The sequence below is a fragment of the Macaca nemestrina genome, chromosome 15 (genome assembly GCF_043159975.1).
Source record: "Macaca nemestrina isolate mMacNem1 chromosome 15, mMacNem.hap1, whole genome shotgun sequence".
Classification (NCBI taxonomy): Eukaryota; Metazoa; Chordata; class Mammalia; order Primates; family Cercopithecidae; genus Macaca; species Macaca nemestrina.
The window spans coordinates 90697029-90977169 of record NC_092139.1 but is presented as its reverse complement, the minus strand read 5'-3'; the positions used below and the strand labels follow the sequence as shown (position 1 = coordinate 90977169).

The 280141-nt window shown below is 51.1% G+C and overlaps 7 protein-coding genes, 2 long non-coding RNA genes and 2 pseudogenes across 33 annotated transcripts in view; 7 read left to right on the top strand and 4 right to left on the bottom strand.

Annotated features, from left to right (window-relative positions):
- LOC105497400 (uncharacterized) overlaps nt 1–557 on the top strand; it is a 17439-nt gene extending 16882 nt beyond the window's left edge. For all 6 annotated transcript variants that reach the window (XR_011613948.1, XR_011613947.1, XR_011613946.1 and 3 more), the window contains one exon: nt 1–557. This exon is cut by the window's left edge and continues 1006 nt beyond it. This is a non-coding gene — a long non-coding RNA (uncharacterized lncRNA).
- A 20618-nt stretch (nt 558–21175) lies between these two features.
- On the bottom strand, nt 21176–22914 carry LOC105497401 (eukaryotic translation initiation factor 4E-binding protein 1 pseudogene; annotated as a pseudogene).
- On the top strand, nt 22630–28320 carry LOC105497402 (glutathione S-transferase theta-4). Its single transcript, XM_011768457.3, has 5 exons — nt 22630–22836; nt 23120–23207; nt 25331–25481; nt 26424–26600; nt 27990–28320. The coding sequence occupies exons 1-5, from the start codon at nt 22713–22715 to the stop codon at nt 28185–28187; spliced, it is 738 nt and encodes a 245-aa protein (XP_011766759.2). The 5' UTR covers nt 22630–22712; the 3' UTR covers nt 28188–28320.
- Nucleotides 28321–33785: 5465 nt separating this feature from the next.
- On the top strand, nt 33786–38384 carry LOC139358943 (glutathione S-transferase theta-3-like; annotated as a pseudogene).
- Nucleotides 38385–45335: 6951 nt separating this feature from the next.
- LOC105497403 (D-dopachrome tautomerase) lies at nt 45336–48422 on the bottom strand. Of its 2 annotated transcripts, none has more exons than XM_071080161.1 (3): nt 48237–48422; nt 47721–47896; nt 45336–45587 (listed from the first exon to the last, which is right to left on the bottom strand). In XM_071080161.1, the coding sequence occupies exons 1-3, from the start codon at nt 48348–48350 to the stop codon at nt 45515–45517; spliced, it is 363 nt and encodes a 120-aa protein (XP_070936262.1). In that variant the 5' UTR covers nt 48351–48422; the 3' UTR covers nt 45336–45514. The 2 variants fall into 2 exon arrangements, with proteins under 2 accessions (XP_070936262.1, XP_011766760.2); XM_011768458.2 differs by having other exon boundaries at nt 48243–48416.
- A 6196-nt stretch (nt 48423–54618) lies between these two features.
- On the top strand, nt 54619–57705 carry LOC105497404 (glutathione S-transferase theta-2B). The gene is made up of 5 exons (XM_011768459.2): nt 54619–54750; nt 55382–55469; nt 56419–56569; nt 56662–56835; nt 57185–57705. Exons 1-5 carry the CDS (start codon nt 54639–54641, stop codon nt 57392–57394), a joined length of 735 nt encoding a protein of 244 aa, XP_011766761.2. The 5' UTR covers nt 54619–54638; the 3' UTR covers nt 57395–57705.
- Nucleotides 57706–64301: 6596 nt separating this feature from the next.
- Nucleotides 64302–73392, bottom strand: LOC105497405 (glutathione S-transferase theta-1). 5 transcript variants are annotated; one of them, XM_011768463.2, is made up of 5 exons: nt 73137–73392; nt 71298–71406; nt 70027–70114; nt 64985–65161; nt 64302–64780 (listed from the first exon to the last, which is right to left on the bottom strand). In XM_011768463.2, the coding sequence occupies exons 1-5, from the start codon at nt 73246–73248 to the stop codon at nt 64586–64588; spliced, it is 681 nt and encodes a 226-aa protein (XP_011766765.2). In that variant the 5' UTR covers nt 73249–73392; the 3' UTR covers nt 64302–64585. The 5 variants fall into 5 exon arrangements, with proteins under 5 accessions (XP_011766765.2, XP_011766762.2, XP_070936250.1 ...); XM_011768460.2 differs by lacking the exon at nt 71298–71406 and adding an exon at nt 67676–67826 and having other exon boundaries at nt 73137–73339; XM_071080149.1 differs by lacking the exon at nt 73137–73392 and adding an exon at nt 67676–67826 and having other exon boundaries at nt 71298–71434.
- A 580-nt stretch (nt 73393–73972) lies between these two features.
- On the bottom strand, nt 73973–90963 carry LOC105497406 (glutathione S-transferase theta-4-like). Its single transcript, XM_071080148.1, has 6 exons — nt 90778–90963; nt 88632–88719; nt 86343–86493; nt 84911–85087; nt 83352–83523; nt 73973–75367 (listed from the first exon to the last, which is right to left on the bottom strand). The coding sequence occupies exons 1-6, from the start codon at nt 90899–90901 to the stop codon at nt 75327–75329; spliced, it is 753 nt and encodes a 250-aa protein (XP_070936249.1). The 5' UTR covers nt 90902–90963; the 3' UTR covers nt 73973–75326.
- A 5782-nt stretch (nt 90964–96745) lies between these two features.
- LOC105497407 (calcineurin binding protein 1) lies at nt 96746–262593 on the top strand. 14 transcript variants are annotated; one of them, XM_011768470.1, is made up of 38 exons: nt 96757–96809; nt 97309–97413; nt 115170–115247; nt 115799–115891; nt 118044–118157; nt 121183–121317; nt 122958–123138; nt 129432–129561; nt 131168–131317; nt 135234–135520; nt 136553–136721; nt 139300–139436; nt 139997–140214; nt 142232–142310; nt 143228–143415; nt 144304–144456; nt 145699–145893; nt 150117–150359; nt 151664–151820; nt 155620–155735; nt 163815–163976; nt 165167–165373; nt 165594–165739; nt 168333–168594; nt 172470–172730; nt 176415–176566; nt 178458–178636; nt 194575–194757; nt 200345–200676; nt 215386–215499; nt 245949–246112; nt 247090–247186; nt 248200–248868; nt 250002–250076; nt 253685–253967; nt 260074–260238; nt 261458–261771; nt 262007–262593. In XM_011768470.1, the coding sequence occupies exons 3-38, from the start codon at nt 115245–115247 to the stop codon at nt 262148–262150; spliced, it is 6657 nt and encodes a 2218-aa protein (XP_011766772.1). In that variant the 5' UTR covers nt 96757–96809; nt 97309–97413; nt 115170–115244; the 3' UTR covers nt 262151–262593. The 14 variants fall into 14 exon arrangements, with proteins under 14 accessions (XP_011766776.1, XP_011766772.1, XP_011766775.1 ...); XM_011768473.3 differs by having other exon boundaries at nt 96795–96809; nt 97309–97351; XM_011768472.3 differs by lacking the exon at nt 96757–96809 and adding an exon at nt 96885–97166 and having other exon boundaries at nt 97309–97351.
- On the top strand, nt 151828–155500 carry LOC139358688 (uncharacterized). Its single transcript, XR_011613943.1, has 2 exons — nt 151828–152907; nt 154891–155500. It is a non-coding gene; the product is annotated as an uncharacterized lncRNA (long non-coding RNA).
- A 3452-nt stretch (nt 262594–266045) lies between the features above and the next one.
- LOC105497408 (sushi domain containing 2) lies at nt 266046–273604 on the top strand. 2 transcript variants are annotated; one of them, XM_011768478.3, is made up of 15 exons: nt 266046–266163; nt 267608–267818; nt 268046–268197; nt 268694–268861; nt 269327–269501; nt 269655–269856; nt 270047–270132; nt 270222–270490; nt 270576–270719; nt 270817–270975; nt 271764–272012; nt 272133–272405; nt 272522–272698; nt 272787–272889; nt 272974–273113. In XM_011768478.3, the coding sequence occupies exons 1-15, from the start codon at nt 266088–266090 to the stop codon at nt 272996–272998; spliced, it is 2469 nt and encodes an 822-aa protein (XP_011766780.2). In that variant the 5' UTR covers nt 266046–266087; the 3' UTR covers nt 272999–273113. The 2 variants fall into 2 exon arrangements, with proteins under 2 accessions (XP_011766780.2, XP_070936245.1); XM_071080144.1 differs by lacking the exon at nt 272787–272889 and having other exon boundaries at nt 266047–266163; nt 272974–273604.
- The last annotated feature ends 6537 nt before the right edge of the window (nt 273605–280141 follow it).

Genomic DNA, 280141 nt, shown 5'->3' with positions numbered 1-280141 from the left:
ATACAAACTTGATAAGATCTTTGAAGCCGATTTAAATATTCATTCCATCTAGACTCACCAAAAACTATACGTCAAGAAGTTGAAACATGATGTTTCACATTAAATTTAAGATGTGCAGCCAGGCGTAGTGACTCACACCTGTAATCCCAGCACTTTGAGAGGCCGAGGTGGGTGGATCATGATGAGGTCAGGAGTTGGAGACCAGCCTGGCCAACGTGGTGAAACCCTGTCTCTACTAAAAATACAAAAATTTGCCGGGCATGGTGGCGCACACCTGTAATCCTAGCTATTCAGGAGGCTGAGGCGGGAGAATTGCTTGAACCCGGGAGGCGGAGGTTGCCGTGAGCTGAGATCGTGCCACTGCACTCCAGCCTGAGTGACAGAGCGAGACTCCGTCTCAGGAAAAAATAAAAATAAAAAATAAATAAATTTAAGATATGCAAATGTATGTAGAGAAAATAAATGTTATATACCCTATAATGTTATTTCACCTAATTAGTACTTAACTATATGGATTTCTTTTATATTATAAAAGATGTTTAGATTTTGTCTTTTGATATTGACAAAATTGTTTGGATATTCTTATGTTCTCAAGTCAGCATCTGCCTCCCCTGCCTTATTTCTTTTGTTTTGCCACAGTTAACCCATTGTGCTTCTTTGCAATCAAACAGTTTGGGGAGGGGGGAGAAGGGGCTTTGGGGAGGGGGAGAAGGGGCTTACTGAATGTCTATAAGTTTAAAGTGTTTGTTACCCAAAGTTTGGTACATTTGTAAACTCTAATTACATATGTGAATGTTAATACTCTCAGTGAATTGTTAGTTTGCAAAAATGCACTGGGCAGTAACATTTTGTGATAAATCCTACACTATAAGATATAAGTAAAAGAAAATACTTATCACTGTGTTACTCTGTGTACGGTATTCAGTACACTAACACGCTGTATGGGTTTGTAGCCGGGGAGCAGGTGGACCACACAATATAGCCTAGGTGTGTAGTAGGCTATATCATCTAGGTCTGTGTAAGTACATTCTGTGATGTCTACACGACAAAAATACCTAATGATGCATTTCTCAGAATGCATCCCTGTCATGAAGCAATGCCTGGCTATACTGCTAACCACCTACACTGCCATCAAGTTAGGGAAAAGTCCTCCTGGATTCCTGTGAATCACACCAAGCTAGACCCAGATCAGCACTCTGAGGACAACTGGAAGACAGACCCTCCCTACAGGTGACCTTGAAGTAACCATTTCCCAGACTGGTTCCCAGGCCTCAGAAGCAGATGACATTTTAAAGTAGATAGCTTTTCTCAAGATCATGGATCAAGAAACTTCACTTCTACCTATTTTCTCACATTGGGACTCCTTGTCCAAAAAACAAAAGCCAAAAGAACCTCTTCCTTTTAATGAAGCCTCTTTTTTCTCTGGCCATTTTTTTTTTTTTTTTTTTTTTTTTTTTTTTGAGACGGAGTCTCGCTCTGTCGCCCAGGCTGGAGTGCAGTGGCGCGATCTCGGCTCACTGCAAGCTCCGCCTCCTGGGTTTACGCCATTCTCCTGCCTCAGCCTCCTGAGTAGCTGAGACTACAGGCGCCCGCCACCGCGCCTGGCTAATTTTTTGTATTTTTAGTAGAGACGGGGTTTCACTGTGGTCTCGATCTCCTGACCTTGTGATCCGCCCGCCTCGGCCTCCCAAAGTGCTGGGATTACAGGCGTGAGTCACCGCGCCCGGCCTCTCTGGCCATTTATTAAAAAGCTGACTGGAAATTGCTTATGTCAATCCTGTCCTCTGATTCTCCCTCTGATCCTCCACTCTGGGTTCTCTTTCAGATTGTGTCTTATTCTTAGGAACCCTTACTGTTTTCTCAACAGGTCAAAAACAGAACTGACACCCCTTTACACCAACTCTCCAAATCCTGTCCACTTTAATTAATCTGATTGCTGGTTATGTCAACATCTAGATCATGCAGAAGAACTTGAACCAATTTTCATTCCTGCCAACGCCAGGACTCAGTGGGCCAACTATGAAAACTGGGTATGTGACAAGGTGTGGCATCCACAACTGAGAATACAACATCGCTTTACTTCTTTTGATGGATTAATTGGACATGGACAAACCTCTATGGAAGCTCAAGGTCTGTCCTGTGCTCAGGTAGTCATTAGAAGGAAATTTGCCAGGTACGGTGGCTCAAGCCTGTAATCTCAGCACTGTGGCAGGCGGAGGTGGGCGGATCGCTTAAGCTCAGGAGTTTGAGACCAGCCTGGGCAACATGGTGAAAACCTGTCTCTACACAAAATACACAAGAAATTAGTAGGGTGTGGTGGTGGGTGACTGTGGTCCCAGCTACTCAAGAGGCTGAGGTGGAAGAATCGCTTCAGCCTGGGAGGTGAAGAACGCAGTGGGCTGTCATCACACCACTGCACTTCAGCCTGGGCAACAGAGCAAGACCCTGTCTGAAAAAAAACAACAACAAAAAAAAAACCACACACACACACACACACAGAAAAGGACATGTTCCTTTTGTTTTAAAAACAGGTATGGGCCGGGCGCGGTGGCTCAAGCCTGTAATCCCAGCACTTTGGGAGGCCGAGACGGGCGGATCACGAGGTCAGGAGGTCGAGACCATCCTGGCTAACACAATGAAACCCCGTCTCCACTAAAAATACAAAAAAATTAGCCGGGCGTGGTGGCGGCGCCTGTAGTCCCAGCTACTCGGGAGGCTGAGGCAGGAGAATGGCGGGAACCCGGGAGGCGGAGCTTGCAGTGAGCCGAGATCGCGCCACTGCACTCCAGCCTGGGCGACAGAGCGAGACTCCGCCTCAAAAAAAAAAACAAAAAACAAAAAACAAAAAAAACAGGTATGGTGCTGAATGATTTATAGGTGACATAGCAAGATGATATTACAGTTGAATCCTGTGATTTGGTTCCACAGTATCCTCAAGCCTCCCATGAAGGTTATAGAAGGTTCTGGCACTGACTCTTATGGTACAAATACTTGTCGTATCACCAGATGTTACAGTAAGCTCACAATCCTCCTGTGTGTAACATGGCGTAGCTCATCTGCTCTCTTCGTTAGACTGCCAAACACCAGACATTAAATATGGGTAGACTCAAAATCTGGATGAACTTGATCACATGACAAAACCAAGCCACATACATGCAAAGGCCAAACTGCAGGCCTCCTATATCAGATATTTTACATCCCATTCTTCTCCTACAGACTGACAAAGACACATGGAAGATGGACGTGTGCAGATGCCTACATGATAGGTGACAAGACACCAGCCCCCAACCTGGTGGGTCATGAGTTCCGCTCTGACCTTATCTGTCAACAACACTGATCAAAAATTTTTATCTTATGTGGCAACAGATTATATAAAGGTTCTCACCTAAATGGTCAGGTCAATGTAGACTTGGATACCCAACACCTTCTGTCACCAGGTATCACCTTAAATGCCAGCCAAATCACACACTTGGGCTCGTTTATACACAAAGTAATACTACATAAACATACTAGATATGACATCATGGAAAACCCACTTGTGCATTACAATTCTAAGTTATTTTCAGTATTGAGATCCTTTTTTCCAGGTGTTGGAAATTATGTGATGGAAAGGGCAGTTCTAAATCTTTCCATAGTAATAGAATAAGAATTCAGTATTACTCTGCAAAAATTGAAAGCACTCCAATTAGAAGTTAATAGTTTAGGAATTTGTGGCCCAGGGAGGGGCAGTCTCTCTCAGATCAGCAAGGCCTCAGGATGTCAAAGCAGTCCGGGCGCGGTGACCCACACCTGTAATCCCAGCACCTTGGGAGGCTGAGGCAGGAGACCCACTTGAGGCCAGCACTGGGCAACATGGCAAGACACCAGTACTACAACAACAACAACAAAAATTAAAAATTAGCTGAGTGTGGTGGTGCATGCCTGTAGTCCCAGCTACTCAGGAGGCTGAGGCAGGAGGATCACTCGAGCCCACAAGGTCAAGGCTGCAGTGAGCTATAACTGCACCACTGCACTCCAGCCTTGGTAACAGAGTGAGATCCTGTCTCAAAAAACAAAACAAAACGTATGAATGAACCTAGAAAATCAATCAAAACCATAATACAAATTTTAATTAAAAGTAATGGCATGCCAGGCACGGTGGCTCACGCCTGTAATCTCAGCACTTTGGGAGGCCAAGGCAGGTAGATCACTTGAGGCCAGGAGTTTGAGACCAGCCTGACCAACATGGTAAAACCCCATCTTTATTAAAAATACAAAAATTAACTGGGCATGGTGGCACGCACCTATACTCCCAGCTACTTGGGAGGCTGAGTCAGGAGAATCACTTGAACCCAGGAGGTGGAGGTTGCAGTGAGGTGAGACTATGCCACTGCACTCCAGCCTGGGCAACAGAGTAAGACCCTGTCTCAGATAAACAAATACAATAAAAATAATGGCAAAAACCACGATTACTTTTGGATCAACCTAATATAATTGCACCACTGCACTCCAGCCTGGCAGAGTGAGACCCTGTCTCTACACAAACGTAAAATAAACATTAAAAAATGTTGGCCGGGCTCGGTGGCTCAAGCCTGTAATCCCAGCACTTTGGGAGGCCGAGACGGGTGGATCACGAGGTCAGGAAATCGAGACCATCCTGGCTAACACGGTGAAACCCCGACTATACTAAAAAATACAAAAAACTAGCCGGGCGAGGTGGTGGGCGCCTGTAGTCCCAGCTACTCGGGAGGCTGAGGCAGGAGAATTGCGTGAACCCGGGAGGCAGAACTTGCAGTGAGTGGAGATCCGGCCATTGCACTCCAGCCTGGGTGACAGAGCGAGACTCTGTCTCAAAAAAAAAAAAAAAGAAAAAAATGTCAAAGCATGATAAAGTACAGGCGATAAAGACCATGATTAATCTAAGACCCATCACTCCAATCTTTGCCTCTGTTCTGGCGTTCCCCTATGTGTCTTCCCATCACCCTCCTTCTGGGTGACTCCTTTGTGGCGTGTTTTGTTTGTTTGTTTTGAGATAGATTCTTGCTCTGTTGCCCAGGCTGGAGTGTAGTAGTGTGATCTTGACTCACTGCAACCTCTGCCTCCCAGGTTCAAGCGATTCTCGTGCCTCAGCCTCCCGAGTAGTTGGGATTACAGGCATGCGCCACCATGCCCTGCTAATTTTTGTATTTTTAGTAGAGATGGGGTTTTGCCATGTTGGCCGGGCTGGTCTCAGACTCCTGGCTCAAGTGATCTGCGCACTTCAGCTTCCTAAAGTGTTGGGACTACAGGTGTGAGCCACCGTGCCCGGCTACCCCACTCATTTTGAATGTAAGTAGATTACCAGTTCTGAAATGGGTTTTGAGCAGTAGCAACATTGACACAAATTTATAATATTTTCAATAAGATACTTCCTTCAATATGTAAAATACAACAGATATCATTTGCAATCATACATATATACATACACACATATATATGCGTGCGTGTGTGTGTGTGTGTGTGTATATATATATATATATATATCACCATGGAATAAGTTTGAGCTGAAATATGCATTACTTAAAAAAGAAAAAGCTTATAGACAGGATCTTGCTCTGTCATCCAGGCTGAAATACAGTGGCATGATTGTGGCTCACTGCAGCCTCGACCTCCTGGGCTCAAGTGATCCTCCCACCTCAGGCTTCCAAGTAGGTGGGACTACAGGCATGAGCTACCTCGCCTGGCCTGCATGACCTTTACGAATAATGTCATAGAAAGTTTTTTGAAAGCCATTAAAGTTGACCTAAACAAGTGGGGATCTGTGCTGTATGCCATGCTATTATTGGGGAGGAAAAAATTCTCCTCTACATTCTTAGGGTCTCTGGAGATCTGGGCCTAAGAATTAAACTGAAATAAGATAGATTAACAGAAGAAAATCATTCAAGTTTTATTAAATTTTCAGTGTACATGGGTACTTTCACAAGAGAATGAAGGCCTAAAGAAGTGACTAAAGTAGAAAAATTTTCCATCCTTTAGATAGAAAAACAATGGTTCTTTCTTTCTCTTTCTTTTCTTTTCTTTCTTTTTTTTTTCTTTTTTTTTGACAAGGCCGGGTGCGGTGGCTCATGCCTGTAATGCCAGCACTTTAGGAGGCCGAGGCAGGCAGATCACAAGGTCAGGAGATTGAGACCATCCTGGCTAACACAGTGAAATCCCGTCTCTACTAAAAATAAAAAAAAAAAAATTAGCTGGGCGTGGTGGTGGGCGCCTGTAGTCCCAGCTACTCGCGAGGCTGAGGCAGAAGAATGGCGTGAACCCGGGAGGCAGAGCTTGCAGTGAGCTGAGATTGCGCCACTGCCTTCCAGCCTGGGCAACAGAGCGAGACTCTGTCTCAAAAAAAAAGACAAGACAAAGGGGTTTGGATTATAGGCAGTAAATTGTGGAGAAGGGACTAGGACATATATGGGGGCAAAATTAAAAGATAAGGATTATTTTGGTTGTGTGTTTATACAGATCCATTGGAACCTTGATTCACAGTCACTTGTGATGACAATGTTCTTCTCTTCCTAGTAAAGGGAGGGTGCCTTTCTTGTGGGCAATTGTGCGGCCTATTCTTAGGTAGAAAATGGCAGCCCAGAGAGGCTTTCCTGCATGTGCTATTTCTCAAGTGCCTTCAACTCAAAATAACTGATACTCCAAAGCAGCATATTTGGGGTGACATGCTCTGAATTCCTTCATTTCCCCTGCTGCAGACTTTCCTAGAAGTTTCACATATTAAAAGCTGAGTTGGTGGCCATGGAGATAAGAGCCAGATTAATAACCAGGGATCTCCAAAGGGGGAGAAGAGCATAGATTAGAATAGGAATGAATAAGCTGAAAGGAACAGATCTAAGCACATTTCCCCATAACCTGTTAAACCAGTATCCCATTGCTGGGACTAGGTCAGTGAAACAGAATTAATGCACCTCTTTTATTTGATGGAGAGTGTTTAGCTTGTTCTTTAATAGGTGCAGCTTAGGCGCTATTTGTCCCAATGGATTTACAAAGAATAGCCGTATCCACCAATGATCATGCAAACTCCTCCTTTTGAGGCTGTTAGTGTGTCGAGGGTGCAACAATTTTGGAATACATCAGAAGCTAAGCTATTAACTTCTTTTGTTGTTGTTGCTGTTGCTGTTGTTTTGAGACAGAATTTCGCTTTGTTGAGTGCAGGCTGGAGTGCAGTAGTGAGATCATGGCTCACTGCATCCCCGGCCTCCTGGGCTCAAGTGATCCTCCCATCTCAGCCCCCAGAGTAGCTGGAACTACTACTACGCCCTGCTAATTTTAACATTTTTTGTAGAGACAGTCTCACTATGTTGCCCAAGCTGGCCTCAAACTTCTGGGCTCAAATGATCCTCCCTTCTCAGCCTTCCAAAGTGCTAGGATTAGAGGTCTGAGCCACCATGCCTATATTGCTTTGACATCTCGAGGCCTTACTGATCCAAGAGAGACTGCCCCTCCCTGGGTCAGCTAATTCCTACAGAGAATAAGTGATTTACTTATTATGTGCCTTTGATGTGCCAACCAACCAATTCATATCTTCAACGTAACTTTACCAGCCACCTTTCAACAGGTTCCTGCAACCTGCAACTATTTCCCTGCCCCAAATCACTCCAGGGACAGGTACCAGGTAACAAGGGACCACTCCTATAGCCCAGAGCCCATCAAAATTATTCAAACTAGCCAGTCCTAAGTCTGTTTATCCTGTCTGGCCTTCTTACAAAAAACACAGTAAAGCCTTTTGTCCACCTTTTGCCCTCACTCATTCTGCCTCCTGACTTACCCTGGTGCTTCCCCATGGCCCTGCATGGTATGGCATGTCCCCCCATCGTCTTGGGAACTGTGAATAACAAACTGTCTTTTAAATGGCTATCACCTCTGATCTGTGGCCTCACCATACCTGAATAAAGCCAAAATCCCAGGTACATTTTAAAACAAGTCTACAAGTCAAGGAATGCCAAGGATTTCCAGCAACACCAGAGCTAAGAGATAGGCATGGAACAGATTCTTTTTTAGAACTTTCAGAAAGAGAATAGCCTTCTTGATACCTTAATTTTGGACTTCTGGTCTCCAGAACCATGAGAATAAATTCCTGTTGTTTAAAGTCACGCAGTTTGTGGTACTTTGTTACAGTAGCCCTAGGAACCTAATACATTGTGTTTCTTGAATTTGAAGGTTCATGTCCTTCATTAATTTTCACCATTCTCAGACTCCATATCTTCAGTATTGCCTCTCCCTGTCATTTCTCCTCTCTCCTACTGGAACTTGAGTTAGGCATATGTTAGACTTCACTCTGTGTTCCCATCTCTTCTCTTTCATACTTTTTACTTTTTCTCTCTGTGTGCTACGTTCTGGGTAACTTCTTCAGATCTTCATGAATTCTCTCTTTAGCTCTTTTTACATTTAATGATTGTTTTTGATTTCTAGAAGTCACATTTGTTCTTTTTCACATCTACCATGTCTTTTTTGATTCATTGCTCAAGTTTTAAACTGTCTTTTGTTTCTTTAAATATTTTCACTGGGTGCAGTGGCTCATGCCTGTAATCCCAGCACTTTGGGAGGCCAAGGCAGGCAGATAGCCTAAGTTTAGGAAGTTGAGACCAGCTTGGAAACATGGCAAAACCCCATCTCAGCAAAAAAATACAAACATTAGCCAGGCATGGTCCAGCTACCTGGGGGGCTGAGGCCAGATCTGGGGCTTGTCAGGGGGTGCGGTCCGAGGCTACAGTGAGCCATGCTTGTGCCACTGTACTCCAGTCTGGGTGACAAAGCAAGACACTGTCTCAAAAAATTTTTTTCAGTATACTTACTATGTATTCTACATTTTATAATTCTAATATCTGACACCTTTTGGTGTTCTATTTCTGCCTCTGGTCTTACCATTGCTCTTTACTCACACTGTTTGTTTCTTCTGTGGTTTATGACTTGGTTATGTAACCTTGAGACAGCCCAAACTGGTCCTACTTTGTTGATAACACAGTGACCTTGTAGGTATAACAGGGCCAAAAGCTGCAAGTCCTATAGTCCAAGCATGCACAATAGAAAAAGCTTTGACCGGCCGGGCGCGGTGGCTCACCCCTGTAATCCCAGCACTTTGGGAGGCCGAGACGGGCGGATCACGAGGTCAGGAGATCGAGACCATCCTGGCTAACCCCGTGAAACCCCGTCTCTACTAAAAAAATACAAAAAAACTAGCCGGGCGAGGTGGCGGGCGCCTGTAGTCCCAGCTGCTCGGGAGGCTGAGGCAGGAGAATGGCGTGAACCCGGGAGGCGGAGCTTGCAGTGAGCGAGATCTGGCCACTGCACTCCAGCCTGGGCGACAGAGCGAGATTCCGTCTCAAAAAAAAAAAAAAAAAAAAAAAGAAAAAGAAAAAGAAAAAGAAAAAGCTTTGACCTTTAACAACACCCAGAACCAGTGATCCTCCCCTCAGAACCAAGAAGACAGAATGTGACCAGAACCACCTCGAAATTTCTTTCTGTCAGTGGTCAAATTTAGAGCCCTCGAATCAAACCCTGCTTAGCCCACATTCCTAAATCCTTTCCCTGGCCCTCTGAGCCCGTAAATTTGCTGCAGACCCCAAATCGAGGAGACAGATTTGAATCCACTGTGGTCTCTTTGCTGACTAGTTTTGCAAGAAAGCCTTGCTCTTGTCAGAACCCAGTGCCACAGGTTATTGGCTTTTGTGCACCTCGGGCAGACAGCCTATTTGCTTCGTAACAGTTCTAAGGTTGTATATAAGCATTTGGAATTTACAGGTCAGAGTCCTGTGAGGCCTGGTTAAGGGGGTGGGGTGGTGCCCCTCTAAAACAGATTTATGTTGGCTTCTGAAAAGTGCCTTGAAAGTGCTACCAACCGGAGGCCACAGAAAATTAACGTGTCAGCTTGGGGTTTACGGAATCATTCAAGTAGTGTAGCACTGCACCCCAAACCCATGAGTTCAGCCTGTGGTGACAGGTTCTCAGGGGGTGATTTCGTGTTTGCTTCCACCAAGAAGCCCAGGTCAAGATGGGCTTGTCTTTGGTCTCTGCCGAGATCTGACAAGATCCTTGTCTTTGGTCTCTGCCAATGGGCATGTTCCTGAGCCCCAGGCTCTGGGTGGAGTCTCAGTTCCATATCCCCACGGGGTAGCACAGACCCTGGAATTCTAGGTCAAGAAAGACAGGTTCCCCAGGCAGTAGCAGCTTCAGTTTCTCTCCCCACCTAGATCGTACTGCTTTTCAGCCCCTTCTTAATTATCAACTCTCTAGGCTTCTCTTCTTTTTTTTTCTTTTTCTTTCTCTTTCTTTTTTTTTTTTTTTTTTTTTTTGAGACGGAGTCTCACTGTGTCACCCAGGCTGGTGCGCAATGGCGTGATCTTGGCTCACTGCAAATTCTGCCTCCCGGGTTCAACTGATCCTCCTGCCTCAGCCTCCTGAGTAGCTGGGATTTAAAGGGATGTTAGTTCAATCACATCCAGCATGTTGAGGTAATTTATAGCAGTAGGACATTTTAGGTTACCCATCCCTCTCATTACTGCTGCGTATATTTTATTTTAATTTTATTCCATTTTATTATTATTATTTTTTGAGACGGAGTCTTGCTCTGTCACCCAGGCTAGGTGGTGTGATCTCAGCTCACTGCAACTTCCACCTCCCAGGTTCAAGCAATTCTCCTGACTCAGCCTCCCGAGTAGCTGGGACTACAGGCACCCGTCACTGCACCCAGTTAATTTTTGTATTTTTAGTAGAGGTGGGGTTTCACCATGTTGGCCAGGCTGGTCTCAAACTCCTGATCTTGTGATCCGCCCACCTCAGCCTCCCAAAGTGCTGTGCTGGGATTACAGGCGTGAGCCACCACACCTGGCCACGTATATTTTATTTTTATTTTTTATTTTTTGAGACAGGTCTGTTGCCCAGGCTGGGATTGCAGTGGCACAATTAGAGCTCACTGCAACCTCCGTCTTCTGGGCTCAAGCCATCCTCCCATCTGAAACAGATGTGCCACCAGGCCCAGCTAATGTATATATATATACATATTTCTTTTTTTGGTAGCGATGAGGTTATCCCATGTTGCCCAAGTTGGTCTTGAACTCCTGGGCTCAAATGATCCACTTGCCTTGGCCTCCCAAGTGTTAGGATTACTGGCATGAGCCACCACGCCTGGTTACTGTGTATTTTTTAAAGACTGCCTTAGAGGGTCATGCTAGATTTTCTCTGATTTTCCACCACCAGCTCTAAGATTCTATGATTTGTGGTCAAAATGACTTTTCAATGCTCCCGTTCCCCAGTGCCTGTTTTCCAGTCAGCGCTCTGGACTGCTTCCGACACATCTCTTATTGGTGCAAGATGGACATACTTCCCTGGGCACAAATTAGAATTTTCAGAGAGGACCCTGGAAAGGGCAATGCATGCATTACCAATCAGGATCTGTGGGTTGCTCATTAAGCTGCCTTCTTCATTGGCACTTCCCCCAGCCCAGAGGACTGTTGGGTATCCAGGAGGTCTCAGTAAATATTTGCTGTAAAGAGTGACCCTATGGGAAATTTCAGATACCTGTAGTCAGACAAATTAAAGAGTCATATTCACCTACCCATGTACATGGCAAATGCACACATACATGTTTTTACACACACACACTCACATATATGCAGAGAGATGCTCAATATATACATACACATATACTCTTACATACACATGCACGTGTACATATGCACTCTCACAATGTACAAATACGTATGCACGGATACATGCACACACACACAAATACACATAGATCTATACTTTCACACACATGCACACACACACATACACACACAAACACACAATTGTCTTCAGACCTCAAGGCTTTATTTCTCCATGTTGTTCTTTGCAGCCAGGCATCTGCCCAGAACTGGGGGCTGGGCTCCTCTTCCTCAGAGAACAGGACACTCTCTTTAGCCTGGGTGCTGCCAGCAGTGTCCCTGCTCTATAATCCCCCAGACTTCTGTCCCCTGCCACTCCTGGGCCCTCCACCCATCCAGGTTTCTCCTGTTCCCAGGTGATGCGGGGGCCAATCTCTTTGCTCTGATCTGTCTAGACCTGTGCTCTGTTGTGTCTCAGAAGACAGGATTTCAGGGACTTCGACTTCCATTTTTTCTGCTTCTCTGTATTTCCTAATTTTGGTACGATGATAATCTATTATTATTATTATTATTATTTTTGAGACAGGGTCTGGCTCTGTCACCCAGGCTGGAGTGCAGTGGCACAATCTCGGCTCACTGCAACCTTTGCCTCCTGGGCTCCAGTGATCCTCCCACTTCAGCCTCCTGAGCAGTTGGGGCTAACAGACACGTACCAATGTCCAGCTAATTTTTTTCGAATTTTTGGAAAAGACGAGGTTTTATCATGTTGCCCAGGCTGGTCTCAGACTCCTGGGCTCAAGCAATCTGCCCGCCTTGACCTCCCAAAGTGTTGGGATCACAGGTATGAGCCACCATGCCCGGCCCAATTTTTACAGATATTTTAAAAATTATGTCTTACAGCAGACCTATAAGTGTCAGAACTCTCATTTCATTTGACAGCAAGGATACCAGGACTCAAAGTAGTTAATGGCATACTTGAGCTAATGAATGACAGAGTCATTCATTATGCCAGCCAAAGTCAGGATTTAAATTCAGGGTCTTGGCTGGGCGTGGTGGCTCATGCCTGTAATCCCAATAAGGGAGGAGACCACCCCTCATATTGTCTTATGCCCAATTTCTGCCTCCAAAGAAAGCAGTAAAAACTAAAAGGCAGAAATGAAATCCACAGGCAGACAGCCCAGCACCACACCCTGGGTCTGGTTAAAGATCGACCCCTGACCTAATCAGTTATGTTATCTATAGGCTCCAGACGTTGCATGCAAAAGCACTGTGAAAATCCCTGTCCTGTTGTGTTCTGTTCTGTTCTGATTACCGGTACACGCAGCCCCCAGTCGTGTACCCCCTGCTTGCTCAATCAATCACGACCCTCTCACACAGACCCCCTTAGAGTTGTAAGCCCTTAAAAGGGACAGGAATTGCTCACTTGGGGAGCTCAGTTGTTGGAGATGTGAGTCTTGCCGAAGCTCCCGGTCGAATAAAGCCTTTCCTTCTTTAACTTGGTGTCTGAGGGGTTTTGTCTGTGGCTTGTCCTGCTACGCCAATACTTTGGGAGGCCAAGATGGGCGGATAACTTGAGGTCAGGAGTTCGAGACGAGCCTGGCTAACATGGCAAAACGCCATCTCTACTGAAAATACAAAAATTGGAGAAGGGTTTCGGGATCATAGCAGACAGGAGGCAGAATTAGACTGCAGTTCTGGACGAAGCAGCATGCGGAGGCTTGCACTGTAAATTTTAGCTCCAGATCGACTGAAAGAACAAACCAGCAATCCTGAGAGGATCCACAGACCCTCTGAAGGAAACAGACCTGCTCCTGCGGGGCCTGGGAGACACTCCAAATGTGAGTGCCCCAACTATGGAAGTGGGAAAGGGAGACCCTCCTCTTCTGAACACACGCACCCACTGGAGAAGCTGAAGGTCTGTTCGTGGGAGAAGTTTCTGACTTTTCCTGGAGATGAGTCAAGTTAGAAAACTGAGCTGAGCAAAATACAGGGGTCAGAGGAGGCAGCAGAGAGGCCCTGGGAGCTCACTGGGTCCCCAAGCAGCCCATTCCTGCCTGGCACCACAGGGATCCATCAGGAGGGTGGCCAGAAAGCAAGGGGTAAAACTCCACAGCTCCACAGGAAGAAGGAACTGGCTAGCTGAACTTTGTAACAATTTGAATGGGGTGAGAGGCCTCCTGGCCAGAACCCAGGGGAGGACGTGAATCTGGCTTGCAGACTTCACAGGCCGGGGAAGAACTAAAGTCCTTTTCTTTCACAGCTGGGAGGTGGAAAGCCTCAGGCAAGCTTTCAAGTTCGTCTAGTCGTGCCCTCCACCTGGAAACAGTCTGGGGGCTGTTTGTGGGGCTTGGTGGGAGTGAGACCAGCCCTTCATTTTACATGGGAGCTGAAGGAGGTCTGGGACGGCTGGCTTTCCCCCACTTCCTTGACAACCTGCATGACTCAGCAGAGGCAGCTGTGATTCTCCTAGTATAGTGCTGTCAGTGGAGTATTGAAGTCCCACAAAGGACTAATATACAGAATCTCCAACAAACTCAAACAAAAATCAGTGAGAAAAAATTCCATCAAAAAGCGGGCTAGGGACATGAATAGACAATTCTCAAAAGAAGATACACAAATGGCCAACAAACATATGAAAAAAATGCTCAGCATCACTAATGATCAGGGAAATGCAAGTCAAAACCACAATGCGATACCACCTTACCACCTGCAAGAATGGCCATAATTAAAAAGTTTTTAAAAAGTAGATGTTGGCATGAATGCGGTGATCAGGCAACACTTCTACACTGCTGGTGGGAATGTAAACTAGTACAGCTGCTATGGAAAACAGTGTGGAGATTCCTTAAAGAACTAAAAGTAGAACTACCATTTGATCCAGCAATCCCACTACCAGCGGATTAGTCCTTTGTGGGACTTCAATACTCCACTGACAGCACTATACTAGGAGAATTACGGCTGCCTCTGCTGAGTCATGCAGGTTGTCATCTACCCAGAGGAAAATAAGTCATTGTTTGAAAAAAATACTTGCACACGCATGTTTATAGCAGCACAGTTCACAATTGCAAAATCGTGGAACCAACCCAAATCAATCAACAAGTGGATAAAGAAAACTGTGGTATGTATGTGTGTATATATGTGTGTGTGTGTGTGTGTGTGTGTGTGTGTGTGTGTGTAATACTACTCAGTCATGAAAAGGAATGAATTAACAGCATTTGCAGTGACCAAGATGACATTGGAGACTACTATTTTAAGTGAAGTAACTGAGGAATGGGAAACCAAACATCGTATGTTTTCACCGACATGTGGGAGCTAAGCTATGAGGACGCAAAGGCAGAAGAATGGACTTTGGGGACTTGAGGGGAAGAGTGGGAGGGGGGTGAGGGATAAAAGACTACAAATATGGTGCAGTGTATACTGCTCAGGTAACAGGTGCACCAAAATCTCACAAACTGCTACCAAAGAACTTACTCATGTAACCAAATACCACCTGTATCCCCAATAACTTATGGAACAATAAAATAAAATAATAAATAAATAAAATAAAAATACAAAAGTTAGCCGGCCATTGTGGTGCGCACCTGTATTCCCAGCTCCTCGAGAGGTTGAGCCGGGAGAATCACTTGAACCTGGGAGGCAGAGGTTGCAGTGAGCAGAGATTGCGCCACTGCACTCCAGGCTGGGTGACAGAGGGAGATTTTGTCTCAAAAATAAAGAAATAAATAATAAGACTGGGCATGGTGGCTCATGCCTGTAATCCCAGTGCTTTGGAAGGCCGAGGCTGGTGGATCACCTGATGTCAGGAGTTCGAGACCAGCCTGATCACCTGAGGTCAGGAATTGGAGGACAGCCTGACCAACATGGTGAAACCCCGTCTATACTAACTACAAAAATTAGCTGGGCACGGTGGCACACGCCCGTAGTCCCAGCTACTCAGGAGGCTGAGGCAGGAGAATCGCTTGAACCACCCCGGAGGTGGAGGTTGCAGTGAGATCGTGCCATTGCACTCCAGCCTGGGTGACAAAGCAAGACTCTGTCTAAAAAATAAACAAATAAATTCAAGATCTTTCCACTGTGCTCCCCCCACCACGCTACACACACACACACACACGCACACACACACGGAGTTCAAGCCCCTGTAAATCTGGTTGTCCATGGATAAAAGTCTTGAGTGATCCCCAGGACAGGGATAGAATTGTGTTTTCCAAACCGCGAATCTTCTAATTTTAGCATCTTTTGCAATCTGCACAGGCTGATAATTTCCCAAATCATAAAACCTTGGTTTCTTTTTGCTTAACAGCTTTTTCCTCACTTTATCACTTTCCTCTTGCTTTTTACCATAAACAGCAAGAAGAAACCAGGCTTCACCTTCAACACTTTGCTTGGAAGTCTCCTTAGCTAAATATCCAACTTCGTTGCTTCAAGTTCAGCCACCACATAACTGTCTAACACAATTCAGCTAAGCTTTCTACCTCCCTATGGGCTCCCTTTATAGGAAATGATCCTCCTTCCTCCTCTTTCCAGAAACACATTTCTCATTTCTTCAGTCCTCAGCAGCAGCATTTCCTTTTTTTTTTTTTTTTTTTGAGGCAGAGTCTCGCTTTGTCGCCCAGGTGGAGCATAGTGGCGCAATCTTGCCTCACTGCAACCTCCGTCTCCCAGGTTCTAGCAATTCTCCTGCCTCCGCCTCCTGAGTAGCTGGGATTACAGGCACCCATCACCACACCCAGCTAATTTGTGTAGTTTTGGTAGAGATGGGGTTTCGCCATGTTGGCCAGGCTGGTCTTGAACTCCTGACCTCAAGTGATCTGCCTGCCTCGGTCTCCCAAAGTGCTGGGATTACAGCACGCCTGGGTGGAGACCAGAAATTTAAAATGGATTTCTCTGGACCAAAACCCAGGTGCCAATAGGGTTGCACATCCTCCAGAGGCTCTGAGCGGGGAAATGGTTTCCTCGATTTTTCCAGCTTTTGGAGCTGCCTGTCTTGGGTCGTATAGTCCCTTCTTCCATCTTCAAAGCCCGCAGTGTAGCGTCTTCAAATCTCTCTATGCTTCCATCTTCTTCGGCCTTCTGTGTCAAATCTCCCTCTGTCTCCTCTTATACACACACTTGTGATTGCATTTAGGGCTCACTCAGATAATGCAGGACAACGCCTCCATCTCAACATTCTTCATCCATTCGGCAAAGTTCCTTTTGCCACAGAACGTAATATTCACAAGTTCCAGAGATCAGGACTTGGATATCCTTAGGGGTCATTATTCAGCCTACCATGGGAAGGAAAGAGAAGGTGTCCCTGTGCTATGGTTTGAGTGGGTCCCCCACAAAGCATATGTTGGAAATGTAATCCCCAATGCAACAGTGTTGGGAGGTGGGGCCTGATGAGAGCTGTTTATCTCATGAGGCCTCCACCCTTATGAATGGATTGATGTGGATTCCAAAAGGACTTTGAGGCTGTGAGTTCAACCTCTTGCTCTCTCTTACCCTCTCTTTTTCCTTTCACCATGGGATGATACAGCAAGAAAGCTCTGACCAGATGCTGGCCCCTCGATCTTGGACTTTCCAGCCTTCAAAACCATGAGCCAACAAATGCCCACTCCTTATAAATTATCACTGGGCGTGGTGGCTCATGCCTGTAAGTCCAGCACTTTGTGAGGCCGATGCAGGCAGATGACCTGAGGTCAGGAGTTCCAGACCAACCTGGCCAATATGGTAAAACCCCATCTCTACTAAAAACACAAAAATTGGCCCGGCACGGTGGCTCACGCCTGTAATCCCAGCACTTTGGGAGCCCTAGGCAGGCAGATCATGAGGTCAGGTGATCCAGACCATCCTGGCCAACACAGTGAAACCGTCTCTACTAAAAATACAAAAAACTAGCCGAGTGCAGTGGCGGGTGCCTGTAATCCCAGCTACTCTGGAGACTGAGGCAGGAGAATCGATTGAAACTGGGAGGGGTCCCGGTGCCAGGGACCTTACCCGTTACCCTGACCCAGAAACGACTGGGCCCCGCATTCCTGGAAAGGCCCCAGCGCACGGTCATCTTAGGTTTGAGGTTCGTTCAGAGTTTTGTTTCTCGGCACTGCAAGGCGGCGGACGGGAGGGAGTGAATGGGATCTTCTAAAAGGGATCATAGAGTTTCACCCAGTTGGATGTGACACTTGCAGGTGTCCCAGACTGGTGGGAACCTTGACTGGAAGGCTACGGTTAAGGATGAACTTTCTACCGTCCAGACTGTCCCCTGCAGAGCAGCTGCTGCCAGACAGCGGGAGCTCCCGCTTTGTGCACAGGATGGGGCAGGGAGCTTGCAGCAGCCGCAGAAGGCAGGAATGACTGGGCAGGAACCTCCTTTCTTCTCCCTGAATCCCAGCCCTGGCATCTCACCATGGGGCACAGTGATGGTCCAGGGCTGGGCCCGGGACTCTAGCAGAATCTTTCAGAGTATCCCATCCCTCTGGCCAGTGGCCCAAGTGACTGAACCAGAATGCTTCCTTCGGGGTTTTGAAATTGGAACTGGAGAGAGGAGCTCCCTATGGGGAGGTAAGTGGGAGCTGGGGCCACCTGTAGTGACATTTCCTGAGTTCATGGAGTAGGCGAGTCTCAGAGAGAAAAGCTGACTCAGAGAAAGGAAGTGATAGCCGGGAGGGGTGGCCCACACATGCAATCCCAGCTACTCAGCTCGGGAGGCTGAGACCCAATGATCACTTTAGGTCAGGAGTTTGAGATCACCGTGGACGACATAGGGAGATCCTGTTTCTCTCTCTCTCTCTTTTTTTTTTTTTTAAGACAGAGTCTGGCTCGGTTGCCTGGGCTGGAGCGCAGTGGCATTATCTTGGCTCACTGCAACCTCTGCCTCCTGGGCTCAAGTGATCCTGCCACCTCAGTCTCTTGAGTAGCTGGGAATACAGGCATGCGCCACCATGCCTGGCTAATTTTTGTGTTTTTTGTAGAGACGGGGTTTCGCCATGTTGCCCAGGCTGGTCTTGACATCCTGGGCTCATGTGATCAGCCCACCTTGGCCTCCCAAAGGGTTGGGATTGTAGGCATGAGCCGCCATGGCGGGCCCAAGGTTTTGTTTTTGTTTTTGTTTTTGTTTTATTAGTGGGGTATGGTGGTGTGCACCTGTAGTCCCAGGTACTCCAGAGGCTGTAGGGGAATGACTGCTGAAGCACAGGACTTGGAGAATGCAGTAAGCCATGATCATGCCACTGCACTCCAGGCTGGGTGACACAGCAAGATCCCAGGTCAAGAAAGAGATAGAGGCTGGGCACGGTGGCTCATGCCTGTGGTCCCAGCACTTTGGGAGGCCGAGGCGGGCAGATCACGAGGTCAGGAGATCGAGACCATCCTACGTAACACAGTGAAACCCCGTCTCTACTAAAAATACAAAAAATTGGCCGGACATGGTGGCGGGTGCCTATAGTCCCGGCCTTTGTGGCAATGGAGCAGCTCTCCCTGGAAGATTGATGCTGACGGAGGTGAAGCTCTCCTACCCACCTGCCCTCTGGGGAGACTCTGGGCATGGGGCTGAGCCCCAATCCCAGCTGTCCTGTCTTCCCTGCCCACTGCTGTTGGCTGTGACCTCTGCCAAGACTGGCCCAGGCTGGCAGTGTGGCAGACCCATGTGGAGGCCGCCCTGGGTACTGAGCTCTTCCTGGAGGCCCACGAGCTCATTCTCTAGCCTCAGAACCACAGTGAGGCTCCGCGGGACCCCCAGCTGGCCCAGAAGGAGGTGCAGTTGCTGCAGGAGTGGCTCTGCTGAGTGGGTGTAGCCCACTCCAATGCACCCTGCTGTCTGCAATAAACACACTGCATACTCTTCGCTTGTCTCCAGGCTTACTCTGTCACTGGAAGTGGGGTCAGTCCAGTTTCTGAGCCTAGACCTATTAGATCACACAGCATAGAGTGAGTGGCACTCAGTCCCCCATGTGGGGCTCTAGTTACTTTCCTGGGCCACCAGGTGCACAGTCTGGCCACTGCAGCCCCAACCCAGGCCAGAAAGTTTCCGGGCTCCTCTGCATGGCACACACTGGAGGATGAATTAGTACAGGAAGGGTATAACCACCATTTTTGGGGTATGGGCCCGATAACTTACTTAGCTGACATTACTGTGGGGTGATAGGATGTGGTGTATTAGGTAGCACGGAGAATTTTGGATTCTCACGGGTAGGTTCAATTCCTGTAACTCGAGAAATAAGAGGGTTTAAATCTCTGTAATTTATTCTATCAAAGTAACTCTTTTTTTTTTTTTTTTTTTGAGATGGAGTCTCGCTGTGTCGCCCAGGCTGGAGTGCAGTGGCGAGATCTCGGCTCACTGCAAGCTCCGCCTCCCGGGTTCATGCCATTCTCCTGCCTCAGCCTCCGAGTAGCTGGGACTACAGGTGCCCGCCACCACGCCCGGCTAGTTTTTTGTGTTTTTAGTAGAGATGGGATTTCACCATGTTAGCCAGGATGGTCTCGATCTCCTGACCTCGTGATCCACCCGCCTCAGCCTCCCAAAGTGCTGGGATTACAGGGGTGAGCCACCGCGCCCGGCCTTCAAAGTAACTCTTTTGTGGGACATATTTCTTATGTTTGGGGTGGGATGCTGGAGGTTAGGACTGGCATGGAGAAATGTCATATGAAAGTACTAGTGTGAGTGGTAGAAAATTTTTTCATAGGAGATGTATGAGCTGATCATAATGGGATCGGGAGTATGATGTTCCAATTCATTAAAAAAGGCTTGTTAAAATGAGAGTTCGAGTGACAACATTTGCGTTATAGAGTTCTGGCATATATATATTATGCAGTGCTCCTAGGAAGACAATAGTGGTTAGGGTGTTTATTATTTATTGTTTATTTATTTTTTGCCCTAGGGCGAACGTGGCTTTTATTTCCTCTCTTAGGGAAGGAGGGGAGGGGAGCTTTCCCAGGCACATCAACCTAAGGAAGGGGTGGTTGGGCCCCCAGCAGCGAGGGGCTGGAAGAGCTGATCATTTGGAAGAAAGGGTTTGTTCTTGTCCATTTCCTGGCCTTCAGCTGCAGGGTATGCTGGCAGGGGTCACTCCCCTTGGGGCAGCAGCTCCTGCATCAGCAGAGGCAAGGAGCTACCTGCTGGTGTTCACAAAGAGGAGGGGGCAGGTGCCCTGAGTGAGGGAGAGAGGGCTGGGGTGGCCAACCCCAGGCCAACGCCTGCCCAGTATGATCACTTTCATAAGGTCTGGCTGGTGGGACTCCTCCGGGAAGGGCCTGAGGGGTCCCTTGGCAGTGCTCCACACAATGGCTGGTGCTTTTTTTTTTTTTTTTTTTTGAGACGGAGTCTCGCTCTGTCGCCCAGGCTGGAGTGCAGTGGCCGGATCTCAGCTCACTGCAAACTCCGCCTCCCGGGTTCACGCCATTCTCCTGCCTCAGCCTCCCGAGTAGCTGGGACTACAGGCGCCCGCCACCTCGCCCGGCTAGTTTTTTGTATTTTTTAGTAGAGACGGGGTTTCACCGGGTTAGCCAGGATGGTCTCGATCTCCTGACCTCGTGATCCGCCCGTCTCGGCCCCCCAAAGTGCTGGGATTACGGGCTTGAGCCACCGCGCCCGGCCGGCTGGTGCTTTAAATGTCCATCTGAAACTGTGCTTCTTCACCGCCCACCCCTCTTATCTTCTGGACTACTGCGCAGGTGGCCCTGGTTGGCTTCCGTGGAGGGGGATCATCACTGGCAGAGCTGATGACCCCGGGAACGGCGGGCTGATCCCTCGGGGGTGTTTTGGTCACGGGTCAGTTTCGACACTCCATCAGGAATTTCCGGTGGTAGATGACCCTGGTACCTCCTGGAGTGGTGCTGAAGAGCATGCCGCTGGGGGCCGGTCATGCTGTATTCCCCCGGGCGGGCCGGAGCTGCATGCCTTTGCCGAGCACCACCTGGCAAGTGGCGGGGATGGCCCGGCTTGGGGTCTGGCTGCAGCTGCTTGCCGCAGACATGGTCTCCTGTGCACTGCACCCAGAAACCTCTCGCGGCCCTCGGGGCATTTATTATAATGATATTTATATACTGTGCTGTAGGCAAATGGGCCTGCAGCATATTTGACATTAAGGCTCGAGACTAATTCTGATTCCCCCTCTGTTAGGTCGAAAGAGGCTCAGTTGGTTTCTGCTAGTATGGAAATAAATCATATTACGGCCGGAGCTCATGATGGTAGGAGCAGCCAGAGAAATTCTTGTTACAATGAGTATATACAAATTAAATGAACCACTTATTAATAGGACTGCTAGGAGGATAATAGCTAGAGTGACTTCATATGAGATTGCTTGGGCCACTGTGCGTAGTGCACCTATTAATGCATATTTCCAATTAGATGCTCATCCGGATCACAGGATAGAGTAGACAGCTAGGCTTGATGTGGCTAATATAAACAGGAGACCTATGTTAACATTAACTAGAGAGTGGGGTATGGGCAGAGGGATTCATGTGAGGAGGGCAATACATAGGGCTAGAGTTGGAACAATAATGTATGGGGGTGTATTTTTATACATTATTGTACATTATACAACAATATGTTAAAAGTTTTATTGCATCTGTGACTTTTATTGCCGCGTGCCCCCTGACTTCCTGGTGGTGGTGTCCCCACTACTCCCGAAGCTCCTGGGCTCCTGTGTCTCTTTCTCCCAATTCCTTTTCAGTCTAGTTCAGGCTCCATTCACCTGTGGATACTCCCAGTCTCTACTTCTAGAATCTTCCAGGGATCATTCTCGTTGCCTCTTCCTCATTCTGGACACTGCAAAGCCCCTTTCGTCAGGTTCTGCAATGCAAGTCCAGCCATGGGAATTCCCAGACATAATCCCTTCTCAGACAGGGTGTCTGTGAGGTGGTGCCACGGGGCACAGGCACACGTGGAAGAGGGAGAGTAGGGTCACAGCTGCCACACCTTTGCCACAGGTCTCTCCCCAGTGTACTCCTGGGCCTCCTTAGAATCCTTGCTGCCGTAAGAATTGGAGGCTTCCTGGCCTTATGACAACACAAAGGGGAACAAGAAGTTTCCCTGGGAAACACAGGGTCCTGGGCCCATATTGGAGAGGGCACAGGGCCAGGGACTCTGGCCAGACATAGGCCCAGGTCTGTGGCTGGCCAGCTGCGGCTGTGGGGCCCTGCATGTGTCTCAACATGGCCCTGGAGCTCTACATGGACCTGCTGTCAGCACCCTGCCGTGCCGTCTACATCTTCTCGAAGAAGCATGATATCCGGTTCAACTTTCAGTTTGTGGATCTGCTGAAAGGTCAGTTCCCAGTGCTACCCGGCAGGCCTGGTCCTGGGGGAGGTAGGGCACACACATTGGGGCTTGTTTTTTTCTTTTTCTTTTTCTTTTTTTTTTTTTTGAGACAGAGTCTGGCTCTGTCACCCAGGCTGTAGTGCAGTGGCACGATCTCGGCTCACCGCAAGCTCCACCTCCCAGGTTCATGCCATTCTCCTGCCTCAGCAGGAGGCATTTGTGTCTCTGGGAGTCTCAGTTCTCTCTTCCCTGGAGTCCCACAGCCTCATACCTTCCCTGCCCCTCCCAGGTCACCACCACAGCAAAGAATACATTGACATCAACCCCCTCAGGAAGCTGCCCAGCCTCAAAGATGGGAAATTTATCTTAAGTGAAAGGTAAGTCTTCCCCAGGGCCCTTGCACCATGTGTCTCTGCTCCTCCTGGGACACTCAGTGCGCGCATTTGTCTATTTCACCATGGAAAACCTCACACATACACTAAAGGAGAGTGAATACTAACTAATGAGGGGCATGAGGAACCCCACAAACCCATTGCCCAGCTCCGACTGTTGCCAACTTGGGGTCCATTTTACATCATTTCTGTTCCCCTGCTTTCCAGATACCCCATCATTCCAGTCATAAATGTTTAGGGGCCAGCACACACCTGCAATCCCAGCACTTTGGGAGACTGAAGCGGGTGGATGGCCGGAGCTCAGGAGTTCAAGACCAGCCTAGCCTGGACAACATGCCGAAACCCCCATCTCTACAACAAATATAAAAATTCGCCAGCATGGTGGCCCACACCTGTAGTCCCAGCTGCTCAGGAGGCTGAGGTGAAAAGACTGCTTGAGCCCGGGAGGCAGAGGTTGCAGTGAGCCAAGATTGAGCCATTGTACTTCAGCCTGGGCAACAGGGCGAGACCCCATCTCAAAAATAAAAACAAGTAAGTAAATAAATCAATCAAATGTTTAGGAACATACCTCTCAGAGATAAGAGTTCTTTAAAAAAAAAAAAAAAAAAGCAACAGGCTGGGCAAGGTGGCTCATGTCTATAATCCCAGCACTTTGAGAGGCTGACACGGGAGGATTGCTTGAGGCCAGGAGTTCATGACTGCAGTGAACTCTGATTGCACCACTGCACTCCAGCCTGGGCTAGGATAGAGGGTAGGAACACTACATTACCATTAAGATACCTCATAAAATTAACAATAAGTCCTGGATTTTATCTAATGTCTGGTTCCTGTTCAAAGCTCCCTGATTATCTCCTAAATATTTTCTTGGCAGTTTGTTTGGATCAGGATCCAGACAAGTTCTGAATCTTGCAGCCAGTTGCTGTCTCTCCCGCCACTCTCTAATCGGTAGCTCTCTCCATGCCCTAACTTTTTTACCTTGGCAAGGTTGCTGTTGATGATAACAAAGGAGCACTTGTCCTGTGGAGGTTCCCACACCAGCCATCAATCAGCAAGGCCTAGGACACCCCTCCGAAGCATGTCTCCCCTCCGTCCCCTTCCCTCTGTCCCCATGACCTCCACCATTCCCGGACACCACAACCTTCCTGATAGTTGCTGGCCCCACTGTTGTCCATTCTGCCCCCTCGGGCTCACCCTCCATCCAGCACCAGAGAGATGGATCCTTTCATGCCCTGGCTTCTATAACACTTAATCTTATGGATTAAGTCCATAACCTCCCTGCATCTCCTGGGGCTACCCTCTGTGGCCTCCACAGTGTCTCTTGCTGCCTCGCCACTCCCCAACCACCCCCACCCTCCTTCCAGTTGCACCCACCTACTCTCCGTTCTTCAGATTCACCTTGCTGCCCTTACCCTGGTATTTCAGCATGTGTTTTTCTTTGTTGGTTTTTTGAGACGGAGTCTTGCTTTGTGGCCCAGGCTGGAGTGCAGTGGCACAATCTTGGCTCACTACAACCTCTGCCTCTCAGGTTCAAGCAACTTCTGTGCCTCAGCCTTCCAAGTAGCTGGGATTACAGGTGTGTGTCACCACACCCAGCTAATTTTTGCATTTCATTTTAGTAGAGACAGGGTTTCACCATGTTGGCCATGGTCTCCAACTCCTGGCCTCAAGGGATCTGCCCACCTTGGCCTCCCAAAGTGCCAAGATTACATGTGTGAGCCATCGTGCCCGGACTGTTTCTGTTTTTCAAAAAGGACTTGCTCCTTCACCCAAGCTGGAGTGCAGTGGTGTAATCTTGGCTCACTGCAGCCTCAGATTCTTGGACTCAAGCGATCCACCCGCCTCAGCATCCTGATTTGACATGTGTTGTTCCCCTTGCTGGCCTACTCTTTGTTATACTACCAGCCCCCAACTCCTACTCACCCTGCAGGGCTCCTTCCCTGCCCTTACTGACTGTCAGACAGACAGCCCTGGTGAAGGCCTTTCCCGGGGCCATTTGGGCTTCTCCTTGCTCTGGAAGCCCCAGCAGTTGGGCCCAGTCCACACCAGGGTAGTTGACGCAGTGCACTCAGGAAGGCAAGGGCAGTGCCCCTGACCGGCCCTTTCTGCAGTGTGGCCATCCTCTACTACCTGTGCCGCAAGTACAGCGCTCCATTACACTGGTACCCGCCAGACCTGCACACACGTGCCCGTGTGGAGGAGTTCATGGCTTGGCAACACACAGCCTTTCAGCTGCCCATGAAGAAGATAGTCTGGCTCAAGGTGAGCAGGATCACTTCCGGGGCCTGGGGACAAGGGCACAAGGGAGTCAGGGAGGCTGGTGGCCAGTTCTGGCCCTGCTGATTGCCGGTGAACTCTAGTAAGTAAGTCTCCCTCCCTCTCTGGGCCTCATTTCCTCAGCTCCTTCTCCTGCCTGCCTTACAGAGCTGTCAGGGGTGTGGACTGAAACAATGGGCATGAAAGAGTCTTATTAGGGTGAGGGGAAGGGCATACAGGAGCGGCTGATATGACTCACCCAGGACAGCATTCGAGGCATTTCATTCCGAACTAGAGAATCTCAGTGTCAAAAGGCCCACAGAAGGCCAGGCGCGGTGGCTCACAACTGTAATCCCAGTACTTTGGGAGGCTGAGGCAGGCGGATCACTGGAGGTCAGGAGTTCAAGACCTACCTGGCCAACATTGTGAAACACTGTCTCTACTAAAAATACAAAATTATTCACTGTGTGTGGTGATGGGCACCTGTAATCCCAGCTACTCAGGAGGCTGAGGCAGGAGAATAGTTTGAACCCAGGAGGTGAAGTTGGCAGTGAGCCAAGATTGTGCCATTGATTGCACTCCATCCTGGGCAACAGAGTGAGACTCCATCTCTAAAAAAAAAGAAAGAGAGAAAGAAAAAAGAGAAAAGGCCTATAGAAAATTGGAAGATGACAAATAACCAGTACATGTGTTCTTACTTCGAATTCTATGCCTGTGATAGGCATCACTAAACAATCACAGGATTTACACCTGCTGAGCTCCCCAAATCCTTGTGAACACATGGTTCCCAGCAACTTCCACCAATCAGAACTGCTACAAGAGGTGAAACTACTTTATGTCCTGGGAACTGTCCAGTATCTATCCAGCAGGCAAGAGTACAGAGACCAGGCAGGGCAGGTGGCCCTGGAGTGCAGCCTCCTCTTCCCTCCTCTTCCCAACCCTGGCCAGTTGCTGATCCCAAAGATAACAGGGGAGGAAGTTTCAGCTGAGAAGATGGAGCATGCAGTGGAAGAGGTGAAGAACAGCCTGCGGCTCTTCGAGGAGTATTTTCTGCAGGATAAGATGTTCCTCACCGGGGACCAAATCTCACTGGCTGACTTGGTGGCCGTGGTGGAGATGATGCAGGTGTGGGTTGGGGTGGAGGAGGGTTAGACCTTGGGCAGAGGTGGGACTCCTCTGTGACCAGTGGGGCCATCACTTGAGGATAGGCTGGAGAGGCGGGAAAGGCAGGTAGAGCTGCCATGGGGGCTGTGGGAGCCAGGTCTGGGGGCCTGGACTCAATCTGGGGGCAACAGGAAGCACAGAATGTTATCAATCAGGGAGGATCACAGTTCTCCACATTTGACAAAGATTCTTCGGTGTGGGAGGAGCTGGAGGGTGAGCCTGGGATAGAGAACACTGCATTTCCTGGTCAATCCACCAGCATCCCAGATACCGCCTCCTCTTGCTGGACTCTCCAGGAAATATTCATTGGTGCCGTGGGGGTCCTTCTGGCCCTGCCTCATTCCCAGAGCTCCAGACAGACAGCTATGGAGGACAGCTCTCCTGGCTGGGTCTGAGGGGCATCCACTGTGCATTTGGAGGCACACCTGAGTATGGGGCATTTATGTGGCCTCTCCATGCAGGGGAGGGTGACCAGTTCTGCCTCTCAAGACACTGGCCAGGGTCTAAACTGGCCATCCTGCACACCAGCTAGGGCACTGCACACTGACTGAAGAGACTAATTTTCATATCAGCCAGAGCTATGCCCAGGAGGAGGCACCTGGGATCCTGGTGGCTTGGCCAGAAAATGCAGTGTTCCTTTCCTCATCCCAGAGATCTCTGGCTTATATGAAAATTAGTCTCTTTGGTCTGTTTGCAGTGCAGACCAGCACCAGGAAAAATCATTCTGGCCTGTCCCGAGGGCTCAGACATATGCTTTGCCCCCACCCCTTACATGTCACCCACCACCCACCCCTTCTTGGGCTTCCCAAAGACCTTGGGTGCAAGGCCAAAGTCCAGGGTAGACTGTCTTAGTGAGCCAGCCAAACTGCAGGGTAGACTGTCTTAGTGAGCCAGCCAAACTCCGGGGTAGACTGCTTGCCAGGTCTCCCATTCTAGCCCCTAGGGCTGATCCCAGTGGGAAGTTAAACACGGGGAAAAAAACCTGAGTTCTCTCCCTCATGCACATATACACCCTTGGGATAAGGGGTTTCCTTGGAAGAAGGTAGGATTCATGCAAAGTCACCATCTGGAGAAGTGGGAGCTGCCTGGGCCAGGAGCCCTCTCAGCATGGTCCAGACGGCTTAGAGCAAGAAGATCAGTGACTAAGGACCCTGAGGGATTCTGGATCCTCCATCCCCAACTACATCTAGTACATAGTCTGTAACCCAAAGCTCAGGCCTTGGGGGTCAGCAGCCTAATTCTTTGCAGAGGCGGATGTTGCTGGGGGAGTGGGGGGCTGAGGCTGTGGGAGAGGACCGAGGTGGGGCTGGTCCCCAGGCTGACCACATCTTCCTCTTTGTCTATCCACAGCCCATGGCAGCCAACTACAATGTCTTCCTCAACAGCTCCAAGTTAGCCGAGTGGCGCATGCGGGTGGAGCTGAATATCGGCGCTGGCCTCTTTAAGGAGGCCCACGATCGACTAATGCAGTTGGCCAACTGGGATGTTTCAACATTGGATCCGATGGTCAAGGAGAATATTTCTGAGTTGCTGAATAAGAGTAAGTGACCCTAGGCCCAGCCCATCCTGCAGGGCCTGGTTGGCTTAGCAATCTGAGCCACCTTCCTCAAAGGAAATGCTAAAAAAACACAAACACAAACAAACAAACTGTTCTTTGCCTAATAAAGAACTGGAACAACCATCACAGGTGCTGAGCAACAGACAGTCGGCGCATGCATAGGGTCTGATGTGGGAGTGGTTGGTGGTTCCAGATCCTTCTAGTGTCCAAAAAGAATTTTAAAAGTAAAGGGTTAATATGGTTACATTGTCAGTAATAATAGTTGGTGACTTCAATACCTCACTTTCAGTAATAGATAGAAAAACTACAGAAGATCATCAAGGAAATAGAGGACTTGAAAAGCCCTATAAACCAATCGCACACACTAGACATGAGCAAAACGTTCTACCCGACAAGAGCAGAATAAGCATTCTTCTAAAAAGCACATGGAATATTCTCCAGTATAGAACATATATTTGGTCCTAAGTCTCAAATTTAAGAAGATTGAAATCATACAAAGTATGTTCTCTGGACACAATGGAATAAAGTTAGAAATCAAGATCAGAGGGAAAAGTGGAAAATTAACAAGCACATAGAAATTAAACAACACACTCTTAACCAATGGGTCAAAGAAGAAATCCACAAGGGAAGTTAAAAAGTATCTTGAATGAATAAAAATGAAAACACAACATGCCCAAATTTATAGGATCCAGCAGAAGCAGTGCTAAGAGGAAAATTTATAGCTGTAAACACATAAGTTAAAGAAGAACAATCTTGAATCAATAACCTAACTTTATACCTTAAGGAACTAGAAAAATAAGAGCAAACTAAACCCAACACCAGTAGAAAACAGGAAACAATAAAGATTAGAATGGAGATAAATGAAACAGAAAATAGAAAAACAATAGAGAAAATCAATAAAACCAAAAATTGGATCTTTGCAAAGATCAACAAAATTGGCAAACCTTTACTTAGAATAGCCAAGTGAAAAAAATAAGGCTCAAATTATTCACCAAGAAAGAAAGTGCAGGCTGAGTGCAATAGCTCACACCTGTAATCCCAGCACTTCAGAAAGCAGAGGCAGAAGGATCACTTGAGGCCAGGAGATTGAGACCAGCCTGGGTAACACAGTGAGACTTTTTTCTAAAAGAAAAAAAAAATTTTTTTTAATTAGCTGGGTATGGTGGTGCATGCCTGTAGTCTTAGCTAATTGGGTGGCTGAGGTGGGAGGATCACTCATCCAAGAGTTCAAGGTTACATTGAGCTATGATTGCACCACTGCACTCCAGCCTGGGCAACACAGAAAAACCTTATCTCAAAAAACAAACAAAAACAAAAACGAAAAAATGAAATGGAAACCAGAAAGAAAGAAAATGGAGACATCACATTGGTCATAGAGAAATACAAAGGTTTAGAAAGAAATACCATGAATAATTATATCTGAACAATTCAGACAACGTAGATGAAAAGGGACAATTTTAGAAACACACAATCTACCAAAACTGACTTAAGGAGAAAGATAACATTTTAATAGATGTGTAACAAATAAAGAGATTAAAATATTAATTATTTTTTTAAATTCCACAAAGAAAAGCCCAGGACCAGATGGCTTCCCTGGTGAATTCAACCAAAAGCTTGAAGAACTAACACCAAGCCTTCACAAACTCTTCCAAAAAATAGAACAGGAAGAAATATTTTTCAACTCATTCTATGAGGCTAGAATTACTCTGATACCAAAGAGAAAAAGACATTACAAGAAAATAAAGTTACAAAGCAATATCCTTATAAATATAGATGTAGAAATCCTCAGTAAAGTATTAGCAAATCAAATTAAGCAGCATATTAAAAGGATTATACACCTTGACCAGGTAGGATTTATCCCAGGAGTACAAATGCGGTTCAACATAGAAAAATCAATTGGCCGGGCGCAATGGCTCACGCCTGTAATCCCAGCACTTTGGGAGGCCGAGACGGGCAGATCACGAGGTCAGGAGATCGAGACCATCCTGGCTAACATGGTGAAACCCCATCTCTACTAAAAATACAAAAAAAAAATTAGCTGGGCGTGGTGGCTGGCGCCTGTAGTCCCAGCTACTGGGGAGGCTGAGGCAGGAGAATAGCCTGAACCCGGGAGGTGGAGCTTGCAGTGAGCTGAGATGGCGCCACTGCACTCCAGCCTGGGCGACAGAGCAAGACTCTGTCTCAAAAAAAAAAAAAAAAAAAAAGCTTTTCTTGAGGGACGTGCTAGGCTCTACAGCCACAAACATCATGGAGGAAGCTGTCTGCCCATTAGAAGCCCAGAGCCTAGAGCAAATCCTCACCCTCATTGGAGCTAGATGGGAACACAAAACTATCTGATAACTAAGATGCAATTTTACATCTCTTACCTTGTTTAATCCTCACAACCACCCTGGTGAGTAGCATTATTATCCCCATTTTGTAGATGAAGAAAAAAATTCTTCAAGGGGAAGGAATCCTCAGAGTAGCATATGAATGAGAGGCAGAACCGGAGTCAGGACCTATATCTTGTCTTTTCCTCCCTAAAACTAGAGAAGTACCCACAACCAGGCAATGTTTTTGGTGCAGAGGAAGCAGTAGTGAACAAAATAGACAAAAATCTCTACCTTTAGTGCTCACATGGTTGTGGAGAAAGACAAACAATAAGCACAGTAGAGAAGTAAAAATTAGAATGTTTTGCTACAAAGTCCATACAATTATTATTCAGCCATAGGAAGGGATGAAGTACTTTGATATGCTACAACATGGAATGAACCTTGACAACATTATGCTAAATGAAAGAAGCCAGTCATAAAAGGCCACATATTTCATTATTCCATTTGAATGAAATCTCCAGAATAGGCAGATACTTCCTGTCCACAGAGGTAGAAAGTAGATGAATGGTAACCAGGGGCTAGGGGAAGAGGGAAAATGGGGAGTCACTCTTTATTGGGTACAGAGTTTCTTTTTGGGGTGATGAAAATGATCTAGAATTAGATAACTGTGATGGTGACAAAACTTGTTAATATACTAAAAACCACTGAATTGGTTTTAAACCAATTGAATTTGAAAGTATACTTTGAAAGGGTGGATATTATGGTATAGGAATTATATATCATAATGAAAATAAGATTACATTGTTCAAAAGCATATGGAAGCAGCTACAAAAATATGAAACATAAATTGTGACTCTTTATATAAAAGTGTAGAAATTGAACATTTATCTCGAGATATAAAACAAAAACGAAGAAAGCTAAAAGCCCTTCCATTTGGCCATCTTGGAGTAAGACCTACCGCAGTCCAGCGCCTTTTACTCAGCCCCACAGCCTAGCCTATTCTTTGGATGAAACCCTGAAGCTTCCACTCCTGTTTGAGTGTTGGGTGTAAAGTTATGAGTGACCATATTGGGGGAACGGAGGAAAACTCCCCATAAAAGTATATCCTGGGAGCCTGAGGAGAGACTTTGACCCAGGTATCAGAATGTGATATGCATTCTTGTCCCTATCTCCTTGTCCACATATACGGCTTGGAAGATGGCCATGTATTGTATCATGTGATTTCCAACCAATGAGCTGATTGGTTTCTTCAACAAGAGCCCAGGTAGAGATTGGTGTCTAGAAGAGCCCATCAGATTCTAGAGAACCAGGTCTTTGGCAGTGGAAACTCCCCTAAGAAGATGTCATAGGGTCCTCAGGATCAGACACAGAGAGAAGGAGACATTGGGACAGAGAGAAGAGCCAAGAAAAAAAACGTGCCTTGCAGTCTGTGAGGAACAGGGTGGCCCCTGGTGGCCTCTAGCCCAGGTTCTGGATAAAGCTCCTCCAAGTTTAAGGCACATTTGGATCACCTGAGGATCTTATGAAAATACAGACTCTGTCTGATTCAGTAGGTCTGGGTTTAGGGGTGGGAGCCTGGTAGTATATTTCTAACAAGCTCCCAGGCAAGGCTGCTGCTGCTGCTGATCTAATGAGCACAGTTTGAGGCTGGACAGAGTGGCTCACACCCGTAATCCCAATACTTTGGGAGGACAAGGCAGGAGGGTCTCTTGAGGCTAGAACTTTGAGACCAGCCTGGGCAACATAGCAGGACCTGGTCTCTAAAAAACAAGAGAGAAGAAGAAAAAGGAAAAAGAAGACCTCAACTAGAGTAGGAAGCAGCTAGGCCACATAGCTCTTTAACGGAGAAAAGAGGTTTTTCTTGAGTAAATTTGAGTGTAACCATGTTCCTTGTCAATGACGGTAACTTTAAATGTCAAGAATGTGAGGGAGGCCAGGGGCGGTGGATCACGTCTTTGTAATCCCAGCACTTTGGGAGGCTGAGGTGGGAGGATCACTTGAGCCCAGGAATTTGAGGCCACCCTGGGAAACAAAGTGCAAACTCGTTTCTACCAAGTCAAAAAATCAGCCAAGCATGGTGACATGCTCTGGTGGTCTGAGTTACATGGGAGGCTGAGGCAGAAGGATTGTTTGAGCCCAGGTCGAGGCTGCCGTAAGCTAAGTTTGCACCACGGCACTCACTCCAGCCTGGGTAACAGCAGGACCCCTGTCTCAGGAAACAAACAAACAAATAAACAAGAATGTGAGAGACCACGGGGAAGGTGTGGCCCTGGGGTAGGGGCTGGGAGACGGGAGAACAGCTGTTAGTGGCCACATGACTGCCCAGAGCAGACAGTGCCCTGTCCACCCTCATGAGCTCTTCGGACTCCTTGGACAGGACTGGCTACACATGAAAATGTGGGGACCCTTATTTTTAAATTGTTAAGAATGTCAAGATGGCAACAGCAAAGCTTTAAACCAAGTGCATGGCCCTTCTGCGTTGTAGGCCCACGAGGCAGGCAGACTGGTATTCACATCCTTGTATAGCCCCCTCCCCTTGAGTGTGGCTGGGGTCTGTGCTCTATTGCTTGGAAGCAAGGCTTATCCTTAAGCCTCATTTTCAGGGAAGTGGGTTTGAGAGCTATTATCCCACATCCTTGCTTGGTGCCCTGTGAATAAATCTTTTCTCCTGTGCAAAACTCGTATCATGTTGATTAATTTACTATGAGATGCCAGGCATTGTTGGAAACCTCCAGGTAGGCCTCACAGGGCCTCAGCCATCTGGGGGAGGCATTAGCTGGACTGTAATAAATGCGACTGGGGAGGGACAGTTCATTCCTTCATGAGGTGTGGGGCTGGCAGCCCCGCAGGCAGCCATCTACCCTTCCTCTCTGGCCTCCATCCTGGGCACTGGGCCAGTCACTGGGCAAGGAGGCTGCTGCTCCGCCTTTCTCCTCTTCCCTTTTACTGGGAAATATACCTGCAGCCTAGATTCCCAGAAAGGGGTGGTGAGGGTGCAGACACGCCACTGATTGACCCAAAGTTCTCCGGAACCAACGGATGAGTGAAGAGGGCGTGGCCGGACTCAGGGCTCCTGGTGTGGTGCACCGCTGCAGGCTCGAGACCCAGCAGTTCCTGCCCAACCCTCACCTAGCCCCAGCCGTTGCTGCCTGCCGCCCCCCACCAGCCATTCCTGCCCACAGTTCCTGTTCCTGGGCCTGTCCCCGGGGCTTGTCCCCAGGACCCGTTCCCTAGGTTTAGGTCTGCCCTTCCATGCCCCACCCCATTGCCCCTGCCATGGGTCTGGAGCTGTACCTGGACCTGCTGTCCCAGCCCTGCCATGCAGTCTACATCTTCACCAAGAAGAACGGCATCTCCTTCAGGCTTCCCACAGTGGAGCTGACTAAAGGTGGTCTGGGCATCTGGGCCCAGGGGATATTGGCTCCGGATCCCCGCCTGTCCACACTGCTTTGCAGTCGGGCCAGGAATGCAGACTAATATGAAGACTCAGACTCTCCAATGTGGAAACTATTGCATAATTTTCTATTTTATTATTTTTACTTTTTGGAGACAGGATCTAACTCTATCACTCAGGCTGGAGTGCAGTGTCACAATCATGGCTCACTGCAGCCTCGACCTTCCAGGCTCAAGCGATCCTCCCGCCTCAGACCCTCAAGTAGCTGGGACTACAGCTGCCTACCAATATGCCTGGCCAATTTTTTATCATTATTATTATTATTATTATTGAGAGGAGGTCTTGCTGTGTTTCCCAGGCTGGCCTAGAACTCCTGGGCTCAAGCTATCCTCTTGCCTTGGCCTCCCAAAGTGTTGAGATGACAGGCATGAGATGCCGTGCCCCACTGGTTGTCTATTTTAATCGAGACTTTATCTTTGTTTTGTGAATACAAAACATTCTTCAAAATATAGGTTAAGAGAGGGCAGAGCAGGTGCAGAAGGAGGGTAGGGAAATGGAGAGGGGCCAGAATCTCTTCATTGCATGTGCTTGGAAAAAACTATGAAACTGCCTCTTTGTTTCCTAAGTAAAATAGTCCCTGTCTACCCCTGCCTGTGTCTCTTCCACTTTTTTATTATTTATTTATTTATTTATTTTATTTTTTTTTACAGTGTCTCACTCTGTAGCCCAGGCTAGAGGGCAGTGGCATGATCTCGGCTCACTGCAGCCTTGACCTCTCAGGTTCAAGCCATCCTCCCAACTTACTGCTCCCAAGTAGAGTAGTTGGGACTACAGGCACGCCACCGCGCCCAGCTACTTTTTTTTTTTTTTTTTTTGGTATGTGTAGACACGTGATTTTGCCATGTAGACCAGGCTGGTCTTGAACTCCTGAGCTCAAGTGATCTGCTTGCCTCAGCCTTCTAAGGTGTTGGGATTACAGACATGCACCACCGTGTCTGGCCCTGAGTCTCTTCCACTTTTATGCATTTCTTGGCATTCTTCTGCCTTTTCTTTTTCCTGCATCTGACTTGCTCTATCCCATTGGGGTTCTCACCCAGCTGAAGGGGCTACTCCTAGAGGCTAGAGGCGGAAGGGCCCTGTGGCAGGGCAGTGGGGGAGGCCAGCACCCTCACCCTGAGCTCCAGTGTTTGCTGGTCTGGCTGGCATAGAGAGATGCAGCTGGAGCAGAATTCAGTGGAGGAGGCAGGGATATAACTGGGCAGTAGGACAGAGAGCAGCGTCAGAGCCCCCTGGGCAGGCCAGAAGGAGGCCCCTGCTCAGCTGACTCTTCCCAACTGCTACCCTTGGTACAACCAGCGTGAGCCACCTGCTGCAGAACAGGGGCTGGACACGGAGGCAGTTTGTGGAGGGAGAATGGGCAGAGGTGTGCATGTCCATTCAGTAGAAGGGCAAAGAGGCCCACATGTAGGCCTATGATCAGACTGGAGCCTGGCTCGACTGAGGCCCTCCGATCCAAACACATTAACCAGTCACCTAATGCGGCCTCCAGCACTGGCCTGGAGTGCTAAAGTGAGTCAGACCTGGGAACCCCCAGTGGGGAGGCAGCCTTGAGAGTTTCGCATAGGAAAGGAAGAAGAGCTGAGCCACTGGAGGCTGAGTGGCTGAACGGGGCAGGGATTCCCAGCAAGAATGAGGTTGGTCTGAGGGTTGGGAACGTGTCTGGCTGGGGCTCTGGGGTATTGACAAGTCACCCAGCCTGGTCAGAAGGGCCTAAGTCACCAGCTGGGATAGGAAGCTGAATCAGAGGGGGCAAGCCTAGAGCTCAGGGAGGAGGCTGGACGGGTCTGACCTATGGATGGAACTGACTGGGGGTGGGGTGTGAATTACAGCTCCAGGGAATTGTCCTTGACCCATGTTTCAAGGAGCTGGACACAGGAAAGGCGGACCTCTGATGGGGTCAGGGTCTGTGATCCAGTGACTAGCAGACAGGCCTCCTCTTCCCTGATGCCTCCCAGACAGGGGCCTCAGAAAGCTGGTGCTGGGATTTTGGGGTGTGGGTGGGCAGGGACCTCAGAGAACTCAGGGTTCTCCCCACTCACCTCTCTGATCTCGCCTGCAGGCCAGCAGCACAGCGTTGCTTTTGCCCAGGTGAACCCTCTGAGGAAGGTGCCGGGCCTTGAAGGATGGGGACTTCACCTTGGCTGAGAGGTTACCGGTCCCTGGGCTGCTGCCAGGCCTTGTGGGGCCAGTCAGTCATCTGTCTGTTCACTGTTGATGGCTTGGATCATGGACTGTGGGCCCTGCACCAGCCCCAGGGTGAAGAATGGGCTGAGGCAGGCAGAGGTGCCCAGTGTTGAGAGGGGCTATAGAAGTCCCTTCCTGCATTGTACAAATGAGGAAACTGAGGCTGGAGGAGGGGAGGGACTTGCAGAAGGCCAAAGGGCCCAGTCTGCTCCAGGCCTCCTCACCACCAGCCCAGCCCTCTGAAGGAAGGAGAGTGCTAAGTTTCGAGGAGCGGCTCTACCAGGCATCTTAGTGCTACCATTTTGCCCACAAACCCTGTGGGGCAAGTACTGTTTCCCTGGAGAGTCGAGGGACCACTCAGCGAGCTTCAGTGGCTATTTGCTAAACACCCACCAGGGCCAGACCCCATTTCAGCCCTGGGACTTGAGCAGCGAACGTGTCTACGCCCTTCCCCTCATGGGATCACATTCCATTAATACAAGGGGGAGCTGACAGTAACCCATGTAAACATGTAACATATCAGATGTGGATGGATGCCATGGAAAAAATACACAGGGTAAGAGTGGGGGCATGTGTCGTTGAGTAGGATATTGAGGGAAGACTCCCTGGAGGAGGTGGCATCTGAGCAGAGAGCTGTAGGAAAGCACAAGGCATGAGGGGAAGGGTGTTCTGGCTGGAGGGAAGAGTGAGGGCGAAGGCTCCAGGTGGGCCAATGCGGGTGCAGTGAGCAGAAAGAGCAGGAGGTCAGGACAGAGGGTAGCATGGGATACAGGGAAGGCTTTGGCTCTTACCACAGGTGGACTGAGTCGCCAGAGGGTTTTGAGCAGGGGAGAACTGTGATCTGACTTACGTCGTAAAGGATCCCCTGGCAGGGGTGAGACAGCTACTGCAGTCATCCAGCCCGCAGCGCTGGAGCCCCAGACCAAGGTGGTGGTGGTGGTGCAGGGTTGGGGGGCGGGGTGGTGGTCGGTTCTGATTTTTCTTGAAACTCTAACTGCAGGGTTTGCTGAAGGGTCGGAGGTGGGCGGGAAAAATGAAAACCAAAAATGGCTTCCAGGTTGGTGGCTGCATGGTGGCGTCCTTTACCGAGGCCATGCAGTGCCTCCGTGGTGCAGCTGGATTCACATTCAGAGCCTGGGATCACTGGAGGGTCCGACACCCACAGAGGCACGATGAGCTCTGGGGGTCAGAATGCACAACGCTTCACCATAGGTGGACAGGGGATGGGACAGGGTGGGAAGCAATGCTGCCATGTCACCTGGAAGGCTCTCTCCTGCTGGCCTTGCTCCTGGCCCTGTCCATGCTTTGGATATGTTGGGGAGATACCCAACTTGCTCTCATTCTTCAGACTCACACTGGGTGCCCCTTCCTCCTGGAAGCCTTCCCTGATCCCCTGCTGAAGTTCACAACATTTTGTTTCTTACTTCCTGCCCTTAGTTCAGATGATAGTCTGGCCCCGTGGAGGGCTGTGTGACCCTGGGCAGTTACCTAACCTCTCTGAGCCTCACGTTTCTCCTCTGCATCATAGGGATGGTGCAAATGCCCCAGAAAATGCCTGAAGAGTGATCAGGGCATGTCTTCTGCCCCTGCCATGTCCCCTCAGTGTGGCTATCTTGCTGCATATGAGCTGCATGTACAAAGCGCCTGACCACTGGTATCCCCAGGACCTGCAGGTCCGCGCCCGCGCACATGAGTACCTGTCATGGCAGCACACGGCTCTGCAGAGTAGCTGCTGCTGGGCAATGTGGCAGAAGGCGAGCCATGGAGGGCAGGGACACCTCCCAGGATGCCCAAGGGATGGTGCTTTCACTTTACAAAATCCTGTTTAGACCTGAGACGAAATCCTGGAATGCCAGAGACTGCCTAATTCACTCAACTTGTTTCATAGAAGGGAAACCAAGGACCAGAGCCAAAGAATGATTCCCCTAAAGTGCCTTAATTCCAGAGCTATGAGCAGTTAATCCTATGCTCTTTTGCATACTCTAGGTTGCCTGGGAATCTTGCCTTAGGGGTAGAAAACAAACAAACCCTCACTTTGCTAGACACATAATTCCTAGATGGAGAAGTATTAAGTGAAAAAAGTCAAACTAGGAAGAAGTGAGGAGACATTTCAAAAAATGTTCGTCTGATATCTGGGTATGAAAGGACTTTCTAAGCCTCAGAACAGTGGGAGAGCTCAACAGAGAAAAAACCAATACACGCTAGCTGCGGTGCTCATGCCTGTAATCCCAGCACATTGGGAGGCGGGGGGGGGGGTGGATCACCTGAGGTTGGGAGTTCAAGACCAGCTGACCAACATGGAGAAACCCCATCTCTACTAAAACTACAAAATTAGTCGGGTGTGGTGGCGCCAGTATGCCTGTAATCCCAGCTACTCAGGAGGCTGAGTCAGGAGAATTGCTTAAACCCGGGAGGCGGAGATTACAGTGAGCTGAGATCACGCTATTGTACTCCAGCCTGGACAACAAGAGCAAAACTCTGTCTCAAAAACAAAACAAAACAAACAAACAAAAAAACATATACAGGGACATCTTGTGTAAGAAAAAATTGATTAAACATAAAACAAGCAAAAAACTGGGAGGGATCTTGGTAAAAGATAGGTCAGAAGGAAGTAATGTTCTTTAGGATGCTCTTAGAAACCTGTAAGACAGGCCTGGCGTGGTGGCTCACCCTTGTAATCCCAGCATTTTGGGAGGCCAAGGTGTGCAGATCACTTGAGGTCGGGAGTTTGAGACCAGTCCCGGGCAACACGGTGAAACCCCATCTATATTAAAAATACAAAAATTAGTCAGGTATGGTAGCACACTCAGGAGGCTGAGACAGGAGAATCACTTGAACCTGGAAGGTGGAGGTTGCAGTGAGCTGAGACCATACCACTGCACTCAAGCTCCAGTCAGAGCGAGACTGTCTCAGAAACAAACAAACAAACAAACAAACAAACAAAAATAAGAGAAACCCATCAGACAAAGAGACAGGGAAAAAATGAGTCATAGTTCACTGTAGCCTAGATCTCCTGGGCTCAAGCAACCCTCCTGCCTCAGCCGCACAGGTAGCTAGAACTACAAGCGCACACCACAACACCAGGATTCCTTTTTTTTTCTGTAGAAAATAAAGAAGGGAATCTTGCTATGTTGCCTAGCCTGGTCTTGTACTCCTGGACTCAAGCAATCCTCCCTTCTTGGCCTCCCAAGTGCTGAGATTACAGGTGTCAGCCACTCTGCCTGACCACAATTTCAATCATATTTAAAATGTACAATTCAAGTGATTTTGCCACACTAATCACAGACTTGTGTTTAAGCCACACCAACAGATTTCCATGTTTTAAATAACATATTTTGCCACCCCCTGGTGAACAGTGGCTCACCATCGGCACAAGAGGCTACACAGGCAGCTGTCAGTGGGGACTAGGCGGGGACAGGGAATGTTGTGAACCCAAGGGTCCCTGCCCAGCCCCACTTGCGCCCTCACATGTAACCACATCTCCTGACTGCCCCAAGAGAAGCGTAGATTTTCATACTGAACATAAAATTGCCTGACTTCGAAATGGTGGCAAATCATTCAAAAAAAATTTAAACTTCCGTTGCATTGTTTATTAGGGTCGAACTTGGGGAAGACCCCTATAGGAGTGTGTGTGCGTGTCTGTGCGTTAGGGGTGTTCAGACCTTTAACAGAGCTAGGAACCAGGCGACCACAGCGCGGAAAGCTTAAGGGAAATCCACCCGGTGCCAGGCAAGAGGGTCGGGGAAGCGACAGGGTGTAGCCACCACGCGGTTAAAGACTGGTAGTCAGTGGGGCTACACATAGGATTGGGGCGATGGGACTTTTGGAAAACAGAGCCGGCACTCGTGACTTTTGTTTGCGGAAGCGGGATGTACTCTAGGCAGCCAATCGGGAAGCGCTGAGTCTCTGTCCAGCCAATGAGAAGCCAGGTTGCTGTGGTGCCTCGCCCCTCCTCCCTGGTCCGCGAGCCTCGGGTACCCAGAGCTGTTTCTCCCCCAGAGCTGTTTTTCTTTCTCTGCCTGCTATACCCTTCCTAGAGCTGGACAGGAATTTGCCCAACAACCGAGTGCCCGCAGGGCTGGAGAAACGACTCTGCGCCGCCGCTACCTCTATCCCGGGCAAACCTGCCGACGTGAGCGTGGGCCAGGCAGCACAGGGCGAGGGGAGGTTGGTGGGCCAGGGGTCCAGCCCTGTCCCTGCTCCGCCTCCCCTACAGCGACCCCGACCCTTTTCCCCATGGACCACTCCCCCCTCCTTTCCGCACGCCAAGTTCTGACTTTCTGTGCTCCAGGATCCCGCGGCTCTCCCTCCGCAGGTCTTTCCCTTATCGCCCTCCCCAGTCATGAGCCGGACGTGACCTTCAGGGGCCTCGACCTGTACTGGGATCCCTGTCCCCACGAACACTGCGCGTTTCGGCTTTCCCGCGCTTGGGTCGGGTCCCCTAGAGGTAGCCCTGCCGGCCCCAGCTTCAGGTAAAACTTTTCATGTCCCCTTCAGCGCGTGAAGGTGACAGTGCGTACAGGCCTGGCCGTGGCGCTGAGCGGGTCCACCGAGCCCTGCGCGCAGCCGTCCGTCTCCTCCATCTGCGTAGTGCTGAGGACAACCGCAGCCACAGCGCCCACTTCTTTGAGTTTCTCACCAAGGAGCTAGCCCTGGGCCAGGACTGGTGCGTAGGGTAGTAGAGGATCCATTTGGGACTGCGGCAGACTGGAGCCAGTGATCCTGCCTCAGGGGGAAAAACCCATTTATTGCCCTGCCCAGTAAGAACACATCAGGGTCTGGGGCCCTGGGGCCCCCTGACCCCTCAGGTTCCTGATGGTAGGACTGTGCTCAGCGCCTCCTCGGCCTCGGCGCCCATTCTGGTGGCGCCTGAAGAGCCCTTCAGCCCGCCACGGCACTGTGGAAGCCCCTCTCTGGGCTAGCTGAGGCCGAAGCTGCCTCCCTCTGCTTGTGGGGAGGTGTGGAGGGAGAGGCGCGGGTGGGAATCGGGGCTGCGCTCGCTGGCCTGTGTGAATTCCGGTGGGCGCGGGATCGGCGGGCCCCGCACACCGCCGGCCCAGGGCAGTGAGGGGCTTAGCACCCGGGCCAGCAGCTGCGGAGATTGCACCGGGTCCCCCAGCAGTGCCGGCCCGCCGGCGCCGCACTCAAATTCTCGCGGGGGCCTTACCTGCTTCTGGGCAGGGCAGGGCTGGGGACCTGCAGCCCGCCATGTCTGAGCTCCCCACCTGCGGTAAGCTCCCGCGCTGCCTGAGCTTCCCGGAGGGGCGCCGTCCCCTCCTCCGTGGTGCCGGTCCCATGGCCAGCCCAAGGGCTGAGGAATGCAGGCGCCCCTCGGGACTGACTGGCGGCTCCACATGAGCCCTGGTGCAGGATCCACTGGGTGAAGCCAGCTGGGCTCCTGAACTGGATGGGGACTTGGGGAACTTTTATATCTAGCCAGAGGATTGTAAATACACCAATCAGCACTCTGTGTCTAGCTCAGGGTTTGTAAATACACCAATCAGCACTCTGTCTAGCTCAGGGTTTGTGAATACACCAATCAGCACTCTGTCTAGCTCAGGGTTTGTGAATACACCAATCAGCACTCTGTCTAACTCAGGGTTTGTAAATACACCAATCAGCACTCTGTGTCTAGCTCAGGGTTTGTGAATACACCAATTGGTACTCTGTATCTAGCTAACCTAGTGGAGACTTGGAGGACTAGCACTCTGTGACTCTCTGACTAGCTCAAGGATTGTAAACGCACCAATCAGCACTCTGTCAAAATGGACCAATCAGCTCTCTGTAAAATGGACCAATCAGCAGGATGTGGGTGGGGCCAGATAAAGGAATAAAAGCGGGCTGCCCGAGCCAGCCAGCTGCAACCTGTTTGGGTTCCCTTCTAAGCTGTGGAAGCTTTGTTTTTTGTTATAAATATTGTTGCTAATCACTTTTTGGGTCCACGCTGCCGTTATGAGCTGTAACACTCACCGCGAAGGTCTGCAGCTTCACTCCTGACGCCAGCGAGACCACAAGCCTACCGGGAAGAACCAACAACTCCAGACGCGCTGCCTTTTAGAGCTGTAACAGTCACCATGATAGGCCTACAGCTTCACTCCTGACGGGGAGACTACCAACCCACCAGAAGGAAGAAGCTCCAGACACATCTGAACGTCTGAAGGAACAAACTCTGGACATTACCATCTTTAAAAACTGAAACACTCATGACGACGGTTTGGGGCTTCATTCTTGAAGTCAGTGAGACCAAGAACCCACCCATTCCGGACACATTTTGGCGACCACAAAGGGACTATCAGCTATCGCCGAGCAGTGGGACATCAACTATCGCCAAGTGGTGAGAACCAACGGACCCCTTTTGCTTGCTATTCTGTCCTATTTTTCCTTAGAATCTGGGGGCTAAATACTGGGCACCTGTCGGCCAGTTAAAAGCAACTAGCGCAGCCACCGGACTCAAGATACGAGTGTCAGGCTTTCTGGGAAAGGGCTCTCTAACAACCCCCGAGTCTTCGGAGTTGGAAGGGTTGGTTTGCCTAGAAGCAGCTTCCGCTTTTCCTGTACTACTGGGCTGAGCCCAGGGTCGACTGAGAGGAAAGCCACGCGGCTCCGGGATCCCGACAAGTTGGTTGAGCCTGTGGCCCTGAGTGGAACTCTCAAAGGCCTGTCACCCAAGCGAGACTCGGCCATCTATTCTATCTACCCTAATCCTTGCCCCCCTGGGTCCTAATGCCTGCCAGACAAACCTCTTCTCGCCTCTCTTCTCTGAGGTTGGTCCTGCTTCTAAAAACCGCTCGCTGTGGTGCTTTTCTAGTTTCTCCTATAAGAATGACTTCTAGTGTGAACTCCAGGACTCTGTTACCTTCTTTAGGCACCTGGGCTCACCAATCAAAAAGACATAATTTTTGCCCAAATCCCTGTTTTGGGGGGACTATCTGGAATTTTAGGGTCCCTCAGAGTAACAGGCCTAACAAAAGCTATTCCTGAAGCTAGGATATGGGGAGTGTCAGCAATTGTATCCTTCCTATTCATGTAAGTGAGGACAAAAGGTGTCACTATTCCAACCCTGGAGATCCATTCCCTCCCTCAGGGTATGGCCCTCCACTTCATTTTTGGGGCTTAACATCTTTATAGAACAGGGGTAAAGTTCACTTATGGTACAGACATTAGTGGTGGTGGGGTCACCCTGTGCCCAGCCTTTGAGAAAACAGGTGGCTGAGGCACTATGCCCTTAGGGAGCCTGCAATTAGGAGGCGGCAGGTTGCCCTTCAGCCCACAAACTGATAGAGATGAGGGAGTGTACAGCGCACACACTGAGGCTACTGTGTTGTTGATGAGTGTCTGTCCTAGGTGGGTCATGCTGATGTGCAGCCACCATCTGACACCCGAGTGTCCCACTGCCCTGGTGGGAGTTGGGGGAAGATCATTACCGGGATGAGCAGCTTTGCAAAATGGGCTGAGGTGGGAGGATCACTTGAGCCTAGGAATTCAAGACCACCCTGGGAAACAAAGTGCGACCCCATCTCTACAAAGTCATAAAATTAGCCCAGCATGGTGGCATGCGCCTGTGATCCAAACTACATGGGAAGCTGAGGCAGGACTGTTTAGGCCCAGGAGGTTGAGGCTGCAGTAAGTTGAGTTTGCACCACTGCACTCTGCACTTGCTCCATGCTGGCTGCCTTTGGATTTCCTAATTGCATGGTTTTGCTTTCAGGAGACACTCCAATAAAATACATGAAATAAAGAGTAAAGTTAAACAGTCAGTCCCAGTGCTGTGTAGGCAGCAGTAAGTCCAGGAGAGCGACATCAGCTGCACTAACCATGCTGTGCATCATTGTTAAGCAGGGCCAGCAGGATCCTCAGGTCACCTGGCAGGAGGAGGGGCAGGGAAGGGTCTTGAGAAGTGACCTTGAGTTCCACTTAGTGCTCTTGGCAGAGGGAAGGGCTTGGGCTAGCGCTGGAGGCATGAAGATGGGGTGTGTTCAGGGCTCTCCAGCTGTCCAGGCATGGGAAGGGGACGCTGTTGCAAAGGTTGAGGCGACACTGGGAACTGTAGCAAGGTGAAGACTGGCTTTTGGCCATGTGACTGAATTGCCTGTGTGTGGTACGTGTGTATGTGTGAATGTCGGTGACTGAACGTGAGTGAATTGTGTGACTGTTTACGTGTGGGTGTATATGTGTGTGATGCGAGTGAACTGTGTGTACATGGGTGTATATATGTGTGAATTTTAGTGAATTGTGTGTAAATGTGAGCAGTGTGAATTTGTGGGTATGTGTGAATGAGTGAATTGTGTGATTTTGTTGAATTGTGTGCATGTGTGTGGGGGGTGTGTAAGTGAACTGTGATAACTGAATGTCAGTGAATGGTTGATTGTGTATGTGGGTGCACGTGTGTGGGGGTTTGGTCTGTGTGAATTTGAGTTGTGTGACTTTGTTGGATGTGAATTGTGTGATTGGGTGTATATGTGTGTAAATGGTATGATTGTATATGTGGGTGTATGTGTGACTGTGATGAATCGTGACTAGATGTGGGTGGATGTGTGAATGTGTGGTTGTGTGTCCAACAGTTAAGTGTGCAGGTGGCACCGTTGCGACAGGAGAGAAGACACAGGAAACCTTATAGGCCTGCCATGTGTCCCCCCAGCCATCCTCCCGGCCTGGGGGCCCCTGGGCTGGAAAGGTTGTGAAAGCTGGTGCTACTGCCAGGAAGGGGCAATGGGGCGGCTGGGAGGAGGGTTGGAGTCTTGCCAAAGGGAGGGAGACAAGGCTTGCAACCCTATGGAGGAGAAGCAGACTGGGGACTCTGCTTTTGGAAAACCAGTGACCAACCCCCAAAGGGACACAGGCAAACCCTGCCTCCACTCTACAGAGGCCGGGAGAGGGGCGTGGCAGGCTGCCCAGCCAGGTGTGGAGGGAGTAGGTTTCAGGAGTACAGAAGCCTCAGGTCAGCAGTCTGCAGGAAGGGCCCCAGCTGGACCAACTGCTCACACCTTCCCACAGGCCTGCAGATGGGTGTGGAGAGCAGAGCCTCCAGGCTGAGGCTTCCACCCCCAGATCTGAGCAGTCTTAAACATACCGAACAGTAGCCCTGAAGATGGAAATCATCCCCCTCCAGGTTCCCTATGGGCTTATCCCCCAGCCCTGCTACCCATGGTGGCCCAAGATGCCCAGGAGGGATAACAGAAGGTAAGAAGTCATGTTTGAACGAGGAAGCTCTCATTTATTTCATATGAAGATGAAGAGGATTATGTGATCACAGGAATGTTGCATGTGGCATAATCCAAAGCTGGTTATCACTAGGCCCTCACTCTGCCAGGAGATCTCTCTGGAAGAAGCAGCCAGCTCACAGATGCCCCGGATGCCTCCGTGCCAATCATAAAAATGTCACGACCGTCCCTATCTTGCCAATCTGCCAGGACTCCAGGGGGAAAAAGCGGATAAGTATCCTTCAGGAGACAGAAAAAGATATCATCAGCTCCTTGACTAACACCACATCTTGCAAGACCCCTGCCAGGTACTCCCACTGTGGGTACTCAGGACAGCCTGCCGCAGTCCACCAGGCATTTTGCAAACCTGCTCATCCCAGTAATGATCTTTCCCCAACCCCCAGCAGGGCAGTGGGACACTCAGGTGTGGGATGGTGGCTGCACATCAGCATGACCCAACTAGGACAGATACACAATAAAGTAGCTTCGGCATCTGTGCCATATACTCTATCATCTCCATCAGTTTGTGGACTGAGGGGCACCCTGCCTCCTAATTGCAGGCTCCCTAAGGGCACAGTACCTCAGCCACCTGTTTTCTCAAAGGCTGAGCACAGGGTGACCACCCCAACCCCAGCCCCGCCAACCCCCACCACTAATGTCTGTGCCATAAGTGAACATGCTCCTCTCAGAGGTAACAGCAAGTTTCCAGTGAGGAGCACCAGAGCTTGGGATAGCCTGGCTTCAGGGGCAGAAGTATGAACAGCCTCAGTCTTCTTATAAACTTGGCATACCTCATGGGGATAGCATGCCTTGTCTGAGCAAAGGGAGAGTGGACAGGGATTGTAAGGATCAAATGGGATCATGAGTGTACAGTACCTGTGGAGTACCTAGCACATGGTAAGCATTTGTATAATACTTGTTAGAATAACAGTTTTCCCTCAGTATCTATGGGAGATTTGTTCTAGGATCCCCAGAGGAAACCAAAATCTACATTTGTTCAAAATGGTGTATTTGCATATAACCTACACACACATCCTCTCACTTTAAATTTCTGGGTTACTTAATAATACCTAATATAATGTACATACTACGTAAATCGTATTTAGGGAATAATGACAAGGAAAAAAGTCTATACATACTTTCAGTATAGATGCAATTACAAATTTTTTCCTCTGATATTTCAATCCATCAAACAACAGATGATAATTCAGTGATTAGCATCTGTTGCGGAACCAACAGATGCGGAACCCAGTGATACAGGGGGCTGACTGTATGATTCCTCTGTAGCTTGAGGGAGGACCCAGCAGGATCAGCCATTCCTCATTGGCCTTCATGGACTAACAAAGGCTCCATTTCAGAAGGTCTTTTTTTCTGAGACACGGTCTCACTGCCACCCAGGCTGGGGCGCAATAGCACAATCAGCTCACTGCGGCCTCAACCACCTGGGCTGAAGCCATCCTCCCACCGTAGCTTGCCAACTGAGACTACAGGTGCACACCACCATGTCTGGTTAATTTTTAAAATTGTTTTGGGGGATGGCATCTCACTATGTTACCCAGACTGGTCTCCAACTCCTGGGTCAAGTGAACCTCCCGCCTTGGTCTCCCAAAGTGCTGGGACTACAGGCATGAGCCACCGTGCCTGGACAGTGTCCTTTCAAGCTTCTCATGCCCTTATTTCCTCATAGGCATGGATGTGGCTCAAGATCATCTTTTACCCAACAAGAAACTTTAACTCGGTCACAGAACGCCAGGTTTGGGTTGTAGAGGCTTCTTGTGGGGGAGGGAGGTCATTTCCCTTGTTTTCACAGAAGAGGAGGTTGCCAAGTGGAGATGGTTCATTTCCAAGTTTGGGGTCCCCGAGCTATGCAGGACCCAGAAAGCAGATGTCTAAACATCCAGGCCAATGCTCTTTCACTACTCTGTGAGCCTCCCCTGAACCTCACCTGGAACCTGGTTGGGACAAAGGTCCAAAAGATAGCTTCAGAACATACCCAGAATTCCTTCTGACCAGGCTGGAAAAGTTCTAGAAAATCACACTTCAGCCAAGGCGTCTGTACCCTGCCAGATGCCAAGGCAGGTACAGCACACAGACAATCCCACATGACCCTTGCACTGCCCCTGGGAGTGCTGAAAGAGAGCCTTCCCGGTTCACAGACTTACGCACTGAGGAGCAGAGCCAGAAATTCATTCAATCCTGCTCACAGTTTGAAGATGGTCCTACCAGGAACCTGAGGGGTCAGGGGGCCCCAGGGCCCCATACCCTGATGTGTCCTTACTGGGCAGGGCAAGAAATGGGTTTTTCCCCTTGAGGCAGGATCACTGGCTCCAGTCTGCCGCAGTCCCAAATGGATCCCCGAGTACCCCTACGTACCGGTCCTGGCCCAGGGCTAGCTCCTTGGTGAGAAACTCAAAGAAGTGGGCGCTGTGGCTGCGGTTGTCCTCGGCGGTGCCAACTACCCCGATGGAGGAGACGGACAGCTGCGCGCAGGGCTCGGTGGACCCGCTCAGCGCCATAGTCAGGCCTGGCCGCACCGTCACGTTCACACGCTGAGGGGGACATGAAAAGTTTTACCCGAAACTGAGGCCGGCCGGGCTACCTCTGGGGACCCGACCCGAGCGCGCGAAATTGGAAACGCGCCGGTGTTCGCGGGGACAGGAATGGACCTGAGGATCATGTCCAGGTCATGACTGGGGAGGGCAATAAGGGCAAGACGTGCGGAGGGGGAGCCGCGGGATCGTGGAGCACGGAAAGTCGGAGCTTGGTGTGGAGAAAGGAGGGAGTGGTCCCTGGGGGAAAGATTTGGGGTCACTGTCGGGGAGGCAGAGCAGGGACTGGGCCGGACCCCTGGCCCACCAACCTCCCCTCGCCCAGTGCTGCCCGGCGCACGCTCACGTCCGCAGGCTTGCCCAGGATGGAGGCAGCGGCGGCGCAGAGTCGTTTCTCCAGCCCCGCGGGCACTCGGTTGGCGGGCAAATTCGTGTCCAGCTCTACGAACGGCATGGCGGGCAGAGGAAGGAAAACTGCTCCAGGGAAAAAAAAGCGGGGGGTACCCAAGGCTCGGGGACCAGGGAGGAGGGGCGAGGCGCCACAGCAATCTGACTTCTCATTGGCTGGACAGAGACAGCGCTCCCCGATTGGCTGCGTAGGGTACATCCCGCTTCTGCAAACAGAAGTCACCTGTGCCGGCTCTGATTTCCGGAAGTCTCGTCGCCCCTGCTCTAGGTATAGCCCCACCCACTACAAGTCTTTAACGTTGTAGTGGTCCTACCCTGTCTCTCCCCCAACCCTCTTGTCTGGCGCCAGGTGGATTTCCCTCAAGTTTTCCGCGCTGTGGTCGCCTGGTTCCTAGTACTGAGGTCTCAACACTCCCAACACACACAGACACACACACTTATAGGGGTTTTCCCCAGGCTCGACCCTAATAACCAATGCAACGGGAGCTTAAAATTTTTTTGAGGCCGGGCGCGGTGGCTCACACCTGTAATCCCAGCACTTTGGGAGGTCGAGGTGGGCGGATCATGAGGTCAGGAGATGGAGACCATCTTGGCTAACACGGTGAAACCCCATCTCTACTAAAAATACAAAAAAGTAGCCGGGCGTGGTGGCGGTCGCCTGTAGTCCCAGCTACTTGGGAGGCTGAGGCAGGAGAATGGCGGTGAACCCGGGAGGCGGAGCTTGCAGTCAGTGGAGATCGCGCCACTGCACTCCAGCCTGGGCGACAGAGCGAGACTCCGCCTAAAAAAAAAAAAATTTTTTTTTTTGAATGATTTGCCACCATTTCGAAGTTAGGCAATTTCATGTTAAAGTATGAAAATCTGCGCTTGGGCAGTCAGGAGATGTGGTTACACGTGCAGGTGCGGGTAGGGCTGGCCAGGGCCCTTGGGCTCACGACATTCCCTGTCCCCACCATTCCATGTCCCCATTGACATCTGCCTGTGTAGCCTCTTGTGCCGGTGGTGAGCCACTGTCCACCAGGGGTGGCAAAATATGTTATTTAAAACATGGAAAGGCCGGGCGCGGTAGCTCACGCCTGTAATCCCAGCACTTTGCGAGGTCGAGGCGGGCAGATCACCTGAGGTCAGGAGTTCGACACCAGCCTGGCCCACATGGCGAAACCCCGTCTCTACTAAAGATACAAAAAGTAGCCAGGCATGGTGGCAGGGGCTGTAATCCCAACTACTCGGGAGGCTGAGGCAGGAGAATCGCTTGAACCGGGGAGGCAGAGGTTGCAGTGAGCCAAGATCATGCCATTGCACTCCAGCCTGGGCAACAGCAACACTCCATCTCAAAAAAACAAAAACAAAAAAACATGGAACTCTGTTGGTGTGGCTTAAACAGGAGTCTGTAGTCAGTGTGGTAAAATCACTTGGATTGTACATTTCAAATATGATTGTAGTTGTGGCCAAGCAAGGTGGCTCACACCTGTAATCTCCGCACTTTGGGAGGCTAAGAAGGGAGGATTGCCTGAGCCCAGGAGTTCAAGATCAGGCTAGGCAACATAGCAAGATTCTCTTATTTTCTACAAAAAAAAATCTGGATGCTGTGGTGTATGCCTGCAGCCCTAGCTACTTGGGTGGCTGAGTGAGCTATGACTGCCACTGCACTCCACCTTCGATGACAGAGTGAGACCCAGGCTCCCCCCCTCCCCCGCAAAAAAGAAAAAATGTGTAGGTTTATATGTACAATTTCAGCTATATGTATAAAATTATAAGTGTGCATACTCAAAGGAGCCTCCACTGAAAGGCCGACAGAGTCTCTGTCATGATCTTGTCCTATTAGCAGTTTATTAGATGACTCAGATATCAGAAGGTCTGAGACACATGACAGGTAAATATGACAGTCCTAAGGGGGAGAGGGCAGGGACAGGTGGCAAGTCTGGGACCAGGTGTGGGGCATGGACAAGCCAGTGGTCAGGGAGTGGGGTGTAGAGAAGACTGTGGTCAAGGTGATGAGGAGGCATGAGAGAGGACCAGGAAATCGCCAGGGACTTCCCTTCCTGCAAGGAGGTCCACGAACCAGCCCTGCACCCCACTTGTGGGACACATCGCCCTACAGTGAGGAGAGAGACCTAGGAGACCAAGGCTGATCCTGATTCAGACATCTTTTCACCAGGTCACCCCTCATCTATGATACATGCTCAGTCCAGGGGTATCCCCCGCAAGGAAACCCTGGGGCTGAGGTGCCCAGAGAGGTCATCTGACCTGAACTGGGGTTGGGGAGGTCAGGGAAGTCTCCTTGGAGAAGAGACGGTGCCAAATGCCAAAAGACCAGGAAGGGCACCAGGCAAAGATGAGGGAACAGCATGAGCAGAAGCCAAGGTGGGAGCCCAGAGACGGGTATAAAAATGTGCAGGCAGAAGGGGCCACCTGGAGGAGTGGGAACAAGGCCTTGAATGCAAAGTTCAATGACTTGTACTTTAGCCTCTGGGCAGTGAAGAACCATAGAAAGTTCCACACAGAAGGACAGGGTCAAATAAGTGTTGGCCAAAGCTGTTTTCAGAGGTCGCATGGAAGCTAGAAAGGAATGGGGTAGGAGACAAAAGGAATGCAGGCATGATACCTGGAGGAACTGTGGACCAGAGCCTGTGCAGGTATGTCTTCTTTACAACCAAGGAGACAGACGGCTCCATGTCTTGATTCTACTAACACAGCATCACCTCAGTGGCTCAGCAAGTCCGGGACACGCACTCACAGTAAGAAAAGCTGCATTAAGGGCTTCAGATTCTCTTTAACAGCAGGTTCTACTGGAGGCAGGTCTTTGGCCTTCAGGACAGCTGCGAGGGCCTCCTGGAAGAGGTCCTCCCCGACTGCAGTCTCCACACATTGGGCGCCATGCTGCCATTGTGGGTCTGCTTTCAAAGACTCAGCAGCCAGCGCTGATGGGCTAGGGGAAAACAGAGTCAGCGGAGAGGCTGGGCATAGCCAGGCGTAAGGCAGCATGACCTGCTTTAGGGGTTCTCTGATTGGATTTTCCCTCCTCCACCATGTGTGTGATGGACTGGGGTGTCCCCCTCCCTAGGGACACTTGGAAGCCTCTTAATATATCTGCGGCGAGGGTTTGTAAAGCCCCATTTTATAGATGAGGATACTGAGGCTCAGAAGGAAAAGTGACTCACACAGGGTCCCACATCCAGAAAAGACAACCTGAGCTGGGATGTCAGTTCCCTTCCCGGATACCCCACTGCCCAGCAGGCACCCTACCCCATGGCACTCACATGCATCAGCTCCATGATTGCCACCAAGTCAGCCACAGAGATATGGGACCCAGTAAGGAAGGCCTGGTCCCACAGGAACTTGTCCTCAAGCAGCTGCAGGCACCCGTCCAGCTCAGCCAAAGTGGCTGCCAACACCTCAGATGGCACTGACTCGCCCAGGAACACAGGGATTATTATCTGGTGGGCCAACAGGCAGACAGAGGGTTCTGGGTCTGCCCAAAGCCCATCCTGGTTCCCACCCTCATCCTATCATCACCAGTCCTTTGGATTTCTGCTCACTTCTTTCCACTAATGGCCACTAGTAGCCCTCATCTCCTACTCAAACAGGGACAGCCTCCCCTTCTCCCTGGGTCATCACACAAGGCAACTGGTGGGATCCTTCTGTAATCTCAATCTGCCCATACCCTCCCTTGCATAAAGTCTTCCATGGCTCCCCACTGCCCTCATGAAAACGGCCTCAACACAAAGTCAGCCTTCTCCAGTGCAGTAGCCATCCCCTCCCCACTTCTCACCTCCTACTACCCCCCACTTATCAAATGGGAATGTGTATATGAATCCCCCCTGGAATCTGGTTAAAGTTTATGCTCCCAATCAGTAAAGTCAGAGTGGAGCCTGAGCCTCCGTATTTCCAACAAGCTCCCTGGTGATGCTGATACTCCTGGTCCATGGACCACACTTCGGGTAGGAAAAGTCTACACTTACTCTACTCAACTTCTCTCCATTCTGTCCTCAAACACACCATGCTCCCTTCCCCACCAGCTGGAGGGGGCTCTGCTCCCAGGCCTCAACACAGACACAGTTAAGGTGTGAAAACCTCCTTATTACCCAAGGGATCCTCCAGAGAGGCAGTCCCTTACTTTCAGCAGGGCACGATTCTACCTATTTCATTCTCACACAGGGTGCCACCCCTGTGCTGGGCACTGCGAAGTGCTCTGTACATATTAATTGGGGGTACTCATTTCCAAAACATGTACACATTTGATAAAAACAGTGTGCATGTTGTGTTGATGTGTGCTTGCTTGATTATTACTGAAGTTAAACATGTTTTCATCTATGTATTGACCATTTCTCTCTGTCCTTCAATGAAACATCTGCTGATTTCCTTTGCTCATTTTTTTCCTCTCTTTGTCTGATGAGTTTCTCTTCTTTTTGTTTGTTCATTTGTTTGTTTTGAGACAGTCTCACTCAGTGGCCCGGCTGGAGTGGAGCGGTATGATCTCAGCTCACTGCAACCTATGTCTCCAAGGTTCAGGTGATTCTCCTGCCTCAGCCTCCCGAGTATGCCACCGCACCCGGCTAATTTTTGTATTTTTAGTAGAGACGGGGTTTCACCATGTTAACCAGGCTGGTCTCAAACTCCTGACCTCAAGTGATCCACCCACCTCTGCCTCCCAAAGTACAGGGATTATGGGCGTGAACCACCACACCCCGCCTGTCCGATGAATTTCTAAGAATATCTTAAAGAATATTACTTCCTTCTGACATATCTTTTACCAAGATCCTTCCCAGTTTTTTGCTTAAGTTTGATCCATTTTTTTCTTCCACAAAATCTCCATGTATATGTATTAGTTTTTTCCTTTGTTCAGTTCTTCCACTGTTCTGAGGCTTAGAAAGTCCTTTCATACTGGCCGGGCGCGGTGGCTCAAGCCTGTAATCCCAGCACTTTGGGAGGCCGAGACGGGCGGATCACAAGGTCAGGAGATCGAGACCATCCTGGCTAACACGGTGAAACCCCGTCTCTACTAAAAAATACAAAAACCTAGCCGGGCGAGGTGGCGGGCGCCTGTAGTCCCAGCTACTCAGGAGGCTGAGGCAGGAGAATGGCGTGAACCCGGGAGGCGGAGCTTGCAGTGAGCTGAGATCCGGCCACTGCACTCCAGGCTGGGTGACAAAGCAAGACTCTGTATCAACAAAAAAAAAAAAAAAAAAAAAAAAAAAAAAAGAAAGTCCTTTCATACCAAGACATCAGACAAACAGATCCCATGAGAGTAGCTGGGATTGCATGTGTGGGCCACCCCTCCCGGCTATCACTTCCTTTCTCTGAGTCAGCTTTTCTCTCTGAGACTTGCCTACTCCATGAACTCAGGAAATGTCACTACAGGTGGCCCCAGCTCCCATTTACCTCCCCATAGGGAGCTCCTCTCTCCAGCTCCAATTTCAAAACCCCCAAGGAAGCGTTCTGGTTCACTCGCTTGGGCCACTAGCCAGAGGGATGGGATACTCGGAAAGATTCAGCTAGAGTGCCGGACCCAGCCCTGGACCAGCACTGTGCCCCATGGTGAGATGCCAGGGCTGGGATTCAGGGAGAAGAAAGGAGGTTCCTGCGCAGTCATTCCTGCCTTCTGCGGCTGCGGGCTCCCAGCCCCGTCCTGTGCACGAAGCGGGAGCTTCTGCTGTCTGGCAGCAGCTGCTCTGCAGGGGATGGTAGAAAGTTCATCCTTAACCCCAGCTTTCCAGTCAAGGTTCCCACCAGTCTGGACACCTGCAAGTGTCACATGCCGCTGGGTGAAACTCTAAGATCCCTTTTAGAGGATCCCATTCGCTCCCTCCCTTCCGCTGCCTTGCAGCGCCGAGAAACAAAGCTCTGAAAGAACCATCAGATATCCGTACGCTGGGGCCTTTCCAGGATGGCGGGGCCCCGTCGTTTCTGGGTCGGGATGACGCCTGGAACCAGGCGGGGTCCCTGGCACCGGGATCCCGAAAAGCAGACTTGCTTCTTGTCCAGCTCGTTCCTCTTTCCCTTGCAGTCGGTCCCCTGCATCTGCCGTCCTCCCTCCCAGTCGAGGGCCCCCAGCTCCAACTCCACCCTCCCATCTGTGCGTTCGTAGCGACCGCCCTCCCTGTAGCACACGGACCTGGTGGTGGAGTCTTGGTCTCCAACAAGGCTGGCCAGGATTGGACAGAAACCGAAGGGGCAAGGCGGGTCCGGGGGTGCTGCGCTCCAATTGGGTGCTGTCCCAGGGAGTGGGACCTGAGCCCGTATTTCCCGCGGCCGCCCTGAGCCTGCCACAGCCGCTGCCCACACCGCCATCAGCGCCTTCACTGCCATCCCCGCTGTCCTTGCAGCCCCCGCCATGGGCCTAGAACTGTACCTGAACCTGCTGTCCCAGCCCAGCCGCGCCGTCTACATCTTCGCCAAGAAGAATGGCATCCCCTTCGAACTGCGCACTGTGGATATTATCAAAGGTGGGCCCAACCCGTTTCCTCGCGTGTCCACAAATCCAGTGCACCCCCAGGCCCCTTGCCCTGTTCCGCCCTGAGCGTCTCGCCGCCCGCACAGCCCCCTCACCTCCTCCTGCAGCGTCTGCCACCAGAGAATGCTGTCGATTGAGTGACCTTGGAGGGATCACAGCCTTCTCTGAACCTTAGCTTGCTTTCTGAAAAGGAGGATAATGTTGCCTTCTGTTCTGTAGGGGTGGAAAGAAAATACTTAATGGAGTTTTCAGAATTCTTGCGTGGAATGCACGCATTTAAATTCACAAAGCCCGGAAAACGTTGGGAAGGACGTGCTGTTGTAAGAATTAAGAGATGGGAAGAGATGAGCCACCCCAGTTTGCCTCCCTTCCCCTGGCCCACCAGAGTCCTGGCTAGAAAACTTCTCTGCATCCACCTGCTGCACCTGGCCCCACCCACCAAAGCCCCCCAGTTGCCCCAGAATGTGGCAGGGCAGGGAGGCCCACCCAGGGAATGGGGTTGATCCAGCCCTCTGGAACCAGACCTTGCTGTTTCTCAGGGGTGTGGAGCTCTGCTTGGGGAGGGAGAGGGAGGGTGGAGAGGTGCAGCTTTTTTACTCTGAAGACCTTGTCTGACTCTTCAGGGCAGCACAGAAGCAAGGAGTTCTTCCAGATCAACAGCCTGCAGAAAGTGCCTGTGCTCAAGGATGGTGATTTCATCTTGACCGAAAGGTGCCCTCCTTCCCTCTCCCCTCCCACATCCGGAGCACATGTGACCCTGGCTGTCCCCACTGTGGGCCCTCCCATACCCCATGGGGCAGCAAGAGGAAAGGAGAGGGATCTGGGGAGAAGGTACAGCTTGGGGTGTGCCTGGGTTGAGCAGGGGCTGACAGAACATGTCCCCGCACCTCTCATCTTTGGTGTCATCTGAGCCCCAGGGCCTCTCTGCTCCCAGACTGAAGGATGTTGGAAGAGAAGACAAGGGAACATTTTTCCAGTGTTGCACAGAGTGGGTTCAACAAATGCAAGCTGAAAAGAGCCTCTAGTGACTTGTGGCAGACTACCCCAATCTGCCCAGGCCAGTCCTAGAGGCCAGTGCCATGGCCTGAGGGCACAGCTCGCGGTGAGGTCCAGCCGCTGGGCAGGAAGAGGACAAGAGGTCAGGTGGCTGCAGAAGTGATGGCTGTGGGACCTGTCAGAGGAGGGCCGAACGAAGACCTGCCTCCCCTCGTGATCCCTGATCCATGCGCATGGGCACGCAAGTGACTCCACGGAGCATCCACTGTGTGCTGGCCCCATGCTGGGTTCCAGTGGTCCAGGGAGCCTTTTCTGAGCTGCACTGCCTCAGACAAGTCACTTGACCATTCTGACCTTGAGTTTTCTCTTGTGCTAAAGGGCTAACAGGAGTCTACCTCATAGGGCAGCTGCTGGGATATCACAGAGATGAGGTTCTCAAAGTGCAAAGCAGAAGGTCCAGCCAAGAGTCTGTGCCTAAGAAAACAAAGACAGGATGAGACTCGGGGGAGGAGGGGTTGGTGTTGGGGAGCTGGAGATGGAGGGTGAGGCTGGAGGGCAGTCCTTCAAATGCAGAGAAACCCCCAGGCCCCACTGGCGGATGGGAGCAGCTGGGGGTAAAGGCCTGGTGCCAGTGTCCTTACAGCCACTGCCCATTCATTCCCAGCTCAGCCATCCTGATTTACCTGAGCTGTAAGTACCAGACGGCGGACCACTGGTATCCATCTGACCTGCAGGCTCGTGCCCGTGTTCATGAGTACCTGGGTTGGCATGCTGACTGCATCCGCGGCACCTTTGGTGTACCCATGTGGGTCCAGGTGAGGAGAGCCATCTGGAGAGTGGTTGGCATTCAGAGAGTAGTTTGGAGTAGGCAGGGGCCATCCACTGACCCACTCTCTGCCCCCATCAGGTGTTGGGGCCACTCATTGGGGTCCAGGTGCCCGAAGAGAAGGTGGAACGCAACAGGACTGCCATAGACCAGGCCCTGCAATGGCTGGAGAACAAGTTCCTGGGGGACAGGCTCTTCCTTGCTGGCCAGCAGGTGACGCTGGCTGATCTCATGGCGCTGGAGGAGCTGATGCAGGTGTGAGCTCAGCCTGTGGGCAGTGTCCCTCTTCGTGCCACACCCATGAGGCAGACAGAAACACTGAGGCCTGGAGAAAGCCAGGGCTTTGCCCGGAGTCATAGAGCAAGTTTCTGGATGATCTGGGGCCAGAACCCTGAGCTTCTGCCTCCTGCCTGGGTGTGGGTCTCACCCCGGCTGCTCTTGGCCTCTAAGGCTGAACATACTGCCTGGGCCTCCATGGTCCATTCATCGGGGCTGGGGAATGGACCATGTCTCTGATACATTTGCCTATGGTTCCAGCATTCGGGTTGGCAGTGACAACTGGGAAAGTTGTATCCCCACAACCTTTTCATCCTTGTTCCTGCAGCCGGTGGCTGTCGGCTACGAACTATTCAAGGGACGGCCACGACTGGCAGCATGGCGTGAACGAGTGGAGGCTTTCCTGGGTGCTGAGCTGTGCCAGGAGACCCACAGCCTCATCTTGAGCATCCTGGAACAGGCGGCCAAGAAAACCCTCCCAACACCCCCACCAGAGGTCTATCCGACTATGCTACTTCGAATTGCCAGGATCCCCTGAAGGGTCTGGAATGCGGCCCAGGAGATTCGCCATGAGGATTCATTCTGTTACTTACTTGCCCCTGTTTATCTTTCCATCTTGCCCCAGTCCCTTGTCTCCAGCTTCATGTGAAGCTCTGCACAGGCAAGACTGTGTCCTTGGCAGTGCTGCTTCTCCTTAGGTACAGCATACATAACCAGTAAGAGACTAAATCTGCAATACATAAAAAACTCCTACAAATCAGTAACGTGAAGAACACTCAAAAATTGGTAAATGTCATCAGTGTTTTAAATATAATAAAGATTCCAAACACTTTGAATAGGGAACCAAGAGTTACTGGTTTTACTATGTTGTTGTGTTATGCATATGGAGTAAAAGTCGGTGCTAGCAACCCTCATCATGGTTAACCAAAGTAACTTCACAATAGCAAGTCAACATAATTGTATCACCAGGGCAACAAAATATTAAGTAAGTAACCAATTCGAATTGCCAACTATTAAAGGATGTAGGGGATGTTTCACAGGGCATAGCAACCGTCTTTGAAGTCTAGGAAACTTAAAAGATTTAACAAGCATTCATGTCTTCTAGGACAGTTTTATAATAACAGCAAATAGTAGGATTGTACATTGTCACACAGACTTCCATGTATATCCATGGGATGGACCTCATCACAATCATTTTAACAGAGAGGACTTAATATAAAGAATTGGTAACCAGGCATTAGAGAACTCCAAAGACAGAGAATCCAGATTAACATGGAGGTAAACACTGCAAGAAGCTGCTACCCCTAGGGCTGGGGGATCAAGGGAGGACATTGGAATTAGGAGGACCAAGATGCTAGAGGGGCCCTGAGGAATTCAACCCTCTAAGAAAGATGTTGCTCATCCCCCTAGCATCACCTTCCAAGAAGGGCAGGGTTCCCCAGTTTGCCCTGAGGTCTTCACAGGAGGCCATCTGGCTGTGGATGCAGTTCTCAAGTGTGACAGTAGATGTCACTGCTGACCAGTAAACACGCTATTCCACACACACACTGGGCTACTTGCCCACACGTCTTGTGGCCTTGATGCCCCCACTTCCCATGCCTGCCCTGTGCCCACCATGTGCCACTCCTAGCCAGAAGTATTCCAAGCAGCAACCATTGCAACTGCCCTGCCTTAAGGGTGCCTGGTGGTGGCTTCTGTCTTAGGTCCTATTCCGAATGTCTCTCGAGCAATTTCTCATACTTTGGGGGACACTCTGGCCTGCTTTCCTGGGCCTTTTCCATTACCAATCCCTCTCCCCATCAGACACTGGGGATTGCGGCCACAGCCCGTGCCTTCTTGATCCCTGCTGGCTGCCTTTGGATTGTTCCTAATTGGATGGCTTTACTTTCAACAGACACTCCAATAAAAAACACAAAATAAAGAATAAAGTCAGTCAGTCCCAGTGCTGTGTAGGTGGCAGTAAGTCTGGGAGACCGACGTCAGCTGAACTAACCATGGTGTGCTTCATTGTTAAACAGGGCCAGCAGGATCCCCAGATCACCTGGCAGGAGGAGGGGCAGGAAAGGGTCCTGAGAAGTGACCTTGAGTTCCACTTAGTGCTCTTGGCAGAGGGAAGGGCTTGGGCTAGCGCTGGAGGCATGAAGATGGGGTGTGTTCCGGGGCTCTCCAGCAGTCCAGGCGTGGGAAGGGGACGCTGAGGGCCAAAGGCTGAGGCGATGCTGGGAAGTGAACCGTAGCAAGGTGAGGACTGACTTTGAGCCATGTGACTGAATTGCCTGTGTGTGGTGCGTGTGTATGTGTGTGAATGTCAGTGACTGTGTGTGTGTGAACGTGAGTGAATTGTGTGAATTGAGTGAATTGTGTGTGTTTATGTGTGGGCGTATATGAGTGTGATGAGAGTGAACTGTGTGTATGTCGGCGTATGTGTGTGAATTTGATGTGTAAATGTGAGCAGTGTGAATTTGTGTATGTGGGTGTATGTGTGTGAATGAGTGAATTGTGTGATTTTGTTGGTGTGAATTGTGTGCCTGTGTCTGTGAGGGGGTGTACGTGTGTGTGTGTGTGAATTGTTTGGGAGGGCGTTGGTGTGTATGTGTGTTAATGTGAGTGAGTGGTGTGACTTTATCGAACGTGAGTGAATTGTGTCATTGTGTGGGTGTATATGTGTGTGTACATGAGTTAACTGTGTTACTGTGTGAATGTGTGTAAATGGTATGATTGCGTATGTGGGTGTATATGTGTGTGAATGTGATACATCGTGTGACTGTGTGTGGATGTGGGTGGATGTGTGAATATGCGTGGCTGTGTGTCGATGAGTGTGTGAGTGTAAGTGTGCAGGTGGTAGCTCAGGATTTAAGGCACTTTAGGGGAATCATTCCTTGGCTCTGGCCCTTGGTTTCCCTTCTATGAAACAAGTTGAGTGAATTAGGCAGTCTCTGGCATTCCAGGATTTCGTCTCAGGTCTAAACAGGATTTTGTAAAGTGAAAGCACCATCCCTTGGGCATCCTGGGAGGTGTCCCTGCCCTCCATGGCTCGCCTTCTGCCACATGGCCCAGCAGCAGCTACTCTGCAGAGCCGTGTGCTGCCATGACAGGTACTCATGTGCGCGGGTGCGGACCTGCAGGTCCTGGGGATACCAGTGGTCAGGCACTTTGTACATGCAGCTCATATGCAGCAAGATAGCCACACTGAGGGGACATGGCAGGGGCAGAAGACATGCCCTGATCACTCTTCAGGCATTTTCTGGGGCATTTGCACCATCCCTATGATGCAGAGGAGAAACGTGAGGCTCAGAGAGGTTAGGTAACTGCCCAGGGTCACACAGCCCTCCACGGGGCCAGACTATCATCTGAACTAAGGGCAGGAAGTAAGAAACAAAATGTTGTGAACTTCAGCAGGGGATCAGGGAAGGCTTCCAGGAGGAAGGGGCACCCAGTGTGAGTGTGAAGAATGAGAGCAAGTTGGGTATCTCCCCAACATATCCAAAGCATGGACAGGGCCAGGAGCAAGGCCAGCAGGACAGAGCCTTCCAGGTGACATGGCAGCATTGCTTCCCACCCTGTCCCATCCCCTGTCCACCTATGGTGAAGCGTTGTGCATTCTGACCCCCAGAGCTCATCGTGCCTCTGTGGGTGTCGGACCCTCCAGTGATCCCAGGCTCTGAATGTGAATCCAGCTGCACCACGGAGGCACTGCATGGCCTCGGTAAAGGACGCCACCATGCAGCCACCAACCTGGAAGCCATTTTTGGTTTTCATTTTTCCCGCCCACCTCCGACCCTTCAGCAAACCCTGCAGTTAGAGTTTCAAGAAAAATCAGAACCGACCACCACCCCGCTCCCCAACCCTGCACCACCACCACCACCTTGGTCTGGGGCTCCAGCGCTGCGGGCTGGATGACTGCAGTAGCTGTCTCACCCCTGCCAGGGGATCCTTTACGACGTAAGTCAGATCACAGTTCTCCCCTGCTCAAAACCCTCTGGCAACTCAGTCCACCTGTGGTAAGAGCCAAAGTCTTCCCCGTATCCCATGCTACCCTCTGTCCTGACCTCCTGCTCTTCCTGCTCACTGCACCCCCCCGGCCCGTTGCTCTCCAGTCTGCACCCCATGCATTGTCCCACCTGGAGCCTTCACCCTCTTCCCTCCAGCCAGAACACCCTTCCCCTCATGCCTTGCGCATTCCTACAGCTCTCTGCTCAGATGCCACCTCCTCCAGGGAGTCTTCCCTCAACATCCTACTCAACGACACATGCCCCCACTCTTACCCTGTGTATTTTTTCCATGGCATCCATCCACATCTGATATGTTACACGTTTACATGGGTTACTGTCAGCTCCCCCTTGTATTAATGGAATGTGATCCCATGAGGGGAAGGGCGTAGACACGTTCACTGCTCAAGCCCCAGGGCTGAAATGGGGTCTGGCCCTGGTGGGTGTTTAGCAAATAGCCACTGAAGCTCGCTGAGTGGTCCCTCGACTCTCCAGGTACTTGCCCCACAGGGTTTGTGGGCAAAATGGTAGCACTAAGATGCCTGGTACAGCTGCTCCTCGAAACTTAGCACTCTCGTTCCTTCAGAGGGCTGGGCTGGTGGTGAGGAGGCCTGGAGCAGACTGGGCCCTTTGGCCTTCTGCAAGTCCCTCCCCTCCTCCAGCCTCAGTTTCCTCATTTGTACAATGCAGGAAGGGACTTCTATAGCCCCTCTCAACACTGGGTACCTCTGCCTGCCTCAGCCCATTCTTCACCCTGGGGCTGGTGCAGGGCCCACAGTCCATGATCCAAGCCATCAACAGTGAACAGACAGATGACTGACTGGCCCCACAAGGCCTGGCAGCAGCCCAGGGACCGGTAACCTCTCAGCCAAGGTGAAGTCCCCATCCTTCAAGGCCCGGCACCTTCCTCAGAGGGTTCACCTGGGCAAAAGCAACGCTGTGCTGCTGGCCTGCAGGCGAGATCAGAGAGGTGAGTGGGGAGAACCCTGAGTTCTCTGAGGTCCCTGCCCACCCACACCCCAAAATCCCAGCACCAGCTTTCTGAGGCCCCTGTCTGGGAGGCATCAGGGAAGAGGAGGCCTCTCTGCTAGTCACTGGATCACAGACCCTGACCCCATCAGAGGTCCACCTTTCCTGTGTCCAGCTCCTTGAAACATGGGTCAAGGACAATTCCCTGGAGCTGTAATTCACACCCCACCCCCAGTCAGTTCCATCCATAGGTCAGACCCCTCCAGCCTCCTCCCTGAGCTCTAGGCTTGCCCCCTCTGATTCAGCTTCCTATCCCAGCTGGTGACTTAGGCCCTTCTGACCAGGCTGGGTGACTTGTCAATACCCCAGAGCCCCAGCCAGACACGTTCCCAACCCTCAGACCAACCTCATTCTTGCTGGGAATCCCTGCCCCGTTCAGCCACTCAGCCTCCAGTGGCTCAGCTCTTCTTCCTTTCCTATGCCAAACTCTCAAGGCTGCCTCCCCACTGGGGGTTCCCAGGTCTGACTCACTTTAGCACTCCAGGCCAGTGCTGGAGGCCGCATTAGGTGACTGGTTAATGTGTTTGGATCGGAGGGCCTCAGTGGAACCAGGCTCCAGTCTGATCATAGGCCTACATGTGGGCCTCTTTGCCCTTCTACTGAATGGACATGCACACCTCTGCCCATTCTCCCTCCACAAACTGCCCCCGTGTCCAGCCCCTGTTCTGCAGCAGGTGGCTCACGCTGGTTGTACCAAGGGTAGCAGTTGGGAAGAGTCAGCTGAGCAGGGGCCTCCTTCTGGCCTGCCCAGGGGGCTCTGACGCTGCTCTCTGTCCTACTGCCCAGTTATATCCCTGCCTCCTCCACTGAATTCTGCTCCAGCTGCATCTCTCTATGCCAGCCAGACCAGCAAACACTGGAGCTCAGGGCGAGGGTTCTGGCCTCCCCCACTGCCCTGCCACAGGGCCCTCCCATGAGCCACATGGCTCACGCCTATAATCCCAGCACTTTGGGAGGCCGAGGCAGGCAGATCACCTGAGGTTGGGAGTTCGAGACCAGCCTGACCAACATGGAGAAACCTTGTCTGAATTAAAAATACAAAAGTAGCTGGGCGTGGTGGTGAGTGCCTGTAATCCCAGCTACTCGGGAGGCTGAGGCAGAAGAATCGCTTTAACTCGGGAGGTGGAGGTTGTGGTGAGCTGAGATTGCACCACTGAGCTCCAGCCTGGGTAACAAGAGCAAAACTCTGTCTCAAAAAACAAAACAAAACAAAACAAACAGACAAACAAAAAAACCAGTAAGGGTCATGTTCTGGGAGGCTAACTCAGTCAACTGTTGGGTCACCATGACTATAGCCAACAAACGTGGGATGCTGCTGGGCCCTGGGCTGTCAGACAAATTACTTTTTTCCGAGAATTAGAAGGCTACAGGAAATGTATTGTTTTTTGTTTTGTTTTGTTTTGTTTTGTTTTGTTCTGGGTTTCTTTGCGTGTATTTGGAGACAGGATCTTGTTCTGTTGCCCCAGGCTGGAATGCTATGGCTCAATCAGAGCTCACTGCAGCCTCGAACTCCTGGGTTCAAGTAATCCTCCCACCTCAGCCTCCCCAGTAGTTAGAACTACAGGCATGCACCACCATGCCTGGCTAATTACAAAAAAATTTTTTTGGCTGCATGTGGTGTCTTGGCACCTGTAATCCCAGCACTTTGGGGGGTAGAGGCGGGAGCATCTCTTGAGCACAGGAGTACAGGGCTAGCCTGGGCAACATGGCAAGACCCTGTCTCTATAAAAATAAAAAAATTAGCTGGGCATGGTGGGGTGCACCTGTTGTCCCAGCTTCTTAGGAGGCTGAGGTGGGAATATCGCTTGAGCCTGGGGCCTCAAGGCTGCAGTGAGCCATGACTGTACCACTGCACTCCAGCCTGGGCAACAGAGTGAGACCCCATCTCTGAAAAAATATTTTTTTGGGGAGCCAGGCACAGTGGCTCACTCCTATAATTCCAGCACTTTCAGAGGTGGAGACGCGCAGATCAGTTGAGGTACAGAGTTTGAAACCAGCCTGGCCAGCATGGTGAAACCTCGTCTCTTCTAAAAATACAAAAATTAGCCAGGTGTGGTGGTGCATGCCTGTAATCCCAGCTGTTCAGGAGGCTGAGGCAGGAGAATCGCTTGAACCTGGGAGGCAGAGGTTGCAGTAAGCTGTGATCGTGCCACTGCCCTCCAGCCTGGGCAACAGAGCAAGACTCTGTCTCAAAAAAAAAAAATTTTGTTTTGAACTCCTGGACTCAAGCAATCCCCCAACCCGGACCTCCCAAAGTACTGGGATTATAAGCATGAGCTACCACACTCAGCCACATTTATTAATTTCACTCTTGGCAAACATCAGGGAGAAGCTGACCCAAAAGGCCTGGGAAGGGTGATTGTCTTTCGGATAGAGACCACGACTAGGGTTGGGACAGAGGAAAGTCAAATAAATCACACATTAGAGTTAGAAGCAGAGGCTTAGGCTGAGCCCAGGTTTATTATTCAAAATGAAAATGAAATGCAGTGATTAAAGGACACAGGGTCTCAGTGTGCATCATTCTCATGATGGCTTTCAGGCGGCTGTGGAAGACAGGGTAGGGATGGTGGCCTCGGGAGCTGAGGCGCTCTGGGACTTGGGCAAGTCTTAGGCAAGCCATTCCTGCTTTCTGGGCCTGGCTCCCATGGGCCATTAGAAATGAAAGTGCTTTGTGGACTGTTGAGGGCAGTGCAGGGGTAAAGCTTCCCAGCTCACCGGATCATGGCCAGCACCCAGGGCATCAGCTTCTGCTTTATGGTGGGGTCTGCAGGTGGGAAGTCCTTGGCCTTCAGAATGACCTCATGGGCATCCCGGAAGAGGTCCTCCCCCACTGCTGCCTCCACGCGCTGCCGCCATGTGGCCAGCTTGGGTCGGCTTTCGAAGACTTGGCAGCCAGCACCCACAGGCTGTGGGGAAAAGGGGACAGAATGGGGATGGATGGTTGAGAGGGCAGGGATGGGCAGCATCTGATTTGGGGACCATAGATCTTCCGGAGGGGTTTGCACACACACTTAAGCTCAGTGCTATAGCCAGGTGTGGCAGCATAAGCAGGACTTCAGCAACTAGCCAGGGCCCCCTGTCTAGCGGGCCCACCTGCCCACAGCACTCACATGCATCAGCTCCGTGATGGCTACCAGGTCAGCTAAGGAGATGTGAGACCCAGTAAGGAAGGCCTTGTTCTGGAGGAACTTGTCCTCGAGCAACTGCAGGTTCACATCCAGCTCTGCCAGGGTGGCTGCCAGTGTCTGGGGAGATACTGGCTCGCCCAGGAAAACAGGGAACATCACCTGGGGATTGGGCAGGCAAAGTCAGGAGTTAGTGGGGTAGAGAGTTAGTTTTGATTTGCATTTCCCTAATGATTAGTGATGCTGAGCATCTTTTTTTGTACTTGTTGGCCAAAATGAGAATATTCTCAACACATTGGGTTAAGTAAAATATATCAATTTCCTTTTATTCTTTCTTTCTTTCTTTCTTTCTTTCTTTCTTTCTTTCTTTCTTTCTTTCTTTCTTTTTCTTTCCTTTCTTTCTTTCTTTCCTTCTTTTTTCTTTCTTTTCTCTCTCTCTCTTTCTCTCTCTCTCTGTCTCTCTCTCTCTATGTCTATCTCTCTCTCTTTCTTTTTTTTTGAGACAGAGTCTTTCTGTGCTGCCCAGGCTGGAGGTGCAATGGCATGATCTCGGCTCACTGCAAGCTCCACCTCCCAGGTTCACGCTATTCTCCTGCCTCAGCCTCCTGAGTAGCTGGGACTACAGGCGCCCGCCACCACGCCCAGCTAATTTTTTGTATTTTTTTTTAGTAGAGACGGGTTTTCACCTTGTTAGCCAGGATGGTCTCAATCTCCCGACCTCGTGATCCCCCGCCTTGGCCTCCCAAAGTGCTGGGATTACAGGTGTGAGCCACCATACCCAGTCTTACTTTTTATTTTTTCTTTTGAGACGGTGTTTAGCTGTGTCACCCAGGTTGAAGTGAAGCGGTACCATCTCGGCGCACTGCAAACTTTGCCCGCTGGGTTCAAGTGATTCTCCTGCCTTAGCCTCCTGAGTAGCTGGAATTATAGGCGCAGGCCACCAAGACTGGCTAATTTTTGTGTTTTTAGTAGAGACAAGGTTTCCCCATGTTGACCAGGCCAGTCTCGAACTCCTGACCTCAGGTGATCCACTGCCTCGGCATGCCAAAGTGCTGGGATTACAGGCATGAGCCACTGTGCTCGGCCTCTTTTTATTTTTTAATTGTGCCTACTAGAAAGTTTAAAATTACGTATGTGGTTCACATTATACTTCTATCAGACAGCACTTGACTAAATGAACTAAATTCCAGAGAGGCATAACCCGTTCCTAGATGAGCTACTTTCATTTCAATTTCATTTTCTTGGACCCAAGCAGGCAGGGAGAAAGACTGCCACAGGCACGGGCTTTTCTGACTGAGCAGCAGTTTGGGAACTGGGGACAGGGCTGAAAAGCAGAGAGATCTTATAGGCAACATAGTAGTTGGTGATTAGATTTTTAAAGCCATGCTAGACTGAGCTAGTGACCTGATCTCACATTCAAGAAATCTGAAACCAAAGATAAACTGAAACCAATTAAACCTGCAACCTCCTGATTAGCTAGAAGAGAACAGCCTCGCATCCTGGTTACCTGACAAAGGGAAGTGCAAGCCCTTTCTTGGGGGTATTTATTATGCAATTTAATCTCTGTTCTTTTTATATCATAATGTCTGGCACACAAGAATACATCATGAGGCCAGGCATGGTGGCCCACGCCTGTAATCCCAGCACTTTGGGAGGCTGAGGTGGGAGGATCACCTGAGGTCAGGAGCTCAAGACCAGCCTGGCCAACATGGTGAAACCCTGTGTCTACAAAAATAGAAAAATTAGCCACATATGATGGCGGGTGCCTGTAATTCTAGCTCCTTGGGAGGCTGAGGTGAGAAAATTGTTTGAACCTGGGAGGCAGAGGTTGCAGTGAGTCAAGATCACGCCATTGCACTCCAGCCTGAGCAATGGAGTGAGAGTCCATCTCAAAAAAATAAAAAATAATAATAATACATCATGAGACAAGCAAAGAAGCAGGCAAATGTGACCCATAATTAAGAGGGAGAAAAAAACAATCAATAGAAATAGACCCATAGGCTGGGTGTGGTGGCTCATGCCTATAATCCCAACACTTTGGGAGGCCAAGGAGGATGAATCACTTGAGGTGAAGAGTTCAAAACCAGCCTGGCCAACATGGTGAAACCCGGTCTATACTACAAATACAAAAAATAGCCAGGTGTGCTGGTGGGTACCTGTAATCCCAGCTACTCAGGAGGCTGAGGCAGGAGAATCACTTGAACCTGGGAGGTGGAGGTTGCAGTGAGCTGAGATCTTGCCCCTGCACTCAGCCTGGGTGACAGAGTGAGACCCCCATCTCAAAAAAACAAAACAAAACAAAACAAAACAAAACAAAACAGATCCACAGAACACCTACGTGTTAAGATTAGTTGACAAAGATTTTTAGGTAACAGTGATAAATATGTTAGAGAATTTAGAAGAAAAGACAGATAAAATGGATAAACAGATGGTGAATTTCAGCGGAGAAGTGGAAATTCTAAAAACAACCAAATGGAATTTCCAGAGCTGAAAAATACATATCTCAAACAAAGAATGTATTGGATAGGCTTAATAGCAATTTGGCACAACAGAGGAAAGAATCTGTGAAGGCAAAGACAGGTCAGTAGAAATAATCCAAAACTGAAAAGAAGAAAATGGTGCCTGAGCACTTCTGGGGAATGTTCTCGCCGCTGCCCCCAACACTCCCAGCCTCACCTTATGCCACAAGGCCCGGAGGCAGCTTCTCCGCAGAGTCGTGTGCTGCCATGCCAGGTACTCATCCACACGGGCACGGGCCTGCAGGTCCTGAGGGTACCAGTAATCAGGGACCTTATATTTGCGCGTCAGGTAGAGCAGGATGGCCACACTGTGGGTGTGGGGGAGTCACGATAGGTAAGGGAAGGGCACTGTGCTGGGTATTCTATACGTAGTTTTTTTTGTTTTTTGTTTTTTTTTTTTGAGATGGAGTCTCACTCTGTCACCCAGGCTGGAGTGCAGTAGTGCGATCTTGGCTCACTGCAACCTCCACCTCAAGAGAATTCAAGAGATTCTCCTGCTTCAGTCTCCCAAGTAGCTGGAATTACAGGCGCGTGACACCACACCTGGCTAATTTTTTTGTATTTTTAGTAGAGATGGGGTTTCACCCTATTAGCCAGGATGGTCTCGACTCCTGACCTTGTGATCCACCCACCTCGGCCTCCCAAAGTGCTGTGATTACAGGTATGAGCCAACACGCCCGGCCTTTTTTTTTTTTTTTTTTTTTTTTTTTTGAGACAAGGTCTTCCTCAGTCACCCAGGCTGGAATGCAGTGTTGCAATCTCAGCTCACTGCAGCTTCAATTTCTACAATAGTGCACCACCGTGCCTGGCTTTTTTTTTTCTTTTTTGTGGAGATAGGATCTTACTGCATTGCCCAGGCTGGTCTTAAATTCCTATCCTCAAGCAATCCTCCAGCCTTGGCATCCCAAAGTGCTGGCATTACAGGCACGAACCACTGTGCCCAGCACACTTCTTTAAACTTTCTGACAATTTGCCAAAGTATTAGCCTCATTTTCCAGAGAAGAAAACCAGGCTTAGAAAGGCAGAGATTTGCCCTAGGGCACACAGCTCTTAATGGTAGAGCTGAGAATCTTTCTGAGGCTATACCCAAGCTTTTCCTACCACCAGGCAAAATCCCACAACAGAATGTCTTGCCAAATGCTTAGAGACAGTTTCTGATCAGAGAACCAGAGAGAGCTTCCAGGAGGATGGGTCATCAAAGCTGGTCTTTAAAGAAGCTCAGTTCTTTCCATTCTGCATCCACTCTCATCTGCTGGGATTCTGACCAGCCTGTGATGGCCTGATTGTTCAAAAAGGCTCCCATGTCCTTTTGTTCTTTCTATCATTCTTTCTGCCAAGAATCCGCTCCTATCTAAGCCGACTGAGGTAGTTTGGCTCCCTAAAGCACCACTCAGGAAACACTCTTGCAGCTGCAGGATCCTAGAACAACAACAGACAAGGCCCCCTGGCACTCTCTTCCTTCCCTGGGTTTTGAGGGCCGCCATGGTGATGGGATGAGCATGGACCTGGAAGGGCACCAGATGTGTCCATTTGGAGACACAGAAAAGCTTTCAGGAACTTGGGGTTTCCCAAGAGTTGGGCATGCAGGCCAAAAGGGCAGAAAACCTGTGTATCTGCCACTGGCCCATATTCTCTATTAAGCTGGGGCTACACCCATGTCCCAGCTTAATGACTCCATTGTCTGTGCAGGGTGCCCAGGAGCTCCTTTTGCTCCAAGCCAGTTGTTCAAGTCATCTCTGAGGAGGGCTGCAGGTCCCTGTGAGCCACAGACCTCCTGAAGGTGAGAGTAGTGGCAGAGAAATGCAGAGATTGCACATTGACTCTGGCTGGTACCTGGGAGGCACAATGCTGAGTAACACAAGGACTCAGGACACCTGGGGCACCAGGAAGGAAGAAGGTCCCTGGCAGAATGTCAGAGGAATTCATTGGAGGTGCATCCATCCTGAGATTTCAGAGATGAGCTCTAAAGCACAAACTCCAGGTTCTCTTTCTTATGGGAAGGGTGACTCTGGTGACAAAAGGGGCAGAACTGGGGAAAGGTTGGCCTTTCCTGAAGAGGATTCAACTTCTTGGGACCTGCTGTGATGTAAGACGTCCATATCTGGTGGCTCTCCCATGGGGGAGACCCATCTTGGGAAGCTGCAGCCCAGAGATGGAGCCACCGGGCAGCCCAGATGCCACTGAGCCATCGCCACAGAAGCTTGGCCAGAGGACTGCCCCGTGGTGGCCAAAGCTGCCTTCCTCCACTGGCTTGCCCTGCCTCAAGGATACTCTCACCAGCAACCAAAGGATTGGTGCGGAAGTAAAGTAGATGTTTGCTTTTCCAATCATCAGGGTGAACTGGAATAGCAGGAAGCCAGGGGCCCGGGGTCCAGTACTGACTCTCTGCGGGATGCGGGGCACAGAGACTCTCTGCCTCTGAAGACTTTAGTTTCCTTGTCTGTGAAATACAGGGTTAGAGCAGGATGGTTCCAGCAGGCCTGGCAGCAGCCCTAGGGTCCCACTTACCTCTCCGTCAAGGTGAAGTCCCCGTCCTTCAAGGCTGGCACCTTCTTCAGGGGGTTCACCCGGGCAAAAGCATCGCTTAAGTGCTGACCTGGGAAGAATCCAGCATGGTGAGTGGTGGGAGGAGAACGCTGAGCCCGCCATGGTCTGTGTCCCTCCCTGCAATACTCAGGTCCCAGTTTCATAGCTCTTCTTCCCACCAGTCTGCACTCCTGGTTGGCAAAGACTGGAAGGGCCCCTGCGGGAGGAGGAGGAGGCCACTCCACTGGCTGGTACAAAATAGACAACATCCCTTGCTAAGTCCTGTAGGCACAGCCTCCTTCCATAGCCTGCCCCTCTGCAACAGAGCTCACTGTGCAGGGTGTGGTTCCTGGACCTTGGCATGCACCCTACCCACCTCCTCTTTCCACTATTGCCAGCTTCATGAACTTACAATCAGAGCATCCCAAGCTGCAGGATAGGTCACCTGAGGGGACTCTGGCTTACTACCTTGTCCCTTCCACCATTAACTCTAAGGCAGGGTCATGAAACACAGAGAAGTGGCCTTTTTCTGGTATCTACCTACTTAGAAGCAACTTCTACTGGCTCTGCCATGTCCCTTTGTTCACCGTGCCCTGTGCATTGTGGAGCTGTCTGTAACATACCTGCTACCACCTTCCGTACCCTGGCCTTTTATTCTCCTTACAGATGGGGTCTCGCTATGTTGCCCAGGCTGGTCTTGAACTACTGGCCTTAAATGATCCTCCCACCTCGACCTCCCAAAGTGCTGGGATTACAGGTGTGAGCCACCATGCCCAGCCTGCTACCCTCTCTTTACCCTCCCTTCAGACTGTTCCTTCACCAGGAACACCCTCCTCTCTTTCCTAGTAAAACATGCTTCCCTCTGCACCACTATATTTGACAACCAGCTCGGACATCCTCTTGCCTCCCATTCCCTTTCCTCTGCCCCATACTCTGCAGAGGAAGTCCTTGTGCAGGACAGTGGGCAGTCTCCAGTAGAGACTAGGTGGAGAAGTTTCAGGCAGAGGGCCAGCCATGGAGTGGGAGCCCTGGGCAGAAGGCTTAGCCAAGTAGAGTCGCCTTACTTGCCCAATCAGCCATACCTGGGTTCTGCTTCCAACCCCTCCTACTACCCCACCCAGCACTGGGCCAGGGCCTGCCAGCTGAGTCCTCAAGGGCCTTGGAGGCATGCCAGAGAAACAAAACAGGGTGTAGGGCTCACCAAGCCCCAGGGTCCCCCTTCTGCTCCCAGCATACCCCCTGGGGCAACCTACCTCCCCAGCAGGAACAGGAGGCAGAGGACAAGGTTTTGGGAGGCAGAGGTTGTAGTGAGCTGTGATCCTGCCACTGCACTCCAGCCTGGGTGACAGAGCAAGACTCCGTCTCAAAAACAAACAAACAAACAAAATGCCTTGGGCCAGGCACAGCAGTTCATGCCTGTAATCCCAGCACTTTGGGAGGCTAAGCCGGTGGATCATTTGATGTCAGGAGTTGGAGAACAGCCTGACCAAAATTGTGAAATCCCATCTCCGTTAAAAATTAGCCAGACATGGTGGCACACATCCGTAATCTCAGCTACTCAGGAGACTGAGGCAGGAGAATCGCTTGAACCCGGGAGGCGGTGGTTGCAGTGATTTGAGATCCATGCCACTGCACTGTGACAGCAAGGGTAAGATTCTGTCTCAAAAAAAAAAAAGAAGTGGAAAACAAGGACAAGGTCAGAGGCAAAACAGGAGGAGCAGAGGAAGGAAGGGACAAAGAAGAACCCCAATGCAGACTGGACAAGTGCAGAGGGCAGGGACGGAAAGTCACGTCCTGAGCTGTTTGCTGTTGCAGAATCTCAGCAGCTGGGCCACAAAGAAGGGACTTGATCCCGCCCCAGTCTCTACACTTGGCACCCTTAACCTCTCTCATCCCGCCTTTCCCTAGGCCCAGGTCACACGCGTTTTCATTTTGTTTCTTATTTTCATTTTAAGATGGGGTCTTGCTAGAATGTCCTGACTGGAGTGCAGCGGCTATTCAAGGACACCATCATAGCGCCCTGCAAGGGGAGCCCTGACAGACGGCACCTGGAAAATCGGGACGCTCCCACCCTAATACTGTGCTTTTCCAACGGCCTTAGCAAACGGCACACCAAGAGATTATATCCCGCGCCTGGCTCCGAGGGTCCCACTGCCACTGAGCCTGGCTCACTGCTAGCACAGCAATCTGAGATGAACTGCAAGGCGGTAGCGAGGCTGGGGGAGGGGTGTCCCCCACTGCTGAGGCTTGAGTAGGTAAACAAAGCGGCTGGGAAGCTCGAACTGGGTGGAGCCCACCGCAGTTCAAAGAGGCCTGCCTGCCTCCGTAGACTCCACCTCTAGGGGCAGGGCATAGCTGAATAAAAGGCAGCAGAAACTTCTGCAGACTTAAACGTCTCTGTCTGACAGCTTTGAAGAGAGTAGTGGTTCTCCCAGCACGGAGTTTGAGATCTGAGAACGGACAGACTGCCTCCTCAAGTGGGTCCCTGACCCCAGAGTAGCCTAACTGGGAGCCACCTCCCAGTAGGGGGGTGACTGACATCTCATAAGGGCGGGTGCCCCTCTGAGACGAAGCTTCTAGAGAAAGGATTAGGCAGCAATATTTGCTGTTCTGCAGCCTCCACTGGTGATACCCAGGAAAACAGGGTCTGGAGTGGACCTCCAGCAAACTCCAACAGACCTGCAGCTGAGGGTCCTGACTGTTAGAAGGAAAACTAACATAGCGCCCTGCAGCCTGGAACTCCTGGGCTCAAGCGATCCTCCCACAGCAGCCTCTGGAGTAGCTGGGACTACAGGCGTGTGCCCCTGCACGCAGCTGCGCCTGTTTTTGTCCTCCGGTCTCGCTTCTCTTCATGATCCAAACCCCTTTATTCGGCCTTAGGGGAACCGCGTGGTCTATTCCGTGAGACCGAGCAGAGTTTGGGGGAGGCCCCACTCTTGGATCTCCCTGCTGGCTCTTTCTCCGTTCGGTCTCCAAACCAGACCAGCAAGGGCCCCAGGAAGAAGGTGGCGCCGGGAGAAGTTCCCTAAGCTATGTATGCCTACCTGTCCCTTCCTGACTTTTCAGTTCCCCAAACCCGAGGCCAGAGCTACCTTTAATCAGATCCACGATGCGCAGCTCGAAGGGGATGCCGTTCTTCTTGGCGAAGATGTAAACAGCGCGGCAGGGCTGGGACAGCAGGTCCAGGTACAGCTCCAGGCCCATAGCGGGGACAGACCGACCAGAGGGGAAACCAGCGGGAGAAAGCAAACTCCAGTGCCAGGACTCGGGTCTCAGACCTCAGGCCACGCCCCTGCGGCCACGCCCCCCGACCGCGGTGCCCCATTGGGCGGCTCGGGCGCCTGGGGACGCTGTTTAGTCCAGTCGCGGGCGGCGGCCGGCCTGTCAGAGGGCTGGGCCAGCCTGGCTCCTGCAGGATCAGGGCGGGTGGCCAAGAGACGGTAGTCCCTCAGGGGGACGTACAGAAAGGCCCCAGTTCCATCCCTTTCGTGCCTGGCTCTCTCATTTCACTTAGCATAATGTCTTCAAGGTGCATCTGTGTTGAAGCGTGTGTCAGAATTTCCCATCGTCCCCATTTTAGAGGAGGAGATAAACACTGAATGATTATAGACCCAGAAAGTCTGGCTCCAAAGTCCATCCTCTTGGCTCAACACTGCAGAGTCCTTGGTGCCAGCAAGTGGCAAAGCCTCAGGGCTTACGTTCAGTGTTTTGTGGCCACTTGCTTCACTCCAGTCGCACTCCCTGGAATGTGACAGCCTTGGTCTTCCTGCTCCTGCCAGCATAGTGCCATCCCTCGCATTCCCTGGGTTTATTTCTTCCCTTCTCCAGGCCTGTGTTTCTCCATCTTTAAAATGACAGGGAAGCTAGAGCCCTCCTAAGTCCTTGCAAGTGCACACCCCTAAATTCATCTGCCAAGTTGTAAGCCCAGGCCTGCCCCTTGCTGCCAGGGAGCCCCCCAAGGCCTGTCATGGAGCCTGTCAAATAGTATCAGGGTCACATATCACTTTCTAAAACAAATCCCACTGAAAGCATGTCAGCCAAAGCATAATGTTTTCTAGAGAATAAGGAACATTTCTGCAAAGAAAGTGGAAGTAATAACTATTTTATTTTATTTAGATAGAGTATCTCTCTCTTGCCCAGAGTAGAATGCAGTGGTGTAATCACAGCTTACTACAGCCTCCAACTCCTGGGCTCAAGCCATCCTCCCATCTCAGCCTCCCTGAGTAGCTGGGACTACAGGTGCGCACCAAGATGCCCAAGCTAGTTTAAAAAATTTTTTCTGTAGAGGCAGGGTCTCGTTGTGTTGCCTAGGCTGATCCTCCCACCTCTGCCTACCAAAGTGCTGGGATTAGAGATGTGAGCCATGACAGCTGGCCAGTAATAATGATTTTTTAACTGGAAAAAAAGTAAGGAAAGATGAGAAATTCAGATTTCCATGTTAAAGTTTTGAAAGGAGGTAGACACTCAGAGAAGGCAACGGCTGCCTTCCCCTCACCTCTGGATAACTTCAGTCAGAGGCCCGAGGAGGAGCTGTCAGGATTCTGGTCCAAGGCTCAGCCTGTCTTGCAAGTTCAAAACCTAATTTGGGGTGCGAGTGGTGGCTCATGCCTGTAACCCCAACACCTTGGGAGGCTGAGGCAGGCAGATCACCTGAGTTCAGGAGTTTGAGACCAGCCTGGCCAACATGGTGAAACCTTGTCTCTACTAAAAATATAAAAATTACCTGGGTGTGCTGGCATATACCTGTAATCCCAGCTACTCGGGAGGCTGAGGCAGGAGAATTGCTTGAACTCTACAGGCAGAGGTTGCAGTGTGCCGAGACTGCGCCATTGCACTCCAGGCTGGGTGACAAGAGGGTAACTCCACCTAAACAACAACAACAACAACAACAACAAAAAACAATTAATTTGGTCCATGTTTCAGGGTTCATCATTTTCTTTGGGTCTGACTCACATAAACCAACTCACAAAGGCTGTATTTATTAATTTATAGAAAACAAGATAAAAGTGAAAGTATGTGGGGTTCTTTTTTTTTTTTTTTTTTTGACTTAGCCTCTCTCTGTCACTCAGGCTGGAGTGCAGTGGTGCAATCTCTGCTTACTGCAACCTCTGCCTCACGAGTTCAAGCGATTCTCGTGCCTCAGCCACCCAGGCAGCTGGGATTTCAGGTATGTGCCACCATGCTCAGCAAATTGTTGTATTTTTAGTAGAGACAAGGTTTCACCATGTTGGCCAGGCTGGTCTTGAACTCCTGGCCTCAAGTGATCTGCCAGCGTCAGCCTCTCAAAGTGCTGGGATTACAGGCGTGAGCCACCGTGCCCGGCCTGGAAAAAAGAGAAAAGTCATTTAGACAGAATGCTCCCAAACATTGCTCAGTGCTCTCTTGGCTGTATAGTCTCCTAGAAAGCCTCGTGGGTGTTACTGGCCAGGACCAGGTCCGTTCTGCCCATGCACAGTAAATTAATCACTGTGACACTAGTTTTGCAAAAGAGAAAAGATTTATTCACAGGGCACCAAGCAAGGAGGTAGGATAATAGCTCTCAAATCCACCTCCCTGAAAATAAGGCTTAGGGATAAGCCTTGCTTCCAAGCAATAGAGCACAGACCCCAGCCACACTCAAGGGGAGGGGGCTATACAAGGATGTGAATACCAGTCTGCCTGCCTCGTGGGCCTACAACGCAGAAGGGCCATGCACTTGGTTTAAAGCTTTGCCGTTGCCATCTTGACATTCTTAACAATTTAAAAATAAGGGTCCCCACATTTTCCTGTGTAGCCAGTCCTGTCCAAGGAGTCCGAAGAGCTCATGAGGGTGGACAAGGCACTGTCTGCTCTGGGCAGGGATGTGGCCACTAACAGCTGTTCTCCCGTCTCCCAGCCCCTACCCCAGGGCCACACCTTCCCCGTGGTCTCTCACATTCTTGTTTATTTGTTTGTTTGTTTTCTGAGACAGGGTCCTGCTGTTACCCAGGCTGGAGTGAGTGCAGTGGTGCAAACTTAGCTTACGGCAGCCTCGACCTGGGCTCAAACAATCCTTCTGCCTCAGCCTCCCATGTAACTCAGACCACCAGAGCATGTCACCATGCTTGGCTGATTTTTTGACTTGGTAGAAACGAGTTTGCACTTTGTTTCCCAGGGTGGCCTCAAATTCCTGGGCTCAAGTGATCCTCCCACCTCAGCCTCCCAAAGTGCTGGGATTACAAAGACGTGATCCACCGCCCCTGGCCTCCCTCACATTCTTGACATTTAAAGTTACCGTCATTGACAAGGAACATGGTTACACTCAAATTTACTCAAGAAAAAACCTCTTTTCTCCGTTAAAGAGCTATGTGGCCTAGCTGCTTCCTACTCTAGTTGAGGTCTTCTTTTTCCTTTTTCTTCTTCTTCTCTCTTGTTTTTTAGAGACCAGGTCCTGCTATGTTGCCCAGGCTGGTCTCAAAGTTCTAGCCTCAAGAGACCCTCCTGCCTTGTCCTCCCAAAGTGTTGGGATTACGGGTGTGAGCCACTCTGTCCAGCCTCAAACTGTGCTCATTAGATCAGCAGCAGCAGCAGCCTTGCCTGGGAGCTTGTTAGAAATATACTACCAGGCTCCCACCCCTAAACCCAGACCTACTGAATCAGACAGAGTCTGTATTTTCATAAGATCCTCAGGTGATCCAAATGCGCCTCAAACTTCGAGGAGCTTTGATCCAGAACCTGCGCTGGAGGCCACCGGGGGCCACCCTGTTCTTCACAGACTGCAAGGCACGTTTTTTTTCTTGACTCTTCTCTCTGTCCCAATGTCTCCTTCTCTCTGTGTCTGACCCTGAGGACCCTATGACATCTTCTCAGGGGAGTTTCCACTGCCAAAGGCCTGATTCTCTCTCTCTTTTTTTTTTTTTTTTTTTTGAGACGGAGTTTCACTCTTCGTTGCCCAGGCTGGAGTGCAGTGGCATGATCTCTGCTCACCACAACCTCTGCCTCCCAGGTTCAAGAGATTCTCCGGCCTCAGCCTCCCGAGTAGCTGGGATTACAGGCATGCACCACCACGCCTGGCTAATTTTTTGTGTTTTTGGTAGAGACAGGGTTTCTCCATGTTGGTCAGGCTGGTCTCGAACTCCTGAACTCAGATGATCTGCCCACCTCAGCCTCCCAAAGTGCTGGATTACAGGCATGACCCACTGTGCCCAACTGCCAGAGGCCTGATTCCCTAGAATCTGATGTGCTCTTCTAGACACCAATCTCTACCTGGGCTCTTGTTGAAGAAGCCAATCAGCTTGTTGGTTGGAGCTCACGTCATATAAAACATGGCCACCTTCCAAGCCCTGTGTGTGGACAATGAGATAGGGACAAGTAGGCATATCACGTTCTGATACCTGGGCCCACGTCTGTCCTCAGGCCCCCAGGATATACTTTTATGGGGAGTTTTCCTCCCTTCCCCCAATATGGTCACTCATAACTTTACACCCAACAGTCAAACAGGAGTGGAAGCTATAGGGTTTCATGAAAGCAATAGGCTAGGCTGTGGGGCTGAGTAAAAGGCGCTGGACTGCGGTAGGTCTTACTCCAAGACGGCCAAATGGAAGGGCTTTTAGCTTTCTTTGTTTTTGTTTTATATCTTGAGATAAAATGTTCAATTTCTACACTTTAGAATAAAAAGAGCCATACTTTATGTTTCATATTTTTTGTATGCTTCCTTCCATACTCTTTTGAACAATGCAATCATATTTTCATTATAAGGTGTAATTCACATACCATAATGTCCACTTTTTCAAAGTATACTTTAAAATTCAATTGGTTTAAAGTCAATTCAGTGGTTTTTAGTATATTAACCAAGTTTTGTCACCATCACAATGATCTAATTCTAGATCATTTTCATCACCCCAAAGAGAAACTCTGTACCCATTAAACAGTCACTCCCCATTTCCCTCTTCTCCTAGCCCCTGGTAACCATTCATCTACTTTCTACCTCTGTGGACAGGAAGTATTTGCCTCTTCTGGACATTTCACTCAAATGGAATAATGAAATATGTCGCCTGTTATGACTGGCTTCTTTCATTTAGCATTATGTTGTCAAGATTCATCCATGTTGTAGCATATCACAGTACTTCATCCCTTCTTATGGCTGAATTATATTCTATTTTATGTATACACCACATTGTGTTTATCCATTCACCAGTTGATGGACTTTTGCATTGATTCTATGTTTCAGCTATTGTGAATATTGCTGTGATGAACGTTCATGTGCAAGTTTTTGTCTGGACATATGTCTTCAGTCGTCTTGGGTATATACCTAGGAATGGAGTTGCTGGATAATATAACTCTATGTTGCCCGGGCACAGTGGCGCACACTTGTAATCCTAGCACTTTGGGAGGCTGAGCTGGGTGGATCACCTGAGGTCAGGAGTTTGAGACCAGCCTGGCCAACATTGTGAAACCCCGTCTCTACTAAAAATGCAAAAGCTAGCTGGGCATGGTGGTGCCTGCCTGTAATCCCAGCTACTCAGGAGGCTGAGGCAGGAGAATTGCTTGAATCCAGGAGACGGAGGTTGCAGTGAGCCGAGATGGCACCACTGCACTTTAGCCTGGGTGACAGAGCAAGAATCTGTCTCAAAAAAAAAAAAAAAAAAAAAGAAACAAACCAAAAAACCAAACTCATATATATATAATGTAATATATACATAATATATTATATATACATTATAATATATATATTTAACTTTTGGAGGAACTGCAAGCTGTTTTCCCAAGTGGCTATACATTTTACATTCTCAGCAGCAGCACACGAGGGTTCCAATTTCTTCACACATCTTCAACAATACTTTTAATCTGTCTTTTCTATTATACCCCTCGTAGAGTGTGTGAAGTGGTATCTCATTGTAGTTTGATTGGCAATGTCTTGATTATAGTAGCTTTGAAGTAAGTTTTGAAATTGGGAAGCATGAGTCCTACAACTTTTTCTTTTTCAAAACTATTTTGGAGATTCTGAGTCACTTTAATTTCCACATGAATATTAGGGCCAATTTGTCAGTTTGTACAAACAAGCCAAATGGAATTTTAATGCAGATTGTGTTGAATTTGACATCTTAACATTACTATGCCTTCCAATCATGAACATGGGATGTCCTCCCATTTATTAAGGTCTTCTTTAAGTTTCCCCCCAACTTTTAAATTATGAAAACATTTAAAATCCAGAAAATGAAAGGACTAGTACAACAGCACTAATATATGCAACCCCAGTTTCAACTTACTGTTTTTTGAACGTAAGATACCAACATCATGACACCCCACCTAAGGACTTTTTAGCAAAACATTCTAATTTTTTACTTCTCTACTGGGATTATTGTTTGTCTTCCTCCACAATAACGTGAACACTAAAGGTAGAAATTTTTGCCTATTTTGTTCACTACTGATTCCTCTGCACCAAAAACACTGCCTGGTGGTGGGTACTTTTCTAGTTTTAGGAAGGAGAAGACAAGATACAGGTCCTGACTCTGGTTCTGCCTCTCATTCATATGCTGCTCTGAAGATCCCTTCCCCTTGAAGAACTTGTTTTCTCATCTACAAAATGGGGATAATACTAGTACTCATCAGGGTAGTTGTGAGGATTAAACAGGGTACGAGATGTAAAATTGCATGCTGTCAGATGGTTTTGTGTTCCCATCTAGCTCCATGAGGGAGAGGATTTGCTCTGGTCCAGCCCTCTGGGCTCTGGGCTTCTAATGGGCAGACAGCTTCCTCCATGAGGTTTGGAACTGCAGATCCTGGCACAGTCCCTCAAGACAAGCTTTTTGACTTGAACTGCTGATGGTCTTCCATGCACAATTCAACAGAAATCCAGCAGCATACACTTCCTTGTATGCACTTGCCCCTCTTTTTACATTTATTACACATTCATTGCTACCTAATAATCCCTTATACTTATGTTTTACTTTATCCAATCATTCAACAGTTTTCAACAGAACTACCAAGAGGAGAGATTTTTCAACTTCATTAGACCCTGATATTATATTTTTAACATTTCTTCCACGGATTGTTGAATGTTTCCAACGATTGACCTACCTTCCCTTGGCCTTATCTGCATTCCAGATTTGGTTGTATGTCCATCTCTATCTTGCCAGACTTGCCTCACAGACCCAGCTTGAACACAAGATGGGTGCTTGCTGAAGAGCAGGACTCATTCTGTTGAACCTGCGTGTTTTCTCAGGTCAGATTGCTTGGTGGTGTTCCTTTAATTTCTTTCAACAGCACATTATAGTTTGCTGTGTTTAAGTGTTGCTTTTCTTTGGTTAAACTTATTCTAAGTATTTTATTCTTTTTGATGCTATTGTAAATGGAAATGTTGTTTTAATTTTTTGATCCTTTATTGCAAATGTGTACTATGGATTTTTGTGTATTAATCTTGTATCCTGCAACCTTGCTGAACTTGCTTATTAGCTCTAATGGTTTTTAAGCGAGTTCCTATAATGTCATCTGTGACTAAAGATAGTTTTACTTCTTTCTTTCTGATCTGGATGCTTTTTCTTCCTTTTTTTTTTTTTTTTTTTTTTTTGCCTAATTGCCCTAATAAGTAGAGGTGGTGTGAATGAACATTCTTGTCCTGTTCCTGATCTTAGAGGGGAAATACTCGATCTTTCACAATGAATGAGGTATGGTGTTAGTTATAGGTTTTTCATAGATGCTCTTTATCAGGTTGAGGAAGTTCCTTTCTAGTCTTCATCTGCTGAGTAATTTTATCGTAAAAGGATGTTAGATTTTGTCAAATGCCTTCTCTGCATTAGGATGATCATGTGACTTTCTATTAGCATGGTATGCTACATTGATTGATTTTTGTATATTGAACCACATTTATACTCCTGGGATAAATCCTACCTGGTCAAGGTGTATAATCCTTTTAATATGCTGCTGAATTTGATTTGCTAATATTTTGCTGAGGATTTTTACATCTATATTTATAAGGATATTGCTTTGTAACTTTATTTTCTTATAATGTCTTTTTCTGTCTTTGGTATCAGAGTAATTCTGGCTTCATAGAACGAGTTGAAAAATATTTCTTCCTGTTCTATTTTTTGGAAGAGTTTGTGAAGGCTTTGTGTTAGTTCTTCAAGCTTTTGGTTGAATTCACCAGTGAAGCCATCTGGTCCTGGGCTTTTCTTTTTAGGAATTTTTAAAAATTAATATTTTAATCTTTTTATTTGTTACAGTTCTATTCAAATTGTATCTTTCTTCCTAAGTCAGTTTCGGTAGATTTTATGTTTCTAAAATTTTCTCATTTCATCAAGGTTATCTCATTTGTTCACATACAATTACTCATAGTATTTCTTTATAAACCTTTGTACTTCTCTAATACCAGTAGTGATGTGTCCATTTTCTTTCTGTCTGGTGTCTGTTTTTTTTTTTTTTTTCATTTTTTGAGATTAGGTTTTCCTGTGTTACCCAGGCTGGAGTACAGTGGTGCAGTCATAGCTCAATGTAACTTTGAACTCCTGGCTAAAGTGATCCTCCCACCTCAGTCACCGAATTAGCTAGGACTACAGGCATGCACCAACACACTCAGCTAATTTTTCTTTCTTTCTTATTTATTTATTTATTTTTGAGACGGAGTTTCGCTCTTGTCACCCAGGGTGGAGTGCAGTGGTGTGATCTCGGCTCACTGCAACCTCTGATTCTCAGGTTCAAGCGATTCTCCTGCCTCAGCCTCCCGAGTAGCAGGGATTACAGGTGCCCGCCACCATGCCCAGTTCATTTTTTATTTTTAGTAGAGACAGGGGTTTCACCATGTTGGCCAGGCTGGTCTCAAACTCCTGACATCAGGTGATTTGCCCGCCTCACCCTCCCAAAATGCCGGAATTACAGGCATGAACCACTGGGCCTTGCCTCCCAGCTAATTAAAAAAAATAAATCTTTTTGTAGAAACAAGTCTCACTATATTGCTCAGGCTGGTCTCAATCTCCTGGCCTCAAGTGATCCTGCTCCCAAAGTGATCAGCCTCCCAAAGTGCTGGGATTACAGGTGTGAGCCATTGTACCCATCTTCCATTTTCTTGGTGAATAATTTGAGTCTTATTTTTTCACTTGGCTGTTCTAACTAAAGGCTTGCCAATTTTTGTTGATCTTTTCAGAGATCCAATTTTTGGTTTCATTGATTTTCTCTATTGTTTTTCTATTTTCTATTTCATTTATCTCCATTCTAATCTTTATTATTTCCTGTCTTCTACTGGTGTTGGGTTTAGGTTGCTCTTATTTTTCTAGTTCCTTAAAGCATAAAGTTAGGTTATTGATTCAAGATCGTTCTTAACTCGTGTTTACAGCTATAAATTTTCCTCTTAGCACTGCTTGTGCTGCATCCTATAAATTTGGGCATGTTGTGTTTTCATTTTTATTCATTCAAGATACTTTTTAATTTCCCTTGTGATTTCATTTTTGACCCACTGATTGTTTAAGAGTGTGCTGTTTAATTTCTATGTGCTTGTGAATTTTCCAGTTTTCCTTCTGTTCTTGATTTTTAACTTTATTCCACTGTGTCCAGAGACCATACTTTGCATGATTTCAATCTTCTTAAATTTAAGACTTAGGACCAATTATATGCTCTATACTGGAGAATATTCCACGTGCTCTTCAGAAGAATGCTTATTCTGCTCCTGGCAGGTGGAATGTTCTGTTCATGTCTAGTGTGCGCAATTGGTTTATAGTGCTTTTCAAGTCCTCTATTTCCTTGATGGTCTTCTGTAGTTTTTCTATCCATTACTGAAAGTGGGGGCCAGGCACAGTGGCTCACACCCCTAATCCCAACACTTTGGGAGGCTGAGGCGGGCAATTTGCCTGAGCTCAGGAGTTTGAGAAAAATACAAAAAAAAAAATTAGTTGGGTGTGGTGGCGTGTGCCTGTAATCCCAGCTACTCGTGAGGCAGGAGGATCACTTGAATCTGGGAGGCGGAGATTGCAGTGAGCCCAGATTGTGCCACTGCACTCCAGCCTGAGTGACAGAGTGAGACTTCATCTCAAAAAAAAAAAAAAAAAAGAAAGAAAGTGGAGTATTGAAGTCACCAACTATTATTACTGACAATGTAGCCATATTTAACCCTTTACTTTTAAAATTCTTTTTGGAAACTGGAAGGATCTGTAACCACCACCCACTCCCACATCAGACCCTGTGCATACGCCAACTATCTGTTGCTCAGCAGCTGTGATGGTTGTTCCAGCTCTTTATTAGGCAAAGAAGAGGTGTCTTTTTTAGCATTTCCTTTAAGGAAGGTGGCTCAGATTGTTGAGCCAGCCAGGCCCTGCAGGATGGCTGCAATTAGGATCACAAGTACTTCTCCCGAAACTCACAGATTCTCTGCGTGACCATTGGATCCAATGTTGAAAAGTCCCAGTCGGCCAACTGCATTAGTCGATCGTGGGCCTCCTTAAAGAGGCCAGAGCCAATATTCAGCTCCACCCGCATGCGCCACTCAGCTAGCTTGGAGCTGTTGAGGAAGACATTATAGTTGGCTGCCATGGGCTGTGGATAGACAAAGAGGAAGATGTGGTCAGCCTGGGGACCAGCCCTACCTGGGTCCTCTCCCACAGCCTCAGGCCCCCGCCTCCAACATCTGCCTCTGCAAAGAAATAGGCTGCTGACCCCCAAGGCCTGAGCAAGGGGGTCCCAGACTATGTAATAGATGTACATGGGGATGGAGGATCCAGAATCCCCCAGGGTCTCTGGTCACTGATCTTCTTGCTCTAAGCCTTCTGGACCATGCTGAGAGGGCTCCCGGCCCAGGCAGCTCCCACTTCTCCAGCCTGCGACCTCACATGAATTCTGCCTTCTTCCAAGGAAACCCCTTATCCCAGGGGTGTATATGTGGATGAGGGAGAGAACTCAGGTTTTTTTCCCCATGTTTAACCTCCCACTGTGATCAGGCTCAGGGGCTAGAATGGGAGACCTGGCAAGCAGTCTACCCTGCAGTTTGGCTGGCTCACTAAGACAGTCTACCCTGCAGTTTGGCTTGTTCACTAAGACAGTCTACCCTGGACTTTGGCTTTGCACCCAAGGTCTTTGGGAAGCCCAAGAAGGGGTGGGTGGTGGGTGACATGTAAGGGGTGGGGGCGAAGCATATGTCTGAGCCCTCGGGACAGGCCAGAATGATTTTTCCTGGTGCTGGTCTGCACTGCAAACAGACCAAAGAGACTAATTTTCATATGAGCCAGAGATCTCTGGGATGAGGAAAGGAACACTGCATTTCCTGGCCAAGCCACCAGGATCCCAGGTGCCTCCTCCTGGGCATAGCTCTGGCTGATATGAAAATTAGTCTCTTCGGTCAGCGTGCAGTGCCCTAGCTGGTGTGCAGGATGGCCAGTTTAGACCCTGGCCAGTGTCTTGAGAGGCAGAACTGGTCACCCTCCCCTGCATGGAGAGGCCACATAAATGCCCCATACTCAGGTGTGCCTCCAAATGCACAGTGGATGCCCCTCAGACCCAGCCAGGAGAGCTGTCCTCCATAGCTGTCTGTCTGGAGCTCTGGGAACGAGGCAGGGCCAGAAGGAACCCCAGGGGCCAGTGAACATTTCCTGGCGAGTCCAGCAAGAGGAGGCGGTATCTGGGATGCTGGTGGACTGACCAGGAAATGCAGTGTTCTTCTCTATCCCAGGCTCACCCTCCAGCTCCTCCCACACCGAAGAATCTTTGTCAAGTGTGGAGAACTGTGATCCTCCCTGATTCACAATGTTCTGTGCTTCCTGTTGCCCCCAGACTGAGTCCAGGCCCCCAGACCTGGCTCCCACAGCCCCCATGGCAGCTCTACCTGCCTTTCCCGCCTCTCCAGCCTATCCTCAAGTGATGGCCCCACTGGTCACAGAGGAGTCCCACCTCTGCCCAAGGTCTAACCCTCCTCCACCCCAACCCACACCTGCATCATCTCCACCACGGCCACCAAGTCAGCCAGTGAGATTTGGTCCCCGGTGAGGAACATCTTATCCTGCAGAAAATACTCCTCGAAGAGCCGCAGGCTGTTCTTCACCTCTTCCACTGCATGCTCCATCTTCTCAGCTGAAACTTCCTCCCCTGTTATCTTTGGGATCAGCAACTGGCCAGGGTTGGGAAGAGGAGGGAAGAGGAGGCTGCACTCCAGGGCCACCTGCCCTGCCTGGTCTCTGTACTCTTGTCTGCTGGATAGATACTGGACAGTTCCCAGGACATAAAGTAGTTTCACCTCTTGTAGCAGTTCTGATTGGTGGAAGTTGCTGGGAACCATGTGTTCACAAGGATTTGGGGAGCTCAGCAGGTATAAGTCCTGTGACTGATTAGTGATGCCTGTGACAGGCATCGAATTTGATGTAACCAATCATGTACACATGTATTGGTTATTTGTCACCTTCAAATTTTCTATTTTCTTTTTTTTTTTGTTTTGTTTTTGAGATGGAGTCTCACTCTGTTGCCCATGCTGGAGTGCAGTGGCGGGATCTCAGCTCACCGCAACCTCTGCCTGCTGGGTACAAGAGATTCTCCTGCCTCAGCCTCTGGAGTAGCGGGGATTACAGGCACGTGCCACCATGCCTGGGTAACTTTTGTATTTTTAATAGAGATGGGGTTTCACCATGTTGGCCAGGCTGTTCTCGAAGTCCCAACCTTGTGATCTGCCTGCCTTGGCCTCCCAAAGTGTTGAGATTACAGGCATGAGCCACCGCGCCCGGCCATCTTCAAATTTTCTATGAGCTTTTTTTTTTTTTTTTTTTTTTTTGAGATGGAGTCTCACTTTGTCACCCAGGTTGGAGTGCAGCGGCATGATCTCAGCTCACTGCAACCTCCACTTGGCTGGTTTAAGCAATTCTCCTGCCTCAGCCTCCTGAGTAGCTAGGATTACAGGTGCCCACCACCACACTGGCTAATTTTTTTTGTATTTTTAGTAGAGACAGTGTTTCACAATTTTGGACAGGTAGGTCTTGAATTCCTGACCTCAAGTGATCCACCTGCCTTGGCCTCCCAAAGTATTGGGATTACAGGCTTGAGCACAACACCTGGCCTTCTGTGGGCCTTTCGACGCTGAGATTCTCTAGTTCGGAATGAAATGCCTCAAATGCTGTCCTGGGTAAGTCATATCAGCCCCTCCTGTATGCCCTTCCCCTCGCCCTAATAAGACTCTTTCATGCCCATTGTTTCAGTCCACACCCCTGACAGCTCTGTAAGGCAGGCAGGAGAAGGAGCTGAGGAAATGAGGCCCAGAGAGGGAGGGAGACTTACTTACTAGAGTTCACCGGCAATCAGCAGGGCCAGAACTGGCCACCAGCCTCCCTGACTCCCTTGTGCCCTTGTCCCCAGGCCCCAGAAGTGATCCTGCTCACCTTGAGCCAGAGTATCTTCTTCATGGGCAGCTGAAAGGCCGCGTGTTGCCAAGCCATGAACTCATCCACACTGGCACGTACATGCAGGTCTGGCGGGTACCAGTGTGATGGAGCGCTGTACTTGCGGCACAGGTAGTAGAGGATGGCCACACTGCAGAAAGGGCCGGTCAGGGGCACTGCCCTTGCCTTCCTGAGTGCCAGTACATCAACCACCCCAATATGCCCTGGGCCCAACTGCTGGGGCTTCCAGAGCAAGAAGGAGCCCAAATGGCCCCGGGAAAGGCCTTCACCAGAGCTGTCTGTCTGACAGTCAGTAAGGGCAGGGAAGGAGCCCTGCAGGGTGAGTAGGAGTTGGGGGCTGGTGGTGTAACAAAGAGTAGGCCAGCAAGGGGAACAACACGTGTCAAATCAGGATGCTGAGGCGGGTGGATCGCTTGAGTCCAAGAATCTGAGGCTGCAGTGAGCCAAGATCACGCCACTGCACTCCAACTTCGGTGAAAGAACAAGATCCTTTTTCAAAACAGAAACAGGCCAGGCACGATGGCTCACACATGTAATCCCGGCACTCTGGGAGGCCAAGGGCGGGCAGATCTCTTGAGGCCAGGAGTTGGAGACCAGCCTGGCCAACGTGGTGAAACCCTGTCTCTACTAAAATGAAAATACAAAAATTAGCTGGGTGTGGTGACACACACCTGTAATCCCACCTACTTGGGAGCCTAAGGCATGGGAGTCACTTGAACCTGGGAGGCACAGGTTGTAGTGAGCCAAGATTGTGCCACTGCACTCCAGCCTGGGCCACAAAGCAAGACTCTGTCTCAAAAAACCAACAAATAAAAACACATGCTGAAATACCAGGGTAAGGGCAGCAAGGTGAATCTGAAGAACGGAAAGTAGGTGGGTGCAACTGGAAGGAGGGTGGGGGTGGTTGGGGAGTGGTGAGGCAGCAAGAGACACTGTGGAGGCCACAGAGGGTAGCCCCAGGAGATGTAGGGAAGTTATGGACTTAATCCATAAGATTAGGTGTTATACAAGCCAGGGCATGAAAGGATCCATCTCTCTGGTGCTGGATGGAGGGTGAGCCCGAGGGAGCAGAATGGACGACAGCAGGGCCAGCAACTATCGGGAAGGTTGTAATGTCCGGGAATGGTGGAGGTCATGGGGACAGAGGGAAGGGGACGGAGGGGAGACATGCTTCGGAGGGGTATCCTAGGCCTTGCTGATTGATGGCTGGTGTGGGAACCTCCACAGGACAAGTGCTCCTTTGTTATCATCAACAGCAACCTTGCCAAGGTAAAAAAGTTAGGGCATGGAGAGAGCTACCGATTAGAGAGTGGCGGGAGAGACAGCAACTGGCTGCAAGATTCAGAACTTGTTTGGATCCTGATCCAAACAAACTGCCAAGAAAATATTTAGGAGATAATCAGAGAGTTTTGAACAGGAGCCAGACATTAGATGAAATCTAGGAATTATTGTTAATTTTGTGAGGTATCTTAATGGTAATGTAGTGATCCTACCCTCTCTCCTAGCCCAGGCTGGAGTGCAGTGGCGCAATCAGAGTTCACTGCAGTCGTGAACTCCTGGCCTCAAGCGATCCTCCCGTGTCAGCCTCTCAAAGTGCTGGGATTATAGGCATGAGCTACCATGCCCAGTCTGTTGCTTTTCTTTTCTTTCTTTCTTTTTTTTTTTTTTAAGAACTCTTATCTCTGAGAGGTATGTTCCTAAACATTTATTGATTTGTTTACTATTTATTTTTATTTTTGAGATGGGATCTTACTCTGTTGTCCAGGCTGAAGAACAATGACTCAATCTCGGCTCACTGCAACCTCTGCCTCCCGGGCTCAAGCAGTCTTTCCCCTCAGCCTCCTGAGTAGCTGGGACTACAGGTGCAGACCACCACGCTAGCTAATTTTTGTATTTTTTGTAGATATGGGGTTTTGCCATGTTGTCCAGGCTAGGCTGGTCTTGAACACATGAGCTCAGGCCATCCCCCAACTTCAGCCTCCCAAAGTGCTGGGATTACAGGTGTGAGCTGGCCCCTAAACATTTATGACTGGAATGATGGGATGTCTGGGAGGCAGGGGAATAGAAATGATGTAAAATGGACTCCAGGTTGGCAACAGTCGGAGCTGGGCAATGGGTTTGTGGGGTTCCTCATGCCCCTCATTAGTTAGTATTCACTCTCCTTTAGTGTATGTGTGAGGTTTTCCATGGTGAAATAGACAAATGCGCGCACTGTGTCTCCCAGGAGGAGCAGAGACACATGGTGCAAGGGCCCTGGGGAAGACTTACCTTTCACTTAAGATAAATTTCCCATCTTTGAGGCTGGGCAGCTTCCTGAGGGGGTTGATGTCAATGTATTCTTTGCTGTGGTGGTGACCTGGGAGGGGCAGGGAAGGTATGAGGCTGTGGGACTCCAGGGGAGAGAGAACTGAGACTCCCAGAGACACAAATACCTCCCTCTCTATTTTCTCAAGAAGAGGGAACTGAGACCCAGAGGGACATCGCGTCTCACCCCAGGTCATAGGGCAAGGCAGTTGCAGAACCGGACTGGGATCAGAACTGGTGGCTCCCAGGCTACTCCACCCTAGGTTTAGTGACTCCCGTGCCTCCTACCTGTGTCCAAGGACAAGGATGACCCTTTGGCCCAGAAGCTGGAGGCCTCCCCCTCCAGCTTCCCCCAGCTGGGGGGAGGCCTCCAGCTTTGGGCCCACCCCCAAAGCTGAATCTGAAGCCACAGCCTTTGAATCACCTGAAGCCCTGAGGGACTGAGTCCCATCCCCACTCCCATCGCCCTCACTCCTCTGTCCCCTCTTTTTTTTTTTTTTTTTTTTTTTTGAGACGGAGTCTCGCTCTGTCGCCCAGGCTGGAGTGCAGTGGCCGGGTCTCAGCTCACTGCAAGCTCCGCCTCCCGGGTTCACGCCATTCTCCTGCCTCAGCCTCCGGAGTAGCTGGGACTACAGGCGCCCGCCACCTCGCCCGGCTAAGTTTTTGTATTTTTAGTAGAGACGGGGTTTCACCATGTTAGCCAGGATGGTCTCGATCTCCTGACCTTGTGATCCGCCCGTCTCGGCCTCCCAAAGTGCTGGGATTACAGGCTTGAGCCACCACGCCCGGCCACTCTCTGTCCCCTCTTTAAGGAAGCCGGGCCCAGCACACAGCTGGACATCCAAAAGGAAGCCTCTCAGACACAATCGGGGTCATCTGTACAGGGAACCTGATGTGGGGGCAGGAATTGAAACTCTTTCTGGACCAGCTGCTTCCCGTTGGGGGCTCCACTCGCACCCCATTCATTTCCAAAGCTTCCCTGTCTCTTCCTCTGTGTTCTAGAGGCTTCTGCTTTTGCAGGTTGAGGTTTTGGAGCCCCTCTGTGCTCAGGATGGAGTTGGAGCCCACCCGTCTGACCCTCACTCGGGGTCAGTGGGAGCCCTGAGCCGTTCTGAACACTGGGGAAGACGGGTGTAGACAGACTGTGCTCTTCTGCCCCCTTTGCCAACCTGGCAGGCAGGTGCTGAGTTCACAAGGTCCTAGACTTCCACAAGGAAGCCAGGGTGCCTGGTGGGAGCTCAGGGAGTCCCAGATGCTCTTCCTTCCCCCTTCTCCTCGAAAAGCCTGTTCATCTCCGGCATGGGGACTGTCATTAGTGGGGAATGACTAAGGTAGGCTAGACAGGGATGCAGCCTACAAGCCCCCTGGCATCATTTCTTTCCTGGGGACCTCTGGGGTGACTCCCTTGTCTCTGTCTCTGCTCCTCAGAAACACCCCTATCAGGCTGGGCATGGTGGCTTATGACTGTAACCCCAGCATTTTGGAGGCTGAGGTGGGCAGATCACTTGAGGTTCAGATTTTGAGACCAGCCTGGTCCACATGGTGAAACTCCTTTTAAAAATACAAAAAATTAGGCCGGGCGCGGTGGCTCAAGCCTGTAATCCCAGCACTTTGGGAGGCCGAGACGGGCGGATCACGAGGTCAGGAGATCGAGACCATCCTGGCGAACACGGTGAAACCCCGTCTCTACTAAAAAATACAAAAAACTAGCCGGGCGCGGTGGCGGGCGCCTGTAGTCCCAACTACTCGGGAGGCTGAGGCAGGAGAATGGCGTGAACCCGGGAGGCGGAGCTTGCAGTGAGCTGAGATCCGGCCACTGCACTCCAGCCTGGGCAGCAGAGCGAGACTCCGTCTCAAAAAAAAAAAAAAAAAAAACAAAAAATTAGCTGGGTGTGGTGGCGAGCACCTCTAATCCCAACTACTTGAGAGGCTGAGGCAGGAGACGCACCTGAACCCAGTGGAGATTGCAGTGAGCAGAGATAGTGCCACTGCACTGCAGCCTGGGCAACAGAGCTAAACTCCATCAAAAAACAAGAAAAAAAGGAAAACCCCAATCTGTGTGCCCTGCATCCCCCAGGACCAGGCCTGCCCGGTAGCAGTGGGAACTGACCTTTCAGCAGATCCACAAACTGAAAGTTGAACCGGATATCATGCTTCTTTGAGAAGATGTAGACGGCACGGCAGGGTGCTGACAGCAGGTCCATGTAGAGCTCCAGGGCCATGTTGAGACACATGCCGGGCCCCACAGCTGCAACTGGCCAGCCACAGACCTGGGCCTATGTCTGGCCAGAGTCCCCTGGCCCTGTGCCCTCTCCAATCTGGACCCAGGACCCTGTGTTCCCCAGGGAAACTTCTTGTTTCCCTTTGTGTTGTCATAAGGCCAGGAAGCCTGCAATTCTTACGGCAGCAAGGATTCTAAGGAGGCCCAGGAGTAGGCTCGGGAGAGGTCTGTGGCAAAGATGTGGCAGCTGTGACCCTAGTCTCCCCCTTCAACATATGCCTATGCCCCGTGGCACCACCTCACAGACACCCTGTCTGAGAAGGGATTATGCCTGGGAATTCCCATGGCTGGACTTTCATTGCAGAACCTGACGAAAGGGGCTTTGCAGGGTCCAGAATGAGGAGGAGGCAATAAGAATTATCCCTGGAAGATTCCAGAAGTAGAGACTGGGAGTATCCATAGGTGAATGGAGCCTGAACTTTGACTGAAAAGGAATTGGGAGAAAGAGACACAGGAATCTGGGAGCTTTGGGAGCAGTGGGGACACTACCACCAGGAAGTCAGGGGACACTCAGCCAGTGTGTGCCATGCAGAGGAACCTGGAAACTTTCTGGCCTGGGTTGGGGCTGCAGTGGCCAGACTGTGCACCTGGTGGCCCAGGAAAGTAACTAGAGCCCCACATGGGGGACTGAGTGCCACTCACTCTATGCTGTGTGATCTAATATGTCTAGGCTCAGAAATGGGACTGACCCCACTTCCAGTGACAGAGTAAGCCTGGAGACAAGCGAAGAGTATGCAGTGTGTTTATTGCAGACAGCAGGGTGCAGTGGAGTGGGCTGCACCCAATCAGCGGAGCCGCTCCTGCAGCAACTGCACCTGCTTCTGGGCCAGCTGGGGGTCCCGCTGAGCCTCACTGTGGTTCTGAGGCTAGAGAATGAGCTTGTGGGCCTCCAGGAAGAGCTCAGTATCCAGGGCGGCCTCCACACAGGCCTGCCACTCTTGCAGCCGGGAGTCTTGGCAGAGGTCACAGCCAACAGCAGTGGGCAGGGAAGATAGGACAGCTGGGGTTGGGGCTCAGCCCCATGCCCAGAGTCTCCCCAGAGGGCAGGTGGGTAGGAGAGCTTCACCTCCATCACCTCTGTCAGCACCAATCTTCCAGGGAGAGCTGCTCCATTGCCACAAAGGGCCTGGCCACCAGCACCTTCCCATCCAGGTGCTGCAGGGCTGGCGGCAGCCTCCCTAACAGCCATTCCAGTTGTGCAGCATCTGCAGGCTGCCCTGAGAAGTAGGGCAGGAGAGACTGGGCTTGGAGGAGAGGAGCAACTTAACCCAGACCCTTGGAATCCTCTTGGGCCTCCTCACCATCCCTTCCCGGCTGCCATTCATTAGTGATGTCCTCTGGGGCTCTGTGTTCAGAAAGTTTCTAAGGATTCATTCCGGCTTAGGGGAAGGAGTACTGTGATAGATTAGTGATGTCTGCTCAGGGCAGTGGAAGTGAAGCTAATATGTAATATGTGCCAATTGGTACCTTCCATCTCTGGGGATCCAAACTCCTGCCCCAGCCTGCATGACAGGGCCTAGGAAGCTCACTTTGCACAGGTAGACATTGGTGGCAGGCAGCTGGATGGTGACATGCTGCCATGCCAAGTACTCACCCACGCAGGTGCGGGCCTACAGCTCAGATGGGTACCAGTGTGCCTCCATCTGGTACTTTTGACTGAGGTATAAAACGATGACCATGCTGTGGGCAGGAGATGTCAGAGATCTTTTCTCCAGCCTGTCAGGGCCAGGCGGCTTTATGGCTCATACTCATGGTGATTTGACCAGGTTTTCTTCCCACCTTCCCCTTCAGGGGAGGACCACCCTATACCACAACTCCCTCCAGGCAGTATCTCCCCACGACCAAACCACTCTGTTTCTCCATTTCCAACTCGATCCTCCCTGGGCCCATGTTTCCACTTTCCCTCCCAGTTATCGCACCATCCTGCCCTCCATGCCCAGGCCCCACTCCCTGGCATCAGGGTCCCCACTCAGAGTGAGAGAGGCAGGCCTGCCACGTGAGCCCTGCCCAAGTTCCCTTCCTAGTGCCCCAGAGCACTAGGTGCCCATTTTCCATCCTTGGGTAAGCCCTGGGAGGTGGTTACATTATTCCCCCCACCCCATTTTACAGAGGAGAAACCTGGCACACAAAGTTCTGTGATTTGCTGAAGGGCACAGAGTGAGGAATTGGGGAGCTGGGATTGAAAGTGGAGTCTCCCCTGGGCCTTCCCAGCTCCTAGGACTCTGAAAGGATGAGCTGGGGACATTTGGGGAGGAGCCAGCCTCAAGCCTGAGCCTTGCCTGCTGGCTTCAGGCTGTCCAGGCTTATCTGGGTGACCTATGCCCTTTCCCCACCTGGGCAGCTCCAGATGGCTAAGGCTCTAGCCAGGTTCCAGCCTCCAGCTTTAGCCCAAAGGTGCCCATGGGTCCAGCCTCTGCATCAGAGCTACACAAGCTGAAATGAGGAAGGGGCTGCTGTGACTTGGAAAGATGTCCATCCCAGGGAAAGATCTCCCCTCTTTTCTCTGCCTCCCCCTACAACTCTGAGTGCCTGAACCCAGGCAGATTCTGGCTGTGACCCTGGGTGGTCACCAGGTCACAATTACCTCTCTGCTAGTAGGAAGTCGCCATCTCTGAGGGCAGGCATCTTCCCCAGGGGTTCACCTTCAGGAACTCAGGCTTCAGGTGCTCCCCTGGTGGGCAGAAAGGAGAGAAGGCTCAGTGCAGGGCCTGGTCCTTGGCACCCACTCCATGGAGTCCAGCTCAGCCACTTGGCTCACCCCAAGCCAACTCCGCCGGCTGCAGCTGAAAAGGGATGCCATTCTGTCTTGCAAAAGTGGATGGTGTGTCAGGTCCAGGAAGAGCTCTAGCCCCATTGCTGCTCCTCTCACCTGCCCTCCCAGAATTCTGGACCTCCAGGAGTTGCTCAGCTCTTCTCCAACAGTTTTGAGCTGTTTCCTGTTCATAGTCTGCTGTAATGGGCCAGAGCACAGGGCAGGCTGGGCTTCAGGGACCTTCTCCGGATATTCCTGGGAAGAGAACTTCATCTTCTCTCTTAACTCTTGCTGATAATTTTCTGGAGCTAGGCACCTTGTAAAACCCATGTCCCAGAATGTCAAACCTGGAAATACAATGTTGGCGCTGAAGCTGCATTGAAACTGAATGAATGAAGCCCCCACCCTCTTATCCAAATACCCTATCAGTCTGTTGAATGTCAAAGTATGTAGGGGCGGTGTGGGGGAGCCTATAGGGAGTCTCCATTTCTGTAGCCTTCCAGATGTTCCATGCAGAGTTTTCCTCTAATGACCCTTGGACACCGTGGCGGTCACTGTTTCCCTGCATAAACCTTTGATGATCCTTACCTTTAGTGCACCAGTGAAACACCGAATTCTGATTTTCAGTGTGTGCAGTCTATATAGTTAATAAAGTCAGTTTCTAATGGAATATGCCTGTGCCTGCTGTGTTTTTACCTAACCACTGCTAAGGACTCTCATTAATAGCTAGACCTTGGAGTTCCTTCCCCTGGACGCCTGGCCCAACTATTTTGAACTCATTCATCTGCCAGTGTGTTTCATGGTGTCCTGCTTCCCCAAGCACCTCAGGGAATGTTTGAGTTGAATATGAATGAATCGTTGCAGTCACCAAGGATGGGATTCAGGCCCAGCTCTCACCAAGACCATAAGGCAACAGTCTTTGATCTAGATTCCCCATGTTAAATCTGCTATCTTCACTGTAGTGAGAGTGATACTGAGAGAGAAAAGTTAGGTAATTAGGGTGGGTTCTTAGTAAAACTCCTTTAAACAGAGGAACAACCTGAAAAATCAGGCTTCAGACACAGAGAAGGAAACTTGCACAAACCTCTGGCCCACTCAGGTAAAGGAACAAGGCCCAACATAGAAACACCTTTTACCTTTGTGCCTAAGACATGCCTACAGCTACTCGGATAAGGGAACAAGACCCAACATAGAAACACCTTTGTCCTTTGTATAACCAGTGGGCTTCTAGGAAATAGTCTCTTCTACTTTTGTGGACATGTACACGGTGGGCTACGATGGGTACCAGTGGGCACTTTCCTTTCTTGGACATGCTTTAGACTGTGAGCCGAGCCTCTGTGAATCATCACTTCAGCCCGACTGGTCCTGGGCCAGGCTATCACTTCAGCTCCTAATTGGTCCCTGGCAATGTCCAGGGGCCAAGCTGAGTAGTGTTCTCTCCAAGACCAGTCAGCACATTCCTTCCCTTCCCAGTCCATAAAAACCCCAGACCCAGCCTCATAGTGGGCAACCTGCTTGGGCCTCCCGCCAGCTGCGATGAGCTTTCTTCATTTGCTTATTAAACTTTTGCTTCAACTTCACCCTTTGTGTCCACACTCCTTAATTTTCTTGGTCGTGAGACAAAGAATTCTGGGTGATACCCCACAATGAGAGACTGGTACATTGTGGTGTATGGGCAAGACTGCAACAATGTTTTCTGCTTGCTTGTTTGGACTGGCGTCTTCCCAACTCTCCAGGGTGCTCTCTCCCCACTGTGGCCCTGAGCTTTGCCTCATTGTAACACTGTGCATCCTGACACTCCTGCATGATCTGCATGTTTCTCACCTCTGGACACTCCCCACACAGCTTTTTGCTGCTTGACCACCCTTCCCACCTACTTTCAACTGTTTCTCTCCAGCGCATCTTTCATGATAAGGCTCGAGTGGAAGCTGCATCCGAGGCAGAAAGTTATCCATGCAGCTTTGAAACTATCTGTTTATGCTTCTGTTTACCCTCCCCCAATACTGTTTACCCTAATACTCAAAGTCAAGGTTGGTGACTCAACAATTTTCAAAACTTCTAGCTTATCAGCATAGCTTTATTGTACTGAGTGTTTCACCATGCTTTTACTGTCTTTGAAGTTTAAAAACCCCCAACATTCACTCCTATTTAAATCATCCTTGCTAGACTCAAGCAGCTATGAATTCAACCACAGTGTAAAGTTCTTCCCTACAATGCTTTATTATTATTATAGCTCCCAAGAGAGTACCATCTTTCAGCCCAAGGCCTTGACAGAAGCCCTTCAATTCTGTTGCCTTTTTTCACCTCTGGAATGCTGACACCACCCATCACCCCTCTCTCCTTGTTCATTTACTAGGTTTTGTTCTTTTTTTTCCTTTTGTTTCAATATCCTATTGTATCTGTGCCTTTTGGGCTTCACATCCTTTTTGGAAAGAGAGGCACAGGTAATATAATGAATGAGGATGCTTTTCCTACCTGGTTCCCTCTAAGTCAAGTTTCTCCAACCCGCTGGTCGGCTTGGCTTTCAATGCGGCTCAACACAAATTCGTAAACTTTCTTAAAACATTTTGAGATTTTTTGGTGATTTTTATTTTTATTATTTATTTATTTATTAGCTCATCAGCTATCCTTAGTGTTAATGTATTTTATGTGTGGCCCAAAACAATTCTTCCAACGCGGCCCAGGGAAGCTAAAAGATTGGACACTTCGCTCTAAGTGTTCCCCAAGTTTCCACTGTTTTGAGAGCACATGTCCCAGGTAATCGCACACAGCCCATTATTTAGCGACTGCTCAGGGCGCAAGCTGTGGAGAAGGGAGTCCGACTACGAGCTGGTGCTCTGAGCCAAGCACTCGAGGACCGACGGCGGGGATCCAGAACCAACAAGCTCCACTCCCGCATTTCACAGACACACACACACGCGCCGCCCAAGGGTAGCAGTCTGCAGGGCCCCAGCTAACCAGCCACACGAGCGGACAAGCGGCGAGTGTGCCCCCGCTGATTGGCTGGCGCAGCCGGCACCGGAGCCAATGGGAGCAGGCCTTGTTGTCAGGCGCGCAGCCGGCATGCGCGGTGGTCGGGAAGGACTGGCCGTTGCTGTGGAGACGCCTAGTGAGTTCCTGGAAGGCTGGTTTGAAGGCGGTGGGGGTGGGGGTGAGGCTCAGCAGAGCTGGGGGTACAGGCTTGAGGGGCTGCAGGCGCGAGGCTGGGTTATGTGAGGACGCTGGGGGTTTCGCGGGCAGCTTTGGAGTCACAGTCGGGGAAACCGAGGCCGGGCTTCCTGGCTGCCCCGCGGGCCTCTTCACGGCTCTTGCCGCCGCCTTGAGGTGCCTAGGATGGGTTCCGGCCTCGGGGGTGGTTCCCAGTAACCGCAGGAGCCACCATTGATTTGGCGTCTGCTGGGTGCAAAGCCCAGCGCTAACCCTTTACTCGCGACCTTTCGCTTCACCTTCACAGCAGCCCTGCGAGGTGAGTGCTGTTATTAGTGCCATTTACAAGGGTGGAAACTGAGGCCGAGGGAAGGTGAAATGACTTGCTCCAAGTCACCCAGTGGGTGAGCGCGACTCCAGACTGAAAATTGTGACCATTCTGCTTCACTGACTCCCCGCAGGAGGCGGGCCCTGGCCAGATGGAACTCACCTGACATTCCCAAGGTGTCTGTCTGCACAAGTGGCTTTGGGAGTCACTTAACTCTTCAGGACCTGAGTTATTACAGGTTTTAAGTGTGGGATCGTCGGATTCCATGTGGCTAAGATTCCTTCTGTGTGATTATTATGGTTAGAAATAGAATATGCTTAGAACGGTCTCGTTCAGCGGTCGGCAAACTTTTGTTGTGAATATATTAATGTTTACATTGCTATATTGTAAATATGAGTATAATAGTATTGATAATAGTAGTTTAGGCTTGGGGGGGGCCATCCTGTGTCTACTCAAGTGTGGCAGTGTGGTGTGGATACAGCTGAAGACAATGCGTAAGAGAGTAGCTGTGTTGCAATAAAATTGTAATTATGGGGACCAAAATTTTAATTTTATATATTGTTTGTATCATTTTCATGTGTCATGATTTTTTTTCCAAATATTAAAAAATGTAAAAACCATTCTTTGCTCCTGGGCTGTACAAAAAGGGTGGGCTGATTAGCTTGCAGAACCCTCATCTAGTACAGCACCTCATACATGAGGGGAGACAGACCCAGAGACTGGCATCTGTGTCAAGTCAGTCACACAGCCAAGGCACTGCCACCACTGAGCTTAAGACATAGGCTTCCCACCTTCCGGGCCGGGAGACACTCCCAGTTATCACTCTGTATCAGGGTGCCGATGTCTCAAAGTGTGTTATTCTTTAGCATGTGTTCTGAGGCCATGGACACTATAAGGGGTTTGGAAACTTACTAGCTTAGACTAATAAGCCTGGTGAATGTGCTGCTATCTGAGGAAATGCAGCTGCTGGGCTGGGAGTCAGAAATCAATAGATATTTTTCTTTTTCATGATTATTCAATAGCTTTTTTTTTTTTTTTTTTTTCTGAGATAGAGTCTTGCTCTGTCGCCCAGGCTGGAGTGCAGTGGTATGATCTCGGCTCACTGCAATCTCTGCCTCCTGGGTTCAAGCAATTCTTCTGTCTCGGCCTCCCGAGTAGCTGGGACTACAGGCGCCTGCCACCACGCTTGGCTAATTTTTGTATTTTTAGTAGAGTTTCACCATATTGGTCAGGCTGCTCTCGAACTCCTGACCTCAGGTGATCCATCTTGGCCTCCAAAAGTGTTGGGATTACAGGCGTGAGCTACCATGCCCGGCCTCAATAGCTATTTTTTTTTTAAAGCTCCTTTTGGTGAGTTTCTTGGATTTATGGTGAACAATACAGTCACCATCCTCACATTGCTTACAGATGATAAATATATAATCAAAATGGTTATTTCTTTTTAAGCTTTTTAAACTAATTTTAGATTTAGAGAAAAGTTGCAACAATACAAAATGTTCTCTGTCCCTCACCCTGCTTTCCCTAATGTTAACATCTTACATAATGAACAGTTATCAAGAACAGAAAGCTAGTGTTTGTACAGTATTATTAACTACATTACAGACGTGATATGAATGTTACCATTTTTAAAATTAAGGTTGTGTTTTCATTCCAGGATCCTATCCAAGATCCCATGTTGCATTTACTTATTTCTCCTTGGTCCATAACACTTCCTTAGTCTTTTCTTGTTTTCCTTGGCTTTGATGCTTTTAAAGAGTACTGATCAGTTATTTTGTCTAATGTCTCTCAATTTAAAGGTTTGTCCAGTGTTTTCTAATGATTGGGGTAAGATTATGCATTGTTGGCCAGAATAATACAAAGATACATTATCTTTGTGTCTTTCTCAGTGCATCAGATGGAGTCCAAGATACTGGTATGTCTTGTTACTGGTAATATTTACCTTGATCTATTGGTTTACTTGGTGTCTGCCAGGTTTCTACACCATAAAGTTACTATCCATTTCTAATTAATGAGTCTCTTGAGAGAGATAGATTGAGAGGACACAAATTCTGGTTCTCCATGAATTTGTATCCACTGACTTTAGCATCCATCTGCAGATCTTTGTGTTTGCCTAAAGGTAAATTATATATCTCTTTCCCTCAGCATTTATTAAGTCAAGTTCTACTGAAAGGAGATCTACTCTCTCTCTCTTTTATTTATTTATTTGATTATTTATGTGTCAGTATAGGCCATGGATATGCATTATATTCTATGAGTTAAAATTCATTATCATCATTATTTTGTTGCTTACTGTTACAGCATTGGCTATTTAGTTAGGATCTCCTTCAGGGTAGCTTCTGTGGCCTATCAGCTGGCCCTCATTTTTTTTCTTGTTTTTTTCTCTGAGCACTTACTTACTTTATGGCACCATAAGGTGTTCCACGCTCATCTTGTGTTTTCTCTGCCCCAACTCTGGAATCACAGTTCTTTTTGTCTTTAGCCTATCCTGTCAAGATACGGTTTTCCACAGCTACTTAGGTTAGTTCTTTTCTTCCTCATGCCCTTCAGAGTGGTTATGTTAGTTGTAATAGGTTCACTGTTAGGGTTTATATTTGTTTTCGAGTTCCCCTTATGTCCTAGCTGATTTTAGTTTGTTTTTGGGGTATGAATTATGACTGATTTCTGAGAGTCAGAGCTACACACAAAGGTATACTCAGAGAAGTGTCTTTCCCTCCTCATGCCTGCCACCCTGTTCCCATTCACCCCTTCTTTTCACCCCTTTCCCACCTACCCTGTATAGCTAACTTTGGCAACTGGATTATCTTGCGTTTCTTTTGCACAAGTGAACAGATAGTTGTGTATTTTCTCATATCTCTTGTTTCTTACACAAAGGTGACACGCTATAGATAATTGTGTTTGCTTTTTTCACTTAATAGTATGTTTTAGACTGGGCATGGTGGCTCATGCCTGTAATCCCAGCACTTTATGAGACTGAGGTGGGTGGATTGCCTGAGGTCAGGATATCGAGACCAACCTGGCCAACATGGTGAAACCCCATTTCTACCGAAAATACAAAAAAATTAGCTGGGTGTGGTGGCAGGCACCTGTAATCCCAGCTACTTGGAAGGCTGAGACTGGTGAATCGCTTGAAAGTGGGAGGCAGAGGTTGCAGTGAGCCGAGACTGCATCTCTGCACTCCAGCCTGGGTGACTGACTGAGTGAGATTCCGTCTGCAAAAAAAAAAAAAAAAAAGAAATGTGTGTCTTGAAAATCACCCCATATTCATAGAGATCTTCCTCATTCATTTTTAAAAACATCTTTATTGAGGCCAGGCACGGTGGCTCACGCCTGTAATCCCAGCACTTTGGGAGGCTGAGGTGGGCAGATCATTTGAGGTCTAGAGTTTGAGGTCAGCCTGACCAACATGGTGAAACCCCGTTTCTACTAAAAATATTTAAAAAATTAGCTGGGCATGGTGGTGCATGCCTGTAGTCCCAGCTACTCGGGAAGCTGAGGCAGGAGTATCGCTTGAACCCGGGAAGTGGAGGTTGCAGTGAGCCGAGATTGCACCACTGCACTCCAGCCGGGGCGACAGAGCGAGAACTGCCCTGCAGCCTAGGTGACAGAGCGAGACTCTGTCTCAAGAAAAAACAAATAAACAAAAACATCTTTATTGAGATATAATTTACATACCTTACAATTCACCCATTTAAGTATAAAGTTTAGTGGTTTTTTAGTATATGCACAGAGTTATGCAAGCATCATCGCAGCACATTTTAGAACATTTTTATCACCCCTAAAAGAAACCCTGATCCGTTAGCAATTAGCAATTACTTCCCATCCTGTCTTCCCCCAGCTCTAGGCAACCAGGAATCCACTTTCTGACTTTATAAATTTGCCTGTTTTGGACATTGCATGTAAATGGGATCATACAGTACGTGGTATTTTGTTACTGGCTTCTTCCACTTAGTATAATGTTTTCATGGTTCATCCATGTTGTCAGTGTTTCGTTATTTTTATGGCTGAATAATATTCCATTTTATGGATATACCACCTTTTGTTTATCCTTTTATCAGTTGATGGATCTTGGGTTTCTACTTATGCATTATTTTGAATTATGTTGCTATGAACATTGCCTCATTAATTTTTACAGCTGCATATTCATTGTATTTCATACATTGTACATTCATACATTGTGTGAATGTACCATAGTATGTACCACAGAGTAGATGAATAAACTGTTACAGTTTATATTATATGAAGAAACTATTATAATAGTTTATTTTTCTACCCTCCTATCTATGGCCATTTAAGCTGCTTCCATTATCTTGCAGTTACAAACAGTGCTGTACAGTGAATAATTCTGTGCTTATGTGTTTTTGTATTGTTGGAGGTACATATTCAGGGTAGTTTCTAGAAGTGGAATTTCGGGGTTGAAAGGTAAATGCATATGTAATTTTCTCAGATATTGTCAAATTTCCCTCCTGAAGGGTTGTACCAATGTCCAGCAATGTATGAGAATAGCGCCTGTTTCTCCACAACCTCGCCAACAGTGTGTGCTGTCATGTTTTAATTTTTGCTAGTGTGATCAGTGAGAAATAGTGTGTAGTGTTGTTGTTGTTTTTTTTTTTTTTTGAGACGGAGTCTGGCTCTGTCGCCCGGGCTGGAGTGCAGTGGCCGGATCTCAGCTCACTGCAAGCTCCGCCCCCCGGGTTTACGCCATTCTCCTGCTTCAGCCTCTCGAGTAGCTGGGACTACAGGCGCCCGCCGCCTCGCCCGGCTAGTTTTTTGTATTATTTAGTAGAGACGGGGTTTCACCGTGTTCGCCAGGATGGTCTCGATCTCCTGACCTAGTGATCCGCCCGTCTCGGCCTCCCAAAGTGCTGGGATTACAGGCTTGAGCCACTGCGCCCGGCCAGTGTTGTTTTGTTTTAATATACATCTCTCTATGATTCAAACATTTTTTCATATGTTTTCGAGCTAGTTGCGTCTTCTTTTGCGATTTATCTGTTCATATTTTTCCTCCATTTGCCTACCAGGTTTTCGTTTTTCTGTTCTTTAGCTTTTTATTTTTTATTTTTTATTTTTTTGTTTGAGACGGAGTCTCGCTCTGTCGCCCAGGCTGGAGTGCAGTGGCGCGATCTCGGCTCACTGCAAGCTCCGCCTCCCGGGTTCCCGCCATTCTCCTGCCTCAGCCTCCCGAGTAGCTGGGACTACAGGCGCCCGCCACCACGCCCGGCTAATTTTTTGTATTTTTTAGTAGAGATGGGGTTTCACCGTGTTAGCCAGGATGGTCTCGATCTTCTGACCTTGTGATCCACCCGCCTCGGCCTCCCAAAGTGCTGGGATTACAGGCGTGAGCCACCGCGCCCGGCCTCTTTAGCTTTTTAAAAAAAAATTGTGATAAAATATAAGTAACATACAATTTATCTTTTTTTTTTTTTTTTTAATTTGAGATGGAGTCTCTGTTGCCAGGCTGGAGTGCAATGGTGCCATCTCAACTCACTGCAACCTCCACCTCCCTGGTTCAAGCCATTCTCCTGCCTCAGCCTCCCAAGTAGCTGGGACTACAGGCGTGTGCCACCATGCCCGGCTAATTTTTTCTATTTTTAGTAGAGACAGAGTTTCACCATGTTAGCCAGGATGGTGTCAATCTTCTGACCTCCTGATCCGCCTGCCTTGGCCTCCCAAAGTGCTGGGATTACAGGCATGAGCCACCGCGCCTGACCCAATTTATCATTTTAACCATTTTTTAAGTGTGCCATTAAATACATCCACATTGTTATGCAATCATCACCACCGTCCATCTCCGAACTTTTTTCATCTTTTCAAACTGAAACTCTGTATCCATTAAACAGGAATTCCCATTCTTCCCTCCCCCAGCCCTGTGGCCACTATTCTACTTTCTGTTTCTATGAATTTGACTACTGTGGGTACCTTATATCCATGAAATCATACAATATTTGTTTTTTTATGACTGGCTTATTCCACTTACTATAATGTCTTCAAGGTTCATCCATGTTGTAGCATATGTTGGAATTACCTTCTTTTTTGTAACGTGTCAGGATTACCTCCTTTTTAAGGCTGAATAATAAATGTTTCATTGTATGTATATACTATGTTTTGTTTAACCATTCATCTGTCGATGGGCAGTTGGGTTGCTTTCACCATTCTTTTTTTTTTTTTTTTTGAGACGGAGTCTCACTCTGTTGCCCAGGCTGGAGTGCAGTGGCGTGATCTCGGCTCACTGCAAGCTCCGCCTCCCAGTTTCATGCCATTCTCCTGTCTCAGCCTCCCGAGTAGCTGGGACTACAGGCGCCCGCCACCACGCCCAGCTAATTTTTTTGTATTTTTAGTAGAGACGGGGTTTCACCATGTTAGCCAGGATGGTCTTGATCTCCTGACCTCGTGATCCGCCTGCCTTGGCCTCCCAAAGTGCTGGGATTACAGGCTGAGCCACAGTGCCAGCCACTATTTTTTTTTTCTTTTTTCTTAGCTCCAGCTTAAAGGAGGCCACCTTTTGACTATTGTAAATAATGCTGTGTTCCTCAGTTTTAAAACATTATTTATTTATTTTAAATAGTATGGTGCTCTTGTCAGCCAGGCTGGAATGCAGTGGCACGATCACAGCTCACTGCAGCCTCAACTTTTCTCCCTCAACCCCTCTGAGTAGCTGGGACTACAGATGTGTGCCACCATGCCCTGGCTATTTTTTGTAGAGATGGAGTCTGTCTGTATTGCCCAGGCTGGTCTTGAACTCCTGGCCTCAAGCAATCCTTTCACCTCAGCTTCCCAAAGTGTTGGGACTAAAGGCGTGAGCCACCATGCCCATCCTGTGTCTCAGTTTTTAAGAGCTCTTTGTATATTAGGGATATTATCCCTCATCAGTGGTATATGTTGCAAATATTTTCTCCCAATTTGTTAGCTTTTAATTTTTTTCTGACTTTTAAAATATTTTTTTGGTCATGCAAAATTTTTTAAATTTTTATGTAGTTAAGTGTATCACTCTTTTCTCTTACTTTTTCTGAATTTTAAATCATATTTGACCTTCTCTACTACTTAATACTAAGTGTTGATACAAAGATTAAAGAGGAATTCACCAGTATCTCCTTTAGTAGTTGTATGGTTTCATTTTTTATCATTTAGATTTCTAATTCATTTGCAAGTTTATTGTGAGTTATCTATTTCCAACAGTGAATACTGTTCCAGCAGTATTTAATACAAAGTTCATCTTGACTCTAGTGATTTGAGATGCCATCTTTGCCATATTTTTTATTTCCATATGTACTTGAGTCTAATTCTGGACCTCATCTTTTTGTCTATGTATGCAGCAGTACTGCACTGATTGTATTATGAAGGCTTTGTATAGTATGTTTTAATGTCTGTTATGCCTATCCCCCCTTACAATTTTTTGTTTTGTTTTCCTAGTCTTAAATTTTTGTTTTTCCATATGAATTTTAGTATCAACTTGTCTACTATCTTGTCAGTATTTGTATTGGGATTGTACTGAATGTATAAATTAACTTGGGAAGAACTGATATCTTTATATTTTTGAATCCTGTCCAAGAACAGGGGATGTCATTTCATTTGTTCGAGTTAACTTTAGTGTCTTTTAATAGTGATTTAAACTTTTTCTTGCACAGTTTTAATTAACTTTATTCCTAAGTATTTAATGATCTTGTTGCTATTGTAAATGGGATTTTTCTCTACCATAATGTCTTCTTTTATGGTTTGTATATATGAAGGCTATTGATTTTTATGTATTAATTTTATATTGTGCAACTTCACTGAGTGTTTTTTTTTTTTTTTTTCTGAGAAGGAGTCTCACTCTGTCGCCCAGGCTGGAGTGCAGTGGCACAGTCTCGGCTCACTGCAACCTCCGCCTCCTGGGTTCAAGTGATTGTCCTGCCTCAGCCTCCTGAGTAACTGAGTAACTGGGATTGCACCGCCTGCCACCACGCCTGGCTAATTTTTGTATTTTTGGTAGAGACAGGGATTCACCATGCTGGCCAGGGTGGTCTCAAACTGCTGACCTCAAGCAATCCACCCACCTCAGCCTTGCAGAGTACTGGGATTACAGGCATGAGCCACCATGCCCAGCCCACTGAGTTATTAATGAATAAATTTTATCATCGATTTTGGGGTTTCCAGGTAGTATATCATATTATCTACAATTAGTGATAGCTTTTCTTTACCCACTTTTTTTTTTTTTTTTTTTTTGAGACGGAGTTTCGCTCTTGTTGTGCAGGCTGGAGTGCAATGGCGCGATCTCGGCTCACTGCACCCTCCGCCTCTTGGGTTCAAGCGATTCTCCTGCCTCAGCCTTCCGAGTAGCTGGGATCACAGGCATGCACCACCATGCCCGGCTAATTTTGTATTTTTAGTGGAGACGGGGTTTCTCCATGTTGTTCAGGCTGGTCTCAAACTCCCGACCTCAGGTGATCCACCTTTCTTGGCCTCCCGAAGTGTTGGGATTACAGGCGTGAGCCACTGCGCTTGGCCTTTACCCATTTTTATACCTCTAATTGATTTCTCTCTTCTAATTTCATTGGCTAATATTGCACCGGTGGATAGTAGCAGAGATAGTGGACATCTTTGCTTTGTTCTTGATATTAATGGACATGCCTCTAGTGTTTGCCCACGAAATAAGATTTTGGCTTTAGGACTAAGGTATATTTATATTATATTAAGAAAGTACCTCTAAATTTCTTTTTTTTTTTTTTTTTTTGAGACGGAGTCTCGCTCTGTCGCCCAGGCTGGAGTGCAGTGGCCGGATCTCAGCTCACTGCAAGCTCCGCCTCCCGGGTCTACGCCATTCTCCTGCCTCAGCCTCCCGAGTAGCTGGGACTACAAGCGCCCGCCACCTCACCCGGCTAGTTTTTTGTATTTTTTAGTAGAGACGGGGTTTCACCGTATTAGCCAGGCTGGTCTGGATCTCCTGACCTTGTGATCCGCCAGTCTCGGCCTCCCAAAGTGCTGGGATTACAGGCTTGAGCCACCGCGCCCGGCCAGTACCTCTAAATTTCTATATTTTTTTGAGCTTTTTTTTATTATGAATGGATATTGAATTTTGTTAGACTTTCTCTTCTATGGAGATAATCATATAATTATTTTTCCCTTAGATGATTACATTGTGTTTTCACATGTGATGTGTGTTTTTTTGTTAGTATCTATTTTTTATTTTTTTATTTTTGAAACAGGGTCTCACTTTGTCACCCAGGCCGGCGTACAGTGGTGCAGTTACTGCTCACTGCTGCCTCAACCTCTCAGGCTCAAATGATCCTCCTGCGTCAGCCTCCCAAGTAGCTGGGATTACAGGCATGTGCCACTATACCCAGCTAATTTTTAAATTTTTTTTTTTTTTTTTTTTTTTTGAGACGGAGTCTTGCTTTGTCGCCCAGGCTGGTGTGCAGTGGCCGGATCTCAGCTCACTGCAAGCTCCGCCTCCTGGGTTCACGCCATTCTTCTGCCTCAGCCTCCCGAGTAGCTGGGACTACAGGCGCCCACCACCTCGCCCGGCTAGTTTTTTGTATTTTTTAGTAGAGACGGGGTTTCACCGTGTTAGCCAGGATGGTCTCGATCTCCTGACCTCGTGATCCACCCGTCTCGGCCTCCCAAAGTGCTGGGATTACAGGCTTGAGCCACCGCGCCTGGCCTAGATTTTTTTGTAGAGATTAGATCTCCTTATGTTGCCCAGACTGGTCTCGAACACCTGGACTCAAGTGATCCTCCTGCCTCAGCCTCCCAAATTGCTGGGATCATAGGCAGATTACAGTCATGAGCCACCATGTCTGGCTGTTAGTATTTCTTTAAATTTCTCCAACATTTTCATTCATTTCCTTTTATCTGGAAGTTGTTTATCAGGAGATTCTTAAATTTTTAGATAGACACGCCTTTCTTCTTCTGTTGGTGGTGATGGTCGTGTTAGTAAATTCTAGTTTTAAGCATTATGATTGGCAAGTGTTGTTTTTAGTATTTTTTTTTTTTTTAAGACGGAGTCTCGCTCTGTTGCCCAGGTGCCCAGGCTGGAGTGCAGTGGCGGGATCTCGGCTCACTGCAAGCTCCACCTCCTGGGTTCACGCCATTCTCCTGCCTCAGCCTCCCGAGTAGCTGGGACTGCAGGCGCCCGCCACCATGCCTGGCTAATTTTTTGTATTTTTAGTAGAGACGAGGTTTCACCGTGTTAACCGAGATGGTCTCGATCTCCTGACCTCGCGATCCACCCGCCTCGGCCTCCCAAAGTGCTGGGATTACAGGTGTGAGCCACTGCGCCCTGTTTTTATTATCTTTACTTGATGGAAGGTGTTTTCTTTGTGACGTGAGCAGTTTTTTGTGTGTGTGCGTGAATGTGCTGTGAGCACTGGAGAAGAATATATCATTTCTGTTATCAAGGTGTGGAGTTTGATATACATCTATATCATCTCCTCTATTCTGTTGTTTAGATCAATCATCTGTCTCCTTATTTTTTCTCCACTTGATTTGTCTTTTAAAAAAAATTTGTTTTTTATTTTGAGACAAGGTCTCACTCTGTATCCCAGGCTGGAGTGCAGTGGTGTGATCATGGCTTACTGAACCTTAAACTCCTGGGTTCAAGTGATCTTCCCACTTCAGTCTCCTCAGTAGCTGGGACTACAGGTGCACGCCACCATGCCTGGCTAATTTTTATTTTATTTTATTTTATTTTATTTTATTTTATTTATTTTAGAGATGGGGGTCTCACTATCTTGCCCAGGGTGGTCTCAGACTCCTGGAATCAAAGGATCCTCCTACCCCAGCCTCCCAAAGTGCTGGGATTACAGGCATGAGCCACCAAGTCTGGCCATCATTTAAAAATTTTTTTGTAGAGACAGGGTCTCGCTATGTTGCCCAGGCTAGTCTCGAACTCTTGGGCTCAAGCCACCTTCCTGCCTTGGCCTGCCAAAGTGTTGGGATTACAGGCGTGAGCCACAGTGCCTGATCAATTTTTTAAAAATTTGTTTATTTGTTTATTTATTTATTTATTATTTATTTTTTGAGACGGAATCTCACTCTGTCGCCCAGGCTAGAATGTAGTGACTCGATGTCGGCTCACTGCAAGCTCTGCCTCCCGAGTTCACGCCATTCTCCTGCCTCAGCCTCCCGAGTAGCTGGAACTACAGGCACCCGCCATCACGCCTGGCTAATTTTTTGTATTTTTAGTAGAGATGGGGTTTCACCGTATTAGCCAGGATGGTCTTGATTTCCTGACCTCATGATCCACTCGCCTCAGTCTCCCAAAGTGCTGGATGGGATTACAGGGGTTCAAGACCAACCTGGACAACATAGCGAGACCCCACCTCTACGAAAAAACAGTTAAAAACTTAGCCAGGCATGATGCCATGCACTTGCAGTCCCAACTACTGAGGAAGCTGAGATGGGAAGATTGCCTGAGCCCAGGAGGTTGAGGCTGCAGTGAGCTGAGGTGAGATTGTGCTACTGCACTCCAGCCTGGGCAACAGAGTGAGACCCTGTCTCTGAAGAAAAAAAAAAAAAGATGGTTGTTACTAGTAAAGGGTATTATACAGTACATATTCAAAGCCCCTACAGTCTTCCCAGTGTGTCCATTATTCTGGCTTCTTCTTAATTTTGCTACGGGAAATTTTGAGGGAGCTGAGGAAGAGTGGTAATGATGGAGTGGAAATAGAAGGCAGTGGGCAGAAGGGGTGCTGGTCTCATGGGCTTAATGTATATGATAAGTCTATATGAGAATAATTTTTTAGGTTCTCCTTGATTAAATGTTGTGTAGACAGTAAAACTGTATACCCACGAGTATGCCTCAGTTCAGTATGTGTCTGTGCCCAGGAGACACATTGAAAAGTGGTGCCCAGCTTAAAGCTTGGGTTCTGCTGCAGACCAGCTGGGCAGCCTGAGGCAAATCACCTAATGTGGCAAGCCTGAGGTGCCTCCCTATAAAATGGGAGCTGGTCTTTGTGAGTTTTTGATTAGCATATAATACTTGGGCATTGACGAGCTTTTTGCTGGTACTTTTATTAGACAATTGGAAATTTTGTTTTCTGCTTTATAGAGTGATGTTGATGCAGCATAAGTGATAGCCCAACAGCCTGAGCAAATACAATTTTATTCTATGGCCATCAGCAAACCTGTTCAGAGCCCTTGCAGGGCATCAGTTGTGGCTCTTAGCTAAAGCATAATAGCTCACAGCTGTGTGTGTCCAGGGGCAGGCAGGAGACTCTTTGCCAAGGCACATCACTTTTTGCTGTGCTAGAAAGAGTGCTGGGCTTTGAGTCCTATTTTTGTCTCTTTCTAGCATTATGACTTTGGGCAGGTCAGCTAGTCTCCCTAAGCCTCGATTCCCTAATCTGGAAAATGGGAATGATAATGCCTATTTTGTAAGACTGCATTAAATTCAAGTGAGATAATGTGAATGTGCTTTGTAAATGTCTAGGATGGACTGGAGATTTGGAGAGGTGCCAAGTGCTGCTGTTTTTAGACTATGTAAAAGCCAGCACAGGTACCCTTTTAGTGGGGACAGTTGACTTGAGTTTTAACATAGAACAATTTTGAAAATAATTAGGAAGCCTGAAATCTCTATTTCTTCTCCTACACTGTGGACTCTTTTCAGGGTGTTTGGGCCCTGCTGATCATGGTACTCAGGGAGCTGTTGCTTCAGGGAATCCAGGTGCCTTCTTTTTTTTTTTTTTTTTTGTTTTTTTTTTTGAGACGGAGTCTCGCTCTGTGGCCCAGGCTGGAGTGCAGTGGCGCGATCTCGGCTCACTGCAAGCTCCGCCTCCTGGGTTTACGCCATTCTCCTGCCTCAGCCTCCTGAGTAGCTGGGACTACAGGCGCCCGCCACCGCGCCCGGCTAATTTTTTGTATTTTTAGTAGAGACGGGGTTTCACCGTGGTCTCGATCTCCTGACCTTGTGATCCGCCCGCCTCGGCCTCCCAAAGTGCTGGGATTACAGGCGTGAGCCACCGCGCCCGGCCCAGGTGCCTTCTTTATGGAGGAGGAGGGAGGGATTGGTCTGGGGCAGGGACTCAGACAACATATTGGGCCAGAAACCCTGCTCTGGATTTGAAGCTCACTGTTTTTTTTCTCCAGCTTGCGTAGTTATTTAGTCATTCATCTGTCCTGAGAGGCCATCTCCTGTCAGCTCTGAGATTGGACTTGTACTCACCATAGTCCTGGAGGCAAAGAAGTATATGCTCCAGGGGAAGGCACAGGCCCACCTGGCACCATCCTGGTAGTGGTTGGATGCGTTCCTTCGAGACGTTACTTAGGAAGCAGACGAGCTGCTTTCTTCCTTGTGGAATAGGTTGGCCTTGGCATGATGGCTGTATTGATGTTCTCCTACCCATGCACATGGACCCTGCCACCGCCACACAGAGACCTGATCCTTCAGCCATTCACGGGCCCCTCCCTTGTTTTTCCTAGGTGGATCCAGTTGGCATCTAGGAAGACTTGCCATGACTTGGAGCTAGCACCTGTCCTGCAGAAAGTGGGTTGAGAGCCCTGTGGTTTGGCATGAGTGGATGAGAGCCCTGTGGCTTGGCATGACTTTTCTCCTGCCTTTGTGGGGTGGCAGGGGGCAGGAGAAAAGTCAGTGTGGATGTGACATAGGGAATCCCAGCTGAGTCTGCTGGTCTCTGGTCAGAGGAGCTCCAGGCTAGTGAAGCTATTGTCGCCATTTTATACACAAGGACACCAAGGGTTGTAAGGGATCAGGGGGTCAGGTATCTGAGACACAGCTCAGTCACACTGTGAAATTTTCCTATTCTGAATACAGTGTCCTTTCCATTTTTTCTTCTTGCAACCCCAGGTCTAGGTAGGACAACTGATTTTTACAGTAAGATAGTGGTGAAAAAAAATCGACCAATGGGTAGTTATTGAGCGACTGCTCTGTAAGTGAAGGCAGCAGTTCAGATGGAGGCTATGTGATGCTCAATGGAATTAGAAGTGTTTTGGAATTCAGTGCACAGAGCCCAGTGAGTGAGCACCGGAGAGTGGCTGTCAAGTGGGGGTTTGAGAGGCTCTCCCACTTCTTCTAATCTCCAGTGGGCTCCATAGCTGGCCCTTGGGGCTATAAGTTCTGCTTACTGGGAGTCATCAGGGTGTTGCTTGAGCTGCAGGTCTGGCCATGAGCTGTTGGCCTGCCTTGAGGATGATCAGAGCCTGTCAGAGATTTTATTTGGAGTAATGTCTTTGTGTTTTGAAAACAAGTTCAACTTTGATCCTAATTGGAAACTCTTCTATTGATTGTTTTACTTCTGGATATTTAAAAAAATTATGAAATATGCAAACAAAATTTACTATTGTACCCACTTTTTAAGTGTACAGCTCAGTGGCATTATGTATATTCACATTGTTGTGTTACCATCACCACCATCCATCTCCAAAACTCTTTTCTTTTTCTTTTTTTTTTTTTTGAGACGGAGTCTGGCTCTGTCGCCCGGGCTGGAGTGCAGTGGCCGGATCTCAGCTCACTGCAAGCTCCGCCTCCCGGGTTTACGCCATTCTCCTGCCTCAGCCTCCCGAGTAGCTGGGACTACAGGCGCCCGCCGACTCGCCCGGCTAGTTTTTTGTATTTTTTAGTAGAGACGAGGTTTCACCGTGTTCGCCAGGATGGTCTCGATCTCCTGACCTAGTGATCCGCCCGTCTCGGCCTCCCAAAGTGCTGGGATTACAGGCTTGAGCCACCGCGCCCGGCCAACTCTTTTCATCTTGAAAAGTTGAAATGCTGTACCCATTAAACAGTAACTCTCCACTGCCCTCTCCCCCTCTGGCAACCACATTCTACTTTCTGTCTGTATGAATTTTCCTATTTTATTTTCCACCTGTAAGTGGAATCATATACTATTTGTTCTTTTGTATCTGGCTTATTTTACTTAGTGCAGTTTTTAAAGTTTATTTCATGTTGTAGCATGTGCTAGAGTTTCCTTCCTTGTAAAGGTGGAATAATATTCTGTTGTATGTATACACCACATGTTCATTCGTCTGTTGTTGGACACTTGGGTTGCTTCTACCTTTTGGCTGTTGTGAATAATGCTGCTATGAACATGAGTGTACAAGTGTCTGTTCAAGTCCCTGCTTTCATTTATTTTGTGTATGTAGCCAGATGTGGATTTCTGGGTCATGTAGTAATTCTGTATTGTATTTTTTGAGGAACTGCCATACCCTTTTCCATAATAGCTGTACCATTTTGCATTCTCACCAGGAATGTACAAAGACTCCAGTTTCTCCAGGTCCTCATCAATACTTGTTATTTTCTGACTTTATTTTGCTTTGATAACAGCCTAGATGGAGGGTTTTAATGCTATAGTTTCTACTTTTTTCATATTGTATAGTGGTCCCAGTGTCCATCTTGGCATAGCTTATGATAAAGCTTCAGTTTCTGGCCAGGCATGCTGGCTTACCATAATCTCGTGCCTGTAATCCCAGCACTTTTTGAGGCCGAGGTGGGTGGATCATCTGAGGTCAGGAGTTCGAGACCAGCCTGGCCAACATGGTGAAACCCCATCTCTACTAAAAATACAATAAATTAGCTGGGCGTGGTGATAGATACCTGTAGTCCCAGCTACTCAGGAGGCTGAGGCAGGAGAATTGCTTGAACCTGGGAGGTGAGCCAAGATCGCACCATTGCACTCCAGCCTGGGTGACAGAGAGAGACTCCGTCTCAAACAAACAAAAACAAACACAAAAACTGCAGTTTCCAAACTTTTGATTAGCAGTATTCTTTTTTTTCTAAATGTGGAACCCAGGAGATAAAACAGCTATCAGTCTAGGAAAAGTTTGAATCTTCTTTGTCTGTGAGAAAGTACTTCCTTCCTTTCATGAACCCTAGGAGAACTGAGAGCCTATTTGTGAAAGCCTGTGCTAGAAGTCATTGCTGTAAACACTGATGACAGTAGCAGTCATTTTAAATTTATTTTATTATTATTTTTAATAGAAACAGGGTCTCATCTTATTGCCCAGACTAGTCTCAAACTCCTAGGCTCAAGCAGTCCTTCCACCTAAGCCTCCCAAAGTGCTGGGATTACATGAGCCACTGAGTCCTGCCACTAGCAGTTATTTTAATTGATAAAAGTGGAGTATGTGTTTAGTCTGTCTGTTTAAGGCTTGTCCCACTGCCTGCTGGGCTGTCCCAGGCCCTTCTGCCAGCCTCTCAGCTAGGACTTTTAACGGCTCCTCCTCCTGCCCTCCCTGACGTATTTGGTAGTGTGCATATCCCTATCCCGGTTCCTCGGGCCAGCCCCCCAGGTGTCAGGTCCTGTCAGTCTACCTCCTAGTGGGATTCCCCTTCATCCCTACTGTCACAGGTCCATCTGGGATCCTGGCATCTTTTTAAAAATAAGAGCTTTATAATTTACACACCATGTAGTTCACCTAAAATGTATGAATTCAATGGTTTTTAGTATATTAACAGAGTTGTGTAACCACCACTGCAATCAGTTTTAGAACTTTTTTGTCATCCCAGAAAGGAACCTCTTGGTGATTGCTCCCCAGTTGTCCTTCTCCCCAAGCCCACTAAACCAGCGGTCCCCATCCGTTTGGCACCAGGGACTGGTTTCTTGAAAGACAATTTTTCCATGGACCGGAGGCAGAGGGCAGGGATAATTTCTGGATGAAACTGTTTTACTTCACATCGTCAGGCATTAGTTAGAGTCTTGTAAGGAACGCACAACTGAGATCCCTCGCATGCACAGTTCACAATAGGGTTCATGCTCTTAGGAGAATCCAATGCTGCTGTTAATCCAACAGGAGGCAGAGCTCAGGCAATAATGCTTGCTCACCTGCTGCTTATCTCCTGTTCTGTGGCCCAGTTCCTAACAGCCCATGGACCAGTACTGGTCTGTGTCCTGGGGGTTGGGGACCCCTGCACTAAACTACTTTCTATCTCTGTAGATTTGCGTATTCTGGACATTTCAGATAATTGGAGTCAGAAAATATATGCTCTTTTGTGTGTGACTTCTTGCATTTAGCGTAATGTTTTCAAGGTTCTCGCGTGTTGTAGCATGTATCAGAACTTTATTCCTTTTTATGACTGAAGAATAAATACTTTCTTGTATGGACATACTTCGTTTTATTTATGCATTCATCAGTTGATGGACATTTAGGTTGTTTCCACCTTTTAGCTTTTAGAAATAACGCCTCTGTGAACACTCATGAACAAGTTTTTGGCATGGACGTGTTTTCATTTCTGTCGGGTGGATACACATAGGAGTGGAATTCCCTGGTCATATGCTAGCTCTGTGTAACATTTTGAGGAACTAGCAGACTGTTTTCCACAAGGGCTGCACCAGTTTACATTCCCAGCAACAATGCATGAGATTCTAAATCTCCACATCTTTGCCAATCCTGTGATCTTTTGCAGCCTCCAAACTAGTCTGCCCACCTCTAATTATTTTTCTATTATCTTTCTAAAACATAGGCAAAACATTTTGTTCTCCCTAAAACATCCATTGGTTCCCTGTTGCTTACAGATAAAGTTCATGGCCTCTGTGTTGTGGCTTGGCCCTCAACTACCTTTCCATCCTCCATTCACATCCCCGCTCTAAGGCCTTGTCTTCTAATTTTCCCATCACACCTCACTCTCCCTGCCTCTTTGCTTCACTGTCTTCCACTGCAGTGTATTCTATTCTTCAAGGTTTAATGCAGTAACTTACTCCTTTGCCTTCCTTAATCCCTTTGAATGAATTGTTCTTTTCTGCCTTTAGATGTTGCCTGTGTTTCTTTTCGTATCATTTCAGCTTTTGAAAAAAATAATAGGCTTGTTACCTCTCCTAGCAGTGATCCCTGGGGGCAGGGATTGTTGTCACTCTTTTGTGTGCCTGACACCTGGTGCATTGCCAGGAAATGATGAATGCTATCGTGAGGGACCAAGGAGCTCCTTGTGTGTTAGACCACACTGCTGTCCCAAGGCAGCTCTTCATTGGCCTGTCTGCATAGAGCTCAGGACTGGTTCCTGGTGGACCTTGGCACTGTGACCTTCCTGGCTCTTCATAGGCCTTGTCTCAGTTTGTCCTATTTCCTTTCTAGGAGAGTTGTGGACTGGGGCAACCTTTTCCAGTAATGAGAAGTGATGCTGCGTGGCAGTGCTGAATCTCTCTGAATATGGTAAGGACTGATGCCTGCCTATTTTGCGGACATCAGTGTTCTTATGTTACTTTACTCCTGGGGGTGAGGAGCATTTTTGTGTTAGACTCTGAAGGCTCTTATGGAATAGCCTTCCTCCCAGGAGAGCTGTTGGCACCTTTGAGGGTATGAGATTGCTTGCCTAATGGTTGAAGCAGCTTGTAGGACTTTGTCACAGTTGCTGGAAACACATAAAGTTAACATGTTTTGTTGAAATCTGTTGTTCCATTACCTTCTGCTGTGTTGAGCTGTTGCTGGGGTGTCCCCAGTGTCTGTTGCTTTTGCGGTGGACGGTACCGAGGATATACTTTCTGCACAGATTGGCACAACCCCCCCCCCCCCACCGGCCGCCGTTATTTATTTTTTTTCTTTAGAGGGTAATTTTTGTTCATTTCCTACATCTGAGAAGGCCATAGCTTTTCAAGGTAGAATAGATCATATGCTGGAGCAGAATTGTATTCATCTGTGGGTATTTGAAGAGATGAGTGACATCTCAAAGCAACTTATCTCTTCCACCAAACCCCTGTTTCTAGATTCGAATTGCAGCCTTAAATGCCAGCTCCACCATTGAGGATGATCATGAAGGAAGCTTTAAAAGTCACAAAACCCAGACAAAGGAGGCTCAGGTATGTAATGCAAGGTCTTCTCTGTAGGTGGACCTTCTCATTTCTATAGATGCTACCTCATTTTAAATGCATTTAGACATCTCCTCAGTGGAGTTTTAGGGGGAAATACCATTTTGAAAGATGGTTAGCTCTCCATCTCCTGTTAAACCTGTTTTACTTAGGAGACAATCATACTTAGGAGAAATTATATTTATTCTGTCAGTGTATGTGAAGGCCAGTTCAGCCCCCAGGCCCACTTCCATGCACCCCATTCCTTGTGCAGCCCTCAGGAGTTGGGATACCCAGGGAATGGTAGAATATTAATGGTAGATGGTGCTTCGAGGTTCCCTAGTGTATTGCCCTCATTTTATAGTGTGACGAGAGTCTTGAGGGGAGCAACCTAGACTGGGATCACCCTCCAGGTTAGTGAGGGAGCCAGGTCCAACCTCAACTCCCTAGATTGTTGGTCACTCCTCTTTCCCATGAGGCCTGGCATCTCTTCCATGTCAGCCTTCCTTCTTTCCATCCATTCATCTCTATACCCTTGTCCTATCCTAGTGTAACAGGGATTTGCTCCTGCCTTTGTTTTCCCTGAAATAAACGTATGCCTCCTTCCTCACCCTCCTGCATTTTATGGTAGAAATCAGGACAGTTCCAGAGCTGTCTCAGAAGTCTACTAGTCACCTGTCCCTAGTCTGTAAGGCATGTCAGTGAGGTTCAACCTACCCAGTGCCCCCTCCCTCCCACAGGAGGTTGTCATCCTCCCCAGGCAATGATCAGGCTATGGCAGAATGGTGAGTAGAAAAACATGGAAACCATGCTGGGCGCGGTGGCTCATGCCTGTAATCCCAGCACTTTGGAAGGCTGAGGTGAGCGGATCACTTGAGGTCAGGAGTTCGAGACCAGCCTGGCCAACATGGTGAAACCCCGTCTCTACTCAAAGTATAAAAATTAGCTGGGCGTGGTGGTGCATGCCTATAGTCCCAGCTACTAGGGAGGCTAAGGCAGGACAGTAGCTTGAACCTCGGAGGTGGAGGTTGCAGTGAGCGGAGATCATGCCACTGCACTCCAGCCTGGGCAACAGAGCGAGACTCAGTCTCAAAAAAAAAAAAAAGGAAATCAGTTTTTGTTTATTTTAAGAGGCAGGGTCTCACTCTGTTACCCGGGCTGGAGTGTAGTGGCATGGTCACAGATGATTGTAACCTCTAACTCCTGGGCTCAAGCAGTCTTCCTGTCTCAGCCTCCTGAGTAGCTTAGGACTGCAGACACCAGGCCACCATGCTCAGCTGATTTTTAAATTTTTTGTAGAGACAGGGGTCTCTCTATGTGGCCCAGGTTGGCTGTGAACTCCTCGGTTCACACCTTGGTTTCCTAAAGTGCTGGGATTACAGATGTGAGCCGCTGTGCCTTGCCTGCAATGGAAACCATTCACACTGAACTTTTTACTCACAACCCTTCTGACATCATATGTTTGGGGTATTTTTCCCCCATACCAACCAATTCTCCAACTCTCCATACACCAACTGGGTGTCCTACAATTCAGTTATGACACTAGCTATCCAGAGTTAGTGTCAGACTCTGCAGCACTAACAGCTCATCCCACAAAACTGCCCTCACTTCAGATGCCAATTGCAAGCATTGAGTGCGAGGATACCTACACTTCTGTCCAGCTGGGCTATAAAATCAGAGATTCTTACCTCCTACCCCTTTTAGGTTTGATACTTTACTAGAACGACTCACAGGACTTAGGAAAACACTTTATCTACATTTACCAGTTTATTATGAAAGATACAACTCAGGAACAGCCAAGTGGAGGAGATGTTTATGGCAAGGTATGGGGTGGATTCAGAGAGCTTCCGTGCCCTCTCCAGGTGTGGCACCCTCCCAGCACCTTGATGTTGTTCACCAACTCAGCAGCTTTCTGAGCCCTGTCCTTTAGGGTTTTTAAATAGAGCTTCCATCACATAGGCATGATTGATTAACTCATTGGTGATCAGCTCAATCTCCAGCCTCTCTTCCCTTCCTGGAAGTTGGGAGGTGGGGGAGCTGAAAGTTCCAGCTATCTAATCACATGGTTGGTTCCTCTGACTGTAGCCCTGCCTTACACACATTTTTGGCTTAATAAAGACAGATCTTTATGCTGTATGAAAACATCTCTTGTCTTGATTTGCAGGAAGCAGAGGCTTTTGCATTGTACCACAAGGCCCTTGATCTGCAGAAACATGACCGGTTTGAGGAGTCTGCCAAAGCTTACCATGAGCTCTTGGAGGCACGCCTGCTGCGGGAGGTGAGGCACCAACAGGCCAGGCAGTGTGCCGTGGTGGTTAGTGCATGGGCTGTGGGGCTGGGTGCTCTGGGCCTTACCTCTGCTCTCCTGTTTCTTGGCTGGGGAACCTCGAAAACATTATTTCACCTCTCTGCCCGTATTTCCCCACCTCTAGGGTATCTGCCTCATTGAGTTTTTATGAGGGTTGAGTAAATCCAGTGAAGCATGTAGAATGATTCCTGGTGTAAGTGCTTGTTAAAGGCCAGCTATCGTTATTACTTAATCTTCACAGCCACTCTGCCCAGTAGCTGGGTTTTACAAATGTGGAAACTGAGGCTTAGTGAGGTCTTGATGGCTCAAAGCCATCCAAGTAAGTGAAGCATTCAAACCAGAATTGGAGTCCGTGGTTTGCCGATACCTAATGATCCTGTTGGCAGCACATTTTAGCAAATGCCGTTTGAGTGAAAGACCATGAGCTTGGCAAGTCTGTGTAGACATGCCATGGAGTTTTGAATATAATCAGAAGGATTGGGGACACTGGTTACAGCAGAGAGGGGCAGTCAGAGCAAGACCTGGTACAGCATGGGGACTATGGTAGTGGTGAGTGAGTTAATCCTTGAGTTGACTGTAGATGTTGACTGGAGGTTTGGGAATTGGTCCCAACCTGAAATTAATTTAGGAAGGTGTATATTTCATTAGGAGGAAAGACGTTTGTTTTCAAGTACTCAAACATGCAGATGATGTGCATTAAGGAAGCAGATAAGCTCCATGGGTGTTTACTGGACTGCACAGTCCTTCAGTTGAGCAGAGTCTCCTACAGTGCTAGGCATACAGACACTTGCAGACATGACTCAAGCACACAAAAAACCTTGATGGTTTTTGCTGCCGATGACATAGAATACTGAGTTCTAACTGTCAGGAGATAGCATCTATTCCTTCTCTCACTCAAGGTATTTCTTTGTATTTCTGATTATATAGCTTGTCAAGATTCTTTGGTTACTGGTTACAGTGCCTTGGAATTAGGGGTATGGAACTTGTGACCTCCTCCTCTCCTGTTAGTAGGAAGTGGGTGAGGACCCAGAGAGGGAAAATTAGTTTATTCTATATTTACTGAGCTTTGGTTATGGACCAGTTGGAGGGCATGTTGGTCTTCCCTCTCAGGCCATGGTGGAATGCCGGGTGGGCCCAGCATCCAGCAGTTGCTAGGCAGGAGCCTTTTACCTAAGGGCATGGTCATGTGTCAGCCTTTTAGTTGTAGGTGTGTGCATCTTTCTGTGCGCATTATATCACTTTCAGCCTTATATCACTTTCAGCCTCACAAGGTTGTTTTAGCACCCTCCTTGCTTATAATAGTAAAAACATGCTCATTGTAAGCAACTGAAAAATACGGAAAATATATAGAACAGTTTCTTTTTACACTCATATTGCATCGGCATACTTAATGTTAATTACATAATTACAGTTTTGCAGAAGATTGGCATAAATAGGTCCTGAACCACAGCTGACTCCTAAGAAGCATTCAGCCTGACTGGTGGGTGTCCTGGAGGGACTTGCTGGGGCAAGCCTTTCAGGGTGAATGGAGAGTGGTGTTGAATGTAGGTAGTCTGTTAGGTGGAGATTAGTTAAGAGCATCCACTGTTATGTGCATGTGCATGTGTATTGCTGACTGTTTAGTCTGAAGTAGACTCACTCAGTCTCTGTAAATTTGTTCCCACTATTGTTTGAAGAGTTCTGTACCTGGAGGGACAGAGGTACCTGGGATCCAGCCCTGGTCAGCTGGTTCTTGGAGGCCTTTTTGTATGATAAGTCAGATGATGGTAGAAGATAACTGAATGGGGCTTCATTTGAGCTTCTCAGTCTTAAAGAAGTTCCTTAAGACCTCTGAGGTAGGTAGATTCTTGGATTAGTCAAGGGATGCTTCCTGAGGGTGGCATGTCTTCGGGTCTTACCTGTTCAGAACATGAAGAGCAATGTGTGGAAGCCACCTGTCCCAGGAAAGAGCTTCTTGGTGCCCCTGAGTTTTTTCTGTTAGAAAATGTTTTAGTCTTTGTCCTGTGGTTGGAGCAATAGTTTTCTAATCAGCAGTTTCTTAGAATATAAGGTCATTAAAGCTGTAATGAAATAATTTTTCATATTAAACATATTTGCAATTCCTACAGTCTTTCAGCTCACTTTATTTATTTATTTATTTTTTTTTTGAGACGGAGTCTCGCTCTGTAGCCCAGGCTGGAGTGCAGTGGCCGGATCTCAGCTCACTGCAAGCTCCGCCTCCCGGGTTCACGCCATTCTCCAGCCTCAGCCTCCAGAGTAGCTGGGACTACAGGCGCCTGCCACCTCGCCCGGCTAGTTTTTTGTATTTCTTTAGTAGAGACGGGGTTTCACCGTGTTCGCCAGGATGGTCTCGATCTCCTGACCTCGTGATCCGCCCGTCTCGGCCTCCCAAAGTGCTGGGATTACAGGCTTGAGCCACCGCGCCCGGCCTCAGCTCACTTTAACTCTTGATATTTAGGGTAGGAATTATTTTTCTTAATTACAGAGGTTAGACACTAATGTTTTAGTTAAATTAACAATTGTCTATGCTCATGTGATGTGTTATAGGGTTAGGAGCTCAGCCTGTTGATTCCTAATCCTGGAATGCCTGGGGTGAAGCTCTAGGCCTTTGCCCCCAGAAAGCCTGCTCATACCTTGTCTTTTATCTTATACCTGGAGCTGCTGGCTGGGTCTACCTATGCTGTAAATGTTATTCTCTAGGCTTGAACCCTCAGGCATGGCAGTAGTGGTGAGGCAGCTTCTCTCTATCTCTATGGATGCCCAGACTGTCTGCAAACTATTAATACCTCAAGGTGGTCTGTTCTTCCCTGAGTGCTTGGAGTAGGAGTGGTCTTATAAGAACACATGGTGCAGTGCCTTCGTTTTCCAGCGGTGGACAACACTAGACTGGCTCAAGGGCCTGCAGCAGAGGCCAGCCTGGAAGGCAAGTATCCTGCTGGCTGCTTGCTAAGGCTACAAGGCCTAGTTATCACTTCTGTTTCTGTTTTGTTCACAGGCAGTTTCATCCGGTGATGAGAAAGAGGGGTTGAAACACCCTGGGCTGATACTGAAATATTCCACATATAAGAACTTGGCCCAGCTGGCAGCCCAGCGGGAGGATCTGGAGACAGCCATGGAGTTCTACTTAGAGGTGTGGTTTTGGCAGTGCTTAGCTCCCTTGGTGTTTTGAAAGCTCTTGGTGGAGAGGATGAGGTTGGGGTCTTGTGGGCCAAAAAGAAGAGTTTGTAGTGGTGGATCACCAAGCTATAGTACCCAAGGCTCTAGGGTAGGTCCATAGGTGATAACAATTAGTACTGACCAGGCCTGGAGAGCAGGGGCTGGGGCAGAGCACGTGCTTGGATGCAGAGGACTGCGTGTGAATTCTTCCTTTGCTGCTCAGTGCATGTGTGGCTGTGAGTGAGTGATTCAGTCTCTTGGTGTCTGTAGGTCTACACCAATATAGTGGGAATAATAAAAAAGAGCGTAGTTGTGAAAGTTAAGTGAGTTGGTATGCATAGTAGTATGAAAACCAAAGTCTGAAACTGAGCATTCAATATGTTAATACTTCCAGCTATAATAGTATTGCTGTTATTTCATGTTACTATCAGTCTGTCTGTGGGCACCTCTAAAGCACCAGACACTACACTATTTGCTTCCTATGTGTACACTAATCCTCATGCTATCTTGCAAGGAAGGAGTCTTTATCCTCACTTTAGTGATGAGGAAATGGAGGCTCAGGATCATTCTGCTAATCAGTGTTGCAGCAGGGATGTGAACCGAGGTTTGTCTTCAAAGTACATGAATTTTCTTGAATCCCATAAGACTCTCATTTTTTCAAGTTTTTTTGAAGACAGGGTCTCAGTCTGTTGTCCATGCTGGAGTGCAGTGGCACAATCAGGGCTCACTGCAGCCTCGACCTCCTAGGCTCAAGCGATCCTCCGATCTCATGCCCCCAAGTAGCTGGGACTATAGACATGCACCACCACACCCAGCTAATTTTTTGTATTTTTAATAGAAATGGAGTTTCGCCATGTTACCCAGGCTGCTCTCGAACTGTTGGACTCAAGCATTCTGCCCACCTCAGCCTCCCAAAGTGGGATTACAGGTGTGAGCCACCATGCCTGGCCCATATTTTCTTTCTTCTCCTTTTACTTCTTTTACTTATTAAATATGTAAGGAATATAGATATTCAGATTGACAAAATATATCAAGAAAATGGGGAGACTGAGGCAGGAGATCACTTGAGGCTAGGAGTTTGAGACAAGCCTGGGCAACATACTAAGGCCATGTCTGTACAAAAAAAATTGCAAATTAGCTGGGTGTGGTGATGTGCCACTGTAGCCTCAGCTACTCAGGAAGCTGAGGCGAGAGGATTGCTTGAGCCCAGAAGTTTGAGGATGCAGTGAGTTATAATCACACTACTGCACTCTTGCCTGGGAAGTAAAGTGAGACTCAGTCTCAAAAAAGAAATTTTTTTTTAAAAAGTTCTAAGTTAAATAACTTGGTCCCTGTAACTTTTTATGTGTCATTATTGCTCTAGATCTTGGAAACATGTGACTCCAGGAAAGATGAGCTGGCATTGCTTGTCAGTTATAAGATAGTCATGGCACTTTTGCCATTTCCCTGGGTAGTTCGAGTGGCTGTGCCAGTGCTGTGCTCCTCCCATCCCCGGGGTGCCTGCTCAAGGAGAGATCTGACTCTGTGTGTGTGTGTGTGTGTGTGTGTGTGTGTGTGTGTGTGTGTGTGTGTGTGTGTGTGTTTGTGTTTGCCCTCTGCTTGTGTTGCTTCCAGGCAGTGATGCTGGACTCCACAGACGTCAACCTGTGGTATAAGATTGGACATGTGGCCCTGAGGCTCATCCGGATACCCCTGGCTCGCCATGCTTTTGAGGAAGGGCTGCGGTGCAATCCTGACCACTGGCCTTGCTTGGATAACCTAATCACTGTCCTGTACACCCTCAGTGATTACACAAGTGAGTCATGCTTTAATGCTTTCTTCCATGTGCCAGTGGTTTTTGGAACAGCAGAGGAAAGGTAATTTGGATAAACTGAAAGCCAAAGTTAACACTGAAGGGCTTTGCCAGACTGTCAGGGAGAATGGAAATGTTCTTAGATTTCTGCTTTATTCTGCATCTCTTTCTTGATTTGTTAAATGCCTTGTAGTAATAAAGTAGCATGTTTTCTGAATGATTTTACTTTTGGCTGTCTAATTTTATTTTATTTTTTTTTTGCTTTGCAAGGTTTTGTTTGTTTGACAGAAGAAATGGCTATCTTATTTCCTCCCTGCACTGTCCCATTTTGTGTGTCTTAGTCTGTTTGGGCTGCCATTAAAAAAATACCATAGATTGGGTGGCTTAAAGAAATTGGCTGGGTATGTTGCCTCACGCCTGTAATCCCAGCACTTTAGGAGGCCAAGGCAGGCAGATCACTTGAGCCCAGGAGTTTGAGACCAGCCTGGGGAACATGGTGAAACCCCATCTCTTCAAAAAATACAGAAATTAACCGGGCTTGATGGTGCATGACTGTCATCCCCGCTACTCGGGAGGCTGAGGTGGGAGGATTGCTTCAGTCTGGGAGGTTGAGGCTGCAGTGAGTCGAGGTTGTGCAACCACACTCCTGTCTGGGTGACACAGTGAAACCCTGTCTCAAAAACAAAACGAAACAAAAATAAATATTATCTAAATCAAATGTGGGTAAGACTTGAGGTACAATTCATCCTGAGACAAAATTCCTCTACAGTTGTAAACTTGTGAATACAGATAAATTATGTGCTTCCAAAATACAATGGTGGAACAGATACAGGATAAACATTTCCATTCCAACAGGAAAAAATAGGGAAGCAGGAAAGGGTGATGGGTCCCAAAACTTAGCAAACTTAGCAAGGCAAATTTGAGGTCCTAAGGCTCAGGAATAATTCTCTTTGCTCCGCCCTTGATGCCCACTGAGGTGGCAACATCACCCTCATAGCACGTAGGTAGAGGGACAAGCCCCACCCTTTTGGCTTGGCAAGATGCTAGGTTGAGACCTCCTGGCCTATGCAAACTGGCGAAGTGGCCCCACCCTTTAAGGAACTAGCCCTAGCCTCTTGGTTTGTGGTGGGAGTGGCAGCTCAGATGATCTTTGAATCACCTTTGAGGTTCTTCTTCCTTTTCCTTGAAGGATAACATATATTCTTGATGTTCTTTCATTCTTTCTCATTTTTTTGTTCCCATTAGTCCCCACTAGCAGTGTTTCTGCCGGTATAATCCCACCTTTCTGGCTTCTGCTGAGGTACCTGATTAAATCTGTGGTTCATACCCCCACTGATCTTATAAGGAAATTGTTGGTCAGCCACATGCATAGTGTTCTCAGAACAAACTTTCTCAATTTTTGCAGTATGGATAGACAGAATTTTCTAAATCTTTAAGTTCTGGTTCCTTTTTGCTTAACAATGCCTTCTTATTTTCTCTATCTTAGCATTTTGGTATAAGCAGCCAGGAGGAACTGGGCTATGCCTTTAATGCTTTGCTTAGAAGTCTCAGCAAAATAGCCAAAATTTCATTGCTTACAAGTTCTACCTTCCACAAAACACTAGAACATAGACATAATTCAGCCAAGTGCTTTGCTACTTTATAACAAGGATCATCTTTTCTTCATTGTCCAATAGCATGTTCTTTATTTCCATTTGAGATCTCAGCAGAATTGCCCTTGATGTTTATATTTCTATGAACGTTCTGTACATGATTATTTATTCTCTAGGAAGATGGAAGCTGTCTCTGTACTTCTTCTCTTCTCTTCTTTCTGAGCCCTCGTCAGAATCGCCTTTTTTTTTTTTTTTTTGAGACGGAGTCTCACTTTGTCGCCCAGGCTGGAGTTCGGTGGCATGATCTCAGCTCGTTGCAAGCTCCACCTCCCAGGTTCATGCCATTCTCCCACCTCAGCCTCCGGAGTAGCTGGCACTACAGGCACCCACCGCCAAGCCTGGCTAATTTTTTGTTTTTGTATTTTTAGTAGAGATGGGGTTTCACTGTATTAGCCAGGATGTTCTCAGTCTCCTGACCTCATGATCTACCCGCCTTGGCCTCCCAAAGTGCTGGGAGGCTGTGAGCCACTGCGCCTGGCCCAGAATCACCTTTAACAATCCTTACATACCAATATTCACTTTTTCCAGTGTACTCCTCAAAACTCTTTAAGCCTATCCCCAGTTCTAAAGCTCTTTCCAACACCAGACGTGGTAGCTCATGCGTGTAGTCCCAACACTCTAGGGGGCTGAGATGGGAGGATTGCTTGAGCCTAGAAGTTTAAGAACAGCCTGGGCAAGATAGTGAAACCCCATTTAAAAATATGTTTTTTTAAATTAGCTGGGCGGGGTGGTGCACACCTGTAGTCCCAGCTACTTGGAAGGATCACCTGAACCCAGGAGTTAGAGGTTACAATGAGCCGTGATTGTGCCACTGCACTCCAGCCTGGGCTACAGAGCAAAACCCTGTCTCTAAACAAAATTTAAAAAATAATTGTTTCCACATTTTTAGATATTTGTTACGACAGCAGCCCACTTGTTGGTACCACTTTCTGTCTTAGTTCATGCTGCTATAACAAAATATGATAGATTGGGTAGCTTAAACGAGAATTTATTTCTCTCAGCTCTGGAGGCTGGAGAGTCTTTTTTTTCTCTTCCTTTTAAAAAGACAAATAGGAATAGGATAGAATGTGTTGAGATAGATGAGGCCTTGCTCAACCTTCTCACCTCCAGTTCTTGTTCTCCATAACCACTTTTTAAATCTTTTTAATTGAGGCAAAACATACATACAATAAGGTGCATAAATCTGAGACCTGTCAGTTTGTATACGTGAAAACATGTCAAGATACAGCTCATGTGCAGCGCCCCAGGAGGCAGGTTACTTTGGGTCCCTTCCACTTTTTACAACCTTCTAAGGCAACCTTGATTTCTCCTTTTTGTCACCAAAGATGAACTTTGCCTGTTGTTGAACTTTCTCTAGGTAGAGTCAGTTCCTTTTAAGGAAAATGTGTGCTTTCCTTAGCCTGGCCCCTTCTGCTTGTCATCCTGCCTGTGAGCGCACCCATGTGGGGCACAGCAGTCACTACGTTTTATTTTTGTGTAGTCTATTATGTGCGTTTGTACAATGTAGCCATTCTGTACGTGGGCATTTGGGTTATTTCCAGATTTGGGTTCTTAGTCATAACCTGCTGTGAACATTCTTGTATATGTCTTTCAGTGAACATATGCACTCATTCTGTAGGTTGCCCCTCATTTCACTCCCACCAGCAGAATATGATAGTTCTACAAGGCCGTGTTTTGACTCTAGCAGTTTCTTCTTCTGGAGGCTTTTAATCTCTTCTTGGATGCTCCTCCTACAGTTTGGGACCATCTTTGGGGTTCAGCCTTCCTTCCCTACCAACTTCTTTAGTTCTTTGTACCCCTCTCTCATTGTAGGAGAAGTTATGCTTGGTAAACTCAAGTCTTTGTGGGAAGATTTGGGTTGGAGCATTGTATTAGGGTTCTCCAGAGAAACAGAACTAGTAGGATGTATGTAAGTATATAGAAAGAAATTTATTATAAGGAATTGGCTCATGTGGTATTGGTAGCTGATAAGTTCCAAGATTTAGAGGGTGAGTCAGCAAGCTGCAGACCCAGGAGTGATGGTGTATAGTTCCAGTCCAAGTCCAAAGGCCTGAGAACCAGGAGAATTGATGGTACACTTTCAGTCTATAGGCTGGCAGGCCCAGGAAGAGCTGATGTTTTGGTTTTAGTGAGAAGGTAGGGGGAAAAAACCCAATGTCCCAGTTCAAAGGCAGTCAGGCAGAAAAATTCTCTTACTCGGGGGAAGATCAGCCTTTTTGTTCTGTTTAGGCCTTCAACTGATTGGATGAAACCCTCCCATATTAGGGAGGGCAATCTGCTTTACTCATTCTACTGATTTAAATGTTAATTTCATGCAAAGACACCCTCACAGACACACCAAAAATAATATTTGGCCAAAGTCTGGATATGCTGTAGCCCAGTCAAATAGACACATACAATTAATCATAACAGGGACTGAACTGATACATATACCTGTGAGAGCCCTGATAGATTTGACAGTCATTTAAACAAAAAAATTAAAGCAGCATGTTAAATTGACTCTCAGGGCATTTTATACATTTGATATGAGTAGGGAGGAATGCTGCTGGGTTAAGGCCTGATGATTGCCTCTTGTTCTAAGATTTCCCAGGCCTCCCCTCTGCAGGACTGTAGGGTGGCTAGTGAGTTTAACTTGCTACAGCTAATGTGCCTACTGAGAACCAGCATCATCCAAGTGCTCAGTGCCTTCTGGGTTTTCTCTCTGGAAGTCATTGATGGCCACCCTTCAAGTTTCATGTGGTCTCAGAGAAACCATGTCCCTTATTTGGCTGATGCAGGCACCTTTGGACCATCTGTTGAGCAGCTTAGACTGTGCTGGGATTGTACAGACCTCTCCTTGCTCACAGGCTGCACAGCCTTTGTGCACCTTGGGGCGTGAGGCCCTGCTGAGCATTGTGGCCAGTCTCTGCTCTCTCCTGCCAAGCACACTAGGAGCGCATCACTTCCTCCTCTCCCAAGGCTTCCATGTGCAGATTTCTACTTGTGCTCTGGTTTTCCTCCCTGTGTTGCTTCTCACTCTTAGGTGCTTCATTTTCTAGTTATTCTTGGTAGGAGTGACTTGCAGTCCACCCGCACCAAACTGAGAAGTTGGGCAGGGCATGATAGTGGTCCCAGTGTCTGGGCAGAGCTGGCACCCTGCTGCAGTATGCTGTTTCTCTGTGTGTTCACTGGTGAGACCTGGACTGTTCCCAATTACAAGTACTGAAAGCTTTCATAATTTATATCATAGTTCTGCTTTGTGAATCCATGCCATCCCATTTTTTTCTGTGTGTTTACCTGTTAGTGTCTCCATTCCTGGAGGAGCTGGAGTTGGCACAGGCTTTCCAGATTAATACCTTGAGGAGGCTCTTTATTACGTTGACATGAATGATGTACATGTCTTAAATTGCGGCCGGGCGCGGTGGCTCAAGCCTGTAATCCCAACACTTTGGGAGGCCGAGACGGGCGGATCACGAGGTCAGGAGATCGAGACCATCCTGGCTAACACGGTGAAACCTCGTCTCTACTAAAAAATACAAAAAACTAGCCGGGCGAGGTGGCGGGCGCCTGTAGTCCCAGCTACTCGGGAGGCTGAGGCAGGAGACCCGGGAGACGGAGCTTGCAGTCAGTGGAGATCGTGCCACTGCACTCCAGCCTGGGTGACAGAGCGAGACTCCGTCTCAAAAAAAAAAAAAAAAAAAAAAAATGTAGGTAGCAGCTTTAATAGTGGGTTTTTTTTTTTTTAAAAAGGAAAATTGGAAAATACAGGTAAGCAAAATTCAATCAGTTTTATGTGTATAGTGGAATCACACTATGTGACCTCTTTTGTCTCCTGCTTCTTCCCAGTACTGTATCTTGGCCTTCTTTCTGGTCAGTAAGCACACTCCTCGACCATCTCTGTAGTGGCTGCTTGGCAACCCATTGTATGAATTGGACATAATTTATTTAACCAGGTGCCATGGTGGGACAGAGTGGTTTCGAGATTTTTTTTTTTCCTTGAGACAGGGTCTTACTCTGTTGCCCAGGCTAGAGTACGATGGTACTATCACAACTCACTGTAGCTTCGACCTCCTGGGCTCCAGCGATTCTCACTGAAGTGATTCTCAAGCATCAGCCTCCTGAGTAGCTGAGACTACAGGTGTACACCAACAACCCTGACTAATTTTTGTATTTTTTGTAGAGATGGGGTTTCATCATGGTGCCCAGGCTAGTTTCCAACTCCTGGGCTCAAGCGACCTGCCCAACTCGGCCTCTAGAGTGCTGGGATTGTAGGCGTGAGCCCTGTGCCTGGCTATTTCCAGATTTTTTGAAGGCTGTTTTCCAATTAGCCAATACATAATCACTGTGAGCCCTGTTGGATTTTTGCAGTAGTTCCTAGAGGTGGGATTCCTGGGTCGAGGATCTGTGTGTAATTGCCTGTGGTCCTCCAAAAAGATCCTATGGTCTGTCCTCTGCCAGAGTCTTTGGTTCTACTCACCTTGCAGTGCCCAGTCTACTCTGGGTCTTATTACTAACCTGACTGAATTAGTTCAAGTGGTATCTCATTATTGTTTACTAGGCATTTCTTTGATTCTAGGAGTGGGAATATTTTCCTGATGTTAACTGGCAAGGCCAGAGCTTCTGAGTACAGTCCCCGAAGTCATAAACTGTTTCTTTCCCCGCCAGCATGTCTGTACTTCATCTGCAAAGCTTTGGAGAAGGATTGCCGGTACAGCAAAGGACTGGTCCTCAAGGAGAAGATTTTTGAGGAGCAGCCTTGTCTCCGGAAGGACTCTCTCAGAATGTTCCTCAAATGGTAAGTCCTTCTTCTTCCTATGCCATGTGTGCACGCTCTCCTGTGTGGCTGGTGAAGGTCAGGAGCACGTCACGTTTTCCCCTCAGGTCCATGGATGGAGCCCCTGTGCTCTGGGGCTTCATGCCCTGCTGCAGCCCCTCATCTAGTGAACTGACTTTGGGCTGCCTTGTTTATCACCCACCTGTACCTAATCTTGGCAAGGCCTCCTCAGGCTGCCTGCTGCCCACCTCTCCTGCTGCCCTGCCAGCTTTCAGTGTTCGCTAGCTCTCCTCTGGATGCTTGGGGCAGCCTGCTGCCCAGGTTGCCTCCTGCCTTTCCCCTCCCAGGATTTTATTCCTAGGGCTGCCCAAGATCAGTGTCTCAAACATGCTTCTGATCATGTACCACCCCTGCCTTGACTCTAGGACACAGCCCGTGCTCAGTTGCTTTACCAAAGAGGTTCTTTGCAGCCTGACCCCATAGTTCTCCCACCTCACCTCCTGCTTTTTCCCTCCCAGACTCCTTTTGTTAAGGCTGCGCCAACTCCCTTGCAGTTTCCAGGCGTGGTTCCATTGTGTGGCATCCTATCTTCTCACCCTGGCTTCCACTGCGCTCTAAACTGTCATGCCATCTTCCCACCTCTCCACCTGTCCTGCCATTGCCCCTCCTTTGCCAGGTGTCCTCCCTCAGGCACACTTCTGAGGTGACCCAACAATACCTGCTCCTCTTGCCCAGACTGTCCTAATGCCTGCCAGCAGGGCTACACCTCAGAGCTGCTCGCTTTTGAACTTATCTGTTTCTCAGGTCACCTCTCTGTTGCTTTCTGAGCTCTAGCTGCCCTTCCCCCGAGCCCTCCAGCCCAGCCAACTCCTCCTGCCCTCTGGTCTTCCTTGGCCCTGCAGCACACCTGTAGGGGTTGATTAGTAGTGATTTATCTTGGCGTCTATCCCCTGTGAGCCTGTCCTTCTCCTGAGGGAACTGCCTGTTGGCAGAGATAGGAACTGAGAGAACATCTGTCATGAGGGAGCTAACCTTCGTGAGGGAGACAGATGAGAAGCACATGAAACAGATAAATTCCTGAGTAGTTCTGCAATGTAACCCTGCTGGGAAGCACCAGGACAGTGGGCAGGAGGGCAGGTGATGCTGGGTTGCCTCAGAAGTGTGTCTGTGGGAGGACACCTAGGGCCTCCCAGCCCCTGCCCTTTATGTATTTTTGGGTCATGATACACTTTGGTGAGCTTCACTTGTCCGATGACTTTTTGTTGGCATGGGCAGTATAGGATAGTTAAATTCTTTAAAGATTTTCTAATAATAATTGAGAGAAAGATTTTATTTTTCTGTGGCTTTTCAGATATTATTATGATACTGATAATACATATGAAAACCCTTTCTCTGCCCAGTTTTGAATTGTCAAAGGAACAAAGAATATTAGTCATTTCTAGTGTATGTGGGTATTAAGAAGGCTATTTACTGCCCTCCCCAGGCCAGACTTAAGTGGTTATTTTATTCATAGGAAGAAACAATACACATTAAAAGGTATTAACCTAAATGCATTTTTGTGTGTAAAATTTCAGCCTCGGTTCTAGTTTGTAACATCGTAATTTCTCCCTGTCTCACATGCTTTTAGTGACATGTCGATTCATGATGTTTCGGTGAGTGCAGCTGAGACGAAGGCGATTGTAGATGAGGCCTTGGGGCTGCGAAAAAAGAGGCAAGCACTGATTGTGCGGGAGAAGGAGCCGGACCTGAAACTTGTACAACCCATTCCTTTCTTGACGTAGGTTGTCTAGCGTCTCTGGGAGTGCTGGGTCGGCCAATAGGCCCTGGTGTGGGATACTGCCCTGCACAGGAGGGAGAGACCTTGAGGCTTGATCCTGGGTTGGTGGTATGGATGGAGGCTGGGTGCATAGTGGCCAAATGGTTGGAGGTGCATGCTTGCTTCATTACTAAGAAGCAGGTCAGCTCTCTCTCAAGTACATCCAGTCTCAGTCCCTTTTTGCTGTTGCTGTTCTTGACCCCAGCCACCTGCCACATTCCTGTAAGGCCTTTCTCAGCCTGTCCCATCTAGGAGGGGAATGGAAACTAACATTTGCCAAGCACGTGCCAGGAGGGAACTGATGCTCAGAGCAGTTAAATGGGGAGCCCAGAGACAATCCCAGGTCTGGGCTTCCCTGCTCTCAAGTCCATGTTTTCCCTGTAGGGCCATGTGGGGAGCCCTGCGAGATGGGCCTCAATATAGTCCTTGCCAGCCCCATGATGTGAGAGTCTCTCTCTCTCCAGGAAGGGCAAATTGGTATTGGCAGTTCCCTGGAGTTGGGGTAGTTTAGTCCCTTAGCTAGCTCTGGAATTCAATTTCTGTATTTAAAATTCTGACATTGAATCGTTAAGTTTAGCATGACTTAGCAGTAGCATTCCATTTCTACTCCCCACCCACTACCTCCACCCCGTCTGCTTACTCTGAGGGAGCTCTGGCCTGGATCAGACTGACCTGACTTGGGTCCAATCCTGGCACTCCTAATGCTATGAATTGGATGACTCTGGGGACATTAGGAGCCACTCCCTAGCAATGGGGAGAGCAACATCTCTCTCGTAGGGTTGTCATGATAATGACATAAAATGTGTAGGGCTAGCGCAGAGGCAGCACATAGCACCCACTCAGGAAGGGCTGGCTCTGATGCGTATTATTATGACTGGCTGTGAGTTTCAGCAGGAATTTCCCAGAAATATTTCCATACACGAGCACCGAGATGGCCAGGAAGAAAGGGCTGTTCTTCAGGCTGCTCTAGGACTCCTGTCTGGTGCAATTTCTTGTATTTTGTCAGCTGGATTAGGGTCTTTCTCCCATCTGAGTGTGTGCTCCCCAACTACAGGGTTGGGGTTTTGGAAGGGCCCTAGGGTGCCTCCCTGTTACAGTGAAGGAGGAAAAGGCCTGAGAACACTACAAGGGATTGTGGCTATGTGACTGGAGAACAGAGGGCTGGGAACTGGCACTGTGGCCACCCTCCATGGTGTAGTGGGAGGGCTAAGTGGAAGCAGGAGGGAGTTACACTTAGTAGTTAAATTTGGGATTTGGTCATTAAAGGAAGAGTGTAGATTTCCTCTCTGGTAGCAGAGGACATGATGCTTTTATAGTAATCTCCATCTATTCTAGGGGTCAGCAAAACTTTTCCTTTAAAGAGCCAGATAGTAAACATACTAGCCTTTGTCAGCCATGTACAATTTATGTTGTATATTCTTTTCTTCTTTTTCTTTTCTTTTTTTTTTAAAAACAATTTTTTAAAAATGTGAAAACCAGCTGGGCATGGTGACTCATGCCTATAATCCCAGTACTTTGGGAGGCTGAGGCCGGAGGATCAAGAGTTCAAGTCCAGCCTGGGCAACATAGTATGAGTCAAGAGTTCAAGACCAGCCTGGGCAACATAGTGAGACCTCATCTCTACAAAAAATAAACAAAATTAGCCAGATATGGTGGCATATACCTGTAGTTCCAGCTACTTGGGAGACTGAAAGGGGAGGATTGCTTGAACCTGGGAAGTCAAGGCTGCAGTGAGCTGTGATGGCACCACTGCACTCCAGCCTGGGTGACAGAGCAAGACCCCCATCTCAAAAAAAAAAAAAAAAGAAAAAACAAAATGTGCTGCAGGGCACAGTTTACCACCCCTGGTTTCCTCAGTGCCTAGTAGACATGAGCAAGAGCAAGGCACGAGTAAGGGAAATGGTGTATTTAAGGCATTTGACACAACCCAGCCAGTGAGCAAATTCTTCCTGTCTAAATGTAACATTAACGGAAGGCAGGAAAAAGAAGAAATTCCTTGTAGCCCTGGGAGCCTCCATTATTTAGATTCTGGATTTTGAAGCACTGTCCTTTTTTTTCCTTTTTCTTTCTTTTTTTTTTTTGTTTTTTTTTTTTGTTTTTTTTTTGAGATGGAATCTCGCTCTGTCGCCCAGGCTGGAGTGCAGTGGCGTGATCTTGGCTCACTGCAAGGTCTGCCTCCCGGGTTCACGGCATTCTCCTGCCTCAGCCTCCCGTGTAACTGGGACTACAGGCGCCCACCACCACGCCCAGCTAATTTTTTTAATTTTTAGTAGAGACGGGGTCTCATGGTGTTAGCCAGGATGGTCTCGATCTCCTGACCTTGTGATCTGCCCACCTTGGCCTCCTAAAGTGCTGGGATTACAGGGGTGAGCCACTGTGCCCGGCGAGCACTGTCCTTTTTTTTTCTTGAGACAGGGTCTCGCTCTGTTGCCCAGGCTGGAGTGCAGTGGTGCAATCTTGGCTCACTGCAACTTCTGCCTCCCAGGTTCAAGCAATTCTCCTGCCTCAGCCTCCCAAGTAATCGGAATTACAGATATGCGCCACCATGCCTGGCTAATTTTTGGTATTTCTAGTAGAAACGGGATTTCACCATGTTGGTCAGGCTGGTCTCGAACTCTTGACCTTAGGTGATCTACCCGTCTCGGTCTCTCAAAATGTTGGGAGTACAGGCATGAACCACCGTGCCAGCCTGAAGCACTGTTCTTTTATTCCTTTCTCAACACTTCCTGGATGCTGGCTCTGTGCAGAGGACTGTGCTCTGTGCTAGGGGCGCAGTGTGGCAGGGCCTGGTCCCTTGCTACAAGTGATCCCGGGGGTTGTCAGTTACCCAGAGAAAGGAGCACATGCCTCAAGCTGATAAGGGCTGTGAGGAGAGAAGCACAGTGCTGGAGGGCCTCTGAACAAGGTTCCTGCTGCTCTAGGGGTTGGGGAAGGCTGGGTGGTGGAGCTGCGGTCTGACCGAGGTACAGGCATTGGCTAGACAGAGGGCTATGCTGTGGGAGGGTACGTTGCATCTGGGCAGAGGGAAGCCAGCCCAAAGGCCCAGTGGGATGTGAGAGTGTGATTTTGTTTAAGGAACTGAAAGAGAGCTAACGTAGCAGGAGTGCAGGAGGTGGTGTGAGACGAGGCTGTGCAGCACCATGAGGCCAGGCTGAGCAGTTGGTCTTTAGCCTGAGGCATTAGAAGCAATTAAGGGATGGATAAATGGATACATGGTAGCATACCACGCAGCATAGTAGACAACACACAACCTTGAACCCAACACAGAACACACAACACAGAATGTGAAATACAAAACACAATATAACACACCATACCATACCCCAACAAAACACACAACAGTCTCCTGTTGCCATCCAGCAGGCTCCAGCCCGTTTGGTAAATCCACTGAGATGCTGCTCCCAACGGGCCCTGCCCATGGTCCAAATTCTTATAGACCATGTCCCTGTTGGCAGTCCCCAACAGGCTGTCCGCATGAAACAGATTAGTGGCAGCAGAGAAGTTCCACAAGTGTTTTAAAGACTTGACCTTCCTGGGGAGGAGTTTTGGAAGTGAGTCAATGGATTTCATACATGCCTTGTTGAGTCTGAAAGTGCCTCAGGCCAAGATGCTTATGGGGCTTCTGCTGCAGTGAGGTGCAGGTGGATGCCAGGTCCCTGGTCCAGCTTTGGCGGCTGCACCTTCAGTTCAGCCGTGTTAGACTCAAGATTTCATCAGTTACGGCAGTGGTGAAACCTTGATCACCTCCCCCACCCCCATGGAGGTGGTAGCTCCAGGAGCAGCTCTGCTGCCTCTGTGCAGGCAGGCCATTTTTCCCTATGCTTGGAGTATTCCTCTGACAGGGTGGTGATCAGGTGTTGTGGCCCTCTCCCTGTAGCTGGAAGTGCCTCGGAGAGAGCTTGCTGGCCATGTACAATCATCTCACCACCTGCGAGCCCCCACGTCCCAGCCTTGGCAAGAGGATTGATTTGTCGGACTACCAGGACCCCAGCCAGCCTCTTGCATCCTCCGTGGTGGTAACGCCAGTTAATGTGATCCAGCCAAGCACTGTCAGCACCAGCCCAGCTGTGGCTGTCACTGAGCCTGTGGTCTCCTACACCTCCGTGGCTACAACCAGCTTCCCACTGCACAGTCCTGGTCTGTTGGAGACAGGCGCTCCTATGGGTAAGCAGGCCCCCTGAATTTGGCTTCTGGAGAGACCCTGTTTACTGAACCCAGCAGGAATGAGACTGTTGGGGAGTCCTGCCTCTTTAGAGAGAAGGGTCATGCTGACACTCATGACTCAAGTGGAAGTGGGAGCCCCCAGCCCTAGAGGAGCCTCTCAGCCTGCTCACAGTGCCACTGCCTGTCAGGGCCATTTCAGCTCTGAAGTCCCTGCAGTGAGGGGGAACGGGGGATCAGGATGCAGCTCCTGCTCCTTGATAGTTCCCCCAGGACCGTTTAGTGCCTTGGCTGCCACATTCTGGCATGAAGGTCGCTCTTACTCGTAACATGGAAGCTGGCAAAGGTCCCCTCTGCTGGTCCTGCTCTCTTGCTGACGGTGTACCTCCTGAGTTCTTTGATCTTAGAAAACAAAGTCAGCAAAGTCACCAACCACCGTATGTTTTATTGATTTTTATTATTGCTAGAGTTGTCAGAAGTTTTTGACAAAAGCTTCTGAGCCTTTTCTTGATTTCTATGTCACTGAAAAAAAGAAAATCTGGTAGATATAGAAGTTTCTGAATAAACATGCACGTGGTTGTCTCTTTTTTACTTAATCATACATGACATTCTTCCGTTGCCATATAGTTCATACTGTTTTTTTGCTCTTATCATATTGCTGAGTCCTCAGAGGGTCCTGGGTAGGGTCAGAGCCACTCACTTTCTCTGTTCTGGGTATATCAGGTGAGACCCCAAAGTTCAGCCGACCAGTGAGGGGATGGGAGGGTGAGGGTGTTGCTTGCTTTGTAACTGTGGAAAGTAATCTTGAAATCTGGCTTGTGGGTCCTGTGAAGTCAAGAAAGGTGTGAGAGTTAAGGGGTTTCAAATTAATTTTACTCGGGATTCTTTGTTGTTGAAGAAGAGATGGAACATTTTTTGAATGTCGAAGAGTTTAATGCTAGTAGATTTATAAAAGAGGGAGATTGATGTGTCTGTATGGTGCGTTTTTTTCACCCCTGCCACCGTGTAAGATTTTAATTTGCATTCTTTGTGAAGGTGATATTTCTGGGGGAGATAAGTCCAAGAAAGGGGTAAAACGGAAGAAGATTTCAGAAGAGAGTGGAGAAACAGCAAAACGGCGGTCTGCCCGTGTCCGAAACACCAAGTGCAAAAAAGAAGAGAAAGTAGACTTCCAGGAGCTTCTGATGAAGTTCTTGCCGTCCAGGTACTGTGTATTTTTTCTGATTGTCAGAAACAAACCCACAAACCTCCAGCATACACCATCAATAACATTTCTCATTCCATTGCAACCCTCTTTTCTGATCTCCTCCTTTGTGTTCCCATAACATCTGTGCAGATGTCTGAAGCACAAATCTCACTGGAGTGGGATCTTGGATTTTTCTTGCTTCTCCCCACCTCTGAAATTCCTGAAGGCAGGAGCTTTGACTTGTTCATCTTTTGAGAGCTAGAAGGAACATACTCATGTCCCTGTGTATTTACAAGACATCTAATTGTTGCTGGGAGGCAGAGGGGTGCTGTGCCCTGAAAATCCCATGCAGATGCAGATGCCCTGAAAACCCCATGGAGGGGAGCTTCCCTTCTGCTTTCAGGGAGTCCGTGTCTACTTGATTTGCTCCAGGCTCAGCAGGATTCCCTTGCATTCTGAGAAGGTAGAGGAGGAGCTTGTGAAGTATTCCTGGGTCTCACTCATTCTTAGTGCTTCTCAGGAGCGTAGGGGACAAGCAGGTACCAGGCTCCCCAGAGCTGGGAGGGACTTGGTCCCCAGTGCTTCTTACTTAGGTTTTCACCAGTCCTTCTGCTTTTTGTCCTTGCCTGCTCACCTCCTTTAGAGGCTTTAGGGTCCTCAATTTCTGAGCCTTTCTGGAGTTTATGGTACCAGTGGACTGGTTTCTGAATACTCCGCTTCCTCCTCCCTTTGCTGAGTGGAGAGGCCTCTCTCGGCAGACACCATTCTTCATTTGCACTGGACCATCTGCCTTCTAACAGTTGTCTGGTACATTTTGTCTGCTGGGCCATCCTCGCCTATCTTCTGTCTTTGTGAGTTTATACCTTTTTTATTTCTTCATTGTTACTGGAATGGAGTTTGGGAGCTAACCATGTGTGTTCTATATGCCATCTTTAAACAGGAGTTAAACTAGCAGTGGTTCTTTCCCATGACAGTTTATTTCAGTGGAACTAACATCAAAGTGGTGAAGGAGAAGCCAGAAGCTTTAGGTGGATTGTAAATTTATTTTACAGCAAGATTCCTAATTTTCTTAATTTGTTATCTTTCTGAGGTGAAGGTGAAATGCTTAGAAATAATGATTGTTCTCAGTACTTGATGCAGGACCAAAGTGGGGCTACAGTGCCTTCTGGTGAATTTTTCTTAAGGGATAATACCAGAAGAAAGTTTCCCTTTGGAAGAGCTGCAAGATTGATTGTTCTTTGGTTGATGGTGCCAAGAGATTTGAGTGACCCTATATTCCCCTTAGCCCTGCTTTTTACTCCAAGGTCTTATTCCCCTGTCCCATTTACCTGGAATGGTTTTGACTTTCTTTTTTATCTTTATTTTAGTTGTTGGTTTCCTTTGTGGTTTAGTGTCTGCTCCTTTGTTTTTTATTTTTGTTAGAGATGGGGTCTTGCCCTGTCACCTAGGCTGGAGTACAGTGGCACAATCATAGCTCATTGTGGCCTTGAACTCCTGGGCTCAAGGGATCCTCCTGAATAGCTAGGACTACAGGTGCACGCCACTATGCCCAGCTAATTTTATTTATTGTTTTTTGTAGCGATGAGGCCTTGCTGTATTGCCCAGGCTGATCTTGAACTCCTGGCCTCAAACCATCCTCCTGCCTCCACCTCCCAAAATGTTGAGATTACAGGCTTGAGCAACCACACTCAACTTAGTGTCTGCTTCTTTGAATGGTCAAGGCAAGAGCAACATGGTAGCTTGCCTGATGGAGTCGCCCTGGGAGTGTGTGCAATACGTGAATGAAGACATTCACAAGTGCCCTGAGTGTTTATGCTGCAGGGGTTCTGGGTTGAGGGAACATCACAAGGTTGGCTGAAATGGGTCCTTGGGAGGAGTGCCTGCCAGGAGAGGTGTCCCCAGTCCCAAGACTGGGCCCACCCACAGCTTTGTGAGGAGCTATGGAAGGACCAAGTTCAGATGGGCTTGATGTGTCCCCCAAACTCCCACCTATCTGTCTGCTTTCCACCTCACTTGTTGGGCTCCCATGAGGCCCTAGAACACACAGGTACTCTTCTGGCCTGTGCCTTTGTACCTGTTCTTGTCCTGCATCTTTGCATTGCCAGCCCTTCTCCTCCTCCAGTGGCAGCATGAACATCATCCCCTCTCAAAGGCTTTGTCTGACCTTGCTCTCTAAAGCAGAGCCCTTTTGACCCAGAGTCTCAAGCACTCTGTTGTGAGATGGTCCTTATTTGGGTTAGTTTTGTGTACCTGCTGATTGGCTGTGTCTCTTTAGAGGGTAAGCTTACTGCAGGCAGGATCTACCACATTTAGGGCTGCTGTATTCAGTGCCTAGCACAGTGCCTGGCACATAGCTGGTGCTCGGTAATCATCTGTTGATGAGATGAGTGAACAAGACAGGATACACACCAAATGCTAGCTCATAAAGCCCTGGAGAGAGGCAGAGCCTGCCGGAGGCCTGGGTTCTGGACCCCACCACCCACTTATTTTAGCTACCTTCTTCCTGGCTCAGATTTGGTTTCTCTAACAGGAAGAGTTCAGATGCTTGTGTCAGAACATGTGTTGTGACTTTGTGATTTTGGCATGTTACATGCAGGTTAAGAAAGCTGGACCCTGAGGAGGAAGATGATTCCTTTAATAACTATGAAGTCCAGTCAGAAGCCAAACTGGAAAGCTTCCCAAGCATTGGGCCTCATAGACTGTCATTTGACTCAGCCACGTTCATGGAATCTGGTAGGAATTGAGCAGTGTGACCATTCAATTTGGGAATTCTTCTTCCCACTATCCTATAACCTGCTTATGTTTTGTTCTGTGAGAATGGTTCTGGGGTGTTTTTTCGTGTGGCCAAGAGTCTGCCTGGATTAGTCTTGGACCTGAGCCCTGTGGTCAACTTGGAGGTCTTCTGAAATGTCTAGACTCATATTTGCTGTGCTTTCTTATGGCCAAATTCACAGGCTTCGCTTTGCAAATTGAATGTGTATAGGCACACTTGTTGAGTGTGTATCAGTATATAACTGCTGAGTGAGATTAGTGCACATGGCAGCACTTGGAGGTCTGACCTTTTGATGTCCACCTTAGATATGGAGATTCAGAGAGGCTCAATCATAGCTGCTGAGGGCTGGAGCCAGGCATTGAACCCAGTAGCCTGATCTCAGCACCACAACGTGGTATCATGTCCACCTGGATCAGATGGTAGAGGGAGGGAACAGTCTTTACTGTCCCAAAGAAAATGGGAGATCCTGGCATGGAAGGTCCTCTTTGTTCAAGTCAGGTTGTTCTTGCTCCCTGGGCAGAAAAGCAGGACGTGCATGAGTTCCTGCTGGAGAACCTAACCAACGGGGGCATCCTGGAGCTGATGATGCGCTACCTGAAAGGCATGGGCCACAAGTTCTTGCTAAGGTGGCCTCCAGGCCTGGCGGAGGTCGTGCTCAGCGTCTACCACAGCTGGAGGAGGCACAGCACCAGCCTGCCCAACCCGCTGCTGAGGGACTGCAGCAACAAGCACATCAAGGTTGGGGGGAGCCTCTCAAGGGCTGGTATTGAACTGGGACCAGGGCATGGGGACAGGGATCTTGCATGGGTGTGGGGCTGCTGTTGTGTTTGGCTGCATCTACTTGTGGGCCTGGAACCTGGGCTTTTTGTGGGTGTTGAAGCAGGAAGTCACTAAACCGGGTTTGTGCCTAGAAAGCTCCCTGATGGCTGAGTGGAGGATACACTTGCGGGTGACAGTGGGCTCAGGGGGCTGTCAGGAGGCTGCTGTCATGCCAGGTGAACAGTGGCTGAGATCCAGTGGTAATAGTGGGATGCTGGATTGTGGTTGCAGAGCTGGACATGGGATGTGTGAGGGAATGAGAGTCATGAGAAGGGCTTCTCGGGTTGTGTACTGAGTCAGAGGAAGGCTTGCCAGGAAAAGCTGGAGGAAAGGGAAACATTTGGTTTGTTTGAGGTGGCAAGGACTGTGACTGAGGCTTTTGTTGTTGTTGTTTGAGACAGGGTCTTGCTCTGTTGCCCAGGCTGGAGTGCAGTGATGCAGTCACAGCTCACTGCAGCCTCAACCTCCTGGACTCGGGTAATCCTCCCACCTCAACCTCCTGAGTAGCCGGGAGTACAGCCTTACACCACCACACCCGGTTATAGTCCCAGCTACTCGGGAGGCTGAGGCAGGAGAATGGTGTGAACCCGGGAGGCAGACCTTGCAGTGAGCCAAGATCACGCCACTGTACACCAGCCTGGGTGAGAGTGTGAGACTCCGTCTCAAAAAATATATATATTTGTTTTGTTTTTTAGAGATGGGGGTCTTACTATGTTATGATGTTATGATGTCAAGACATAACAGACCATAAATGGCCTGTGACTATTTTTAACAGATGATAAAACAGCAGAAGCTAAATAGGGTGCTTAGAGAAGTGTTGGGGGCCGCCAGCAGTAGGGGCTGAGCCTCACTGAGCCTTGTCTTCCTGCTGCATTCCACACCCCAGCCTCCTCCACTTGGTGCCTCCTAGAGCTTAAGGGAACACAAGGTGCTCTGGCCCTGTATTCCTGTTGGAGATGGGACACTGAATGCTGAAGCAGGAGCACCAGAAACATTCAGGGATGCCTGGTGGTCTTTCTGACTTGAGAGCACAGGAGGTAGAGGAGCTTGTAGGTCAGCCATCCCTTGCTGGGCATCTTCCACTGGGATACCTCAGGACTACCTCCTGGCAACTTCTTCCCACCAGGCCATGCTCCCCTGGAGCAGTTGTGAAACAGCAGGAGGAACCAGGGCTTTGATCCCCAGGCAAAGCAGGCTGATGATAACTTTCCAGCTGTGCCCACTGGGCAAGTGCCTTCTCATCGCTGAGCCTCAGCTTCCTCAAGTGCCCTGGGAATGGTATACCAGCTGCCCAGAACTTTTTTTTTGAGACTGAGTCTCGCTTGTCGCCCAGGCTGGAGTGCAGTGGCGCGATCTCGGCTCACTGCAAGCTCCACCTCCCGGGTTCACACCATTCTCCTGCCTCAGCCTCCCGAGCCGCTGGGACTACAGGCACCCGCCACCACGCCCGGCTAATTTTTTTTTTTTTTTTTGTATTTTTAGTAGAGACAGGGTTTCACCGTGTTAACCAGGATGGTCTCGATCTCCTGACCTCGTGATCCACCTACCTCGGCCTCCCAAAATACTGGGATTACAGGCGTGAGCCACCGTGCCCGGCCAGCTGCCCAAAACTTTTAAGGGTTGAATTCTGTGATTTGGATGCAGTGTCTGGCCCAGCACTTGGCAGGTGACAGGGTTGCCTCTTCAACAGGACAAGAACTCTGAAGACAGGTCTCCTGGCCCCTCCCAAGTCTTGTCCCAACATACATCCATGTGGCTCTTTTTATGTCTTGAAGAGTGGTCACTGATTATCACTTATGAAATGGCAAGTGAATAGAAAGAATTATATTTTTATCAAAAAGTAAAGTTTAGTTTTGTTTCCTTCCACTGCCCCCTACCCCCAACACTGAAGAGGCTTTGTGATACTGTTCTTGACCTTCCTATGCCTGTCCTGCAGGACATGATGCTGATGTCTCTCTCCTGCATGGAGCTTCAGCTGGACCAGTGGCTGCTGACCAAAGGCAGAAGCTCTGCAGGTAGGCGGCATTATGTGTTCTGTGGCCAGGCTAATTTCTGAACCCCCCAGCAGCTGGGAGAAAGCTGAACTGGCAAGACTGAGTTATGGTATTTAGACTTACATTTATAGTAGGCACATTTTTTGGGTTGGCTTGTCAGGGTCCCAGGGAAATCTCCTGGATACTCAAGAAGTGGTTAGCAGGAGCTAAGCCCCCAGAGGGAGCCACCAATCTGCTTTTGCTGTGAGATAGAAGGAAGTGGGATCTCAGTTTTGGTGTGACTATTCAATGCAGTGCTTTATGTAGCTTCAGTAATTTTTCTGGTGATATGGATTGTTATTGTTGTTGTTGTTGTTGTTGTTTGAGACAAGGTCTTGCTCTGTCACCCAGGGTGGAGTGCGGTGGCATGATCTCGGCTCACTGCAACCTCTGCCTCCCAGGCTCAAGCGATTCTCCCACATCAGCCTCCCGAGGAGCTGGGACTACAGGCGTGTTCCACCATGCCCAGCTAATTTTTGTATTTTTTGGCAGAGATGGGGTTTCACCATGTTGGCCAGGCTGGCCTTGAACTCCTGACCTCAAGTGATCTACCTGCCTCAGCCTCCCAAAGTGCTGGGATTACAGGCATGAGCCACTGGGCCCAGCTTCATTCTGACTTTTAAACCACCACCTGGTGGAATGTAGATATGCTCAATGCTGTCTCTAAAATTGCTTCCCCTTGCCCCTGACTCTCAGGGGGGGGTCTCTGCATATCTTTAAAGTCTTAACTGGTCCAACCTCTCTGATGCCTGCCACTCAGGGAGCTGTAGGGCTCTGAGGGGTCCAGGGTGGCCCTGGAGATAGGGTGGGTGTGGTTAGGGCCGAGGGCAACTTCTGAGAAGCAGAAGGGCATTAGGATGCTACACATGAAGTTGACTCGTTGGCCTCATGGTTTTTAGTGTCTCCTCGGAACTGCCCTGCTGGTATGGTGAATGGCAGATTTGGACCTGACTTCCCAGGAACCCACTGCCTTGGTGACCTCCTACAGCTGTCGTTTGCCTCATCCCAGCGCGACCTGTTCGAGGATGGTTGGCTGGAGTTTGTGGTCCGTGTTTACTGGCTGAAGGCTCGCTTCCTGGCGCTGCAGGTTGGTTCCATGGTCAGCTGCTTGGGGAGTATGCCCTGACACCCAGCAGGATGGGCAGAAAACTGACCATGTTGAGGGTGTGTGTCTGTGTGTGTGTGAGTGTGTGTGTGTGTGCGTGCATGTGTACATGCGTAGCACCTGCCCGGGCACTGGGCTTGGCATGAGAAACTGACACGGTGGGGAATTCTCAGCATCTCAGACTTCCAAGCTTGATACCAGTCTGTAAAGCTCTTCAGCATAACCACAGAGCTCTGGAAGGCATTTGCTCTGCCTCTGCCTCCCCCACTCAAGATTGCCTTGGCATCTTGACTGTTTGCTTATGTTTTCCTGAGAGAGCCTGAGCAAATGAATAAACAGATATGGAGCTTTCTAAAAGGGAATTATTCACCTGTTTTGTGAGAGTTCTGGGAAAGCTTCTCTTCAGAGCCTGGTCTGGAAGGCCAGGATGAATTGGCTGTTACCTAGTACCTTGCACATGGTGGTACTGGTACACTATGGTAGAATGAGTCAAGAGATTGCCAGGGCCCTGTCAGCAACCATTTAGTCTAAAGGAAGCAACACTGTTTGATGTGAAGAACACTAGTTCTGGAATTAGGACAGGCCTAGCTCCCAACTCTGGCTCTGCTCAAGTGTCCTCAGTGTTTTCATCTGCAACATGGGGTTTATGATATCTACCCTCACAGAGTTGATAGGGACTGTTCATTCAGTCAACAAGTATTTATTGAGCCTGAGCTACATGCCAGGCCCTTCTTAGGGATTACAGTAGTAATTGGTAAAAACCCCACCCTCATGGCCTCCACAGTCTAGTGAGATCAGAGGTGTAAGGCATCTGGCACATCATAGTCAATCTTATGCTTTGGTCCCCTGACCTGTTTTCCTTCTAACCAGGGAGACATGGAGCAGGCCCTGGAGAACTATGACATCTGCACAGAAATGCTCCAGAATTCCACCGCCATCCAGGTGGAGGCAGGGGCTGGGCGAAGAGACATTGTCATCCGGCTACCCAACCTCCATAATGACTCTGTGGTTTCCCTGGAGGAGGTGAGTGAGAATTTTTGTTTGTTTGTTTTTTTCCCATAGATGAAGTTTCACTCTTGTCACCTAGACTGGAACATAATGGTGCAATCTCGGCTCACTGCAACCTTTGCCTCCGGGGTTCAAGGGATTCTCCTGCCTCAGCCTCCCGAGTAGCTGGGATTACAGGTGCCTGCCACCATGCCTGGCTAATTTTTTGTATTTTTAGTAGAGACAGGGTTTCACTATGCTGGCCAGGCTGGTCTTGAATTCTGACCTCAGGTGATCCACCCACCTTGGCCTCCCGAAGTGCTAGGATTACAGGTGTGAGCCACTGTGCCCGGCTGAAAGTTTTTAAATGGTGTTTCTTAGTCAAAGATTTCTTGTGATTTGGCATAGTTAGCCCAGGGTTGACCTGTTTCTGAGGAACAAGAAAGCTTCCCACATGCTGAGCAGGGCCCCTGGTGGGAAGACAGAAGAGGCCAGGGAAAGGCTGCTCTAGTACACTGGGGCACTGCAGATCCCTGGTGGAAAGCAGGTATGGGAGTTCTCACCAGCACTATTTAGAAGCAGTCATTGGTCTGCTCTCCTGGCTATGTGTGGCAGCCATCCCAGTGGTAACTGGAAGGAAATACCAGCTGGAGGAGACCAGTATTGGGCTGGCCATGGGGTTGGGTCAGCAGTGTGTGGCCTATATGCCAGGTTCCACCCAGGTGCCACTTTATTCATTGTGCAGTTTCAGACCCTGCTGCAGTTCTGTATCTGTGAAATGTCCACACTGACTGAAAGTGGCCTTCAGACTCTCCTAGAGTTGTTTCAGGGACAAGTACAGGGCTGTCTACATGCCAGGGCTTCATCAGGTCCTGCGTGTAGCGTATGACAACCTCTGGTCCAGGCTTGCTGAGTCTCTGACAGCCTGATGTTCCGTGGTTCTGCAAGACTGGTTCACTGACCTGTGACCACAAGGCTGTCCAGCTGTCTTGGCGGATGCTTTCCTGGAACTCCTTTGCTTCTGGGTAGTTTTTGGTTTTTGATGTGCTTGTTTTTTAAAGAATTGGATGCCTTGCCATTAATAGAAATACTTTTAACACACACATTTAGTGTAAACACTAATGTATGAAGGAGGAGTCTAATTTTTGGGGGGCGGGAACATAGTCTAATTTTTATTCTCCTCATACAATTCTGATAAAAACAAACACTGGCCAGATTCGGTGGGGCAGGGGCCGAGGGGTTTACCCTCCTCATACAACATTGCCGGGCCTTTTTCAGATTGATAAGAACCTGAAGTCGCTGGAGCGGTGCCAGTCCCTGGAGGAGATTCAGCGACTGTACGAAGCTGGTGACTACAAGGCTGTTGTGCATCTGCTCCGCCCCACTTTGTGCACCAGTGGGTTTGACCGGGCCAAACACCTGGAGTTTATGACTTCCATTCCTGAGAGGCCAGCCCAGCTGCTTCTACTGCAGGTGTGTGCTGCCAGTGTCCCTCACACCCACTTGCACCTTCTCTCCTTGCTTCTCTCCTTCTCTCCTTGTTTATTCTCTGGAGGCTCTGTGGTAGGCTCACTTCCTGGCGCTGCAGGTTTACAGACATGAACCACTGGGCCCAGCTTCATTCTGACTTAAACCACCACCTGGTGGAATGTAGATATGCTCAATGCTGTCTGTAAAATTGCTTCCCTTTGCCCCTGACTCTCAGGGGGGTCTCTGCATATCTTTGTCTTAACTGGTCCAACCTCTCTGATGCCTGCCACTCAGGGAGCTGTAGGGCTCTGAGGGGCCCAGGGTGCCCCTGGAGATAGGGTGGGTGTGGTTAGGGTCAAGGGCAACTTCTGAGAAGCATAGCATATGTGTTCTTAAGAACACATAGCTAGAAGAGAGTGGATATCAACACCACTAAGCCCCCAGGAAGATGTTAGTCAGAAGATACGGTCAAGACTAGCGGAAAGTTAGAACCAAGGAGTGCAGGTTCTAGGGTTCTGCGTGGCTCAAGGTGATCCCCATACTTGACTCAGAACTTCTGCATGGCAGAGGAGGAAGGAAGAATGGTCAGGTCATCATCTGTCCATCTACTTGTTTATTCATCCATCTCATTTTGTATTGTTTTTTAAGGTAAATATAAAAGTGGCTAAAATATCTGTACAGTGTGAAGAATCCAGATAAAATAAAGACCCATGTAGCTGAAGAAAAATAACACTAGCCTTATGTTTGAAGCCTCATGTGCCCTCCTGAATCCTTCTGTGCTTCTTTTCCTCAGGAGGTAAACTTTTACCAAGAGCCTGCCAGGGAGCTGGCAGCTGCTGGGTGCTGGGCAGTTATTCAACCTCTCTGAGCTCAGTTCCTCATTTCTAGGATGGGGATGACCAGTGTCCTTAGCTCAGAGTCCTGTTGTAGGGATTACACAAGTTAATGTGTGTTGGCACCATGCCTGTCACTAGCAGGTGCTGTGGAGGTACTGCTGTCATCGTTGCCACCATCCTCAGGAGGGTTGAGTTGGCACCGAGATAAACATGGGAGATAATACTCAAAATATGCTTAGTGGCATTGAGTCCTGGTCCCTTATGCTTCATCCTACTAATCACATTGTGTTTTTTATCTTATTGGGTACTTCCCTTTCAATTTGGAAAGAGTCCAGTCTTCTCTCAGGTTTTTTGCACAGATTCCACAAAGCATTTTAATCATTAACATTCTTGAACTGGGAAATAGTTAAGAGGTGCAACTGTGGGAACAAATGGAAGCACCTCAGTCCTGGGGAAAGGGGAAGAAACAGTTGGTTTGGGGAAGCAGAAGAGAGAAGAAGGTGGAGGGAAGGAGGCTCCAGCTCCTGGCAGAGGAGGTCAGTCGGGCCCAGGCCAAGATCAGGGGATGAGATGTGTGTGACCTCAGTTACCTGGCAGGCTGCAAGATGGCCCAGCATGGCTATGTGTGGGAGGGACAGCCAGTGTACCAAGAAGGGTGCTGGGATGGAGAAAGCGGGGAGAGGCCAGTGGACTCTGCCTCCATAGGATGCCCTCAGTGCTCAGATGTGGTCTTGCTCTTACTGTCTTCTAGAACAGCTGGATGTGGCAGGATACCCCATTGATGGGGCAGGAGCTGCTGCTTGGGCAGGCACTGAACTGTGATAAGGGCTGTGCTTGAGGTCTGGGCCGAGTGCTGTGGAAACGCCTGCTTTTTGTGAATTAAGGACTCCAGATTATTGCTCAGTTTCATATTGAGAGTGTTTTCTTATTGATTCGGAGTGCTTTTTGTATATTAAAGATAGTAATCTCTTTCTCGACAGATCTTGCAAATATTTTTTTCCCAATTGTTTGCTTTTAAATTGCCGAGAAGTTTTGAATTTTTATGCTGTCAAATCTTTTGATGTTTTCATACATGTGTGATTTTGTTCATTGCTCATTGTGGTTTTTGTTCCTATGCTTAGACAGTCTTTCCAAGAGTGGAGAAATATTCATCTACTTCTTTATTTATTTTTTGAGACAGGAGTCTGGCTCTGTCGCCCAGGCTGGAGTGCAGTGGTGCGATCTCAGCTCACTGCAAGCTCCGCCTCCCGGGTTCACGCCATTCTCCTGTCTCAGCCTCCTGAGTAGTTGGGACTACAGGCGCCCACCACCAAGTCCAGCTAATTTTTTGTATTTTTAGTAGTGATGGGGTTTCATTGTGTTAGCCAGGATGGTCTGGATCTCCTGACCTCGTGATCCGCCCGCCTCGGCCTCCCAAAGTGCTGGGATTATAGGCGTGAGCCACCGTGCCTGGCCTTTATCCACTTATTCTACACACATAGCTTGAGCTTTTATGGGGTGCCTGGCACTGGGCCAAGAGGAAGGCTGCTCCATGTTCTGGAGGGGAGGCTGACAAGAGACTCATCAACAGAGAGATAAAAAGAGTATTTGCTTTTGTTTTATTCCTGCAGAGTTAATGTTTTATGTTTTGCATTTAACTTGCTTCATTTAGCTTTTTTCAAGCGGGGCAGTGAACTTGCAGTCTTCTCCCGTAGGTGTATAGTGGCGCTTTCTCCCAGTGGGCAAGCTGCCTATTATGTTCTTCAGTCTAATTAGATAGTTTGTGTCTTGTTGAGTTGACTCTTAGTCCTTAATATTTTTGGTTGCTATATTGAGCAGAATCTTCTTGTTGTTCATTATCTTTTCCATGTATTCCTACGTTGCTGGCTCATAGGAACCCTATTGATTTTTTCGTGTTTGAGTCTGGGTGCTTCACTGAGTTCCCATTATCGCTTGTTTTCTGTCTGGCTTGTTTGATTGTGTTTGGGTAGATGATTGTGTTGCCCCCAGTCGATGGTAATTTGGTCCCCTCATTCGTTGGTGTTTATTCTACTTTTTTGCTCTTTCTGGCCTTGAGCTCTGGAGATTATGTCATATTTTAGAGCACCATTAGCAGGTCCTTGTCTTGTCCCTGACTTTCACAATGACTCTGGTTGCATTTAATAGTCTTTATCATGCTGGAAAATAATCCTCTGGCTCTCACATGTTGGGTGTTTTGACCAGGAGGCATCAGCTCAGGCTTTGGACCCCCATATCAGCACCCTGTAGGCACCCTCGAACCCCAGTGGCCTCCTGGTAAAGGGTGCTGGCTTTCTCTAATGAAACACGGGCCCCATTTTCCTGGCAATTAGGATTTATAAATTGGGGGAGGTGTTGATCTGTGTTCAGATACTACACCACATTCCAAAGGCAGTTTCAGGTATTTCTGACCCCACACCTGTTGGTCTAACCTCAGAGAGTGGCAGCTGCATGTGTCAAGGTTGGGAGGAGCCACTGCCAGTCCTGGGCTGTGGTGAGGTTAGAGCCCAATGGGGCACCGGGCAACAGGTGCTTCCTGCAGGTGTAACAAGCGGCCCACCAGATCTGTGAATTCACAGACAGACTGTGTTTCCCCATGCACCAGCACAGTGATGAAAGAGAGATCCCAGGCATTTAAATAGGTTGTATTCTAGGTCAAAAAAAAAAAGGAGCTTTGCAAAAAGCAATGGCTTCCTTCCAAAGAGAAGCTTTTAAAATAGAAGTAACAGTTCAGTGTGGTGTTCTCAGAACTCTTCCATGTGCCAGGCACTGTGCTGAGTGTAATATGCACATCAGCTCATTTAAGGCCCACAGTGCCGCTGAGTGGATGATGTGGTGGCTGAGGCTCATATAGCTTACACATTGGCCCCATCAGGGCACCTGGGGAGGAGGGACCTGATAGAATGATGACTTTAGCGTTGCCTGGCTAGTTGCCTCTGTTGTGGCCTTGGCTCAGGCCCTCCTCCACTGAGATAGTCCCTCCCTGGCAGTCTGCCCCTTCCTTGCTGAACCCCCTCCAGAGCCCTGGCACTGGATGGGCACAGTGGCTCTGGGGAGAGCTGACAGGTGTTGGGGTCCCTGTCTCACCTTGGCTGGCTCTGCAGCCTCATTCCCAGCGTCCCTACTTTATAAATGGGGAAGGTGAGGTACAGAGGTGAAGCCTTTCTGAAAGCTCCGTGTGACTGGTGACATTCTCTGCTGCCATTGCCCACAGGCCATCAGACTGCCCTTCCAGGCACCTCTGGGCTGCATGGGGCCTATGCTGTGCTGGGGCTCGTACTTCCCTTTCTTTTGCCACCCCTCATCTGTTTTCCTTCAGTTGTCCCTGCTCAGGCCTTGGGCCCAGATGTGCTGAGCTCACCGTGCACTTCATCTGACTTCTTGCTGTACTAGGACTCCTTGCTCCGGCTGAAGGACTATCGGCAGTGTTTTGAGTGTTCCGATGTGGCTCTGAATGAGGCCGTCCAGCAGATGGTGAACTCAAGTGAGGCTGCAGCCAAGGACGAGTGGGTGGCCACAGTGACCCAACTGCTGATGGGTATCGAGCAGGCCCTCTCTGCCAACAGCAGTGGCAGCATCCTGAAGGAATCATCCTCCACCACTGGCCTCGTGCGGCTCACCAACAACCTCATCCAGGTAACCCCTGGCTCCTTCTCACCCTGCCCTGCCCCGGTAGGTATGTCTCTCTGACATCCCTCTTCTTCAGTAGTTAAGCTTTCATTGCTAATTAGGCACCTAAAGGGGACATGATGGCTTCTTTGGCTGGAACTTTCGGGATCTGAGGAGGGGTTTGTGTGCAGACTGCAGACCTTCCTGGGGCTGGTTGGATCTGGAGATTAGAGTCTATGTAGCACTTGGTGCCACAGGGTTCTTCCAGACCATCCACCCCAGAGGGGAAGAAATAACCTCACAGGGAGGCACTGGTCTGCCTGCAGCGAGTCAGAGGCAGAATGGGAGCCAGAGCGTAGGCCGTGATGGCTCCAGCATCCCATGCCGTCCTGGCACTTCCAGCTAAGGAGTGGTCACAGCACCCTGCATTGTCCAGGAAGGCTTTAAGGCAGAGAATCTTCCTGTGAAGCACTCTGGGCTGTCTCCTCAATTCCCGCTCAGACCTTCAGCAAGTCCTGCCAAATCTATATCCTCACCCCTCCAGCCTTTGTTTCTCCCTCTGTCTTCATATTTCTGCTGTAGTCCAAGCCACTGCTACTCTTCTTGAGCTGTGGCAGCACATTCGCCGCAGTCTCCTCTGCCCCTTCCAGCTACTGTCCAACCACAAAGGCACCTTTCCAAAACAGATGTGAATGTGCTCCCCCCTCACTTAAAACCCTTCATGTTCCCTCCATGTTGTGTGTCACCTAAGGTACACTGAGCCCCAGGCCTGTCTCTCCCCCTGGTCTTGTGCTCCCTTGGCTGCAGCCCTCCTGGGCTACCCTCTGGGGTCCCTGCCTGCATGCCTGTCCTCTGCCCCCACTCCTTGCCCTCCCTGAGTGTTGGATACACCACAGCCACACACCTGGAAACTTTTAAAAGGCTCTCCCCTGTCTGCCCCACCCCTCCTCTGTAAGCCATTGTGGCTGCATCTGTTCTCATTGCAGCAACCATATTGACGCTTTGCACTTGTATAGCTTGCCCATTGCTCTCTTCTCTCTGGGCTCTCAGCTCCCCCATGCCCTGTTCACAGGACGCAGCACATAGTAGGTACTGAGGGTATCAGTAACTGCATGTGGCATGGAGGGTGGTGTGACTCTATCTTTGGACATTATGGGCCTCTGTCCGATGACATGTTGAGGATCTGCTAGGTTACAGTGCCCACATCAGAACAGTGGGGGTGGGCAGGTAGCATGTACCAGCTCCCCAAGAGGCCTTCTGCCTCCCTTCAGTCTGCCCTGAAGGCTTACCCTGCTGTGACACGTCTGCTGTCTCCCGCCCCTCACTGTCAGGTCATTGACTGCAGCATGGCCGTGCAGGAGGAGGCTAAGGAGCCCCATGTCTCTTCAGTGCTGCCCTGGATCATTCTACACCGGATCATCTGGCAGGAGGAAGACACCTTCCACTCTCTGTGCCACCAGCAGCAGCTCCAAAACCCAGCGGAGGAAGGTGCACAGGCAGTGGGCGCAGTGGGGATGAGCTCCAATTCCCATGTCCTTGCCCCTGTCCTCTGCCCTAGGGTCCTGGACCTTATCCAGATGTTGTGAGTGGGGCTCCATCCACTCAATCCAAGCATTTTGCTTGCGCCTGGACAGAGGCAGAAGTGTTCTTGGTTCTTCCTTAAGGGAGCTTACTGTGCAGTGGGCACGGGAGTCCTGGGTGTGTGAACACTGCATGTTTGGTGCAGGTGGCAGCATGGAGGGAGTGACAAGAGGTTACTACTTATGAGGAATGCTGACACTGCTCCAGGAGGCCTTGTACCCACTAGCTCCTTTAATCCCCATGACACCCCAAGGGATGGTAAGCCGAGGGCAGCATGGAGCGAGCACAGGTTCCACATCCCAACTGTCACTTCTTAGATGTGTGACCTTGGGCAAGTCATATAACCTCAGCCTCTATTTCCACATACCCATATTGGGAATAGTAGTATCTACCTCAGAAAGTTGTTCTGAGGATGAAATGAAATAATAAAGCCATGAATCACCATGGTGAGTCAATGCCTGGCTCATGGTGGGTGCTGAGTGATGAGAATCCAGGGAGGGCCTGCCCTAGACCCTTAATGGAGATGGCCCTGGATCCATGGTCAGTGCAATGGTAGAAAATGTGCTGGATTGAAGAAACAACAGTATGACAGCTAAATGACACTTAAAGGAAAGATCACCTATAATCTTATGAGATAGATCTTTTTTTTTCTTTTTCCCCATTTTTTGTTTTCTTGCATTTGCTGTCCAGACTTGGCCTAATGCACATCTAGTTTGTGTGCAGTTATTATAATAGTATGTGTCTATTGATGCTTGTATTCAACTAGCTTAAAATTAAGTTTATTGAAGATTTTTCCTCAATAATTTGTGAAACAAGAAAAAGTGGAAAGGAAAAAGTCATCCCTATTCCAACTGCTCAGAGAAAACCAGAGTTAACATATGGTTTTTCTCCTTCCCTTCACACTCTCTCTATAATTTTATTCACTGCTCAGAAGTTCATCAGCTGCTGACGACATGTCAGGGCTCTGTGAATAGGATACCTCTGGCCTTGACAGGTTTGTGGTGGTGGGAGACAGATCAACTATCTAACAGCATCAGGCTGGTGTGGTGGACTGAGAGGAGGGCACCTGATGCTGTCCATGGGTGTGGGTGTGGGTTGAGTTGAGCCCTGATGGAAGAGCAGGGGCAGAGGAAGACACTGGGGAGGCAGAGTGGGGCCAGGGACTGAGCAAGCCTTAAATCAGACAGGAGACCTGGGGCATGGGGATTGGACAGGGGAGGAGGGGCCAGATTGCAAAAGGCTTTTATTCTCTGTTTTGTAAGGCTGTTGCTCCATTTTGCTCCATTGTTTTCATCATGCTGATGAGCGGTGCATGCTCTGTTGAACCGTCCCCGCTGCTGAACCCTTAGTTTGTCCCAGCTACTCAGGAGACTGAGGCGGGAAGATTGTTTGAGTCCAGGAATTGGAGGCTGCAGTGGGCTATAATTGTGCCAACTGTACTCCAGCCTGGGCAACAGTTAGACCCTATCTCTTAAAAAAAATTTCATTCTTACAGGTCATGCCGTGATGAACACCTCATGCATGCCTTTTTGCTTCTACCCAATTTTTTTTTAGGATAAATTTCTAGCAATGTATATCTTTAGCGCTCTTGACAGTTATTACCTCTGGTACCTTATTGTTCTCCAAAAGGATTTTAGTGGTGAAAAAAAAAATTAAAGTTTACAACTATAAATTTTGTTATTTTTCTTAGAAAAGTAACACAAAAAAGACTTCTAGATTGAAATTCTCCTTTCCCTCAAAATTAATTATGCAAAGAAAAATTAGTTTTCAGAAAAACTGCCAGCAAGTAAACACGGATAGAGGAATAGTCAAATACCTTAAACTTTGAAAAGTATATCAAAGAAAGAAAGAGAGAGAGGAAAGGAAGGAAAGGAAAGAGAAAGGAAAGAAAAAAGAAAGATTCTGGTGGAGTAGCAGTAGGTGTGACTCTGTCTCTGCATGTCCCTCAGCAGGAGAACTGAGAGAAGATAGCAAGTTGACCAAATCCTGGGAAATATTATTAATATTCTCATTTGTGGAGAGTGGCATGAGGGGAATGCTCCTCCATCCCACCCTTGGCCTTGGCAGAGGCAGAAAGAGCCACAGGATCCTGCCATCTTCCAGTGTGCAGACTTAGCTGAGGGAAGGGGCCCTGGGATAAAACACACTATGGTTGGGTGATGAGGGGCCTGGTGAGGATATTATCACCCAGGAAAAATAATAGTAGTTATCACATACTGAATTCTCTGGAAGCAGATACTAAGACAGGGTTTATTAGGAAGGCAGAGGAAGCAGGATTGGACTTTTGAGCTGACAAACAGAATGAAACAAAAAGAATTGTAGAACTGAGGAAAACACTGCAAACTAAATCTCACCATTATGAAGTCATAAATGCAAACAGCAAGGAGCAGAATGAGTACAACAAATTGAAACAGTTGGTTGCAATTAAGAGCCAAAAGCAACAGGGCATGGTGGCTCACTCCCGTGATTCCCACACTTGAGGAGGTCAAGGCAGAAGGATTACGTGGGGCCAGGAGTTTGAAGCCAACCCAGGCAACGTAATAAGACCCTGTATCCACAAAAAGTAAAATAACAAAAAAAAAAAAGCCAGGTGTGGTGGTGGCACCTATAGACCTAGCTACTTGGGAGGCTGAGAAGGAAGGTTGACTTGAGCCCAGGACTTGGAGCCCACTGAGCTATGACCGTGCCACTGTACTCCAGCCTGGGCAAAAGTGAGACCTCATTTTAAAAAAAAAGAAGAAAAAGTACAAAATAAATTTCATGAAAGAAAGTTATTACTAGTGACTTCTGACATGTTCTGTCCTGATCCACTCTAAAAATGCTAGTTATAAGTCGTTAATGGGTTATGGCCCAGAGTTTCAAAAATACTGAGGGACCTTTATAAACAAACAATACCTGTAGTGGTAAACGAATGTGTAACTGGAATTCAGTAGTTCTTTTTCCTCCTATTTTACTCTTTTTCTTCTGTATTATTCAGGTAGACCTAAATCTAAGAACTTTTAAGGCCAAGCGCCATGGCTCATGCCTGTAGTCTCAACACTTTGGGAGGCCGAGGCGGGAAGATCACGTGAGGCCAGGAGTTCGAGACCAGCCTGAGGAACATACTGAGACCCTGTCTCTACAAAAAATCAAAACATTAGCTGGGTGTGGTAGCTTGCACCTGCAATCCCAGCTACTCAGGAGACTGAGGTGGGAAGATTGTTTGAGTCCAGGAATTGGAGGCTGCAGTGAGCTATAATTGTGCCAACTGTACTCCAGCCTGGGCAACAGTTAGACCCTATCTCTTAAAAAAAAAAAATTTTTTTTTAAGTTGAGAAATGGCATGTGTAGTATGGGTTCCATTGTTATAAATTACTTTTCTCTCATTCAAAATGCATCAGATATGCACAGAAGGATGCTTCGACTGGAGGTTCACCAGATGTCAGCATTGGTTCTCTCTGGGCTAGTATTTTGATGGATAAAGTGTGCTCCTTTATATTTTCCTATATGGCTTGAATTGTGTTTTGATAAGCATGTATGGCTTTAGTAAAGCCATTCAAGTCACTACTTATTTAAAAAGGCAAAAAAAAAAAAAAGGAAAAGAAAAATCTATGGTCATGTTGATAAAGACAGCAAAGCCCGAAAAGAAGAGACTGAGCCTCGCAGCCCCTGCAGGCACGCAGGTTCCCACACTAACTCTGTGTCTGTTGGCCTGGGCTTTCCCTAGGGATGTCGGAGACGCCCATGCTCCCATCCTCTCTCATGCTGCTGAACACAGCCCACGAGTATTTGGGCAGGAGGTCCTGGTGCTGCAATTCAGATGGGGCTCTGCTGCGATTCTATGTAAGTGCTTCCCCCTGGGCTGCAGACTGCCAGTGCAGGGCAGGGCTGTGGTGGGAGGTGGAATGGGAAGGGGACAGATTCATGTTGGCACGCCGAGCTTGCTCGGCCTTCCCTCAGTGGGCCCACTGTGCATCTTTGACTTAACAGCATTACTTAGTGTAGTTACTGAAGCTTGTCAGAAAGTCTGATAAGACTTTCTTGCCAGAAAGTTCCCTTGTGCACCTGATCCTCAGGAAGCTCTGGAACTCTTGAATAGCAGGTTGATTTAGATCCAGTAGTCCTTATTGAGTTTCTTCCTAGTCAGGCACGGGGCTAGGCCTTGTAGTTGTAATTTCAGGAGTAAATAACCACATGCACCACCACTGCCTTCTATTGAGTCCTGTTTGCTAAGCATGACTCACAATGCCAAGTAGTAGTTGCTCATTCAATAGCTATTATTACATCCATTCAGTTAGTAAATGATTAGTGAGAGCACATACACTTCCTTGCACTTGTCAGTTGTGATTGACTGGAAGTAGTTCCCTGGGTTTACTAGGGATAAGCAGCATGAACCCTGTCTCCAATCTCACTGTTGAGTAGGAGGCCAAGCAGCATGCAGACCAGTTACAGAGCGCCTGGTGTTCTTCATATACCAAGACAGGGACGTCAAACCCAGCCTATAATATTTATTCATGAAGTTCTATTGGAATATAACCATGCCCATTCATTTACATATTAACTGTGGCTGCTTTTGCAGTAGAGTGGCAGAGTCCAGTAGCTGTGATGGAACTGTATGGCCAGCAAAGCCTGAAATACTTAGTGTCTGGCCCTTTAAGAAAGAGTTTGCCATCACCTGCTCTACACCTTCTCTTCAGGGAACAATACCTGCTCTTTCACAACTGCACCCTCCCTCCCAGTCCTCACCATCTTCCTGTGCTTTCCCCCCAGCACTTATCCTCCAGCATGCTGTGTGATACACTCATTGTGTGTGTTGTATGTCTCTGCTCCACTGAAATTAACTTCAGAGAGAGTAGGGGGTTTTGCTAGTTTTGTTCACTGTTGGATCCAAGTACTTAGTACAGCAACTGGCACATAGTAGGTGCTTAATAAATATGGGTTAAAGTAGAGTATGCATAGGTATAGAGCTCATGTATGTATAGAGCTTGACAGTTTGCAAAACACTTAGGCTGAGGATGTGATTCGTCCAGGAGGCCCATCTGGCCCAGGTCCCTGTTGCTGGTTAGTGTCTGAGGCAATTTCCAGCCCCAGCTCCAGATACCTGAATGTCTCCCCTACCCTGTGAGCTCTGAGGGTCTTTGAGATGCTCACCCTGGGTCAGCTCTACCCTCCAAGACTATTTTTGGAAGAGTTTTTCCAGGATGTCTGTAATGCTGCCAGGACTCAGCCACTCCCTTTTTCTGCCTTCCCTCTGCCAACCAGAGAGTGCAGGGACGGTCTCAGCTTCCATAAGGTCACCTCCACAAGACCATCCTCCTTATGCTGATTGGGAAGAATGAGTTAATACCTTAGGCTAGCTTGGGTGGGAGTGGTGCTAAGAGTGAAGGGGTGGGCTGAAGGGGCAATAAGATGGTCCTATTTCGTTTTTCTTAATCTATATCTTTTCTAGTGGAGCATGAATTCTAGCTGCTGATACCTGCTAGTGAATTTGAGGGAGTAGAAGTGAGTTGAGCACTGTTGTGTTTCATTTTATAGTTCCTGATTTTCCTGCCCAAGGCCCAGCCTTTAGATATCTCCAACCTTTGCAGCAGCTTTCCTGACCACCGTGTGCCTTCTGCCTGCCATACTCTTCCTCAGCTTCTGCATGACTGGTTTGTTGTTTCCTTCCTGCCTTTTCAAAGAGACTTTTCTCTCTTGCCACATGCTGTCATGTCTACTGCTGGGGACCCTCACCATTTGTTTCTGTCATGTGCCCCTCCCCCAGCAGATAGCATCCCTGGGACCAGGGACCTTTTCAATCTTGCTGTTTGAAGCATCCCTGGGGCCTGAACAATGCCTGACAGACTGCTGCCCAGTTGATATTTCTTGAATGAGTGAATGAACAAACATAAAGACATTCATTCATTTCTCCAGAGATGCTTGCTGAGCACTCGTGATCTGGGTGCCATGGGGGTTATGAAGGTCAAATACTTACTTCATTACTACCTCTTCTCCTTGCCCCAGGCTCATGGTCTGCAGGTAAAAGGATTGCATTGTGAGAGTGATTTGAGGCCAACATCAGGGAAACCTTTTGTGTGGATTGTTTTCTCTTCTTAGATAGAATGGATATGTTCTCCGAAAGAAATCCTCTTGGATCTCTTCTTTTCTTTTTTCATATATTCTACTTGGGTTGATGGATTCTTATCTGTTCATCTCCACACAGCTCAAATGACCCGTGTGCTATAGAGCCTTTATTAACACCTGGATATTCCCTCTTACATTGTGTGCCCACTCTCCTCCGTGTACCACACCCAGATTTTTTTTTTTTTTTTTTTTGAGACAGAGTCTCGCTCTGTCGCCCAGGCTGTAGTGCAGTGGCTGGATCTCAGCTCACCGCAAGCTCCGCCTCCCGAGTTTACGCCATTCTCTTGCCTCAGTCTCACGAGTAGCTGGGACTACAGGAGCCCGCCACCTCACCCGGCTAGTTTTTTGTATTATTATTACTATTTTTTTATTGAGACGGAGTCTCGCTCTGTTGCCCAGGCTGGAGTGCAGTGGCATGATCTCTGCTCACTGCAAGCTCTGCCTTCCGGGTTCACGCCATTCTCCTGCCTCAGCCTCCTGAGTAGCTGGGACTACAGGCGCCTGCCACCACGCCCATCTCATTTTTTGTATTTTTTAGTAGAGACGGAGTTTCATCGTGTTAGCCAGGATGGTTTCGATCTCCTGACCTCGTGATCCGCCCATCTCGGTCTCCTGAAGTGCTGGGATTACAGGCTTGAGCCACCGTGCCCAGCCACACACCCAGGTTTTATATGTGTTGACAATCTGCTATATTTGCCACAGATTTGTCTTCTGATAAAAATAAGAGTTAACAAGAAAACGTGCTCTTCATTACCCTATCTCCCTCACTCTCTTGAAGCTGGTGTGTATCTTTTTGTCCATGTTTTTTTATACCTAATTATATATCTGTATGTCAGTAAATAGTATATAGTTACATGAGTTTTAAAATTTTACATTTTAAATATCATATAGTATGTAACCTCTTGCAGCTTGCTTTTATTTATTTTAGTGTACTGAGATACAGTTACATCAATACAAGTACATCTAGTTTATTCATTTTAATTGCTTTATAGGGTTTTATGGTGTGAGTATATCATGCTTTTAAACTTTTTAGTATGGAAAATTCCCAACATTGTTAAAATAGAAAGTATAGTGCACTTGCATATACTGAGCACTGGTTAGTCATTATTATTCATAATCCACGTCCACTCCCCCACCTACCTTCCCAGTCATCCCACATTATTCTGAAGCAAATCCTAGACATTTATATCACTTCATCTGTAAGTATTTGTTATTATATTTAAAAAAAATAAACTTTCCTAATGATGGCATTAAGGTTATTTATGCATTTTGGGAGTTATAAATGATATTATGGTTAACGTCCACCAAGAGGTTGTTTTATGTATACATGTGAGAGTTTCTCTTGTGTAGATTCCTGTAAAAGGAACTACTAGATCACAGAGTATGCACATTGCTAACTTTAAAAATTTTATTTTCAGATTATTCTCCAAAATTATTGAACAGTTTTATACTTTTGATAGCAGTGTGGGAATTCCTGCACGGCTGTGTCAGCCCTAGGTACAGTAGACTTAAATGTTGATGCCCATCTGAAAGGCATGAAATGGTATTTCATTGTTCTTTAAATGTTGCTTTTAATAATTTATAATTACTAATGAGATTGAATATCTTTCTGTGCCTGTTTACCCCTTGGGTTTCCTCTTATGTAAATTGCCTGTTCACATAATTTGCCCATCTTTCTAGTGGTTTGTTTTTCTTTTTCCTGTTGATTTGCAGTTTTTTTCTTAAGGTACTCTGAATTCCAGTCTTTCGTCTGATATATAATTTTCACCAGTTTTACATGCACATATTATGTCTGTGTGCTTAGTTCTGTTTCTATTTCTGTGCACCTTTGTGTGGGGTATCTTTTAACTATGTGTATGGTATTTGTTTTACAGAATTTTAAAATTTGAATGTCAAATTTGTTAGTCTTCTCCTTTGAGGTTTGTGATTTTTTGAAGGGTGGGGGTACTTTTACTTCCCTCTCACAAAATTATATGAAGATCTCCTCTACAGTAATCTACTAGTTTGCTCTTGTTTTTCATGTGTCTGTATTCCATCTAAATTTTATTTTTGTTAAAAGATAAGGTAGGAATCCAATTTTACATTCCATACGCATGGCCAGTTGGTTTGTACCATTTTTTGAAGAGTCTGTTCTCTGTGCTGACTTGTAAGTCACCTTCTTTCATGTTGGCTCTGTTCTTTTTATTGGCATAGGAGTCTTGTCTGTTCCTGACAATACTGAATTGTCTTTGAGAGATTTTGATACCTGGTGGGGTTAACCTACTCACGTACCTCTTAGTCTCTTGACTATTCTTGGCCTTTTCCTCTTCTGTAGCATTGTAAGATCAGTCTGTAATGTTTTGTGATATCCAACCCCCTAACACAAACCCGCCATTGGAATTTTGATTGGAATGACATTGACCTCACAAATTAATTTGCAAAAGAACTGTCATTTTTGTATGGTTGAGTCTTTCCAGTCGTAAATGTGGTATATCTCTCTGTTTATTTAGGTCTTATGCTTTCATGTCCCTTAATTCAGCTTAATAATTTTCTCCATAATACTTTTTTTCTTTCACTCTCATTTTTTCAAAGTATAGCTGTAAAATTGTATATATTTTGTTAGATTATTGCTTAGGTTTCAGTTGTTTTTGTTACTGTTATAAATAGATATTTAAATGTCAGTTTTTCTCTTTGATTTTTGTGGGCATGCAGGAGCATTAGTTTTTTAATAATTTTTTCTTATGCACAGTTCCTTTGTTTATTACTTCTGTTAATTTTAGTGGGTGGTAGACTTGAATTTTCTATGTAGACAGTCATATCATCCATGAATAACTATTTTTTCCTTCCTTTTCAATCCTTATAGTTTTTTTTTCTTTTTTTCCCCCTTATACCCTTTGCCAGGGGTCACCAAAGCTTTTTCTGTAAAGGGACAAATAGTAAATCTTTGAGGTTTTGTAGGTTCTAGGGTCTCTGTTGCAACTACTCAGGGCTTCCGTTGCCTCAGAAAAGCAGTCGTAGATATTACGTAAATCAGTGGCTGCAGCTTTCTTCCAACAAAACTTGTGGATGCTAAAATTTGAATTTCATATAATCTTCATGTGTTAAGTTTTTTTCTGTTAATTTTTTTTTCAATCAGTCATTTAAAAATGCAGACATCGTTCTTAACTCCGAGGCCTACAAAACAGATAAGGGCAGGATTTGGCCCATGGGGTGGTTTGCCACCTGTGATCTAGAACTCTGTCTCTCTTTTATAAATTCTAAACTACTCTTTCTTTAGTGATTATAGGTCCATTTAGATTTTCTCTTCTCAAGTCAATTATATTGTTGTAACAGTTTCCACTTAGAGCATAAGGCTGTTCTTGGTTTTTGCTTATGCTTTAAAAAGTTCTGTTGTACCTCTAGTTAGGCCCCTTTTTCATTGCTAAAATAGTTTGTGCTTTCTCCCCCCACCTTTTAAAAACCAGTCTTTCATGAGGTTTGTATAAATTAGTCTTTTCAAATTACCAACTATTGGTTTATTGACCCATTGTTTCTTTGCTTTCTAGTTCATTACCACTTTAATATTTCTTTTTACTTTCTTTGAATTTACTCTGTATTGTTTCTAACTTACTGAATCGAATGCTTATTTTAGTATTCACTCTTGCCGGGCGCGGTGGCTCAAGCCTGTAATCCCAGCACTTTGGGAGGCCGAGACGGGCGGATCACGAGGTCAGGAGATCGAGACCATCCTGGCTAACACAATGAAACCCCGTCTCCACTAAAAATACAAAAAAATTAGCCGGGCGTGGTGGCGGCGCCTGTAGTCCCAGCTACTCGGGAGGCTGAGGCAGGAGAATGGCGGGAACCCGGGAGGCGGAGCTTGCAGTGAGCCGAGATCGCGCCACTGCACTCCAGCCTGGGCGACAGAGCGAGACTCCGCCTCAAAAAAAAAAAAAAAAAAAAAAGTATTCACTCTTTTTTATCTTTTTTCTATTATTTTTATTATTTTTAAAAATTTAGGCCGGGCGCAGTGGCTCACGCCTGTAATCCCAGCACTTTGGGAGGCCGAGGCGGGCGGATCACAAGGTCAGGAGATCGAGACCACGGTGAAACCCCGTCTCTACTAAAAATACAAAAAATTAGCCAGGCGCGGTGGCGGGCGCCTGTAGTCCCAGCTACTCAGGAGGCTGAGGCAGGAGAATGGCGTAAACCCAGGAGGCGGAGCTTGCAGTGAGCCGAGATCGCGCCACTGCACTCCAGCCTGGGCGACAGAGCGAGACTCCGTCTCAAAAAACAAAACAAAACAAAACAAAACAAAAAAAAAATTTAGGGCCAGGCGCAGTGGCTCACGCCTGTAATCCCAGCACTTTGGGAGGCTGAGGCAAGTGGGTCATCTGAGATCAGGAGTTTGAGACCAGCCTGACCAACAAGGTGAAACCCTATCTCTACTAAAAATAAAAAAATTAGCTGGGCATGGTGGCAGGCACCTGTAGTCCCAGCTACTTGGGAGGCTGAGACAGGAGAATTGCTTGAACCCGGGAGGCAGAGGTTGCAGTGAGCCGAGATCGTGCCACTGCACTCCAGGCTGGGTGACAGAGTGAGACTCCATCTCAAAAAAAAAAAAAACAAGAAAATTCGTTTTCTTCTCAGAGGTCTTCCTTGATTTTATTCTCTCTCTTTTTTTTTTTTTTTTTTTTTGAGACAGGGTCTTGCTCTGTTGCCCATGCTAAGAGTGCAGTGGTGCAATCACAGCTCACCGCAGCCTGGACCTCCTGGGCTCAAGCAGTCTTCCTGCTTTAGCCTCACACGTAGCTGGGACTACAGGTGTGCACCCCAACGCCTGGCTAATTTTTAAATTTTTTGTAGAGATAGGGTCTCACTTTGTTGCCCAGGCTGGTCTCAGTCTCCTGGGCTCAAGCAATCCTCCCACCTCAGCCTCCCAAAGTGCTGGAATTACAGGCATGAACTGCTGCACCCAGCCAGTATTCACTTTTCTAATACATGTATTGAAGACTTTAAGTTTTCCCAAACACATCTTTATCTGCCTCCCATATGTTCTGATATTTGGTGTTTGCCATTTTTATGTAATTGATTTCTAATTTTATTGGATTGTGTTCAGCTGAGGATATAGTATGTATTATATCTAGTTTTTGGTCTTTGTTTAGACTTGCTTTTCATCCAGTTTTGGCAAAAATCTCATGGATGCTTGAAAATAATGTGTATTTGCTAATAGTTGGGCATAACAATAGCTGTCAGCTCTCATATTCATAGATGTAACTTGTTTACTATGTTGTTCACATCCTCTCTGATCCTCATTTATGTTTTGTCTGAGGGAGATTCTTTTAGCCCTAGTGGGATTTATCATCTCATGTTATAATTATTTTTTATAAACATTTATCTAACTTTATTCTCTCCATTGGAATCTGAACTTCTAAAAAGCAAGGACTATGTCATACTATGTCTGTTATAAGAAAGTATTCAGTAATTATTCATTGAAGAAATGAATGACTAAATAAATGAGTGAAGTTCCCAGGAGGCAAATAATATCTTCTTCTGGTGGCTGGTAGAAACTGGCTAGGTATGCTAGGAGAAAGGCAGCTTGGTAAACCCATCAGGAGGCTCCTGCTGGGCCCAGAGGTGGGACCAGAATAGCTCCTATTAGGATAACAAGACTTTTCCGGGAAACAGGTATTTTTGGAATCAAGTCATGCAGGAGCCCAACAGACATAGCCACCTCAGGTTAAAAGAGCTGATAGAGTGGTGGTCTGTCTGGGGCCCTGCTGTAAAAGGGAGGCAGTGGCTACAGGCCCTCACCTCAGGCATCTCTTCTGCCCACCACAGGTACGAGTACTCCAGAAGGAACTGGCTGCATCCACCTCTGAAGACACGCACCCTTACAAGGAGGAGCTGGAGACAGCCTTGGAGCAGTGCTTCTACTGCCTGTACAGCTTCCCCAGCAAGAAGAGTAAGGCCAGGTACCTGGAGGAACACTCAGTCCAGCAGGTGAGGGTGCTGCAGTAGGCCCAAGGAAGAGGGAAGCAGGAGGTGTAAGCTCTCTTGAAGGATGTCATATTTGTCAACAGTCATCTTGGCAGTCCTGCTTGGAGTTGCATCAGAAGGAGGAGAGAAGACAGTCTGATGGAGTCTATCAAAGGACAAGGGTTTTTCTTGCAAAAACTTATTTTCATAAATGTTGACTAACATTCAACTAATGTTGACTAATATGTAGAGCCAGGTATGGTGGTGCATACCTTTAGTTCCAGCTGGTCTAGAGGGTGAGGGTAGGAGGATTGCTTGAGGCCAGAATTTCAAGGCTGGAGTGCACTGTGATTGCACCTGTGAATAGCCCTGGGTGGCAGAGCAAGGCCCCATCTCTAAAAACAAACAGCAAACAAAACTACCCTAAAACCAAAAAATGTAGCATGGCAATTGTCGATAGTTTATTTCCATTTTGCATATGAATAATTCCTTAGAGGTTTTCCATTTTTGTGTTGTTTTGTTTTGTAGAGTGCTATTGAGTATATTATCTAATGGCTCCTCAGTACTGTCAGTTATGTCTGATCTTAGGGATTCCGTCCACTAAAATGTAAGCTCCTTAGGACAGAGCCCCTGCTGTGGACCCCAAACCTAGGGCCACCCTCCCTGGAGTCAGCCCTCCTTCAATAATTTGTCTACCAAGTGGAAAGGGTCTGTCGCTGGCCGAAGGTCCCCCCGCATGATGGAACCCACCCTCTGGCTCAGCTACGTGGGCTTATAGAGCGCAGCTTGTAATTTCCAATGTCTGTCTTTCTGCAGACCAGCCTTATGCTTTTCAGACACTTGGATTTGGGGATTATAGTGGGCATGCGGATTTTTTTTTTTTTTTTTTGAGACGGAGTCTCACTCTGTTGCCCAGGCTGGAGTGCAGTGGCACGATCTCGGCTCACTGCAACCTCTGCTGCCCAGGTTCAACAGATTCTCCTGCCTCAACCTCCTGAGTAGCTGGGATTACAGGTGCCTGCCACCGCACCCAGCTAATTTTTGTAGTGCAGATTTTTTTTTTTTTTTAAGTATAATGGGGATTTGTTTTAGGCTCTCCAATACGCCATAACCTCATTTACATTGGACAAAATGCGTTTCTGTGGAGGAATGTGTTTTTCCCTTTTCATTTACCCTGATTGTGTTATGAATCTGCCTTCTGTCTTTTTTTCAAGGTGGATCTTATATGGGAGGATGCCCTGTTTATGTTTGAGTATTTTAAGCCCAAGACCCTTCCTGAATTTGACAGCTACAAGACCAGCACTGTGTCTGCTGACTTGGCCAACCTGCTGAAGAGAATTGCCACCATTGTGCCTCGCACGGAGAGGCCAGCACTTAGCCTGGACAAAGTCTCTGCCTACATTGAGGGAACTTCAACTGAGGTGGGCCCACAACCTTGAGGAGGTGGGGGACCGGGCTGGGTTACACTCTTCCCCTCTGCCACTGCTGTATATACTCCTTTGCTTCTTTTTCTGCTCTGTACCAGACGGAGGGGCAGGGGAAGCTGGAGGGTCTGTCCTGTGACTAAACAGTCCTGGGTTTACTGGTCACATCTGAGTCCTTGACTTCACCTCCCCTCATACTTTTCCTCTCACCTGCCAGGTACCCTGCCTCCCGGAGGGGGCTGACCCCTCCCCTCCGGTGGTGAACGAGCTTTACTACCTCCTGGCTGATTATCATTTCAAAAACAAGGAGCAGTCCAAGGCCATCAAGTTCTACATGCATGACATCTGCATCTGCCCCAATAGGTCAGTGACCAGAGTATGAGGTTAGGCTGGCTGCAGGGATGACTGGGGTGACTCCAGCTCAGCAAGCTCTTCAGTGGGCCACTTTGGGTTTCCCGGCCCATTGCAAAGAGACCAGGGAAAAAGGAATGAGAGGGTGGTTTAGCACTTTGCCGTTGTTAGGAAAGGCAGGTTTTCCATGAAAAGAAGAGCAGAGGAGAGGGCCTCTTTTCCAAAGTTCTCTGGGAGGGTTATTGGTAAAGGGTTATTAGAGAAGGTACAAGGTGTCCATCTGGACCCTGGTGTGCAGGGCAAGGAGGCGCAGCCTGGCTCCATCTTGTTGGTTTTGTGCTGCCTACTTTCACAGCCCCAGGATGTGTACTCTTGCTGCTTCCACTGCAGGCTTCTTAACTATGGTTGTCTTCTTGGGGACAAGTAATAGAAAAACTCAAGCCAGAGTTCTCTTTTTTGCTCTGATGCAGTGCACTGTTAGCTGTAGCGATTATCATGATGGTGCATGTAGGAGAGCTCATTGCACATGAAGCTCATGCTCTCTTCCTGTGGAGCCCTGTTTGGCTTTCTCTTAAAACGTAGTGATTGCGGCTGGGTGTGGTGGCTCATGCCTGTAATCCCAGCACTTTGGGAGGCCGAGGTAGGCGGATCATGAGGTCAAGAGATCGAGACCATCCTGGCCAACACGGTGAAACCCCGTCTGTACTAAAAACACAAAAATTAGCTGGGCGTGGTGGCGGGCGCCTGTAGCCCCAGCTACTTGGGAGGCTGAGGCATGAGAATTGCTTGAACCCGGGAGGCGGAGATTGCAGTGAGCCGAGATTGTGCCACTGCACTGCAGCCTGGTGACAGAGCGACACTCATTCTCAAAAAAAAAAAAAAAAATGTAGTGATTGCCTGGAGCCTCCCAAGGAGCCTTCTACATTCGTGAAGTCTGATGCACTTGATTAAGAGGGAATATTTTATCATACCTAGGAGGTAAGCCTTGGGTGAAGGTCAAAAGGAGGCTACCCACTGTAGCTGACCTGTGTCTAAAGGTACACAGTAGCATCTGTAGGCACACTTTCTGGAAGGACTCAGAGGCCAGGCTGTGATAGCTGCCCTTGAGCCATGGGTGAGCACAGAACCACCCTAACTCAGGGCAAACCAGAGAATTCCACCTTGTCAGAATCCATCTGGCCAAGGAGAGAAGGGACTGGGTGTGAGTGGAGAAGCCAGTTTGCAAGACTTGTGTAGCTTGTGTGAAAGGTTCTCACAGAACTTCTTTTGCTTAGCCTGTGGTTTCTTCCAGGCAGGGACCCATGTGGCAGAGCCCTGGCTGTCCTCTCAGGGTGACTGGGAACCAGTGAGAGAGAGCAGCCCTATCTGTGCTCAGTCTGGCTGAGTGCTCACTGCGCCACAGTAAGGGTTTCCTCCTCTGTTCCCCTACTTCCACATCTGAAAAGTGAGGGTGATAAAACCCACCTGTCTTTGCATGGCACCTCTCACCTGACAGCCCTGTATTCAACAGAATGAAGGCTCATGGCAGCTTAGCTGGGCGTCCTTCCAACCTTCATACCTCCCTGTTTAGAGGGTATCAACCCATCAGCCTGGCCCATTAGGCAACCCTGCCACAGAGGCAGGGTCTCCTGTGGGATTGGCCCCAGTGCCAGGAAAGCCCTTGATGGCTTGATCCTGGGCTCCAGGCCTTGGCCACCTTCATTCTGGCCTTAATTGGCAGGTACCAGGCGAGACTTGGTGCTTAATCTGGTCTTCTGTGCTAGCAGTGCATTAAGGACGATTGGCATGTGGGAGGGTGGCATCTGTCCATTTGATTGCTGCCATTTCTGTTCTTTGTACTAGCATTCAGCAAATCCCAGACTATCAAGTGCCCAGAGATCATCTTAGTCTTGGTGTCTCTGTGGCCATTCCTCCTCTCAGACAGGTTTCGGTGTTCTCACTATCAGTTTCTTTCAGGTAGTCTCAGAATCGTAGGATCTCAGGTGGTCCCTCACTTTTCATTTTACTGCTGAGAACTGAGCTGGAAAGGGCAGAGTCTGCTCAGGGTCGCAGAGACAGAATGGGGTAGAAGCTGGGTTGCTGGGGTCCTGAGGTCTCTGCTGCCCATGCTTCTGGTTGGCAAATGTGCTGATGGCAGGTCTGCCCGCACAGAAGTAGGTAAGGTCACACCTGGCTGAGGGTCTTCCTGGTGCTTTGGCTGGACCGCTGCTGACTTGTCTTGTAGACTACTCCTTTTTCTCTCCACCAGAGCTGTTCTGTAGGCAACCCCGCAAAGCAGGGGAACAGAGTCCAGGAGCTCATCCATTAGAGTAGCTACTGCATGCCTATGAGGTGCTGAGTGATTAAAATACATTTTGTCTCATAATGCCCACAGCTCTTGAGGTAGGTCTTCTTAGCCCTGTGTCACAGGTTAGGAATGAAGGCTCAGAGACATGGCTGGTCTAGGTCATGGTCATGGCATTAGTGAGTGTCAGAGTTGGGCTCTGAGCCCTGGTGTGGGAAGATAGTTTCCATGGTGTCCATTTGCCTGTCCACTAGCCTATCATTATCTTCCATGCTTTTCATGTAGTAGTGTTTTTAGCTGGTGCTTTTGTTACCACCACAGGTTTGATTCCTGGGCAGGCATGGCTCTGGCCCGGGCCAGCCGCATTCAGGACAAGCTGAACTCCAATGAGCTGAAGAGTGATGGGCCCATTTGGAAGCATGCTACGCCTGTCTTGAACTGCTTCCGTCGGGCCCTGGAGATTGACAGCTCCAACTTGTCCCTATGGATTGAGTATGGCACCATGTCCTATGCCTTGCACTCGTTCGCCTCACGTCAGCTGAAGCAGTGGAAAGGCGAGCTGCCCCCTGAGGTCGTGCAGCAGGTGAGGAGTGGGTGCTGCAGATGGGCCTGCCATTCTTTTGTCCAGACAGAGTGCCCTCAGGTCAACGAAGCTCTGTCTCATTCGTACTTTATTCTTGTCCACACTTCCATGCTAGGAGCTCACTGATGAATCTCCTCATGAAGCTCAAGCCATACCATGGTCAGTGACAACTTGGTCCCTGGTCTTTGGACACCCAGTCTAGTGTAGACAAATTTAGGGACAGGCTATTAGACCCAGCTGGTCAGCCATTGGTTACAGTGTAGTTGAGAGATAAAGAGGGGAGAAGTGTTGGCCACCAGAGGTAGCTATTTCTTCCCTGTTCCCTCAAAGGAGCTTGTTGGGTCCTTATAAAATTCTTGAGCTTAGGTTGGGATTTTGGAAGTCTCTCTTGGTAGGGGATTACCCTAGTGCAGGATGCCGAGTCTGGCCCTTAGGCCTCTGTTCAGTAGGGTACCCTTGGCTCCTTGAGATGGAAGTAAAGGAGCCATACTGACATGTTTAGGCTAGTGCAGCGGGAGCAGTAGTGCAGTAGCACTGCATCCTGGAAGAGGATAGGGGAAAGAAGTGTCAGCACCGCCTCCTCTTCAACGTTGCCGTCTTAAAAAAAATTACTCTTGGCCAGGTGTGGTGGCTCACGCCTGTATTCCCAGCACTTTCGGAGGCCGAGGCGGGCAGATCACAAGGTCAGGAGATAGAGACGATCCTGGCTAACATGGTGAAACCCCGTCTCTACTCGAAAAATAGAAAAAATTAGCCGGGCATGATGGCGGGCGCCTGTAGTCCCAGCTACTCGGGAGGCTGAGGCAGGAGAATGGCGTGAACCTGGGAGGCAGAGATTACAGTGAGCTGAGATCATGCCGCTGCACTCCAGCCTGGGAGACAGAGTGAAACTCTGTCTCAAAAAAAAAAAAAAAAAAAAAAAAAAATTTACTCTTAAATCTTACAAGGGACACAGGCTTCTTTAAATCAGTTACAATATTAAGGGCAAAGCTCATATCCCTCTGGCTGCCCCTACTATCTCAAAAACAGTTAGACTTGTTTCTTTCCAGACTGTAAAAAAGGTACTTCTTATACATAAATATGTATTCCTAGAAAAAAACACCAATCTAAATGCTATCACACTGTATATGGTACTCAGCTTCCTTTTTCACTCAGCACCACGCTGTTCTAGCCATGATAATTCCTGTGCATCTAGTACATTCCTTTTAAGTGCTGTAACCCTATTTTATTGTAACTGTCTTGCACAAAAGTCCCTTGTGGGATTCCGTTTGTGTTGCGGTGGCCCCAGAGTTGGGCAGGCTGGGGACTGAAGCTGCTGCCCTGGGATGCAGAGCCTGACTCCCCAAGGGGCCTTCCCTGTAACAGCAGGAGCAGCATTATCCTCTGCTGGGACTCAGTGGGCTGAGCTGATCATGGTCCTTGGATTTTCTCCTTCATCTCCCGCCAATGATGGCAAATGAGATTTGGCAGAGTGGGAGTTTTCCGGGAAATAAATAGGGTGAGAAGTCAGCGTTCCCTTTCTGCCAATGGCACTTGTTTGTGGAGCTTTGTTTGTAGTGGTCTCCCCAGGAAGGGAGCAGGGAAGTCAGGGAGTGGGTAAGGAGACTGACCTCAAGTTTCCACACACTTTTTCCCCTTGCTTTGTTCTTTCCTCTGCTTAGGCTCATAGCCTTTGGGACTGAACTCAGTGTTGATCTTATGGAAGCCATTGGCCCAGGAAGCTCAGGTCCTGAAACTGGGTTCCCAAGCCATCTTGCTGGCGTGTTAGGGTGGCAGGAGAGACATGGAAATCCACCCGCAATGCAGATGTCCCGACAGGGAGGGAGGGAAGGTAGGGGGAAGTGTTTCATAGTTGCCGAGGGTGAAAACTGCCTTGCAGAGCTATCTTGTGCCTCCTGGGTTCTTTCCACCTCTGGAGAGACAGCTTCCAACCCTGAAATGTGTCACGGGAACACAGTCCCCTGATTGCTACTTTTCCATCTGGATTTATTGTGTCTGCCGGATGGGCTGCAGGACACATGTTGGCAGCTGTTTGAGCTGCTGTGTGCTTCAGCTTTTGCTTAGAAACTCCTCAGAGTTGGTGGTATAGGAGAACAAATACTTTCCCCATGATGTCAGTTCTCAGGCAAGGGGAAAGGCTTTGGAGCCAGAGCTTTCTAGCTGTGTGACCTAGAAGCAGTAACCTGACATTCCTGTTGTGGTTCCTTCTCTAAGGCAGTATTGTGAGAGTTCATTGGGAACACCTGCCATCAGCCATTTCCTGAGCACCCCATATGCGAGGTGAGTGAGGTGCCTATTCTGCTCTGAGGATGGCAAGGTAGTGAGATGGTGTCTAGTAGAGCTTCTGAAACACAGCAGGCCCTCAGTGACTGTCCCTCCTGTTCCTGTCTGAGGCCCTCCACACCACAAGGACAGGGACATTGGCAGTGTGCCCTCTATGGGGAAGGGGTGGGGGCTTCGACTCTTCCCAAGGGTCTGCATGGTACCAGATGCCAGCCCAGATGGGGCTCTTCACAGCTACCCTTTCTTTCTTGGCAGATAGCTGTTACAGGTGCCAGTGGCAGAACAGGGTGGGCAGGGGGGCTAGTGAGTTGGTCCAGGTCACACAGCTACAAAGCAATTCAAGTAGAAGGATATCCTTTTAGCCATCGCCTTTTCCTTCAACACATTTGCCACAGAAGCCCATCTTGGAGGAACAGAAGCCCATCTTAGAGGGTGTGATGGAGTCGCTTGGTTGGTCCCGTGTCTGGCCCTGCACTGGGATCCTTTCCACTGTATTTCACCCATTGATGATCTCCCACTTTCTGTGTGGTCATTTTAATTTTTTCCCCTGAGAAGTGTGTAACAGAGCAGTGGGTAGCACATTGCTCCCTTATTTCAGTCCTGGGGCCATTGCTACAGGTTTTCACATAGACAAGCACCCACTGGACAGACATCCAAGGGCAGGCTCAACCTGGCTGGATAAGAACATGAGGCACCTCCTGCAGGCCGCAGCAGCTGCCCTTGCCAGAGACTAGTGCCTGCAGCCTCTTCCCCTCTCACTGGCCCCTGAGGTCAGGCAAGAAGAGGTTTTGGCTTCCCTGCCATTGATCCAGGACCACAGAGAGGAGGGATCAGAGACCTGGGCTGCTCAGAGCAGCTCTGTGGGCCCACACAGGCAGGCGTCTCTCTAGCTTCCGGCCCAGAGTTCTGGAATGAGGGGGCATGAGTTTGCCTGGCAGCTGACCAGGATTGGAGAGCAGTGCTCTCCAAGTTGGAACGCCGCTTAAAAGGTGATCCTCTGTGTTAGCTGTTTCCTTCCTTCAGTCTGTGAGAGCGTGGCTGGAGGTGCTTGGTGCAAATGCAGACTCCCAGTCAGTGGGTCTTAAGTAGGGCTCAGGAATTTGCCCCTCTACAAGTACTCCACATCTGTCTTAAAGAGCACAGAGAAGATGGTGGGAAGTCCTGTTGCACCCCAGGGGTATACACCCTCTCCTGTGCAGTGGAACGGGGTGCTAAATACATGCCCTCTTCAGTGCTGTAGGGCTGGGTGCTGAGTATTAGTAAATGTCCTCTCCAGTGCTGTGGAGCAGGGTGCTAGGTGAATCTGCGTTAGGTGCTACAGGGGGAAGCAGAAAAAAGTACCCTGGTTGACATGAGGTGACCTGAGTTTAAGTCCTGCTCTGTGCCTTGCTTGGTGTGTGCTTTTGAGAAACCCTTAGGCCTTTCTACACTTCAGTGCCACCAGCTGTGAAATGGTGAGGGCATTTCTGTGTCTTGGTTGTTGAGGGGAGTATAAACTTGCAAATAGGTCAGCAGAGCTTTGTACAGGAAAAAGTCTGATCCATGGGCAGGTTCAGGCATAAGGCCAGCCCAGTCTCATGATCTTCTTACAGATGGAGGGCCGACGCGACAGCATGCTAGAGACAGCCAAGCACTGTTTCACATCAGCAGCCCGCTGCGAGGGTGATGGTGACGAGGAGGAGTGGCTCATCCACTACATGCTGGGCAAGGTGGCTGAGAAGCAGCAGCAGCCACCCACCGTTTACCTGCTGCACTACAGGCAGGCTGGCCACTACCTGCACGAGGAGGCTGCCCGCTACCCCAAGAAGATCCACTACCACAACCCACCCGAGCTGGCCATGGAGGCCCTGGAGGTGACACCATGCTGGCCCAGGGTGGGGAAGCAGGGCAGGGACAGGCTGGTTTCTCTATCTCCCTGGGCATGGGGCTCAAGGTTCCAGTGACTGCCCTTCAACCTGCTGCAAACTTATCCGTGTTGAGCAGCTTCATGTGCAATTGAATTAAAACATCATTTCCTCTCTTTTCCCAAGGGGTGTTTATCATCCTTTCTGGGAGAGTGATCATTTTGTTCTTACCTCTCAGAAGAAAATTGTCTTTCCTCATTAAGAACCTGACCTTGGTGATGACAGTCAGTGCCACATAGCATCTCCCAGGCCCAGGACATTCACACCCTGTAGCCTGACAGGAGGGAGAGCAGGCGCCCTTGCCTCCGGGGTGCAAACGAGACATCCAAGGCCCCAGCCTGTGCCCAGGCTACCCAGGTTGGCAGGGGCTGAGCTAGGGTGAGCAGCCTGCTGTCTTGACTCCCAATTTGGGATCTTCTGATTGTTGTTCAAGAAAAGAGCCGTTCTTTACTGCCTGGATTTTCTCTCATGGTTTCCAGAGTGTTTCTGATGAATGCTGTCACTGTTGCTCATAGCAGTCTTGTGAGGCAGGCTGGGAAGCCATGATTGTCGATTTTGTAGGCAGGAAAACCAAGGACATGGTAGAGATCTAGATGTCCACCATCTGGTTCAGCCCAGGACTTGAAGCTTCTGAAGGCCCTGTGCATCTTGGCTTTGCCTTTTCTGAGGCTATGTGCCCGGTCTCTACCAGTCCCACATGTCCAGCAAGCCTCTTGGAGTGTGGACAGAATCTGTTGCTTGCTTTTTTCTGCCTTTATGATTTTTTTTCCTGATTATAAAATTAACATGTATTTGTGTGTGCGTGTGTGTGTGTGTGTGTGTGTTTTAAAGAGATTCAAACAACTCAAAAGTGTACAGTGTGAATGTGAAGGCCCCTAATGATTCCAGTATGCCCCTCCATAAACCCTAAGAGTTTGCTATGTCCCCATATGTCCAGATTTTTTCCTATTAACATATAAATATGTAGTAACATTTTCTTATGATTTTGCAGCTTGCCTTTTCGCTGGACAAAATGTAATGGAAGTTGTGGTGAGCTTCCCTGCCTGCCCTAGTGCCCTGTAGTTTAGCAGGGCATTTGTTCATCTGCACAGCCCCTTGATAGGTTTGGTTTCCTCTCCACTTCTTGCTATGACAAGGCACAGGTAGTGCATGTCCTTGTACTTGTAGCAGGGAGCACATCATGAGTATTTCTAAGGACTAAAGTCCAAAGGTAGAATTGCCATGTTGTTTAACATTCTGCTCATCAATGGCTACTTGCCCCAAGGTTGTACTGACCGATGAGAGTGTTTGCTTTCCCTCAGCCATATTGATGAGGTTCTCTTTTTAATATTTGCTAATTTTATGAGCAAACAAAAATGTCTCATTTTGGCCAGGTGTGGTGACTCACGCCTGTAATCCCAGCACTTTGGGAGGCTGAGGTGGGTGGATCATCTGAGGTCAGGAGTTCGAGATCAGCCTGACCAATATGGTGAAACCTGTCTCTTCTAAAAATTAGCCACGTGTGGTGGTGGAGGCCTGTAGTCCCAACTACTCAGGAGGCTGAGATGGGATGATCACTTGAGCCTGGGAGGTGGAGGGTGCAGTGAACCGAGATTGTGCCACTGTACTCCAACCTAGGTGACAGAGTGAGACCCTGTCTCAAAAAAAAAAAAAAAAAAAGTATGATTTAAAAAAAAATTTTGGGGGGCCTGGCATGGTGGCTCACGCCTATAATCCCAGCACTTTGGGAGGAGTTTGAGATATAGAGCTGGGGATCTCAGAGACTAGTGGGCAACATGACGAGACCCCCATCTCTACAAAAAATAAAAGATTAACCAGGCCTGGTGGCATGCGCCTGTAGTCCCAGAAACTTGGGAGGCCGAGGTGGGAGGCTTGCTTGAGCCCAGGAGGTTGAGGCTGTAGTGATCTGTGATCGTACCACTGCACTCATGGTCTGGGTGATGGGCCCATATTCACTGGGCTCATGGAGAAGTGTGGAAACACAGCTTCCTGTCGAACGGTATCTCAGCAGCAGCAGCCTGGCTGCTGTCATTCGCAGCCCTGGGTCACCTGTCCTTCCCTGTCATAGTGCTCATGCTGTCCACCTGAGGGCATATGCCTTGGAAGAACTCCACTTTGGGGGTGAGAAGGCTAAGGCCCAGAGGAGTGGTGTGACTTGCCTTAAGTCACCTGCAGGAACAGAGAGGCGCTGGGCCAGATGCCTACTGAGCCCAGCATTCTTACATGGCACCTCTGGGAAGCCACTGAACCTGTGTGTGGCCCTCAGGAAGATGATGTCAACTCTGTTTTTCCTCCATGTTTTTTTCTTCAGGGTTTGGCCTCTGCTCCTGCCTGATAGAGCAGATGAGCAGGCAGGATGGTAGCCCCGGGGGTCCCAGCAGCTTCCAGATGAGGAACCAAGGCCTTAGATGTGTGGCCCACCCTCCCCCAGCATATGGTGCTGACTCCAAGGAGAGCAAGCACACATAGTTAATTTGGGGGGCATCCTATTCCATGCAACAACTGTAGCTATGTAACTTTGAGTCAGCTGGTATATGTGTATATCTTGTGTTAAAAATGACATTTCTCTGAAGATTTTAACCCTCTCCTGACAAAAATTCTTTTCTGCTATTGTGCCTTCATTCAAGATACTGTACCCGCCACTTGGATGAACTTTACCAGTTGAATGCTTTGCCCTCCCCCAAGTTTGGCCACCTGATTGTGCATGGGTGCCTCGAGTGGTTTCCTACATCTAAAAATGGAGTTGCTGGGCCAATTTCTCTGGGCTCCATAGGTGGGCTAGAGGTGGAGGGGCTCTGGATGTGAGCCCCCTCTGTCTGGGATGCCCCCTCAAGAGTGCTGCCAGCAGGTGTCTCACCTGGGTGAGGGGGGCCGCTTAGCCAGGGCCTGCAGTGAGCAGTTCTCAGCCCTCATACCACCCACTGTGCCCTCCAAGTGGGAGTCTGCTTCACACCCACTCCTGCGTGAGAAGGTCAGGGCAGACCTGGGTTTAACCTGGCCCTGGGCATTCCTGGCTGTGGGGCCTTGGGCAGTTCTTCGCCCATTGTAACTTGAGGAATGTGGTAAGGACTTGAGGAAATGGAGGAAAGCACAGGGCCCAATGGATGCAATGAGCTGCCTGCCCACCCATCCCCCCCGCCACACCCATGGAGAAGATGTTTTCGAGCCCTGTAGGTGCCTGGCTCTGCCCAGGGCCTGGGCTATAAACAGAAATCCAACCTAGTCCTTGTTTCAGGGAGTCCAGAGTTCAGTGGGGAGACAGATGTAGAGACTCACTTTCTGTGGGTACCCACTGAAGGGCACAAAGAACAGCAGCACTGTGGCGGGAGGCAGTGCCCCAGTGAACGGAGCTGAAGGGTTATCATAATGAGTGGTTATTACTCTCATCTCACTACCATGTGCCTGAGTTACTGGGTGAACATTGAAGCTGGAATGCTGACAGTATACATTTTAATTTTCACAGCTTGTTTTAAATTAGTTGTAGGATGGCTGGTTTAAAAGCTAACAAAAACAGGCAGTGTGTGGCAGCCTGTTGCCCTGGTCATGGGCCCATTTCCAGGGTGGCTGACTGGCCTGTGGAACAAATCTTAGCAACTGGGAAGGCTGCTCACACCAGAGGTGTCATTCTCCTAGGTGTACTTTCGGCTCCATGCTTCCATCCTGAAGCTCCTGGGGAAGCCCGATTCTGGGGTTGGTGCAGAGGTCCTGGTCAACTTTATGAAGGAGGCTGCAGAAGGACCCTTTGCCAGGGGCGAGGAGAAGAACACACCCAAAGCTTCAGAAAAGTGAGTAGCACCCTTTAGGCAACCTCTAGCAGCTTACCCCATCTGCATCCCAGATGGCTCGTTTACTGCAATGTGTTGTTCAGAGGGTTGCTACACAGTAAACAGTAAACTAGAACTCATGGAGTCCCTAGGACCCATCTGGAAACTCCCATTTGCTGGGCCAAGGTATTTCTGTTGAATCTGAGGAGGAGAGGGTGAATGTGAGTCCCTTACCCTGTGGTCACATGTGGTGCTACTCCACCCTCAGGGGAAATCCTGGGGAGAAGCTGATGCCCTCCTGCCCTCTGAACTGGGGCACAGCTTTGTTCTGTGCAGAACACTGTAGAAAGTTAGTTTTTGCTTTGCAGACTCTTGCCCCTGGGTCCTATGCCAAGGCCTTGTCTGCTGCCCGTTCTCCTGAGAAGCAGTGAGAAGTGTGGGAAGTGTGGGCTTCTCTTGTGGTGCCAGAGAGCTCAGAGAGACTGGGGCTCAGGTGTGGTCCCCTCAGTAGGCCTGGACTGACCCCAGTCTCCCTGTGGTTGTAAGTCATCTCCACAGCCCAGACTTCTTTCACTCCAGGCCCAGGTCCCGGTGCTGCCCCATCCTCAGGGGCAGGTCCTAGGGAGAAAGATGGGTTTGGGGTGACATGGGGAATTTATAGCTGCCCATTAACTTGGTAGACTCACGCTGATTCTTGTGCTTCCGAGACATGCTTAGGGTCACCACCTGCCAGCTTGCCCACATGGGAGCCAGGGGAGGGCTCAGCTGACTCCATCTCTGAGACCACTCCCTGGCCTGGCACTGTGTGGGGTTCAGCTGAGTGCCAGAGAGGCCTGCACCCAGGCCCTGTGCTTGAGGGCTATGTGCTTCTGGCCACAGATAGCCTGTGTGATGTGCACCACAGGTGAGCCAGCTCCACAGAGAGTGTGCCCCTCAGCTTATGGGAGGTTCAGGCCCAGGCATGGCAGGCCACTCAGGTGGGCAGCTAGTGTGCTCAGAAGTTATAGATACCCATTTTTTTAGTCACAAAGGGCCCCCAGCATACAGTGATACTTTTCTTTCATTGATTATAATTCTGTTAAAATTTTTTTAATTATGCAAATAATACATGAATACATTCTAGTTATAGAACATTCAGGTAGTATATAAACATGTAGACTAAAATGTGACAGATCTCCTTCCAAGAGTTAGCCACTCTTCACAGTTTAATTTCCTAAATCATTTTCTGTACATTTATAACACTTAAATGTACACATACAATTGTAGGGTTTCTTTTATTTTATAAAAATGAACTATAGATGGTATTGTTTTAGAGTTTACTTTTTCCCCTGACAGTGGATCTGGGCACAGTCCATGGAGATAGTACCCCATTCACCTCATTCTTTCTAGTGGCTACTTACTATACCATAGTATGGATGTACTATGTTTTATGTAACCACTCCAGTGGACATTTAGAGTGTTTCTGATGTTTCTGCTCAACTTTGTTGCAGCACATATCCTTGTACATGTGTGAGCATGCAGTAAATGCAGATGTGTTTCTGTCTTCCCATTTGTCAGGGCTTAAGTTTGTCAGGCTGTCACACAGAAGGCATAGACTTGGTATGGAGAGATGCAAGGGTACTTCTGAGGAAAGACTCATTGGCTCCCCTAGAGAGCCTCCTAGGGCCTGAGATTCAGAGATGCAGGTCACGCCCTGCCAGAAACATTAGGCAGTGTCCAGTTAGGAGCCAGAGCCTGTGTGGGTGCTGTGGGGGCAACTGTGGGCTCTGTGACACCAGGCAGATGGGGTGGGGGCCACCAGAGGTGCATGGGAGCAGCAGGCCCTGGGAAGGACACTCACCCTTACCAGCACACATCTGTTTCAATGTGAGGTAGAGACTCTGACCTGTGTTCCAAACCTCTGTTCCCACAGGGAGAAGGCCTGCCTGGTGGACGAGGACTCCCACTCTTCAGCTGGGACACTGCCGGGCCCCGGAGCCTCCCTCCCCTCCTCCTCTGGCCCAGGTCTGACATCCCCACCTTACACAGCCACTCCGATTGACCACGATTACGTCAAATGTAAAAAACCCCACCAGCAGGCAACGCCGGACGGTACAGTCCCTGTTCTCCCTACTGCCAGCCCAGGGCGGCACATCAATCACGGGGAGGGTGCTCGGGCGACTCATTTTGTCGCTTTGTTTTGGTGAGGGGGGGTGCTGGGTCTGGGGTGACACGGGCAATGTTGCGGCTGCTCATTAACCTCATGGATTCACGGTGATTCTTGTGCTTCCGAGACATGCTCAGGGTCGCCACCTGCCAGCTTGCCCACCTGGGAGCCAGGGGAGGGGCAGGCCAGGCTATGGCATCCCACCTCTTTGAGCCTTCTTTTTCCTATCTGCAAAATGGGGACATGATACCTACTTTGAAAGGAAGTTAGAAGACTGTGGCCTCCTGGAGTGGCTCCTGGTGCAGTCAGCTAGCTTAGTGACACCTGCATTATTCAGCAGTACATTGTTACTGCTCTGTCCTTCTGACGGTTGAGGGAAGGCCATGACTAATTCTAAGTATGTCACCCCTGAGAATCCAAATAAGTTGTTAATGGGGTCACCTGGGACCATATGTGTGGCCATCCCATGTGGGATGGGGCAGGTGGCGACTGTTCAACCACATTCCTTACTAACATTAGGAGGCTTGCATGCTGGCCTGTAGCTCGATTGCTTCATGTTCTCTCATTTTTGTAGTGATAAGCTAGTGACAGGTACTTGCTGGGATAAGCCAAATTGGTGACTTAAGAGGACCACTGAAGTGGAGTCCTGGGAGGTAGTGACAATGCTGAAAGACACCTGGGCCCTCACTCCTATGTCACTCATCTCATTTAGGCTTGGGAAAACAGGCCTTGCCCTGTGTTCCCAAAGGCATGGGGACACTAGTAGGTGGGTAGAGTTGGTCCCAGTGCTCTGCCTCCTGCCAGGTGGTCTTTATAGAGTGGCTCCTTGGAGTAAGAATGGACACTCTAGGGCACCATGGTAGCCTTGAAGTTCAGTCCCAGTACAGGTCTGGCGGGGGCCACCACCTTTGCTCTAGCGCCCTGCTGAGGCCCCTGCCCAGTGCTCGGGTTCCTGGGTATAGCATGGGCATCTACCTCCAGCTTTCTGAACTGAGTGGGTGGGGCTTGAGAGCAGGTTTAAAGAAGTGCTGAAGAAGGATGACAAGGGGGCCAGTGCTCCCATTTCTCTGGGGGCAGGATTTGCTGTTCTCAAGAAAGGAAAGGAGACCTGCAGTGTCCCCTCCTGGATTTGGTTTGGATTTGCAGCATGCGTGTTGAGAGAGAGGCTGAGGATCTGAGTGTGTGCTGTGTCTCTTACCTCCCAGAAGGTTCATGTCATTACTCCCAGTCTCAGCATTGGCACTTCCCTGCCCACCCCAGAGTGTTAAGCAGAGGTGGGAGGAGCTGACCAACCTGCTCCTCCAATCTTCAGTTCTGCAGACTTTCACTGTTAAGATCCTCTCTCCCCTTCTTAGTTAAGTTAATCAGCATGTTCCCAACCATTTACTCTTGAGAATATTGAGAAAACATACTATCTGCAAACCCCTGCTCGGGGAATTAGTTTTTGCCAGCTGCTTCCTGGGAGGAAGCACTATGCCAAAGTTTTCAGGAGAGGAATGCCTTTCCTGGCTGTCCACATGCCATGTGGCCCTGCTCACATGCACCTGGGCTGGGGAACCCAAGCACTGTCCTCTGCAGCTCTGCATGCTCCCACTGAGTTCACACCACATGCACCACTGTGCTTGGATGTCAGCTCATTAGAGTTGAGTATGCCTCTAGAAGCAGGAAAGGAGGGAGACAGGAGTGCCTCAGAAAGGGGCCATGATGCCAGCTGTCACATGTTGGCAAAGGTGTGTGCATAAAGCTGTTGGTGAGCCATTGCAGATCACTCAGGCATGACAACTGGGCATGACAGGTCCTGGGTGCCAACATGCTAGTTTTTTGTTCTGGAAGTTTGCAGAGAGAGCCATACAAATAAGTTCAAATATGGTTTCAGTGGTTGCACAATTTTGAACAGTTGTTTAAAAAAATGTTTTCAAAGTGATTCCTGTCAATGACACAAAGCCATCAGGATCCCATGGCCCACCTTTGCCCAGTCCCAGCCCCGCACTAGCCACCTGTGTGCTCTGCCCAGGCCTGGCTGCATATGCTTTCAGAACTCAGTTGCCTCACCTCTGAGAGAAAGCAGTGTCTGCAACATGAAAATGTTTGGGGTCCTAAAATAGCTGTGATCTTAGAATGTTAAAGTGGCCCTTTCAGCAGCTATGCTAGTTCTAGGGGAAGGCTCAGGCTCCAGGGAGAAGCAGCAGATTGCTGGTGTCAGGGGATGTGCTGGTGGCCTCAAGGGGCCACACTGCCCACCTCTGTTCCTACTTCTCCTTCCTGGGAGGAGAACCTGTAGCTCCTACTTTCCACTCAGCTTCTTGGCCTGAAACCAGCCTTGGGTCTACTGTGGGAGGAGAGGGGCCACCGCTGAGCCCTCATACTACCAGGAAGGTGATGGGTGCTTCTAGCCCTGGTACAGCTGAGGAGAAGCAGTCATGGGGAGGTCTGATGAGGAGGTCAGACAGGGAGGCAAGTGCACAGCAGGCCCTGGTCAAAGGATCTGATTTCCAGTCCCAGCTCCAAAATAAATATGTGCTCTGCAACCTTGGACAAAGGACTTCACTTCTTAATTTCCTCACCTGTTGAATGGAGGTAATGTCTTCCTCATGAGTATTAAACAAAAGTGCCAACTCATGGCAGCCAGCTCCTAGATGGAGTTCTCCAAGTCATTGGTGGAGCTAGGGCAAGACCTAGGTAGCACTGCATAGAAGGAAAAGCCTGAGCACTGGGGCCAGTCCCCCTCAGTTTGCACCCCAGCTCTCTCCAGCTAGTGGCATGGCCTCACAAGAGGTGGAAGTAGTGTCCTCTGAAGCAGCAGCTCCAGAGTGGGCTTGGGCATGGGGCTTTCTGGATCCCAGTTTCCCACCCCCACAGAACAATTAACTTGCCAGCAGTGGGAGAGGGAGCCAGGCATCAGGACTTTCCTTGGGCGTGGTTAGGAGACCTTGTATTGGAGCTGCCTTCCCACATTAGTATGCCTTTGCTTCAGAACCAGAAATCAGCTAGGATCAATTCTGATTTGGTTTAAGATTTAGAAAAGATTTAGAAAAATATCTCCAGGTATATGTGGGTTGTCTGACATTTGATAATAGCTGCTTCATAGGACCCAAATTTGTTCTCTGAACCACCCTCACCTGCAACCTTGTGTCACCTGCACTAGGGTGGGGAGCATCCTGCAGCCTGTGCATAACTCTGGTGAAAAGCCTTGGGAATTGGCCCCTCAGGTCACTCTGACTACCACAGCCTGGTGTCAAAGCCAGCCCTTCACGGAACAGCCAGGAGGGCACTCACAGCTGACCTCTGGCCGAGCTGAGAAAGAGAGCAAGAAAGAGAACAACAGAGAGAAGCTTTGTTCCGGGCTGTGCTGCTGGCAGCTCTGGCTGGTTGTGCTCCCCACCTGCCTAACTTCTCCCTTCCATTCATCTCTTGGAATTTGCCCACAGGGCTGAAATCCTTAGTGTTGAAGCTTCCTGACCAGGAAAACAAGGTGATCCAAGGAGCACATTGTGACCTTCAGGGGGCTCCCAGTGATTGCCCTTTACATATGTTCAAACAACATAAGGAGATCTTTGAACAAGACCTACCCCTACCCTGTGTACAGTATGCATGTGTGTGTGTGTGTATGTGTGTGTGTGTGCCTGTGTGTAATTTTGCCCTACCACTCAATGCTATGTGCTTGCTCTGTGCTGGGCTCTGGGCAGGTGCCTGCAGGGTAGTAGCATATCTCCATCTTCATAACTGCCCTGCAGGTGTGGTCATGCCCTTGTTTCCCCAAGAGGAACCTGAGCTGAGGGCAGGTAGGCACTCATCCACAAGTGCCTGCTATAGTCAGGGTATAGCCGAGAGAGTGGGTCTGAATCTCCCTCCACCCTTAGCCAGAGGTGAGACTGACACTAGGAAGGCCCTGTGCTTGGCCAGCCTGGCAGAGACTGAATCTGTCTGTTTCCCTTGTCCTTCAGCAGAGGGCCCAGGGAGCTTGGCCACTACGGAATGGCTTGGTTCGTCACTTGGCCTGGCTCAGCCCCGCTTTGGGATATGTCAGTAGTGGCTCTCTTGGACTAAAATCCTTGCCCTCTGCCTGTCGTGCTCCATGTCACCTCAGAACACCAGAGTCAGAAAAGGCCCCAGAGGCCGTAGGCCTCGTGCTGTGGTAAGTCTGGGGCTGAGCCTCCTGTAGGGTCTTTGGCCTACCTGTGGCCATGCCCATTCAGGTAGTTCCATTGGTGCTGTGCCAGGTGCATAGAACAGCACTGGTCCCTGCTGTAGAGGAGGTTGGTGCAAATCAGTCAGTTACATAGCTGAGGGCTGGGGGTCAACTGATGCCAGCACCAGAGAGGTGGGGTTTGTTCATCCCAGAGAAATCTGGGCCTGGTGGGGTAAGAGGCCTTTCCGAGAAGGCAAAGCTTAACCAAGATCCGAGGGGTGTGTCGGTGTTTCCCTTGAGGGGTTGGGGAGGGGGAGCAGCCAGGGTCAGAAGAGTGGGAGCCTTGGAGGCTGGTATCCACCAAGGGTGGTGATGCCTACCTAGTCGCACTGACAGCATGGAGAGAGCCAGTGAGGAGCCTCAGGCTACCCTGAGCCCCAGGTTGTAGGGTGTGGGCCTTACTGGAGAGCCCAGGGTGCCCTGTGCCAAGCCCCTGTTGTGGCCATCCATCCTCAACCTCCATGCTGTCACCGTCTGTGTTGTGTGCCGTCTGTGCTCATCTTCACCTGTTCACCCCATGCTGCCTCCACCAATATTGCCCGTGCTGCCCCTAACCCTGACCACACTCTGTTCTCCAGGCTTTGTCTTTCTGCTTGCACCTGTCACGGCTCGCTTCAGGGAACAGCGCAGACCCGCATGCTCAGCTCTCAGTCCGGCTCCCTGCTACCCCTGTGACCAGGAGCACCTTCATGTCTGCTGGCCCTGTGATTTGGAGAGTGTGTTTGATGCGCTTGGCTTCTGCTGGTGGCCTATCTTCCCAGTTGTGGCCAGAGGCAGATGCAGTGGTAGCCTCTCCTCCACTGCCCGCCTGCCTACACCTCCAGCAGGTGGCCCAGTCCTATATTTCCATTGCTTTGCTCTTTCTTGCTTTAAAAAAAAAACAACAAAGGCAACAGACTCTAACATACCAAATTATCTTTACAAGGACAAATGTGTAAAAATGCAAATTGTGCACAGTAGCCTTGATACTCTGATGGAGGTGGGTTCTGTGTCTTCAGCCCACCAGGGCCAGGCTGTGTAGGGTGGGGAGCTGTGAATGGCAGTCAGTCCTAAAAGGCAGGCCCAGCCTGGCCTCTGCTCAGTGACCTCCCCTCCTAGGGCTAAGTGGAGGTCAGTTTCTGGTTGGAATGCTGCTCCTAAACAGACCTTATCAAAGTGGGAGAGACTCTAAGTGGAGCTCAGTTTGTTTTGCTTGTTCCTGACAGGGGCAGGGGACAGGGGAGACTGTCAGGGAAGAGCCAGTCACCTCCTTTGTTCTCTTCTTCATTCTTAGCTTTTTGAAAACCTCTTTAGGAGATAGCTGGTCATGGCATTTATTAAGCATCTGTTGTGTGCCAGGCATGGAAAAGGGTGCCATGGGGAAACTCAAGATGATGGTGCCTTGATTCCTCCTCCCAGGTTGGATCTGATGTCCCATGGTATTATGGGGCAGTAGTTGGTGCCAAGGAGGAATGCCGTGAGCTGGCACACGGGAGCAAGTTATGGGGTTTGGTGGGTTGGGAGAAATTCCTGGAGAAGGTGAGTCTCTAGAGAGGCCTGCGGGCCCATTTTGGGTGAAGGGCAATGGGGACAAAGACATGGAGGTTGGAGAGTCCTATAGCTTTTGGATACTGAGGTGACTGGGGTGGATGAAAAAGAGAGTTTGAGGGGAGAGAGCTTGGGAAGGCATTTGGGCTCAGAGTGTTGGGCTCTTTCCTGTGGGCAGTAGAGAGAGTGATGTGGTCACAGGATCTCTCTCTCTGGGCTCTAAGGCAGGCACATTTTCCCTCCCATCATCCTTTGAAGAGCTTTCCTGGGAGGCTCACTAGATGGCTGGGGGATGCGAGCCTCACACCTTACAGAACTGCTTTGCTGCTTCTGGCATTTGTATCAAGGCGGCTCACCTGCCTTTGGTCAGGAAAATGTTTAAAGCCTCCCAAGGCCTCCCTGGTTAGTGCCTTTCCTGGCTCAGAGGGCAGGATGAGAGATGCATGATGAGGCCTCTGAGCATCAGGCCCCCTCAGGGCAGCACCACAGTGTCTGCACATATCAGGGCTTCAAGGTGCCTGGCAGTGCTCAGTTGGCCCTCACCTGTGAGCACTGGCAAAGAATGGACAAGTGGTGCAGCCTGGCCCTCACACAATGCCCTCGTGCCCACCTGCTGCCTGCCGTCTGTCTCTCAGGGACCCCCAGGTTTCTGATATCACTTTTCTTTGGCATCCATCCAGTCTCCTCAGCCTGACAGTGGGCACCCCGATTTCCCAGGACCAGGCTTGCTTCTGGTGGACATGTTCTTTCCCTGTGGCTGGCCAGGATTGACTGAGGCAACTTTTGTCTAGTCAGAACATTTCTCAAAATATTAATTCCACCCAAGTTTACAGTTCTTAGAAACCTGTTGTTTCCTGGTCGGCAGGACATTTGTGGTCTTTTCTGGGGCACTAGTCAGAGCTGCTGCAGTAGCACAACCATACATCTTCTTCCTCAGGCTTTTAGTGCCCCAGGCTGATGGAACAAATGGCGGTGAGCTGTTTGTGGTCTTACTGCTGGAGCAAATGGAGGAAGCACACTTAAGGAGACACTGGAAACTTGCATCTTATCACTAAAGAGCTCTTTTAGGCTGGCCTGGAAATCCTGGGACTGTCCAAGGGATCTGAGCTGAGTCAGACCTGAACAAGGAGGACTCAGAACACAGAGTCTGTTCTCACACTGAGTGGGGACAGGCAGCCTTTCTGTCACTGAGCCAGGTCTCTTTTCCTCTGCTTTGCCAGCTGTCATTCCTTTACAGTTGATCCTACAAATCCCACCCTGGAAGTGGAAGGTTCTGGAGCTTAGAGGGAGGTGGTTTAATAAGCAGTTGGCTGGCAGATGCACATCCCCCTAAGGATTCAGAGGGAAGGCTGGCGTGGCCCAGATGCATAGACACGAAACATTCCAGTAATTAACAGTAACAATAAAATATTTATAATCTTGCCACAAATATTAATTAGTATGAGCAGGTTTTGTGTGGGCAGATTTTTAAAAGAACATTCTGAGAAAAAAGAGCAAGGCCAGCCTATAGCCTGCTTGCTAGTGCCATTCTTCTTTCCTGTTGGCCTCCAAGCAGCTCCCTAAAGAAATCAGCTCTCAGCTCCTGAGACTCAAGGCTAGATACCTGCACTGTGGACAGTCCCTGGAGGTTCCATCCAGGGTGCCTGTTTCCTTGGAAGGCTATCTCCACCCAGCCGCATAGGAAGTTTAGGCTAAGTCTGGCTCTCCTACATCAAAGAGGCTTTCCATCTGTCTCTTGCTCTGCCTCAGAGCCAGGAGGCCCAGAACCCCCTCCTCACCACAAAGCCCCTCCACAGAACAACAGCCTGACTCTGACTTCTCCCATCTGGCCTTGCTCTATTAGGCGAGGCAGGAGAACAGAATGCCTCTGCCACCAGGCTTGGCAGCTTTTTTCTGCAGAGCATAGGCAGACCCAGCTGGTCCTCTGAGGGCTCAGCACAGGCCATTAGCACACAAAGTTGCCTGTCAGACCATTTGAACCTAGGGCCACAGGATCCCAAAGACAACTTCATGGAGGAGGTGGGACTGGAGCCAGGCCTGTAGGCTGTTTCTGAGGCCAGAATCCCCTCTCCACACATACTCAAAGCCTTCCCAGTTCACTTGGGCAGCATGAGAGCGGTGCATGATGGTGCTAGGCTGCGTTCAGCTGTCCGGGAAGCAGGTGGAGTATGGTGGCTCAGGGAGGGTTGTTCCTTGCCCAAAGGTACATGGCTGATGGATAGGGGTCCCACCCCAGAGAAGCCTTTGACCCTCTTCTCCCAGAAGCCTTCCCTGGGTGCACTGGCCCTTCCTTGTCTGTGGGTCTGGTAACCTGAGAGATGACCTTGCAGAGGGGCCTGCTGGGAGTGGGGAGACGACAGCACTCAGTAGCATCCTTCCTTTTCCTCCTGCCCCTCTTCAGGGGCCTCCCAGAGCAGGGGCTTCCTGCTTCAGGAATTGGGGTGGCTCTGGGCTACACACCGCAGTCCAAACAACCCTCCCTGCTGCCTGCCCTGCCAGCTTATCCAACTGCAGGGGTTCTGTTCTCCAAGAGCTTCTTCCCAGCACTGTGACACATTGTCCTCCCTACCTTGACTCACTCAGCCCCTGGGCTGTCCCATCCACAGCAGCCCAGCTGGTGGCAGGGTGAGGGTCCTTTTCACATGCTCTGTGATGCTCCTGGCAAACTTATGCCACTGTTCATGTCTGTCTGTCTGTCTTTCTGTCTGTCTGTGGCCTCTCTGAGGTCTTCAGTCAGCTGTACCAGAGAAACTTTGCTTCCCCAGAAGAGGAGGAATGGGGGCTGGGGCACTGTCTGCCCAGGTAGATAGAGCCATTCTTTAAGAGCTTTTTCATTTATCCCTTTTGCCCTATTGATGTGAAAGAATTGAAACTTGGTGTTCTTTCAGTCTGACTGGCTTGAAACTTGGTATGAAACCTTGGGTTAACTTTTAGTATTTGAAATCAGGGTCATTTAAAATAGGCTGTGCCAACCCTTTCAGACACACAAGATCTGAAAGGAGCAGAAAGCGGGCGTTGGGCCTTGAGTCCCTTTTGGTGGCTCTCATTTGAAGAGATAACACATCCCTGGACTCCTTCCTGTGGTGCTGCCCCCTTGGGAGTGGGCAGGAACCTTGGCAAGCACCTCCCCCACCTGCTTGCTTCACAGGCCAGCTGGGCATCTCATCTCTGTGTACATAGTCCCTGCCTCTCCAGCTCTGCCCTAACAGCCCACCCCAGCATCATGACCTGCAGGTGGCACCCAAGACTGTGGTGAGCCCCATTAGCAGAGCCTTCCTCGGAGCCACTTAGGTACCTTGATTACCCCTTAGACAAGGGTTTGTCTAGAATCACTACAATGCCCCCCAGGGCCAGTACCAGTCTCTGCTCTCCGTTTTTTCAGATGGTTGGCAGTTCCAGATTCTCCCATCTGTGTCTGAGAGGCTCAGGGCGGGCCTGGCAAAGTACAGTCAGCAGTCCTCTGTCCCTGCCAGGTCCCTTGGCTTGTGCTTGTCCTACTCCACCGCTGTGGATGTTATTTTAAGAGGCTCAGCAGAGTCCCCACTCAATTGGTGGTTGTTCCTCAGGGGAGCAGGAGTTCTGGCCACCTTCTCTGCCTGCTGGCTGGATCCGTGGTTCTTTCACATTGCAGCAAGAGGGCGTTTGCACTTTGAGAGTAAATATCTACTTGCCTAAACCAGTCCTTAGTTTTCATAATGATCACAGCTGGGATTCCACCAAATTGGCAATTCCTTTAGGCCCAGAGCCCAAGAGCCTGCAAGCCGGTGAGCTCGTGGGGCAGCCTGCCAGTCGGTGAAATCATCCCAGCAAGGCTTGCTTCCCGGAGCTTGCCGCAGGATGTGCTGCTGAGCTGTGCAGTGACTTCAGCTAGTCTCAGGCTGGCTGAGAAGAGCCAGCCCTAGCCTGTCTTTCAGGGAGACGTCAACTGCAGGAGCATATCCTGCTGTCTTTCAGAGACTCTGAGGCCTCACGAGCATTGTCTAAGCCATGGGTGTTCTCACTGTCAGGGCCAGAGTGAATGCTGCAGGGCAGTCACTTGTGTGCTAGGCACTAGGCCACGCCTTTGTGGGATCCCATGTATGTCAGGGACAGAGGTAGGAAGACTATGGCAATCACAGTAAAAAACATGAAGTGGGGGCCTAGAGCAGCAAAATCATTTGGCCAAGATCACCCAACCCCTAAGTGGCAGATCTGGAATGGGAATGTGGGTCTGGGAGCCCAACTCTTCAGCTCCTACAATGACCCTGCGTAGCCTCTAGAGGCTCCCAGTTGCCAATCCTTCCTTTACACACAGACAGCGAATGGCCTGCCCCACCTCTTCTTTGATCCCCTCATGCTGGGGACTCAAGTTTGGGACATTTTGTGAGGGCTGCAGGCCTACTCATAACGGCCATTCTGTGCTCATGGAGCCTTGTATTCTGGCTTTGTAAGTCAGGGAAGAGCCTTTCACAAGCATGAGACAAGAGGTTCCAGTCAGGTCCGTTCTCCTCCACTCAGGGGTCTTATACACGTCCCAAGTCCTCATTTCTCATTGTTCTGTCAGCCCAGCTGATACTGATGATCCATCAGTTCCTGGGCAGTGGACATGGCGAAGGCAGCTAGGAAGGAAGGGCTATGGCAGGGATGCCTACAAGGTCACTGTCCCCAAATCCTGTTATATGATGAGACATGGGTGAAGAGGCCAGAGCAGCAGGGCACCCTTTGGAGCACGGACCTGATCCTCAGTATCCTTTGTGCAGGCCATCCCACTTTGACAGGCCTGTTGTGTCAATGTTACCCCCCCCATCTACATGGTGCTGCTTAGGTATTGGCTCCAATATGGCATCAACAAAACCCTCTGTTCATTCAGACCTAAAGCTGTAATGGCAAATTTGAGGCATAAGAGATAAAACATGCCCAGGTTCTCTGAAATAATAATATTGATAAGCTGACATTTTGTGAACCTTTACTGTTTGTTAGGCACTGATTCAAGCACTTTATATGTATTAACCTAGTTATTCCTAACAGTTCTATGAAGTGGATGCTTGTGTTATCACAGTTTTACATGCCTGGAAACTGAAGTGTAAATAATTATGGCATTTACAGAGGCTCTCAGAGATAGTAGGTGACAGAGAAGAATTTCAGTTCTATCAGCCTGGACTCTTTCAACTTTTTTGAAACAACTTTATATTTTGCTTTATTTTGCTTTTTTTTTTTTTTTTTTTTTTTTTGAGACGGAGTCTCGCTCTGTCGCCGGGGCTGGAGCGCAGTGGCCGGATCTCAGCTCACTGCAAGCTCCGCCTCCCGGGTTTACGCCATTCTCCTGCCTCAGCCTCCTGTGTAGCTGGGACTACAGGCGCCCGCCACCTCGCCCGGCTAGTTTTTTGTATTTTTTTAGTAGAGACGGGGTTTCACCGTGTTCGCCAGGATGGTCTCGATCTCCTGACCTCGTGATCCGCCCGTCTCGGCCTCCCAAAGTGCTGGGATTACAGGCTTGAGCCACCGCGCCCGGCCTGCTTTTTTTTTTTTTAAGACAGGGTCTCGCTCTGTTATCCAGGCTAGAGTGGAGTGCAGTGGTGTGATCACTGCTCAGTGCAGCCTCAACCTCCTGGGCTCAAGTGACCCTCCCACCTCAGCCTCCCAAGTAACTGCCATGCCTGCCTTTTTTTTTTTTTGTACAGACGGGCATCTCCCTATGTTGCCCAGGCTGGTCTTGAACTGCTGGGCTCAAGCAATCCTCCCTCCTTGGCCTCCCAAAGTGCTGGGACTACAGGCATGAGCCACCCAGCCAAAACAAGTTTATATGTTGTTGCAAGTTTGCTGACCAGGCAGCTCATGCCTGCCCTCCCAGTAGGACCGAGCTGATTGGCACTAAAACATGGACCAATACCAGGCTTTTAAGGTAGCTGAGTGAAGGGTTGGTGGACCCTAGGGGACCGTGTCTGCCTTTCTCCTTGTGTTCCCCAGGAGGCCAGTGTGGCATGGACCTCTGTGAGATGATATGTGGTTGCAGTTTTTAGGTGAGAAAGGGACTTAACTCACTTACGGTCTCACAGCTAGTAAGTGGCACAAGAGGAACTCGAACTTAGCTCTCTTGGTTGCTAGTTTATTGAGCTTCACCTCAAGATATATAAAGTTCAAGACAAAGTTTCATTTTTTAATAGTTCTTGGCCATGTGTGGTGGCTCACGCCTGTAATCCCAGCACTTTGAGAGGCCGAGGTAGGTGGATCACCTGAGGTCAGGAGTTTGAGACCAGCCTGTCCAACATGGTGAAACCCCATCTCTTTTTTTTTTTTTTTTTTTTGAGATGGAGTCTTGTTCTGTCGCCCAGGCTGGAGTGCAGTGGCACGATCTCGGCTCACTGCAAGCTCCGCCCCCCAGGTTCACACCATTCTCCTGCCTCAGCCTCCTGAGCAGCTGGGACTACAGGCACCCACCACCATGCCTGGCTAATTTTTTGTATTTTTTTAGTAGCGATGGGGTTTCACTGTGTTAGCCAGGATGGTATCGATCTTCTGACCTCGTGATCCACGCGCCTTGGCCTCCCAAAGTGCTGGGATTACAGGCATGAGCCACCACGCCCGGCCGCCCCATCTCTACTAAAAATACAAAAGATTAGCTGGGTGTGGTGGGGCACGCCTGTAGTCCCAGCTACTCAGGAGGCTGAGGCAGGAGGATTGCTTGAACCTGGAAGGTAGAGGTTGCAATGAGCTGAGATCGTGCGATTGCACTCCAGCCTGGGCGACGTGAGACCCTGTCTCAAAAAAAATTTTTTTTTAAAGTTCTATTTTATCTGTACTCTTGGTTTATTATAGTATCTTTTTTTTTTTTTAAATGTAGTTGTTGCCTTAGGGTTAACAAAATACACCTTTAAGTCATCGCAGTCTGCCTTCAGGTGATGCTGCACTGCTTCCTAGGCAGTGGAAGAGCTACTCATCTTTTGTGCTCATTTTCATTCATTTCCCTTTTACATATGCTCTAAGCCTACAATACATTGCTACTATTTTTGCTTTAGAAAATAAACAATAATGTTTTAGAAAAATTGAACATAAAAAGAATGTCTGTTATATTTACCATAACTTTAACCATTTCTGGGGAACTCAATTTCTTTATGTAGATCCAAGTTTTATCTGGCCTCATATTCGTTCTACCTGAAAAATTACCTTTAACATTTCTTGTAACTCAGATCTGCTGGTAATGAATCCCCTCAGTTTTTGTTTGCCTGGAAAAAACAAACAAACCAACCTTTTTTTTCCCTGAAATTTTTAGAGGTATTTTCACTGAGTATAGAATCCTGAGTTGACTATTTTATTCCTTCAGCACTTTAAAGATGTTGTCAGATATGTGTGATTTCTAATGAGAAGTCTGCTGTAATTCTTAACTTTGTCTTTCTGTATCTGATGTATCTTTCTCTGACTGCCTTCAACATTTTGTATCTTTGGGTTTCAGCAGTTTCAAAATGGCCCACCTAGGTGTGATTCTTTTTTTTTTTTTTTTTTTTGTAATGTGTGTGGGGGTGTTTTCCCTTGCTTGGTGTTTTCTGAGAATCTTGGTGATTTGATGTCTTTTATTATTTTTGGAAAATTCTTAGTTATTATGTCTTTAAATATTTCTACTGTCCTGTTTCTCTCTCATCTCTTTTTGTGACTCCAGTTAGTGTGTTGGATCATTTGGATGCTCTATTCTGATTCCTCCTGCCCACTGTTATTCTCTGGGTTTGGATTACAGATGTTCCTCAACTTACAATGGGGTTATTTCCTGATAAAACGAACATAAGTTGAAATTAAGTCAGAAATGCATTTAATATACCTGACCTACCAACATCATAGTTTAGCCCAGCCTCACCACAACATGCTCAGAACACTTGCGTTAGCCTACAGTTGGGCAAAATTATGTAACACGGAGGTCCCCAACCCCCAGGTCACAGACTGGTACCTGTCCGTGGCCGGTTAGGAACTGGGCCGCACAGCAGGAGGTGAGCAGCAGGCAGGCGAGCACTACCACCTGAACCCTGGCTCCTGTCCGATCAGTGGCAGGCGTTCCATAGATTCTCATAGGAGCATGAACCCTATTGTGAACTGCACATGTGGAGGGATCTAGGTTGTGTGCTCCTCGCAAGAATCTAATGCCAGAGAATAGTTTTATCCTGAAACTATCCCCCTCCAACCCCCGTGGTCTGTGGAAAATTGTCTTCCAAAAATTGTCTTCCTGGTGCCAAAAATGTTGGGGACTGCTGTTATAGCACAAAGCCTATTTCATGATAAAGTGTTGAATATCTCATGCAATAGTATTGTACTGCATATCACTAGCTTGGGAAAAGATCAAAATTTAAAATTTGAAGTGTAGTTTCTACTGAATGCATATCACTTTTGCACCATTGTAAAGTCAAAAAAATTTTAAGTTGAACCATTGTAAGTTGGAGATTGTCAGTATTTCTAGTGACCTGTTTTCAAGTTTTGATTTCCTTTTCCTCCTCAGCTGTGTCAGGTTGGCTGCAGTGTCTGGGAAAGGCACTCTTCATCTCTGTTACTGTATTTTTTATTTCTAGCCTTTGCATTTGACTCTTGCTTTTTTTAATCTCACTGCTGAAATTTCCTGTCTGTTCGTGCATGTTGTTCAGCTTTTCCAGTACAGCCTTTGACATACTAATCATATTTATGAATCATATTAATATTAGTTATTTTAAATTCCCTGACATGTAGTTCCAATATCTGGGTTATCTGTGAGTCTGGCTCTGCTGATTGATTTGTCTCTTGACGATTTACTTTTTTGTTTATTTCTGTATGCGTCTTGTAATTTTTACATTGAATACCAGATATCATGTATAGGACAGAAGAGACTGAAATAAGTAATATGTATGCTTGGAATAGGCTTCCATCTTTTGTTTCTAGGCTTTTAGTAAGGAAAGTTGAGTTAGGCTAGTCAGAAATTGAGCTGGCTTGGGTTTTGTTGTTACTATGGTTCTGTGCCCCAGTGGTGCAATCATAGCTCACTGCAGCCTCGACCTCCCAAGCTCAAATTCCTCTCATGTTACCTTGTGCTTAGTAGGGGAGCTTGTTTGCCACAAGGTTTTTCCCCACATTCCAGTTCCGCCTTCAGCCTTAGGCCTTTGTGTGTACATCAGGGAGGGTACTCCTCCATGCTCTTGCCTCCTCCCTGCAGTAGACTGCCTTGCTTGTTACTCAGTGCATGCCAGCCTAGGGTTGGGGACATAGGGTAGTTCTCTGTTGTCTTGGTCCCAGCCTCAGACTTAGGTGGACTCTGTGTCCCTGCATCTCAGGGGTGGTGCTTTCTCCGTGATTCTGCCCCTCCTTCAGTGGTGGGAGACCTCTAATGTTTGGACTCTAGATGATTTCCTGCCCCTCCCTTAGAATAGAAGGTTTTTCCTTTTCCCTTCCCCAGCTGCAGTGGGTCTTCACCTGTACCCTGGAGGCAACAAGGTTTCCTCCCCTGCCTCCATGCCTGAAGGCTTCGGTTCCTCCAGGCAGGCTTTGTACCTTTTCCATAGCAGCAACCACTCACTCCTCCCCTCCAGGTCTGCACTACTCCCAGGAAGGTTTCCTCAACTTCCCTCCTTGCCCCTCCCCTGTTCTTTCTCATGAGCACCCGTGAAGGTCTGAAGATAGCAGCTAGTGACTGAGTACAAACTCCTTTTACATCTGTGGCTCCCAGAGATCTAGAGTTCTTCCAGATCACACCTGGCTTTTACTAACAGGTTAAAAATGTTTCCTGAATTTTTTCCCACTTCATTTATTTCTGTTATATTTATATGGTAGAAAAACTACATAATAATGGCTACTGTGCATCTCTTCCTAACTCCACATTTGACAACAGCACGTTGGTAACTTGAAAATTGCCATGGTGGGAATATTTACACTCCAGAAATCAGTAAGTGCTATTAATCAGGGCTTTCTTTTTCCCTGAGAGCCAGTTGTTAAATATTTACCAGAATACCACTGTTTGGGGGAACACCAGGAGGGCTGACCATGGAGATTGGTGCCTTTGGTGAGTCTCTCCGTGGCCTCTGGGATGGGTTGGGCCCAGCAGTGTTGAATGGCTGTGTTCAGGCCATCTCCTGCAAGGCAGTCCGCAGGCCACTGGCAGGGAGACTCACCATAGGGAGGCCCCCTGTGTTGGAGGTGGTGTAGGTTAATGCTCTCGCCCTGTCTTCCTCCTTCTCCCCTTAGACCGAAGCCAGGACAGCACAGCTGTAGCACTCTCAGACTCCAGCTCGACGCAGGACTTCTTTAATGAGCCCACCAGCTTACTGGAGGGCTCCAGGAAAGCTTACACAGAGAAGAGGCTGCCGGTTCTCAGTTCCCAAGCAGGAGGGACGGGTAAAGACCTTCAGGGGGCCACAGAAGAAAGAGGTATGAAGCTCTAACTCGGTAAATTAGAACCACTTTGATGTCTTGTGGCAATCTGGGCAGAGCTGAAGGCTTTGTGGCCCAGGGACCTTGGCTGGGCAAGTTGCTTACTCTCTGGGCCTCCGTTTTTCTCCCTGTAGGATGGGAATGGTCGCAGTGCCCTCCCTGGGGTTGTGAGGGTTGAGGGAGGCAGCTCCTGAGGGTGCGCACAGAGCCCAGCACCACATGCGCTCAGGGATGCTTCTTCTTGTTGTTATGACCCTCACAGCCCAGCCCGGGAAAGCTATGTCTGTGACATCAGTGTGCTCTGTTTTTTTTTCTTGGTTAATGGTTATTTTAAGTCTTTGGATCCTAAATGTCACAAACGTGTTTTCTTTTTAGTCTGAATCATATGAGGTCTTCAGGAAAAATCTCCCTTTTTTGGGGGTGGGGGGCACAGGGCCCTGATTTAAGCCTGGGGGTATGCCCAGCTCTCCTGGGGGGTCTAGGCCGCATTTGTAGAAATCAGTTGGCAGAGCCCCACATCTGGGCTTACTGGGAGATCACAGGCAGGCTGGGGCTTTCCTGGCCCCACTCTGAGCTGTGGCTGGTCAGCTGTGGATTTGAGAGCTTTCCCACTCTGGCCAGGGCCAGGACTTACAGGTGTTTCTCAAACAGTAATAACAACAACCCAGCCCTGTACTCTTTTCTGTGCTGGGCACTGTGTTAATTCATTTGGTTCTCCCAAGCACCCTAGAGAAAAAGCATAATGACTATTCCCATTTTATAGCTGAAGAATCTGAGATTCAGAGAAGGTCTGGAATTTGCCCTCTCAGTCTACACCTTTAACCATTACCCCATGCTGCCTCTCCAGGTGGGATGGATGGATGGGGAAAAACATTGGTGATAAACTGCCTCCCTGAGGGACCCAGGCCTTGTCCCAGCAAGTCTCAGAGCAAGCCCTGGATGGGAGCTCACACATAGGTGTGGCAGTGGAGCCAGAGCCGTTTACACTAAGGAAGATCTCTCCCAGCTCTCTGCTCCCTGCCAGCCTCCCCTGGCTGGACTTAAAAGGGCATGAGACCACGTCCCCAGTAGGTTGGAAGTATCCACATTAGGGGACACCTGGTAGAGACACTAGATAAGAGGGCACAGAATGGAGGACTTACCATGTGGATTTACTTGTATCTGGTGCTCATAGAGAGATGAGGCCACCACCCCACTCTCTCACCAGGCAGTCACTATGCTGTCGCCAGCCAGCGTTGACATTCTGTAACTGACATAAACACACTGTAGGAAGTTTGAAATGGGAAGGAAAAAGGTAACTTACACTCTTAACACTCTAATACAGCATTTCTGGTCTTAAAAATAAGATTTTTAAACTTATTAGACAAGTAAGACCACCATGTGTGCTCTGTGGCCTGTCAAGCCGTGACTGCTGTGGATGCTATTGTGTCATCATGAACTTCTCTCCCACTTACATGAGGAAGGGGACATGGGTGTTGGGGGAACGAAGCAGAGAGTGAGTTGGCTTTGGTCTGGCACAGCCTATACAGGCCCTTCTAGACTCATGAAGAGCGTCCTGCCTCTTCCCTCCTTCCATTAGAGCCAGTGGCTTAAGCAGACAGTTTGTGGGGTTGGCCATTGGTGAAGAAGGTTAGGGTAGGACCAAAGGTCACCACAATAGCTGATAAGCATGAAATGAAACCTCTTGCTTCCATGGCCATGTTCCTCCTCTCTAAGTCCATCTTTTCTTGGTAACCATGGTGGTGAAGTTGATCAACTTCCTGCTGGGAGAGCAGGTATGGCAGGGAATGCTTCTCATGCCCACTGCCAGCACACAGTTCTGGGAGCAGAGCACTCCTCCAGGCCTGGTCTTGGTGAGTGGTGGTCTCTAACACGCACTCCCCTGGACTGCCATTGGGTAGTAGCCTGGCCATCACAGTCTGCAGTGCTTGAGCAGCCTTTGGCCTCTCTGCAGAAAGCCAGGACAGCGGTGCCTAGGCAGTGTTCGGTGCAGGCCCCAGTGTGCTCCACATCCCTTGCCTTCCCAGCACGCCCTCATGGAGAGTCCTATCACCAGCCTGCTGCTTCCTCCGTCATTAATGTTATGGGGTACAGGCCCTCGCTCATACGTTTTGTATTTGTTATCAAGCAGCGGGGCACAACAGGTCTAGATCTGTACCACGCACTGGGTACCAAGGGAAAGCAGAAACAGATCTGACAGCCACATCCTGCCTGGCACTGAGATGCGCTCCCTCCCACCATGTCTAGCAGACACAAGCTGTCACACTGCCCAAGGACCAGCCTCCTTCCTTTAATTCTCCAGAAGCTGTCTTTCTCCACTCTGGCCTTGACCGAGGTGCCTTGAGGAAAGAGCCTTTCCCAGAAGTGACTGTTGCAGCTAGCTGAAGCTCACCTTTGCAGGGGGCAGAGCTTCAAAAAAAAAAAAAAAAAAAGTCTAAAATACGAAGGTCGCAAGAGTAAAGACTTATTTATTTAATCTAGAAGAAAGTTGTCCACAGTTTCATCACTTAAACACAAGCTCACTCTTCTATATCATTCTGAGGGCAAGAGGGTAAAACCCAAAGCAGAGTTGACGACCACCTGTTGTGATCCAGGCAGTGGACACAAGGGCGTGCCAGACTGGCCACATCTGCCCCTTCCTGGTCAAGTAGAGGTCTAGTGACGATGCCCGTGTACCACACGCAGGATGGGATGATAAATGGTTGGGGGGGGCCCGCCCTGGGGGCAGTTGACCTGCCAGTGCCCAGCTTCCTGCCCATCTTGCCTGCCCGCCCTTTGTGGAGAGCACCCTCACTGGGCTTTTTTCTCAGACCAGTAGAGTTTGAGTAAGACGATCTCAGAAGTCAAAAGAGACAGACTTGAGGTCCCTGCTGGGGCATATTTCCGTCTGGGCCTCTCAGCTGTTGGTGTCTTGCCAAGATGTGTAGCCACCTGCGGGTCAGGCTCTTCCATAACCAGGCCCCCTGAGTTCACTGGGCCATCATTACACATCAGTCCAGAGGGTCAGCTGGAGGCATGTCTGTGCCTCATTCTTCTTAGGACTTCCATGGACTGATGTGGATCAGATGGCTCCTGTGCTCTGTTGGCCTTGGCGTATGCACCACAGGCATTCCAAGCCAGTCTTCCCTGCCTGCGTCAGGCACTGGCCTAGGCTGGAGCAGCCAGAACACACGTTTTACTTGCTTTCTCTTGGTAGAAGGAAGTTTTCTCATCTTCATGCAGTTAGGTTACAATTGGACGTCCTGGCCTGGAAACGTGGTGTGGTCTTGTTGGCATTTCTGACCCTCTTTCTTCCAGTAAGGCAATGGAGGGCTGTAGTGACCTGTGAGGCCAGTTCAGCAGTAGGAGTGGATGCTGTGGGTAAGGCAGCTCACCCCATCTCTCCTGGGCCCCTTAGGCCACCCAGACCCCTAAGCAACTGATTTTTATTGTTGTTGTTTCTGAGACAGGGTCTCGCCCTGTTGCCCATGCTGGAATACAGTGATGCAGTCATGGCTCACTACAGCCTCAACTTCCTGAGCTTGAGATCCTCCTGCCTCAGCCTCCCGAGTAGCTGGGACTACAGGTGGCACCACACCTGCCTAATTTTTTACGTTTTTTGTAGAAATGAGGTCTTGCTCTGTTGCCCCAGGCTGGTCTCAAACTCTTGGCCTCAAGCAGTCCTCTCACCTTAGCCTTCCAAAGTACTGGGATTACAAGCGTGAGCCACCGCACTGGGTTGTTGTTCTTCGGGTTTTTTTGTTTGTTTGTTTGTTTGAGGTTAGGTTTAATAGGCAAAAGAAAGAAAAGAGAATAGCTCTGTCTCCAAGAGAGGGGCGCCCGAGCGGGTCTTCCCTGCAGCTAGGTTTCTAACTCAGTCTAGGATTGCTGTTTTCTTCTCTCTTTATGTGTTCTAAGATTTCTGGCTGAATTCTTGACCCTCTGCCTGCTTTCCATGAAAATTGTGCTCTGTGTGTCTTTGTGTCCAAGCTCTCAGTGCCTGATGTGAACCGCTGAGAGGCCTGCATCATCATCTGCTTCCTCTGTCTCCCCCGTGCCTAGCACAGGGCTGATCCCAGCATTATTATGGCTTACACTGTTTGGTGAGCCACATTTTGAACACATTGGAAACCTGGCACATTTTTTAATAAAGTGATGGTATCCTCTGTAAGACGGATGCCAGCCCTAAGCTGTGGGACGCAGGCAACTTCTTGAGCTCACGTGAGAAGACAGTGTAGTGTGGAAGGAGCTAGGACCTCCTGGCATTCAGTTGTTAGGGCCACTTCAAAGAGTGGGGGGAGGGGCAGCCCGTGGTAGGCTCTGGGCCTGGGGGAGGGGAGATGCTCTTATGGCTTTTCTTTGCCAACGCCACTGGGGGCAGCGATGCAAGGGAGGGAGAAGGGCAGTGGCTCCGGGAGAAGGAGTGATGGTGGAGAGGCAAGGACACTGAGGGAGAGCCATGGGTTGGGCTGCAGGGGAGCAGAGAGGGAAGATCAGACTAATAGCAGGTGGCTGAGGGGAGCATAGGGAGTGAATGCTCAGATTCTTTCCTCAACGAGAATAGTGATGGTGGGCAAGCTGGCCACACACCTGATGTCTGCAGATAGGCTTCGACTTAGCATGTGGAGAACTGGGGGCCTTGGTTGTTGCCCACTCGGCCTTGCCCCAGCAGGCCCCAGCTGTCTCCAGGCCACTACTACAATAGGGAGAGGGCTCAGCCATAGCACACCACCTCAGAACTGGTGCTGCTGGCTGCTTCTCTGGCTTCCTCCAGGCAAGCTGCGCAGGGTGTGTGCCATGCTCCTGGGTGCCTAAGGAGCCACAGACCACAGGACCCCTTGCCTTTGTCCCTTGCTCCCCAGCCCTTTCCATCTGTCCCACCCTCCCTGGCCAGACAGCTTTCTTTTTCTGTAGCCAAGGAGCCTGCACCTCCGGGTATATAGCCCAAAGTCACCCAGGCTACTGTCATCATCCTGGGGCCAGCCCTGCAGCTCCACCACCCAGCCTGGCTATCTTGATGTGAACTGCTGCCCCATGGCCCCTGGTGGAGCAAGGCTGGGTGTTCAGGAGCTGGGCTCATGCCACCTGAGGGCCCATGTGGGAGCACTTGGCTCACTCACAGCAGCAGTAACCCTGGAGAGGGATTTGGGGCAGGCAGTGGGGCAGGCAGTGGGCCGAGCACTGAGCAGGGGAGCAGGTGTGCTGCTTTGTGAACCCTGGCTGTGTTTTATTTGATGATGGTGGTGGCAACACCTGCCCTTTGTGGGCTGCTTCCCCATGCCCCAGCCCCAGAGGTGGGACAGCCTGTGCCACCGTTCAGAGGGGAAGACCCAGAGCCCAGCCCATAACTCCCACTCTGTAGCTTCTGGGTCCCCCACTGCATGCCAGCTGGGATAGCCTCTTTCATAGAGCAGGAGACCTCTGTTGGGGCAGAGCCAGCACCGGGCCCTGTGCCTCCTGCTGCTGGGTCCAGCATCCACTCAGCAAGGGCATTGGTCCAGCCATCTGGTCACCTCACCGAGGCGCCTCCGTCGCTGGTGGTAGACCACTACATGGACAGGGCCTAAAACCAAGGTGACTTTCTTTTCCTTCTTCTCAACTGTAGGAAAAAATGAGGAGCCATTGGAGAGTACAGAAGGTTTCCGGGCTGCAGAGCAAGGTGTCCAGAAGCCTGTTGCAGAACCCCCAGCCTCTGCTTGCATCCCTGGCAAGCCCTCAGCATCCATACCCACCCTGTGGGATGGGAAGAAGAGAGGGGACCTCCCAGGGGAGCCAGTGGCCTTCCCCCAGGGGCTGCCGGCTGGTGCTGAGGAGCAGCGGCAGTTTCTCACAGAGCAGTGCATTGCCTCCTTCCGCCTGTGCCTGAGTCGCTTCCCCCAGCACTATAAGAGTCTCTACCGTCTGGCCTTCCTCTACACCTACAGCAAGACCCACCGGGTGAGTGGGCTGCCAGGCCAAGGGGGCTTGGATTTCCCCAGGCAGCCGAGCATCTTTGAAGGTTGGTGGGCAGAGCCAAGACAGATTGGAGCTTCACAGTAGCAGCACATGGGAGGGATGGGCAAGAGAGCTGCAGGAGGCAGGGCCAGCCCCAGGAGTGAGCCAGCTTGCCAGGGAACCCAGTGGTGAGGGCCCAGGGTCACAGCCAGGAATGGAGGGAGGAGTGTAGTGGGCCTCACAGCCTCAGGGATAGGCTGTGGGGTGAGGGATAAGGATTTCATAAGCTCAACTACTCTTTCCTGTGAGGGCTGTGCAGCGACTCAAACTCTGATGTCGTGCTCCCTCACCCCTGCCATTCACCCATCATCTCAGCGACAGCATGCCCGTCTTCCAGGTGCCCTAGAGGAGGCCCTGCTTACTCTCTGTTCCGGCCTTGCTTGCCCTAGGCCCCATCTCTCCAGCTGCATCTTGCAGGGGCCTCCTCACCATACCCTGCCCCTGGGCTCTTCTCTCTGATGCAGCTGCCGAAACCATCTTCACAGCCTCTGCTTTATGGGGGTTAGGTGCTAACAGCCTCCTCCAGCTCTTTCTGGAAAGCAGATGATATAGCGATGCTTAACAGCTGTGCCCCAGGCTTAAGTGCTTCCAGGGGCTTCCCAGCCAGACCTCTTCTGCTGGCATTTAGATTTGGGGAGGTAATGTGACCTGGGCAGGGCCTAAATAGTAGGGGTGACTTTATTTTCCTTCAGTCTCTCCTCACTCACCCAGGAGGTGTTGGGGAGTGTCCTGGTTGTTGTCCTGCCCCATGTAGCTACATTCTAAGGGGGAAGCAGACTTAAAAACATGCAGATGGCCAGGCATGGTGGCTCACACCTGTAATCCCAGCACTTTGGGAGGCCGAGGCAGGGGGATCACCTGAGGTCAGGAGTTTGAGACCAACCTGGTGAATCCCCATCTCTACTAAAAATACAAAAGTTAGCCAGGCGTGGTGGCACGTACCTGTAGTCCCAGCTACTCGGGAGGCTGAGGCATGAGAATTGCTTGAACCCAGGAGGCAGAGGTTGCAGTGAGCCGCGACTGTGCCACTGCACTTCAGCCTGGGCGACAGAACGAGGCTCCATCTCAAAAATAAAAATAATAAATAATAAATAAAACATGCAGATGAGTAAAGCAAGTCTCATTTGACCAATACCACAGAGAAAACAACGGGGTGCATAGAGGGGTGAGGGTGCTGCTGTGCCTCTGTGAAGACACCTTTTATGCTGAGACCTGTATTGTAGGGGACAGCATTGGTCTGGAAGGAAGGAAGAGCACCCAGACAGAGCAAACAGCCCAGGAAGGTGGCCATTCTGGGCTGGCATTGGTGTGGGCGAGGGCCAGAGAGAGCCAGGTGTGCTGGTCAAGCAGGGGTGACCTTTAGGGTCTTGCTGTGAGGACTCATTCAGGTCCTCCTCCTAGAGATCTCCTGCTGGTTCCCCCCAGCATCCTCTGTGGAATGTTTGAAGAACCAGAATGGACAGTTGGCCAAGAGATGGGGCCTGGCTTGGCACTGGCTATGTGCAGGAAGTGGCACTTCACAGAATTCTGCTTGGGGGACTAGATACAGGGGTCCAAGAAGGTAAGTGCTCTGTCCCCACAGTGACCACCATTCTCATGTGGCTTGGTTGATTTACTCAGGGCACAGCAGGTGACACAGGTCTGGGAGGGAGGGAGTCTCATCATCTGGGGCTTTGGTCTGTAGTTCAAGGTGCAGTGCATGCTGGCAAACGACGGCCAGCTCCCTGGCTATTGGTGCCACACTGGAGCCTGGCTTGCTCACTGCTCAGCCTGCACTTGGCAGTAGACCTTACCTCTGTACCTCAGGCCTTCTGCACCCTGGTGGACCTGGATCTTAATAAACCCCAACCAGCATGTCCTCACTGCTGAAGCTGTCTGTGGGCCTGAGGGGCAGTGGCTGATATGAACTCTGTTGGGCTCACCATTGCTTTGGGAACTTTCCCCCTTCCCTCTTTTGGGAGCAGCACAGCCCACTGCAAGAGCCCACACACACATCAGTGGAACAGACACTAGTAACCATTGTCCTGTCCTCCCTCACCTCTAGTGTCCTTCTGTTCAAGTGCATCCTCAAGCAGCCATACAGCCCCCTCCAGCTGTAGTCAGCTTTGACCAGGATCTGGTGGTCCCCAGTAGTGAGCTCAGACCCTTCCTTACCTTCTCAAGAAGCAGATGCCGAGATGGAATTTTGGGTACAAAATGTTGATTAGGAATTGGCACCTGTGCAAGGGAAGTGGGGAGGGACAGCAGGTTTGGGTGGGAGGAGAGTTGAGTGGTGATACAGGCCCCACCCACCCACCCTCCACTTCCCCGCTAAATGGCTTTATGTTGAATTTGAAGGAGCCAGTGCATGTAAAGTGTTTAGCTCAGCACTAGACACAGATGCTGTTATTGTAGCCTGCCCCTTCTCTTGATGAATTTTTTAGAAGTAGGAAACAGTATTTCTATCAAAATCAAAAGTTGGAGGGAGGTAACCACAATTCTACCACCCTAAAACTAGCTGTCTTGGGTCTAGTACAGGTTGAATATCCTTTATACAAAATGCTTGGGACCAGAAGGGGTTTGGATTTTGGCTTTTTTCAGATCTTAGAATATTTGCATTATATTTACCTGGCTGAACCATCATGCTAAGCCAAAAATCTGAAATCCCAAATGCTCTGATGAGGCTGGGCGTGGTGGCTCACGCCTGTAATTCTAGCACTTTGGGAGACTGAGGCGGGTGGATCACCTGAGGTCAGGAGTTCAAGACCAGCCTGGCCAACATGGCGAAAACTTGTCTCTACTAAAAATACAAAAATTATCCAGGCGTGGTGGCGCACATCTGTAATCCCAGTTAATCAGGAGGTTGAGGCAGGAGAATCGCTTGAACTGGGGAGGCGGAGGTTGCCGTGAGCTGAGATGGTGTCACTTCACTCCAGCCTGGGCGAAAGACCAAAACTCCCTCTCAAAAAAAACAAAACAAAAAACCAAAATGCTCCAATGAGCATTTCCTTTAAGCACCAAAGTTTCAGATTTTGGAATAATTTGGATTTTAGATATTTGGACTTAGGATGCCCTGCCTGTATTTCTTCCCAACTCCAGTACACATGCCCTGTTGATTGTGTGCTTTCAAGACCAGGCACTCCAGGCCCCAGAGGTGGGATCATGCCCCTTCTACTTTGCATCTGGGAACCTGGTCTGAGGGTCACACAGAGCTGAGTGACAGAGCCAGACATCAGCCCTGGGCAATCTCACACTGGTCCAGTTGCTGCACTGTCCCCCACACCCTGTCCACACTCATAATTTGCCATTTTGCTCTTAACCATGAATGCCCCCTTGCCAGGTCATTTTGGTCATCTGTGATGGTCCAGGGTAGGTGGACCAGTTGACCCAGCCATCCCCACCCAGTAGCAGGGATGGAGGCTGCCTTGGGTTGTCTGCACCATTGATGTCAGTATCCCCAGACAACCCCCAATAGCCATCAGCCTCAGTTTCTGCCAGCTTTTCTGTTTGTTGCATTCCCAGGCTGAGTTCCTTGGTTCTCAGAAATGGCATACCGTCTTGAATCTAAGAGAGACCCCTTAAGCAGCAGACACTCCCTACCCACAGCCACACTGCCTACCCACAGATCTGCTTCCAGGAGGCAGCTCTGCAGGTGCCAAGTGTGCCTCAGGTAGCCTCGAGCCACTGAGCTCATTCTAGACCCTGCATATGCTGAGTCTAGGGTGGTTCCCGCTGGCTTCTGTGTTTGCTTCACCCAGAAACCTTTGCTGAGCACCAGTTACCACCACCAAATTAAATGCAGGTTGTTAACACCTAGCTCCCCTGAGAGACTAAGTTAAGACCTACCTGCTGCTCTGGGGCATGCCATCCTGGGGGCTGCATGTGGCTCTGCCCAGACCTGGGGTGTCAGCTTTGCTGGCAGCAGCTTGTTCACAGATCTGGGGGACACAACTCCATGTTGTCACTGACTAATGTGGAACCATTAACTGGGAAGTAGTTACCACTTTCCAAACACAGCTGTTTGGTAACAAACACTTCCCGCTGTGTATATTTGACAGCAGCACATTTCTTCATAAAATCCTGCTGTGGGCTTGGCAGTGCCTTTTTCTTGTTGCCATCTCACAGCTCACTGGTGGACTGGAGTGTCCAGTGTCTGCCTCTTCAAAGGGGCCCACAAGCAGAGCCTGTCTGGAGTTGTGTGGTTGACTCCTGAACCCTTGGGTCTTTCACAGGCATCTCCAGGTGAGGCTCTGCCTGCCCAGGCCTTGCAAAGAAACCGCCTTCAGGGCACAGTGTGCCACTTGCTTAGCTGCTGACAGCAGGGCTTTTGGGGGAGGAGGAGAGAATGTGGGCTCTGAAGCTGGCCTAACCTAGGTTCAGATCCTGGCTCTGCATGGGAACTCTTGGAGGTCCAGGGCTCTTCTTTCCTCGATGAGAATGATAGTGATATGAAAGCAGAATTACTGTGGTAATGAGGTGAGGGCTGCAGTGCTGGGGCAATATCCAACACACCCTGCCCTGCCCTCAGCCAACAGTCCTTCTCACCCCTCTAGTGAGGCCCATTTCTTCAGTGTCAGCATCTCCCATGACTCCTTGCTCCTCTGCCAGGCCCTCTGAGGGCTCCCTGCCTGGAGGATAGTGGCCAAGGGCTAGGTCTGTCCTGAGGGACCTTTGTTGCCTGCCTGAGGATGCCCTCCCATCCAAGGTTGGCACTGCTGTACACAGGCTGCCCCTGGACCCCCCAAGGCATTCCACCTGTTGCCCTGCACACTGTGCACACCTTAGATGGGCATGATCATTTATACTGATAGCTGTAAGGGCCCTAATTCTAGCTACTGTATCACTTAGTCTCTGGATCACAATCTTCACCAAGATTTTGTGGCCTGAGTGTACACCCATAGAAACCTAGCTCTTTGAGCCCAGAGAGGCACCCCAGGAGAGACAGCACATGGCATCAGACACCTCTTGTCATGAAGGTTCTGGCCTTTACTGATGGGTGTCCAGGAAGAAGGCCAATGCATAGACACCCCTACCCTGCTCTCCCAGTTGCTTCCTTCTCAACTGGGAGCTGAGCCCCTTCACCTCCTGCTACTTCTGCTGCAAAGGGTTCAGGGCAGAGGGGGTTAGTTACAAGATGTTCCCTGGAGCCAGCAATCTTGAACAAAAACAAATCAATTTCAAAACTTACTACAAATCTATAACATGCTCATCAAAACAGTGTGGAATATTAGCCTTAAAAAGGGAGGAAATTCGGTCACATCGGACAGCATGGGAAACCTAGAGGACATAATGCCAAGTGAAATAGCCAGTCACAAGACAAATACTGAATGATTCCACTTAGATGAGGTATGAGGTGTAGCAGCCTGGTTGTGCTAGCCCAGTTGGACCCCATTTCTTTGGCCCTGTACCGATATGGGATGAGCCCAGGCCCAGGGTTTGGTTACAGACAGACTCCTGCCAGGGGGACCCCATGGTGCTGTGTGCTCAGCTGAAGGATCACCAGGGAATCTGCTGACTTTTGACTTCTGGATCAGCTGGTGCTCTGGTGTGAACAGGTCAGCTGGCTATGAACCCCCACCCCTTGCCCACCTATTGTGAGTACAGTATCCCCACCTGCCTGTGCTGCTGGCTCATGTAGGGGACCCGTAGAAGTCAGGACTGTTGTGCAGGTTAAATGAGAGGGCCTCTGAAGTGGGCCCTGCGCCATCAGACTGGAGTAGGTGTGAGGGCCTGCTGTTGAGACCCTGCTTTTTGCTCGCAGACAAGTGTTCGGGGGGAGCCAGTGAGCTTTGAGTTCACACTGACTGAGCCAGGACCACACAGATAGTAGAACCAGGCACCAGGAGGGCATGCTGGCCACAAAGCAGGGTGTTCACCTGCCTTTAACCTTTGCTCCCTTTCTGTGGATGTAAAAGTGGCCCCTTCCACAAAATGGCGGTGTGCCCTGCCTCCTCACATGGATGTCCTGGGCTGCTGCAGATCCCAACCAACCAGATTTTTGTCAAGCTTTAGTTTGTATAGTTTGCAAAAGGAGAACTTGATATTTTTCTCAACTTAGGAATCTTGATTTTGCATTTCAAAGTCTGTCTGCCTCATGGTTTGAAGATGCTGCTGGGCCTTTAGGGGCCAGAGGAGGTGGGACAGGTTGCCCCCATAATGGCCTGGTCTTCTCTCCTGCAAAGAAATGCAGATTTCAGCAGTTTGAATAGGTTTGAGCACTCTGCCAGCAGTTTTTATTACCAATAATATTGTTTAAACTTGGAAAAGAGAATGAAACTACCCACAACTGTCCCACAAGCCGTGACATGGCAGAAGTGTTTGTGTTTCGTGTGCTCCCTCCAGCATGTTTTCTGTGCATCTCTGCAGGTTTGCTCATTCAGCAGCTCTCTACTGAGTGGTTGTCACGCAGGAGGTTCCTGTTTGAGGTGCTGGGGATACAGCATTGTGTGCTCACTGGGAGAACAGAGTGGGCAGCTAGTGATGAGTAGGAAGAAAAATAAAGCTTGTTAAGGGGTTAGAGGTGGGATTGTGACTATTAAGACAGGGAGATTGGGAAGACCTGTCTAAGCAAGGATCTGAATCAGGTGAGGGAGCCCTGATGGCCACGAGGATATTGGGGGAGAGGCTTCCAGATGGACACACACCGAACACACATGCCTAGAGACAGAAACAGTCTTGGTGTGACTAGAAATCTGCTGGAAGCTGGTGTGACTAAATGGGCAAGGAGGAGAGAGGAAGGAGATGCGGTCAGAGGCTTTCAGGGCCTGGTTTGGCAGGGGAAGAGTTGAGGGAACATCATCCTGAATTAGGTTAAAGCTGTCGCAAAGGCTGGGCATGGTGGCTCACACCTGTAATCCCAGCTCTTTGGGAGGCCAAGGCAGGTAAATCACTTGAGGTCATGAGTTTGAGACTAGCCTGGCCAACATGGCAAAACCCCATCTCTACTAAAAATGCAAAAACTGCTGTGGTGTTGTGTGCCTGAAATACCAGCTACTCAAGAGGCTGAGGAAGGAGAATCACTTGAACCTGGGAGGCAGAGGTTGCAGTGAGCCGAGGTCACACCACTGCACTCCAGCCTGGGTAACACAGCACGGCAAAACTGTCTCCAAAAAAAAAAAAAAAATCTGTCGCAAGGTTGCGGAAGAAGAGAGGCTCCATGTGACCTGAGTGTGTCAGAGACACTACTAGGCTGATATATAAAGAGTGAGTTGGGGGTGGCCCATCAGAGGCCTGGCAGGACACAGATGGCCCCATCTAACAGGAAAGTCTGAAGAGCGCTTAATGAAGGAGCAACTTACACAGGCCCAGGCAGAGAGTAGGAATTCACAAGGGAGGAGGAGTGTGGTACCCTGGGCCAACCGCAGTGCCTATCGGGGCTGGCCATTGATGGCTGCCCCACATCAACTCCACAGGGAGGGAATTCAAGGAGTGAGTGCTCTGATCAAATTCCCTCAGTTAAACCCACCCAGTAGTCAGAGACCCAGGAGCTTGAGAATGTGTCCACACAGGTAAAGAAAAAGTGAGTGTGGCAGCAGAGATGGGAGGAGACCACAGCAGGATATCAGGAAGTAGTCTGATTCTAGATGGATTCAGACAGAAGAGCTGAATCAATGGATGAGACAGCATGGGAAACCTAGAGGACATAATGCTAACTGAAATAGCCAGTCAGAAAAGACAAATACTGAATGATTCCATTTAGATGAGGTGTGACGAGTAGCAGCCTGGCAGCGCTAGCCCAATCAGACCCCATTTCTTTGGCCCAGGACCTGTGGGATGTGACGGAAAGAGAAAAGTCAAGGTCAGTCCACAGACAGTCATGCATCCTGCTTCTGTTCTGACTAATGTTGTGAATCAGTTGAGAAAGTTTGCACATCTATCACCTTCAACAACTGTATTTAACTTTTCATATATATATGAGTAACGTAGAACAGTTATATATATATATGAGTATATATGAGTAATGTAGAACAGAGTTCCCTCCTGAGGCACTACTGACATTTGGGACCAAATAATTCTCTGTTGTGGGGATGTCATGTGCACTGGAGGACTTTCAGCAATATCCCTGGTCTCTACCCACTAGATACCAGTAGCCTTCCTCTAGCTGTGATGACCAAAGATGTTTCCAGACATTGCCAGATGCCCCCTTGGGGACAGACCCCCACCCCCATTGAGAACTATTGCCATGAGTCTCCCTCCCCAGGCAACTCTCAGGACTGTTGGGTACATTTCCTTTCCATCTTTCTTCTGCCTACTTTCTTTACACACAGACAGACAGACACACACACACACACAGAAACGTAAGCAAATATGGTTCTGCTTTTTCGTGCTCCCCATGTACTCATAAACTCTTTGATTGCATGACTTCTAATGACCACACAGGATTCTCAGGACCGGGGGGAGGGGGCACAGCTTTTACACTAAATCCTTAATATTTGGCTTTATCCAAACAAAGACATTCTAATTATAATTTTTCATGATTAGAAGTATCAGGAGTGGTTGGCTTTAAGTCTACCAGGTCTAGCTTTGGGGATATTCATGTCCTAGGTTGCTGGGGTGAGTTTGCAGTAAGTATGTGTCTGCAGCTTATGGATGTCCCCAGCAGCCCACTAGTCTCTCCCATCAGCAGGTAGCCACACACTCCTCTTTCTCTGGCCTATAGAACACTGTACTCCAACAGCTCCCAGCCAGTCCCCTTTGCATGGGGCAAGGGGTCCTGCGTGGCTCCAAAGGCTGCAGAAGGCCTTCCCTGGCCAAGCCCTCCACCACTCCTGATTCCTCCATTTGTCATGGAACCTGTGAGTACCATCTGTGCCCCCATGCCAATGCCTGAGGTATGGCTAGGTGAAGGGCTGAGCACAGCTGAGGTCCATAGCCACCTTCCTAGCAGCCCTGTGGAGCCCTGCTGGTCTTGCAGATAGGCTGGCACTGCTCCAGGATCCCCACCAGATAGTTTGCACACCTGGCGTCACCATGTAGGAGTTGTAGAGCCTGACGTCTCTGACCCCCGCCATCTGTCTCTTGTGGGTTTGTGAGGCAAGAGTTAGTTAAGTGGCGAGTGGATCATCATCATTGGTTGTGGCAGGGAGACAGCCCCTGGGGGCAGAGACCCTGGGTGACACAGGCAGAGCACATCCTCCAGGCCACCATACAATAGTGACAGATAGCACCTGGGATCAGGTCTGCCTTCCAACTTTGCACATCTTGGGACAGCAGGTGTCCCCAGAGGGTAGTAGGCGTGTTCCCATCTCCAGCTGTCAACAGGCTTTGCCAAGCCCCCACTACATGCAGGGCCCACGGAAGGCTACAGGTAGGTATGCAAGCCACCTCACCCCAAGCTTTTGCTTCCTGTGCGAAGGGAAAGTGAGCCTGGGGAGTTCCAGGAGCTGTGACAGTCAGCCCAATGTTTGCTGTAGTGAAACGATTGCTGGCAGAGTAGTGCAAGTTAGTGGGCAGAGGCTGGCATTGAGGTTTAGCCTCAAGGGCTTGGACTGTTGCTTAGCTGGCCCCAGGGAGCATAGTGCTGGCACCCTGGCCTTGGGCAGGACCCAAGCAGCCCCTCTCATGCCCCATGGCTGTTGCCCTCCTCCCTCAACCTGACATACACTTCCTTCCCATTTTATGAAAGGTCAGACTGCTCAGCTTCCTTTCATTCTTCCTATGGGCATCTGTTGCACCCTTTCTGTGAGCTTCAAACTAGACTTGTCCTGGAGGAGCCATCAGTAAAGTCAGACTGTATCCCTACCCTCATAGGGCTGATAGAGAAGTGGGGGCAGACAGACCCATCTGCGAGTCAGTGGAAAGGCTATTTAAGGTGGCCATGGGGCTGTGGGTATAGTATTCCAGGGGAGCATCAGGGGAAAGGTGAGATGGCACCAGGTAGAGAGACCTGCAGGGACCAAGGTGGGAACAAGTGTGGCCAGAGGGCTGTTCACAAAGAGGGGTTGGGGGATGTGGGGGAGATGAGCCAGCAGGTAGGCAGGTAGACTGAGGCATGGAGCTGACTCTTGCCCTGAGGCAGGTGCAGCCCAAAGGCCTTCAAGCAGAGGAGTTAGACGTCCTCTCTGCCTTCTGCTGTGAAGCAGGGATGGTCCAGATAGTGGGCAAGGGAGGGCATAAGGTGCCTGTATGCATCTGCGATTCTTTGCCCTACTTCTCTTCAGGACCTTACAGCCCTCCATCTGCCCTCTGTCAGAGCAGGGTCTATATGCATAAGCCTCAGGGCCCATGCAGCCAAGGAAAATGTGCCAATATCTGGTAAGTGGCTCCATGGGCCTCCTCCCATTCTCAGAGGTGCCTATGAGCCAGCAGTGTGACAGGTTGCATGAGGCCATGATGGCTGGCTCAGTGTTCAGCACACAGCACATGCCCAGGCAGATTTGTAAAGTGACTTGCACACCCATAGTAGATAGGTCGGGGGTCAGGGGAAGAGCCCAGGCCTCAGACTCCTTGCAGCCTGGACCAGATGCCAGGGATGGCTCTGCCACTTCCTGGCTCTGGGACCTTGGGCAAGCTCTTGAATTTCTCTGAGCCTCTATTTCCTCATTGGTAAACTGGCAATTCTGTGAGGTGAGGGGTTATGGCACTGTGCTCAGCCCAGGAGGCATCATGTTGCCTTACGTCACCACACCACACCACAAAGCTGCAGGGCAGGCTTTATGCTGCAGGTGCACCGTGCAAGTCAGATCCCCTTCCCCCTTGCAGAGGTTCAGCAAGGGCCCAACACAGTCTCTGTCCCCTCCTCCACCCCCCGAGCCTGGCACCCATGATTCCCCAGACAGGTCTCAGCCCTCCCTGTCAGCACCTATCTGGGGCCTCAGGCATGAATCAGCTAAGGGCCCCCATAACACTTTGTGCCTTAGCGTTGATCAGCTCTCTTTCTCTGGTGGGCCCGGGAGACAGCTGGAGAAACACACTCTCCACCAGTACACAGTAGCCAGGTCTGCGGGAAGCTAATTTATAATCCAGGTTGGGTTTGACAGGCTAGTGCTTTCTGCACCCTTTGCCCCAGAAACCTCTCCCACTGCCTTCTCCCTTTCTGCTCCTATCTGGGGGACAGACCGGCTTGGTGCAGGTGGAGTGGTGGAAAACAAACCAGAGAGGAATGTCCATTCCTGTCCCATGGCCACAGGTCCTGCAACAAGGCAGCTGGGCAGGGAAGCAAAGTCTGTGTGACTCTCTCCATCCTGGCCTCAGTGCTTTCTCTTGTGTCCCCAGCCAGAAGGAAGTCTTTGTTGAGGCTTTACTTTCTTGGTATTCTTAGGAAAATGATGGCTACTGGAGATGCTTCTTCAAGCCAGGCTCTCAGATCTCTTCCCGCTGGCCTCAAGTGCTGCTACTTAAAGAGGTCTTCTGGACATTTTTCCAAGTTCATGAGGAGCCCCAGAAGCAGCTTTGGGGTCATGACTCTTGGGTAACTTTTCTCAGGCCAGGCCTGTGCCCTGGGTCATGGAGCTGGAGGAGTGGTTTGCCACAGCATTGAGGCCAGGGCCATAGAGGAGAGGAAGGGTATGCACAGGCTCAGTCACCTAGGTGGCCTGTCTCTGCTCTGGGCTCCGCAGCCCCTGGTCTTAGTACTTACTCCCTGCCTCATAGTCCCCTGGCTCCCCACTGGCCTTATGGGCAGCCACATCTGATCCCCTCCACCTCCTTGGCTAGGCCCTGACTGTCCCCGGTGTCTGGGCACTTGCTTCAGTGAGTCCCTTATCCCCATAACAGCCTTGTGCAAACCACAGCCCAGGTATCACCTTCTCCCAGAGCCTCCCTGACCTTCTCAGACTGGGTGAAAGGTAGGTCTCCTTTGCAGCCTACCTCCATGGTCAGGTGTGCTCAACAATGGTATTAGAAGTGTAGGTGACGGACCAGGCATGGTGGCTCGTGTCTGTAATTCCAACACTTTGGGAGGCCAAGGCGGGCAGATCACTTGACGTCAGGAGTTTGAGACCAGCCTGGGCAACATGGTGAAACCCCATCTCTACTAAAAATACAAAAATTAGCCAGGCATAGTGGCAGGCACCTGTAGTCCCAGCTACTCAGGAGGTTGAAGCAGGATAGTCACTTGAATGACTTGGAGGTTTCAGTGAGCTGAGAGCATACCACTACACTCCACCCTGGGTTACTGAGTGAGATTCTGTCTCAAAAAAAAAAAAAAAGTACAGTGTGTCCCACATCACCTTCTTGAGTCCACCTATGACTGATTAGACCAGGATGGACACCTGCCTGGGCTGAACCTCTCAGATCTCCTTTGGGAAAGACTTTGAACCAAGTGTGTCACAGTGGGTCATGGCTGAGCACTGATGCAGGTTGTGAGCACCTTTCTTGGGCTTCCTGAGACCCACCTGCGTCTTCCTCTTGGAGCCCTGCTCTACTTACTAGTCTTTGAGCTAATCTTTCATTTTATTCCTTTTAATGAAGCATACCTGAACCCCCACCCCTTCTCCCTACCCTGTACTCAGTTTGTCTGCAGCTGACCCTCCCTCCTTGGACCTGCTGTAGAACAGGGGCATGTGGCCTGGGATAGGGTGGGGTGGGGTGCAGAGGTGGGAGGCATTATGTGAGAACTTGGAACCAGCCTCAAGAGGCTTTTGAATGAGTGGCCCGGGAAGCGGGCTTTTCAAAACATGGCTGCCAGGCATTACTGGGGACTTTTTTTTTTTTTTTTTTTTGAGGTGAAGTCTCACTTCTGTCACCAGGCTGGAGTGCAGTGGCGTAATCTCGGCTCACTGCAACCTCCGCCTCCCAAGTTCAAGTGGTTCTCCTGCCTCACCCTCTTGAGTAGCTGGGATTACAGGCGTGTGCTACCACACCAGGCTAATTCTTTTATTTTTAGTAGAGATGGGGTTTCTCTGTGTTGGTCAGGCTGGTCTCGAACTCCCAACCTCAAGTGATCCACTCGCCTCAGCCTCTCAAAGTGCTGGGATTACACGCGTGAGCCACCACGCCCAGCTGCTGGGGACACTTGAAAGTAAACTACAAGTTGTTCCTCCTAGATGCTGGAGCTCAGAAGTTGAAGGTCAGGACTGGGTATTTTACTGTTTTCTGTGAGTGTGAGCAAAGTGGCTTCTGCTCTCAACTGGGAGCCTGCCTCCGGGGTCTGAGGACCCTCTCGCTGCCCAGGTTGTTCCCTCCTCTGCCTGTTTCTCCTTCCCCTCAGGGAGGGGCAGGCAGGGGGTCCCTCAGCAGACGGGAAGCTCACAGTGAATGGAGCTTCCTACATACAGCCCTGGGCCCTGCCCAGTGCTAGGGAGCAGCCCTCAGTCCCTACAAAAGCCCAGTGGGGGCAGAAGGGTAGCCCTCTGTGCAGAGACAGGAGCAAAGGCTTGCAGGCAGGCTAGCATGGGCCCCACAGCCAGCCAGTCAGGGAGCTGGATTTGCACTTTTGCCTCATGATGATTGGGGAAACAGTTCAGTATGCTGAGCCTGGCCAGCAGTGGGCAGAATGGGACCAGGTGGGATAAGCTTGTAGATCAAGAAGTGAGAGGTAGGCCGGGCGCGGTGGCTCAAGCCTGTAATCCCAGCACTTTGGGAGGCCGAGACGGGCGGATCACGAGGTCAGGAGATCCTGGCTAACATGGTGAAACCCCATCTCTACTAAAAAAAAATACAAAAAACTAGCCGGGCGAGGTGGCAGGCACCTGTAGTCCCAGCTACTCGGGAGGCTGAGGCAGGAGAATGGGCGTGAACCCGGGAGGCGGAGCTTGCAGTGAGCTGAGATCTGGCCACTGCACTCCAGCCTGGGCGACAGAGCGGGACTCCGTCTCAAAAAAAAAAAAAAAAAAAAAAAAAGAAGTGAGAGGGCTTTCGGAGCAGCTGGAGTGCAAGATGATGAAGGCCTGTGCCCAGTGCTGGGAAAGGCGAGCAAGGGACCTGAGCAGGAGGGGAGGACAGATTGGCCAGGACAGTGGGTACTGTGGAAAGGGTAGAGGGTCTGGCATTGTGCAGTCCCAGGTGCCAAGCCCAGCTCTGCCCATTGCCAGCCCTTTCCCTGTAGGACAGCATGGTCCTGAGGTGGAGTGAGATGGCCAGTGCAAGGTGCTTGGCTGCTGTGGTGAAGACCAGAGAGGGAGGAGTGGCTGGCTAGGCAGCTGGTGGGAAGGCTTGCTCTATGGGCCAGTGAGAAGGCCCCAGAGAAGGCTGAGGCAGCCAGGTCTGGGCCCACCCTCTTACCCTACAGCATTCTCCCCTGGGCCTGGATTCCACGAAGAGGCTCTTTGCCCAGAGATCACTGACCTAAGCACTGTGGCCAGAGCCTGGCCCTCCTAGCCTAAGGCAGCTGTACCACCGGCCATGAATAAGGAATGCTTTTCCTGACAAATAAGTCAAAGCTGCTATTTGGACTTGTGGAGGGCCCCTGACAGAGGCGGGTACTGGGTCCATGTGGCAGGTTTTTAGGGTTGGTCAGGCCAGGGGTCTCTGTCAGTCCCCTTCTTGGGCAGTCAAGGACTACACTCCCAAACCAGTGGTGCTGGGCAAGAGATCAGTTCTGAAAATGCATCCCACAGCCTGAAGATCAAAGCCCACGGCCAGAACCGCCTAGAGCTGTGGAATCGATGTATGCAGGAACTGCTGCTCATCGTGGTTTGCTGTGCAGCCAGGAAGGAGGGGACCGCCTGCCTTCCCTGTGGGCGCCCTGAGCAGCCCACACACTCACTTCCAACCTACTTCTTGTTTCCCCAGAACCTCCAGTGGGCCCGCGACGTGTTGCTAGGCAGCAGTATCCCGTGGCAACAACTGCAGCACATGCCGGCACAGGGGCTCTTCTGCGAGAGGAACAAGACCAATTTCTTCAACGTGAGTACTTTGCCTTGTTGATTTCCAAGACGGTTTGTTGCCATTGCTTTTCACTGAAGGCGCATGAATTGACCCCCTAGGTGGGTGTTCCCAGGGCCTCAGGTTTGTGGCATACTCAGAGGGCAGGCAGGGTGGTGTAGTCGAGAGTGAGCCAGACTCCGGTGTAGGGCTATGATTGCTGAGCGACTTCTGGCAAGTCACTGCCACCTCCTGTGGGGAGAGGCATGGATGAACTTGGTATGTTCTCCAAAGCCCCAGGTATTCTGGGGCCACACAGGCAGTGATGAGAGGGGTACAGGCCCAGGTTCCTCCTCCTGCTGGAGCAGCTCCTCCTATGGTCTCAAGCACGCAGGAGATTCTGACTGCCTAAAAAACAAGCGCGGGCCGGGTGCAGTGGCTCACGCCTGTAGTCCCAGCACTTTGGGAGGCTGAGGCAGGTGAATCACAAGGTCAGGAGTTTGAGACCAGCCTGGCCAGCATAGCAAAACCCCATCTCTACTAAATATACATAAATTAGCTGGGCGTGGTGGCGGGCACCTGTAATCCCAGCTACTTGGGAAGCTGAGGCAGGAGAATTGCTTGAGCCCAGGAGGCAGAGGTTGCGGTGAGCCCAGATCATGCCATTGCACTCCAGCCTGGGGGACCAGAGCAAGACTCTGTCTCAAACAAACAAACAAAAAACAAGTGGGGCCTGGGTGCAGTGGCTCTTACCTGTAATCCCAGCACTTTGGGAGGCCGAGGCAGGCAGATCACCTGAGGTCAGGAGTTTGAGGCCAGCCTGGCCAACATGGTGAAACCCTGTCTCTACTAAAATACAAAAATTAGCTGGGCGTGGTGGCAGGCACCTGTAATCCCAGCTACTCAGGAGGCTGAGGCAGAAGAATTGCTTGAACCCGGGAGGCGGAGGTTGCAGTGAGCCGAGATGGCGCCACTGCACTCCAGCCTGGGCGACAGAGCCAGACTCCCTCTCAAAAAAAAAAAGTGTGACCAATATTGGGCTTTCAATGCACTTAAGCCCTGATATTCCATGTGAGGTAGAGACTTACTCCTTGAGCAGGGCAGGGCCAATCACCTAAGCCTGCCTGCCTCTCGTCCCAAAGACCTACATTTGCTCCTCTTGACACCCCACCTGGATCTACCCTTCCCCATTTCCTCTGCCCTGCATGGAGACAGCTGGCCCCTCATTCCCCTCTACCTCCAAGCCCTTACCTATCCACCGCCCCTCCCAGCATGGCCAGCTCCCAGCTGAGTGACTTTGGCAGGTCATTCATCCCCTCTGAGCTTTGGTTTCTTCTATATTTTCCTTGATTCCCTGTTACTCATGGAGAAACTGAAGGGCAGAGTTGGCCTGAACAGGAGCTGAGGAGAGTAGGTTTCAGGTCTGGGGGTGTGTAACAGGCCAATTCTCAGGGTACGTGGGCAGGCAGGTCCCCACTGAGAGCCAGCCAGCTGGTGGGAGTGTCTGGGCCCATGGCTCTTCTCCCAGGATGTGGTCTTCTGGGGTCAGAGTAGCAGCTTCAGATCCTGAAAGCCCTGCATCTGCCCACCCTCTCTGTTTTGGTATTTTAGAGACAAGTAGGAGGTGTTATTGGTAATCAATCTAGATGATACCAAGGGATTTGCCGCAAAAGAGAGGTGCCCTCTCACCTGCATGCCCAGGCAACAGCTACTTCCCCACAACAGAAACTGTTTGTTGTCCCATGTGTGTGCTCTTCTAGAGGGCATCTGCCCATTTACATAGATGTGCACAAAGGGCAAAAGTGCACACACTTTTCTTCCCCTTGTATTTTCTCACTAAACAATATTCTTTTTGATAGCCACTCATTCTTTTTGATAGCTACTGCATAGTATTCCCAACATCGGGATGTCCCACAGTTTACCTACCCATCCCTTTTTTTTTTTTTTTTTTTTTTGGAGATAAGGGTCTTGCTCTGTCACCCAGGCTTGAGTGCAGTGGCGTAATCTTGGGTCACTGCAACCTCCGCGTCCTGGGTTCAAGCAATTCTCCTGCTTTAGCCTCACAAGTAACTGGGACTACAGGTCAGCACCACCACGCCCAGCTAATTTTTGTATTTTTTTTTTAGTAGAGACAGGGTTTCACCATGTTGACCAGGCTGATCTTGAACTCCTGGCCTCAAGTGATCTGCCCTCCTCGGCCTCCCAAAGTGCTGGGATTACAGGTGTGAGCCACTGTGCCCGGCCCCCCATTCCTTATTGAGGGACACTTAGATTAGTTCCAGTCTTTTTTACTACAAACAATACATCACACACACACATACACACACACACAGAGAAAGGCTCAGTGCTTCATTTATGAAGCACTTCCTTGACTGTGACATTACGCTAATTTTAACTTCTATCCAAAAGTTGGTGTCCTTCATGTTCATTTTCTAGTGGATTATTGGTTCTTTTCCTATTAATTAATAAGAACTCTTTATATATCAATGAAATAAGCCCTTTGTCAGTGTTTTGAAAATCTGTTTTTCTGCAGCTGATAGACTAGAGTTAGAGCTAGACAAGTTGCTTAATTTCCCTGTCCTGGGTTCCTCACCTTGAAAGTGGGCTTCTGTTACCTGCCTTGAAGAGTAACTGTAGGAATCAAGTTAGATAATGGGGTAATATTTCTGACACAGGATCTGGCACATGGTAGGTACTTAAGAAAATAGTTTCCCTCCCTCCCTCTCTTCCTCTCTCCTTTTGGTGCTTTGCCCTTAAAGCCTATGCAGTGATATTGGAAGGAAGGACCCAACCTCCATGTCTTCCTCTTAGGGTAAGACCTCAGCCTTTCTAATGATAAAGCTAGGGAAGCTGGCCTGCCAGATACCTGCTCCCCAGAGCACATCCAAGTTGGCAGCCACATGCTACAGGCCCCTTTCCCATTGGGCTCACTCCCTGCACCTTCTCCTTAGTTTCTGGGACCTTCCAAAATGAGTCTTGCAGAAAAGCAGTCTGAGGCTGTGTGCCTGTGGCAGGGAAGGCTGGTACAGCCCCATGTAGGCCTGGCACATAGGCAATGCCGTCCCTGCAGCTGGAAGCCCCTGAAGATCAGGGCCACCCCAGTCCAGACTGGGTGTTTTGGTGGTTTTGCCTCTTCCAGGAGAGTTGTTCGTTCTTCCATGCTTCCCAGTGACCTGCTGCCACCCTTTGGGGCCTCTGTCCTCCTCTGCTTTCTTACCTCTTCTCTTTAGAGATAGGTTTGGGCTACTTGTGCTCCTTGAGCTATGCCTAGTGTCCAGCATGTCAAGAAATGCTGGGCAGTTCCTGAACGCTTTCAGCACATGAGTCTATCTGGCATATTCCCAAGCCTGGGGAAACTGCATACTAACGTGTTTATGAAGGAGCATTTAGGGCAGCCTTGGCTGACTCTGCTGGAGTGGGGCTGTGTCTCTGGTAGATGGCCTATAGGTTGGGATGAGCAGACTGGCTCACCTCCCTTCTAGCCTGCACTGGAGTTTACTGTTTAGTCCAGGGGGAGGCAAAGGCGGCAGGTGGGTGCTGGCCCTTGAGAGGCAGTAGAGGGAGGTTGAGGCTGGGGACATCAGCACCCTAATCCCTATCCCTCTCAACCCACTGTCCTGGGCCATCCACACTACCCAGGCTTTGTGTTGCTCAGCCTGTCATCCTTAGAGCTTGGGTGGGGGGCACTTCTGTTATTTTTTAATGATAGGTTTTGAAAATTGTGAGAATTGTAGTTTAGGAAAAACTCAAACCCCTTTTCCTTTGTTCTCACACCAACACAACAGTCAACACAGACAGAAGACTTCTGTGACCAAGTCGGGGGTGGATTTTTTCCCACCTACAAATAAGCAATCAATTCTGTAGCAGACACCAGCTGGGTGTCCTCTAATTGAATTAAATTCCAACATTATCTTTTTTTTTTTTTGAGACAGCACTGTGCTCTGTCACCTAGGCCCTTGGGGGCCCTACCTCAGCCTGCCAGATAGCTGGGACTACAGACATGCACCACCATGCCCAGCCAATTTTTTAATTTTTTGTAGAGATAGAATCTTGCTATATTGCCCAGGCTCAATTTCAACACCTGGAGATAGTGTCAGATCCCACAGGTTGAGGGCTCAGTCCTCAGAACATCCCCCGCTTCAGACACTAGTCACAAGTCTGGGCCTCCGAAATGTCTAACTGACTGGCTTCAAGTTGATGTTCCTACAACCCCCTCTTAAGGTTTGATTAATTTGCTGAAGTGGCTTACAGAACTCAGAGAAACACATTTCCCAGTTTATTATAAGGGATGTTACAGGAGGATATGGGGAAGGCTGTATCCTCCTGTAATTGTTTCTCTCTAGGCATGCCACCCACCAGGAGCTTTCGTGTATTTAGTTATCTGGAAGCTCAGGAACCTGTCCTCTTTGGCCTTTTGTCATGATTGAAACATGGACAACTATATCAAAATATTATTGGACAAAAAGATTATTATCTAAACCCAGCGAGACCTGTCTGTTCAGATTCTTCTTGCCCTCTCTGCAGCATTCCTTCCTCCAGGATGTGGGGTAGGACTCTTATCTGGAATGAAGGTCTTAAGACCCACAATCAAATTAGAGTCCTGTCTTGGGCAAGCAGAAAGAAGGGCAGGAGAAGGTCAGAAAAAGAGAGATTCTGTTTACAGTAACGGGCTATGAGAGTTAGGAGCCAGGAACCATGTATGAACAAACATATATATATATCTGTCATATAGATCATAATATCACAGTCATATAGGACCACATTTTCACTGCCAACAGTTCAGACACATAGAGTCCACCTACCTTTGTTTGCCCATCCCCAGGCACTGTGCCCTTTTCAGAGGTGCTTCTGTGATCAGCCAAGCCGTTATCTTTTTCTGGGTCTGTGTGTACAAAAACAGATTTGTCGTGCGGCTTTTTAAAAAGTGCATGTAATCCCAGCACTTTGGGAGGCCGAGACGAGCGGATCACGAGGTCAGGAGATCGAGACCATCCTGGCTAACACGGTGAAACCCTGTCTCTACTAAAAAAATACAAAAAACTAGCCGGGCGAGGTGGCGGGCACCTGTAGTCCCAGCTACTTGGGAGGCTGAGGCAGGAGAATGGCGTAAACCCGGGAGGCGGAGCTTGCAGTGAGCTGAGATCCGGCCACTGCACTCCAGCCTGGGTAACAGAGCGAGACTCTGTCTCAAAAAAAAAAAAAAAGTGCATGTGTGGCTGGGCGCAGTGGCTCACGCCTGTAATCCCAGCACTTTGGGAGGCAGAGGTGAGTGGATCACCTGAGGTCAGGAGTTCGAGATCAGCCTGGCGAAACCCTGTCTCTACTAAAAATACAAAAATTAGCCGGGCATGGTGGCGCATGCCTGTAGTCCCAGCTAGTCAGGAGGCTGAGGCAGGAGAATCGCTTCAGCCTGGGAAGTAGAGGTTATGGTTAGCTGAGATTGCACCACTGCAGTCCAGCCTGGGTGACAGAGTGAGACTCCGTCTAAAAAAAAAAAAAAAAAATGTGTGCATGTGTGCTTTTTAGCAACTTGGCTTTTTCCATGACACCAAGTCTTGGAGAAGTTTCCATGTGAGAAGGTCAGGTCGTTTTGCTCTCTACAACTGCTGCCCTGTCTCCTTGGGTGGACACATGTATGGGCCTAGTGTTTGCTCTCACAGTCTCCTGGTTTGTGCATCTTTGTGCTGTTGCTGTATTCCTCTCTAAGTCCCCTGGCCTGGCCCAGAGGAGGTGCCCACATGAATATTTGTGGATTAATTTCATTCATCCCTTTCCCCTCAGCAGTTGGTCTCCAAGCTCATTCTCCTGGATCAGCCAGTGCTGGATGTTGTAGGAGACAGGGAGAGCCTTGGCCCTGGCCACATGATGCTCAAAGCTGATGGTAGAGCACTGCCTGCTTGTCTCCAGGCGGGGCCTTCATAAGATGCCGCAGGGCATGTGGGAGGGACAGGGAGCTGGGCTCTCCCATGCGGGGTGGGGTGCTGCTCAGCCAGAAAGGGGACAGGAGAGGAAGGCTAGGATTAGAGGCACCCTCGGGGGAACTCCTTAGGCTGGGCTGCTGACAGAACCTTCCTGGGGAGTTTAAGGGGCCAGAGAAAGGGATGGTTGCTAAGGATCAAGTGAGTGGGATCTTGGGTTCCTATGTCAGCTTTGCTGACAGGAACTCCTTGCACATGGGGCCCGCCCCATGGCTGGCTGGCCGGCCCCCACAGCAGCACAGATGGACATGTAGCAGGGCTCAGCACTGTGGTTGAACATGAGGAGGAGTGAACATGGTATGTCTTGGGTCCCACTGTTCCACACGCTATCCTTCCCTGGGCAGAGGGGACCAGGAAAGCAGGCACCAAGCTAGGTGGTAGGTGCTGCTGGGGTGGCTACCCACACCATGGAGGCTGAGGGTTTGTGTCTGGGTGCCCAGAAGCTTCTGGGGCTTTCCCCGCAGGCATGCACACCTCTGGTCAGGCAAGCCTGCATGGCCAGAGCCAGGCTGCTTTGTCCAGGGTGAACTTCTCTCCCTATCTTGTAGTTGATTCAGAAACGTTCCCATAGTAACCAAGCCAGAGACGGTTCTCCTTCCTTCCCCAAAAATGTTTGCTTATTTTAGCAGGCAGGGTTTTTTTCTTGTTTCAACCCAGTTTCCAGCCTCTGAAAGAAGCAAAGGGAGCTCAGGGCCAGGCTGGCACTACCTCCTGCTTCTGAGGCTGTGTGGGGCAGGCAGCAGTGGTGGCCTGAGTGTGAGTGGAAGGGAGGTGCCGGCCTACTGTGGCCGCCTTGAGTGTGGTGTCTCCTCTACAGCTGCTCCTGCCACTGCTCAGGTGGGCAGCCCCCCAGGCCTCAAGATCACTGAGAGGAGCATGGATTTTGGGCACAGGCAGGCACAGCTCCCGGCCACTCCACCCCTTACTCAGACTGGGTTACCCGTAGGCAGAGTGGTCCTGACAGGTGGATGAGAGCTATCATCACACACTTGGCATGCCACACAACTCACCGTTAGGTCTGGAGATGGGCCTGCATGGAGGCCTTGGGGCTTATCTGTGGATCCTAGAGGCCAGTGCTAGGATGTGACTGAAGCAGGGAGCAGGAAGACCTCCAACTCACATTTGGCTGGGGCCTCCATAAACTCAAGGCCCTGCCCTGGCTTGAATGGAGCAGCCTGAGATGTGGATGGTGGCTTTAGCAGTCACACCCACCACATAGGCCTCTTTCTGTGAGGCTTGGCCAGTTGTTGGTGCCTGTGGATGCTGGTCAGACTTCCTCTTCTTGGTCACTGCTGCATAGCACTCCACTGTCTGGTTGTCCTGGTGGTCTACCTCCCCTCTTCCCAGCAGATAGGTGGCTTTTGGTTTTCCACTATTAGAAAAAGAATGCTGCTTTCTCTGATCTCCTTTCTCACCTGTGCCAGGGTCTCCAGGACAAATGCCTGGAAGTTAGAGGCTAGGACACAGGTCCCCACAGCCCAGCGCTTCCACACCTTACCAGATGTTTTTTCAGAGCCAGGCCAGATGCCCTCCCACCAGCCATTGCCCCACCCCCTCCCAGGACTCAGAACTGCAGATGACTTTCATTTTGGCCAATCTGTGGGGTGTGCCAAAAAACCCCGGGTGGTTTCAGTGTGTGTCTCCCAGGTGACTGGGGAGGCTGAGCCTCTTCCCACGCCAGTGGCCAGTCCCCTTTGTCTGCCCAGGGTCTGCCGTGTTCTCTCCTACTTGGTGGCCACCACAGGTGGTTCTGTTTGTCCTGACTGTGTTGCTTAAACTGATGGGAGGTACAGTCATCATAAACTGTCTTTGTTTCTTGAAAACATTTATGCCCTGTGCTGTCCCAGCCCTGGAGCCTGAGTGCTCACTGAAGGCCTTGATGTGGTCTGGTAGGGAGGAAGGGCCCCCCTGCCCCAGCTAGTTGGGCATCAGGAATTGAGTGTTGGTCCCCACACAATTTCTGGTACCCCACACCTGCCAGAGTTGGGGGTAAGGAGAGAAGGTCTCCAGAGCCCCCAGTACTATCCTACTCAGCAAGAATCAGTCATGCCCATTGTACTTTAACTTGTCATCAGTTGGTTGTGTAACCTTGGAGGAACCCCCTTCCTGCACCCAGTGAGCAGATGTGAGGTATATGTTAGGGGTGGGTACAGTGGACCCACCTTCCAGGCCAGGTCTCAGCCAGTGCCTCTCTCCTCAGAGAGAGCCAGTAGTCCAGAAGTAGGCTGTTGGAGCCCAGCAGACCTGGGCACCCCAAGGCAGGGACCTCATCTGGAACAGCATTGCCATTGCCCTCCCAAAACCTCTCCTAGCTCAGCAGGTAGGGAGTGCCTAGTGACTGAATTCCTCTCATCCTCAAGAACTCCCTAGGGTGAATGATTGGGAATTAGCAGCCCCAGAGCAAGGGGAACAGATATATCTTGACTCAGTCACCCAGGAACCCAGCTGTGTCCAGGCCCCAGGGTCTGTGCCTGAGACATCTGCCTCCTGTTGTAGGGCCAGATCTGGCATCACCTCCCTGACCAGCCCCAGCCTGACTTGCCCCTTCTCTCTCTCCATCCTTCTGACTTATAAGAGGTACCTTGCCTGGTGGGCCTGTGGTCAGCCCCTGTCTCCAGACGCCAGCCCCAGGTTCAGAGCCTGACACAACCTAGGGAAGAAGTGTTGGTCGCCACTCAATTCCTGGTGCCCCACACCACTCTAGGCTGCCACCAGATCTGAGTTGCCTCCCAGTGGGTAAACAAGCCCCAGGACTGTCCACACAGGGTGTTCCTGCCTACCCTCTCTCATCAGGGCCAGGGAACATGGGGATAGGAAGAGCTGGTTTGTAATAGCCTCACTCCTTCTCCCAAGTCAGCCCCATATCACCTCCCCTCTCAGGACCAGTTGTGACCAGTTTTCATGCCACCGCTGCTTGTCCCTTTGCTCACACTTCAAGAAGCATAATACCTGCTGTGTGCCAGGCCCTGGGCCAGCTGTGTGGTCAAAAAGGGCTCAGGTCCACAGGCTAGTCTGCAAACCTGGATTAGTAGTCACCTTTCAAAGAGGTGCTAGGAAGTAAAGTAATTTGGCCATGGTCCCATCACCAGTCTGTGCTGGAGGAGGGATGTGTACTTCACTGTGTGTAGTGTGGAAGCCCGTGCGTTGTGGCTCGCAGCCTCAAGTCAGGGGCCCCCTGGTTCCTACACCGGGATTGGCCCAGCTGTCCCAGACAGGAGTGTTAACTGAATGGCCCATTGGCTGGATGAGGAGGATGGAATTAGGTAGCAGTGGGCAGGGGGATGTGGGCATCTAGCCCTACCATAGGAGGTGAGGCTGGGATTCCAGACTGAGGGGGGACCAGTGCTAGGCTGTGGCATCAAGCACAGATTCCCTTGGGTTGCGGGACTACACTGTCTGCTAGCCTGAGCCCCCAGGCCTTTTTGGTGTAACTCCAACTGGCTGGCTAACTGGGTTGTACCACTTTTCCTTGGTAGCCTCCAGGCCTGTCCCGGGATGGGGCTCTTGAGATTGAGAGCAGTGACAATGGAGGCTGGTACCCTGCCTGCAGTGCCACAGCAGCTGGGCCTGGCTGTGCCTTGCCTTGTTGGGGGCCTGGCAGAGAGTAGTGGCCCACAGTAGCAGTGGCAGGACCAGCACTTACTGGTGGCTTGATCGGGGGTGCCTTCTTAGGTGACATAGCATGTCCGTGAGGCTTAGGTACTATTATCATCCTCATTGTACAGTTGGGGAAATTGTTACCAATAGGCTCTGCAGGCTGGGAAAACCAAAAGCCCTTTTCTACCCTCTGCCCCCTGGGCCATCAGAGGCCCGGCTCTTCCCCTTGGACAGCAGTGCTCATGGCTGTTTTCAGGCCCTGGGCCAGCTGTGTGGTCAAAAAGGGCTCAGGTCAGCGCCACTCCCCAACTGGCCTGGCTGCTCTGGGTGCTGGGAGAGAATGCTGCCAAAGGGATGCTTGTCAAGTGCTTGTCTTCTGTAGCAGCAATTGCCAGTATTCCTGACACAGTGGGTCAGGGCCCCATGGGAGCCTGGTGCTATTGTGTCCCTTTGAACAAGGTGCAGAAGCCTAGGGAATGGCCCAAGATCACAAGCTAGCAAGCAGCCAGGCTGCCATTCAAGGTCTGTCCAAATCCATGGCCTGCACTCTTAGCCACTATGTCGTTGGAAATTCAGAGGCCACATGTAAGCTTCTGTTCCAGCAGTGATGTCTGCTGTGGACATGTGATGGGGAGGGACAGCAAGAGTGTCAGACTACATCCTTGCTCCTTCTTGCCTCTCCAGGAGGTGGAGTCTCTTGTCCCTCCCTTGCTTTCACCATCAGAGAGCAGGGCCGAGACCTGGTGGTGAAGCACTCTGCCCAGCCCTTGGTCACCTGATGGCGCATGTCATCTTCCACTAAGCCATTAGAGAGGCCCACTCTTGAGGGGTGCCCAGGTCCCTGGGGGAGATGATCAGGTAAACAGAGCACATGATCCAGCAGCCATGGAACCCACAGCTCACAGTGTCTTTTGGGAAGGCCTGTAGTAGATGGGAAGATCACGGGTACAGGGGCAGCTGGGCTGTACTGGCCCCAATTTGTAGAAACCACAAGTAAATCTCCACACTTTGACTTCCCTCTTTGGGACCTCACCTGGCATTCAGTGTTGCCCCTCTTGCCCACCTCTCCTTCAAGGCCATCCTAGGCCTGTTCAGACTGTTGGTGGGGGCCATTTCCAGTCAGGGCTTTCCTGCCAGGTGTTGCTGTGCTCAATGTGGCTGCACAGCCCGGCCTTCCCCAAGCTCATCTCCAGCCCTGCCCAGGCTGGTGTTGGATCCTGCCTGAGCCCCTGTGAGTCACTTTTGCACATGTGCTTTTGGAGACAGGCCTGAATAAGTCCCTGCCCCTCCTGGAGCACAGGCCCCATCACCTGAAAGTGAACAGACAGTGTGAGAATGACAGGAGTGATCTTAGAGGACATGCGTGTGAAGGACAGAGCAGGGCCAGGCTTCTGAGCAGAGGATGCAGCAGGAGGCACAGTGTGGGGCACAGACGGTGCCGCATGCACATCAGGGAGGGCCTTGCAGAGTTGCATGCTGTATGCAGGGCTGGGTGGCCGGCTAGCCGCCACTGGACCGTTTTCCTGGGCCAGGTGCAGAGTGTGGTCTTTCTCACAGAGGAAAGGGGGCTGAGTAGAGGAGCGTCTTCCAGGTGTTGCACTGGCTGCCTTGAATGCACTGGAGGGGCTGGGCTGGGGCAGAGGCAGCAGGAGCACTGTCAACCCACCATTCCTCAGGGCTCCAAAGTGCTGTGTGTGGCGCTTCTACATACAATGGCTTGTTGAATTCTCATAATTCATGAGATGTAGGTAGTGCCATTGTCCCTGCCTCGAAAATTAAGAAACCGAGACAGGCACACAGCAAGTTCGCACCTGAGCCAGGCTTTAGGTGTTCTGAGCCAAGACCCAGACTGCCTATGGACTGATGGGATGAGGGGAAGGGGAGTACAAGAGGGCCGAGGAGGTGGGCTTGGGGGACCCAGCGCTCAGTCCTGGCACTCTGATGCTCAGATCCATCGTCCCGTGTGTCTCTGCCTGGTGTGCCAGGCATGTGACCCTGGGTCTGCATGCATGCGTATGTCCTCCAATGGACAGGACACTAGGATGACTCTGAGCGCAAGCAGTGTCCTCAGTGGAGGATGCAACACAGTAGAGATGCCACTCAAGGCCGTGCTAGGATGGAAGGGTGCTGCTTATTATCCCACTCTTTCCCCAAGGGCAGTCTCAGCTCCTAATGTGCCAATGTCATCTGGTTTTCAGAAGAAATTGGGATTGATTGTGGTTTTTCCTGGGGTATCCCCACGATACCAAGTCACCAGTGGCAGTAGACATCCCACCCTGGCTGGTGAGGAAATGGGCTGGGCTTCTGCCTCTGGCCTTGCCCTTGGCTGTGACTTAGGCAGGTCATCTGGCCTCCCTGAGTACCTCCTCTATCACTGAGATTAACTGAGGTGTGCAGCAACCCTTAGGACTGTCAGGGGATCAAAGGAAACCCAGTCACATAATAGTGGGAATCATAGGACAGAAAAGAAAGAAAAAAGTTTAAATTGAGGAAATATGAGCTACTTGGCTGTAGTAGGAATTGCTGCACTAGCACTATTTTTAGCATTGCTGAGATGATCTATGGGCCAGTTGCACAAGCAGAGTAAACAAAAGAAACACTTCAAGTTCTCCAGGGAAAAAAGGTCCTGTTTTTAAGAGTCTTAAAAGAGTTAGCAAACTTGTGTGGATTCTAAGCTTATCCTCGAGCTCTCCTTCCTTCCCACGTTCTGGGCTCTGCAAGCTTTGTGGAACTTCACAGCTTCCGGCTTGCACAGCCCCCCGTGTTCAGCCTGGAGCAGGTGCTAAAGGCCGCCCTGTCTGGGGAGGGGCGAGCCTGAGAGGTAGCAGGTGGAGAGGGGGTGCTTCCTGCCTGAGAAGCTACAGTTTGTCCTCACCAGTAGGAGGGGTCAGTAGGAGGAAGTACACACAAAGGAGTGGCGGGCACAAGGCCACAGATTGCCTAGGCCCCTGCCCTGTCAGGACCACAGCAAAAACCAGGCTGCCTGCATTCACAGAATTAAATAAATAAATAAATACATAAATAAAATGTAAGCAGCCTTTAGACCATCATCCCTGGTATAAATTATTTTCTGGCTATCCGGAGACAGTTTTCATCTCCAGATGTGGATTCAAAATTGTGGCAAAGCCAGGATGCTTGGGCAGAGGAAGATGTTCTTCTTAAGCCCTTACATTCATGATCCCGCGGAATCCCCATGACCATCCTGCTAGGAGGTACAGAAATCTCTGCAGGCAGCGCACTCATGACTTGCCTAAGGTCATATAGCCAGTAAGTGGCAGAGCCCAGACTGGGAACCCATGTCCTGTGGGGCATCCTCCATGCCGGAGTTTCTGCCCAGCCTCTCAGAAGCAGCTGCTATTTTTTTCCCTAGTGGGATGCCAGTGTTTGTATATACATCCACCACCTCAGCCCACAGCCCCCTCTGCCCCCAGCTGCCCTGGGTATTCAGTCAGGAGCTCACTGTTTAACATTCCTGAATAGAGGAGTATTTTTCAGCATGAACTTCATTTCCCACTGCAAGTTATTTTTCAGAGGTTTGTTCTTGGAATGTATCCCAGCAGCATCTCCCTCCCTCCCTCCCTCCCTCCCTCTCTCTCTCTCCCTGCCTCCCTCCCTCCCTCCTTGCCTCCCTGCCTCCCTCCTTCCCTGCCTCCCTCCCTGCTTCTCTGCCTCCCTCCCTCCCTGCCTCTCTGCCTCCCTCCCTGTCTCTCTGCCTCCCTGCCTCCCTCCCTCCCTGCCTCCCTCTCTCCCTGCCTCCCTCCCTGCCTCTCTGCCTCCCTCTCTCCCTGCCTCTCTGCCTCTCTGCCTCCCTCCCTGCCTCTCTGCCTCCCTGCCTCCCTCCCTGCCTCTCTGCCTCCCTGCCTCCCTCCCTCCCTCCCTCCCTGCCTCCCTGCCTCCCTCCCTCCCTTCCTTCCTTCTCTCCACCTCTCCTTCCCTCCTTTTTTTTTTTTTTTTTTTTTTGCACCCAGGCTAAAGTGCAGTGGCTTGCGTCATCACAGCTCACTAAAGTCTCGACCCCCCATGCTCAAGTGATCCTCCTGCCCTAGCCTCCCAAGTAGCTGGGGCTACAGACGTGCCTCACCACACCCAGCGCACATCTTTTTTTAAGGGACAGGTCTCATTATGTTGCCCAGGATGGTGTCAAACTCCTGGGCTCAAGCAGTACTTCTGCCTTAGCCTCCCAAAGTGCTGGGATTACAGGCATGAGCCAGTGTGCCTGGCCTGAGCCGTATCTGTCTCAGACCTGTGTGTGGCAGTCTCAGCTCAAGCAGAGCTTCCTGCTTTACATGCTTTGTCCTCCTAGGACACTGCTCTGGGCCTAGGTGCGCTGTCTGTCGGGGGAGGTACACTTCCAAACGGAGGTGTGGGACCTTCAGCAAGGCTTTGGAAAGTAGACTGAGCAGGTGGCCCAGTCACACTCAGGAAAGCCTGGGCAAAGGCAGAGTCTGGGTGTGAGCAGGCAGGAAGAGGCTGAGGGAGGGCTGTGGCCACAAGAGGCTGCAGGACCTGGCAGGGGCAGGGACCACAAGCACCCCATCTTGGGGCCAAAAGGAAGAGGGAGTTGCTGTTAGAAGTTTCCCTCTTGAGAGAAGACTTGGCAGTGCCACCACTATACTGTCCTCTTAGCCCACAGAGCAGTGGGTGCTCACTCCACATGGGTACTGCCCATGGAAGTCCAAGCAAGGGGCCCAGGTGGTACCTCCCATGCCCAGAGATGGACACTGTTGGAGTCATTCCAGTAGAAGGTGTGCCCTTATGGCAAGGCCACCAGGTTATCTTATGATTCATTCTCATGGCAGCCAAGAGCGTGGGGCTACCCCAAACTCTCTAAGGGCCCTCCCTGGCTGAGCCCCAGGGTTAAAGGGCACAAGCAGTCCTGAGGGCTCCCATCCTTTGCTGTGTATGTCATTGGGGTTGCCCTGTGTGGCAGGAGCTTCAGTAGGTGTGGCTGGGACTTGTAGACCGCCGGAGGGGCTCTGAAGACCATAGCACCTGGTCTAAGTCCAGCATAATCCTCTTATCTTCCCTGTGTGCCTGCTGCAGGGGGGAAACTGCCCTGTCCTCAGAGTTTAGTCCTGCTGTGACTTCCTGGTCTTGGCCCCTTTTACCTTAGTTTCTCCATCTCCAAAGGTGGGCCAGTTGGATGAGGTCAGTGGTTTTCCAGTCCTTTTTCCAAAAGAAGCCTTTCTGTCATGCCCAAATGGAAAACAGATGAAAGGGCAGCTGTTCCAGCAGAGGCAGGAAGGGCCAGGCCCCACCCACTCAGGCTGCACCCCCCTGCAGCCTAGGCTCCTGAGCAGGAGGGGTGTGAGCCCAGCGGAGGATGTGGGCTCTCATCTGCCCTGCCACCAGCAGCCATCCAAGAGAAGTCAACCCTTAGCTCAGTGACCAGGCTTCCTTTCTGGGGTGGCTTCAGTCTGGAAATTTGTTCTCTTTCCCTTTCTCTTCCCTCTTTCCTCCCTCTGCCTTCCCCCAACCCCACACATAACTTTTTTCCTATTTGGAAAGTTTGACCAAGTTGCTTCTGAGAGAGCTGCATTGGGATTGAAATCCAAAAGCAGAGCTCGGTGCCTGGTTACCATGATGACAGGCTGCAGCTGACAGGTGCTCCTGGGGACCAGGAGGAGCAGACCAAGGACTCCCTCACACACGGACCTCTGTGACAGGTGTCCTGTACCCACCTGTGAGCCCGAGGAGGATCACCTTAGCCAGCCTCAGGCTCCACTCCCGACCTGAGTGACTTTCAGCAAGCTGGTCAGTGTTTGCAAGACTCAGCTTCTTTATCTGCAAAGTGGGGTTGACCATACCCACCTCTTAGAGTTATGGGGAGGGTCATGTGAGAGCACTCTGGGAAAGCATGTTACTACCATGGGCCCCGAGGGCCTGTCTGGCACACAACACTGCCATTGTGTCCAGAGGACTTGTGATAGGGAAAAGGACTGTGGATAAAGGCACACAGGCTACAGATAGGGCTCACTGAGGTCAGTGGGGGAGAAGGTGAGATGGATCAGGGCCAATTGAGAAGGCCACATGAAGGAATCGCAGGAATTTGATTGATTCAAAATACAAGTTTTGAAATGCTGATCTCTAAATATGAATAAGTAGTCTAGAATTAAGTTAGGTCAGAGCAGGTAGAGCCTCATGGCTCTTCCCCGTGGATTCCACCCCATCAGTGGGCACAGACTCTATAGAGTTCTCCAAACTCCCTTGCTGCATAGGGATATTGAGTCCTTTGTTTAGACTGCTCAGAGCCTGCTATTGGGAACCCCAGGCTGGAGAGAGCACACAGCAGGAACTGGCCACCATAGGTCCAGCTCTGAGCTTTATCTCCAGGGAGGAACCTACCTGGCTATATTCAGAGGAGGGGTGGAGGAGCCTTGGACTCCTGTCTATGCCTCGGCTTAGGCCCAGACTCCACACAGCCCAGCCAGGCAGGCACATGAGGCCTGAGCCTGATGGCGAAGGAACCTGGCCCTGCCTCAGGGGTGTGGGGCACCAAAAGAGGCTGTGTTGTGGAGGCCTTTGACATGGAAAGCTGGCTCCCAAGGGCTACAGATGAGGAGCTCCTCTCCTGGGAGACAGGGGATACCTGTGCTTCGGGAAATAGTGGTACGAGGGAGGGCTCCAACTGGCTGGGAGCCCACCACCCTTAGCTTTACTTTTTGTGAGGCTGGTTATGAGCACCACTTCCAGCTCTTAGCAGGTGCCCTGAATGTACTACTGTTTGAGTCTCAGGGCGCTGGAGGTACACGAAAGAGGTGGCTGCCAGTCCTTAGCAAGTGTGCTTGGGAGCTCTCCTGGAGGCCCGACCTTGCAGTTGGCCAGATTGTCAAACAGACTCAGGAGAAGGCATTCCAGGAGGGAAAACCAAGAGAGGCAGTTTGCAGCGTGAGGGTCCCTCATGGGGTGGAGGGAGGCAGCAGTGGGGAGGGCAGACTAGGCCAGTCCTGAAGGGCTGCCTGCCACCACCATCAGCAGGCCGACTCTGCCTTAGGCAGTGAAACCACCTCGGGGTGTGGAGGCCCAAGTGCTGTGGCTGCTGGAGGGACCTCTGAGAGCAGTGGACTGCATCGCTTAGAGTGCAGGCCTAGGACAGGGACAGGGGGCTAGAGAGACCAAGAGTGCTGAGGTGGGATTGAGAAGACCCCACACCCTGATGTCTGAGAGAGTATGTTTTGGCCACAGATAATCAGAGGCACGTCTGGCTCTGCTGGTGGAAGAGTGCTGGGTTTGGAGTTAGACCTAAGCTAAATTCTGCTATTCTCCAGTGGGAGCATCTTGTCAGTGTGGGAGCTGGTCCGAACCAGTGACCCTATTCCTGGCAGATGGACTCCTGTCCCATTCCCTCACATAAGGGGAGGGAGGCCTTGGTGCCATAATGGAGGAGTACTATGCTTGGGTCAAGTCTTTCTGGTCACATCTCAAATCTGTTCCTCTGGTTTGGGGGTGGCTCTGTAGATTTGGGACTGAGCCCTACTCTGTAGGGCAAGCCTGGGCAAGTTTGTTCCCTTTCTGAGGCAACACAGGGGATTGAAGGATTTCTCCCTAGAGCTGTCATGAGGCAGTAAGAGGTAGTGGGATGTGAGCCTGCTTGGGAACCTGAACGCCCTTGGAGGTACCAGCTCTGCCTAGGACCTCACCTCTGGCTCGTGGTCAGGCCAACCCATGCCACCAGAGTACCTATTCCCGCTACCTGTTCAGCTTGGCCCCCTCCCTGCACAAAGATCCTGTGCAGGCCATCCAGGGAGGACACCTGGCACAGACCATGGCCACTGCCACCATTCATGGTCTGAAACCACAGTTTGGTCCCAGGGAATGCTCCCTGCCCCGATTGCTTCCCCATGACCTTCCCTACCTTGCCGCCTAGCCAGAGCCAGATCCCCGCAAGCCCACAAAGGCCATTTTTTAGGGACCAGGGGTCAGCAGATGGATCGACTGCCCTACTTTTTTCCATATGAATGTCAGCTGTGGCTTTTCTAAGATCCGGGCTCCCCTCCTGAGATGAAACAGAAGCAGCTCAGCAGTCTTCCAAAGAGTGGGCTATTCTAGAAGCCTGGGCAGCAAGGTGGGGGTGGGGCTCAGAGGGGCCCAGTGTAAGCATCCTATTGCCTCAGGGAGGCTCTTGATTCCATCAGATCACACTTCAGGCCTTAGCTTACACCAAGAGACCTTGGATCCTGCTGGCCAGTCTTGTTTGCCCAACCTGTTCCCCAGGTCCCCTGCAACCCCTCCCTCTCCACAGAGGTCCTTACCCAGATACGGTACCCACTGCCACATGCACCCCCTTTGCATGCACTGCCTACCCACCCCTTGCCCTCCTCATTCTCCTGTCTGTCCTAGGCCCCTGCCATCCTTGCCATCCTCCAGTGGCCCATCCTTCCTCCACTCAGTCCCCAGGCTGTGGCTGGGTCACTGCCCATCCACAAGAGCCCTGGCATTGGTGACTGAGATCCCAGTTCTGCCTCCTGGTGATGGGGGACTGTGGGGAAAGCCATCTTGGGGCATCTTTTCCCCTTCAGTAGGACACTGGTAGCAACAACAGCCCTGTGCACACCAGGTGCCGCAAGTGCCGTCCCCGTGGATGTGCACATGATCCACGCACAGCTGTCCACTGAGATGGAGGCAGCCCCAGACTGAGGGACGGGGATCCTTGAGTCGATCCCTGCTGTGGCTGACCTAGGAAGGTCATTTCTGTCTTCCTCATCTCTGCATCCTCACTCGTGGCTCACACAGAGCAGTTGGACTCAGTGACATCTAAAGTTCAGCACAGGCTGGACAATTTCTGAGTAGCAGAAGCTCTAGCCTGTAAGAATCAAGTGGGGCTGTGGGCATCTGGACAGCATGGTTTTTGGGGGTCTGTGGGTCTAGGGAGGAGAAACGCACTTCACTCTGTCTCGGCTGTTGGGAAAAGGAGAGGAAACTGGCTGACTTGGAACTGTAAGACTCAGCAGTCTCTGCTGTCACACAATTTTTCTAGGTAGAAAAATTGCCAGACACAGGTCACACAGAGCCAGTGTCCCACAGCAGGGAGGCAGGTAAGCAGCAGCAAGGCCTTGTGCCTCCAAACCAACTGGAAGCTTCAAAGCTCCCAGACTGAGAACTGGGACTGTTAACGCTGAGGAATATTCTTGCCACAGCAAGAAAGGAGCCAGGGCCAGGCACAGTGGCTCATGCCTGTAATCCCAGCACTTTGGGAGGCTGAGGCAGGTGGATCATTTGAGATTAGGAGTTTGAGACCAGCCTGGTTAACATGGTGAGACCCCATCTCTACTAAAAATACAAAAATTAGCTGGACATGGTGGCATGTGCCTGTAATCCCAGCTACTTGGACGACTGAGGCAGCAGAATTGCTCGAACCCAGGAGACAGAGGTTGCAGTTAGCCAAGGTCGCACCACTACACTCCAGCCTGGGCGACAGAGCGGAGAAAAAATAGGAGCCAGGAGAAATCTACAGGTCTGTACCCACTCAGGCCTTGGAAGGGATGGCTATAGGGTGCCACTGGGGCTGTGAGGTCTCCTTGGCAGCTCAACCGATAGCACTTTTGGCAGCAGCCTAACTCTGGGATCTGGGCCTTGGATTTGCAGGACCAGAAGCCCACTACCACCGGGGTGGGGGTGTGAAGGTGCTTACCTGGATCAGCCACGTGAGCCAAAGACCAAGCATATATTTCCAAGGAGCGTGTGACCACTTAAGCAGGCTCCTGCTGGCCTATGGGTGAGCATGGCTGGGGTGGCCTGGTCTCCTGGGCTCCTTAGGTTGGCAGAGAGTTGCAACTTCATAGACCTTCAAGGGTGGTCCTGAGGTGGGTAAGCAGTTCTCTCTCTGGGGCAGTGGTCAGAGGCTTGTGTCCTAGACATCCAGGTGCTTTGTGGGTAATTAGGACCCACAGGGTTTTCCTGCATAGGGTGCTGACAATACCAGTAAGCACAGCTCTTTGAGCACAAAGAATCCTCAAGGATCAGGGCAGGCAGGCTCGCCAGCCTCTGACTGTCATAGCACTATCACATGATGCTCCAGGGACCTCTTGGTATGCATACAAGCACTTCCTGGGGATTTGGGGGGGCAGGGTAAGGCTCAGCTTGGTGAGGAACCTCCATGCTCAGGGCCTGAGTGTTTTTACCTGACAGACATGGCAGGATCCATCTGATGGGGCGTTGGAGAGGGCTGGCACAGATAAAGGCACAGAGTACAGAGCATTGTGTGGTGCTGGGAGTGGGACCAAGGAGGCTGGAACCCACAGGGCCTCGGAGCCCAGCTGGGAGCAACATTCTCCCAGGGAAGTCTCCTCAGAGGCTTTACTCGGCAGAGGCTTTACTCGGCAGAGGCTTAGCACAAAAGCCCTGAGCTCCCCTCTTCCACCACAGGACTCCCTCCTGCTGTGATAGCCAGGCACTGGGACCCCAAGCACCCAGCCCACTCTGAGCCTCAGTGTATTCATCTGTGCTGGTAGGTGGAGTGGTGCCTGTGTATCCCTTCCGTTGCGATGTGTCTGAGAGGGCACCTCTCCACCCTACTCTGTGTGGGAAGGCATGCGTGCTGGGGAGAGCTAGGTGCTGCTCATGATGGACCTGGAGGCCTCTGGGATGCAGGGGACTAGTTTCCAGAGAGCCACACACTCAACACAGACAACACACAGTTTCTTCCTGACCTGGGTGTGATGAGCAGATGTTCTCAGCTTCCTTTGGTCCAACTTGATCTTACAGGAAGTAGATAAGGTATGAAGTAAGGTCATGAGCTGTGCAAAGTGTGAGTATCGCTTTGGTCCTCATGTCTGCTCCAGCCCTATGGACAACTGGGAAGAGTGGCCCAACTAGTTCTGGAGCCAGTCGGGCCTTGGGGACAGGTCCCAGCCATAGTGGCCTTATTGCTGTGTGACTGCACCAGTGTCCAGCCTTTCTGAACCTGTCCCTATGTGTGTCTGTTAAATGACTACATGAATGTAGATGGCAAGGTGCTGTTGTGGCTTGAGCAACATGCAGATTTAGAACTCCTTGCTTAAGACCCTGACCATGGTGAGGAGCCCCTTGTCCTTGCACAGCCTTAGCTTGTGTTCATTGTGACTCCCCTGCAAGTGAATGATCTCTAGGCACCCCAGCCTGCTTCTTCTATGTCCCCAGCAGCAAGTCCAGTGCCTGGCAGGGAGCAGGATCCCTCCAGGGGATGCTGAGGCACTGCCTCTTGAGTTCCCCCTGGAGGGAGGGAAGGAGGGCAGAGAGTGTGACATTAGCCAGGCTGAAGGGGCAGGTTGGACTTGGGGCAGATTTGGACCAGGGGTACCTGGAAGGTGCACAGAGTAAGCCTCGGAATGCTGGCTCCAGGAGCCAGCCCAGGGGTAGGCCAGGTGGAAACCAGCCAGCTCAGAGAGGAGATGTCACTAGGACAGGTGTCACCAGGATAGGGTCCCAGTGGGTCTGAGGGCCCTCGGTGTCTGTGGGGGGAGGAACGGCGCTATGTGATAAGAGAGAAGCTCATGGGGGCAAAGGGTTGGGGGTAGGTAAGCCAGGGCTTGGGACAGCATCTCTCTTATCTAGCCCCTGCAGGCTGGCCTATCCCTGCCTTTCCTCGGCCTCCCCTCAGCTGGAGCGGGAGGAGCAGCCGGGAGTTGGTAGACTGTCCCAGTGCAGCCTACCTTCATGGGAAATCAGGAAGATGCTGTGTGCACACTGGAGCTGTGAGTGCCGGGGGCATGGCCGCACGCTGTGGGTGAGGCCCTCCCCTTCTGAGCCTGTTCCTCATCTGTAGCAGGGTACAGTACGGTTTCCAGGCAGGAGAGCAACCCTCCCTGAGCTCTGGAAAGGTGCTCATGTCCTGAGGATGGGGTACTGTTGCTGTTCTTGGATTACAGAAGCTGAGGGAAGGGGTGTCCTGAGAGCTGCCTGGCTTCCGCCCAGCCCTACCACTCCCAACCCTACCCCTCAAACCCAGCGCTTTCTCTTTGGGCCTCAGAGCCCAGCTGGAAAATGAGGCCCCTTCCAGCTATAAAGCCCATTCGCCGTGGCATCTGTTTTTTGCCATCCGCCCTGAGGACCTTCCTCCAGTGATCTTCACTGCAGCCCCCCTGCCCAACTGTAACAGCAAGGACAGCTCGGCTGTGGCCAGTCGTTTCCCCCACACACCTACACCTCTGCCTGCCACAGGGCATGACTGACACAACTCCAGGGGGCGCCATTCACATAAACACCGCCTTCAGAGGGGGGATAACCCTCACACAAAGTTGGCCACTGCCATCCCGGCCTGCCACACTCCTGGCCACCCCTACACCATGCTCTCTGGGGCCCCACAGCTTCCTGCAGTGAGGGCTGCACCCACTTTGCCCCACAGTGGTCCACTGCCTGCCACCAGCGGCCAGGCCAGGGAACCGGAGAGGATTGGCCGGCAAAAGTCAGTTGCGCTCCTGGGCCCGCTTCCAGGCGAGTGCCGGCGCCCCGTCCGGCCGCGCCTGCCCCGCCCCGGCCCGCCGCGAGCGAGAGAGCGAACGAGCCTCCGCGGCCATGGCCCGGCGCCCGCCCTAGCTCCACTGCACAGATGCCACGGCTGAGCCAGCGGGTAGGAACTTGGCGGGGGCGGGGGCTGGGACTGGGGCCGGGGCTGGGGGAGCTGCGCGACCGCCTCGCCTCCGCTGCCCGCCTGGGTCTCCACTTTGCTGCGATTTTGCTCTATCTTCCCCTGGTGGGCTCTGGCGGCCGCCCTGCGCCTGGGCGCGCCTGGCGCAGCAGGAAGCCCGTGGGCTGTGGTTTCCCCGGCGCCCCCGCGGAGGAAATCGGCCGCGGCGGGGTGCTGCGCCCCCATGCCCAGGCCGGGCTGGCGCCTGGTTCAGCGTCAGGTGGGCGGTCAGGCCGGCTTGGGCGGCGGCGCGCGGGGGCGGCAGGCGCTAGTGAAGCCCGCACACGCGCCAGCGCATCCAGCCGTACCAAGCCCGGGGCTGGGAGCTGGCTCGTGGGGGCGTGCGCTGCGCGAAAGCGAAAGCCACCCGCCAGAGCAACTTTGCGGCGGAAGGCGCCGACGAGGAGCTGCGCCGTGCCGCTCTTGGGGATGGTGAGCTGGCCGCCCGGCCGGGTGGGCAGCGTGTCCGGGCTTGGTGCTTCCCTAGCTATAAATAACTGCTGTGCGGGGACAGGAAGATGGTTCCAGCGCTTTATAAGCACCGGCCCGTTATGTGCGCTGGGCTAGGACCTTGCCCCACAGCGGAGTGGGAGGAGGAGTGGGGTTGGGGGAAAAGATTGCATGGGACGGTGGGGGGTGGGCGGCGTACGGCACATAGAGCCCACACCAGAGTTGGCGGCGGGGCTCTCCCCATGCACTTGGTTGTTTGTCGTTTCTGCTTTTCCCAGGAGGGGGAGGGGAGGAACAGCCCGGCAGTTCTGGGGACCTAGCGCTCGATGTCTTATTTGGCAGGAGAGGCTGGAAACGAGCGGGCGCCAGCTGCAGGCAAATTGCAGGCTTTCCCAGCCCCTGCCTGCAGAGAGAACTCATTACCTGTGGATGGCGCGGGGAATCCCTTGCCCTCAGTAGCCCCGCCTGGAGAGCCAGGACCGCGTTGTTGGGGGTGGGGGTAGGAGTGGGTGGAGGTCAGGGCGCCCCTGGTGGCCTGTGTACAACCCTGCGGCCAGAGAGGCCCGCCCTCATAGGTTTGTGGTAGAAGCTGCAGGAACTTCCTGTCCCTAGGGGTGTTCGACCTGGCTTGCTTCTGGGGCCCCTTTCCTCCCAACCTTAGGGGAGGAACAGGACTGCGGGAGGGGCCAGGCCCTCAGCTCCTCAGGGCATCAGGAAGATAGGGAGCTGCTGGTCTGGAAACAGTCCTGCCTCTAAAGGCTTCGGGACTCTTGAGTAGGGAGGCTCCAGAAGGAGCAATCTGGGCCAGGGCTCGGAGGGGTGCTGCCCAGCCGGCCTGACTCTGTCTGTGATGCTGGTCTTCCTTGGGGACAAGCCTGGTAGAGTGCAAAGAGCATGGCAGGCTTAGTTGAACTGTAGTCTTGGCTCCCTGCTGGCTGGCTGCCCTGGAACAAATCTCTCCCCCAGCAAGGTGTAAGTGAAATCATGTGTTAAAGGAGCTGGGCAGGCAGCCTGTGAAGAGGGTTGGCCCCAGGAGATGAAGTTTGCCCTACACGCCCCACGCCATCCCCTCCTTTTCCTCCAAGCTGTTTTGCCATTTTGGTGACTTGTGTGGGTTTGTGGGTGACAGGGGTCTCCCCAGGATTGTGGAGGATTTTGGTATTTTCCCCACAGCTGCTCCTGACCTCAGGGCCAGATTCAATCCCCTTCCTGGCTCTGCTTGAGGTGCTTAAGAATAGGCTGGAACCAGGAGGAAGTTTTTATGCTTTTCTGGGGGGCGGGGAGGCCCCTAATCTCCTCTCCCAGCAGCCCTCTCTGCTGAGAGGCTCCATCGCTCTCTAGCTGCAGCCACCCACTCAGCAGCTGGCCCTCAGCTCAATGCAGTCTGCTCCTACACCCTGTGCCCACTGCTCTTGGGAATGGGATGCCAACAGGCTCCCCGCCCTCGCCTGTTTGGAGCACTGAGTCACCACGACACCCGTGCCACGGGGGATGCTGGAGGAATTCCTCCACCAGGGGAACGGGCTCTCCCTTGGTTGCTCACAGTGCTGTGTTTTCTGTGAACAGAGCTGGCAGAGCTGAGCTCCTCTAGGAAGCTTTGCCCACCCGTCTTACCATGGGCATACAGGGCTGGCTTGGGGCTAGGAGGGCCCAGGAAGACAGGACACTCACCCACTGTGTCAGCTCAGGTACCCAGGCCCTGCTTCCTGGAGACCAGCCTGCTGCTGCCTGCCCACTCTCTTGGTCCCCTCTGGGTGATCTATCTCGAAGAGTGGGAGAAAAGCTTTATGGAGAAGGATGTTCAGCCCGCATTCTTCATCAGAATCCTTAAGTCTCAGAGCCAGATGCTCACCAGTAGCCCACTTGACTGTGCAGTGAAGTGCTCTGTGGTCATTTTGAATAATGTTTTTGGTGATGCAGGAAAATACATGTACTGTATTTGCTGAGTTAAAAGTCAGGATTAAAATGATACACTTTCTGCTCAGGACGCTGTGGGTGATGGGGTAAGACTCTGAGGGAGTCACTACTATGACCCCTGACTCGGCTGCCCATTTCCTCATCTGCTTGGCAGACGCTTCTTCTCTGGCACCAGCTGCATCCTGATTTTTTTCTGGCTTTCTTCAAAAGCCCCCCACATCCCTTGCTCTCCTAGCCCATTGCTTCTTGTTCCAACCTCTCTCCTTTCCCCTCACCCTGGATCACTGGGAAGTTGGGCTTCCCCAGCGTTCTTGAAGGGGATTTATCTCTGGCATAAACTCTCCAATGCATACTCAGGGCTAACTAGCCTGGATGTGGCACTAGGAACATGAGGGAGGACAAGACACTTTCCTTGCCCTCTTGGGAATCAGAGTCACCTTAGGGCTACACCAAGGGCAGAGGGATGTGGAGGCCAGGATTTGTGGTTTTTACCTGAAATACTACTTTTCTGGGCAGTCTGCAGGCAGGACTCAAGGGCCCGTGTCCCTGTCTGTCTGTCCTGACTCTCTCTGTCTGTGGGCTTCTCTTCTCCCCAGGGGCTTCAGGAGTTCTCTGAGATTTCATCTTGGCTCACAGGTCTTGAGCCTCCCAGGAGGCCAGGCTCTGCTCAAAGGCCTTGAGGTACAGGTGTGAGCCAGAGAGATGCAGCCCTCCTGCTTGCCCCACCCATCCGCTCCACCCTGGGGAGCCCAGAGTCCAGGGGACTGTGGCAGGGCAGCTGTTCCCATCCAAGACTCAGGCCCTTGAAACTGGCTGCTGACGTTAGATGCTAGGGGCAACCCTGCAGGCAGTGCCTAACCAGGCCGGGCCAAGCCCAAGAAGGCCCCTAGCAGACTCAGGCTAGTTTGGATTGGACCACCTGGGTGAGCTGGAGAGGAAAGAGACTGCTGTGTGAAGCAGATGACCACCTGCCCAGCTGCCTGCCTGCTCCCTTGTCAGGCCAGGTGCCCTGGGTCTCCCAGATGGCTGCTGGTACCTCACGGCCTGTTCCCTCCTCGGCACCTCTGTGCAGCTCCCAGGCAGCTCTTTCACAGCCATTCTGGATACTCCCAAGTATGCTTCCTCCCTCGTCTGCCCTCTTGCTTGAGCCTCACCTGGCATCCCAACTGGGCATGGCCCTGGGAATGACAGAATGGGACAGGGGGTTGCATCTGAATCCTGTGGGTGTGGCAGCAGGGGACAGCTGGAAAAGGCCAACAGAGAGCTTGCTTAGAGGCCATTTCTTGCAACATTGCCCAAGGGACTTAATTATGACACTCTGAGGCACCCATGGTGCTGGTGGAAGACACTGGCCACCTGCCAGCCACCCTGTCCACAGGCAGGCATTCCAGTGGCAGCCTGCCTGTGCGATGGACTTTTCCAAGTTTTAAGAGGCACCTTTTCAAAACCGAGGTGAACTGGCATCACTGCATTCTCCATGCTTCCATTTCTACATCTGTAAAACAGGGAGGCTGCCAATTTCTTGTTCCTCTGACTGTTAAGCAGGGGTGTAGGAAGAGACTTGAGGTGGGCGAGTCTGGCCCCTGAGTCCTGGTCCCACTTTGCGTCACTGGGCAGCCTTGGCAGGTCACCTGAACTCAGTTTCCCTCTCTGGAAAATGAGGGGTGAATTGATTACATACTTAGGCTGTCCTTCCCAATGTAGATGTAGGATGAATCTCTATGTCCCTACTCAGCCCACACCTGACCCTCGTCCACTCTGTGACAAGCTCATGCCTTGGGTCTGAGTACTGTTCTGACTGGCCTGCTCCTCTTCCTCACCCTTCTTTCTTGCCTTGGAATTTCCAGGGGCACTTGTTTTCCTGAAGAGCCTTTGCCTGTGCCCTTGAAGTGGAGGAAGCTCTAGAAGGAGACATGACTGAAAGTTGGGGTCCGCAAAGGTGACAGAGCTGGGAACCCTCAGCTTAGGGAGCCTCAGAACAGCCTTGGGCTGTGCCACTAAAAATGGCCCAAGCAGTGACCCAGCAGCCAGCAATGGGGTTTACTATAAGAACCAGAACTGTGTTTGAATCTGCGGCCTCAGGCTGTCAAGCTCAGGGTTGGCCCTGGCTGAGTGAAAGGCTGTGTCTGGCAGAAAAGAGAGCCCATGCCCTCCAGGAGTAAGCTCCCCTGAGACCACAGTGTGCTGGAGACAGCATGAGCCATGCGCCATAGGCCTGGGCATGGCCTTGGCCTGTTGGCTGGGAATAGCAGTGTTCTATACCTTCAGGGACACTTGTCACCTCTAAGTGGTGCCACCTGCCAAGATTGCACAGCCCTTCTGCCCCCAGGCACTTCACCCTGCTTCCCAGCCCCCTCATAAAATAACAGGGCAAGAGCACAGGCTGGCCCGGCAGCATCCCACCACCTCCACTTAACCAGCTCTCAATTCCCCTGGGAAAGTCTTCATGGGTTCCCAAATCATAGCAGTCATGCCTTCCCTCTGTGGACCCCTAGGCTCACCCTACCATGGGACTCAGCGTTTGAAGCTCTGTTTCCTCAAGAGCAGTGGGAAGACAACCAAGTCTTAAGGCTGTAGGCAGGGTTTGGTAACTTGTATCAGGCACTCAGCTTAGAGTCTGGGGCTCCATAAATTATTCAGATTGTTAAAATCTGTCTCTGTGACCTCATCGAGGAGCCCAGAGCCATTCTGAAGGGTTGGGGCATTGACTGAGATGCTTGGAATGAGATGCTTGGCACGGAGGGGAAGCCTCAGCACCATCTCAATGTCTTTAAGTCCTAAGCAAGGACTCTCTTGCAAGGATTATCAACTCTCTAAGCAAGGATTATCCCAGCCACTCTGGCCACCATGGAACCCAGCCCTGAATCAAGTGAGGCAAATCTGAAGACAGCATGTGTGCCTGTAGAGCTGGGAGAGGCGAGGCAAGGGGTACAGCCAGAGCATTGGGACCCAGGGCTGAGGGAGAACTAGGAGAGGGCCAGAGGAGACCCTCCTCGTGGCACCCCAGCTTCTCTCAGCTGCTACTCATGGCCCCTGCCCATCTGTGATCCTGCCTCTGCCTTTCCCTCAGATGCCATGGGGGTGTTGGCCTGGTGCTGGCTCCCTCCACCTGCCCTCAGCCAGAGCTCCTGGTCACTGCTGCCCATGCCCTTCTTTTCTGGCCCTGGCTTAGCTTTACCCGAGCTCACCCCTAGCACATTCTCCACACCATCCCTGAGGCCTGAACATGTGCCCCCTGGGCTGAATGCAGTGGGGCTTCTGCTGTTGCAGTTGGAACCTGGCCATCCCCCTTCCTCCTGTGTGGGCCATGGTGAGGAAAACCAGGTGAAGCAGGGGCCGTCCCTTGCACCTGTCCCACTCCAGGAGATCCTCAGCATCCTGGTTCTCTAGGAGCTTCATAGCCCTCCACAGGCCCGGTGTTAGAGGGACAGTGGAGGGAGAGGGCTGCTGTGGCTACTGCCGCTCTGTGGGGAACCGCCATGGCCAGGTCATTCTGGGGCTGCCGGTATCATCCTTCTCATTGGGTCTCTTGCTGCAAACACAGAAGCCCAGCTCCACCTGGTGTAGGCAGAAAGCCAGTTGGCTTGCTCCCACCCTGCCAGCTCGTGACTCTGCCTTCACTCTTCAGACCAGCTTTCTCTGGAGGCCAGCCTCATGGCCACAGGAAGTCCCCCCACCCTTTGGGATGTATGTCCATCTGCATACCGCCCCAGGCCACAGAGAAGAGAGGTTATTCCTAAAGGCTGTCATTAGGAGGGGAAGCCTGACTGGGATCCTGGCTGAATTCCCATGGCTGGTGGGTGGGTCTCAGGCCTGGCTGAGCAGGCAAGGGGGCCAATGCTGGGGGCAGGGAAAGGACAAGCCCACAACAGAAGGGGCTTCTGGGAATAGTGCCCAGTGCAAGGTAGATAAAGATAGGAGCCCCCATACTGGGGCATGTGAGTGAAGATACGGTGAAGAGATGAACTAGGGCACACTAGCTGGCCTGACCCTGCCCGGGAAACGTGCCCTTCAGCGCACTGTTACCAGAAAAAGGCCAAGCAAGATGCCAAAATGAAACCAGAGCACATGCAAATGTAAAATGCTGCCTTTCAAGCCTCTTAGGGCTGACTGGGGAAGTTTTGAGAATCACGATAGCGTGGGGGTGGCCAAGCGAGTGGCGGCGTCTGTAGTTCCCTCTGGTTTTCCATGGACTCACTGCCTGATTTGTTTGGTCTTCCATCCTTTCTGAAATCAGTGGTGTTATGTTACGAAAGGAAATGGAAGGGAGATAGGGATCCAAACTGTGCTGGCGTGTGTGATGCAAACTAGACCCGTCCTCACGGGTGTGTCTGTTGGTGTCTGGGTGCCCTGGGAGGTGCAGGGATGGGAGCGTCTTCAGCGGGACATACTGCTGCAGCAAATGGAGACCCAGGAGACAGTGTCTGCCCGCTCTGGCGCCTACTGTAGACAGACCCTGTCTGTTGGAAAGCAGGTGTCTTTTCATAAGCTGCTTCAGGATCCACGTCTGCATGGTAGGAAGATGCAGCGTTGATGTTTGCTGCCCTGGGTGTGGATAGCCTCAGTACCCTGTTTTTGTCCTTCTCAGGCACTGCCAGGAGGTAGAAGGTGGCTGCCAGCCTCCACACAGTCCCCCAGCCTGCGGGTTGGACCCTCCATGTCACAACAGGAGCCAGTGTAGAGGCCACAGGGGCTGCGAGTTTTAAGCTCCTTTCAGGCCTTTAACAGCTCAGGGCTGGCAGTGCCCTGGCTTCCCTTCCAGGGCTGCTAGAGCAGGGTGGGCCCACACATGTGTACAGATACTGTGGACAATCAGCAAGGACCCACAGGGACAGGGCCCTGAGAGGGGCACCAACTAGACATCCTGCAGAGTCCCTGTAGCTGGGGGCCCAGGTCCCCAGAATCCTGTACTGCAGCATAATGTGGGCCAGGCCCCAGGGGCACCAACTAGACATCCTGCAGAGTCCCTGTAGCTGGGGGCCCAGGTCCCCAGAATCCTGTACTGCAGCATAATGTGGGCCAGGCCCCATGCCAGGGAGAAAGCGGTATCACTCATAACCTTGGTCCATTATGGGCAGCAGTTCCTTCAGCATGTTGGCTGCAGGGACCCATCTGGGAGCCAGTTTACTTATTCCAGGCCCCTGAGGTGTCACCCCAGAGATAGGCCTCCTTAATGCCTGTTTCCTCATCACTCCTTCCATCATCTGCACTTTCCCTATACCCTGCCTGGACCCCGAGTAGGTGTCAGATGCTATGCTGGTCACTAGGACACAGCAGCGAACCAGACCCTGGAGCTAGTGATAGGTAGGGGATGCCCAGTGCCACAGCACGTAGAGCAAGGGCCAAGGGAGATGATGCGGGGGGCTCCCCAAAGTCAACTTTGTCCTGGTTAAGCTTTCACAGAGGAGTGGGGCAGGATGGCAAGAAGTGGGAAGAGGGAGGGGGACCCCAGGCATCCCAGGAGCTGCAGATGATTCTCTGGGCACTGCTGGAGGGAGTGGGTGAGGGAGGAGCCTTGCCAGAGCTTCCCTGCAGCCCGCTTTGACTCAGCATTTCCACCTCTAACAAGTGGTCTGGTGGCTGGTTAAGCTCCTGTGCAGGGAGGTGTACACACTGGGCCTCTCACTGTCTGTCCATATGTTTGAACAGGCTCCACCTGAGTGCGTCCCGTAGGGGAGAGGTCCAGCAAACATATGCGATGCAGCCATACAAAAGAGGAGGCTGCAGAGCAGTGGGTCTATCAATCATTTGCTGCCACCCATGAGGAGGAAGGGGGTGGGGATGCACTTCTGTCCTCCTTGGGACAGTGAGAGGGGTCCAAGAAGCCCCTGGCTGGACAGTGTCTCCTTTGGCACTGTGGAGACACCAGACAGGGTGCCCCTTTGTGGGGAACCACCCCTTGGGGCAACCACCCGCCTCACACACCTGTGCCGTCCACCCCACAGGGCATCTGGCGGATCCCCGTGGACGAGATTGACCGGCCAGGCAGCTTTGCCTGGCACATGAACCGCTCCATCGTGCTGCTGCTCAAGGTGCTGGCCCAGCTGCGGGACCACAGCACCCTGCTGAAGGTGTCCTCCATGCTTCAGCGAACCCCAGACCAGGGCAAGTGAGTGCAGCCACCCTGGACACAGCCTGGCGTGCTGTGTGGGTCAGGGGCACACCCACCCCAGGCAGCTTCTCCACGCTCTGGCCCAGCTGTGAGGACCACTGGCTGGGAGCCTGGACCAGCTCTTCATTCTCCTTGGGGGCCTCTCTGTCCCAGTGTCTGGAACCTAAGCAACACTTCCCGTCCCCAGGCACCCTGGGGCAGACACAGGCTGTCCCCACTGATCCTGGTTGCACGTTGAGACTCGACTACCCAGCCTTTCCTTTCCTCCTGCTTCCCCCAACTCAGGGCTCTCGGGGTGCTGTCAGGTTGTAGGGAAAACAGATGTTCAGAAGATAGCTGTGGTTCCCCAGACAAAGGCCAGTAACAGTGGGGTGAGCAATAGGGGTGCCTAGGCCTCAGTGGTAAACAGGGAGCTCTCTGCCAGAGAGGGCAGGACAGACAACAGAGCCATCTGTTACAGCTGCCATTTATGGGGGATGTTGGGGGCATCCTGGAAGAGATGCAGCTCAGATGTAGATGGGCCTGGCCTGGAGGCCTCACGCTGTTGGCTGGGCTGGGCCTCCTCCCATGCCTGTATTGTCTCACCCTCTGGCTGTCTCACTCACCTACCACTTGCCAGGCAATGTGCCAGGAGTTCAGGGGCCTCCAGCTGGGGCCTGGGACACCCTGGAGCCAGACCTGAGGGAGCAGCTATAGGCCCTCCCCAGCTGTCACTGAGCACAGCACACAGGGTGGGCTCACTACAGAGGGCCCAAGGGCAACAGGCTGGAGCCAGGTCAGAGGCCTACTGGCTCTGTGGATAGAGGGAGCTCAGGGGAAGCTTCTAGGGGAGCATCCCCAACAGGTGGTTAGTTGGGACACTGAGGAACCAACAGGCATCCTCAAGGCAGGGATGAGCAGTGACCACCATCCAGCAGTGCTGTGTGGTGTCAGATGCCCTCCCGTCCTCTCTGACTACCCCTGTATGACCACAGGAAGTATCTTCGAGATGCTGACCGCCAGGTCCTGGCGCAGCGGGCCTTCATCCTCACTGTGAAGGTGCTGGAAGACACACTGAGCGAGCTCGCAGAGGTATGCCACCTGTGTCCCCCTCTCCTTCACGGCCCATGAACACGCTTCCAAGCCCTTCTCAGGCGGTGGGCCCGATCCCACCATTTGCACACCCCGAGGCAGGATGTGCCCAAGGGTCCCCATCTGTGGGGTAGCGTCCATCCCGCCTTTGCCTAGGCAGGGAAGGTCAGCTGTGGTAATGAGTGCACATGAATTCAGTGAGGCATGGATGCACTTGGTGATTAGTGAGCGCCGTAGTGACTCCACGAAACTGAGCTCCCCAAGGGCGTGCACCACCCAGGGCGGGGTCCTAAGACCTCTTCCTGGCAGGATGACCAAGGCCTGTGAGAACACTGTGTGTGTGCTTCGTGCCTTTTCAGCCTCGAGGCAGATGTAGCAGTGCCTCCTTCTCACAGCTTAGCACCTGAAGGAGGCCAGGGAGGTTAAGCAGCCAGCCTAGCGGGTGGGGCTGTTGGGAGTTGAACCAGGACTGCCTCCAGAGCTTATGCCTGGTAGGGCTGGCTGTGGCTTGGCGCAGGGGATCAGCCTGAGCCTGTTGGGGAGGAATCCTTGCCAGCCCCCAAGCCCAGGCCTCATGCTTTAGGGGCCAGGAAGACGGCTCTGCAGCAAACACGCTTGGTGGACCTGGGCAGGTCCCATCCCATAAAATGCCCAGAGCTGCTCAGAGGTCACATCATGGAGTCAAAGGAGAGCTGGGCAATGCTGCCCCAACTCAATCCAGGCCTGTTATTCAGGAGCAGTGCCACCTCCAGAGTCCCGTCAGCCCCTTGCTACCTGGGAGAGTGTGGTAGGGCAGCCAGAGGTGCAGAGGAGGGAAGGCCTTTCTCAGGCAGGTCTCTGTGCCCAGTATCCTTCTCTGATAATTGAGACACAGCCCTGGCCAGCTGGCGGATGTCCAGAGCCAGACAGATGTCAGGTGGGAGAGGCCCAGGTTGGGCTCACCAGCCCCCAGAGGTGATTCATTGCAGTGGAGACACCAACGGCACAACATCTTACCTTTGGTTTCTTTGTAGGGGTCAGAACGCCCAGGGCCCAAGGTCTGTGGCCTCCCCGGAGCCAGGATGACCACCGATGTCTCACACAAGGCCAGTCCTGAGGATGGCCAGGAGGGCCTCCCTCAGCCGAAGAAGCCCCCTCTGGCTGATGGCTCAGGGCCAGGGCCCGAGCCAGGGGGCAAAGTGGGCCTCCTCAACCACCGGCCTGTGGCCATGGATGCAGGAGACAGTGCAGACCAAAGCGGGGAGTGGAAGGACAAGGAGACCCCCCGGGCAGGGCCCACTGAACCCATGGACACGAGTGAGGCCACTATTCGCCACTCAGACTTGGAGCGGACACCACCCCTGCTGCCAGGTCGTCCCCCAAGGGACCGGGGCCCCGAAAGCCGGCCCACTGAGCTGTCCCTGGAGGAACTGAGCATCAGTGCCCGGCAGCAGCCCACCCCCCTCACCCCAGCCCAGCCAGCCCCCGCCCCTGCCACCACCATAGGGACCAGGGCAGGGGGCCACCCCGAGGAGCCGCTCCCCCGGCTCAGCCGCAAGAGGAAGCTCCTGGAGGACACGGAGTCAGGCAAGACACTTCTACTGGATGCCTACCGTGTGTGGCAGCAGGGCCAGAAGGGTGTGGCCTACGACCTTGGCCGTGTGGAGAGGATCATGTCGGAGACCTACATGCTCATCAAGCAGGTGGGCGGCGGGCAGAGGCCTGGGGGCACTTGTGTGCTGGTAGCATCCCCACTCTTGCCTTTCTATTCTCAAGGAGGGTCTCCCGGGCCTGCCCTTGAGCTGGGTTTTAGGTGTTCTTCCCACCCCATTCCCCACTGTTTACATTCTGCAATGAGCTTTAAAAAGTTGATATTCAGCCTGGAAGGAAGTGAGAGCCTATCTCAGAAACCTTATCACAACCAGCGCAGGGAGTCTGGACCGCTGCTCCCACCGCTGTGCCGGGCCTCTGGGCGCATCTTAGGGCATTTCCTTCAAGACTTCTGTGGCTGTCATCTAAAGATGGCTGCAGTGACCAGAGATCCCCTTCTCATTTTGCCTTCTTTTTTAAAACATTTTATTTTAATATATCAAGCACTTTCCTTTTTCTCCGTTTAAAATTATTCCCATAGGAAGAATCTCCAAAACTTTAGTGACTGGCTCAGATGGGATGACCATCCCTGACATACAGTATTCCCTCTAATCATGGCAGTTTGCAATGCACCCCAGCCCCAACTGCCCCATATCATATGGACCTTGGGCACTGAATCTCCAGACACACTTGACACAGCATGGGGCGATCTCCATCAGGCCTGGGATTCTAAAAGGCCTCTCCCACTCTAATCATGGCCCTCCATCCTGCCCACTTACGGGGCAGGTTTTAGCTCAGAAGACTCCCCTCATCCCCTAGCAGCTGAGCCTCAGCTGAATTTGAAGGCTTGGTTGGAGCCCTGAGTCTGCCTGCCAGCTTCAGCTTGTGAGGATGTAAGTAACTCAGCCATAGAAATGAGCTTGGTATAGCCAGATGGGCTCAGAGGAACGGCTGGGTCTAGTCCTGGCACCAGTACCTGGTGCTGTGGCACCTGAACAGGCACCCCCACCTGGAAGATGGATGGGCACCTGCCCCTGCTACCCATGAAGAGCTGGGAGGTAGGGGTCTGGGTGTGGACAGCAGTGGGGACAACTGGCTCTTCAGTGGAGTCTGGGGTGGTGGGGGGCACCCGAGCCACAGGGCATGCCCCCTACCTAGGCTGGTCCGTGCTACATACACAGACAGGGCTGGGGGAGGCTCACCACAATGGCCTGGGCCCCCTGACCTCCGGCATCTCGCTGTTAAGGTGGATGAGGAGGCTGCGCTGGAGCAGGCTGTGAAGTTCTGCCAGGTCCATCTTGGGGCTGCCGCCCAGAGACAGGTAAGCCCAATTTAGCCTGTGCCAGCCTCATCTTGCGGAGCCTGCTCCATGTCAAGGCCCTAGGATGCAGGCTGAGAAACAGGTCCACTTTTGGGACTGTTATTGTGGTGGTCAACTTGGGCCAAGGGGAGATGAGCAGGGGTCAGCTGAGCCTCCAGCCCATGGCCATGGTGGGCGGGAACTTGACAGGGCCTAGACCCCAGTTCAGACATGCCGAGGGGTCTCCTCACCTCAGCCACCTTTTCTCTATCAAGGAGGATGACCCCTAGCCAGCTGACCTCACCTGGGAAGGTCATTCCTTTTGGGACAGTAGTAGAAGAAACAATGTTAGAGCCAGGCTGGTTAGGAGCCAGGTGGCTGGGTAAAGGTGGAGATGCAGCCTACACAGGGACCCGCCCCCCTCCATGAGGGGAGGGCATGTAGGGAGCAAGGTGTCCTAAGAGAGGGTAGGCAGGAGTCCTGGAGTTTATTAAGCAGGGAGAAAGCAAGGCAGCCACGCTCCTGAGTGGAGAAGAAGGGGTTGGTTCAGGGGCCAGGCCAGGGCTGGGGCAGGGTCCAAGATATGGCAGAGAGTAGGGAGTGGGGGAGGACCCCAAGCCAGGGTTGAGATTGGGTTTGTGTTGAGTCTGAGACTCTTTTAAGAGAGAGAGGCCAAGTGGTCAGGAAGGTCAGGGGCCCCCACCTGGTGGGGCAGTCCAGGCCAGAGACCTGGGGTAAGTGCCCCTGAAGCCATCAGAGGCCAGAAGAGGACACAGGCAGGGCCAAGGACCTTGGCCAGGTCACAGGCACAGAGAAGAGACTTGGGCAGGACAGGGAAGTAGCCAGGAAGGAGAGTGTTCCCAGGGGCCAGCTGGTCAGCAATGCCAGGGCAGTGAGGATGGGGGCCTGATGGATATGGGAACCCAGGGGCCAGGGCTATTTTTGAGAAGTGATGAGGCTGGAAAGGGCTTGAGCAGGAGCAGGTAAGGTGCTGGGTCTGGAGGAGAGAAGTCTCCATGGGAGAAGTCCAGCTTGAAGCCAGTGGGCAGGGTCTGGCTATGAGTTGGGGTGGGGTCTCCATGACCGAAGAAGTGGGAGGGATGGGATCAGATCTCAGTGAGAGGATGAGGCAGGGAGGGGCAGACATGGCAGGCAGAGAGAGCAGGTGTGCTCTGTCTAAAACATAAGCCTCCAAGCCAGAGGTTTGGTGGCATGCCATTTGAGTAGGTGCAGCCTCTTGTCCCCAGGGGTGGCCCGATGCCCTGGGTAGCGTCGCCCCAGGTCCCTTTGTTCCAGGTCCCCTAGCGAGGGTTGGTAGCTGCCTTTTGGGTCCAGACAGGCTTCCTCTCAGTGGAATGGGGCCTCAGGCCCCCACCACCTGCCTGGGCTGTTACGTCAGCAGAAGCCTGAGAGGTTCAGCTTTGACCAAGCAGGCTGTGGGCCAGACAGGGCATGCTGTGGGGAGTAGGTGGGCCTGGTCCCCAGCTAAGGGCCAGAGTCCTTGGCAGGGAGTGCCCCAAACCCCAGCAGTCCCCACCATTTCATTGTCCAGCTGGGCAGAGTGCATAGCACAGCTGCCTGGGCCCCAGTGCTGGGCCCAGGCCCAGGTCCACCAGGGTGCCGTGCCTCCTCCACTGGCCCAGGTGAAGCAGGTGGACATGTGAGTGGTGACGACTCAGGAGACAGGAGGGCTGTTTCTGCTTTTGATGTCCTTAAAAAATAGATCCACACAGGAAACCCCCCCACAACCCCACACCATAGTGTGAGAAGAAAGGGGTGCTGAGCTGGCAGGAGTCAGGGCAGGGCCAGACCCCATTTTGCCAAGGACATGCATATCAGGGCCCCTGAGGGCTGGGTGGGCAGAAGTTTCCGTCAGAGACCTTGGAAGATACAGCCTGGGTTATGGGGGTGGCCAGAGCAAGGGGACCCAGGTCCTTACCTTTCAGGTTACCTGCTGCTGGGCGACGCCAGGCCAGGCCCCAGCAGTCCCCTCCCAAGGTGTGGAGGAGAGTGGTGGGGAGGAGGCCCTAATGACCCTCAGACCTACCTGCCTGCTTCCCAGACCCTGGTGGTGCGGTGGGGGTGCGTTGGTATCTGCCATGGGCCCTCTCATTGCATTTCCTACCCAGGATTCTTACCCTGGTCCCAGAGAAGATGGCACTGTGGGGGCTGGCTGCCATCCTCTGGTCCTCTCCTCCCTCAAGCCCAATTTTGGAGGCCCATTTCCTGCCATCAGAGCCCACAGCTCCCACCCCTCAGGGAGTGTCCATTTTGCTCACGGCATGTCCTGGTTGCCATGGCAGCCCTGAACCCGCCTGGAGGGCGCTCTGAAATAATTAGAGGCTCAGTGCCCATGGCTGAGGCCCGCTCCTGAGCGAGGACAGGGACACTGCACTCACCTTTCTCCAGCGTGTCTGCTCACGCTGCCAACTAGGCTGCTACAACACCACTGGCACCGCCGCAGGCCCTCAGGGCCAGAGAGACAGGTCTGTTCTCCTGCCCCGCCCTCCCACAGGACAAGGCTGGGCCCCAGAGCACTGGCCTGGGGCACATCCCAGACACCCAGTATGTAGCAGAGTCCACAGGGGCCCGTCCTGAACCATATGGAATTGGGGAACAGGGCATTTTAGCAAAACCAATGTCAGAAGAGACTGGATCATCGGTGGTAGCAGACTGCCCGCCCCCATGCACTGAGGTATCCACCTGCAGGCGTGTGACTCTCCCATACTCGAGGGGGTGGGAGTGCTGCCAGCCAGCCCCATGTGGGCCAGCTCCCACAGTACAGTTGGCCTGGTGCTGGGGAGGGCTGAAGGATGGGCCCAGCCCCTCTGCTCAGCTGTGAGAGGCTGCCTCAGGGCTACCTCACATCACCTCAAGACATGCTATCAGGGCATTGGAGCCTTCACACCTGTCCCAGAAGGGCTGGCTGGGAGTGGGAGCAAAAGTAGCCCTGTGAAAAGAGCCCCAAAAGGGCCTCGTGGAAGAGGGAACTGTGTGGTTGAAGACTCGGAGGCCCCTAGGGCCTGGCTCACCTGGAAATCGAAGGCCCATGGTGGAAGCAGCTGCCAAGGCCAAGCTGCAAGGGAGAGGCCAAGCTGGGGGCAGCACTGGGTGCCGTGGCAGTAGGTCACAGTGGGCTGTGGTATCAGGCCCAGGAAGGAAACTCTTGCAGCATCCTACTAGCTCCCTCAGGACTCTCCAATGAGTGGCCCTTAGGAAGTCACCCTCCAAGACTAACCACCTGTTCCTGCATTCCCTGGGTTGGGAGTTGCTCCCGTGCCTAGGGTCCTACTGGACATACTCCTTCCAGACTGGCACCCTATGATGTGAGGGCAAGGCCAGCTGGAGGTCCTTCCACTGAGTCCCCACCAGTATGGCCTGAACATCCTCCCAGGGAGGGGTTCTGGGTCCCCAGCTGTGTCCTAGCATCAGCAGGATCCTGATGGGGTGCCTCTCTGATGGACCTTGTTGGCAGCATTGTGGGGGCTCAGTGGTGTCATATGGGCAGTGCTGGCAGCCCCAGGCACACAGGGTATCCTGTGGGACAGCACTGGTGGGCTGGCGGGCAGAGCAGTCGTGGGCTCAGGGCTGCCTTGCCAGCCTTTCTCACCTCTCATTTGTCCTCACAGGCCTCGGGGGATACCCCCACCACTCCAAAGCACCCGAAAGACAGCCGAGAGAACTTCTTTCCTGTGACAGTGGCACCCACAGCCCCTGACCCTGTGCCAGCTGACTCTGCCCAGCGGCCCAGTGATGCTCACACCAAGCCTCGCCCTGCACTAGCTGCTGCCACAACTGTTATCACCTGCCCTCCCTCAGCATCAGCTTCCACCCTGGACCCGTCCAAGGACCCTGGGCCTCCCCGGCCACACAGGCATGAAGCTACGCCCAGCATGGCCTCTCTGGGCCCAGGTGAGTCCCATCCCAGTCCAGAGCTGGGCCCACACCACTGCCACCATCAAGTCCCCCCTGCATGGAGAGTGTGAGTGTGGGTAAGGGAGGCAAGCAGTGCCCACCTGCCCAGTCGATCCCATGGGGTGGCAGGGCAGATGGCTACGGGTCCACTCACCAGTCACTGGCAGCCTCTGTGGCCCTGGTCAGCACATCCTACATCTACCATTCTGAACCTAACCTGGGTGCCTCAGTCTCCCTGTCTGTGAAAGGGGGTGGTGAGGAGGGAGGAAGCAAACACCATCACGGACGTGTTTGCTGCTGTCGTGGTTTCCTCCCCACAAAGGCTTACAGTAAGTAGGAAGGATGGCTTGGTCAGGTAGGAAAAAGGGATACTAGCCCACACCAGGCCTCCCTCGGGGCACTGGAAGGGGTCCTGACCTTCAGCATGCTGCAAGGCCACTGGTATCTGGCCTCAGATACCTGTAAACAGTTCCTGGGTATCAGGCCCTACTGGGTGCAGGGCCAGCAGATCTGCTCAAACCCCATCTCGCCTCATGGGCAAGACAGAAGCCAGCCAGGATGAGGGCAGGGGCAGGTCAGGGGGCTTGTGAAGGAAAACAGAGAGGACAAAGGTGCAGGCAGTAGAGGGCCTTGCTGACCTCGTCAATGAAAGCTCCTGTTCCTTCTAAAACCCAGGATCCATTGGAATGGCAGCCTGCAGGGCAAATGCAGAGCAGACAACTAGGCCACAGATCCTTCCTGGGGGGAGGGGATGTAGAGGCAGCACTGCTACAGCCAGTGAGTGAGAGGGGAGTAGACAAGGCGCCATCCCCCTCGCTGGTCCTGACACCAGCAGCTCTGGCAGCTGCAATTCTGCCAGACTGGGTTCACCTCAGTCCTGGGCCAGGTTCCACCTGCCACCCAGGGCAGGGGGCCCTTCGCTGATGGTTCCCAGGACTCTATGACCACGTGGCCAGGCTCTGAAGACCCTATAATAGGACAGAGATGTTCCCTAACTAATTCATCTCCCCAGCTGGTGGGGCCCCAGGAGAGACCAGCCTGGTCAGAGGGTTCCCTGTGCCCCTGGGGACATCCAGCGATGGATCAGTTTCTGCAACCCTCCCTTTCAGGCCCTCGCCTGCTTCTCCCTCCCTGCCTCAGGGACCCAGCCTGTTTCCTTGCCCCAGACCCGGCACTGGCCCATAGCCTGTGTCACCCCCGGAGGCCCACCTGTCTTCCCAGCTGAATTTCCCGCCCATCTGAACAATGAGGCAGCGACTCTGCAGAAGTGCCCAGCAGAAGGCAGGCCTGAGAGCTCCCACCGACTGTGGGCCTGAGTGGAGGTTGAGTTGAGAAGTCCTTCTCAGCTCTTTCCCATGGTGGCTCAAGCAGCAGGTGCTGATGTTTTCACCTGATGCCATCCACACTGCTTTGAGGATTGTGAACTTGTAGGCATCCTCTAGCCCAGTGAGCCTCGGTTGCACTGGCTGTGGCCCTGTGAGACAAAGAATTACTTCCCTTTGGGTCGGAACCTGTGGCCATTTGTTCCCAGAGGAGGCTGTGAGGGCTTCAGGACAAAAAGCAGTAAAAGAACTAGTGCTAGCTGGGCGTGTTGGCTCACACCTGTAATCCCAGCACTGTGGGAGGCCGAGGTGGGTGGGTCATGAGGTCAAGAGATGGAAACCATCCTGGCCAACATGGTGAAACCCCATCTCTACTCAAAATACAAAAATTAGCTGGGTGTGGCGGTGGGTGCCTGTAATCCCACCTACTCGGGAGGCTGAAGCAGAATTGCTTGAAGCTGGGAGGTGGAGGTTGCAGTGAGCCGACCTCACGCTACTGCACTCCAGCCCGGGCAACAGAGCAAGACTCCATCTCAAAAAAAAGAACTGTAGTGGTTCTACCACCATGTGACCTTGGCCATCCCTTTTCTTCTTTCTGCCTCAATTTCCTGCATAAAATGGATAAGATGAAGATAATGGCACTGCAGGATTTGGAATGGTGCTTGGTATTAAGCAGAGACCTGGCATGGGTTTTGGGTTTTTTTTATATTTTTAGTGGAGACAGAGGTTTCCCCATGTTGGCCAGGCTGGTCTCGAACTCCTGACCTCAGGTGATCCACCTGCCTCGGCCTCCCATGCTGGGATTACAGGAATGAGCCACCACGCCCAGCCTGTTTGTTTTGAAACAGGGTCTCACTCTGTTGCCCAGGCTGGAGTGCAGCAGTGCGATCATGGCTCACTGCAGCCTCAACCGCCCTGGGCTCAGGTGATCCTCCCACCTCAGCCTCCCAGGTAGCTGAGACTACAAGCACAGGCCACTACGCCTGGCTAATTTTTGTATTTTTTGTAGAGATGGGGTTTCACCATGTTGCCCAAGCTGATCTTAAACTCCTGGGCTCAGGAGATCCACTCACCTCAGCCTCTCAAAGTGCTGGGATTACAGGTGTGAACCACCATGCCCCGCCTGGTGATGGTGATTTCAAGGTGTGGGGGTGATGGGAGCCCAGTGCCATAATCAGTTGGTCAGTGTCGGTAGCTGACTCACTCCCATGAAGACCCAGTTCCTGTCCCTCTGTCTCGGGCTGTCTTGCCTTGTACCCGTCTCATACTCTCATCTTGTAATTTTTGACGGTCAGGAATTTACAATGGCTTAGTGGGGTGGAGTTGGCTCAGGGTCTCGCACGTGGTTGCAGTCAAGGTATCATCAGTGCATCTGAGCTCCCTTGGGGTGTTGGCAGCCTCAGGTCCTCACTGGTTATTGGCCAGAGGCCTCGGCTCCTCCCATGGGCCTTTCTATAAACAACTGAGTGTCTCTGTGTCGTGGTGACTGGTTCTCCCCAGAGCCATTGACTCCACCGAGAGAACACAGAGGAAGCCTCGGTGTCTTTTATAACCTAATCTCAGAAGCTACTGAGATCACTGTAGGCCACACACACCTCCCCGGGGTGTGGGAGGGCCCGGTGGATGCCAGGGCCAGGGGTAGCGGGGTAGGGGGCTGGAAGCTGCCTGCTTTCCCTCTGCCTGCCTGTCCCACCGCCAAGCAGGCCAAAGCTGTAATTCACGTCCTTCTCTCCTCTAACTGTTAGATCTAAGAAAGAGGATCTGTTTCCTAGCATACCTTCTTCAGCCTGGAGAGTTGATCCTTTTCTATTCCCATTCCCAAAACCAAATTAAATGGCTTTTTGCCAGGATGAAACTTTTTTTTTTTTTTTTTGAGATGGAGTCTCACTCTGTTGCCCAGGCTGGAGTGCAGTGGCCGGATCTCAGCTCACTGCAAGCTCCTACTCTCGGGTTCACGCCATTCTCCTGCCTCAGCCTCCCGAGTAGCTGGGACTACAGGCACCCGCCACCGCGCCCGGCTAGTTTTTTGTATTTTTTAGTAGAGACGGGGTTTCACCGTGTTAGCCAGGATGGTCTCGATCTCCTGACCTTGTGATCCGCCCGTCTCGGCCTCCCAAAGTGCTGGGATTACAGGCTTGAGCCACCGCGCCCGGCCTAGGATGAAACTCTTGAATGACACTGGGGGCAGGGAGCAGCCCTCAGCTGAGAATGTGCCATTGTAGGCCTGGCCTCTTCCTAATGGCCCGTGCTCGGCATTCCCTGAGCAGCCCCGCTCCGCTTCCATACCTGCCCGCCTCAGGGCTGCCGCAGATCCGCAAGCAGAGGGCGTGTGGCTGGTCATGTTGGAGTGGGCATCCCCCAAGGGTCCTCAGAGCTTTCTGGGGTGGTAACACAGCCAAGCTGAAACAGGCATGTCCCCCCAGAGCCCATCCCACAACCTCTAGAAAGGGGGAAGCACCAGGAACAAGCTGGCCTCAGCAGGGCCAAGGCCCCCCAGGCTTGCTGCAACCGGCTGCTGCAGGGGACGGCAGGTTCTGCCTGCAGAGGCGCCCACCAATTTGAGAGTGTCCAGGCCTGGAGCCACAGCTGGGCTGGGGATGAGGCTGGGAGCCAGGGCTGAGCAATGGCTGAGCCACTTGGGAGGGCAGATTTGAGGATGAATTCTCTAAGGATGCTGTACTCAACGTGTGAGGGAGCCAGGAGGGCAGGTGTAGCAGGGCCCCTGGCAGGTGCTGTTCCCAGGGTGGGCAGCCCTGTCTCCAGTGGGAAGGTGGCCGCGGAAGCAGGCAGGGTGCTCTCAGGTGCCCCTCTTCCCTAGGGAAGAGCTCACCCATCTACCCAGGCTGTGCTGACCAGGCCGTGGCCCCATGCAGCATTTGCATCCAGAGAGCTCGGGGTCAGTCAGGGCTCTTGTGTCCCCAGAGGGACCCTGGCACTGCCTGTCCAGGCATCTCTCTCCTCTGGGCACGTGCTTATCTCCTTTGCCATGTGCCTGCCCACCACAGCCCAGGACCTGGTTCCATGAACAGCTGCTAGAACAGTGCCTGGCCTTAGAAGAGGAAGACCCCTCTCTCTGAGGCAGTCAGGCCATCTAGGGTGAGGGGAGTGGAGCAAGGCGGGAGGGTGGAACAGGGGTTCCCAAATCTAGACTCAAGTAAGGGCACCACCCCTGAGCATGGTGAAGGGGGCTGGAATGCTGGCCCTCATGCAGGTCCCTAGAGGCCAGGGGGAGACAGAGCCAGGCCCAGAAGCCTCCTGGGATATAGGGCCTGGGAGACAACCAGCCCAGACCTGGCACCTGGCTCATGGGTCTGCGCTGAGGAGCAGGGAGAGTTGCCCCAGTGGCACAGGATTTTGACCTGGCCACCTGCTTCCCACAGAGAACTCAAGTCGTGGGGTAGCTGGGGGAGCTCCAGACAGCCCTTTTCTGCAAGATGGATCCCCAAGTAGGCCCCTCCCCTCAGCCCCCCTCACCATAGTGCTCCTCATAAGGCAGCCAGGTAGCCTGGGGAGGGAGGATGCCTGCCCCTGCCTCATCCTGCAGAATACCACAGCAAGAAAGCCAGGTGCCTGCCCTTCCACCCCCACTGAGGGGTGTGTCCAGCCAGGCTGCCGGCCTGCGGAAGGGCCACAGGACTGAGAGAAGGCCTGCTTGGTGGGTGTGTACCCAGCCCTGGTGAGCCCTGACCTGCCTGCAAGAGGTAGGGGAGTGGCTGGGAGCTTGGCAGGAGGAGCCTTCTGAGGATCTCATCCTTGCCAGACAGTGTTTCAGGGGCTGGACCTGGGAATGACAGTGAGCAAAGGAGGGAGTGGCCCGAGGGGGTGGAGGCTTGAGACAAGGCCTCAGCCAGCCTGGGGCAGGAGCTTCAGGCAAAGCAGCCCGATGGGCATGGCCATGGCTCCTGAGGCCTCTGCCTAGCCCAGCAGTCTCCTGCTGGCCCCAGCTTTGTACTGGGAGCTGTCACTCCTGCTGACCAAGGAGGGGAGCTGGCACCCCCTGCTGGAGAGGACAGAGGGCTTCCTGGCAGAGGAGTGGGATGGGGAGGCGGGGGCGGGCTGGAAAGGCAGTGGTTGATGAACAGTGTGATGGGAGAGTCCAGGCCTGAGTGAGAAGACGGGGAGCAGCAAGGGAAGCGAGGGCCATGTGGAGGGTGGGGGCAGGGCTTGGAGGCCTGGGAACTGGGGACCGATGCTGAGTAACCGCCTGACCAGCAGCCATATGGACAGCATTTGCCTCTTAGGCCCATCCTGGCCTTGGCACAACTGAGCCCAATTCCTGGCCCCTGCCTCAGGCCAGGAAAGGTGTAGCTGGCTGGACAGGAGCCACAGTGCCAGCATCCACTTTGGTCTTAGTTGGGTTGTTTGGGTTTTGGTCCTGATCTTGTTTCTGAATGCTGCTTATGTGAGCTGGAGGGAGAGTGGACACCACCCCGCATCCCCTCTCACTGCCTTTTGATGGGATCTTAGAGAGGCTGGGCCTCGAAGACTCAGGTGTGGCCCCACTGGATCAGGTGTACAGCCCTCTTGGGGGCGGGGAGCCCTCTGGGGGTGGGGAGCCAGCCCCCACCAGTGTCCTCTTGGGTGGTGAGTGATTTCTTGGCAGCACCAACCCGGGCTGCCCTGTGGAGGGGAGAGACGCCTCAGCCAGGACCCCAGCATTGGCCATGCTCCCCTGCCCAGTGTCCCAGGGCACAGCCTGGGCCCATGGGACCTGGAACAGATGCATGGGAGCCTGTGGGGTGGATGAGTCCATTACCCGTGGTGAGCCCATGTCCCCACAGAGGGAGAAGAGCTGGCGAGAGTGGCAGAGGGCACGGGCTTCCCACCCCAGGAGCCACGGTGCAGTGCGCAAGTGAAGACGGCCCCCACAAGTTCCCCAGCAGAGCCACACTGCTGGCCAGCAGAGGCTGCCCCAGGGACAGGCACCGAGCCCACCTGCAGCCAGGGTAAGGCGAGTTGGGAGCAGCCCAGCACCAGCCCGCAGGAGGCTGCCTCACAGCTGGCAGCCAGGGTGGGTTTCCTGTCCTGGCCTTGGAGGGCAGGGCCTGGGGATGCCCCGTGGAATGAGATGGGGAGGAAATGGGGGTAGTGCAGGCCGGAGAGGGGAGCCAAGGGAGAGGCCCAGGCTGAAGAGTTTGGCTCATGGCCCATTGTGTCAGGGGCTGGGTAAAGAGGGACACCAGAGGCTTATTCTGTCCCTGGCATCATGGAAGGGTACTAGCGAGGGCAGGCAGCCTGCTTGGGCGTACTGCAAGACCCAGGCTGAGCCCAGAGTGGGGAAAGAGGGGCAGTCATGGACAGGGAGGAGCATGGGCCCCGTGACAGACACTTGAGGGACATCAGCAGCAGGCAGAAGGGTGGACAGGTTGGGCTGGGCCAAGCAGGCGTCCCTGTCGGCAACCACGTCAGATTCTAGCCCTGGCCTCTGTCCGGCCTGTTCCCACCAGCTGCTCCAACCAGGCAGGCCTCTTGGGGACTCCTCCTGGCGTGGGCCTCCCACAGACCACTCGGGATGGCAGGACCTGGCGCCAGCCCCTGGGGGCCAGGCATGGGCTCTGTGTAAACCCCATTCCTTTTAAAGCCATGGGGCTGCAGAGGAATGTGGAGGCGAGCCAGGCCAGCCGGGTCCTCCCGGCTCATGCAGCTCCCTAGAGGCTGCCAGGCCTGCAACTGTCCCAGCTTTCAGGCTCTGGGCAAACTCAGCCCCTTGCTCCCTCTGGAGGATGAGGTGAAAGTGGAGGCCCTGGAGCCAGCCCAGTGACCACACCTAGCTGAGTGACCAGCTCTGGGCTTCAGTGTCCTCCCTGGGGCATAGACACCAATAGGACATGGATCCTAGGATGGTTGTGGGGATGTGACAGTTCATGCAAGCATGATGCCTGGAGGTCTTACAGAACCCAGCAAGGCTTGGGGAGTCTCAGGCCCTGGGCTTTTTGAGTTCATGGTGTTACTGGGTGAGGTTCACAGTCCCAGCTCCCCACAGCCCAGGGCCAGAGTTGGGTCCCTGCAGGCTTGAGCCAAGTATCTGCCCAGGGTAGAAGCCTTGGAGCCTGCCAGCCAGCACAAACTACACAGCATAAAGACCCAGGACCAGTGGGGGCGAGATAAAGTGCTCACTGTGTGATGCAGCAGGCAGGAGGTGCTCTTGGTCCCTTTGTCTTCCAGAGGGGAAACTGAGGCCTGAGCCGAGAAGGGAAGGGGAGGCTCAGGAGGCTGCGAGTGAGACTCAGCCCCTGAGCTCTCCCCCAACAGCCGCCAGCTCCAAGGCCCCCAGCGGTGGGAGTGCCCAGCCACCAGAGGGTCACCCAGGCAAGGCAGAGCCCAGCCGGGCTAAGTCCCGCCCCCTGCCCAACATGCCAAAGCTGGTCATCCCCTCCGCCGCCACCAAGTTCCCCCCTGAGATCACCGTCACGCCACCCACCCCAACCCTGCTCTCCCCCAAAGGCAGCATCTCGGAGGAGACCAAGCAGAAACTGAAGGTGACCTCAGGGGCTGGGCTGGAACCACGTGTGTGGGTGGGCGGCACAGGTTACAACGGGACCTGGGGGGGGTGGGGGTGGCAGGAGGGGCTGGGGGTGTAGGTGAGGATGGCATAGGGGCCTGGGACAGGGGTGAGGGTGAATCGGGAGCCTGGGGCAGGGGTGAAGGTGGCAGAGGGGTTTGGGGCAGAGCCCAACCATCCCTGACTAGTGTCCCGCTCGGCCCTCTCTGCAGTCAGCCATCCTTTCTGCCCAGTCTGCTGCCAACGTGAGGAAGGAGAGCCTGTGCCAGCCGGCCCTGGAGGTCCTGGAGACATCCAGCCAGGAGTCCTCACTGGAGAGCGAGACAGACGAGGACGACGACTACATGGACATTTGAGGGGCCCCTGCAGCCCCACCGCCACGCCCCAGGAGACCGGCCAGGCCTGGGATGCCCTGGAATGCCCCCTCAGCCTGGACCCTGGGCAGGGCCAGAGGCCCACGTGGGATGCCACTCCCCACACAGCCCCCAGGCCTGCCCAGTCCACCTCCTCATGGCATTCACCCTGTACCCAGGTCAGGGCTGTCCACACCACGTGGGAGCCCAGAGGAGGAGGGGTCCACCTTAGCCATGTGAAGGTGGATTGGTCGCCATCTGCACGCCAGGCGGCATCCTTTTCTATGAAATGTTGACTTTCTAAATCTGCCCACACCCAGCTGGCCATGTCCACCCCTCGACGCCGGGATGAGCCGGCTGTGCCCGTGTCACAGTGGAGGGGTCCTTTAGGGCCAGGCTCGCCCCTCACTTTTTTTGGTTGCTTTTCTAATAAAGATGGAACAGTTGTCTTTGCCTCTTTGCTCACCTCTAGGGGGCAGTCCCGCAGAGTCTCGGGTGGAGGGTTGCTGTCCCCAGGGATTCTGGGCCTGGGCCTTTACTGCCATAGCCCATAGGGCAGGGCCCAGCCCCCATCCTTCTCCAGCATCTCAGGGATCAACCAGGCAACCAAAGCAGCGACTGGGGGTGCCCAGTGGGGTAAGGAGAGTGCCGGTTTGGGGCTGGGCCGGGCAGACGCCTCCAGTGCAGCTGGAGCCGGGCCTCAAAGGGGCGTTAGGTGCATCCCCAGAACTCCCCCGGCTGTTGGTGGGTGGGAGGCTGTAAGGTGGGAGGGCAGGCAGGACTGGGGCTGCTGAGAGGCTGGGAGGAGGGGCCGTCAGGGAGGGAAAGGGGGGATGGGGCCGGCAGGGAGGACACTTAGTCCCAACACCATCGCCCTAACAGGGCCAGTCAGAGAATAGCTGTGGGGCTCAGTGCAAGACGTAAATATGAAGCCCCTTGTTCAAAAATGATTAAGGATTTTTTTTTCTTTTCTTTTTTTTCTTTTTTCTTTTCTTTTCTTTTTTTTTTTTTTTTGAGGCAGTCTCACTCCATCTCCCAGGCTAGAGTGCAGTGGCACGATCTCAGCTCACTAAACTTCCGCCTTTCGGGTTCAAGCGATTCTCCTGCCTCAGCCTCCCAAGTAGCTGAGACCACAGGCACACGCCACCACTCCCGGCAATTTTTGCATTTTTAATAGAGATGGAGTTTCACCATATTGGCCAGGCTGGTCTCGAACTCCTGACCTCAAGAGATCCACCCACCTTGGCTACCCAAACTGCTGAGATTACAGGCGTCAGTCACCATGCCTGATCAAAAATGATTAAGGATTTTAAAGCAGCCCCTACAGAGCATTAAACAAGCCCCTGAAGCTGGCCCCGCCCCTGAAGGTTCCAGGCCCATCTGTTTTGGGGATGTACAGGTTCCAGGGGCCCAAACCCACCCTTCACCACCCTCTTCCCCTCCCAGCACCACAGGGGCCCTCCTGGCCCCTGGGACCGCCCACGAAGCAGGCTCTCTGTCCAGGATGGAGATGGGGACCCTCCTCACTGCCCTGTGCCCCTCATGGGCTGGACACGCCCACCACCCAGGAAGGAAGGCGTAAAGGGCTGGGCACCGCCCTTGTGGAACCAGAGGCTTGGCGGCCCTAGATGGTTCTGGCTGAACCCGCCTTCGGAGGGCTGAGATGAGCCCGCCGGCCGCAGTTACTCAGCTGACGCCCCCTCCCTGCAGGGCCTGGGGTAAGGAGCTTCCCAGACTGCACACCTAGCCCCCACCGCACTTCCATCATCTCCGGACACACACAGCAAGGGTGCCCAGGCCAGAAACAGGAAGCAGCAGCTCTTCGTCCTCCTGTTCCCGGGAACCGTCTCATCCAACCCCCAACACCCCTCCCTGGAGCCTCACCTCAGGGACACCTCGGACCCTCCCCTGCACCCAGTGCTGTAGGGAGAAACCTCAGCCCTGGGCCCGGGATGAGTGCCCTCGCCAGCCTGGGATCAGGAGACAGGCTCTCCCTGGCTCAGTGAAACTAGGCCTCATAAAACTTAGAAACTAGGCCTCACATAGAAAAAAGTTAACACCAGGTGGCTCTGGATAGGGTCCCACCCTGCCTTGATAGGGTCCCACCCTGATAGGGTCCCACCCTGCCAATTCCGGGAAACAACCCCATGGGGTCCCACCCTGCCAATTCCAGGGGTCCCACCCTGCCTCGAAGTTCCCGGAATCAGCAACTCCAAGAAAAAAACCTCATAAGGTCCTGCTCTAACCAATTAGAACAAAACACCTTGCTCAGGCCATAGCTAGACCCAATTACCACGCGCCTAAAGCTTTGTTTGAATTTCGCGCCTTAAGCTGTGTTTGAACTTGTGTTTGCCTATATAAACAACCTGTAACAAGCACTCGGGGTCCCAGGGCCAACTTAGAGCTTGGGACCCTAGCGCGCTAGTAATAAATAACTCTCTGCTGTGAATCTTGTGTCGGTGGTCCTTCGCGGCGACCCCTGCCCAGGAGGGAATCGACAGTTCGGTTCCAACATCAGCAGCTGAGTGTCCACTCACAGGACACTCACCTGCAGAGGTGCCCTGAGCGCCGTTGTGGGTTAAGGGACTTTCTCCTCTCTGGAAACAGTCGCTGGGAAGCTGAAGGTCTTGAGGGCCTCTCACCAAATGTCTTTGGGAGGTGGGAAGACATCAAATGTGGGTGTGGCTTCCCTGGAACAGCTGTGTGTGGGGACTCAGGAGCCAAGTCCCCCAGCGCACGCCTCTAACACCTTCAGTAAGGGCCACCCCTCTGGAGCCACAGGTGGCTGCCAACACGCTGTGGTTCCCAGCAGGCACCACCCAGGCAAGAGAGAGAACAGGCCGGGGAACAATGGACTGGCCTGGCCCCAAGTGCTGGGCAGATCAGAGACCAGATGGCCTAAGCTCATGCCCTGGGGCCAGCTCTGACTCCCTGCAAGTGTGGCAAGAGTCCCTTTTGGACACCTTGAGAAGCTGCAGCTGGGAGAGGACCACCCGCCTGTCTGGACATCCAGCCCAGATGGCAGGGCCCAAGTGACCAATCCCAGGCCACAGCCCTTACCGCCCACCCTGGCTGCAGGGGCTCCCAGAAGCCAACAAGGGCCTGACTTGGCCTTGCCTGTCCACATCTGAGCTTCAGTTTCCTCATCTGCTCAAGAAGGGGAGGGAAACACTGATTAGATTATGCAAACTCTGAGTGGCAGGATTAGGTGTGGCTGGGAGAGTCAAGGCTCCCCAGTGTGGTGGCATCTCTGGAGCCCGGGGATGGGCCCTGTCTCCCTTCTGGCCCCCCAGCTGGGCTTGAGTACTTCCTCTCCCCTCCCTCCTTCCTCCCTCCGGAGGGGTCCCCTGCAGAGCTGCCTCAGCCCCAGGGCTCAGCCTGTGTCGGACCCAAACAGCTCCCGCATCCTGGGAGGATGAGTTGGGAGCACCTCCTTCCTGCAGGAAGATGAGGGCTAGAGATGGAGGTCAATGTCAGGGCCACAGAGGCTAGAATCCTGCCTGGAGCTTAAACAGCCCTGCCTTACCCACCCTGTGCATCCCATCCTCTGCTGCAGCCCCGCCCGGCACACCCTGCACACAGGGCGGGGCTGGGACCCAGGGTCTGAGCTTTGGCCTCTGGACATCCGGCTCATCGCCTGCCAAAGGCCCTACAGCTGGAGGCTCCAGCCTCCTCACCCTCCCACAGGGTCCCAGGGCCGACCCATGCCTGCGGGCCAGGAATGTGCTAACGGGGCAGGTTGGGCCTTGCTGGTCCACGCAGGCACCTGTGGACTTTGAGAGGGGACCTGGCGGGGAGGGGCGAGGAGGGGCGGGGCGGGGCGGGGCGGGGCGGTGCCGCAGAGTGCAGGGCGGGCGGGGCCAGGCCGGCTGGGAATGAGCTTCTCTGGCCGCCTTGCCTCAGAGCCACTGCACTGCTGGCTGCAGACACAGACTGCACCATGAAGCCAGCCCTCCTGCCCTGGGCCCTGCTGCTGCTGGCGACAGCCCCCGGCCCAGGCCCTGGACCCGCAGCAGGTATGCCTCCCTGCCCTCCTGTGCCCCCATCTGTCTGTCCATCTGGCTGCAGCCAGGCCTGGGGAGACGCCCCTCTGGGCTCAGCCTCTGTCCATCTGTCAGGCCATTTGTGGCTGTGCTAGGGGTGGTGGGAAGAAATTCTGAGGGTCCATGTCGTGGGGCAGCCCATGGGGATGGGAGATCTGAGCCAGGCCCACCCTAAACCCGCTGGGAGCTAGGAGGGAGGCGGGGGAGACCAGCAGAGGCCTCAGCCTGCGTCCCCAGTCCTGACAGGGCGGGATCGCGGAGGGGGAGCCAGGATTGTGGGTCCTCATCAGGGTGGGGCTGAATCCGGGAAAGTCTAGGGGAAGCCCCGAACTCTAGAACCAGGACACTGGCCACAGGCCACCCCCCACCCCACTTCCCATTCACCCTCCTGCCACTTATCTCACTTGCAAGCATCTCTCGGCCTCCTTCCCCGACCCCTGTGCGCCACCACATCCTTGGCCAGTACATATTTATTGTTGTTCTTAAGTGCCAGGCACTGCACTTAGTGGAGTGGGGCCAGCGGGGTGGCTCAGGCCTAGGCCTGGCCCTTGACTGGCCTCTTTTGATGGGGGATGGGGAAAGGCCAGGGACGTACGATTCCGTCCTGGGTGCAGGTACCCGCCCCAGTCCCTCCCTGCAACCCTTCCTTCATGCCAACCCCTGGAAATATGGCCCTGCCGCAGGTCTCATGGCCCATAGGAGATGCTTTGGGCCCGGCGCTCACAGCCCCTCACGGTGTGCACCCCCACTTCCCTTTCCCCACTGCTGGGACCCCTGCTTGAAATGTCCCTCCTCTCCCCAAAAAGGAGGGGAGCAGCCCTGGCCTTCTGCCCTGAGGGCGGGGTTCTCTTTGGGGTCTCAATTGCAGTCCCTGGGAGAGTGAGAAGGGTCAAGTTCAGACCCTGCACCATTCCCTACCAGGCCTCGAATGGGACTCTTGGCAGCCATGTCCCCCTGCCAATCCAGGCAAGCAAGAGGGGTTCTGCAGGCTTCAGGCCCCTCGGAAGGTGCGCTGTCCACAGACACTCTGGGGAGCCAAGAGAGGTCAAGGGCTCCGGCTACCGTGGCCCTCTGAGGACCCCCACCTGTGGAATAGAGGACTTGGTGGCTGAAGTATAGTCATGCCCAGGGGCTTCTCCTGACCCTGCAGGGCTGAGCGGATGCAGCCTTTTGCCTCTTCTCGCTGCATTCTAGCCCGTCAGGGCAACAGCCAGATGGTCTGTGCTAAGATTCATCCTATCCCCACGGGCCCTGTGCCTTTCTACCATGTCCACGTGGTGGCCAGTGCAGCTCCCGGCCATCGTTCTCCTGGGATGCTGCTGTCCAATGGGCTGTGGGAGGAACAGAGACAGGCCTTGCACGTGGGGCAGCCAGTCCAGCACCCGCCAGGCCAGGCCCTCAGCATCCTCTCCTCCAGATGCCCAAGACAGCTGCTCCATGCGCTGTGGCGCCCTGGACGGTCCGTGTTCCTGCCACCCGACGTGCTCCGGCCTTGGCACCTGCTGCTTAGATTTCCGGGACTTCTGCCTGGAGATCTTGCCCTACTCAGGCTCCATGATGGGCGGCAAGGACTTTGTGGTGCAGCACTTCAAGATGTCCAGCCCCACAGACACCAGTGCGATCTGCAGGTTGGGAAGCCCAGGAGGCCGGGCACCGGGGCCCCACACCCCCATCCCCGTGCGTGCTGAGGGCTCAGACCCACTGGCTGGCTGAGTGGAGCCCCTCAGACCCAGGACAGGCAGGAGGGCACAGGGACGACTGGCTGGCTGGGTTCCCCAGGGAGGTCGGGGGCCCGGACTGTCGAGAGGCTCAGCCTGTGATGGCCCAGCCCCTCCTACCACCACTATGCCCGTAGGTTTAAGGAGAGCATCCAGACCCTCGGCCATGTGGACTCCTCCGGGCAAGTGCACTGTGTGTCACCCCTGCTCTATGAGAGCGGCCGCGTCCCCTTCACCGTTTCACTGGACAACGGCCACTCCTTCCCTCGCGCGGGCACCTGGCTGGCTGGTGAGCCCTCAGCCCTCCTCCCTACCCACAGCCTGCCCCCACGGGGACTTTCCCCAGCACTCATCTATGCACACCAAGACTTGGCCCGCCCGTGCCCTGCCATTCTGGCTGAACCAGTCCCTTAGGAGGCCTGCCCACCTTCGAGAGTTCCTTCAGCTCCTCTCCACTCCCTGGCATCCAGACAGCGATCCCAGCCCAGAGTGAGTGGGAGCTGCAGGGGTCCCTAGAGAGGTGGGCCGGTGCCTATCCACTGAGCTCCGCCACGCCAGGGCAGGGGAGAAGCCGGGTGGAGGCTAGAGGCGTGGGCAGTGGAGGGAGGGCAGGCCCCTGCCTCTGCGGCCTCAGTGTCCTTTTCTGCCGTGAGGGCCGGAGACACCATCACCCAGCTGCTGCCGTGCATTGGCCCTGGGGGCTCCCACAGCCCTTGAAGACTTAGGGCCTCCTCCCTGCACCCCCTGGGCCCAGGCCCTCACTCACCCCTCACCTCCCCGCCCAGTGCACCCCAACAAAGTGTCGATGATGGAAAAGAGCGAGTTGGTGAACGAGACGCGTTGGCAATACTATGGCACCGCCGACACCTCAGGCAACCTCAGCCTGACCTGGCACGTCAAGGCACTGCCCACGCAGACCGTCACCATCGAGCTGTGGGGCTATGAGGAGACAGGTGAGGCCAGCTGAGGGCTGGGGTGGCATCCAGAGCTTTGGGCCCCCAGAGGTGGGAGGAAGGGAGTCCCAGCTGTGTGGGGACAGGAGGGGAGTTTCCAGGTGGGGCTGAGGAGGGAAGGGGATCCCAGGCAGAGACTGGGGATTCGGATGGAGGGAAGTGCAGGTCAGGGGGGTCAGGCAGGTGGGAGGGGTCAGCTGCGTGGGGCCTGGCTCCCGGGGAGGAGGCTCATGCGGAACCCCTGCATGGCTGGCATGGCCCTGGGCCCAGCTTCCAGTAGGGACATGGATCCTGGAGTGTGGCAGGAGGTGGTGGTCACCCAAGCCAGGGTCCCTGCTAGAACACCGCCTCCTAAGGGGACTGCCTGGCGGTCCATCCACCCACCTGTCAGGCTGCTGTAGGTGCCAAGGCCTGGGGCCAGGCCTCCAAGAAGCCCCAGGGCTAACCAGGCCTCCTCTCCCTCAGGAATGCCCTACTCACAGGAGTGGACTGCAAAGTGGTCGTACTTGTACCCCCTGGCCACACACATCCCCAACTCTGGCTCTTTCACCTTCACCCCAAAACCTGCTCCTCCCAGCTACCAGAGATGGCGAGTGGGTGCACTTCGGATCATTGACAGCAAAAATTATGCGGGGCAGAAGTAAGGAGGCGTGTAGGCGCAGGTGATGGGCAGAGGGCCTGGCTGCCTGCGGCCCATCGTGCTTGCCTGCGCAGCCCGGGTTGGGGGTGGGGAGAGTGGGTGACCATGGGGTGGTGTGGCCTGGCCCCAGCTCCAGCATCATTGTCTCCACAGGGACGTGCAGGCGCTCTGGACCAATGACCACGCGCTGGCCTGGCACCTGAGCGATGACTTCCGAGAGGACCCTGTGGCCTGGGCACGCACTCAGTGCCAGGCCTGGGAGGAGCTGGAGGATCAGCTGCCCAGCTTCCTGGAGGAGCTGACGGACTGCCCCTGCACCCTGACCCAGGCCCGGGCGGACTCCGGCCGATTCTTCGTGAGCCTTCCATCAGGGCCCAGGAGAGGGGATGAGGGTGTCACCTCCCCACTGAGGACAGCACCAGGGGAGGCAGACAGAGGTGTCCTGGAGGGTGGGGCGGGGGTCTCAGGGCACCTGCAGAGTTGGCCTCGGGAAGGGGATGACAGAACCGGAGGCCACTGGGTGACAGCCACCTGCTGCTCTGCAGACGGACTACGGCTGTGACATGGAGCAGGGCAGTGTGTGCACCTACCACCCCGGGGCCGTGCACTGTGTGCGCTCTGTGCAGGCCAGGTGAGCCCCCAGGCTGGGGCCGGGGTGGGGACTGGGGACAGGGGTGGGCTCCCAACAGTGGCCTGGCCGTGACCCACTGGCTCCCGCAGCCCTCGGTACGGCTCGGGTCAGCAGTGCTGCTACACAGCGGACGGGACGCAGCTCCTGACGGCTGACTCCAGCAGCGGCAGCACTCCCGACCGCGGCCATGACTGGGGCGCACCCCCGTTCCGCACGCCACCCCGAGTGCCCGGCATGTCCCACTGGCTCTATGATGTCCTCAGCTTCTATTACTGCTGCCTCTGGGCACCCGACTGCCCCCGCTACATGCAACGGCGGCCCTCCAATGACTGCCGCAACTACCGGCCCCCGCGACTAGGTGGGTGCCATCCTGTGCCCCGGACCCTGGGAAAGATCGGGCTGGGCTGGGGTGCACCCCACCTGACCCTCCACTCTCACCCCAGCCTCCGCCTTCGGAGACCCACACTTTGTGACCTTTGACGGCACCAACTTCACATTCAATGGGCGCGGAGAGTACGTGCTGCTAGAGGCAGTGCTGACTGACCTGAGGGTGCAGGCGCGGGCCCAGCCCGGGAGGATGTCCAACGGTGAGGCCAGGGCTAGGGGCTGCTCTGGGTGGCGCAGGGTAGATCCAAGGTGGGAGGCTGGAGCCAAGTGGCGCCCGTTCCGCTTCCACCACCACAGGCACACAGACCCGTGGCACAGGGCTGACTGCAATGGCCGTCCAGGAGGGCAACTCAGACGTGGTGGAGGTCAGGCTGGCCAACGGGACCAGAGGTCTGGAGGTGCTGCTGAACCAGGAGGTGCTGAGCTTTGCCGAGCAGAGCTGGATGGACCTGAAGGGTGAGTAGTCCAGCCACGCAAGGCTTCGGGCTGCCCTCACCTCCTCCCCATTCCTGCGGGGAGACTGAGGGGAAGCCCTGGGACTTCACGCCTCTCCCAGCCCTGGCTAGAGGCCTGGGCGGTCCGACCTCAGGCCTTCACACCCACCAAGGTGCCCACATCATACCCACCTGGTCAAAAGCCAAGAGGCCAGGATGGGGGGACATGTCCTCCCTACGGAGCATCCCAGGAGCCATCTGGAGGGAACTCACCCGGTAACGTTCACCGCTGGCCTGCACAGAGCCACTCTTGTGCTCCTGTCTCTCCCTCAGTCCTCAAAAGCCACTGCAAGGTCGCCAGCCCTGCACGGTTAAGGATGCCCCTGGCAAGCGGTAGCTCCAGCATCCGAACCCCTTGCTTCAGGGAACTGAGCGAATGAAATGATTCCTGGTTGGGATGGGTGGGGACCTGGGAGGGGCCTGTCAGCACTGAGGGTGCAAGGACCCTCGGGACGTGCCCAGGCAGGTGTGGCTGCTGCAGCCAAGGCCAGAGGGACCCACACATGCATCTCAGCATGGGGGGTTCACCGCAGGGGCTGCACCTCAGGTGCCGCTGGGGGTTCCACCACAAGCAAGGCAGGAGTGGTGGAGGGTCATGGTCAGCAGAATTGGCCCTGGGGACGCCCTCCCTTCCCCTGCAGATGCCCTCACCCACAGCCCCTGGGTGCCAACCACCCTGTCCTGGGGCTGCAGGAGGGCAGAACATGGTGTCCACAGCAGGTGACCCTGACCCGTCCCACTTGTGCCCAGGAATGTTCCTGTCGGTGGCTGCCAGGGACAGGGTCTCCATCATGCTGGCATCAGGGGCCGGCCTGGAGGTCAGCGTGCAGGGCCCGTTCCTGAGTGTGTCCGTCCTGCTGCCTGAGAAGTTCCTCACCCACACCCACGGCCTCCTTGGAACACTGAACAATGACCCCACCGACGACTTCACCCTGCGCAGCGGGCGCGTCCTGCCCCCGGGCAGCAGTCCCCGGGAGCTGTTCCTGTTTGGGGCTGACTGTGAGTGACCGTGGAGTATATGGGGCAGACGGGGCGGGGACTGGGGGAAACATGGCACGGGCGGGGCTTGGGGACCAAGGGAAGCCACGCCCAGCCAGGCCCCCGTCGTGTATCTTCCAGGGGCCGTGCACAACGCGTCCTCCCTGCTCACCTACGACTCCTGGTTCCTGGTCCACAACTTCCTGTACCAACCCAAGCATGACCCCACCTTCGAGCCCCTCTTCGCCGGTGAGACCACCCTCAACCCCAGCCAGGCACAAGAGGCAGCCAAACTATGTGGCGACGATCATTTCTGCAACTTCGATGTGGCGGCCACTGGGAGCCTGAGCACGGGCAATGCCACTCGGGTGGCCCACCAGCAGCACCAGCGTCGCATGCGGAGTCTGCAGCCAGGTGAGGGCGGGCGGGGGAGGTGGGCACCTTGTCCTGGGACAGGAACCCCCAGGGTGGCCAAATGTGTGGATGCATGGCAGCTCAGGCCTGTTGTCTGCACTCTGCCCCCATCCCAGTCGTGTCCTGTGGCTGGCTGGCCCCACCTCCCAATGGACAAAAGGAGGGCAACAGGTACCTGGCGGGTTCCACCATCTACTTCCACTGTGACAACGGCTACAGCCTGGCCGGGGCAGAGACCAGCACCTGCCAGGCTGATGGCACCTGGTCCTCACCCACCCCGGAGTGCCAGCCAGGTGAGGACACTCTGCTCATATACCTGCCTGCACCTGTCCCCACTCACCACCCCAGAGGGCCCCTCGCTGACACTCGCTCCCCCACCAGGACGCAGCTACACGGTGCTGTTGGGCATCATCTTTGGGGGCCTCTCGGTGGTGGCGGCGGTTGCGCTCGTCTATGTGCTGCTGCGACACAGGAAGGGCAACATGTGAGACCCCCCGGCCCCTGTGCCGAGACCCTGGGGCAGCCGGTGGGACCGCTGAGCCTACTTCTAACTGCGTCTCTGTTGCAGGCACATCTGGGGCACACAGCCCTGATGGGAGCATCTCGTCTGTGAGCACCAGGCCAAGACTCCTGAGAACAGGCACCCCAGTCCTGCTACTCCCGCATCCCCAGGACCAGACACCTGGGACCCAGACACTCGATACCTGGGCTTTTAACCCCCTACTCTGTCATCTCAGACCTCAGGCAGGAGGCCCAGATTTCCAACACCCAAGCCCCGTGCTAGCAGCGCTCCGTGCTGTTCCCCAAATGCTCACGGCTCTAATCCCCTGAAACTTCATACCCTGGGATTCTAATACCTGTGTCCTGAGCCCTTTCACGCCCACACCTGAGCCTCAGATTCCAATACCTCACTCCCCAGAGCCTGACGCCAGGGCCCCTGACTGCTGATCTGTGGAGGCCTGCTCCCTGACCGTGCGGGCACCAGTGCAGTGCTGCCTTGATTCCTGGACCCCTGGGCCCAGCCTGGGACTCCAGATGGGGTGAGAACAGGCCCCAGAACCCCAGGGCAGACAGCAAGACCCCCAGCGGCAGAGACCTCCCTCAGGACTCCAGGCTTGTAATTTCGAACTCTTCTGGAAGGTCACTCAGGAACACCCTCCCTGCCTGTGCAAGGAGAAAACAAGCACCTTGTTTTCTTCCCTGGTCTCCTGGTGTTCATGTGGCGCCCTGGTTCTGGAGAGTTCCATGACCGCCCCGCGGGGTCACCACCGACAGTATCCAGAGTGAGGCAGGTCTGAGCCCAACCTGCTTCTTCCACACGCAGGTTGCCGGGGATGCTCCCTCCCCAGGCTCGCTCTCCATGTGTGCAGTGGGATGGAGAACTGTGGCCGCTTCGTGGCGTGGGGAAGCCGCCAACACAGCACAGGGCTCACTTGGGTTTCTCAAGAGATGGAGAGGGACAGCCCTCCCCCAGCACAGGTGCCACCCCCTCACCACGTCCTGGCGCGCTCTGGCAAGCACTGCCCTGCAGCCTCAGCTCCTTGGCTGGGAGCAGTCACTGGCAGGGTCAGCTCCAAGTCCTCAGGAGACCAGCGCCCAGGCTCCTTAGCCCAGGAATGTCCAGAATCTGGGCACAGAGCCCAGGCCTCAGCCGCCGTGGCCCACCTGAGCAGCTCCTCTGCACTTCCTGTGGGGCTCGGCATGGAGGCACAGCCCCCGAGGCTGCTGGAGGATGACCAGGGCCTATCAACCTTTGTGGAGAGGGTCCTGAATGGGGGCTCAGGCAGGGTAGCATTGGTCAGATTTGCCCCTTAGGTCTCAGAGAAAGTGCTGGAGAGGGTGAGGCTGGAGGTTGGGGACTGGGTGGAGAACACCAGGTGGGGAGTTGAGCAGCCTCAATGTGGCCTGCAGCGCTTGGAGTGGCCACATGGGGGCAGCAGAGTGTAGGAACAGCGAGTCTGGGTGGCGGGAGGTTGGGAGGGCAGTCAGCCCCGCCCTGCAGCTGGATCAACAGGGTTGGTCACAACCGCAGCCAAGGTCTGCGCACAGCCCACCCTTCTGCCTCCCCTCACCTGGGCCATCCCCCCCATCTCAGGAGTGTTGAAGAGGTTGCACAGGTCGCCCCAGGTCATTCAGCAGGCACTGACCATAGGGTGGGAGTCCAGGCCTCCCACCTACTTGGCCTTGCCCTTGGCGAATGGGAGAGCTGGGGAGGCAGAGGCAGGTCTCATCTGAGGCCTTCCTGGAGGAGGGGAATGTGCATGATGGGGCCCGTGTGCGGGAACAGAGCTGAGAGGGTTTCAGGGCGGGGTGGCAGGAGGCTAGTGGAGGGGAACAGGGTCTGGTTTCCTGTCTTTCTAGACCTCACTCTGTTGCTTCCCCATTCCCTGGGTTTGTACCTCCAGGCACGGTGGGGCTGAGGGCCAGCCGCTTGGCCAGCTGGGCAGGCACTTTCCTCCCTACAGATGAGGTAAGGCAGGGCTCCCCTCTCACTGTCTGAATCCCCAGCGCACCCTGTGCCACGCCAGGCCTGGGCCGCCACGTGTCAGTGGGTGAGAGGTCAGTTTCCTGGTCAAGGCCTGGACATGAGGGAGCGGGCACAGGTTTACAGGGGGCCCAAGAGGGGCAGGGGCAACTTGGCAGCTCATCAGGTCCACTAGAGGGTGTCCCAGACAAGAACAACCCTGGAACTGAGGTCAAGAAACAGGTTGGATTCTCAGAGCTCTGATTGGTTGGACAAGGTGTTCTGGGTAGAGGAACAGTCTATGCAAAGGCTCAGAGGAAGTGCAGTCGTATCTGCGGAATGGCAGGGGTGGGGGCCAGCCAAGGCCACCCCTGCCAGGCCAAGGCAGTTAGACTTCATCCTAAGAGCAAAGTGTGGCCTGCCTCGGGCTCCCCCACCCCCACCAGTCTCCCTCCAGGATGGGCCCTTGGTCTGCCCCCGCACCTCCCCTTTCCAGCAGGAGAAAGGGTGCCCTGTCTGTGGCCCTAGTCCCAGACATCAGATGTTCCCAGTGACAGGGGCAGGCCAGCCTGGGAAGCCCCACCACCTGCCAGGGGCTTTTCCTGGGGCCTGAAAGAGACAGAGGCAGGGCCTGTGCAAAGGCGGAAGGCCTGGAGCCAGTGCAGACTCTCTAGAGACATCAAAGGCGGTGACCTCCGCCTCAGGGGGATGGTCTCCCAAACAGCAGCCCAGGGCTTGCAGGACGGGTAGCCATGGGAGCTTGCGGGTGGTTCACGGTGGGGTTGAAATGACAGAGTATCAGAGTCACCCAGTGGCCTGTACCGTCGTGGTGGTACCAATCAGAGTGGGGCAGATGGTAACCCAGGGCTTTGGAAATACAGGTGATGAGAGAGCTGGGGGGTGTAACAGGAACCGATGAGGTCCCTGCAGGATCCCAAGACTCACCTTGGGCGGAAGGGCAAAGGAAGGAAGGAGTGCTATGGGAACCAGGTCCAGGTCCCTGTGGAAGTGGGCGTAACACAGGCTTGTGGGCTGAGGGGAGTCACAGAGGTGACAGCCCAGCTGCGGGTCCCCCGTTGGCTAGAGCAGGGAAGCCCCACTTCTCTGTGCCCCCTGCCCTCCAGCCTCCCACTAGGTCTCTTGTTGGCTGAGCACAGTGGGTGCGGCTGACCTGGGGGCCAGGATCTGACTCAGTACAGTACAGTACAGTACAGCCACAGCTGGGGAGCGAGGGACCCCCTCCTCTGCCACGCTGCTTCCTTCTGCAAGCCCCAGGGTGGCCGAGTGCCTGCTGTGGGCCAGAGCTCTGCTAGGCCCATCAAGACCCCCCTGTCCTCAGGGTCCAGTGCTGCCAAGGAGGAGGGAGGGGTCGTTGCAGCGCATTGTAGGAGTGGGAAGTCAGGGAGGCATCCTGGAGGAGTCCGGCTTCCCACAGGCCCCCTCCAGGCTTTCGCCAGCTCCCTTTGTTGCAAGGATGTAAGGATGACTGACTTTGGAAGCCATGCCAACCAAGTCCCTGCTGATCTGATCTCCCACCACTACTGTTCCAGGACCAGGAAATACATTTCTTTTGCAATTAAGTCTTAATACATTTCAGGGACCATTTGTTGAAGCAGTTGGTTGGTGCTGAGGAGGCAAAGAAACTTTTCTTGACATCAGTTAGTCTGTATGACATCTCACTCTGTCACCCAGGCTGGAGTGCAGTGGTGCGATCATAGCTCATGGCCGCCTCAACCTCCCAGGCTCAGGTGATCCTCCTGCCTCAGCCTCACAAGTAGCTAGGGCCACAGGCACGCCCAGGCTGGTCTTGAACTCCTGGGGTCAAGCAATCCTCCTGCCTCGGCCTCCCAAAATGCTGGGATTACAGGCACGATCCACTGCACCCGGCCAAAAATAAACTTTTTATCTGAGGAATGAGCGCCCCCTTTAATTATCAGGCCCAGAGAGGCACTGAAATGTGACGGGGTGTCACAGCAGTCGTGCCTCACTCCCACCTTGATGCCACTTGCTAGGTGGGTTCTGGACTAACCGATGTCAAGTAGCCATAAAATGCCATGTGCTGGACACCATGATGTAGGGGCCACAGGAAAACTTCCCCTTCACCCTCTGAAGGTTCAAGGAAAAATCAGCTCACAAAAGGCAGATTAATTGGAAAACAAGGCATGCAAATTTATTAGCATGCATTGGGGAGAATCATAGAGTCATTGCCGAATATCCCAATGGGATAAAGATGCTTATATACCCCGCTTCTTAGGGGAAAGGGAAATGAGAATCTCTCCTTTGATACTCAGCTGCAGCCAGACTCCTGCAGGAAGCCCCCCTGACCTCCCACTCCTACAACGCACTACACTGGCCACTCCCTCCTCCTCGGCAGCACTGGACCCTGAGGGGAGGGGTCTCCTGATGGCCCACAGCGGGCACTTGATCATCCCGGGCTGGCAGGAGATGGGAGTGAGGATGATTTCAGGAGGACAGTACATGATTTGGGCTGGGGAGGATTTTTTTTTTCTTTTTTTGAGACAGAGTCTCCCTCTGTCACCCAGGCTAGAGTGCAGTGGTGCAGTCTTGGCTTGCTGCAACGTTCACCTCCCGGGTTCAAGTGATTTTCCTGCCTCAGCCTCCCGAGTAGCTGGGACCACAGGCACCCACCACCACGCCCAGCTAATTTTTGTATTTTTCGTAGAGATGGGGTTTCACCATGTTGGCCAGGTTGATTTTGAACTCTTGACCTCAGATGATCCATGCGCCTTGGCCTCCCAAAATGCTGGGATTACAGACATGAGCCACTGCCCCTGGCCTGGGTGGGGAGGATTTAATGGGCTTAAAGAACATACAATGGGCCAGGCCAGGTGGCTCATGCCTGTAATCCCAGCACTTCGGGGGGCTGAGGCAGGGAGATTATGAGATCAAGAGATCGAGACCATCCTGGCCAATATGGTGAAACCACATCTCTACTGAAAATACAAAAATTAGCCAGGCGTAGTGGTGTACGCCTGTAATCCCAGCTGCTCAGGAGGCTGAGGCAGGAGAATCACTTGAACCTGGGAGGCGGAGATTGCAGTGAACCAAGATCGCACCACTACACTCCAGCCTGGCGACAGAGCGAAACTCCGTCTCAAAAAATAAAATAAAGTAAAACAAACAAAAAAACATATAGTGCCCTGGGACAAAGTGTGTTGGGCCTGAAGAGTAAGCAATAGATTGTGACAAGTCCGTCCAGGTGTGTTGACAGTTTTCAGTCTTTCTTTCTGTGACAGGAGTTCAGTTAAGGAAGACTCACAGGAGGGGCCAGAGCTCATCATTTTCTTCTTTGGCAGATCCAGACTTCAGGCAGATAAGGAACTTCAGAGAACAACTTCATCCTGAGCTCTGGCTGACAGATTGAGACCGAGGCGGGGAGAGGTCAGAGACCTTGTGGCTTCTTCTTCAGTTCAGTGCCATATTTTGAGGTATCAGTTTCTGAGCCCCAGCAATAACTCATACTCTATAGTTCAACAGTAACCAGCCAGGCAAGGAGCAGTGGCTCACATCTGTAATCCTAGCACTTTGGGAGGCCAAGGCAGGAGGATCGCTTGAGGCCAGGAGTTCAAGACCAGTATGGGCAACATAGTGGAGCCTGCCTACAAACACACACACATGCGTGCGTGCGCACACACACACACACACACACACACTTAGCCATGGCAGCATGCACCTGTAGTACCAGCTACTCGGGAGACTAAGACAAGAGGATCATTTGAGCCCTGGAGGTTGAGACTGCAGTGAGCTGTGATGGCACCACTGCACTCCAGCCCAGGCAACAGAGCAAGAGCATATCTCTAAAAAAAAAAAAAAAAAAAAAAAAAAAAAAAAAAAAAAAAGTATAGCCCATCACTAACCCATGTTATTGAAACTGACTTTGCAAAAGTATAACTGAGGAAATTATGACAGTGAAAGAAATCAGAGGTGACCAACTCCATCTTGCTTCTAACTTTTAAGCTGTCCTTCTTCATTCCTGGGTGTAGGCTGAACTAACTTTGGGAAGGAACTCAGTTCATGGTTTGACTCTGAAATAAAAGTGTTAACAGCCCTTTCCCGAAAAGACCCCCTTCTTGCCTGGGGACCTGTCCACCTTTGCAGGACTAACAAGTTAGCTACAAGATTAAAAATTACAGTTTAGGGGTCATTCCACCTCTGGCTCCAAGAGTCTGAACCTCCCCAAATTGCTCCTGGGGATAACATCACTATTGTAAAACTTAAAATTAGGGCTTGAGATATTTGGCAGACCCTGCACTCAATGGATCAGCTGACACCACCCAGACCGGTAATGTTGCTCAACCAGTTCTGCCATCGCAGCCAGGAACAGAAGACAGAAAAAAAAAAAAAAAAAAAAAAAAAAAACCTCACTGCGGGCTGGGCATGGCGGCTCACGCCTGTAATCCCAGCACTTTGGGAGACCGAGGCAGGCAGATCACCTGAGGCTGGGAGTTCAAGACCAGCCTGACCAACATGGAGAAACCTCGTCTCTACTAAAAACACAAAAATTAGCCGGGCATGGTGGCGCATGCCTGTAATCCCAGCTACTCAGGAGGCTGAGGCAGTAGAATCACTTGAACCCAGGAGGCAGAGGTTGCGGCAAGCCGAGATTGCACCATTGCACTCCAGCTTGCACAAAAGCGAAACTCTGTCTCAAAAAAAAAAAAAAAGAAAGATAAAGAAAAACTAACTTCAACCCCCTGTGATTCCACCTCCAACCTGACCAATCAGGACTCCCCACTTCCCAAGCCGCTACCCACCAAATTCCAAATTATCTTTAAAAACTCTGATCCCCTTGGTCGGGCGCGGTGGCTCACGCCAGTAATACCAACACTTTGGGAGACTGAGGCAGGTGGATCACTTGAGGTCAGGAGTTCAAGACCAGCCTGGCCAACACAGGGAAATTCCGTCTCTGCTAAAAGGGCAAAACTTAGCCAGGTGTGGTGGTACATGCCCGTAGGCCCAGCTGCTTGGGAGGCTGAGGCACAAGAATCACTTGAACCCAGGAGGTGGAGGTTGCAGTGAACGTCTCAAAAAAACAAAAGGCAAAAAACAAAAAACTGTGGTCCCCAAATTCTTGGGGAGACTGATCTGAGTGATAGTAAAACTCCACTCGACTCTACATGAATTGCTCTTTGTCCACTGCAATTCCCCTGTCTTGATAAATAGACTCTGTCTAGGCAACTGGCAAGGTGAACCCATTGCGGTTACTAAACCAGTGACAATTCCTGCTAAACAACTTTGTATCAGCCCACTC

Excerpts from the sequence above, each read along its gene's own strand:
- LOC105497402 (XM_011768457.3), top strand. The coding sequence starts at position 22,713 with ATGTGTCTCAACATGGCCCTGGAGCTCTACATGGACCTGCTGTCAGCA. Across the intron at positions 22,837-23,119 it reads GTTTGTGGATCTGCTGAAAG|GTCACCACCACAGCAAAGAA; the intron begins GTCAGTTCCCAG and ends TGCCCCTCCCAG. Across the intron at positions 23,208-25,330 it reads AAATTTATCTTAAGTGAAAG|TGTGGCCATCCTCTACTACC; the intron begins GTAAGTCTTCCC and ends CCCTTTCTGCAG.
- LOC105497403 (XM_071080161.1), bottom strand. The coding sequence starts at position 48,350 with ATGCCGTTCGTAGAGCTGGACACGAATTTGCCCGCCAACCGAGTGCCC. Across the intron at positions 47,897-48,236 it reads GCAAGCCTGCGGACGTGAGC|CGTGTGAACGTGACGGTGCG; the intron begins GTGCGCCGGGCA and ends TGTCCCCCTCAG. Across the intron at positions 45,588-47,720 it reads CTAGCCCTGGGCCAGGACCG|GATACTTATCCGCTTTTTCC; the intron begins GTACGTAGGGGT and ends TGTCTCCTGAAG.
- LOC105497404 (XM_011768459.2), top strand. The coding sequence starts at position 54,639 with ATGGGCCTAGAACTGTACCTGAACCTGCTGTCCCAGCCCAGCCGCGCC. Across the intron at positions 54,751-55,381 it reads CACTGTGGATATTATCAAAG|GGCAGCACAGAAGCAAGGAG; the intron begins GTGGGCCCAACC and ends CTGACTCTTCAG. Across the intron at positions 56,570-56,661 it reads GTGTACCCATGTGGGTCCAG|GTGTTGGGGCCACTCATTGG; the intron begins GTGAGGAGAGCC and ends TGCCCCCATCAG.
- LOC105497405 (XM_011768460.2), bottom strand. The coding sequence starts at position 73,248 with ATGGGCCTGGAGCTGTACCTGGACCTGCTGTCCCAGCCCTGCCGCGCT. Across the intron at positions 70,115-73,136 it reads CATCGTGGATCTGATTAAAG|GTCAGCACTTAAGCGATGCT; the intron begins GTAGCTCTGGCC and ends GATTCTTCCCAG. Across the intron at positions 67,827-70,026 it reads GACTTCACCTTGACGGAGAG|TGTGGCCATCCTGCTCTACC; the intron begins GTAAGTGGGACC and ends CCACACCCACAG.
- LOC105497406 (XM_071080148.1), bottom strand. The coding sequence starts at position 90,901 with ATGTGTCTCAACATGGCCCTGGAGCTCTACATGGACCTGCTGTCAGCA. Across the intron at positions 86,494-88,631 it reads AAATTTATCTTAAGTGAAAG|TGTGGCCATCCTCTACTACC; the intron begins GTAAGTCTTCCC and ends CCCTTTCTGCAG. Across the intron at positions 85,088-86,342 it reads AGAAGATACTCTGGCTCAAG|TTGCTGATCCCAAAGATAAC; the intron begins GTGAGCAGGATC and ends AACCCTGGCCAG.
- LOC105497407 (XM_011768474.3), top strand. Across the intron at positions 194,758-200,344 it reads GGGGGCCACAGAAGAAAGAG|GAAAAAATGAGGAGCCATTG; the intron begins GTATGAAGCTCT and ends TCTCAACTGTAG. Across the intron at positions 247,187-248,199 it reads CACTGAGCGAGCTCGCAGAG|GGGTCAGAACGCCCAGGGCC; the intron begins GTATGCCACCTG and ends GTTTCTTTGTAG.
- LOC105497408 (XM_071080144.1), top strand. The coding sequence starts at position 266,088 with ATGAAGCCAGCCCTCCTGCCCTGGGCCCTGCTGCTGCTGGCGACAGCC. Across the intron at positions 269,502-269,654 it reads AAAAATTATGCGGGGCAGAA|GGACGTGCAGGCGCTCTGGA; the intron begins GTAAGGAGGCGT and ends TTGTCTCCACAG. Across the intron at positions 269,857-270,046 it reads CGGACTCCGGCCGATTCTTC|ACGGACTACGGCTGTGACAT; the intron begins GTGAGCCTTCCA and ends GCTGCTCTGCAG.